The sequence below is a fragment of the Pipistrellus hanaki genome, assembly GCF_964339955.1.
Source record: "Pipistrellus hanaki genome assembly, chromosome: 2".
Classification (NCBI taxonomy): Eukaryota; Metazoa; Chordata; class Mammalia; order Chiroptera; family Vespertilionidae; genus Pipistrellus; species Pipistrellus hanaki.
The window spans coordinates 152080265-152368622 of NC_140504.1; the positions used below are offsets into that span (position 1 = coordinate 152080265).

The window sequence follows — 288358 nt, forward strand, 5'->3', positions numbered from 1 at the left end:
TAACTGCCTTCCCTTGCAGGCCTGATTGCTCACAACTACCCTTGCCTGCTGGCCATCTTGTGGCAGCCATCTTGTTGTTCACATGAGGGTGGCCATCTTTGCTCACATGGGGGTAATCATTTGTGTGTTGGAGTGATGGTCAATTTGTATTTTACTCTTTTATTAGATAGGATGGTGTAGTTATTAATTTATTTGCCTATCTTTCCAGCTATACTCTAAGATCCTGCACAGAGGAAAGGGTGGTAAAATATTTATTCTTTCATCACTGGTCCTTAACATAGTCTCTGGAATATATAATAACATGTGAGATGCTCAATAAATGTTTATTGAGAGAATGAGTGAGTGAACAAATGAGCAAATGAATGAATAAAGAAAACATGGAACTTGAATAGTGCTTGCTATTTATTATTTAAATATTAATTAAATCAAATCCTTCAGGCATACAAAAAGAAAATTCTTAAAAGTATGTGGAACTTTATTCTTTTTTAAATATATTTTTATTGATTTTAGAGAGGAAGGGAAAAAGAGAAACAGAAATATGAATGATGAGAAAGAATCATTGATCAGCTGCCTCCTGCACTCCCCCTACTGAGGATTGAACCTACAACCTAAGCATGTATCATGACTGGGAATCAAACCATGTCCTCCTGGTTCATAGGTTGATGCTGAACCACTGAGTAGGCATAAATTTAAAACATATGACCTCCAAGTATCTTTCCCAACTCCGAAATTCTGGGCTAAAGCTTTTCTCCAGGCATGCAGGATTATAATCTCATATGGGACAGATACATTTGTAGAATAGAATCTAGTGGTTTGTTTACTGTGTATATCCAATTAATTCTATCATATTAACTTTTAAAAATTATATTTTATAAAGTTTATACTTTTCAATTAAGCAAAATTGAATTATGTGCAATAGTTGATCTTTCAAAATGGTAACATGGTGAAGAAAGTGGTGTGGGTTTTTTTTTTTTTTTTTCTAAAACCTTGTCAGCTTGAGTGATATCTGAGTACCCAGCACTTAGCATCTGTTAGGGAAATCTTATTACTCTGTGTCTGTCACTAGAAAATTGGAACAAATGTTTCAAGACCTACACACTTAAAATGTTATGATGTGTTTTTAAAACTGCTTTTCCACAGAGGGCCTTTTATTTTATTAGAAAATTATAAGCAAACAAGTCTTGTTTAATGGCTTTCTAAGTATAAGCACATTGCATGTCAAAATTGTATCACACTCAACTGCCTACTTGTGTGAGAAATCTGTCAAGCCCTGGTGTCCAAGAAAATAGGGCAGCACAGCGGAAGATTTCTTGCTGAGGGGTACAATGTATGCTCAATTAAACCAATACAGCCTGTGTAATGGTCTGAGTCCATCTTAGCAAGAACTGTCAACCTTCTCTTCTGGGATCAAAATTCTCCTAATGCCTGGACATTTTTGGTGACCCCTCTGCAATAAGAGATACAATTTTGAGTTTATTTCAGAGAAGGTTAGGCTCTTATTGTTTCTCCCCTTAACATCCAAAAATTTGTGGAAATTTTACCTTCTCTTATCCTCTCTGACTCTGCCTACTTTTCATACCTCTCCTAACTTGCTAAATATTTTAACTAACAATTAAAGAAAACATGCATGATATGCTAAAATTACAGCCTGTTTTTCAAAGGATTCAAGTCTTGTTTGTAGTGTTATTTTACTTGAGAGTCATACCCAAGTGCGTTATCTCTTCAAATATCAAAAAAGCATCTATAGGTGCTCAAAACGAATCAGTTGTTAACAAAACATGATGGAAAAATCCCCCCCCCCCCAATGTCCCTTTTATAATGTGTGGTATACGACAAATTTATAACAATCCTGTTTCTCTAAAGCTTTAGAGATCACGCACAAAGCCTTTCCCCAAAACAAATGACAATAAGTTTATAATACTTAAGATACATATTTTCCTATATATCCTTTAAAAAAAAAAAAGATGACTTCTAAATACGAGAAAATGATATTGTATGTTACTAAACTGCCATCTACTGTGCTTGTTCACCCAGTACACAATATCATCTCTTACAGGCTTACCTTTTACAATGAATAAGTGAATTTCCCCCACAGCTGTTTCTTGACATTCTTTCTCTCCCTCGTTCTAGCCATGTGTACTCCTAAAGACCAGGGGAAGAAAAAACAAAACACGTTTCAACTAATTATAGTTCTATCAAAGCCTTTCACATCATTTAAGGCTTAGATTGATTATTCACAGTGCCGTGAAGACGTGTCAGTTTGAGACAAGAAGAGGTTTAGAGAGGTTTACACTTTGCAGAGTGCCACCTGTCTCCAAAGGGCACATTCATTAAAAAGCTCCAGGTGCAATTTGTGGGAGCAAAACAGCATAATGAAGTTCTTTGCTTCCTTGTGCACTTTTTGATTAATAACATCCTCCTTCGGTTCTAGCAGATTATGCACCAGTGTTCGCTGTAACAACCTAAAATACCAGCCTACTTTTCTCTCCTTCTCTGAATTGAGTACATTGCCATTTATTTGTGACCTGGATCAAAAGAATATACCAAATAAAAGAGGGATATTTCTGGCGCAATCTACTTTTATAAGAAAAGAGCAGCTAGTACACCAACTGAATGATAGGTATTCAATAACCAACATTTAATGTGTGCCACTGATCAAATTCTACCTAATCCTCTCTGTCCTATATCCACACACATAGAAATCCAATTGATATTTATAGTGATAACCTAAAGGCATTGTAAAATTCCAAGTAGTCTCCTGAATCATAAAAATGGGAAATAAAACTGGCATTTATCAAATACCTACTATTTACTAGACATTTTCACTGGCACTATCACATTTTATCCACAAAACAACCTAGTCCGGTGGATGTTATTATTTTCATTTTCACCGTTGAATGGATTGAGACTCAGAGCTATAATAAGAACTAACATTTAATGATTGTTTATTATTTTCCTGACATGGTTTTTATTACTTAAGAGGGACTGCCTCAATTAATCATCAAAACCACATTATGGGGTAGATATTACCGTTATTCTCATTTTATTAGGAGTGACCAAGATCTGAACCCAGGCAAAATGGTGCCAAAGCCGGTACCATTAATCCCAACATTGTACTACTTAGAAGTGTGTTTGTGCACTTTATTTTTAAATTAGTCACATAACTTTGTTTTTGAAAATTGGGAATACACATTTGGCACATAACTTTCAATTGCTCTAATTCTCCTACTAATAGTTATTAATACTTGCTTTTTATTGGCCATACACTGTCAAGCATTTTACATACTAGTACATTATCTCATTTGAAATTCACACACATATATAATATTATCCTCACTTTACTGTGATAAAACTAAGGTTTGGAGGACAATAATAATAATCACAGTAAATACACGGTATTTTCTATTGCTAGATATTCTTCTTTTTTTTTTTTTTTAAGGAGTGACTTGTTTAAAATATATTTTTATTTATTTCAGAAAGGAAGGGAGAGGAAAAGATAGAAACATTAATGATGAGAGAGAATCATTGACTGGTTTTCCCCTGCATGCCCCCTACTGGAGATCTAGATGGAAACCTGGGCATGTACCCTTGACCAGAATGGAACCTGGGACCCTTCAGTCCACAGGCCAACACTCTATTCACTGAGCCAAACCGGCTAGGGCTAGACACTCTTCTTATAAAGAGTTTTAAGTATAGCACTCATTTCATACTGACAAAAACAATATAATGTATTATCCTATTATACAGCTGAGAAAACTGAGAGGTAGCTCTTCTACCAATATTTCACTGCTAGCAGGCAGCAGAGCAGGAATTCTAGATTCAAAAGCCCATGATTTTTAACCACTACTCTAAATTGTGGAACAATTTAAAGTAGTCATTTCCCTGTCTGTTGCAGCAACTGTTAGCCACAAGCCTAACTCTAATAGCATTCATCACAAACAAATCAAAAAGCTTCATGAAATGAATTGTCTTTGTTTCTCATCTGATTTTTATCTGAGGACTGTTCTAGCAGCCTTGTGTATTCCTGAGCTCCCAGGCCCTCCTTCCAGTCTGGCCCATACCGAATTCCAGCTATATGAGTCAGAATTCCTGATTGCAAGTGACAGAAATCATGCCCAGTAAAGTCTGGGTGAAATAGGGAACATACTTGTTTGTCACTTCTGGGAACAGGTCATTGGACAGAGTAGGTGTGGCCACTGTAAGGGAGAAATCTGAGATACATAAGATCCTAAACAAAAGAGTTTCCCCTCTTGCCACTGGTGCCTAACCCCTGGTTTGTAGGCTCTCACACTCTGCACTCATGGCCCACAGCCATGAGGACACCACACACAATTGACCGATGGACTGGCACTAGCCCGATGCTGTGCCAGACCTAGCTCCACTATGGAACAGAAATTCTGGACACTGGCTTTGCTTTCAGCTCTGCTGACTCCCCAGCTGCTCATTTTCCAGGCATGGTTTAAGGTAAAGGAAATTTTGATACCCAGAGATGTAATTCCATGGAAATAAAGCTTCCTACCACATCTTATCCTCCCATGGGGGCCTCTGCAAATGTTTATTATAGAGGGACCCAAGAACCCCACTAGCACTAGCAAAGGAGAAAGGCAAGCCATGCAACTCTCTCATAACAGGTCTTTGAACAGTTTATCATAATCTCCCTTCTTTGCCTAGAGCAGTGGTAAACTGCTCTAGGTAAACTGCAGCTCGTGAGCCACTTGCGGCTCTTTGGCCCCTTGAGTGTGGCTCTTCCACAAAATACCATGGCCTGGGCAAGTCTATTTTGAAGAAGTGGCGTTAGAAGAAGCTTAAGTTTAAAAAATTGGCTCTCAAAAGAAAGTTCAATCATTGTATTGTTGATATTTGGCTCTGTTGACTAATGAGCTTGCTGACCACTGGCCTAGAGCCTTCCATAGGCCTGCTTCATTTATGCTACTGCCTGGTGGTCCCTGAAAACAATTCAGCTTTTTGTTTTTTTATTTGCTTTTAAGTATATTTTGATTGATTTCAGAGAGGAAGAGAGAGGGAGAGAGATAGAAACATCAATGATGAAAAAATCATTGATCAGCTGCCTCCTGCACAACCCCCACTGGGGATGGAGCCCAAAACCTGGACATGTGCCCTGCCCGGAAATTGAACCGTGACCTTCTGATTCATAGGTTGATACTCAACCAGAGCCATGTCAGCTGGGCACAATTCAGTTTTTGAATCATGGTTTAAGAACTTGATTACTGCTAAACTGAAAATTTTATTTAAAAGAATGTATACTTTAAATTGTTTTTAGCTATTTACATGAGTGTGAATGAGTTTCTCAACTGTTTTTCAATGGGAAAAAAACTAAAACTAAAAGAAAAAAAAACTTAAAGATTTTGACTAAGGGTAGAACTTGTCAACATGAGAAATGTCCAAACCTATAGAAAGTTTTCATAGGAGTTTTTTAAGTCACACTGGCAATGTATGCCAGGGAACAAGATCTCAAAATGATCCAGAGAATAATAGTTTTTCCTTTTATGCATTTGAATTAAGAAGAGAATGTAAGGAAGATTACATGGATGGGGGGGGGGGGCGGGGGCGGGGAGAAAAACAGGGAGGAGATTCGATTAGTTTATAAGATTATGTGTTGTCTTGAGGGTAGTTTATTTCAAACTTGAGATAACCTAGAATTGCAGAAACAATAGACAGGGCTTGCTTAAGGCAAAGATAAACCTTTTACAGCATGATTACCCACCATGACCTGCCCAGTTAGGAATTTATGATCAGATCACCCATTTGAGGTTACCTCCTTTTTTCATCCATGGACTGAAGGAATAAATTGGGTCAGGGCTAGGGTGAGCCAGACATCTAATATACTAATTTAAGGAGACACTCACTCTCAGGTGACACCTTCAGGCTGAGCACCTGAGAGTGCTGTCCTTAAATTTCACACCTCTTGTGACTTGCTTGTCTCACTCTTGTCTCAGTCCTAAAGGATGAAGTTTAACCAGACTTGTTAACCAGTTTTGTTACTGGTGATGAAATAACCCTGGTACATTTCCCTTCCCCACCCATGAGCTGGGAGAGTTGTTCCTCCTGGGAACACCCATAATATCCTCTAGTTATGCCTACACTAACGACACTGCTTTCTAAGCATCTCTTTCACGTCCGCATTCACCAGCACTTTGTGAGCTCCTTAAAGAAAGAAGCTATGACATTGTCTTCACAGATGATATCTAGCTCTGTCCTGTTGAACAAGTGAATGAAGGAATGCTCTGTCAGCATCAAGCATCCATGGAACAAGCATCCTTGTTCCTGTGGCATGGAACATATGTGAAGTCAGGTGTCAGCTAAAATTATAACCTTTGCCATACATTGATGGCAAATTTCAAGAATTTTTTTGAATTCTAATGATTTTTTCCCCAAAGATTTGCATATAATTTCAGTATTGTTTTTTTTCTTTCTTTCTTTTTTTTTTTAACATATGTGCTCAAGAAAAGCACTGCTGACACCTTATATGTACTTTGCCTTTCAGTCTCCAGCAGGGCCAGGCTTCTTGACCTAAATAGATTTCTCCACTCCCTCCTGGCTGCTAAATACTATAATTAATTTATAAAAGACTCTGAAACACCAGGTGGCAAAATCTCCTATTAATGGTTTTCACAGAACAAAAAGAACATTGAAGTTGTAGGAAATTTGTAAAGTGTATATATATATATGTAAATTCACATTTTTTAATCCACTGAATTTCCAAGAATGTCAAATCGTAAAGTGTATTAAGGAAACAATGCTTAATAATATTTTCTCACTTCTTTTAGCACATTTAGTTTGAACTTTAGAAAGAATCTGTGTGATAAATATTCTCAGAGATGATTATTGGGGAGATATGAGACTTGAATGTCTAGAAATATCCACACAAATATCCCAAGCACTATAATAAACTCATTTCGTTCTTAAAAGAACGTCAAAGAGAAAAAGGTGGGCATGGAGGTGGAGAAAAGCAAGGAGGGGATTAGATCAAAAGGTAGTTAATAAGATTAAGGATTTCTCAATGCTTTGAGAGTGTGACCACTATAGTGGCCAACTCTTGAGGTACCCATCTATTCAATAGCCATGGTAGGCAGAATTTTAAGATTTCTTTTAAGATTCCTGCCCCCTATGTTGTACCCTCCCTTTGAGTGTGGGCAGGACTTGTGAACATCCTGGGATGTCACCCCTTTGAGGAGGTTACATTACACAGCAAAGGTGATGGAATCATTTTTTCATGATTTCATTACATTATATAAGATTACTCTCATGGTGGTGGTAGTGGTGGTAGCAGCAATAGTAATGGTAGCAGCGGCAGCAGCAGAAACAAATTGTAGAGAAATTCTGCGGAATTTTTGAGAAGTAAACTTGTTGTGAGAGAGCCATGTGATCAGAACCTGAGGGCAGTCTCTAGGAAATGAGAGAAAGCCCTGGCTGACATCTGGCAGGAAAACAGGGACCTCAGTTCTCCAGCTGCAAGGAATTGAATTCTATCAAAAATCTGAATGAGCTTGAAAGATGACCCTGAGCCTCAGATGGAATTGCAACCCCATCTGATTGCTGTCTGGTGAGACCCTACACAGAAAATAAACCATGCTCAGACTTCTGACCCACAGAAACAGAGATAAAAAAAATAAAATAAAAAAAAGTGTTGCTTTAAGCTGCTAAGCTTGTGGTAATTTGTTACACAGCACTGGAAAACTAATACAGGAATGAACTGTTTTTTCTTTTCTCCGATGCTACCTTTTTCCCACAGGGGTGCCTCCTAGCAGTCAGGGTTGTATATTACACCTGCCATGGCTGATTGAATCTGACCCAAGCTAGCACAACCGGAGCCTTTGTCTGGAAATATAAAGTGGGAGCTACAAGATTTGTTCAGAATCTCTTGAATGGAAGAGAGACAAAACCATGGATGTTTTAGTAACACTATCTTCTGCCCTGAGTTGCCTCTAGGTCCTGGGAGAAATATTTTAGGGTGGGCAGGATAAAAGCTATCTATAGCAACAATTTGATTATAAAAGTAATTAACAAAAAGCATGGGCCCATGTGATGCATTGGTAAGTTTGGGGGCAAGAAAAAGGTAGTAACATAGATGTCTCATCAGTGCACAAGAAACATTTCCTTGGTCTCCAGGATCCATTTCTATGTGTTATTGATGGTTAAAGATACCATTCCCAGCTAATTTCATATATCCCACTGCAAGGGAACAAGGTAGCAACACTGTTATTATTCACAATGCTATGGCTCTTTGGGGAAAAAAAAATTTTTTTGGAACATTTTTAATTGAAACAGTATAGATCTTCTCGCCTCTGCAGTTCCCTAATGCCATTAATTTAATGCTGATTACATTATTACTCATCTCCTGGCAACATCCATAGTGCTGCCCATCAATAGTGGCTACCAACGATTCTCTAATGTTGTTAATGTGCTTTGTTGGTGTGATCACAAATGGAAGTCTTACCCAGAGAATGCAGGAAAATGTAAAAGAACTAGTCTCTTTTGTGGTCATGTTAAATTTATCATTTAGAATTTTATAGCATATACGTACAGCATGCGAAGCATTAACATAAAACAACACATCTTCCAACTATGTCTTCTCTTGAGCTGTGCAAGTTCAAGAGAAGACATGGTGCAATGCCTTCGCTGCATTGGTGCCATGTGACCCTTTTCATGTTGACTGCAGCCCTGTATTTCGTGCACATTGCCGATGGCGATGGTGCAGATAGGCAAGGAGCCCTGGGCGGATGCAACATCACAGCCTCACTGTAAGAAACCTCACTCGCCTTTAGAGTCAGAAGGGACCCAGGTACGAACGATACTCACGTCACAAGAGGGCCGGGGATTACTGCCTTTGCCCTGAAGTTGGTATAATATTTAGCAAGTATTTGTTGAATGAGAAGAGAGGTGTGATATGATGAGATGGGTATATTTAAGTATTTGTTTTTTTAAACTTATTGAAGTTGAAAATAATAGCCAAATCATAAGTGTTGTAAAAAGTATTTTAACGAGTCTGGGCAGCCATTCCAGAGGAACTGCGTTGCACATCTTATTTCTTGAACCTTTGGAAAGTTTGAAGTGGGCAAAATCACCTTTGGACTGAGCCGCTGTCTTCCCAACAACTGTTTGTAAAAGTAATAGGAAAGCAGACTTCCTGATTACAAGAACTCATAATAAAAGACATTCTTTAGAACCAGTAAATAGCTATGTACAGCTAAAGAATAACTTAGCTTTAGCACAAATAGAAATTTCACCCTTTAGTCCATGTAATTTTCCCCTTCCTCTTCTTATAAAACCTCCTTGCCTTCACCCCATAATCAGAACACTATCTGAGTTTCTGCCTGAAATAGTGCTTTCCAATTAGCTATCCTTTGATCTCAAATAAACACTTGTTGCTTCTCACTTTGGCCTTTATTTTTAGGTTAACAGTGTACAGCTCAATGAATTTTTAGAAGGCTAAGAACCAGATTATGACAAAGAATATTATTAGGACCCTCACAGGTCCTAATGACAAAGAATATTATTAGGACCTTCTAGTCACTATGTCCTCCCCACTCCGTAGTAAACATTACCATAGATTAGTTTTAGCTGTTTTGGACTTCACATACGTACATGGAATCATAAAGTATGTACCGTATTTTCCGGTGTATAAGGCGACCCCCTAATTTTACAGTTAAAACATAGGTTTAGGCCTATATTCGCTGTATAAGACTACCCCCCACTTCCGAGGCAAAACCAGTTCTTTTTTTAATAGACCGCCTCTCTGATTCTGGCCAATCTGAGCAGGTTTTTTACTAGAACACAGTGTAGCTTCAGGTACAGAACATGTATAATTTGCATGCATAAAAAGCCTGCTTGGATTGGCTGAGAACTGGTATTGCCTCGGAAGTGGGGGGTAGTCTTATACAGCGAATATAGGCCTAAACCTATGTTTTAACTGTAAAATTAGGGGGTCGTCTTATAATATGGAAAATATGGTACTAGTTTGACTGGCTTTTTCAATTAAATATTGTGTTTATGAGTCACATATAGATGTTCAATGTGGTTACAATTTGTTTATTCTCATTGTTGTATATAGTATTCCACTGTGTGACTGACTATATAACCATTTATTTACCAGGTTTATTTATTCATAAGCGTTTGGAAACTTCTAATTTGTGGCTATTGTGAATAGTGCAGTGATTAACATTATTACACACATTTTTGTTGAACTTATGTGCATTTCTATTAGGAGTGTATTTAGGAGTGGAATTCCAGGTTTGCATATATTCAAATTTAATAAATTCTGGCAAATATTTTCCAAAACATATGTATCAGTTGACACTTCCACTAGCAGTGTGCTAGAATTTTAGTTTCTCCATACTCTCTCCAATACTTGGTATTGTCTGAATTTTCCATTTAATCATGCCGATGGATATGTATTGGTAAGTAACTCCAGCCAAAATGCAGTAAGACTACTGCAGCCTAGCTTTCCTATTGTTACAACTGAAAGCTCAGGACAAAATACACAAAGGAAATACCTGGGACTTTGAAGAGAATACAAAAAACAGACAGGTTGGGAAGAATCAAAACTTGGGAGAAATGCCCCACTTTTTGTTTGTTTGTTTGTTTGTTTGTTTGTTTTTCTTCCTGTTTTCTCTTACAGCTTTGACCTGAGCCCTGGCACCCACTGAAACTGATGGCAGCACAGGCAGAAAATCTGAGAAACAATAAAAACCCCCAACATATTTCTAGCCAGTTGAATGGTGGAAGGGGGCTTCTGTGAGCCAAAGTTTGTGGGAAATTCCTGGCTTTTTCTCCATCTTTGTCCCCTCTGGGCTTTTATCGAGGAGGTAAGGCCTGGGATAGGACAGTTCCAACACCAAAAGAAACCCTATCTTTCTAGACAAGAGAGGTGGGAAAGTGGGCCCCTGTGAACTGAAGCGTATAGAGGTAATATAATTTCCCCTCCCTTTTCCCACCTCTTTGCCAAGTGTGGACCTTAGTCAGCTTCTGTAGCTATGTAGGCAGCTGAAACTCCAAGAGAAACCTCTAATTTTCCTGGCAAAAGGGCCAGGAAAAGGGGACCCATAATTCTCTGTGTGGAACCACATAAGTTCTGTGTTCACCCTAAACTGAACACCTGCAGGACATAAAGATGCATAGCAAAAGATATGTGAACTAAACTACAATTTCAACTACTGCTTACTTTCCAAAATAATGCCTGAGTGTTGTGCTAGTATGTATAGGACAGACTCAAAACAAAGCAAAGCCTCTGAAAACTGACCTGACACTGAACTGGCACTCACAGAAGGTGAGACTGAATTTCTAATCTGAATCAAATTGGATTGATTGCTTCCTAAAATAAAATAAAATAAAATAAAATAAAATAAAATAAACCAGCATTCCCCAAAGGCTTTTAACAGGACTCAGAGCTGATGCAACCTAACATTCAAGTTGTCCAGGATAAAAACCTCAATTACACAATCTACATGGAACTAAAAAATATGATCGATTCTAAAAGAAAAATAAAATTAAAAGCTGTCAACCGCTAGATGACCAAAATGTTACAATGATCAAAAATAGACTTTAAAGTAGTTATAACTATAAAATAGTTGAAAACATTCTCTTTCAGGCATATGCTATGCTCTAAAAACGTTTTTACATTTATGTGTCCTAAACTATGCATAAGAATGTTTACACCAGCATTATTTGTAATAACAAACCTGGGCAAAGAAGAGCTGAACTATCACACAAAGGAATATTACTAGCATACAGCAAAGAAACAACTGCTACAAGCAAGTATATGCAACAATCTAGGATGAATTTAGGATCATATTGTTGAGAGAGAAAAAAAATTAACATGTGATTACCTTATAAAGCTCAATCGTTCATCAAAGTAAATATACATGTGCATAAACTAAACTTTCAAAAGCAAAAGAATAAAGCCAAAATACAGAAGAGTGTTACCTCTGGAGGAAAAAAAGGGGATGGAAAAGAATAAGCCAATCAGAGAAAGACAAATACCATAAGATCTCAAGCAATCTTTTATCTATCTATCTATCTATCTATCTAATCTATCTACCTACCATCTATCTGTCTATCTATACACACACATAGACACAGACACCAGTGTGATGATAGTCAGGGAAAAGTGGGGGGGTCGGGGTTAGGTGGAGGTGGGCAAAGGGGGGAGAATGAGAGGAAAGAGACTGCCTGGGGCTATGGACGCACAATGCAGTGGGCAGATGGCGTTATTGAGTAGTACATGTGAATCCTGAATAGTTTTGCCAACCAAAACAGTAAAAAAATATATATTTTTTTTTAATTTTGGCAATATGCTTGTTTAAAAATTAATGGTCCATTTCCATGTGTACGCTGCTTATCTGTATTTATGTATCAAAAAACAATAATTTTCTAAACGACATGGTATGTGCATAATAGAATAACATTTTCAACCTTTATTAAAATAAGTGTCCCAAAAACTTGGGCAACACACTGTTCCTGACCCTTTAACAGAAGCCTGAGCAACCAGCTATCCCAAGCCCCAGGCTGAATGCCATCACTCTGCCTCGGCCTACGTGGCTCCGCCCACCTGAGCTACATCCTGTGCTGTTGGGTCCTCCCGCCTATAGGGGGCTCTCCAAGGCTTCCAGGGCCTAGAGGTCTCCCGCCTGGGGTGTCCCTGCGGCGCCTGTTAGTTTAGCTCCAGAGACTACATTTGCGTTATAACTCTTTTGGGCCGGGGGGAAAAAATCGCACAGGCATCATACCCTGGACAATAACATTTATATTCAACCCCGGTAGAGCGCCCATATCATCAAACCCTGCCGCGGCGGCGGCGGGGCGGAGTCAGGCGGCGCGCGGGCAGCCCCGGCGCGGCCAAGGCCCCCGGCGCGTTTTCCTCCCGGTGAAGACGTAGCTGCGGGTGGCTGAGCTGGTGGCTGGCGGCGTCCAAGATGTCGACCAAGAATTTCCGAGTCAGTGACGGCGACTGGATCTGCCCTGACAAAAAGTGAGTCCAGCTAGGGGTTCCCGCGTTGGAGCGCGGCTTATCGGTGACGTCTTCCTCAGACCGGCTCGGCGTTTTCCCCTTTTTTTCCACGGTCCCCGCGTTGCCTTCAGCCGGGATGAGGCGGCGAATCGCGGGCTCCTGGGCGGGAAGGAGGCTCCCCGGCTCCTCACGAGGAGGGGCTTTCGGGACCATCTCTCCAGCCTCTCCTCGCCCCGAGGTCTCCACGTCACCTCCCCCCCTGGTTGGAGGGCGAGGCTGGCCGCCCCGTTACCCCGCACCCCCTCCCCCGTCCCGCCGCGGCCAGGTATCCGCGGTCCGGAAGCCGCCGTAGGCGAGGCCCGCTCGGTGCGGGCTCCCCTCACGTGACTTTCCCCGCAGAACTTTGGGTCTTGGAAAGCCTCTCGCTCTTTGGCTTCTCACAGTTCACCTTTTTGGATAAAAAAAAAAAAAAAAAAAAAATTAAACGTTTTTTCGTAGCGCATGTATAACCTCCCCCCCCCCCCAAAAAAAAAAAATACAATAACAACGCTACCCTTCTGTGGTGTGGGGCATTCTGACTTCTTTTCCTTTTATTTCCCCCACACACAAGAATTAAGCCTTTCGAGCCAAAAGGCCTGAGGCCTATGTTTCTGCCCCGGGGAAGGCCTGCCGCAGGGAAGCACGTGTTGCGATGGCTCTGCCTTTGACGTTGTTGCTGAAGTCATTGTGCCCCGTCAGATAGATAGATAGATGGTGGTTTTCACCACAGGGCCCTGGGATAGGGGTATCTATGTGTGTAGATAGATGGAGGATTACTGTGGAAAGTCGTGGTCCAAAGTATGGAACGCACAGCTCATGTCCGAATACAGACCTTTGATTTCTTGTGCCACAGACAAGAGTTCGTGGTGGGAAAGAGGAAACACTTGGTGGAAGCACACGGACCTGGGTTTAATGTCAGCCCTACCGCTCGTTAACCATGTAACTGACCTCAAGTAGGTTATTTAATTTCAGTTAAAAGTAAAAGCTGGAATGGAACGGCTTCCTGAACAATAAATACTACATGAAATAACATAGTGGGTGTAGTAAATAGCAGTGACGTGTAGCAAATACTGATGGTGACAGCTATGGGTGGTAGTTTTAGAAAATTAAGTCACCTGATGTCACTCAAGGAGATTAAGGCCTTATTTCCTCAGCATTTGTTTTCTCTTCATACTTGAAGCAGTTTTAGTGAAACATTATGGTTTTTACATAATAAGTTGATGGTTCTCAATTGCATAATATTCATAGCTATACTATTGATGGTGGCCACAATCTATAAGTAACCCAAAGGTTAATCTATAATTGAAATAAATATTGGTACATTTATTACAGTGGAATGTTATACTTTGTAAATAGAGGATCTAAATTTACATGAAAAATCATCAGTGAGTCTCCAAGCAAGATGTTGAACAAATAGATTACGATGAAAAAGTATTTTTTTAAAAAAGGGCAATTGCATAAAAATTAAGATAACCTGAAGAATTTCAAGTCTGCTTGACGATCTCGAACAAGAACAGGAGTGATGTGCTATGAATAGCATTGCTCCTACAGATAAGACTATTTGAAAACATTCAAAGGGTAATCAACAATGTCTCTCTTGTGGTGTTGGTCACTACGTAGTAGAATAAAGTGCTTTTGGTAGCCTCATTAATGCCACACACCCAGGTATTTAAGGAGGTCTCTCAGTTACAGACATGTGGCTAGAATATTATTTCAATAATCTATATAAATCCAGGGAACACTTCAGAATGTGTTTGGATCAGAACAGATATTCTTGGGCGTTGGGTGGGGAACGAAAAAGTTATTTGGATGCTTTGGTATAGAGATGATGCCATACTTTACATCTTTATTTTATTCCAGTATAATAGCAAAAAAACAAAAAAAAAAAACGGTTTTTAAAATTATTTAAGTTTTACATGCCAGACATTTAACATTCTGTTACTGATATGCACATGCACTATTCAGGCCATGTTAGTGAATCCAATATATTTTTTGTTTTTATTTAAGTTTATAAACTACTAGAGGCCTGATGCATGAAAATCTGTGCAAGATTAGGCCTTCCCCCCCATCTGCTGGCACTGGGGCTAGGGCTGGCTTCCCTAGGGCCCTGGCTTCCTCAGGAAGGACATCCTGTCTAATTAGCATATTACTCTTTTATTATTATAAATAAGTGTAAAGTGATAGTATTAAATCTATGTGTTGAGCCGAAACCGGTTTGGCGCAGTGGATAGAGCTTCGGTCTGTGGACTGAAAGGTTCTGGGTTCGATTCCAGTCAAGGGCATGTACCTTGGTTTCAGGCACATCCCCAGTAGGGGGTGTGCAAGAGGCAGCTGATCGATGATTCTCATTGATGTTTCTAACTCTCTGTCACTCTCTCTCTCTCTTCCTCTCTGTAAAGAATCAATAAAATATATTTTTTAAAAAAATCTATGCGTTGAGGTTATTGGTTGTGATTATAATTTTTTAAAGTTAGCTTTCAGAGGTTTGGTAATAAAAAAAAACCTCACATTTCCTTATAATTATTGAACCTATGTATAGTTTTTAGTCAGAATCCATCTATCTTCCTTTCCTTACTGTCTTACCCTCTACTTGTAAAAAGAGTGTTTTTATCAAGATCCATGAAACCCTCTATGATTTATTTATTTTCTCTCCATTGGCCTACCCTTAGGATTTTGTGTTTCTTATAATACTTAATACATTTGTGTGTGTATATCTTATTTTCTGTATTGAGAATTACTTTTAAGTTTTTTGGAACTCCCAGGTACCTTGTCAGTAATTGTAAGTGGAGCCATATCTTACCTCAGCTTTTGCAAGGGGATTTTATTAAAATTACAGTTATATTGCCTGGCTCAGTGGGTTGGTGCTTCATCCTGTTCACAATTTGCTTCCAGGTCCAAACTCTGCCATACCTGGGTTTTAGGTCTGATCTCCAGGGTTGGGCATGTAGGGGAGGCATCCGGTAGATATATCTCCCTCAAATCAATACTTTTCCCTCTGCCTCCTCCTCTCTTTCCCCCCTTCCCCTCTCATCCTCCCTCTTTAAAAATCAATTTAAAAAAATCCAGTTATATGCAACTTAACCGCAGGACAGTGTTCAGAGAAATGTCATTAGGCCATTTTGTCATTGTGCAAATACAGAGTTCATGTACACAAACCTAGGTGGTATAGCCTACTTACTACACACCGAGGCTATATGATATATAGCCCATTGCTCTTGGGCTACAAGCCTATATAGCATGTTAGAACACAAAACAACACAAGATTAAATCAACCAGTAACAGTCATTTATTGTCATTATTAAGTATTATGTACTATAAATGACTGTATGTGCTGAACTTTTTTATATATATATATTTTATTGATTTTTTACAGAGAGAAAGGAAGATGAATAGAGAGCTAGAAACATCGATGAGAGAGAAACATCGACCAGCTGCCTCCTGCACACCCCCTACCAAGGATGTGCCCGCAACCAATGTACATGTCCTTGACTGGAATCGAACCTGGGACTTTTCAGTCCGCAGACCGACACTCTATCCACTGAGCCAAACCAGTTTCGGCTGTGCTGAACTTTTATACTACTGGCAGTGTAGTAGTTTTGTTAACTCCAGCATCACTACTTGGGTTGCAGTAAGAAGTCACTAGGCAATAGGAATTTTTCAACTCCATCATAATCTTATGGAACCACTGTTGTATGTGCTGTTCATTGCTGACCAAAATGTTATTTGGTGCAAAATTGTAATGACATGCACTAACAGGACACTGAGTCATAGAGATCCTAAGTGACTTACCAGGATTACATAAGTAGAAAGTGAGATACTGAGTTTCTTATCCTGCACTTGTGACTTTAAATCGTACATTTTCCCACTAAATTGAGACTTAAAAGAAAAAATTAATTACATGGCTTTAGAATGGACTTAGATGGCATTAGAATTTCTGGATCCAGGTATATTGTGAGGGAGGACACGTTTGAAAGTTGTGTATATAGAATTTTTAAAAATTATATTGATTTAAAATTATCTAAATATTTTTCATTTTATTTTCAGATGTGGAAATGTAAACTTTGCCAGAAGAACCATCTGTAATAGATGTGGCCGGGGTAAGCATAGGAAGCTTTTATTAGGACAGTATGTACAGATAATTTCATTATTTCCCCAGATTCATATTGCATAATTTTTCTATTTTCAGAGAAAACAACTGAGGCTAAGATGATGAAAGCAGGGGGCACTGAAATAGGAAAGACACTTGCAGAAAAGAGCCGAGGTCTATTTAGTGCTAATGACTGGCAGTGTAAAACGTATGTGTTTATTATCATCCACTCTTCTTCCATAAAAATATATCTCATTACTTGTTAATGTTACCAACTCTTATTAATCACATTAACAAGCCAAGGTCACCTTTAAATCAAAGGTCTATTATTGTTATTCAGTCTATATCTTATATATTATATAAGTGTAAAGAACTATTAAGTTCTATTTTTTAATGGTGATACTAGTTGTTACAAGGATAGAGTATATATACCAATAAACATACTTTAAGGTGAGCTGACATTCCAAAAAAGTCTACTTATATTACTGAAAAATCTCAAAAATTATTATTAATGTGACGCACCACAAAATTTATTTTACCTGTTTTCAAAGTAATTTTAGAATAGCGTGTGCCATAATAATTATTTCTAATTAGATAGATTTTTTAATATATTTAAGTTCTATATTGATTTTTCCAATTTCCATTTTTTTGTGTTGTGCACATGAATCAAATATATAAAAGGATTTCATCAGAAGGGGGTCTTATATAAATTTCTGATCCTATAGATATTAATTTGTGCTGAAGAATTTTCCAGCAACAGATTAAGACTGGGTTTGGAATTCAGTACTTGAACTGGCTCCTCAAAAAGGAAAAAAATTACCCTTCTTTGAGGTGAATTCAGAGGCAGAAATTAGTAGAATCTTTGACTTAAAATGTTTTCCCCCTAAAGTATCAGAATCTCTAAATATAATGTCATTTCTTTTTCATAAATTGAGAAAGGCACCATATTATATTGCTTTTGCTTCTTTGCTTAAATAATTAGAATCCACATTCTCTCAGAAAAAAAGTTCAATGGTACATTTTCCTTGTTTGCAATATTCTTAGTAAATTATGGTAGTTATTTCATCCTAGTTTTTACTTTAAAATTCTAGAATGTTTAAAAATTTACTATTTCTCTTGTAATTATCTACTAACTTGGTATTTTTAACTTCTAAAGTTGCAGTAATGTGAATTGGGCAAGAAGATCAGAGTGTAACATGTGTAATACTCCAAAGTATGCTAAGTTAGAAGAAAGAACAGGTAAGATAAAAGCACATTCTAACAATGATTTCAAAAGAACTAAAAGTTGAATTGACAAGTTATATATCATCTGAAGAGCACAGTGATTGAAAATTCTTTCTGTTCTACTTTTATGGGATTTTTTCCTTAATTCCCCCCCCCCCCCATTCTCATAAAAATCAGTATTTTAATAGAATAGCGTAATTTTTGAATTTTACAATTTACAAAATACAGCATTAGGAAGCTGTAACCTAACATACAGTAATATTACAATATGTTTAGAAATGCTTATTTTATTTTTTTTTTTTAAATATATTTTATTGATTTTGTACAGAGAGGAAGGGAGAGAGATAGAGAGTTAGAAACATCGATGAGAGAGAGTCATCGATCAGCTGCCTCTTGCACACCCCCTACCAGGGATATGCCCGCAACCAAGGTACATGCCCTTGACCGGAATTGAACCCAGGACCCTTCAGTCCCCAAGCCGACGCTCTATCCATTGAGCCAAACCGGTCTCGGCTAGAAATGCTTTATTTACTCCCTTTCCCCCACTGATCTAAATGTTTATTATCCTATACTAGAGGCCCAGTGCACGAAATTGTGCATGAGTGGGGAGTGTGTCCCTCAGCCCGGTTCCGGCAGTCAGATATTCCCTCTTGCAATCCAAGACCACTGGCTCCTAACCACTCCCCTGCCTGATGCCCCCAGCTGCACTCCCCTGCCAGCCTGATTGCCCCTAACTGCCTCTGCCTTGGCTTCCACCACCATGGCTTTGTCTGGAAGGAAGTCGGACAACCAGAAGATGGCCAGTCGATCAGTCTAATTAGCATATTACCCTTTTATTAGTATCCTATATAATAAAGAGCTAATATGCAGATGGTCATCATGCTCTTGCACTGGGGCCAGGGGACCTGAGGCTATGCTCCCTGCCCCGGTGCTGGGGCTTGGGCCCTGAGGTTGTGCCCCCTGCCCAATTGCTGGGCCAGGGGCCTGAGGCTGCACCTCCCTGCCTTGTGGGGCTTAATGGGGGTGGGGCCGGCCAGGTCTGGGTCTTGCTTGATTTCGAGATGTGTACAAGGACTTGACTCTGGGTCCTGCGGCATGCTCCAGACTCTGACAGGAGGGAGATTTTCATATACATTTTACTGATTTTTTTTTCATCTCTGACACATCTATTCTAGAGAAAGGGCACATAGCAACATTAAAATATTTCCTCTAATTAATTCCCTTTTAATGTGCACGAATTTCATGCACCAGTCTACTAGTAGATAATAAAAGACTAATATGCAAATCAACTGAATGGCAGAATAACTGGTCACTATGACGCACACTGACCACCAGGGGCAGATGCTCAATACAGTAGCTTCCCCCTGGAGTCAAGCTGGGCTCACAGCTGGCGATCAAAGCGGCAGTGGTGGGAACCTCTCCCACCTCTGTGACAGCACTAAGGATGTCAGTGGGATATCTCCCTCTCACACCCACCCTCCGCCCCCCGAATGCACAAATTTCATGCACTGGGCCCCTAGTTAAGAATAACTGCAGTTCAAACAATCTTAATACACTGATCTTCATACTTTTGATTTCATTAAAATAAATTCTCAGAAGTTGGATTAATTAAATTGTTCAAAATATAGAATCACAGAATTTTCAAGTTAGTGAATTAGTTCTTCCTTTGAAGTACATGTTATATTCATCCTCTTTTCTATGTTCATTTCCATTGTCACAGCCCTAATTTAGGCTTGATTTAAACGTGTATTCAATATTGTTCACCTCTTTACATTTTATTATGAGACAAATTTGAAAATACTTTTATATTAACACCTATTAATGTTCTTGGTTGCTTCTGTCACCTAACTATTTTAGCCCTGGCCTATGTGGTTGAGTGGATAAGCATTGGAGTGAGAACCAAAGAGTTGAGGGTTTGATTCCCAGTCATGGGTGCATAGCTGGGGGGCAGGGAGGCCACCAGTCAGTGTGTCTCACATCATCATTTCTCTCTTTTTCTCTCCCTCCCTTCCACTCTAAAAATCAGTGGAAAAAATATCCTTGGGTGAGGATTAACAAAAAAACAAAACTATTTTATTTATTTATTTAATATATTGATTTTTTTTAGAGAAAGGAAGAGAGAGGGATAGAGAGTTAGAAACATCGGTGAGAGAATCATCGATCAGCTGCCTCTTGCACATCCCCTATTGAGGATGTGCCCGCAACCAAGGTACATGCCCTTGACCGGAATCGAACCTGGGACCTTTCAGTCCGCAGGTCGACACTCTATCCACTGAGCCAAACTGGTTTCGGCAAAACAAAACTATTTTAAAGCCTTCTTTAAAAAGCTCCAGTTCTTTAAATGGCACTAGAATTATGTTGTTTTATATTCATTCATTGAATAAAAACTTCATTGGCCATTTGTGCATGATGTTGGGGATACTTGGGTAAGCAAAAAAGACATCTAGAGCCAAAGATTAATGAATTATTTTTAAGAAAGCAGTGTGTTTGATAAAGCATTTTTTAAGCTAAGAAGAAAAAGAATTACCTAAGTAACAAGTTAAAGATCATTGCAAGCAACTGTAAACAGCTTGTGGAAAGGTCCTGAGACTTGAAAGAATGTATCATATTGGATGTACTAGTTAGCTCCAGAAAACACTTTGGAAATAGTCAAAAGCCATTTAAATCATGCTGTGAGGAGTTTATTTTATTCTCAATATAATGGGAAATATATAAAAGATTTTTAACAAGCAACACAATTTTTTTTTTAAATATATTTTATTCATTTTGTACAGAGAGGAAGGGAGAGAGATAGAGAGCTAGAAACATCGATGAGAGAGAGTCATCGATCAGTTGCCTCTTGCACACCCCCTACTGGGGATGTGCCCGCAACCAAGGTACATGCCCTTGACCGGAATCGAACCCGGGTCCCTTCAGTCCCCAAGCCGACGCTCTATCCATTGAGCCAAACTGGTTTCGGCACAATTTTTTTTTTAATATTGCTGGTTTGTAGAAAAACAATTTGAGGGAGGGTAGCAAGAATATAAACAAGAAGACCAATTTTTACAATATTACCTGACAAACTTCAGACCAATTGAATGAAGGAAACAAACATAGACCATGCCAAGTCACCTTTTTTTCAGTGGAAATGATGTGTTCAAGTTTTTTCATGGGTGAGCTGTGTGTCATGTATCCATCCTTTCATAGGGTGGATTTGTTGTATTGGTTCATTCAACATTCTTCTATATAATAAAAGCATAGTATGCAAATTGTCTCCTTGACCAGAAGTTCATCCAGGAGTTTGACCAGGGGTGAGGCTGGCTAAGGGAAGGAATGGAGGCCCCGGCTGGTGGCGACTGGCGGGGAGGAGGGAGTACCCAGCTGGTAGCCGCTAGGGGCTCTACCAGTGCACAAATTTCATGCACTGGGCCTCTAGTACCTTAATAATCTCTTTTTTCTATTGCTTGGAGACAATTTTGAGGAGTTTTTTTATTTTCCTATTTTAATGAATTGTCAGGATAACAATTTATGCACTTCTTATTTTAGGATATGGTGGCGGTTTTAATGAAAGAGAAAATGTTGAATATATAGAAAGAGAAGAATCTGATGGCGAATATGATGAGGTAATAAGCTATGCATTAGTGTGCAGTTTGAATACAAATTAGAAAGTATCTTAAGTGCAAAGGAAAAATATAAATGTATCTTATTTTTGTAAGTACATTTTGAGTCTTACAAAAACTTACATTGTAGGAAATCATAATTGACTTTATATAATTGGCATAATGGACCTAAAATACATATTAATTTAAATACGTACAAATTTCTTTTTTAGAAAAAAGCGTTAATACATTTTTAGCTGACAGAAATATTATGAAATTTTTCTCTAGTTCGGGCGTAAAAAGAAAAAATACAGAGGGAAGGCAGTTGGTCCAGCATCTATTTTAAAGGAAGTTGAAGATAAAGAATCTGAGGGAGAAGAAGAGGATGAGGATGAAGATCTTTCTAAATATAAATTGGATGAGGTAAGTGATATCCTTTTTTCTCCTTTGTTATTTCAGCTATGACATAACATGAATGTTTTTTATTACCTTTGGCCTGTGGCGAAGATATGTTCTGGCTGTATACTCAATTTATTCTCACAAAAGTTTTAAGCTTTCACTCTGCCAAGCACTATTCTGGCTCTGGAAGTACAATAATGACTGAGACAGAAACACCCTTCTTTTAGTGGAACTAAAGTAAATAAAGGTTCCCTGAATAGGAAACAAGACACTAACATTTTTTTTAAAATCAACATAGACTAGTGTGACTAGAGCAAAGGGAAGAATGTGGGATGGCAGCGACCATATCAGGTCTGGCGTTTGTTCTGTGGGCCTGAGTGTAAAGTTTTATGGTTGGATTATAGGTCTAGATAAAGATCATAAGAGGCCCTTGAATACAACTAAACAAATGAAAGTTTTTAAGAAACAAAGTATCTGACCTGTATTTCAGAGTGATGAGTGTCAGTATACACAGACTGTTGAACAACACGGCTTTGAATGTGCACATCTACTTAGACACAGATTTTTTTTCTGTGTTGTTTTATACATGTATTATAATGTATTTCTTTTTCTTGTGATGTTCTTATTTTCTCTAGATTTATTTATTGTAAGAATACAGTATGTAATACATATACCGTATAAAATGTGTTAATTAACTGTTTTCTGCAAGGCTGTTGGTCCATAGGGTGTTACTGCTTAGGTTTTAAGGGAGTCAAATATTATGCACGGGTGTCTCTAACCTCTGCATTGTTCAAGGGTCAACTTGAACATTGAGATAATTGGGGAGGCAGAATAGATTGTCTGAATTAGAGAGATCACATAAAAGGTTACTGTATTATCAGTAGAGAAAGAAGAGTAAGGGATATGGATTCAATGACTTTCATGAGTAAAATTGAAAATTCTTGACATTTTATTTGGTACTACTTTATGACAGAAAAAGAGGAAATAAGTACTATGAGGTTTACTTCTTTGAAATATTTGAGATGCCCTGTTTCCCCGAAAATAAGACAGTGTCTTATATTAATTTTTGCTCCCAAAGATGCACTAGGTCTTATTTTCAGGGGATGTCTTATTTTTCCATGAAGAAGAATACGGCACACATTTATTGTTAAATGAAAATAAAGGAAATTTATTACCTGTATATGGTACGGTAGTACAGTAGTTGTCAACACAAACCAGACAAACTGTGAATCCTACAGTATCAAGAATTTACTCATTTATTCGATGACAATCATGTCATCATCTTCTGGAACATCATCATAACAATGCAATTTCTGAATTTCCTGGTGAATTTCTTATGACTCCATTTCTTTCAGAATCAGTGGACCAAATTTCTCATGTTTAGCCTTGGGGGGGGGGGGGGGCAGCTTATTTTTGGGGGATGCCTTATATTTCACTCAGAAGGAAATCTGTAAGTAGGTCTTATTTTCGGAGGATGTCTTATTTTCGGGGAAACACGGTAGTTAAGTCTGCTTAGTTCAAGAGTGAATTTGCTGAGATATTTGTGATGTATGTCCATATGGTGATGTCCAATACATAGAACTGTTCATCATCCCTATTAGATAGCATTAATATCTAAATGTCAAATATAATTGACTCTGAATTTTTGTTAGGATGAGGATGAAGATGATGCTGATCTTTCAAAATATAATCTTGATGCCAGTGAAGAAGAAGATAGTAATAAAAAGAAATCTAATAGACGAAGTCGCTCAAAGTCTCGATCTTCACATTCACGATCTTCATCACGCTCATCCTCCCCCTCAAGTTCAAGGTCTAGGTCCAGGTAAACGGGTACAGGTCAAGGGTAACATCAGTCAAAATGTCAGTATCTAACTTCTTTATTTATAAATTTTGTTTTTATTGACTGAATAAGTTTTCCTTTTATTGCAGAGATTTCGTTCAAGTCACCTTGTAAAAAATATTTTTTAAGTGCCTTGAAGTTACTGTCCAGTATTTTCAGAAATGCAAATTTTAATATGAAACTTCCTCATTCCATTTATCTCCAGACTTTTTATTAAAATGGACTTTAAAGATCTAATTAAATCATTACATAAAGTGTATTATCTACCTATACAGTTTATATTTAGAAATTTTTAAGTAAAGTGGATATTTGTTTTCACTGATAAAGGCTAAAATAGAAATATTCTAGGCCTTAATTAAGTATTTGCTTATTTTACATAGGGCTTAGATAATTTACTTGTTATAGGTATTCTGAATAAAGGAGAAAATTTCAGTCATTTAAGTTCTATTAATTTTGAGATGTTCAGGAATAAGAAAAGGAGTCAATTGGTGGTGTACTTGAATATTGTTTTATTAGTAATGTAAAATTTTAGTAAATATTTCCTGATTGAGTAGTCGATAATAAAAATAAAATTTTATATGAGAAAAATCAGTGCTTTGTATAAACTGTTCCCTTGAAAAATTCTTATTCATAGTTTAAGTTAATCAACACGCAATGAATGTTTAATGTATTTAGGAAAAATTATTAGCTAATTGAATACTTAACAACTAGTTAAAGCTTAAAATTGATTGATTCTAAATAAATTTTAAGATGAAAATGTTACATTCTTTTGCTGCAGACTATTTTAAGGAACAAATTAAAGGTGTAAGATTAGTACTGAATTTTACTTCTGTTGTGACTTCTGAATTTCAAGTGGACCATATTCCCCTGTGTCATTTTTCAATAATATAATTACCCAAAACAATGACAGGGTTGTTAATATATTTAACTTTAATTATCTAACATTTGAGCAGGAAGAAAAATAGGGTTAAACAAACATACGCATGTCAACATTTAAAGCTTCATACTAAATAGTGAACATGGAAATGGAAGGAATTTTTTAAGAAAAATTAATAGATATTCCAGAGAGTTAGTTAAACATAAATTTTAAATTTGAATTTTTGGGTATGTTAAGTCCTGTTAAGTTACTTTTAAATATTGTAAATGTAAAGTATTCAGTATTAATAAAATGCTTTAATTTGTACAATCTTGAGTAATATTTAGAGCACATGTGTCAAACACAAGGCCCGCGGGCCAAATCCAGCCCGCCAGGCCTTGCAATGTGGCCCGCACCGCGCTGTCATCACTGCACTCCGCTGTCAGTTTATGACATTGTCAGTTTATGACTGTTCAGTAAACCATTCGGCCCGCGATTTAGGCTGGATTTTAGATTTTGGCCCCTTCTCTGATTGAGTTCGACACCCCTAATTTAGAGTAATGTTGTACTTGAAAAGTGATAGTTGATTATTTTCAAAAAATTACCTATATCTTTTAAGTTTTTGCATGAATGTCAAAACAAAAAGTTACTTTAAAATAATTGTGTTATGAAAATATATATCAAATAGTTGTCCTTTTACATGAAAATGAATTCTAATGCATATCTTTCTTCCAGTGTTCATATCACAAAGTTCAATTAAGTGGACCTGGAAAAAAAAATTCTTCCATGTTGTTCCAGGTCCCGTTCAGGAAGTTCTTCCAGTTCGCAGTCAAGATCTCGTTCCAGTTCCAGAGAACATTCGAGATCTCGTGGGTCGAAATCAAGGTGAATGAGGTAGCATCTCTCTGTAAAGCAGAGAGAAAAAAGTATTTAAAGGCCGCAGAAGGTGTTGCTGCTTTTTTTCTCTTATTTTGCTTCTACTTGTCAATTTTATTTTAGCTTTAGAAAGCTAATGCACTTGCCTTGGCTTAATTTTCTCACCATGAGATGTTTCCATTGCCTGCAGTGTGCCAAGACATTCCCATGATTGAATTAAGGTTATTTTGCATTATGCAAGGTTTGTTATCTGGGCTAAAATGTGATGAGTAGGAAGATAGAGCCAAGTCTTACTATCAAATATCTCAAAAGTTATGTTTGCAGTAGTAGTTCAAATAAAATGAGATATATGCAAATAAAAAGGAAATGTTTATTCTTTTTGTTTTTTGTTAATCCTCACTGGAGGATATTTTCACCTTTGATTTTTAGAGATTGGAAGGGAGAGACAAGGGGGAAAGAGACACACACACACACAAACACACACCTACACCCCTACACCTTCCCACATTCACCCTGAATGGGGCAGGAACCTGCAGCCCATGTATGTGCCCTTGACCAGACTCAAACCTGTGACCCTTCCAGTATGCAGGAACACTGGCCAGGGCTTTTTTTTTTTTTTTTTTTTTTTTTTCATTTTTAAAAGGAAGAAAAATAAGTTCGTCCCAAAACATATTTTGTTTTACAAGGCAATTGTTTCAATATTTACTGAAATGATTTTGTTATTTATATCAGATAAAGTTTCTGGGGGGAGAGTCTTATACTTACTTTCATTTCTCTGTAATATTACATAGACTATTACAAGCAAGCAGTATGTGAGAGCAGAGACACGCCTCTTAAATTCCACAAACTAAATCAAGAAGTTGGTTGGTTAGTCTAAGTAGTGTGTGGTCTTAAGTAATATTATTGTTAATTCTAAGTTGCATTTAGTTATACAATTAATAAAAAAGCACATGAGACACTAGTTTTTCTAAACATTGTCAAAATATACTGCATCTCATTTTTAAGTTAATTTATTGACCTAGTAATGGCATCTAACATTAATAAGGAATACAAAAAATTCCACTTGTGTGGAACTTTACACTGAAGTTTAGTGGTAGCTCCTTTGGTAAAATAATGGCATAATAGCTTATTAGAGCCAAGTTTATAGCATTAAAGAGCAACAACAGTTTACAACATTAAGAAGAAAAGAATGATATGCGCATTTGTATTACTCCAATACAAAAAGAGAGCAAATGAGTTTATTGTTACTGTGGTGATGATGTATATTTACCATTGTTTTAGTCTTTTGAGTGCTTCATAGGTGAAGATAAGTCCTACTTCCCTTCGGGAAGCACTGTAATAAGGTTTACAGAACAGCCTTTATATTCTTTCCAAACATTTTTTCATTGCTTATAACTTTCCAAAGAATTCTCCTTTTGGGCTTTCTAAGTTTATTTTAAGCCCAAAGGTGAATTTTTTGGGAAGTTTGAGCTAAATTACTTCAACCAAAATATGTAAACGAAGAAAAAATTGCATTTAAACATTTGCATGTTTACCACTACCTAAAACATGTGAATGTCAACACTTCATATTTCATGAATAGTGGACCTTCATAAAAATAAATATTGCTGATATAAAGTTTTAAAGTAATTCATTTTATTTTTCTTTGAATATTTAGCAGTTTAATAGTTGCTGTTTTTCTCGCTTCTGTCCCCTTTCCCTGCTTTTTCTATAGCAACTTAACTAATAAGTTTTATAATTCCTCAAGGAATTGTTATGTTTACTTTTCTCAGAAGGTTGTGTATATCTGATACATACTTTTCTCCAAATGGAAGGATATATTTTCTAGACAAAGTGTGTAAAGGCAGTTTACCTGTTGGTTTTGCTATTTATGTATACTTTAAAATGAAAGCCTTACATTTTAAAAAAATAATACAAAATTCTACTTTAATATATTGGGCTGGTTGTTAATCATAAGTAATAAACACTTATCTTACAATTTTATAAAGAGATGAGATTAAAGTAAATGTATTTAAATAGAATTATTTTTATGGTTGAACCAGAAGTCTTCTGTTGGTTAAGCAGTAAGTATTTATTCTCATAAAATTTTCAGTTATAAATCCTGTTTGTTTTTGGAGCTTTTAACTAAATCATCTGCCTCATTTCTTCTTTTAATGAAATGTTTGATTTGTTTCTCAATCAATGAAGATCCAGCTCGAGATCCCACAGGGGCTCTTCTTCCCCACGAAAAAGATCTTATTCAAGTTCATCGTCTTCTCCTGAGAGGAACAGAAAAAGAAGTCGTTCTAGATCTTCCTCTGGTGATCGCAAAAAAAGACGAACAAGATCACGGTCACCCGAAAGGTTTGGGTTTCTGTAGAAATAAGAATGGGTGTTCTTACGTGTGTTTAATAGATTAACTTCTAGTCAAGGATTAATTTTTATAATCTCCTTTAGTCCAACTTTAAATTATACTTTTCACTTTTCAACTTAAAACTTCAAAAAACATTAGTTACTTTGTTTACCTTTGTGCTTTCATCGGGTTATTTAGAAAAAGTTGTAGATCAAGCCACTCTTCTGTCAGTTCATTTTATTACTTTAATACTTATTTTCATATATAATTATAGCCAACTCTTGGTTATTTCTGTCTTAAAATTTTAATTTAAAAGCTGTGTGTTGAAGTAATTTAGTTGATTTTACATGTATTTAATTGATATTATAAATTTTACATTAAATATTAGAAATTAGTTTTTAAGGCATCTAGAAAAAATAATTATTCTAGATCATTGGGAATCTGTCCTCATTTAAATATGTGTAAATGCATTTTCACAGCAAATTGTTTCATACTCTTTATAAGGAAATTGTTCTTGTAGTTAATACATTTTTCATTTTGCAGTACAAATCCGCAATTCAAATCCATTTCCCCCCCACCTTTTTTATCTATGTGGACATTTTTTAGTTTGGAGAGCATGTCATCTGTCAGCCTTTCCTACAACAGGCTAATTAATTAACTTTCCTCTTGATTCTCAACATCTAATTATACAGTCAATTTAATGGCTTTCTTTGTATCCTTGGCAAAATTTTTCTTATTCTTCTTGTGAAAGTAATGATTAGGTAAAGTCTGATTGCTGGGTTTAGTGGTAGGATGCCTCATGATTTCTACTTGTACAGAATGATTAGTTTTGCTTCTTCACATTTTGAGGTTTAGATATAAGGTTACACACAGCTAGTCTTCTTTCTCTGCATTTGGTGGTTTGATTTTGTTTTGTTTTGTTTTGTTTTGTTTTGTTTTGGGGGGTGGGGGGTTTGTAAGAAAATAACTCCATACTTGAGTGAAATTCATTCTGTTGATTTCTTGATACTTCTGCAAATTTTTATTTTAGCCACATAAAATCCCCCTAGTTTGTTGTCATCTAAACTTAATGAACATGTTCTCTATTCCATAAGCCAGGTGATTGGTGAAAACACTAAACAACCCTGAGTCCAGGGCCAACCCCTCGGAACACCACTACTTTACCCAGGTTGATATATTGACTTATTCATACTAGCTGCATGAATGTAAACATTTAACTAACTAGTTGTATAATCATCTTGTGAGACCTTAATTTCCAAAATGTGGTTATTTATGAATATATATTCTCATACACAGTCAGAAACCTTGCTGTATCTGATTTACATATAGACTTACCACACTATCTACAGTGTTTTTTGTTGTTGTTGTTTTGTTTTTTTTAATATATTTTATTGATTTTTGTACAGAGAGGAAATGAGAGAGATAGAGAGTTAGAAACATCAATGAGAGAGAGTCATTGATCAGCTGCCTCTTGCACACCCCCTACTGAGGATATGCCCGCAACCAAGGTACATGCCCTTGACTGGAATCGAACCTGGGACCCTTCAGTCCCCAAGCCAACGCTCTATCCATTGAGCCAAACTGGTCCCGGCACTATCTACAATGTTATCAGAGATTATTTTAGTTACTCTCTCATCAGCAAGTTTATATGCCTTTGTTGAATATTATCTGTATTTTTACATGTTTTTGCAAGGCTTTTTTTCCTTATCTTAAACAATTGAGAGGTGGCTATATCTTGAAATGAGAGGTTTTTTTTAATTTTAGAGAATTTTAAATTATACTGTTCCTGGGCTCACATCCAAAGTCTAAACACTATGATTTTATGTGTATAAGTTTATGTCTTAGATTTTAATTAATTTTTTCTAGTATAATTAGGTTTTATTTTTGTATGTTCTCAAAGTCTTATGAATGAATGATGATGTCCAACTCAAGCTTATTAAGACTACCTGCTTTCTCTATTATATTTTACAGGCACCACAGGTCATCTTCTGGAACATCCCATTCTGGTTCCCGTTCAAGTTCAAAAAAGAAATAATGTATTAAAATTTACATCTTAAAAAAAAAAAAATCCAGTACAGTGCATGAAGCATATTTTTTAAGAAGTTGGTGTCTTACTTGGTCAAAAGTGCTAAGTCTTCTAGTAGAGGTGCATGCCTTTCATTGCTTTTCAGAACAATACAGCTGTGTTTATTTGTGAAATTAAAAGTAAATAGTATTTTAAGCCATAATGTCCCAAAATAGTTGCTCTATTTATCATTCTTTATTTACAGCTATTTTCTTTAAACCATCTCATCTATAACAAAGTACTTTGTTACTTTTTGTTTTTACTTTGTTTCCTAATTTGAACTCATGTTTTTTTCATTTCCAAATAGGAATTGTTTACTGACTTAAGGTTACCTTAGGCTTGCTTGAACTTTGGGTATAGAGGCAAGACTGTGGTGAAGTAGTTGGAAAAAGTCTGTTTATGTTAATCTGAGAAAAGGAGTCGGCCTCTTTCTGTAACCTATGTCAAAGTGATTCTTCTCAGAAAAAAATTAAACTAATTGTAAACAGCCAACTAGAAACAATCTTAAGTTCCCTATGCTAAGGGTGCCTTAGAATCATTGTCTGTCCTTTATTCAATTTTGTTTTTTGTACCACATTTAATGCAAAAAAATCTTGTGAATTGTAGAAGGAGAAAGATGTTCCATATTTCTCACTCTCTGACATAATTTTGAGCAAGAATATCTAATACGTAGTTCATTTCTAATCTGATATGGTTGTCTGATGAGAAAAACATCTTATTTCAAAATGTTTATCTTAATACTTTAAGAAGCTTGTGTGATGTCTTTTAAAAATCCATTTATCACACATGATAGGTTAGACAAAGCTAAATTATAGTTAATGAAGAAAGCTTCTGAAATATAGTTCTCTTTGGGTGAAAGACCAACAAAGACATTATTAATTTAAGCAAACCTTTGCTGTGAGGTGTTTAACTTTAAACACTTGATAAAATTTTCTTGAGTAATAAATGAATATTTATTTCTGCACGAAACAAGCAGAAATAATTGTTCCTGTTCACTTGAAATTACTTATGGCTTAAAATACTTTGAGTTTGTTTTATTTCTCAAAATTAAAATATGGTCACAAGCTTTATGGTGTCTTTTGGTTTAAAAACAAAAGGTTTCTCTCAACAGTATCTTCAGTGACAATGCAAGGTAAGTATGTTAAGGAAATTCAGCAGTTGTGCTTGAGGACTTTTTGTCATGGGGATCAATACCCATTATTCTTGTTCTGTTTTGGGGGGGTTTTTTTTTTGAACAGTAATGTCTGCTGCAATTAAAAACTAAAATGCTTTAAAGTATTTTATAGACAGACCAAACAAAATTATATTTGTTTCTTTATTTTAAAATAAGTGATTTTTCTCTTCACTTGATCTAAAGATAAAATCAAATCTTATGTAGAAATATTTTGATAATATTTTTACAGTGAACTTGCCCCTTATTTTTTTGTCTTAATTTTGTTTCCTACATTTACTGTAGTTTGCACAAGAACTTTTCTCTCTTGTAATTGTGCCTCAGACTTCTTGAAAGTCCACCTCCTAAAATGCCCAAATGATCTTTTAGATTCTACATGTTACTATTGGTTTATTCTTGTGCTTTCTGTATTTAAACTTTGGCTGTACTAAGTAAATGCAAGATTATAAATTTAGCTAATAGTTGTTTACAGACAATTCAGATGATTATGATTTCATTTGGTTTAACAAAGCTGTAGTAGTCCATAAGGAAATGATGCTGTAGACAAATGTAAATAAAGCTTGTGAGTCAAGCATCAAGTGGTGTTTGTTAGAAATAAATTAGAATTTTTAAATGCTGATTTAATGTTCATTTTTAAAGCTATTTGTAGTCTTGTTTATTACTTCTTAGTGTGCATTTTAAGCACTTATGTTCACTTACCCAGTATGTAACGTCATCTTATTTTCATATAGGAGTGCTTGGTTTAAAACATTACAAAGCATTAACACTAACACTTTGGATACTAGAAAATTTTTGAGACTTTTTAATGTAGATTTTAAATTAGTTTAATACTTTCTGCCAGAACACTACATATCTTATTTCATAGCACACCATAGCATGCTTCCTGAATTACTTTTTTTTTTTTTTTTCAGAGATGGAGAAAGAGAGAAACATCAATGATAAGAGAGAATCACTGATCAGCTGCCTCCTGCATGCCCCACTCTGGTGATCGAGCCCAAAACCTAGGCATATGACCTGACTGGGAACAGAGCCTGAGACCTGGCTCCTAGATCGATGCTCAACAACTGAGCCATGCTGGTCAGGCTCTGAATTACTCTTAAAACTCACTTTATTGCACTCAATAACTGTTCTTTTTAACTGCTAAGTTATTTTAAGTTTCTATTTGCAGTCCTTTCACCAAGTACAGAGTAAGTCCTAATTATAAGGCCATCTCTAGGCACATTTATCAAGATAAAATAAGTCTTGTCTCAAAAAAGTTTCCTGTCTCATCTCCTTTTGCTATGTGGCATTCATAGAATGTCTTATAGATGTTGGTAAGAAGATAGGTAACTAAAAGTCAGTTTAAGGTATGTAATAAGTGGTTTACAGGTATTATTTAATTTTCTCTGTCACCCTGACATATGTCCCATTTAACATAAAGGAGGATTACACAGCTCAAAGAAATTAAAAACTTATGCAGGGGAGCCACAGGTGTGGCTGAATGGGGACTAACCCCCAAATCTGATGGCAAAATTCAGAATTACCTATGGTAACCAAATAACCTTTTTGAGAAAATAATGTTAAGCCAAATGGACAGTTGTTTTTTTAATCTAGTGATTTTATAAGAAGGTGATAATATCAGTCATGCATAGGAAGATACGTAGACATGTTCAGTTTGTGGAATACCTTAAATTTATAGAAAAGTTGTGAAGATTATAGAGTTTCTATAAACTCCCCATCCAGTTTCTATCATCATCAAGACAATACCACATATTTTTGTCAAAACTAAGAAAGCAGCACTGATATATATTATTACTGTCAGATTTTATTTGAATTTTACCATTTTTTCATTATTTTGCTCTTAGATCCAATCCAGGGTGCCACATTTTCCTCTCTGGTCTGACTTTTTTCTTTTGATGACTGACAATTTTGAGGAATAGTGGCCGGATATACTATAAATGTCCTCTCATTTTAAGGTTGTCTATATATTTCCTTGTTATTAGACTGAGGGTATGGTTTTTTAGAATATGAATACCATAGAGGAAAAGTGCTCTTAACACATCATACCAGAGTTATATGGTATCCATATGACATCACTGGAGACATTAACCTTCGTCACTTGGTTAAGGCAGGAATTGCTCTAATACACTATTGTAGTTAGTTTCTTCTTAACCTACTCACACTCCTTTGGTAGCAAATCATTAAGTATAGCCCACCTTCAGCGTATGGATGGGAGTGGCACTATTAAATGCTGTCTGCTATGGGGGAAGGCTGTCTTCATAATTCGGATTCTTCTGTAAGAAAGTTTTGTCTGCTTCTTTATATCAGCATGGACTCATGCATATTTATTTATTTTAGACTTTAGGTCATAGTCCAATGCAGTGTTTAGTTTATGGTTCAAATTGTTCCATCTTGAGCCATTGGGAATTTTTTCAGGTTGGCTCCTGTGTCTTTGACATGCCTCCGTACTCCAATAGAACAGAAAGTAAATGATGGAGAGAAGGAAGAAGCGTAAAAGAGGTTCATCAAATACTTAAGGGAATGGGATCTAGCAATGTGGTGGCAGTGGTGTCAACTTTTAATAGGGGCCTTGACAGTTGGATTAACAGGAGGAATGGATCCATGTAGCATTAGAGCTAAGTTTGTAGTCACAGAGTGACCAGTAAACACATTATGATTTTTTCCCCCAGCCACACTAGCACAATGGTGCTTACCCAGGATATGGGGAGTTGTAGCATTAAACACAGAAACAGAAGATAAATGTGTAATTAGTAATAGTTCCTAAATGTCTATATTTTATCAAAATAAAAGGTACTAGTATAAGAAAAATATAATAACCAGGTAAATTCACAAAAACTTTGATGAGGTATTAAAATACATCTAAGAAGATTATGAAGAAAGCTATTTAACATTACACAAGTAAAACACCTGGATTTAAAGCTAAAAATGTATAAGACAACCCCTTTCCTATTAATTGAATCCAGTGGAAGAACATTCCATAGAATTTTCCGTGGTAGGGGGGGAAAAAAATTAGTAAAATGGGAAGAATCAATTTTGCCTGAATGAAACCTTATAGATTAATAAGGTGAGCTAATTTGTGAGGGTTCAAGATTTGATCACATCTTTAGAGGACTGAAAATAACTGGCTATGGGAAACCTTGGAAAAAGAGGAATTAGTAATACTGTCTGAATTAAACTACCACATTGAACACTGATGGAAATTAATGAGGTAAAGACCTTTACAATATCTCTAAAATGATACATCTGTAGCCTGTTAGTGGAGTCATCTCAAAGGCTTAGTACCTCCAACCTGAATGTGACATGAAGTACTAGTGATGTTTGCTTTAATGGGTGTGATCCAGTTTAGAATTGGCAGTAATTTCTATATTTTCCCCTAGAGTTAAGTACCTGCTTTGAATTTTTCTTGATAGCTCTGACCCCGGTCATGTTCTTTATGTTTGGCACATAAGTATATAACAAATATTGACTGTTATTTTACCCTCTGCTCATGTCTTCAGATGTTGCATATAATACCAACACTCAAATTTTATTTCCTACTTATTCCTTTTTACAGCACCAAATACGTATCTCTACCCACTGTGTATCTGTCTCCCATTAAATAAATGTCAGTTTCACCATATCTAAATTCTCCCAGTGTCCACCAAAAGCAGTATTATATTCATATCAATAAACAGCATTATCAGTAACTTTGGAATTTTAGTTTTATTTTCTTTCCTCTTTGTTTTTCTAATTGGGGTAACAAGTCAATAGGAAGGAATCCTGATTCTCTATTGCTTCCCTACTCTAAACCAGATCTGATTTACTTAGAATTAATAGGTCTACTACCTCAAAGCCTTAAAACCACACTGCTCCATTACTATTGCCACTACTTTGGTTTCTAAGCTATTACACTTGCCTCCTCAATGGTCATCTGGCCTCCAGCTTTTTCTGGCAAATAGGTTTTCCATAGTAATTGCTTAATACTTATTTCACCAAACAGTGATACCAAAATGGTCTTTTTAACTTATCAATTCTGTTTGTCATTTCTTTCAGTGTCTTTCCATGGCTTTCAGGATTAAAGTACAATCTCTTTATATGTCATAAAAAGGTCATGTTTATTTTTTTAAGTACTGACATCTCAACATCTCATCCTCCCAAACTAGTACACCTGGCCACACATGAACTACCTGAGATAGACTTTCATTTTTGTACAAGTTTCCTGTTACTTAAATGCCCAGCACACGCTCTACTGTTGTCCCTTTCATATTAGGTCTAGTAATAATTAATGTCGTTTTCTAATACTTTTTTAAATCAAATTTATTTAAACAATACAACAAAATTTAATCAACAATATAGTTGCCGTTGTTTTCTACTACTTGTGCCCAACGCTCAGGAAGCATTTTAATCCCTCTGTTGTAAAATTCTTGTGATTTTGATGCAAAAAATTCTGTCAATGCATTTTTGAGACATTCTTCATTATTAAATTTTTTTCCAAGAAGAAAGTTTTACAAAGAATGAAACAAATGGTAATCGGAAGGGGCAATATCAGGAGAATATGCAGGTTGAGGGAGAACTTCCCATTGCAACTGGCGCAGTTTTTCAGCAGTGATTCTTGCAGTATGCGGTCGTGCGTTATCGTGGTGAAGAATTACGCCCTTCCGATTAATCAGCGCGGGTTCTTTTTCTCTTAAAGCTTGGGCTAACCTTTCCAATTGGGCACTATACACTGCACTTGTAATGGTTTGGTTAGATGGTAAAAGTTCATAATGAAGAATTCCTTTAAAATTCCACCAAACACACAACATCACTTTTTTCGCATGCAAGTCAGGTTTTGGCGTGGGCTGCGGAGCCTCATTTTTGTCCAACCATTGAGGCCGCCTTTTCAAATTAACATACAGCACCCATTCTTCCTCTCCGGTAACAATTGCTCTAAAAACGGCAAACGGTTTTGACGAGAGAGGAGCGAACTGCAAATTGTGACTCTGATTACGGTTGTTGGTCAACTCATGAGGAAACCATTTTCCAAACTTTTGGACTTTGCCAAGTGCACGCAATTGATTGGAAATTGTTTTTTGTGAACAATTTAAAGTTGTCGCAAGCTCTTGTTGGGTAATTTGAGGATTTTGCACCAAAAGAGCTTGAAGAGCTTCTTGATCAAAATTGGACACATGGCCTCAACCACTCTTGTCATCTAACGGAAAATTTCCCTCGTGAAATTTCTCAAACCAACGCTGGCATTTTCTGGCGCTAACTGCATCTTGACCAAGAGCACTACAGATGTTTTTTGCAGCCTCACTTGCTTTTCTTCCTAATTGGAACTCGTAAAGCATGCAGTGCCGAATATGCTCTTCATCCACCATCTTCTTAGCCCTAGTTTTGCAACAAAAACCAAACCAAACACAAACTTTTTCAAGCAAAACTTGTTAATTGCACTTCACACGTTCTGTAGATACCACGTGTTTGAAGGTTATGTCAATACAAGTCAACGCCAAGCAAGATCTTAAACGAATGTTAAAAACGACATTAATTATTACTAGACCCGATATTTGGCCTTAATAACTCAATTGGGAATACTAAGAATGCCATCCCTGGTATTTCTGAGTTATAGGAATTAGGTGAATTTTTTAAAATATATTTTATTGATATTTTACAGAGAGGAAAGGAGAGAGAGAGCTAGAAACGTCAATGAGAGAAACATCAACCAGCTGCCTCTTTTACACCCCCTAAAGGTGATGTGCCCGCAACCAACATACATGCCATTGACCGGAATCAAACCTGGGACCTTTCAGTCCACAGACCGACGCTCTACCACTGAGCCAAACCGGTTTCGGCTAGGTGAATTTCTTGATAGACCATGTCTTTACCTAGTAGTCCTAGCCCTTCGAACAGTCTGTCAGGTAATCAGTGTTTGACAAGGGAGTCTTAATATATACGTACATATATTTTCATTGATATCAGAGAGGAAGGGGGGAGGAGAGGGATAGAAAACATCAATGATGAGAATCATTGACCTGCTGCCTCCTGCACTCCTACTGGGGATCAAACCCACAACCCCAGCATGTGCCTTTGATTGGAATTGGGTCTGGGACCCTTCAGTCCATAGGCTGATGGTCTATCCACTGAGCCAGACCAGCTAGGGCTATGTTAACATTTCTTAATAGAAATTCAGTAGAAGTAAATAACTCAAGCAATATTAATAGTTATAAATTTTAAAAGGTAAGAGGCAGGAGTAATACAATTTGTGGATTAAAGTCCTTTCTAGAGTAAAAATTTAGTTAAAATATATATCTTCCTATATAATAAAGAGAATATTCAAGTTGACCATTACACCCTCACACAAGATGGCTGCCCCCATGTGGTCACAAGATATCTGCCAGGGGAGTGCAGTTGGCGGTGATCAGGTCATCAGGGGAGCAGTAAGATGTTGATCAGGCTGATGGGAGTGGTTGGGAGTGATCAGGTTGGCAGGGAGGCAGGCAGGCAAGCAGTTGGGAGTCAGCAGTCCCAGACTGTGAGAGGGATGCCTGACTGCCAGTCAGATGTACCCTCCCCCAGGCAGTTCCAGATTGGAGAGAGTGACGGCTGGGGTGAGGGACCTCACCCCTTCCCTCAAGTGTACAAATTTTGTGCACCAGGCCTCTAGTGTGAATATATACTTTAAATCTTTAAAAAATATTTGAACGTGCTATTTAATTATCTGACTATAATTTTAATCCTCCACTGGTTTATCAATTAAGCAGACATGCCAGTTTGTGCACTCAAAGGAAAACAAAAGAACCAGAGTTAAGTCAGTAGATCCCTAGGAAAGCTATCAGGTTTCTTAAGCAAAATGTGTCTTTCAGAAATTGTTATTAGAACTTTTGGTCACTAGAGGGTGCTGGTGACCAAAATTCAGAAATTTATATTTTTTCTGCTCTAACATCAGAAAGTTCCAAACAGGCAACTGGCCTGGTAGCTAGGTTGTGGGTCCAGGCATATATTCAGGTTGCGGGTTCAGTCCCTGGTTGGTTCCCAGTCAAAGTGAGAAGCAGCACCAGCCTATAGATGTTTCTCTTTCACACATGTTTCTGTCTCTTTAAAATCAATTTGTTTTTTAAAAGATGCCAGACATCGCGGGCACATCCCCAGTAGGGAGTGTGCAAGAGGCGACTGATCGATGTTTCTGACTTTCTATCCCTCTCTCTTCCTCTCTGTATAAAACCAATAAAATATATATTTTTAAAAAAAGATGCCAGACAATCCAACTGCCAGTGTCCTATTTATGTGAATCCTCAGATCCCCCAAATCAATTTTGCAATGTGAATAGTTACAAAACAGACAAAAATTGAAAGAAGGAAAGTGTTACACAAGAGATCTAATGGTGCATTAGTGTAGAGGTGAGTAAAGGGGTTAAGAACTTTAAAACTTATTTTTCAATTACAGTTTTTATTCAATATTATTTTGTAATAGTTTCAGGTATATAGCATAGTGGTTAGATAATCATAAACTTTACAAAGTATTCCATCTAAGATTTCTAGTGCCCACCTGGCACCACACATAGTCATTGCAATATTATTGACTTTGTTTCCTATGCTGAACTTTATGTCCCTGCCATTATTTTTTAGCTATCAATTTGTAAAGGGATTGCACTTCTAATCCCTTTATCTCTTTCACCCAGCACCCCAACTTCCGTTCCCTCTGACAACCATAAATCTATTTTCTGTGGCTATGTCTTTTCCAATTTTGTTGAGAAAGTAAAATTTTAAAGTCACATTCATAAATAAAATGATAATTCAGCTTTGCTTTCTAGGCTATATAAATCATGAAAAGATCTTACGTTTTTTAAATATATAATTACACTAGAAATTTATTGCCGAAAAATTTAATGTGTACTTTCTTTGGATAAAGTGTATATCTAAGAATGCCATCAAACATTTTATTTTTCAAATGGCATTCTAGAAAAATAACTTTCCTAATCTGGGGGTTAAAAATAATTCAAAGTAGTAAGACAAAAATTTAGTGAACATTTAAAAAGTAAGCCACTTCGCTATTTCCCCCCCCCCTTACTATTGTTCTAAGAAATGTGACGTTACAAAGAAATAAAATTGGAAATTTTAAGAAATTTTTCATATGATAGCAAATCACAAAATTAGTAATGGGATTAACTCATGTTAAAATGGCGTTTTAAGTTATATTTTAGCTTTTCTCCTTTAAAAAAAATATAGCATCTTATAAAGATATTTTTTCAAACTCCCAGTATGAAAATAGCACAGAAAAAAAAGGCAGGAGAGCCCTAACTGGTTTGCTCAGTGGGTAGAGCTTCAGCCTGCAGACTAAAGGGTCCCAGGTTCATTTCAGGTCAAGGGCATGTACCTTGGTTGCAGGCACATACCCAGTAGGGGGTGTGCAGGAGGCAGCTGATCAGATGTTTCTCATTGACGTTTCTAACCCTCTCTCTAAAAAATTAATAAAATATATTTTTTTAAATGTATCCTTTTAGAATAACATTTAGAAAAAAATAATACATATTCCATTCTCATAATCTACCACTTATCTACGTTTTCCAAGGATACCACCTAGACACGACAAACTGATCAACTCTAAAAGTCGATCTGAAGGGGTGAGGGCATGCGTGGGGAGGGGTTTTGGATAGGAATGGGGGGATGAGGACAAATATGTGATACCTTAATAAGGGAATTTAAACCAAAAAAATAAAAAAGTCGATTTGAAGTCTGAATCATGGTCATAGTTCTATCTGATTAGGTCTAATGTCTTAACTCTGAGGAAAAATTAAGTTTGTACATAATTTTTACAATCTTTTCATGGACGGACAAAGCCCTTTTGAGATTTGGCAACAACTGGTCTTACCATTGATTTCCACCTGAGAGTGTTGATGGTACCCATCTGTGCTATGAGAAGAGACGGGAAATGAATTGCTGAAAAACGTTGGACATATATTTTAACTTTATGGAGCCTTGGTTTCCATAAAAGGGAATAATAATAGCAAGGGGACCTTGGAGATCTCTCATAAAATGAGGAAATACTTGTGAAAACAAAATATTATCTTAATAAAACACATTACTAGGCACTCACTGAAGGCGAAGGCCTTCCAAACTTCCAAATACAGTTTCCAGTCTTAATTTAGAAGAATGGTTGGAGGCTTTGTGAAAGCATGCCTCTCTCCTGCGCCCTCCCCCCCCCCTCCTTCCTGCCACCCCCATTTCCCACAGCTAGCAGCATTTGACTGCAGGATCCCCGGTATGCAAGAGGTGGCCACCTGCCCCTAACCACCTTGGCTGTCTTATCTGGCTTGTTTATAAGGGGAGAGGGATTTTAGGTGGGAGCTGGGACATCTTCATTTTTTAATTCGACCATCAGATTTTATTTTGCTTCCCTGTACCTATCTCCTTGAGTCAGTCCCAAGGCACCGCTCTTTTTAGAAGTTTCAGTGCAACCTCAGGGGTTCAGAGCAGCCGCTCCTGCTCGCGATCATTCCAGAGTCCTGAAGTAGGAAGTGAAAAAAGTTCACAATCAACTTGGCAAAGGAGTGTGGTTTGCCTAGAATACTTTGGGCCAGGTGAGTTGCACTTGCCCGGGATACAAGAGATGTTCAGGGGGAGGACCGGTCCCTGTGGGTGGAGGAGGAGGGCGGGCGCTGTCGGTGCGCCTTGGCAACCAGCCTGGGGCTGGGAAGCCCAGGGAGACATTTCAGCGCCCCCGCCGCCCCTGGACGCTCCTCTGGCAGAGCCAGGAGGGAACGCAGAGCTGGCAAGGCGTCCGGTCCGGCCAGAAGCCGCGCATTTCCACCGGATCCCCCTTGGAGGTTCTGTTTTCCCACCTCCCGCGGCCAGGGTCGCCCTCCCTCCCTCCGCAGCGGAGGAGAGCCGCGCTCAGCGGGCCGTCCCCGCTCCTCCCACCGCTCCCAGCCCACACCCACGGCGCCCCGCCCCCCGTCCTTATAGAAGGGGCGAGGCGCCCGGCGAGCCCGGGAGCTCCCGGCTTCCCGGAGGAGCCGACGGCGCGGCTGCCACCTCGGCCACCAGCAAGCCCAGCGCCGCGGCGGTCCATGCAGCCCAGTGGGTGAGGCGGCGGCTGCGCCCGCACCATGGCAGACAGCCCCGCCCCGGCTCCTGCCCGGGTCGCTCCAGACCTCAGCCGCCTCCCCCAGCGCCCCGCCGCCCAGCAGCCGCTGCTTTTCTCCGGGCGCCGTCGGACCCTCCCCTCGAAGCGAACATGAAGGAAGCCCGGGGCGTCGGGAGCGCCCCTTTCTGCACCCGCCTCAACCACTCCTCCTACACGGGCCTGTGGGCGCCCGGGCGCTCGCCGGAGGCGCGGGGCAACCTCACGCGCGCCCCGGAGCCCGGCGAGGACTGCCGCTCGGTGTCGGTGGTGTACCCCATCACCATGCTCCTCACGGGCTTCGTGGGCAACGCGCTGGCCATGCTGCTGGTGTCGCGGAGCTACCGGCGCCGGGAGAGCAAGCGCAAGAAGTCGTTCCTGCTGTGCATCGGCTGGCTGGCGCTCACCGACCTGGTGGGGCAGCTGCTCACCAGCCCCGTGGTCATCGTGGTGTACCTGTCCGAGCAGCGCTGGGAGCACCTGGACCCGTCGGGGCGGCTGTGCACTTTCTTCGGCCTGACCATGACCGTGTTCGGCCTGTCCTCGCTCTTCGTGGCCAGCGCCATGGCCATCGAGCGGGCGCTGGCCATCCGCGCGCCGCACTGGTACGCGAGCCACATGAAGACGCGCGCCACCCGCGCGGTGCTGCTCGGCGTGTGGCTGGCGGCGCTGGCCTTCGCCCTGCTGCCCGTGCTGGGCGTGGGCCAGTACACCGTGCAGTGGCCCGGGACGTGGTGCTTCATCAGCACCGGGGGAGGGGGCAACAACGGGACGAGCTCCCCGCGAAACTGGGGCAACCTCTTCTTCGCCTCCACCTTTGCCTTCCTGGGGCTCTCGGCGCTCGCCATCACGTTCGCCTGCAACCTGGCCACCATCAAGGCCTTGGTGTCCCGCTGCCGAGCCAAGGCCATGGCCTCGCAGTCCAGCGCCCAGTGGGGGAGGATCACCACCGAGACGGCCATCCAGCTCATGGGGATCATGTGCGTGCTGTCGATCTGCTGGTCACCGTTGCTGGTAGGTAGTGCCGGGGTATGGGGAAGTCTGAGCGGGGCACCTGCAGGCAACAGAGACATCTATCTCCAAGGGACAGCACCTGCAGAGGTGTGTTTGCATCTGTAGAACATCGGGGAGATCTTTCTGCCCGTGCTTTCTGGGTGGCAGCTTCCTAGTGGAGTCCCTCACTTACTTGCTGAGCGCCATCAAAGTACCATAGATTGATTACATTAGGTTCTGGTTATACGCACGTGGAGACCACCAGGACGCTCACATTTTAATCGGAGAGAGTCAGAGGACACCCAGGTCTTGAGTTCAGTGCGCCTGCAGAGATAAAGTTTTCTCTTGGGTGCATTATAAACAGAATGGCGCTGACAGCTGTAGCCTGTGGCTCTGGGTTTTCCCCTTATTTCAAATACCTCTCGCAGGTTGAAGCGCTTTTCAGTCTGCAAAATCCTCTCCCTGCGACCTCGGGCAGGCACAGCTCTTGCAGCTTTGAAGCCTGAGTCTGGGCGCTCTCTCAGCTCAGCCCAGCCCGCCCTCGCCCTCCTAACAGGTTCACTTTACATTAGAGGCGGAGAGTGAAGGGCCCGCGTGGCTGCAGCCAGCCCCAGCTCTTAGGCAGGGTGCTGGACCCTCTGGAAGGGCTTGAACGGTCAGTGAGTCAGTGGACCCGGAGGCCTTGTAACTCCTGCCCACCAGCCTTTGCTTGCCCTGATGGCAGCTATTCAGGACTGGGGGTAAGGCCAACCCTGGGGAAGGAGGTAGAGGTTTCTGGGCTTCCCAGCTCCGCACAGGGGCGCACAGTTTGGGGGGAGCAGATGATGTTGCCACAGGGCTCCTTGTCTTAACAGCCACTCTTACCTCAGACTTTCCTCTATGTTACTTTTAGCTGGAGATTTCTGCAGGTAAGTGCTGTTTACGAGTTCCTGGTGAATGGAGGATTATAGAGGCCTCAAGCAGGCCGGCTTAATAGGAGCTCTGTTGCAGAAAGAGCAACCTGGCAGAGTTTTCACAGATTTTATATTGGACCTGGAAATGTATTAGTGTGAAAAACTTCCGAAACCCATGGATTTGGTTTTCAGAACCCACACACATGTCGTTTTTCCTTTTCAATGGTGGTAAAATATACATTTTAAATTGTAGTAAACTTGACCGTGTTATGTGTCCAGTTCAGTGATATCAAATACATTGGCACTGCCCTGGCCAGTGTGACTTAGTCGGTTGAGTATCATCCCATGCTCCTAGAGTTCACTAATTTGATTCCTGGTCAGAGCACATGCCTGGGTTGCATGCAGAAGGCAGCCAATCAATGTTTCTCTCTCCCTCTCCCTCATATTTCTCTAAAATCAATTTAAAAATTTGTTGAAGAAAATTTCTGTGTACCACTTATTGTTTTAAATCTCTTGTATTGAAAAATAGACCCACTAGTTCCTTTTCCCTCCCAACATGACCTTCACTTGACAAAGCAGATATTCCAGAACACCTGTGTTTGACTGGTGTCTATAGTTAGAGCATAAATCTTGGCCACAAATCAGTGACGACAAGCAGCGACACGGAGAGCTCGTTGGGACCTCACTGCCCTCACGCTGCTGCACGGTCCCAGAATTCCGGCTGATGTCGTCACCGTGGCTTATCAAAACCAACGCCAATTTTAGACATATTTACTTCTGTGGTTGAGGAATGGAGTGCGTAGGTGGCCAAAAGGAGGGGGAAAGGAGTACTAAATAATGGACACTTTACTATGACAATTAACATAACTTTAAAGGCAAACAAGATTCTGAGTTTTTCCCGACTGTCATTTGAGTCCCAGGTTCTTGAGTTTGCTCTATCACACTATTTCCTGGGAAAAAAAATGCATTTAAGGCGTATGAATAAAATGCTTGTTCATACAGTTAACCGAACTTATAGTGTTTTTGTTTTTTGTTTTTTTTAACTAGATGAGATACTTTGTACAGTAGTGTGTTTTTTATCTTAAAACTTTTATCTACCCTGTTTCCCCGAAAATAAGACAGTGTCTTATATTAATTTTTGCTCCCAAAGATGCGCTAGGTCTTATTTTCAGGGGATGTCTTGTTTTTCCATGAAGAAGAATACGGTACACATTTATTGTTAAATGAAAATAAAGGAAATTTATTACCTGTATACGGTATGGTAGTAGGGTAGTTGTCAACACAAACCAGACAAACTGTGAATCCTACAGTATCAAGAATTTACTCATTTATTCAATGACAATCATGTCATCATCTTCTGGAACATCATCATAACAATCCAATTCCTGAATTTCCTGGTGAATTTCTTGTGACTTCATTTCTTTCAGAATCAGTGGACCAAATCTCTCATGTTTAGCCTAGGGGGGGCCTTATTTTTGGGACAATGCCTTATATTTCACTCAGAAGGAAACCTGTAAGTAGGTCTTATTTTCGGAGGATGTCTTATTTTCAAGGAAACACGGTAATACCATGAGCTTGGTGACCTTAGGAAGAATTTAGATCAGTTCTGAGAATCGTAGCCTAGAATGGCCAAACTTACTTTCTTAAGACAGATGGTAGTTGGAAAGTCTTATTTGATTTCAGTTAATATCTGCATTCAAACAATATCTATTGGTTTGCATTACTTTATCAGGTATTTTATTAATTTGGGTCTCATAAAAATATTGAACTTAAAAAAATTTTTTAAAACATAGTTTAATGATTTTTCACAGAGAAGAAGGGAGAGGGATAGAGAGCTAGAAACATCGATGAGAGAGAAACATCGTCCAGCTGCTTCCCACACACCCCCCACCAGGGATGTGCCCACAACCAATATACATGGCCTTGACTGGAATCGAACCTGGGACCCCTCAGTCCGCAGACCGATGCTCTATCCACTGAACCAAACCAGTCTCAGCGAACTTAAAAATTTTTAACGTGATTGATTATATTAAAGAGGAGAAATTCAAGATTTACAAAGTAAGTACTTCTTAAACTAAAGCAAATGGGTCTATCATCTGCTTTATGCCATGTGGAAATTAACCCCCCAAATATCAATAAAAAGGTGGAACTATTTCAAAGGAAATAAACTGGCAAAACTGCTTTCTTAATAAGTGAGGGAATTATAAGAATAAAAACACTAGAACTTAGTGAATTGAATTTTCAGTGTAGTAATGTTCAAGTGAGAGATCATATTCTGCACTTTTTTTTCTTAACTCTGGGTAAAATATGGATGCCCTATTAGCTCAATTAATCTAATGATAAACTCCCTCCTTAAAAGAACCCCAAGCATATCTTCTCTTGGAAGTTTATCATGATTATAATAACATCCCATTGCTACTGCTAGAAAACTTAGGAGAGAAGAGAGTAAGAAAGCATCTAAACTGCTACAAGTTCCCACCACATAAATACTTCAATTTAGGTTATCTGTGGTGCAAATAAGAGCTTTTTTATTTCTTATTTTTCCCAGAAACTTCACAAAAGCAAGATGTGAAATTGAAAATACACTGGGAAACCATGTCATCGTGTCTATGATCCTTCGCCCCATTCATGTTTTATTTGCCATCATTCAGAATTATCCAGTTGACACTCCATGCAATCAGTTTGATGTGTTATTATTATTATTATCTTACTTTTGTATGAACCACAGTCGCCTAATAGTTTCGTTATTTGACATGATAGCCAAGATTCCAGAAGCAGGAATGCCCTTAGGGTGTTGTATGAGTACATTTTGTGCTTTTGTAAACCAAGGCATTCCCCCAGCAGGTAGAGTGTGGCAAATGCTGTAGCTCTCTTAAAAACAGTAAATATAAAGTAACTCTCAACATTGTGAAAGGGGAGGTATGAGGAACAGAATTTCTCATTTGCAACCTTGGAACTGGATAAAAGCAGCCTTAGAAATGTTTGCCTTTCACCCTGAACCAGCACACTCCCTGCTCAGGCTCCACAGACGCAGACAGCAGTGAAGAGAGCTCACAGTGTAGATGTAACTTTATTTTTTAATTAAAGGAATCCCTGATATATTTTGACAAATGAAATTTGCCTGAAATATACTATGTGTGCTAAGTTATTTTACAGAAATAAAATCCTGTGTTATAGTATTAAAATGTTCTGTTCCATCACCAATTTTCAGTTCCTATAAATTTCAGAATATAGTTTCTGGGGAAATGATTAACTGTGTGAATTGGCATAATAGAGAAAATCTTTTATAACTTGTTTTTATAAGAATTGCAATTATTTAACATTCTTTACATTTTTAATTGTACTGAAATACATTTTAGGCACTGTGGAAGGGATGCTAAGACTTTTGAAAACTTGGTCAAAGTTATAATTGTTCACAGAACCAGAGTTGCCCCAATTATGAGTAAAACAATTAGAGAAAAATACAAGATAGAATGCATTTAATGCCTTTGATTCTGAGAAGAAAGCCCTTTTAAATTTGCCAGAGTAGGCTTCTGGGAGGTGGTGGGATGGCATACCTTGAACTTAGAGCTGACAGCGAGTAGCCCACGAAGCCAGTCAGAGAAATAAAGTGTGCACACTGGAAACATGGGAAAAATGGTTTGGAAAGGCTTATGGGGCCAAATTGAGGTAGTTAAGATGAACAGAGGATGAAATTTGTGGTCTTCTGTTAGTGGGCAATACAACCTCTCTCTCTCTCTCTCTCTCTCTCTCTCTCTCTCTCTCTCTCTCTCTTTTAAATAGGGGAGAGGATTTTTATTTTTATTTTCTGTAATTCTTTTTTGTTTAAAGTATTACATTTGTCTCCTTTTCCCCCATTGAGGGGAGAGGACTTTTAAAAGTCTGGCAGTGCAATGGGTTTGGGTTGGAAAAGGGAAAGCAAGATCAGGCATGACTGGTTAGGGCCTTAGGTCAGAGACAGTGGGAAGAGATGAGTCAGAGAAGGAAAGGTAAGAGAGAACTAATGCTATTAGAAATGGTCGATTTCAGGAGTGAGTGATTCAACAAGCATTTCTTACCCATCTACTATGTCCTATTTACCATGGTAAATTACCTCATTTAACTGCGTCCTGTAAAAGAGCCACTGTTTCCAATATCATTTAAATGAATAACTCAAGTATAAAGTACATGAGAATTAGAATGATTTCTGATATCTGGCTCTGAGTTTATTTTCCATTTTTGTTGTTGTTTATGTGCTTGCTTAGCTTAGATGGAGGCGGTGAGTTCTATTGCTAATCATGGCACTGGGTAAGAAACATATCCTTTCGTCTCTAAGTGCAGCAGTAGGGCTAATAAATACCCAAGGTCTTTTCCTATTTATATTCTTCTCAGGTTTTCTTATTTAGGAGGATCATGATTCAATGGACCAGAATGAGAAACTTAGGGTTTTACTTTGTTTTTGTAAGATTGGGGGGTTCTAAGTGACTATGGTTTTTGGGAACAGTTTATAAGATAGTGGATTGTCTGAATGATATAGCCAGGAAGCCAATATAACTTGAAGACTGAGATAAATCAGAGCTTAAAAAAAAAGTACAGATTTTTATTTTGAATTTATCAGAGAACCAAGAATCAAACAGTCCTTAAGCCATTAGATTTGAAGAAGTTCGGATGGTCTAGAGTTGTAGCATAATTATGACACATTGTCCTTTCTCTTTTGAAAAGCTGGGGAGGTCAATGACTCAATTATGAAAGCTTCCACAGGTTCATTTTCCTGGGATCCTCTCTAGTCTGTGTTGGGTACTCCAGCTCTTTGGCCACACAGCACCCACTTGCATTTCCCTGTCATAGACTGAGTGACACCTCATTGACGTATTGTTTAGCTGACCTCCTGAGGTTAGGTAAAGTGCCTGTGCACAGATTGTTCCCCACCCCCTTAGGAACTATAATTGCCTGCCATCCAGGTATGCCCAATACATGCTTATTAACTGAATATCTATGCACCCAAATCAGAAGCCAAGGTCTGGTCCCGGTTACATAAGCAATTAATTGTGTGACCTTAGATAATTCACTTGATATTTTTGTGATCTTTTCTCTTCTGTAATGTTGGGGCTGAACAAAATTGTTACCACTGACTCACAGCTCAGAATTGAGTTTGCAAGAGCCTGAACTCAGACCACAGCATGAGAATCACATAGCTGTAAACTGCTTCACAGATTGGCCAGATCCTGGCGAGGCATTAATATTATTTGCAGCCTACAAATAACACAGCCTATAAATTTACCATCAAATGGCCCACCCAGACATTCTCTTGGGTAACATTCATAAGGAGGAGATTCAAGGGCTGATCTTGGCACTCATTTACAATCTACATATTATTTCACCAGTACTGATTTTTATGATAGGTGGTTAAGGATCATAAATCAAAAAATTAGCCGAAACCGGTTTGGCTCAGTGGATAGAGCGTCAGCCTGCGGACTGAAGGGTCCCAGGTTCGATTCCAGTCAAGGGCATGTACCTTGGTTGCAGGCACATCCCCAGTGGAGGTTGTGCAAGAGGCAGCTGATCGACGTTTCTCTCTCATCAATGTTTCTAACTTTCTATCCCTCACCCTTCCTCTATGTAAAAAATTAATAAAATATATATATTTTTAAAAATCTAAAAATGAAAGATGGTGGCAGAGATGAAAGATGAGGACTTGATTTTTCACACCTTAATTTTGTTAAAAATAAGAAAGTTATTAATTTACATAAGAGTCATATAAGTACAGGACAAATCCTATTACAAACATCATTACTATTTTTACAAAGCTTGGTAATGCAAAAACAGAAGGTCAAGTTGGAGCTGGAGGCCTGTTTTTTTTTTTTTTTTTAAGCAATTATGGATTCCAAACAAATCAAGTATAATTTTAAATATATACTTTTCACTAATCCTTGGCTATCTCCTGAAAGTAGATTTTATCTATCTCTTTGTTCCTCTTTCTGAATACATAATAAGTGTCATTTTCTGTGGTTGTGAATATGCTACTGTTGGTGTTATTCATACAAATTTGGAAAAAGAATCATGTCGTTAAAGTTGAAAAGAATGAAAGTGAAATTGTGAAAAACTAGATGCATTTTGGGCAATTCACCACACAGCAAAGTTTATAGCAGTCTTGTATGAAATTTTCTTTTCTTTTTTAAAAATATATTTTATTGATTTTTTACAGAGAAGAAGAGAGAGGGATAGAGAGTTAGAAACATCGATGAGAGAGAATCATTGATCAGCTGCCTCTTGCACAACCCCTACTGGGGAAGTGCTCGCAACCAAGGTACATGCCCTTGACCAGAATCGAACCTGGGACCTTTCAATCTGCAGGCCAACTCTCTATCCACTGAGCCAAACCGGTTTCGGCTTGTATAAAATTTTCCTGGTAATATCTTGCTAACAACCACCTTATTTGAGTCAGATAGATCATGCATTTCTGATTTTCCCAATTTGATGAGAATTGGGAAAATCAGAAGTCCCAAGGCAGCAGCGGAGGTTAGTGATTAAGTGATCACTGACTAGTGAGCACTCCATGAGAAGAACAAAATCTAATGACTGAAGAAGAAGGTGAGGGCCACAGGGAGATGATGGCACCAGAAGGTAAGAGACCTGGTTTCTGGTCTTGGCTTTTCCACCACATGATAGAAGTTATGTTATCTTTCTGGCTTTTCTTTTCCTTGTCAGTGAGATAAAACAATTATCAACCCTAACCTTCTCTTCAGTTATGACTTCCTGTAGCTCCAAGTAGATAAAATCAACACTGTCAGACATACTATATTGCATGCAAGGGGAAATACCCAAAGACTTCGTAGGAAGAAGCATAGAAATGTGTACAAATAGGCAGAGTCGATCTTGCGTTCTTTTATACAATCATTGTAGAACTATTTATTGAGTATTGCCAAATGCCTGCCACTCTGCTCACTGTAATTATACACTGGTGACCAGGGCTGAATTATATGGTTATATGTATTGAGAATTACGTGATTCTAGGAGGCCCTATTTACGCTGTATCCTATGTGAATGCTGCTCCTCTATGAGCAATATGCAACCTGTGCCCTCCTTGGTAGCCCCAATGGTAAGCCAAGCAAACATGCTATCCTCTTTCAAAAAGCTTTCAATATCCTAGACAGTCAATAAATAATCTTGCCAAGAAACCAATGTAACTAACTTGATGGGTCATTCCTGTGGCTTCTTGTGGCTACATGGTTCTGCTACTTCAGATTGGACTTGTCTGGGCAGAAGGGCAGTGCTATTCCACTGCTGCTGGAGTGTGTCTTTGTCCAGATGGTAGTGGGTCTGTGCTTGGATGCTACCATTAGAGAACCTGAATTCACACCCAGGACTCGCAGCATAAAGCTCAGCAGTCTTTCCCTGGAGGACAGCCATGCCGCTGGAGAGTATGGACCCAGAGGGCAGCTGGCCTCTGGCCACACACTGTCTACAATCAGCCCTCCCTTTGAGGGTCTTAGGGTCTGGGTTGTACTCAGATCACCTTCTGACATGTTTGCCTTTCCTTTCCAATGAATTGTCTTTTAAGACTTTCCATGTCTTCTCACTCTAGAGCACATGTGTCAAACACAAGGCCTGCGGGCCAAATCCAGCCCGCCAGGCCTTGCAATGTGGCCCGCACCGCGCTGTCATCACTGCACTCCGCTGTCAGTTTATGACATTGTCAGTTTATGACTGTTCAGTAAACCATTCGGCCCGCGATTTAGGCTGGATTTTAGATTTTGGCCCCTTCTCTGATTGAGTTCGACACCCCTACAGAGCATAGAGCCAAAGGCACTCTTCTCTAAGTTTCTTGGCTTCAGATTTTGGGGCAAAGGGGTAGGGCCTCTTTTTCCTTCAGAAGACCCTCAGACCCCTAAGCATGATGGACTACATCTTTTAAAGTGACCAGCAATATATACCAGGAATATTATGAAGATTTTCCACATAAGCTTCTGTGAATTGACTCATTCTACATTTACCAAGGTAAATGATTCTTGCTTCTGTAACATCTGCTCCAAGGTGACTTGATCTGACCTCCTGAACAGAGAATGGGAGCAGCTGCTGGCATTCCCTGGCATACATCACCAAAACAGTATGTGAGGAAGGCAAGAAGAAGGTGTTCTGGGAGAGTGTCAAAGAGGTCCCTTTCTTGATGTAGTGGTAAGAAGTGACATGGTTATGGAGGGTCTTGCTGAGAAAATACCATTTATGATGAATCTTTTTTAGAAATTTATTTTAGTTGTTGACTCTATTACAGAAGCCCTCCTTCCAGACATCCCCCCTCCCCTGGCTTTCACACACTGTTGTCTGTGAACATGCATATGTGTTCTTTGACTAATCTCTTCACCTTCTTTTATCTAGTCCCTTCCACCCCTCTCCCTGAATCTTGAAAGGGGCACTTTGAGAAAGAAAGCAGCCTATGAAGTCATCAATGTAGGAAAGATGGAGGAACTGAAGGCAGGCAAGGTGGATGGGTTAGTGTGAGTAAGAGAGAGTGCCTTCAAGGTGAAGCTATGGTGGTAGGCAGGGCCAAACCATGTGGAATCTTGTCATTTTTTGTTTGGAATTTTAGATATTTAGCTTAAGTGTGATGAAAAGCAACTAAAAGCTTCGAATAAAGATATGATTTGACCTGCTTTATGTATTAAAAAGATCACTCAGGTTTTCTTATGAATTAGAAAAGTGGGGGGTTAGAGCCCTGTGTACTGAGGTCAGATGGAGATGTAGAGCCATTAATAACGAAAAACATTTATCCGGTAAGTGTTGCTTTAAAAGAAGGGAGGACATCATTTAGCATAGAATTGGTGGAAGGAGGAAGTCTGGGAAGAAGCGCAGAAGAAAAAATTGAGCCAGGTGTGCTGGGAGTGTTAAGCAAATCTGTTTTTGTGGAAGTATATTTGAGAAGGTCCAGAAATATTATGAGTCAAATGGGGATGGAAGGGGAAGGAGGGAGGAGTGCATTGGTAGTTTGCCTTGAATATTACAAATAAGAATTTTTATTTCATCTCGGACAAGTTGTATTTTTTAAAATATATTTTTATTGATTTTTTTTTTACAGAGAGGAAGAGAGAGGGATAGAGAGTTAGAAACATCGATGAGAGAGAATCATCAATCAGCTGCCTCTTGCACACCCCCTACTGGGGATGTGCCCACAACCAAGGTACATGCCCTTGACCGGAATCGAACCCAGGACCTTTCAGTCTGCAGGCTGACACTCTATCCACTGAGCCAAACCGGTTTCGGCGACAAGTTGTATATTTTTTTTTTTCTAAACTTGTGTTCCATATTCGTGCAATAAGAGGGTTCCCATGATAACATCTCTTAGTAACATAAAAGTCTGTTAATGAAATAACCCCTCTAATGTTTGATCTCTTTCTAGGATATTCTTGGTGAATTTCTAATTCTAATCTAAGCTTTGAACAACTTTACTTATAGAAAATTTGTTACTTTTTTGGGGCACAAAGAATTTTCTAAAGGCCAAGCATTGTGCCAGGCTCCTTCTCACAGATGATTTTCTTTTTCTTGTAATTCTATGAGGCTGGTATTATTAGCTCCAATATGCAGTTAATGAAGAAATTAAAGCTGAAAGAGGTTGAACAATTTGTTCAATGTAGCACAGCTAGTAAATGGTCAGGACAGCATTCCAAGGCCAAGCTCTCTCCTCCAAGCCACGATACTTCAGAGTAGCCCAATTCACCTTAAGTTGTTCTTTCCATTAGACAAGTTTCCTTTTCCTTATATTGATTGAATTGTAATGGTACTAATTCTAGTCCTTTTTTTTTTTTTACACGTTTTATTTATAAAATTACATGATACTGTACTTCTAGATTAACTATTAAAGATTTCCACTAAGTTTTTGAGCAGCAAAATAACATAAAATAATCTTTACAGTATCAGGAGCAGGAGCTATGATGTATTAATTTATTTAACCGACGCTTTCTGTGAATGCCGCTGTGCTACATGGCCCTTGTCCTCAACAAATGTGTTCTCTCCCGAATGATTGCTTGGAGAAACTTGAGGTTGTGAATCAAAAAAAGGCAATGTTACTTTTCATTGTCAATATTGAATTTAAGAACAAAGCTGAGTGCCATTTATAAGTCACATATCCACTCATTCACTCGTTTGCTGAGTACCTACCAAGTGTTGGGCACAGTTCTGGGTGCTAGAAATACAGTGAAATAGACTAGTTTTCTGCTCTCAGGGAACATGAATTCTAATGGAAGGGAAAAAATCAAACAAACAGATGTATAAATTAGAAGTTAGATTGTGATAAAAACTGTTAAGAAAATAAAATAGCATGATGGGATAGAGGGAGCCTGAGACACGTTTGTATATTGGGTTTCAGGGAACAATGCCTCTGGGAGGTAACGTTTAAGCTGAGTCCTGAATGAAGGGGAAGAACCAATGAACAAGGAAGAGTATTCTCTGCAAAGGGAACAGCAAAGGCCCTCACCTGGTGCCTTCAAGGGATAGAAAGAAGGCCAGTAGTTGAGTGAAATGAGAGAGGAGGGAGTGGAGCACTCTACATTAAGGTCAAAGACTGTGTTGAGATATGCAAGTCCATACTAAAGAGTTTCAACATTATTTTAAGAGAGCACTGGAAGGTTTGAAGCAAAGGAATAACATTAATGGATTTATACTTTATGTTTGAATATTTTAAAAATATGTTTTTATTGATTTTAGAAAGAGAGAGAGGGAGATGGATAGAGAGATAGAAACATTGGTCAACTGCCTCCTGCGTGCCCACTTTGGGGATTGAGCCCACCACCAGGGAATGTGCCCTGACAGGGAATCAAACCAGTGACCTCTTGGTTCCTGGATCGACGCTCAAGCACTGAGCCACACTGGCCTGGCTGGGTTCATGTTTTTAGAAAGCTCCTTCTGGAGGCTGTGTGAAGTCTAGATTGCAGAAAGGCAAGAGGGGGAGTGGGGAGAGCAGGTAAAAGGTATACACGTTGTCCCGGTGACAGGATAGCAGCTGGGATAAGGGTGGAGAAGTGTTTGGAGACAGAGTTATAAGGCATTCTGAAATTTCTCAATTTCTTTTTTCTTTCTGAGACATGAATCAGAGCAGTCACACAGAGAAAAAGAAATAAGCTAAGTTTGCTCACAGTATTATAGGATGCCACAAGAATCATGATCCCCCAGAAGAAGATCCAGATCAAGCTAAAGGAAGCTAGCTTCAGGAAAAAGAAGAAAAAGGAACAGAGTCACTGGACTCATCTAAATTGAAAGGATTGCCAGGAGTGGAGGTGGCCCTGTGGGAGGCTGAAGCCAGGACTACCTTTGTTTCTCTTGTCCTGTGTCAGGTCCCCAGTTCAGGTCTGTTTCTAAGGACGTAGCTTTTCAGCTCATTGGCCCAGTACTGTGGTCTTTATTTCAAAGCCTTTGGCTAATAGGTTTATATTTCCAGTCTGAATGTGGAGTTTGAATTTTGCTTTTATGGCAATGCAATATTTCAGTGAATACATCATTTTGAACACTGTTTCAACACAGATCTTTCGTTCTCTCTCTCTCTCTCTCTCTCTCTCTCTCTCTCTCTCTCTCTCTCTCTCTCTCTCTCTCTCTCTCTGTTTCTTGTTTTGTTTATAAATACAAGAAACAGACATGACAAAGTCTCAGGATCCTGCTTCATCTGTAAAGAGTAATGCACATTTTGTTAAGCTACAATGAAAGATTTAGGCTCAGAGAATTGTCCAGAAGTGAGTTGAGGGTGTAATGTTAGTTTTACAATGAAACAGAGGTAGCTGTATAAGGCTCTGTAAGCTCACACTATGTTAGAACCATAGTGAGGAGACCAGAGCAGAAAAAGTTCTTTCTTTCTTTTTCCATAAAGGGTGAGTTATAGTCTGGGTTTGACGTTAATCTGGCAGCTTTCTCAGTAGATGTGGTAACAGCCAACATACTGGGTGGCAGACATTTAAATTTATTTAATGGTAGCAATTTCCTCCAAGAATAGACTAAGGATTTGCCTGGATTCAGAAATAAATTTCTTAATGTTAGCTTTTGTTCTATAAAAGGCATTAGGGAATATTTTGAAATGTGGGTGTTTGTGTGTTTTTTTATCTATTTATTTTTAATTTTTATTTTTCCTAGCATCTATTTCTAATTAAATATTGCTGTAGGTCATTTTTAGGAAGTATGGGAATATCTCCTGACTTCAGAGCTCTAGTCTCCTCCCTAAACCTGGTCCTTGGCCACAAACACCAGAATCCAAGCACAAAGGGCACATGAGGAAAGGATACTGGGGGCTCAGGGGCCGCAGAAAGCTGCCCGGCCAGTTTGGAAGGCAGGTGGGACCCAGGCTCTCCAGACGCTAAGCATCAGTTGCTCATGCTGCTGGGTGAATCTGACATCTAAGAGCTGCCTCTCCTTGGGGTTACTCTCGATCTCTTAACAGTCAAAGTCCTGGGTGCAAACCTGGCTGTTTAGCTCAGGATTTTTTACCCCCGGGCTATGCCAAGGGGTCGCTAGAAGGATCAAGCACCTTCAGCATCTTGTTTTTTAAGAGTCTCATGCTCTACCGACTTAGCTAGCCGGGCACCTGCATCTTGTTTTTTAACTAAGAGGTGATAGTGTGCAGTAAATGCTGGGATTTCTCTCCCACCTAGAATATGTAGAAGCAGTATTTCAAAATTAGGGTATTAATATAACAGGTGGGGGCTCATTATTACAATATAACAAAATTTTTAGAAGCACTGTAACAGTAATATAGTGTGTGTGTGTGTGTGTGTGTGTGTGTGTGTGTGTGTGTTCATGTCACTTACAAAGGAGTTGGAGTAGCAGTGAGACTGAAGGAGAAAAGCTGGAGACTCACAAAACAACAGGATGCCTACCCTGTGCAAGTACTTGAGAATTACCCTAAGTCTTTTACATAGCATCATATAGGATTTTTTTTTTTGAGAGATGTGAGTGTGTGTGTGTGTGTGTGTGTGTGTGTGTGTGTGTGTGAGAGAGAGAGAGAGAGAGAGAGAGAGAGAGAGAGAGAGAGAGAGAGTATCGGGATAATGCTCTAACCAACTGAGCCAAGTCCATTACATATATTATCTTATTTAATCTTCACAATTATTAATCAGTTGGATATTTTTTTTATCTCAATCTTTCAGTTGTACCTACTAAAATTCAAATAATTAGACTGCTTTCCCTAATCATTTAATACTATGCTGCTCTATCTCTTTTTTATTAGTGTATTAAAACAGTTTCAAATTATGTCATTGAAAATGTACAAGAAAAAAAAAATTAAACCCAACAGATTGATTAAGAATAGTCAATAACCACAGAAACTGGCATGGTTAGATGATCAAGGTGATTAAAGATTTCCTGCAGAATCTCTATTGATTCAGGAATTGACTGGCTTTCTTAGGAGCATGGGTTTCTACAGATCATATTATGAATATCTCTATAGAAGGTGATAAGAATTTTTGCTTGTCCTACAAAACTCTGTGATATCATTCACTGTAATAATATAATTTTGTGTTTTCTGTAAAGGTGAGGCATCACTTTCATCCAGTTCTGTCTGTCCAGGCTTAGAATATTTACACACAGTGGTAAAGTTTTACTAGGCAAACATTTTTCAGCTAGAATGATTCACAAATATTATTCTTTTTTACTAAACTATTTATAAAACAAACTAAAGGCCTGGTGCACGAATTTCTGCATGGGTGAGGTCCCTTGGCCTAGATGGCTATCGAGGCTAATTGGGGCCAATAGAGGCCAGCCAGCCAGGGGGAGGCGATGGAAGGTTGGCCAGCCATGGGAGGTTGGCTGTGGGAGTGCACTGACCACCAGGGGACAGCTCCTGCATTGAGTGTCTGCCCCCTGGTCGTCAGTGCACGTCATAGCAACCAGTCGACCTGTCAAGTGGTCAACTGGCCGTAATGGTCACTTCGGCATATATATATATATATATATATATATATATATATATATATATAACTGTTTATTGAGTTCCCTTTGCTTACTGGGGAAGTATTTGACTAGTCAAAATTAGAAAATGTGTTTTGACAATTTAAAAACTTTCAGCATGAGGACAGTGCATCCTTGCAAACCTGCTTCCATCTTTTTTTTCTTAAAATTATAGAGGAGAGAAAGAGCCTCAGCAAATCCCAGTGTGTTCACAGTGCTTCTCTCACATGGAACTCAAGCATGTTACTGTCTAGCACCCTCTCACCTGGATTAAAAGACTTCAGAGTCCTTAATTTAATCCTTAAAATCTTGGATTTGTCCACATTTACCACCCCCAGGATCCTTACCTTCACTCATAAATATCTATTTGCAGTTCTTAGAATGATTCACAGTTTCACACTTAGAAGTATGAACTCTTTGTCTTCAAAACTGTCCAGAAGTATCTTCTTTTTTAGGTGACAGTGTCCCCCCACCCCCTGCATCTGGAGACTAATTCAAATGCCCCCTCCTCTATACTTCATAGTTCCTGTGCATACTTTTTATGCACTTAATTATGCACAATTATATTTACAATTATCATAATATTTATTATGGCAATGAGGATTATTGCCCACAGTGGACAATTGTTTACTTTACTCCAGACATTGAGCTAACCATTTCACAGACATAATCACATTTTTTTCTGTCAACACTTTGAGGGGACATTGTTATCACCTTGTTCCAATGAAGAAGTTGGTTTTGAAATGTTAAGTAGCTTTTCCATGTTAAGAAAGTTAACAAAAAAACAGAGTTGACTTTCAAATATAGATTTGTCTGATTTTATAGCCTACATGATGAACCATTAAAGTAAATGGTATCCCTCTTGGTAATAGCCATTTATTTGTCTAATTGGCCATAAACTGCCATATTTGTCAATAAATCTTCCTGGACCATAGCAACCATTCAATAAATTATTGTGATTGAAGAAAGGAAGTTGTAAAGTTACAATAAAGTGAAAGGGACTAGAATTAGAATCATAATATCGAAGTATAAATCCTGTCCTTAAGAGTTTTACATTCATTTTAACTGGTGTTTAGTCTTGACAAAAATCTTCACGGTACATAGCATTTATCTCTTTTTAAAATTTTTATCTTATTTTTTTTCTGGGTAAGCAACTTGCTTTAAGACTCACAGTTGGTAAATGGTACTGAGGAAAATGAACCCAGGTGGTTTTTTATTCCCAAACCACCCATTCACCTTGTAACTAATGACTAATGTGTACTATTCATACAGTAAAACTTGTGAATGTTTCTAAAAACATTATATATTTTGCTTTATTTGCTACTTTTATTATTGTTGGTAGTAATAAAAATTCTTAGAAAGATTAAAAACTAATTCCCAGATAGACAAGGATGTGAGACATAACGTTGTTTTCGTAATGAAGAGGGAAGCTAAATTAGGAGCAGTGGACAGAAGCACTAGAAATAGCTGCTCTAATGCCTGATGTCCAAAGAAGAAAAACCAACAAGCCTGTTTGGGAAGGTGGCCTGGGAATGATAATCAAATAGTGAGGAATTTTAGTAGCAATAGGAAAACAATAAAAAATAACAAAGAAAAGGAAAAACAGTGCTTCAAAAGATACTCACAGATTTCAATATATTTATGTTGCCTGTAGTCATTGTTAGAGACGGCATAATATAGTGGCTATGGAATAAAAAACATAACTGCAAATCCAGAGTTAGAGCAGCCTTCACTGCTGGCTGATCCAAAAGCACAGCATTGTCATCAAGGGCCAAGGCTGGTTTCATCTTTTGCATTCAATGGCATTGGCCTCATCCCTATTCATGGCTTTTTCCCTTCAGTTGGTGTGATGGTTGTTGGTACAATTCTTAGTTCACCTCTAGCAGGAGAGAGAAGAGGTGTTTTTCTACAGATCTCTACTAAAGATAAAGAAACTTTTCCCTAGATGACTTAGGGAACTTTCTCTGGGATCTCATTGCTAGTGTGGGGTCACTACATCAAATCTGATTGCAGCACATTCCGGTAGCTAGGGATGAGGTCATCCCTGAAGCCCTTAGGTTCCAAGGAAAATAGGTATAATAATGGGAAGGAGAGATGGGAGAATGGGTGCTGGGTAGGCAATGAATAGAGAATACTACAGTGACAATACCTACACAATTTAATCAAGAGAATATAAATGTGGAAGAATCTCAAAAAGTATAAAGCACTAGATCTGCATTGTCCAATGTGGTAGCTGTGGAGAGCAGCTACAGTTTTTGGACAGGTGTAAGCCTCAGACTAGTGAGAGGGCATGATTCTCTAGTGGCAAAACCATGTGCAGGTCCCAGCTTGGAGAGCAAAGCTCTCCCAGCACAATTATAGCCAAAGGTTATGGCTTTAAGCTTGACCTTATGCTCTGAATCTGTAGTCCCAGGTGGCTGAGTGATGTAGGTTGCAGGAGGCATAGCAAGTGTTGCCAAACAAAGCTTGATGGAGTTCTCAGGTGCATGTAATCAAGTAGAATCGAAACTCACGAGAACATTGTGAACATCTTGGCCAAGCCCTTGCTTTGCCTCGTGGAATCTGACTATAAAATAAAGACTCGGCTTATAGGCTGTGGCACTGTCTCTCCATCCGAGGACAGTGTCTCACCTGGCCCCAGCTATATCCTCTTGTCTGTTTTCTTTAAGTCTTCACCCTCCCGCCCCCTGACCGTGCTGGACGCGATTCAGGTAACCACTAGTCACAGGTGGTTATTGAACACTTGAAATATGATTACTCCAAATTGAAATATAGTATAAGTATAAAATACACATCAGATTTTGAAGATTAAGTACACAAATAATGTAAAATAGTTTATGTTGAAATATTAGGTAAACTAAAGTATATTATTAAAATCAATTTGACATGTTTCTTTTTTACTTTTTTTATAATGTGGTTACTATAAAGCTTTAAAGTATATGTGTGCCTCACATTTGTGGTTTGAATTGTTTCTTTTGAATAGAGCTGCATTAGACCAATGATTTTCCAATTGTTTTAGCTGGAGAAACTTTTTCAATAAATCTTTTTAGAGAAACAGATAAAAACAGAGCTGTTCTGATTCAACAGGGTGGGGAATTGGATATTTCCACCCATCCTCATTTAAAGTCTTCTCTAGGAAGCTAAATAGTGAGTAAAACTGCTTTCAGTGGACTCACATGTTAAGAGACTGCTAATGGCCCTGGCCAGTGTGACTTGGTTGAATGTCATCCATGCACCAAAAGGTTGCCAGTTCGATTCCTGGTCAGGGCAGATGCCCATTTGTGAGGCTTGATCCCCAGCAGGGGACATGCAGGAGACACCTGATGGATATTTCTCTCTATATATATATCCCTTCTCTCTCTCTCTCTCTCTCTCTCTCTCTCTCTCTCTCTCTCTCTATATATATATATATATATATATATATATATATATATATATATATATATAAACAACAGTATATATATATATAAACAACAGCATATATATATATATATATATATATATATATATATATATATATACTGTTTTTTTTTTAAAGAGGGTGCTAATGAATTCAAGTGTTGGGATCAGTACATCATCTCATAGGAGCCTATAATCCTCATAGGAGTAAGGCATTGAGACAAGAATAGGTTTCTTCTTTACGTTTGCTTCCTTCAAATTCCTATGAAATACTCTGCAGTTGGATCAAATGGTAAGAATCTAAATAAATCAACAGATGAGACAAAATAACACTAAGAAGGGGGAAACTTAGACGATTAATAGGTTATAAGCTTCCATTTCTCTACATAACATATAATATAATATGAATTTAATCTTCTTCAAACTTTCCTTAAACCTAGTATAAATTGTAAGTGCTAACCATAATTTAAGCGATTTTGTAAAGTCTAATTTCCTGAAAAAGAAAAGCAAGATCTTTTCAGATGAGCATTTTGAAAACACATTTATCATTTGTGATGTAAATATCACAAGGCGCTTGATTTTCACCTGCCCACTATATAGTGCATGAAAGGAAAGCGTGACTGCGCAGATGTAGTATAAAGCTGCTATAAAAGCCTTAATGGATGATGGGGTTAAAGTGCTCCTACTAGACAGCAAGTTACTGTTTTGTGGTATGTCATAGCCAAAGTCTTATTAATTAGAATTTATATACCTATGAGGTGACAGTTCTTCCTTTTACTATACTTAACATCTGGAGAAGGAGGAAGAGGAGGAGGAGAAGGAGGAAGAGGAGTAGAAGGAGGAGGAGGAGGAGGAGGAGGAGGAGGAGGAGGAGGAGGAGGGGGGGGAGGAGGAGGGGGGGGGAGGGGGAGAGGGGGAAGAGGAGGAGGAGGAGGAGGAAGGGAAGAACAATTAATGGTTACATAGTACTTACTGAAAGGTAGGGATTCTTGAGTATTTTACACATTACTATACACCATCATACCTATCAACACAGCAAACCTTTGAGCTGAGTGGGTTGTAGGAATCAGTCTTCAATACTCCTTTTTGGTATGCACGAAAGGAGAGAGAGCCACCAGAAATGTTTGGTTACAGTTTTCTACCTTCACACAAGCCTCCAGCCCCTTTAGAAAGGCTGAGACATAGGAGACTGAACTTTCTATCATGTCCCCGAAGTCACAGAACGTTCTCAATGTCAAAGAAAAACTGATGCCTTTGGGTGACACCCAAGCCTCTCAAGTTATGGATCTGGCAATACACAATTACTTAGCCCCTATTGATAGTCAACAGAGCAAGAGTTAACTATAAATAAAGCTGATGAATTTTATGTGGATATATTTTGTGTTGGGAAAAAGACATTTAATTAATATAATGTTAAGAAGTCCCTCTTAACATTATATTAATTAGGACTTCTTAACATTATATTAATTAGGCAGTACTAGTATAATGCTAGTACTGCCTAAAAACCTAACATTGGCGTGGGATTTTGCAAATAAATTTAATGGTTATTTATTTATTATCTGTTAGACTGGGAGGGTTTTTTTGGTTTTTTTTAAAATATATTTTATTGATTTTACACAGAGAGGAATTGAGAGGGACAGAGAGTTAGAAACGCTGATGAGAGAGAAACACCGACCAGCTGCCTCTTGCACCCCCCCAACTGGGGATGTGCCCGCAACCAAGGTACATGCCCTTGACCGGAATAGAACCAGGGACCTTTCAATCCGCAGGCCAACTCTCTATCCACTGAGCCAAACCAATTCTGGCTAGTCTGGGAGGTTTTAAAAAAATATTTATGGTGCCGAAACCAGTTTGGCTCAGTGGATAGAGAGTCAGCCTGCAGACTGAAAGGTCCTGGGTTCAATTCTGGTCAAGGGCATGTACCTTGGTTGTGGGCACATCCTAGTAGGGGGTGTGCAAGAGGCAGCTGATCAATGATTCTCTCTCGTTTCTAACTCTATTCCTCTCTCTTCCTCTCTGTAAAAAATCAATAAAAATATATTTAAAAAATTAAAAAAATATTTATGGTAATATAGGTAGGAGATATAATCTCATATTTGTGGGTAAGAATTCTATAAGCAAGGAGCTCTCAAATCATATGTAACACAAAGCAATAAAAGGACTTTTGACTTAATATGTATTATAAATCTGATAGTAATATCCTTATTAAAGATTGTTGATATGCACTTTTTCTTTTGTATTTGTCTGGAGCTATATTAGTATTTTTGAAAAATATTAAATTAATATGCAACTGGAATTCTTCCTTTCTTATAGATTAAATATGTTTTTCCAGATTCAGTTTGCTTCTGTTGATTCTGCAGCCTAATTTACCAGCTTCAGGATTACTGCCCTACCTATGGACATTCTTTTTAAAATTATGAGTGAAAGAAGATGTGCAAATACTACCTAAATTAAAACTGTCATTCTGGCTAATTATAATAGAAGAAAATAAAATGGCCAGAGTCTTGACTAGAGATGAATACTAGTAGATTTGTATATTAGGTAATTAGGATCTGTTACCCCTAAATGGGTAAGATGAATATTCTGGTCTAGGGCTTTCCTGTGTTATACCTAAAATGATAGAAATTATCACTATTCATAACAATTTTCATCTGTTGGGAGAGACTGATAATTAAAAATTCTTTATAGCCGAAATCGGTTTGGCTCATTGGGCACATCCCCAGCTGATTGATGATTCTCATTGATGTTTCTAACTCTCTATCCCTCTCTCTTCCTCTCTGTAAAAAATCAATAAAATATATTTTTAATTAAAAAAAATCCTATACAATAAAAGGCTAATATGCAAATTATCCCCTCAAGCAGGAGTTTGACCAGGGGGCGGAGCCAGCTGGCCAACCACCAGCAGCCCCTCCCCCTGGCCAGTGGGCCAGATGGACCCCATCTGTGCACAAATTTGTGCACTGGGCCTGTAGTAGGTAACAATTAAAATATTTAGGGATGATAAAGCCAAGGATTTGGGGAGTTCATACTAATACTTATCTACTAGGCTTTTGGGAAGGGAAATACCAGATAAATTGATGTTTTAGGTCTACACAAAAAAGTAAGTTACATTAGTTAACTAAAGAAGAGGGGAGTGATAATTATAAGACCTAGGGATCCACATTTATAAAAGTCCAGAGGCAAAAAGAACCACCACTTTTAAAGAACTCACAGAAGTTCAAGGTGATATGAAGTGAGACTTAGGAACAGTGAGAACTTAGGCTAGAGAATTCAATGGGGGCCAACTGGTGATGAGTCTTGACTGTCCATTCAAAGCATTTAGACTATACTCGGGGAAATGAGAAGTTATTGAATAATTTTTCAAGTGAAATACAACAAATTTTTATTTCCTTTGTAAACAGCATAGAGGGGCCCAGAGTAGAGGCTAAGAAATCATGTAATAGACAATTGTGGTAGTTCAGACACAGGATGCTGGTGGTCTGGGTTTAGAGACAATAGAAGTGAAAATAAGGGAAGTGACAGATGAATAAAATATTAGGAAGTTGATTGGAAACTTTGTGATTAATTGACTGTGAGGAATATGGCTAATGATGTAAAAAGGGGAGAGAGACAGTGGAAGAGAAACACACAGAGAAAAATGAATCAAGGATAAGTCTTAGATCTCGTTTTAGGGACTTGATGCACAGAGACAGGAAAGATTAGCGAGAAGCATCTTTGAGGAAGGAGATAATGATTTTACTTTTGGATCTGATAATTGTGATGTGAGATATCTAGAAACAGTTGTGCTATAGACAGCTGAATTGATTAGTTTGAGCTCAGAGCAGAGGGATAGCCTATAGCATATAGATAGGTTTTGAAGTCATTGGAGTGGAAGAGGTCACCCAATGAGTTTATGCACAGCAAGAAGAGTTAGCTACCTAAAGTAGGACTCAAAAATACTAACATTTTCACGATGAATAGATACATAGAGAAACAGGAGACCTTAAAAGAGACTGCAGAGGAGTACCCATAGAAGCAGCAGGAAAGTTAGTAATAAAACCAGAACAAATGGCAACCTGAGTATTAGGAAAGAGAACTGAATATTAGGGAAGAGAATATTTCCTGAAAGGGATAGTCAACTAGATCTGATGTTCCAAAAATCAAGATAAGTAGGTGTCCAGTGGGTTTTAAAACCAGTTGGCAGCTTTGGGAGCAGACCATCCTGAGGCTTTGTGGACATAGAGGCCAGGCCATAGGAGGTTTAGAAATAAACTTGAAGGTAAGGAAGGTAGACCACTCTTACAAGAAATCAACAGTAACTTGTGGGGCCGAATATGTAGGGAGCTAAGAAATCTGAAGAACATTTTATTTTCTCAAGATAGGATAAATTTAGATATGCTAAAATGATCGTGTAAAAAAGCAAAAACTTAAAGGTAAAAGGAGATAAATGGTAAAATAATGCCTCTGGATTTCATGCTGGATGGGATCTGGGGCACAGACAGAGAGTTAGTCTGAGATAGGAGCCAGGACACCTCTGTTGTTGAACAAGAGGAAAGGAGAAATGGACAGCTGCAGGTTCTGAACGTGGTGGTAAGCAAGAGGCCATATAAACAAGCTTTTCGGTGAATTAGGATAGTGGAGAATGTGTGAAAACGGGTTTGGCATTTTCACCATAAGAATGTTAGCAGAATACATTTTTGCTACACAACTAATTGGCTATCAGGCAGTTTTGCCATAAATGATTAAGTAACCTGACATTGGGCAGACTTGATATATTTAAGTTTCTCATTAATATGGTTTCATTTCTCCATTGATAAAGTTCTCCAAGTACTCCCATTTTTATATTGTGTAAATCTTAGCTCTCGTAATGATCTACACAGTGACAAGTAAATGTGGTGATCTTAAGATAGTGAATGATAATGACTATATTTAATGTGAGATTGCAAAGCTATGTGTAAAGCCAGATTGCATACAATACTAGAAAATGTTAACATACCAGTTTGCAAATTCTTCAGTGAGCACAGTCATCCCTCCTACCATCGAAACCAAAAGTTTACCAAGCTATGGCAAGTATTCAGCAGGTAGCTATTAATTTACAACAGTCTTGAAAAGCATTAGTGATCAAGTCTTTTGGTGCAAATTTATGCTTTTCTAAAGAAGGAGGAAATTGTAGCAAAAGAGAAAAAAAGTGTGATGCCAAAGAGGAAGAGGAATCAACGAGCAAAAAAAGAATGTGTAATACTCTAAAGGAAAGCCTTTGAAGACAATGTATTTTCATTTTTCTCATTAGCCTTTGGAATTTTGTTAATTTTTCATGTTTCATTATGTCCTTTTTAATAGCCCTTTTTATTTATTTTTATTTTTTTCTGGTGAAATTGTCTTATGGCCAATTAGTTGTGCAGTTCTTGCAGTAAAGATATTTATGATAAAAATGCTTATGGCAAAAATACAACTGTATGAAATAGCTGTTGTGGTAAATGAGAGAGGGATATCATACTAGGGAATGAGACCACTTGGGGACCTTGAATTCAAAGAGACCCCACTGTAGCTGGTTTGGCTCAGTGGATAGAGCATGGGCCTGTGGACTGAAGGGCCAAGAGTTCGATTCCAGTCAAGGGCATGTACCTCATTTCCAGTCGATGTGTTTCTCTCACATCAATATTTAACTCTGTGTGTCTCTCCCCATCCCTTCCACTCTCTCTAAAAATCAATGGAAAAATATCCTCGGGTAAGGATTAATAACAGCAATAAACAAAAAAACAAAAGAGATCCCAATCTGCCACATTCAGCCAGTTCCAAGTACAAGATGTGTCTATTTGTCTCCCCTTATAAGGTGAAGTCCTTCCATGGCATAAATCCAAAAGAGAGAGTCATTTTGACATGAGACCAAGTTAAATGAGAATTATCATATCAGCTAGAGCTAAGTCATTCGCCTGCATTGTATACGGCTGTGGCACAGGATGGAGTTCTTCTGCATGTCATGGCTGTGCTGTCCACGAACCATAGTTTACTGCTAAACATCCAGTCCCTTTAATAAGCCATAACTAATTTCTTAAGTTAAATGTTTTGATCACTTATAGTGTCCGACTATTTACCTCTTAACTGTTAAGTTATGCACACATCAACCTACCTAAGAATTCAAGCTAAAATGACCACATGATGGTTTTTTGAATAAAGTATGAGACTAACATTTTATCAATAAGTTACTTAGTAGGTAATTGTTTATATCGAAGCTTCCAACTTCTCTAAATTTAGTGCATCCTTTCTCAGTGTGAAAACAGCATGTTTATTGTGGAATTTGAAAATAGAGGTCATCCGAATTCCCACCCAGAGATCATTGCTTCTAGTATTTTCCTGTACATACACACAGAGTCGCTCTTTTGTTAATTGGATTATACTATGTCATAAATACTCATTTTAACATCCTACACATTTCTTCATGCTATTAAATTATTCTTCAGAAACATGATTTTAAATAGCATCATTAGAATACATTTAGAGTATGTATATTGCATATACTAATGCGTTATGCAGATCGATGGATATTCCATCATTTAAACAGTTCTCTATTGTTGGCTATTTAAAGTTTTTCTATTTCTCTTTTATATTGAGGTTTATATTCCTGAACACCTTACTTAGTTCACACGTCTGACTACTTCTTTAATCATTTTGCTGTGCTTAATTGTCACAAACACTGTGGCGTTTGGGGCTTAAATGAAACTATATTTTGGCAGAAAAAAAAGCAACCCTTTTTAAACTATAAATGTTTTCAAGGATTAATGTTTGCTGAACCTTGCAAAGACATATTCTTTATACTTTCCCTTGACACCTGCGATATAAAGGTTTGAAATATAGTAGATACCTCTTGTGAAATGTGTATCACAAAGGAATCCTTCATTTATAATCCAAAGAATTAATACTTCTATAGAGTAGATTTCACCTTCTCCCTTTCAGCCAGAATTTGAATACTTATTAGCTACTGACATTTTTTTGACCATTATAATAGAAAGATGAATATTTATCTAAATATAACATTTGTACCGAATCACACAGAATTTACAATTCATACTAATTGAAAGGAGAGAGTAATTCTTCCTTTCTTAAATGCTGTGATAGCAGGGGTTTTTCTCTTGAAGGTCCCTATTAGGTAGAGATTTAAGTAAATCAGACATAGATGAGACATTCATTTATTTCCTTGCACTATTTCCCCAGAGCATCCTATGTTGTCTATGAATGTCACAGCATCGTGTTCTGGAAGCTTATGCAATAGGCCGGTAGCCTGGGGCTTGGGAAGAGGTGTGCTATGTAAATGGAAGGTGTTAATTATTCTTATCTCATTTCACTTCTGCAACTGCGCTACTGGATGGAGGACATATCCGGTAAGCATTATTAATCATGTTTTGGAGAAGGGAGAAATTAAGATTCCAAGTTAAGTAACTGATCCCCAAAGCAGAGCCGTCAGATTTGTGGCAAGTCTTTAACTCTTGGTCAGTGTGTTTGCCTTTTTGTTACTTCTTCTGACTCCAGCATCTTGTCCCTTCCAAGGACCACTTCTTATCTTTGCAATTTTCCCCTCTCCTCTGTTCACCAAAGCACACTCTTGGCGTTTTCCTGAAGAGGAATTTTGTCTTTTGTTCCACACCTTTTACCTTCGGTTTCTTTTCTTTTTCAAATTCAGCCCTTATTCCATTTCCATCTTTGCCCCAGAATTCATCAGACAAAACTTAACCACAGAAGGATATGTAAGAGGCCATCCAGTCCAAGAGCTGTTTGCTAGTGAGCTTATTAAAACAGAACAAATGATCTGCCTAAAGCCGTAAATGGTGGCAGAGCCATTAGTAGGATTTACTTCTTCTAATTTTTAGTTCATTGTTGTTTTGAAAAAATTTTAATCAAATTACATATTAATAAAGATGAGATTACACAACTTCTAGTAATTTTTAAAATGTCTATGGACTCTACATTTGCGAAGTTCTGGGATTAGATAATGCAGGAGCAGCCTCTGAAGCAGTAGTCCTGAAGGCCGAGATAATTCGGCAGCTGGAAAACAGAGCGGTGATCAGACTGGAAAGACAACAACTAATCTTTGACTCTGCAACGAAACTTAGTCCCAGGACAATCCTTCAAATTATGTAATTAAGTACTTTAAAGGGCCCAGACTGGTTCCAGAGCATTATAATATCAAGCACACTTGTCAAACTCGAGAGGGAATTTCCGGTAAAGCAGGTTATTTTCCCAGGCCTAACCACAAAACGGTATGGAAAACAAAACCACATGGATCAAAATTGGCGGTGGAGCAAAGTTCTCTGATACACTTACATTAGATAGAACCTGGGAACGCATAAATGCCACATAATGGAGCCTAAGGGCAAGTGGCCAATTTTATTCTCCTCCCCCACATTCATTTTTCTGGGTTCACTCATTTATCATCTTCAATGGGCATTTATGGCCTAGAAGCCAAGGTACTTTTGAACCAAGTTGTGAAGTACTGAAGATTTTTGAATGTGTAGGTACAGACCCTGCTGCAGGAAATGAAATCCAAATGCAGAATATGGAAAAGTCTCCCTTGGTTTATGCTTTGCACATTTAAAAAGACCCTTATCACTGGCAAAGGGGCAAGTCATTATTTTTCATTGAGGATGGAGCAAGGCAATTACCCTTGACACTAGCCAGCAAGAGAAAATTTAGCAGTCACTGATAGAGTTGTGTTCCTGATTATCACAGGTAAAAAAAAAAAAAGAGCTTTCTCTCTCTCTTCCTGCTGATAACCAGGGGAGAGGCTTGAGGTCTGGGAGAGTCATGTGGGCCCTGGGGAAATGCTGGTGGAAGAGCCGCTCCTCTGATCAGCCAGAATTGGTCCCAAGGCTCCTATGACAGCTAGTTCATCATCTACGGCTGATTGGAAGGAGCAGTCGTACAGCGTATACATGTGTTTGCTAAAATAAAAATTAGCCTCTGTGCTGTCCCAGCGTCCTGGTTTTTGTTTGTCCTCCCTTTAAAAGGAATAAAATTGGACTTAACAGGAATAGTTAATTCTACCAGAACTCTCCATATTCACACCAAAGTTTTTCCTCCCAAAGTCTGACCATCTAAAAGATATTTGTAAAAATCGTAATGACTGTGCTCCTTGAACATAGGAGCACACCAACAGATGGATGCTAACTTGCATTTATGTTCAGAATTAGATGAGGAAATTGGGGTCCTACTTCCATCCTTGCTGCCATTTGGAAATGGCGATATCATACTCACTGCCTCTAATTCAAATTATCTTCCTAGTGCACATCTCATTATTTCTGGGGAAAGCTGGAATGTCTCCCCACGTGCCAGCGCTTGCTTACAGAGCTGGATTTTATAATGCCATAATCACTGCATTGTCAATAGGAAATTACTGGAAATTACAGTCAACTAATCCATGGAAGGCATATGAAACCTATATTAGCCCAATAAAAATTATTTAGTATTATTAGCCTCATAAAATTAATTTTATAATAATCAAGGAGAACTGTATAAAGAGACTTAAATCTCATTTTAATAAGAGACTTTTTGTAAAATTTTCCTGATTATAAAAACTTGGAGAAATTCAATACTTTATTATATAAGGGAAAATGGAAATGTAATTTAAATGAGTTTTTAGATCATTCTAGACCAGGCTCAGAACACTTTCTGGAAGATGGTTAATGGTGAAATGTATTTAATTATTAGACAAGATGAAGGGCTGAAAGAGCTAGATAAAACCTTTCCAATTTCAATTGTTTATAAAAAGAAGAAAAAATACTTGCTAGCTCTCTCCCAAATGATTTGAGAGAGAGCTAGAAAGTATTTTTCAAATCAATATATTATTGATTTGAGAGAGAGAGAGGGGAGGGAAAGGGAGAGGGAGAGAAACATTTATGATTGAGAACCATCCACTGGTTGCCTCCTGCATGCCCCCTGTTGGGGATTGAGCCTGCAACCTTGGGCAAGTGCCCTGACTGGGAATCAATCCGTGACCTCAGTGCATGGGATGATACTCAACCAACTGAGCCACACTGGCAGGGCACCAGCCACATATCTTTTTTATAAAGACAACTGAATTGAAAATACAGTTTTATACCTTTTAGTTGAATACACTGAAATCCAATTGATGTCACTAGAGTAAAAAGAATTCATTTTTACATGTTGCAAATTTAGAAATTGAGATAATTTAGACAGGGGTGAGGATGAAGTTTACTTTTACTTTATTTATGTTAAAGTTTCCTAAGAAAGTGAACAAGCTTGCCAGGATGTGTTATCTATGAGAGGGAATAAATCATTTTCAAGCTCATTCCTCCCCATCCCCTCTCAACAGTTGCTGAGCGCTCACTCTGTGGGTGTATTAGTTTTCCTGTGGTAGCTGTTTAGCAAATTACTATACACTTGGTGGCTTGAAACAACACAACACAAATTTCTCCTCCAGTTTTGTTGGTTAGAAGCCTGACATCGTCTCACTGGGCTAATATCAAAGTGTCCATCGAGCTGCATTTTTTTTTTTTTTTCTGGAAGCTCTGAAAGTGAATCTGAGACTGACTTTTTTGCTTTTTTCCATTCTAGAGGCCATCCATCTATATTCCTTATCTCATGGTTTCTTTCCTTCATCTTCAAAACCAGCAACATTATATTGCTCTGACTATTCTTTTGTAGTCATGTCTTCCTCTGACCACAGCTGAAAAAGGTTCTCAGATATTGGGGACCATGTGATGATACATTGAACGCACCTGGATAATCTAAGACAATCTCCCCACCTCAAGGCCCTTAATGCTAATCACATCTACATCCTTTTTAAATTTTATTTTTACTTTGAGAGAGAGAGGAAGGGAGGGAGAGGGTGAGGAAGTGAAGGAGGAGAGAGAGAGAGAGAGAGAGAGAGAGAGAGAGAGAGAGGGAGAGAGAAACATCAATCAGTTGTTTCCCTTATCTATGCATTCATTGTATGTGTCCTGACCAGAATCAACCCACAACCTTGGCATTTTGGGACAATGCTCCAACCAACTGAGCCTCCCAGCCAGGGCTGCTATGTCCCTTTTTGCCACGTGTGGTAATATATTCACAGGTTCCTGGGACGAGACCTGGATATCTTTGGGTCATTTGCATACCACAGTGGGAGGTAGTGTTCAGTTCACAGGACTATGAACCAGCATTAGAAGATAGCGTGTCGATATATTAATTTTAAACATATTTGGTATATAATAAATGAGTATAATAAATTCATATTTATTAGTGAAGGGAATAATGTTTACATACATAATACTATCTTATAATCTGTTCTTTTCACTTAATTCTTATATACACTATTATGTGAGCTAAACATGCTATTCTACCCCTCACGCAAGGGAGAAGGACAAACAAAAGCCAGAGCTTCCCTTTAGCTGGTGCATGGATACGCTGCACGGTCACGCCTTCTGATCAGCCTCATCACCAACTGGTCAAGGGAGCTTTGAGGCCCACACAGAAGGAAGGGAATATTTGTATTTTATCAAGCTGTACTCCTGATGTTAGAGATTCGTATCTTCACAGCTTTTTACGGTGTAGATAATGCTTCACTGAACATTCAATAATTTGTGCAGCTGTTTTTTGCTTTTATTGAATGAGTCCCTTGGAAAAAATCATTGGAAAGAAATCATGGACTCGGAAGATGTGTTGTCTAATTACTGGTTGCCTACCCATTCCCTTCTTCTTATTTATAGGACCATAATTTTGTTTAGGTATTAGGTGCCAATTTGGTCAAAGGCCCAGGTTAAGCCACAGGTAATAAATGTGTCTGATAAACCAAACCTGGCTTTTTTTTTTTATTTCCTTTGCCAATAATTGATTTAAGAATTATCTCTGTCTCAACTCAGTCCAATAAGACCAAGTTGAAGTTTTTATAGCTGATTGATCAGAGCTGGGATTTAGGTGGCTGCATCTGTGATGTGCTAACCATCTGGGTGTCTGTTATTACTAAATTCACATGCGTGAAGGAGATGAACTAGCATGAGATTAGAATAAAAGCAAAAAAAAGGCAGCACAGAGGATGAAGCAAAGGAGGATTCAAAGATGTCTCTGACTCGTGGGGCCAGGCGACTGTGTAAGAATGAGGGTTTGCGGTTCGGGTGTTTCAGATGCTCAGGGATGTTGACTTCAATTTGGAATGTGCGACCTGAGGACAGACCATCCCAGGAAGTGTGGGCCTCCAGAGGCACAGTGGTTTTAATAGAAATGTGCTGTGAGGAACACATATAGGCTCCGTATATCATTTTAAATTTTCTAGTAGCTATATAATAGAAAAAGTAAAAAAGAAACAAGTGATGTTTCAATACTATATTTTATTGAATACAATATATGAAAATATTATCATTTTGGTATATAGTCATTGCATATTCCAACATCTTGATTTGTGTTGGTCACATTTCAAGCACTTTAAATAGCCAGGCACCTAGAAAGATGAATTTGGAAACCAGTTGTAATGTCAGCTCCTTCCTTTGCTCGTGCACGTGAACCTGTGTTTGGGTATTTCTTGCCCAGCATATTCCCAGGAGCAGGGCAGTTGGGAGGCGGCAGATGAAATAGTGCCCCTTTGTTTTCCAAGGTGGTGGCTCCACCTCACACTCTCTCTAGCAATGTGTAAAAGAGTCCTCGCTGTTCCACATTCTCATTGACATTTGGAAAAGTCACATTTCTTCATTTTTGTGAAACTATTGGGTATAAAAGGGTTTGTTATTTTTTCACAATTTTCATTTTTATGATGATTAATGAGTTTGATTATTTTTTCAAATACATATGAACCTTCAATTTTTCCCTTCTGGGCAAATCACAAATATTTATTCATTCAAATAGAAATATGTGCATTACATTATATATATATATATATCTCACATAACATATTCACACACATGTCCTATAATATTTTCATTCACAAATACTTATTGATCACTACCTGCTAAATATTGGTCTAGGTACTGTAAATATATTTGTAGGGGAAAAACAATCCCAAATCCTGCCTTCATGGAGTCTATGTGTATATGTGGCGAGGAATCAGAGACAAAAAAGTAAAATGCCATGTGCCATATGAAGTCAGTGAACCTGGGTTTAAGTCTAGCTCAGCCATTTTACATCATCAAACCTTGGTTTCTGAAACTGTAAAAAGAAGATGGCAAGAATATCAATCTTACATATTTTTTCTTTTTTATTTAATTTATTGTGGTGACATTGGTTAATACAGTTATATAGATTTATTTCATGTGTATGTATAATTCCAAGATACATCATCTCTATATTGTATTATGTGTTCCTGACACAGTAGTTGGCAAACTGTTAGGTTTCAGAAAATATTATTATTATTATTTTCTTCTTTCTTGCTTCTGTTTTTCTTCAGTAATATTTATTTTTAATTATAACTACTGAAATTTAAGATTAAATATGTTTTGATTATGTAGCATTTTGATTATGTAGCTCTCATTTTGGTATCAGCACGCTGTGTTTTCTGCAACAAGACAAATAACTTGAGCTAATTTTGAAATGTGTTATTTTGAATCTTCTTAAATCCCAAGGATCGAGAGCCTGAGAACATACACTTTTTAAAAAGCTGCATCCTGTCAAATAGCCAAAAATGTGGGAACATCCCTAGGAATGTCTTGTATAATTCAGGGCTGTGTTCTGTGAGCATAAATGTTGCTTGAAATTCATTTCACTGCAACCACCAATGTATTATATATTTTTTTTTTTTTTTTTTTTTTTTATTTTTTAACTTTTTTTATTAAATTATTATCTGTGTACATATTTTAACATTGCCCCCCCTCCCATAAATACCCTCCCTCCCCAGAGTTTTGTGTCCATTGGTTGTACTTATATGCATGTATACAAGTCCTTCGGTTGATCTCTTATCTCCCCCAGATCTCCCTCCCCTCCCCGCTATAATTTGACAGTCTGTTGTTGGTTTATTGTCTTTCTATCTATCTTTTGGTTCATCAGTTTATAATGTTCTTTATTATTCATAAATGAGTGAGGTCATGTGGTATTTCTCTTTCATTGACTGGCTTATTTCACTCAGCATGATGTTCTCCAATTCCATCCAGGTTGCTGCAAATAATGAGAATTCCTTCTTTTTATGGCAGCATAGTATTCCATTGTGTAGATGTACCATAGTTTTTTTTTTTTTTTTTTTTTTTTTTTTTTTTTTTTTTTTATGTTTAAACACCTTTATTATGGGAAGGAGTAGTGACAGTAATAATAGCAGCCATTGCTTGAGCACCTGACTCATGCTAGTTGTGTGCTGGACTTCTGACATGTTAGGACATTTAAACTTGAAGTGACCCTCTACAGTGGATGTTTTTTTTTTTTTTTTTTTTTTTTTTTTTTTTTTTAATTTATTTATTTATTTATTTATTTATTTTTTACATATTTTCTTGATTTTTTTTTTTATTGCCCCCCTCCCTCCCTCCCACACATCCCCTCCCTCCCCATAGTTTTATGTCCATTGGTTGTACTTATATGCATTTATACAAGTCCTTCGGTTGATCTATTATCTCCCCCTGATATCCCTACCCTCCCCACTGTAATTTGACAGTCTGCCTGTTGCTTTACTTTCTCTATATCTGTCTCTTGGTTCATCAGTTTATAAAGATCTTTATCATCCACCGATGTGTGAGGTCATGTGGTGTTTCTCTTTCGTTGATTGGCTTATTTCACTCAGCATGATGCTCTCCAATTCCATCCAGGTTGCTGCAAATGATGAGAATTCCTTCTTCTTTATGGCAGCATAGTATTCCATTGTGTAGATGTACCATAGTTTTTGGATCCAATCATCTGCTGACGGGCACCTAGGCTGTTTCCAAATTCTGGCTATTGTAGATTGTGCTGCTATGAACATAGGGGTGCATATATCCTTTCTGATTGGTGTTTCTAGTTTCTTGGGATATATTCCTAGAAGTGGGATTACTGGGTCAAATGGGAGTTCCATTTTCAGTTTTTTGAGGAAACTCCACACTGTTCTCCACAGTGGTTGCACCAGTCTGCATTCCCACCAGCAGTGCACGAGAGTTCCTTTTTCTCCGCAACCTCGCCAACACTTGTCGTTTGTTGATTTGTTGATGTTGGCCATTCTGACAGGTGTGAGATGGTACCGCATTGTTGTTTTGATTTGCACCTCTCGGATACTTAGTGACTTTGAGCATGTTTTCATGTGCCTTTTGGCCTTCCTTCTGTCTTCTTTTGAAAATATTCTGTTTAGGTCCATTGCCCATTTTTTAATTGGATCATTCATCTTCCTTTTATTTAGTTGTATAAGCTGTCTGTAAATGTTGGAGATTAAACCTTTATCAGTGGTAATATTTGCAAATATGATCTCCCACACCGTGGGCTTTCTTGTTGTTTTATTGATGGTTTCTTTTGCTGTAAAAAAGCTTTTTATTTTGAAGTAGTCCCATTTGTTTATTTTCTCTTTAGCTTCCATTGCCCTAGGGGCCGTATCAGTGAAGAAGTTATTTTGGCATACGTCTGAGATTTTGCTACCTGTGGATGCTTCTAGTATTTTTATGGTTTCCCGTCTGATGTTTAAGTCCTGTATCCATTTTGAGTTTATCCTTGTGAATGGTGTAAGTTGGTGATCTAGTTTCATTCTTTTGCATGTGTCTTTCCAATTTTCCCAACACCATTTATTGAAGAGACTGTCTTGACTCCATTGTATATTCGTGCCTCCTTTGTCAAATATTAATTGAGCATAGTGATTTGGGTTGATATCTGGGTTCTCAATTCTATTCCATTGATCTATTTGTCTGTTCTTGTGCCAGTACCAGGCTGTTTTGAGAACAGTGGCTTTGTAGTATAGTTTGAAGTCTGGTATTGAGATCCCTCCTACTTTACTCTTCTTTCTCAGAATCGCTGTGGCTATTCGGGGTCTTTTATTGTTCCAAATGAACTTTTGGAGAGTTCTTTCTAGGTCAGTGAAATATGTCGTTGGTATTTTAATGGGGAGTGCATTGAACCTATAGATTGCTTTAGGAAGTATGGACATTTTGATGATGTTGATCCTACCAATCCATGAACATGGTATGTTCTTCCATCTCCTTACATCTTCCTCTATCTCTTTTTTCAGTGTCGTGTAGTTTTCCGCAAATAGGTCCTTTATTTCTTTAGTTAAATTTATTCCTAGGTATCTTAATTTTTTTGGTGCGATGGTGAATGGAATTGCTTTTTTAGCCTCTGTTTCTGTAGTTTCACTGTTGGTGTATAGAAATGCCATGGATTTCTTGGCATTAATTTTATATCCTGCTACGTTGCCAAATTCATTTATTAAGTCAATTAGTTTTTTAATGGAGTCTTTTGGGTTTTTTATGTACAATATCATGTCATCTGCAAATAAGGATAACTTTACTTCTTCTTTTCCAATTTGGATGCCTTTTATTTCCTCCTCTTGTCTAATTGCAATGGCTAGTACTTCCAGAACTATGTCAAACAGGAGTGGCGAGAGTGGGCATCCCTGTCTTGTTCCTGTTCTTAGAGGGAATGGTTTTAGTTTTTGCCCATTGAGTATAATGTTGGCTGTGGGTTTATCATATATAGCTTTTATTATGTTGAGGTATGATCCTTGTACTCCCACTTTTTTAAGAGTTTTTAACAGGAAAGGGTGTTGGATTTTGTCAAATGCTTTTTCTGCGTCAATTGATATGACTATATGATTTTTATCTTTCAATTTGTTTATGTGATGTATCACGTTTATTGATTTGCGGATATTGTACCATCCTTGCATTCCTGGAATAAATCCTACTTGGTCATGGTGTATGATCTTTGTGATGTTCTTCTGGAGTCGATTTGCTAGAATTTTGTTGAGGATTTTGGCATCTATGTTCATGAGGGATATTGGCCTGTAATTTTCTTTCATTGAGTTGTCTTTATCTGGTTTTGGTATTAGGGTGATGTTGGCTTCATAGAAGGAGTTCGGAAGTGTTCCTTCCTCTTGGATTTTTTGGAATAGTCTGAGGAGGATAGGTTTTAGTTCTTCCTTGAATGTTTGGTAAAACTCTCCTGTGAAGCCATCTGGCCCTGGGCTTTTGTTTGCTGGAAGCTTTTTGATGACGGTTTCAATTTCTTCCCACGTCACTGGTCTATTGAGATTTTTAGATTCTTCCTGATTGAGTTTTGGCAGTTTGTATTTTTCTAGGAATATGTCCATTTCCTCCAGGTTGTTTAGTTTGTTGGAATAGAGTTGTTCGTAGTATTTTGTAACAATCTGTTGTATTTCGGTGGGGTCTGTTGTTATTTCACCTCTTTCATTTCTGATTTTGTTTATTTGGGTCCTCTCTCTTTGTTTCTTGGTTAGCCTGGCTAGAGGTCCATCAATCTTGTTTATCCTTTCGAAGAACCAGCTCTTGGTTTTGTTGATCTTATGTATTGTTTCTTTGGTCTCTATGTCATTTATCTGTGCTCTGATTTTTGTTATTTCCTTCCTTCTGCTTACACTGGGCTTTTCTTGTTGCTCTTTTTCTAACTCTTTGAGTTGTAGAGTTAGTTCATCTGTTACCATTTTTTCTAGTTTTTTGCAATAGGCTTGTAAGGATATGAACTTCCCTCTCAAAACTGCTTTTGCTGTGTCCCATAGATTTTGGATTGTTGTGTTTTCATTGTCATTTGTTGCCAGGATGTTTTTAATTTCTTCCTTGATTTCTCTGGTAACCCAGTCCTTGTTTAATAGCATGTTGTTTAGTCTCCATGTATTTGATTTCTTTGGATTATTTTTATTGTAATTAATTTCCAGTTTTATGCCACTATGGTCTGAGAAGATGCTTGATATGATTTCTATCTTCTTGAATTTGAATAGACTCTGCCTATGTCCCAAAATGTGGTCTATCTTTGAGAATGTCCCATGTGCACTTGAGAAGAATGTATATTCTGTGGCTTTGGGGTGGAATGTTCTAAAGATGTCAATTAATTCCATCTGGTCTAGTGAGTCGTTTAGGATTGATATTTCTTTGCTGCTTTTTTGTTTAGATGATTTGTCGAAGGGTGACAGTGGGGTATTAAAATCTCCTACTATGATTGTATTGCTATTAATCTCTCCCTTAATGTCCTCCAGCAGTTTTTTTATGTATTTGGGTGCTCCTGTATTGGGTGCATATATATTTACCAGGGTTATTTCTTCTTGTTGGATTGTACCCTTTAGTATTATGAAGTGACCTTCATTATCTCTTGTTATGTCCTTCACTCTGAGATCTAATTTGTCAGATATAAGTATTGCTACCCCAGCTTTTCTTTCCTTTCCATTTGCCTGGAAAACTTTTTTCCATCCCTTCACCCTCAGTCTGTGTGCATCTTTTTTTCTGAGGTGGGTTTCTTGTAGGCAACAGATGTAAGGGTCTTGTTTTCTTATCCAATCTGACACCCTATGTCTTTTGATTGGAGCATTTAATCCATTTACATTTAAGGTTATTATTGATAGGTACTCATTTGATGGCATTTTTATTCTATACCCATGTTCCTTCTTCAATTCCTATTTCTTTATTTTTACAGTAGACCCTTTAGCATTTCTTGCATTGCTGGTTTGGTGGAGATAAATTCCTTCAGTCTTTTTTTGTCTGTGAAGCTCCTGATTTCCCCTTCAATTTTGATTGATAGTCTTGCTGGGTACAGTATTCTTGGATTCAAACCCTTCCTTTGCATGACTTTGTATATTTCATCCCATTCCCTTCTGGCCTGATATGTTTCTGTTGAGAAATCAGTTGCTAGTCTGATGGGGGTTCCTTTGTAAGTAACTTTCTGTCTCTCTCTGGCTGCTTTTAAGATTCTTACTTTGTCGTTGTTGTTTGCCACTTTAATTATAATGTGCCTTGGCGTCTGTCTTCTGGGATTCATTTTGCTTGGGACTCTGCGAGCATCTTGGATTTGTGTGGGTTTTTTCTTCTCTATCTCAGGAAAGTTTTCTGTCATTATTTCTTGAAATACTTTTTCCACGTCTACCTCAGTTTCCTTTCCTTCTGGAACCCCTATTATTCGAATATTATTTTGTTTTGTAATGTCCCAAAGCTCCCGTAGGCTCTCCTCCTGCTTTTTAATCTTTTTTTCTAGAAGCTGCTCTAATTGGGTATTTTTTTCCATCTTGTCTTCTAGCTCACTGATGCGGTCTTCCGCTTCATCTAGTCTACTCTTGATGCTTTCTATTGAGTTCTTCATGGTAGCGATGTCATTTTTCATTTCTTCTTGGTTCTTCCTCAATTCCTGATGGTTCTTCCTCATTTCTTCTTGGTTATTGTCAAATTTCTCTTCCATTCTTTTTAGCCAACCAATAATCATTATTCTGAACTCTTGCTCTGGTAGGCTGCTTGCCTCTGGCTCGTTTACTTCCTTTTCTGGTGATGCCTGCTTTTCTTTCATTTGTGGGGTGTTTCTTTGTCTTCCCATGGTATCTCTTTTCAGGATGTCTGGTTATGTGGTGTTCTTTCTCTTGCGTTAATTTATAGGTGCAAAATACAACACTACCATGTACAACACGAGAGGCACTTAACAGGAATGTATTTACAATATTAATAACCTCTAATAAAGGTAACCCCTAGCGATAGGCAAATTAGGGTATAGGAGAGAAGGAAGGAAGGAAGGTAAAAATAAAATAAAGAAAAATTAAAAAAAAAAAAAGTCAAAGAAGAAATAAAGTAATGACAAAATGAAGTTAGAAAACAGGGAGAAAAAGAAGAGAGAGAGAGAAAGAGAGAGAGAGGGAGAGAGAGAGAGAGAGAGAGAGAGAGAGAGAGAGAGAGAGAAGAAGCAAACTAAAAAAATGGGAAACAAACTATATATATGTGGAGAAAATTGCCATAGATCAACCAGTGAGCCCAGCCAATGCCGGTAACAATACTTGGAGATTAATACAAACTACAATACAATATCCACTATTATTAAGTAAGGTTATGATATACAGAAGTCAAAGAAACAAACAAAAACAGAGGATTTAAAAAAAATTACAAAGCAACAATAACAACACTGGAATAAGCATAACAATTTCACTGAAAAGCACCAATATTCACAATAATCAACCTTCACTCAAACAATGAGAAAAGGATAGAAAGTAGAACCGTTTTTTTTTTTGTGTTTTTTTTTTTTTTTTTTAACTAGTTAATATAGTGCAGAGAGTGATATTTATACACTTGTATCAGGGGTTGGAACTTAGATCTATGAGTATAGTGAGAGCTTTAGCAGGGGGTATACAGAAAGAATAGAGGAAAAACTAAAGCCGGAAAGGGATAGGATAAACTGGAGACTAAAAGGTTAAAGTTTAGTAAGAGAGTGATGGGGTAAAGGTCGAATTGAGATAGGGTTGAATGATGCTATAGTAGAGATTAAAATAGAATGAAGGTTACTCCCAATGTAAAATAAAGACGAAGTAAAATGGTACTGGGGAGGAAAAGAAAAAGAAAAAAAAATTGCAAAATAGCAGTAGTAATAGTGAAGATAGAGATTGAAAAATGTAATAATTGAAAAGGTAAAATCAAGTAAGGAAAAAAGAAAAAAAATCGTTTCTGAAGTAAAAGATGTAAAAAATGAAAATTAAATAAAAAATGTAAAAAATGAAAATAAAATAAAGAATAGTATAATTAGCATAAAATTGTCCAGTAGAGTTCAATCACTTCCTCTGTTATTGTATTTGGTATGCCTGGTTCTTGGATCAGAGAGTCTTGCAGTTCCCAGCTTTCCACTGCACCTCAGTTTTGTAAGGTAGTCCTTAATTTTAGGCAGGCTATATCTTAGTTATTTGTGTCCATTTATTTATTTTTGATTAATTAAAAGAAAAAGAAAAAGAAAAAAGAAAAAAAAAAAGAAAAAAAAAAAAAAAAAGGCAGTTTGTAGTTCAGCCCTTAGGTGTCAGTGTTACTGGTTTGACCTCCCAGACTTTGGTTGCTCTGGCCCTCTTTCTCTCTGGGGGCGGGCCCTCGCAGCTCTCCCGGGCTACAATATAGGCGGGGCCACGGCCGCTCTGGGGGCGGGGCCTCGCGGCGCTCCGGGCCGCGGTGCTCTGGGCCGCTCTGGGGCCGGGGCCTCACAGCGCTCCTGGTGGCGCGCTCAGGGCCGCTCTGGGGGCGGGGCCTCGCGGCGCTCCGGGCCGCGGTGCTCTGGGCTGCACTGGGGCCGGGGGCCTCGTGGCGCTCCGGGGCCGTGGAGCTCAGGGCCGCACTGGGGCCGGGCCTCGCGGCGCTCCTGGTGGCGCGCTCAGGGCCGCTCTGGGGGCGGGGCCTCGCTGGAGCAATGGCGCTATCGCAGCCTGAACTCTCAGCCTAGCCACGCAGACTCTGACCTTTCTGTGGGTGGTTGAAGAGCTTCCTTGAATCCACCCGCTTGCTCCGATCGGGGCGCCACAGGTGCTCGATGGACTCCTCGGCTGTGGGTTTTCCAGGCCTCAGAGAAGCTGCTCCCTTCCTGGTAGGGTGGCGCCGCCTTTGCGCTGAGCCCGGAGCTCCGGGAGAAGTCGGGAGTGCTGGCCGCTTGGTCAGGAAAAATTGTCCAGCGGACACTTCCTTACCTTCCTAGAGTGATCCGCTGCCCCTTAGCTGCTAATCAACATTCCCTGAGCGACTCAGATGTTGCTTCTATCTGTTTTGGGACCGGGGTCAGAACAAGTCCGTCTGTTCGGTCGCCATCTTCCCACCAATGTATTATAAACCGACTGTGTGCAAAGTGCTATTTAGAGGAGATGCATATGACCTTATTAATCTTTGGAACAATTATTTGTCCCTCTTTCTTAGATAATGATGTTGAAAATGATCTTCAATCAGACATCAGTTGAACACTGCAAGACACACTCAGAAAAGCAGAAGGAATGCAACTTCTTCTTGATAGCTGTGCGCCTGGCTTCCCTGAACCAGATCTTGGATCCCTGGGTCTATCTGCTGCTAAGAAAGATCCTCCTTCGGAAGTTTTGCCAGGTAGCCAATGCTGTCTCCAGCTGCTCTAATGATGGACAGAAAGGGGAACCTATCTCATTATCCAATGAAGTAACACAGACAGGAGCATGAATGGGAACACTTAATCAACATGCATGTTCACAGCTTTCGGCAACGAGTAGCCTTAAACCTTACTGTGAATTTAGGCATCTCTGGCATGCCACTGAGTATGCATTGAAGTGAAATTTTTGATATAAGGCTGAATGGTCTCAGCATAGATAATCCCCCGTGTGCCAGAAGCATTGAAACATAAACAAAGGGAAAATATATTAATAACAATCTAGTGTTTTTGAGTCTCTGCCATTTGTAGCTGAATATGTGATTCTTTATAAGTGATCTTAGTCTGTGGTGAGGGTGGGGTGGGGAAAGTTAATATTCCCGTATACTGAGCACACGGGGGATTTAATGCATAGATCATCAAAGACAAGGCAACCATTTGTTTTTGTTCAAAGTCCTTGTTCTTCTGTGTTCTCTTTTACTCTCTTTTTCTCTGCGTCACTCTTTTGCCCCCTCACTTAAAAAAAAAAAAAAAAAGTTGAATTAAGATTTAAAAATGTATCCATAAGCTCTGGCTGATTTTGCTCATCCACCTTTGGACCAAGGGGTTGAGGGTTTGATTCTCCGTCAAGGGTACTACCTGAGTTGCAGGATCCTCACCCCTGGGCAAGAGACAACCCAACCATTTGTCTCTCACACATTGATCTCTCTCTCTCTCTCTCTCTCTCTTTCTCTCTTCCCCTCACTTCTACTCTGTCTAAAAATCAATGGGAAAATATATATATATATCCTTGAGTGAGGATTAACAAAAAATATATATATATCACAATATTCATTGGTACTGGTGTTATTTAAGTACTGTTTAATATGTAAATTAGCTGCTAACATTACAAAGTTTAAGTTTTGGTTGGGTTAGAATTGGGTTTACTTATTATCTGAATAAGCTGATTTCATTTATTTTAAATATGGGAGGACTTGTGACTATTCAAATTGCTAAATGTTCCTTTTTTTGCATACATTGTTAATTCCTACAAGCCTGGAGAAGATTCATGGAACTGAGGGTCAGTGAAGTGACTTTTCAGAATGCTATTTAAGGACTGATTTGAGCGCTAAATATAGGTTCATTATCTTCTCTGGTTATTTTCACTAACAGTATTCTCCAGTCTTTTGGATTTTTAAACACTAACTCAGATTCTAAAACCAATAAAATTTTGTGGGTTCCATAAAGAGTTTCCAAAGTTTGACCTATTTATTGGACAAGAAAACAATAATGTTGACTCCCTCACAGCAATTTCTCTGCCCTCTCCTCAGAGTAGCATATCTAAATATTTATTATGAAATGTTTTTCTTACAGTCTACATCTATACTAACCTTAATAGCTAAGCTTTATATCTTTTCGGCACAAGTAGATTACTACATTAAGTTTTGAGAATTGCACTTAAAAAAAAATTCCCAGCAAACACAACAGTCTTTTAAGTTAGGCCTACGCAAAATGTGCTTTGTATTCTTGGGAGCATTCATTTTGTAAACAAATTAACATTTCCTTGTGAAGATTTTAATTTTCAGATTTCATTATTGCTTTCATGGTTAAAAACAAACAAACACCTTATGATTTATTTATATTTCTTCATGGTAACAACATTTTCCTTTGAGTTTAGTAGGCATTTGTAGAAGAATTAACTTTAACAGGTACTGTGTTTCTATTAGATTACTCTGTACACCAGCCCAGTTCAGTCAGGAATCATCAGTTTAAACGCCCATGCCAAATTGAGTGAAAAGACAAGATCTGCTGTGGGTGCTTATGTTAATTCATGATAGCTCCAAGAGTCCAGGTTTTTAGGAAAATGGTGTTAAGTAATCTATCTTAAAACTCCATGGTGGAATCTCTCTATGCCACCAATCAGATGATCTCACAGGCCACCTCATGGGGGATAAGACAAAACTACCTACGTTAGAAAAAGGAAGTACATTTAGGATGGCCTTGTAATAGAAATGCTTTGACACTTGAGTGGTCCCCTAACCCTAGGTTATAATCAGATAGATACACATGCAGTATGGATTCCAGTGGTGTGAGCACGATTGGGTTACTTTTCCCCAACACCTAGTACAGCACTAAGAATTCAGAAAGTGTTCAATATTTACTCGGTGGATGAATAAAGGCCTGCCAAACCCTGGTGCCATCTGTGAGGCACCGCCATACGGTTGAAGTACTTTATGCCACTACAGTTCATCATGCTGATAAAGTGGATGGTCCCTGCTTATTTAATTACAAAAATATGAATTTATCTTCAATGCATAGTGCCATATTGCTTCCCAGCAGAGTGCTTTATTTGTATTAATAATTTAAGGGACTGATACATCCAAATGGTAATGGAGATTACTGTAAAAAAAAAAATCCCTTCTTACCCAACCATAAAAATACATAAAGATAAATGAGCATGAAAGTTATTCCCCACAAAATAAATTCCTGTCCAGGGAGACCTGGTAGACGTGGACAAATGGCAAATGGACAAGGAAGAAATCATGGCAATGGCATATAAGGTTGTTACCTTGGCAACCATTGGTTAGCCCAGGAAAACCCAACCTAAAAGTCACAAATAATTTTAGCCTTTGGAGGAGAGTTGTGGTTAGGGTTCAGAGAATTTGGGCAGAGGCCTTGGATGTGGTTAGGAGGTGGACATCCGTAGGCACTGCCCAAGAGGAGTCTGTTTCTGCGTTGAAGTTCATTGGCCTTAAAATTTACTCTCATATATGTACTTAGTGTATGCGAATATCTGAGCAGGGGAAAAACACATGCATAAATTATGGCAATTCCTAATTTTCACAGTATTGGTAAAAATAAATACAGAAATAAATAAATATCTAGGAAACCACATGGAAAGAAGCGAGTGAGCAAAATGTGGAAATATAGGTGAAATCAGCCTTCCTAGATTTTAGAGGAGTCCTGATTTTCTAAACCATGAAATTATACAGCTATGCCGAGTCATAGAAGAAAATGATGACATACTATACAATAAGAACAGGTTTTTTTTTTATCAAAGCATTTTAGGTTTAGTGGATTTCTTAAAGATATTTTAAGTTGGAAAAAAAGTGTTACCTCAAAACTTACCAGATTTACCTATTGCTATATTTTAAGTAAACATAAGTGCTTAATCATGCCATATGTAAATAACTATTTAAAAAGTGCACATATATTTCTACTTAACACTTTCTGATTATCCAAAAGATCTAAGGACCATGTTACAGGAAAAAAAAAATTGCAGAAGCTCATGTAAAACTGAACTACAGAAGACCCTGTGACCATGCTGAGTGGGGGGAGGGAAAGAGGGAGGGAGGGAGGAGGGAGGGAGGAAGGGTCCTGGGATCAAACCTGCAACCTGGTATGTGCCCTGACCTTTCTGGTACATGGGATGATGCTCTAACCAACTGAGCCATGAAGCCTGGCAAATTAGGCTTTTTATTTACTTAACACTTTTTATATTTTTGTTAGTTTTGACCCCAAACTAGTGATTGGTTTTAAATATTTTCCACAGTAATTATTTAATAATTGTTTTGTATTGGGAGCAACTCAAGAGACAGAAAATAGGAAAATGTTGTGCTTTGCAATTTTAGGCACACGTACTTACTACTTATTTTCACACTTTAACCCCAAAAGCTGCTCTTGAAATATGCAGAATGCTGGAAGATGAGTGACACAGAGAGACTGCAGAGTATTTATTACTAAAACTATAGGGAATAATTAAAATTTCTATGACAAGTTTAGACCATCAATCATGCCAAATCTTCACAGCGGCTTGTTTATTGCTGGTTTCGTGCTTGTATATGTCTCAAAATTTCTAAAACTGATGTCTGAATAAATGTACAGAACTGTTTCGTGAATGAGATTCCATCGTTTTTAAAATGGAGACTTTAATACTGTGGCTAAGTCCATACGACTGTTTGCTGAGTTGCAATAAAATGCTCATAAAGGTGACATATAACTGTGATGTGTCATCACACAGGTGGTGACAGAACCAATGTACAAAACGTAAAACCAATTTAAAACTCACACGTTTGTTAAGAATCTGAAGCTCAGTATTCTAAGACAACTAGTAAGTGGTGATTACACTGAAACATGAAACAGAGACTTAGGGAACATTTTTTTCACAGAATTCAATTATGTTAATATCATTAATCAGATGTGGGGGGGCTTTTTTTTTTTCTCTAACACCCATTTGGATATTTATAACATCATTTGCTTAATGGAAATTTAAGTTGCTATGAAAAAAGCATCTGCATTTATTGAATTTTGAGTCCTGCCTGCCGTGGCCTTGGTAGGGCCAAACCAAATGATTTCTCGGGCCTATGCAGCCAGGGGGCTGAGCACTCCCCACCCCTGATTTACATAGATGCTGATCTCATGCAAAAATTCACATTCACCTGACTTACTCCAACCAAAAAGGTGTTCATTTTATTATGACTGTGTCTATGGTTATCAAGTACAATCTTGTACTGTATTCCCTGGATGCATTTTTTTTTTTTTATGGAGTCCACCTGGAATAAAAATGCAGAGAGTAAAAAAAGAGTAGTATAGGTGACTGTCCTCAAAGTGACAAAGGGAAAACTGAGACGGTACATATCAATGGAGGCTTTAACAAGTCTAGAATAAAGTCATTTTTTAAAAAACAGAGATCAACAATTAGTTTTTAAGTCAGATGGAAAGATATCTTCAAAACATGCTACTTAACTTTTCCATTCTCGCTCCTGCTCTCTGCTCTTTTAAGGAAAGAAAAAGCAGAAAGTTCTCATTTTATATATTCTCTATTTTATAAATCCTAAAAGGATTGTATTTCAAGGCTTATAGCATATATAAGTTGAGTTGTAAACCATTATATTACTATCACCTGAGTACATTTTGATCCTTGAGAAATACAATTCGATTGGATATATACTATATTGATCTATACATTGCATCTTCTTTTTTGAGAATTAAAATGACTTTATTCTCAGAAATACATCAGTATCATATCATAAGCATCCCAAATATCTCCTGATTTACTTTTTTTTCCATTAGAAACAAGCTTTTTCCCCTTAGGCCCCTTGCTTCCAACACTGCTTATTCATTTTTTTAAATAGAAAGAAACAGAAATATTTGCTATTGGTGAAAGCTGGGATTGGTTTTAAGAGGAAAGAGAATGGCTTCATATTTCTAATATGCTAGTGTTCTAATATATGAGATAGATCTGAGCGTTGTCTTCAATGTCTGCTGGGCTGACACAATTTTATTATTGGAATAAAGATAGGAAGGAAAGAGATCACCATCACCACCGACAACCTTTTCAGGCTTTTCAGCATTTTAGAGATGATTCTATCTCTGAAGTTATTTTCAAAAGTGCAGCTCTTAAGTTCTCTTGTCAATTGTTTTAGAATTATAATAGCGTGGCCTTGTAATGAAAGTGAATCAGGTATCTAGCCAAAAGTTAGCCAATCACCGAACTTTAACCGCTATTTGAAATGAGTTTCTTTTTATGGTTTTCAGTAATGTGAAGCAGAGAAAATGCATATGACTTCCTGATACACTTTACTTCAATGTTATTCCAGCCTTTGAAATGATATTATTTATGTGGAGGAGGCATGGAGGGTGGGGTAGAGGACACAGAAAGATATGGAGGAAAACCTGGATATTCCCGACCCTGTTAGAAATCTTCACCCTTGTAGGCCCATTCTACAGAAGCCCAGAGAGAAAGGGACCACATTTATCTTTCACTGAAACTCAGTCGGACAAAGCAAGGTGTGGCCCGTGGTGTTCTTTTTCATAAAAGCAGGTGTGAAGTTCCCTCAAGTCAATATCACTGACTGCTAAACCCTCTTCTTTCTATACATAAAATTATATGTGTGTATTCAATCCTTTACCTTCTCCCTCTTTATTTAAATGTCCAAATGTGTTTATACAAATAGCAGAAAATCGAACATTTCTTTAAGCGAGCAAACTAAACCCAGGCACTGATTATCTGAATCTGATAACAACAAAGGAAAATGAGTTCTATTAACATAGTGTATCTAAGTTAAAACTGAAACCATTGGCACTTTAATCAATAATTGTAAAGGCTTTTAATCAACTGTAAAGGCTTTTCAGCATTTTGGAGAAGAAAGCCATATGTTTTCCCACCTCTCCTACTCAGTAAACTATCCCTATACACTTTGTTGAGAAAGTATACTTCTATCACCTCTATGTAAAGCTTTTTTTTGGGAGTTATCTTAAGTGCATTGAAATATATCTTCCAGCACATTTTAACGGCTGGTATTCAATATTGTGGAGACAAAGAATAAAAAGAGACTATGAAAAGTACAGTCATAGCTAGTTTGTATATTTAATTAATGTATGTTATTTATGTGGTGTTTGTCAATGGAAAAATAAAGTTGAATGATCTAAAATGTTCCTGTCTTTTTGTCCTGATGTCAAGTCATGTCAGGAATATTATAATTGCATTAACTATTTTGCCAAAATCCTATTTGACATGCTTTGTCAAAATAACAGCCCAAGGTAATGCAACAGTATCCTGCTATCTGGAACAATGAAATAATTTCATTTTATGTTCTATAATAACCAACAATACAAATGATCACTTATGTGCTATTAATCTGACAGGTGCTTTTTTCCCCATTTCAACATGATACTTACTCATGTTATTAATATAATGCCAGAATTTTTGTTGTTCATACAAAAGCACATTTATAAAACATAGTTCTTTCTCTTTCTTACGGATTCTAGTCTAATCTACTGGCAACCAACATCAGATTCATCCTTGGGTCCAGTCAGACCCTTTACCAGTCTGATACCTGGACATTGGTATGAGCTGATTATTAGGGGCGGCAAATGTTGGGCTGCCTCACTACCTAGTTATGTGCTCATTGAGGTCACCCTCCTCTTCCTTCTTCAGTGAAGGAAGTTCTGTATAATGTAGACTACAACGCCAAGCTTGCTAAAAGTAGCATGTTGCGCTTGCTTTCTATCCCCCTAAGAAAAGGAATTTAGGGTGAGCTCTGTCCTAGGTCCGCAAACAGATATTAGAGTCTCTACAGTCTGTGTCCTTCAGCATTTCAGGTCAACGGCATAGGCTATCTGTCAGTAGGCCAAAATGTGCCACCACAATGCTCATGAAAAAACATGCCATGACCTTAGCTGGTCTGACTCAGTGGATAGAGCATCGGCCTGTAGACTGAAGGGTCCTTGATTCGATTCTGGTCAAGGGCACATGCCTGGGTTGTGGGCTTGATCCCCAGTAGGGATCAGCAAATCAATGATTCTCTCTCATCATTGATGTTTTTATCTCTCACTCTCCCTTCTCTGAAATTAATAAAAATACACATATTTTTAAAAAGAAAATGGTACCTTTAAAAAAACACATACCATGAAATGAAACATTGTCCAATTTCATGTCCTTGGAGGACGTGGGACGAGATATCCTGAGGTATTCTTGGCGTCCTCTATGCTCACCTAAAACAGACTCAAGTAAATCCAGTTAGGAGGATGAGTACACAGAATCCAGGCCCATCCTTCAACCCAGGCTTGTTTTTTCCTTCAACATATGTTTGCAGTGTACCTACCTATATGTGCCACACATTCTGGTAGGTGCTAAGACATAAGGATTTTTTTTTAAAAAAAAAATGTTTTCAACAGATACAGAATGTAGTAGGGGAAAAAGAAATACTTTGATCAGAGCTGTGATTAAGCACATGGTACTATGTGAGACGAAACTATGGGGGAGGTGATGCTAAAATAGGAAAAGGTTTCTTGTAGGAAGTGATATTTGATCTGCCTGTTGGGGAAAGGAATGGGTGTTAACCAGGACAGCATTTTAGGGTACTTTTCCATTTTACTCTGCCAAAAGCATTACACTCTCCAAGACATTCCAACGGGCTACCTTCTCATGGCTGTTGTGAAAAGTGTGGGTCTATAACCTCCCAGAGTGGGCAGCAGTGGCAGGCCTCACAGTAGGGTTTCTCACTCTCAGCATTAGTACACATTGGGCCAGACCATTCTTGGTTATGGGGGACAATCCTATGCAATGTAGGCTGTTGAGCAGCATCTCTGGCACCTACCCTCCAGATGCCAGTAACACCTCCCTAGTTACGACAATAAAAAATATTGCCAAACATTGTCCAATGTACCATGGAGGACCTAATTGCTACCAGGGATGAACCTCTGCCTTAGGGCAAGGGCTGTGGCCTCCAAGAGGGTGCCATGCACCAGGACAGGGCCACCAGTGGGTCTGAGTTCTGACAGGCACCGTTCTGGCATCTCCCGAGGCAGCAGGCACTAGAATGCCCGTTTGTGTCTGACTGCACAAAAATGTGGCACTCCCACTGCAACAATGCCTGCGTCACCCCAGGCCCTGATCCACTTCTGTAATCACATAAACACCTATTCACAAATGAAGAGGAACAATTTTTTCAGAAAGGATCACCTTTCTATTGAAGCATCCAATCCCTGTTTTGTTCTTGATAAGAGGCCCTCGGCTTATATGTTAGGCTTTTAGATCTCTCAAAGGGAAAGCTAAAGAGAGCAAGCCAATTTATCTGAGGACCTTTAAAAATCTGTTATAATTCCTCTTAAGTTCACATTTCCAGACAGGTGCCTTAGTAGGTGAGAACTTACCAGACTCTGTCTTTGATGGGAGTTTTGCATATGTCATCTGTGTAACAGCTGTAGCAGCTTTATTTGATTGAAAGGGTTTTTAGCAAAGAGCAAATTTCAGGCAAATGTCTCTATTAGCCTGGGCTCTGGGCCTTTCTCAGTTCTTACCCACCTGTGGTATCTCAAGTATAGGGATATGGATATATATATATATATATATATATATATATATATATATATTTAGAGGAAAAGCAATTCTGTTTTGATGACAGAATTCAAGTCATGATCTCTATAATTATATGGGATGGAAAGTTAAAAGACTTAAACCCCAAATCTAACCAAAAAGTAAAATTAAAATGAGAGTGTTTGTTGGCCTATTTCTGAGGCAAGTAAGAAACATCTGTCTTTATGCCTAATTTCTTACACAATTGTTTTTAAAGAAGACTTTGAATATAATAGACAATGTTCCTTGAATCTGATTTTGAAAACAATATTGAAAGAAAATAATTCTGAAACCATTACCAGCAACTGAGGTCATTTATACCCAGCAGAACACTGGTTCTTAATCACTTTGAAGTCAGAGACCCCTCTAAGAATTTCCATACAGTGTCAGGGGTTGCACAGTCCCCCAGTCAAAGTCTGTCGGAGGAAGTCTTGGAAGTTCATAGACACAGGTTAAGAATTCTCAATGTGAGAGTCATTATGTTTCAGGAACCTCACAAGTTTCCATGTTTGGTTAGAAAGCTAAAATCTAAAACTGGAGCTAAGTCAACATAATTGCCTCCATGTGAATGCCAAAATTCCTTGACATCTCACTATATGCTGCAATAATAAATCAACATAATCAGGGGTGTAATTATTAAAAAAGAGCAACAATCACTTTTTTATATTACCATCCCATGGAAGAAGGAAACAACACAATCTCAACTAGAAGAGGAGCAAAACAGACTACTCACAAAACAGGTCCAAAGTGAAAGGACCATTAAAACATAAAATACAAGTTATCCAATGACGCATTTGCCTTACAACAAAGGAATTGTTTCAGTTTTGCCTTATGCTGACCTAATAAGAGAGATTTAAAATGAAGCTTTTCAAAAGTCAATAAAAAAAAAATCACCCTTCTGAAAAATGCAACGGACTATACACAAACCAGCTACATGGTTAGAATGTAACTGTTATTTCCTATTACATTTTGTTATGTACTTTATGTTGTTATCTATGTCTATGAAGATGCATACATATTTACACTTACGTATGCACTACATCTTTGCATTGCTATTAGGTCAAAAGCAGCAAGGATGACCCTATTGATTGATCCCTTCAGTGAAAATGCAAGGCATACATTTACAGAGCTTACAAATGTAAAATTAATGATGCTCTAAGCCAACACGTATCTGTAGAGAGATGTATTGATGTTTACTGTTTTTATTTTTCTAGAGGGAAAAATGTGGAGCAATTAATGACCTTTGTCTTTGCATTTTTCTTGCCTTATTGTGGAAGATGGAAATGAAGTCTTAGAGTACTGGGATGTTTGTGTACAGGAAACAACTCTTTGATACCACAGCATCCTCCATTCTGAATGAGTGTACATAAATTAGACAGCTGAGCAAATGTGAATGAAATTGTAACTTGATTTTCATGAAGCAGTAGTTTAGAGTCTTCTTAAAAGATCCACAAAAAGACAACATTTTTTTTTTTTAGAGGAAAAGCAATTGCACTTCATTATTTATTTTCAAAATTGTTTGACAATATTTATGTATGTATATGTATTAATTTATTTATTTATTGCCTAGCACGTTTATCTTAAGAATTCCAGTGACACATTTAATTTTTACTTGAAAATATTTGGAGAAATCATATTGATTGATTGCCAAACTCTGCTTTAAATGTTGTGTATCCTTCATTAGACCAGCAGTGCTCCGATCCTAATCCCAGGTTTTCTCCCAGGTTGGTCATCTTGAATATTCCTGCTACTATCCCTTCAGCAGAATGCTCATTGACAGCTGAATTGATTAATCTCAATAATTACTATTTTACCAATACTGAGAGATTATATATGTAATTTTGAATATTTTAAAGTATTTTTTAAAAACAAAGTCATTTCACCAAAATGCTCTCTAAAGTTTTGTGGGTCATAATGGAAGAGAAAAACTTCAACATTGAACAAGGAGTCAGAATACTTATGTCCAATTATCTGACTTTCTATTCACTGGTTATTTGCCCTTGACAATTCAGTAAACCCAGAGAATTTAAATTTTCTCATTAGCACAGGATTGTTGGGGTTACACAATGAAGATAAGAACACTTGAAAGGACTACACAAGTAGCCAATGGTTAACATTATTTTATTTTCCTCATTCCATTAATGGAACAACACTAAAAATTGATTATCATTTTTTTCACCTCAAACAACTATAGGATAGTCTTGCTAACTTAGTACTGGGCTTTCACCAGAACATGGGAGTGATATTAAAAGATTAGTTCTGGTTCCACATAGGGAGAGCTACCCAGCTTCCTTCAGGGCTGGTTGCCTCTTCTGTTCAATCAGGGGTGAGTCTGTCTGAGTTCTTCTAACTGCAAATACACTCTTCTCCCTTCTCTCTGGCCTCTTGTCAGCTAAGCACAGACAAGTTTTTTCTTCAGAATCTTGAAAACTGCTCCAAGGAAACCTCTAGGAGACAGCAAGGCACATAAAAGGTTTCTGTTCTTTTTTAAAAAAAAAAAATAATAAATCTTTATTGTTAAGATTATTACAATTGTTTCTCCTTTTTCCCCCCATAGCTCCCCTCCACCTGGTTCCCACCCCACCCTCTGCCGTTACCTCCTCCCTGCCATTGTCCTCAGCCATAGGTGTACGATTTTAATCCAGTCTCTTCCTATACCCCTGTTAACGAAAAAAACCATTGAAACCTGTAAAGAATTTTTTTAATGAGTTTATTTGAGCCAAAATTGTCGACAATTGCCGGGAAGCAAAACCTCAACGGATTGAGATAATGCTCCGAAGAATGGCGAGTTACATTTCTCTATTTATACACCGAAATCAAAGGAGGGACATAGGTGGGTTACATGAAATTCATTGGTGATGGAGTAAGGAGGCGGGAGAAAGCAAAGTGGTGGGAAACTCCTGGGATTGGATAAAAAGTAAAATGATGGACGTGTACTCAGGTGAGTGCAGGAACAATTAACATGATAAAGAAGGAATTTGAGGCATTTGTCCTGGCACCCACCACATTTGGTTGTTCCCCAGGGGCTCCGGAAAAAGGGAAGTTACAAGTTACCCAGACATCTCACAGATATGTTATCTTAGAGGCAAAAAGGCAAATGGGCTCAGTAAAAAGATCAAAGTTGATCTTTGTCTGGGAAAATATCTGGGACATGACTACCTACTATAACCTGTTAGATATTTTAATTTTCAAACCATCTTTTATGGTTATCTTAGGTCTCTGGGTTTGCAAGACTGCCACGCAGGCCTTCCCTGAGCTTGTCAGGTTAGCATGTGGCTTTTTTCTTTCACACCCCCCACACTTCTTTCCCCCTAATCCACTCCCATTCTTTGCTCCAGATTCTATTATATTCACCAGTTTATTCTGTTCCTTTTTTTCTTTTTTTTAAAATATATATTTTATTGATTTTTCACAGAGAGGAAGAGAGAGGGATAGAGAGTTAGAAACATCAATGAGAGAGAATCATTGATCAGCTGCCTCTTGCACACACCTTACTGGGGATGTGCCTGCAACCAAGGTACATGCCCTTGACCGGAATTGAACCAGGGACCCTTCAGTCCGCAGGCCGATGCTCTATCCACTAAGCCAAACCGATCCCGGCTCTGTTCCTTTTTTTCACTAAAAATAATTTTTAGGTTCCCATTCTCAGTTATGAGATTGTTCTCTTCTTTCAACCAAAATGCAAGACCCTTGAATCCAAAGGCCATGCCTTCCATTTAAGTTTTCCTGCTTTCATTTTCTCATCGAAACTACCAAATCCTATCACTTAAGTTAGATGATGGGTCTTATTTACTTATTTTTTGCTCAAGAAATTACATAAAATAGATTATACTGTAAAGATTTTCATACATGAACTTATCCATTTGTGTGATCTGTTATATCTTTAATGTGCATTTATTTTCTAAAATAAGCTTAATTTTTAATCACAATATTATGTGCTTTTAAAAAGTCCAACAGTGCAAAGGGCTAATCATGAAACCCAGACTCATTCTTAGCCTATACCCACCACTCTGCTCTATAGATTGTATTACTTTCAGCCTTTTCCCCCAAAAAAATTCTTTTAGTAATATGAAATGCCATCCTATCCTATATAATAAAGAGATAATGTACAAATTAACCTTCATGCCTCACAAGATGGCTACCTATGACCAGGGTAGTGAGGGATGACCAAACGACTGAACAGCAGGCTGCATGGGGCAACCAGGCCAGCAGGGGGGACATGAGGGGTGATCAGGCTGGCAGTGGGGGGCAGTTAGAGGCAACCAGGCTGGCAGAGGGTGAAGGGGGCAGCAGTTAGAGGCAACCAGGTCAGCAAGGGGTCCGTCGGGGATGATTAGTGAGGGGCAACAAGGCTGGCAGGGGGGTCAGTTGGAGGCAAACAGGCCAGCAGCGGGGGCAGTTAGGGATGATCAGGCCAGTGGGGTTGGGGTGAGCAGTTAGGGATGATCAGGCCGCACACAGAGGCAGTGTAGGTGTTATTGTGTTATCACATTGGGAAGACAGGTGAGAAGTCAGGCTCATAGAGGGTAAATCACTTGGAGGATAAACCACTAAGTGAGAAGTATAGCTGGGCTTTCGCCCCTGATTCTAGGTTAGATTATAATCATTGTGCAATCTCTGAGCAAAAAATTACTACTGGGATTATTTTCTAAAGCTTCAGATTAGTCTTTGAGGGCTGCTCTACGGCCCCCCTGAGAGAAAGGCTTTGGCTGAATGACATTTCCAAACAGCCAGAAACAAGCTGGAGCAGCTTTGCCAATAGTGCTGATTAGATCTGGCCAGCAAGTTTCTCAGCAAAGATGTGAAAGTTCCTATGTCCAACCTGGGTGTGTCAACTTGGTAGATGCAGGCCCGCTCTGCATTTAGTCACGATTTGGGTGTCTCTCTCTCTCTCTCTCTCTCTCTCTCTCTCTCTCTCTCTCTCTCTCTCTCTCTCTCTCTCTCTCTCTCTCTCTCTCTCTCTCTCTCTCTCTTTCTCTCTCTCTCTCTCTCTCTCTACCTTTTTTGCTCCCCTTCCACACTTCTTTTCCTGCTTGTGACTGGGGAGCAGGTTCACTGAGAAGCTGGAAAGGAAAAAAGTGGCTGCTTGTTTTCTGATGACAGAGAAACCCGTGGGAGAATTTGTAAAATATAGGACAGAAGAAAAGGAGAGAGAGAGAGAGAGAGAGAGAGAGAGAGAGAGAGAGAGAGAGAGAGAGAAGGCACTTTGTCAGCAGTGAAACCATTTTATTCATTGTCTCTTGCTGCTTAATTTTGAAATTTGCTCCAGCGTTTTCATGCAAAATACAAAGCAGTTTCAGAGTGAAGCATATTTGGTGTTTAAGAAAGAGAAAAACTCCTGTGTCCTGTTTTGGAGTTTTTTTCCCCTTGTTGCTAGCATGAAAAATTGATTTGGTGGATCTGATATTTTATTCTTTCACCAGTTTTCTCTTCAGCTGGTTGCTCTGGTTCCCACAGAACAGGTTAGGCTGAGAACATACAACACATTTCACTCAGAGGGATAAAATCTTGGCATCTCCAAAACTCAAATTCTATTCTTAACACTAAATTGAAATAATAACCCACCATATCCATATAACTTTAAAAATTGATGCATCTTGGAGTCTATCTTTAGTCTCATTTTGCACATTATCTTTTGACTATTTCAATAAAGATTTTAATAAAATAAGTCAGACTTAGAAAGGCAAATACTGTATAAATTCACTTTTATGTGGAATCTTTAAAAAGCAAACTCATAAAACAGAAAACAAACTGTTGGTTGTTGGAAGAGTTGTGGGAAGAGGGAAATAGGTGATGAAGGTGGTGAAAAGGTACAGACTTCTAGTTATAAAATAAATGAGTTCTGAGGGGGAGGTAATGTATAGCATGGTGACTATAGTATTTATACAGTCATGTACTGCTTAATGACAGGGATACATTTTGAGAAATGCCTCATTAGGTGCTTTCATCATTGTGAGAACACACACAAAGCTAGATGGTACAGCCTACTCCACACCTAGGCTATATGATATAGAGGTAGTCTACTGTTCCTTTTTTAAAATTAATTAATTAATTTTATTTAATAAATCTTTATTGTTCAGATTATTACAGGCGTTACTTTTTTTTTTTTCTCTTCCCCTAGCTCTCCTCCGGACATGGCCTGGAGCCTTCCAATGGTTCCTCCCTGGCCGGCCCATGTCTCCCAGTGCACCAGGCCTCTAGTATCTCAATAAGATGGGAAAATAAATAAATAAATAAATAAATAAATAAATAATGCCTCCTCTGTACTACTGGAATCATGGAGATATACAAGTCTCCTTCCAACTAAGGATCCTATGATTTTTGCATCAAACTAGTCAGGAAATAGCTACAGTATTTGACATGGGGTGAAAGAAACCAGTGTGTCTGAATTTAGTTGTGAGCTTAGGGCTCTGCAAATTTCTTTACACATGGTTTTGTCTTCCTTCTGTGACACAAACTGAATTGCTGTTGATCTTCATTTCAAGACCAGCCTTTCAAAGTCTCTATGTTCACCCATATCAGTTCACAACATTTTTTGAAAACTCTATTCAGAAAAACAGGGGGGGGGGGAAAGGTCATAACAAAGAGCAATAGCAATTATTTTCCAATACTTTATTTGGTGGCCATTATTACCAATGACTTCATTAGCTGGAGCAGCATATTGTCCTCATTGAATATGAAAAGTTGCCAAGAATATAAGTTTGATCAAACTCAGCTTATGATTATTTTTTACTATGTATAAAGCATATATTTTAGAGGAATAAACTCAGTGTGAATAATATGCATCAATCTTTGGACATTACCAATCCCATCTAGTGTTTTTTAAAGTTTTCTAATCAAGAGAAAAGAGAAATAGCCTTTAAAATATAGAAACAAATGATATGACAGATGTTTAGGGAAGCTTTTAAAATTTTAAATAAGTATAAGGAACCAATACCATTACATAAATAGGAAGCCTGTTTTTGGGGGGCTTTGTTTTTAATCAACAGAAGAATTAATCTTAAAGAAAGACATTATTTCATTTCAGAGACTGGGACAGAATAGGCTGTTTTTGGGTTTAGACAATCAAATCTAAAGGAAGTACACTACTTATTTATTGACCAATGTCCTTAACACGGTTAGAAATAGTCACCTCTTTTGGAACACAGAGTCTGATGCTGACATCTTTGTTGGAAGTGTTGAAATAATTGCTTCCTGAAGGCATTAAATTAGTGTTTCACTGCAACCTGGAAGGTTTATGACATTATCAGTAGGAAGGCAGTGAGTCACCCTATGGAAAATTTGGGGATTTAAAGACAGATTTGAAGCCTGGTTTTTGACGTGCTAGTAGTGTAACTGGGCAGTTTGCTAATCTCTTCCTGCCTCTGTTTACTCACCTATAAATTGGGGATAATGATACCTGTCTCACAGATGGTGAAAGGAAATGATATAGGTACAAGGCTCAGTAGGAAATCAATATTTATGGCCATTATTAATATTGAATAGCACTACTTGCCTTTACAAAATACATTTATGATACCATCAGGTGTAATATTAATTGTAATTGTGATACTATAAAATAATACTAATAATTAACACTTATAGAGTTCTTTTAAGATTTCTAAGGCATTTTAGCATCTATTTCATTTGATCAAACCTTTTAGGTAGGTAAGGAATAGTTATTATTTCCACTTTATAGATAAAAATTTAAGACCAAGAGCAGGTGGGTACAAACCTCCAGTTGTAAAATAAATAAGTCATGGAGATGCAACATACAGCATGGTGATTGTACTTAACAATATTGTAGTGTTTATTTGAAACTTGCTAAGAGAGTAGATCTTAAAAGTTCTTATTACAAGAAAAATTGTAAGTACGTATGTTGATGGATGTGTTAAAAACAAAATCAACTGAGTGAAGTTTAAAGATCTCATTGGCTTTATTTACTTGATAATTCATGAATCAGGCAGCATCCTACCTAGCAGATAGAAATGAGTTCCAAGGGGCTTGCAATGGAAGGATTTTATAAATGGGAAGGGGGCGACATGAGGAAGTTATGACCAAAGAGTGAACGGTTTCAGGCAAGGTCAACTTCCCTTAGGCCGGGAAGGCAAAAGTTCTATCAGGCAGACTGATAACTGCAGATTGACTGGTTAAAGTTACATTTCTGAGAGAAACTGAAACTGAAGTCTTTGCTGAGATGGGGTTTATAGCAAGCGACTCCATTTGGGGTGTGTGTGTGTGTGTGTGTGTGTGTGTATTTAACAGATGGTTACTAGGCTTATTGTGGTGATCACTTCTTGATAAATACAAAAGTTAAATTACTATGTTGAACACCTGAAGCAATATTTTATGTTAATTATATCTCAGAAAAAGAAAGACTAGGTGTGGTATTTGGGCTTCAGAGTAAACTTCAGCTCAGCTATCACATACACACTTGACCCCTTCTGAGCTTCAGTTTTCTCATTTGGAGAAAACCTTTTCTAGCAGTATCATGAAAACCCTCTGCATTTCCCCCGTGCCCACCGTACAAGCCTGCATGCATTCACTTATTCAAAGCTCTCAGTAAGCTGGTTTCGTCACGCCTTTCCAGGGTTATCTGAAAGCTGATGCCAGCCTTTTGGGAGTCCTTTCCCCAAACACATAATGTACTTTGATGATTCTGTTCCCATTGTCTTCTTTGCTTGAATCTTCTTAATTGGGAAAATTCTACGCATTCAACAAGGCCCCACTCAAATGGCACCTGCTTAAGAGTTCTCCCATGATGTCTGATTTGGAATTAACAGCTCTTCTCTAGTGCATCCAAACACCTATTTACACCTCTGGTTGCTTTCTCACTGCTGACTTGTGTTATAATCAGCTGTGCCTGCCTCTAGCTCCTCGGCTATACTGTGAGACCTTGAGCGAGAGACCACATCTTTTTAATCTCAGTGCCACAGACCCTCTCATTTCCTCTCTTCCCCAGACCCTGAGCCTCCAAGCCAGGGCAGTCTCTGAAGTGCAGATGCACAGTTTACATAGGAATAGCTTTGAAATTATTTTAATGGCCACAATATGAATAGTATGAATCACACAAGCAAGGATGTCCAAGAAGAGGTTTAAGTTGAAAATAATTAAGGCTTGAAGAATTTACCACAATGCTAAATATATAGTGCGTGTTTCAGTAGGTAGTGGTTAACTTCAAATAAGACGGAAATTAGAGATGACGATCTCCAAACTTTTGGCATAGGTGTTACTCAGAATACTTCTTATCCTTTCCCAGGTGCCATTTTTGGTAACATCATTAGCGGAATGGGAAATCAGATGGACTATTAGTCACAGTGAATGCAGCACTTCTTAGATATATGTTAAGTTTATCATGCAATATGAAGGGAAAACCTTGTCTGTGCTGATTTCTGTCTGTGGAACGACCTTAGCTAGGGAATGGGCAGGCTGGGAGCTGAGGTCCAGGCTGGCAGAGAGGAGGGCACTGTGGTTAGCAGGATCGTATGAGGAGTGTAGTCTGAGCTCTGATCCCATGGCCTTGCTCCTAGCCCTTTCAGCCACATAGTCAGGGAGTGAGAGGCTGATAAACAGTGAGAAAGACACTTCCTTTCCAAGAACTGAGAGAAAGCCTTTCAAGATAGACAAATTCAGACCACCTCCTTTTGACACGAAGGAAGCTGCACTGAGACATGTCAGCATGGCTCCAAGGCTTTGGTAGGTTAACACTTGGAAACAGTTTTCTGCTTCCTGTCAGGGGCTCATATCACTAGACTGCAGTTTCCCCATCAATTCTAGCTATCGTTTACACAGCTCATTTTCATTCACTTGCTCAGCCAGTTGTGTTCAGCTCCTCCTGTCTGCCTCTTACTGTGCTGGGCCTCAACAGGGGACAAGTTGCCCTTGAGGAGGGTACAACACACCTCAGACTCAAACACCCAAAATCACACCTGAGCGGCCTCCCTCTGTCACTCCTGAAAGACTCCACTGGGCTTTTCAGACAGAGACTTCAGACCTTGCTTTCCCAGATCCTCCTAAACCACACCCCAGGTTTATTAACACGCTGCAGAGGAAAGAAAATCTAAGACATGCTGGGTGTTTTTACCTAACTGCACAAAATGCGGTTTTCTGCCTAAGATCAGCTCACTTTTCAATATGTAGTGAATATCTGAGAAAGGGAGCCTAGCACCTGGAGGCTTCTGCCTCTGTCATAGGTCCCTTCACAGAGGTGAGCTCACCAGGGTCCCATCTGCAGGCAGGCACTTTATATAAAGCAAGCCAATGGCAGAGGGATCTTTCATGGTCTCTCTAGGATCTTGCCCTTTAACAGGGCACAGAATGAATCTCTACACAGTTCCCAAAAAGACTGGTGTCAGGGTCTCCATGTGCTCACTCCTGCATACTTGTCTCTCTTTTTCATCCCTAAATCCCCTACCATCTGGCAGACAACAAAAAATTCTCTGTATCTATGAGTCTGTTTCTGTTCTGATTGTTCATTTTGTTTGTAGATTCAATTATTGATAGATATGTATTTACTAGAGGCCCAGTGTGTGAAAATGCATGCACTGGAGTTGGGGGCAGGAGTCCCTCAGCCTGGCCTGCCCCCTCTCACAGTCCAGGAGCCCTCAGGGGTGGGAAGTGACCCAGATGATCAGGGGAAGGCGATGCCCTCATCACACCTCTACTGCTGCCACTGCCAGTAGCGCAAGTTTTAGCTGGCCCTGGTTACTTGAGCCTTGGGCCTTGGGCCGGTCCTGGGCAGTTGGGAAGCTGCCATCCGAGGCTTGACTGTGCCTTGGCTGGCCCTGCTTGCTGAGCCTCAGTCAGTGGGATATGCAGAAGGACCCAAGGCCTCCAGTGGGGCTAAGGGGACCCTGGCCACAGGCATGTGGATTGGTCAGTCCTGGTTGAGGAATGGAGAATACTCTCAACAACATAAATTATAACTTCCAATTTGTTGGACACCACAGTCAGGCTTCAGCTTCGGGGGGAGGGAGGAAGAGAGGGATAGCAGCTCATTGGAGGAGCCTGGGTGAGCTGTCTTTCAGTGGGGGGTGCAGGAGGACTCGAGGCCCCCTGCAGGGCTGAAGAAACTCTGGCGGCAGGTGTGTGGAGCAGCCGGCCCTGCCCCCCGCCCACACTGCCATCTTGTGATTGTGTGATAGTCAATTTGCATATTACCTTTTTATTATATAGGCTTGCCATTTTATTGTTCATAATTTTTTTATTTTTTTATTTTTTTTTTATTTTTACTGTTTATTCATCTAGTCACAGTGGAATATAAATTTAATGCTATTAATTATTAACCAACTACATACCAAAGCCAATAAAATCACAATGAGCAAAACCAATGAATACTTCAAGTGAGCTCATCTGTATCCCTAAGGTTATGTGAAATGTTTTCTTTTTTTTTTTTTTTTTTTTTTTTTTTAAATATATTTTATTGATATTTTTTGACCCCCTCCCTCCCTCCCACACATCCCCTCCCTCCCCAAAGTTTTGTGTCCATTGGTTGCACTTATATGCATGTATACAAGTCCTTCGTTGATGTATTTTCTCCCCCAGATCATCCTCCCCTCCCCGCTGAAATTTGACAGTCTACTTGTTGATATACTGTCACTATATCTATCTTATGGTTCATCAGTTTATAATGTTCTTTATTATCCACAAATGAGTGAGGTCATGTGGTGTTTCTCTTTCATTGATTGGCTTGTTTCACTCAGCATGATGTTCTCCAATTCCATCCAGTTTGCTGCAAATGATGAGAAATCCTTCTTTTTTATGGCAGCATAGTATTCCATTGTGTAGATGTACCAAAGTTTTTGGATCCAATCATCTGCTGACGGACACTTCGGTTGTTTCCAAATTCTGGCTATTGTAGATTGTGCTGCTATGAACATAGGGGTGCATATATCCTTTCTGATTGGTGTTTCTAGTTTCTTGGGATATATTCCTAGAAGTGGAATTACTGGGTCGAATGGGAGTTCCATTTTCAGTCTTTTGAGGAAACTCCACACTGTTCTCCACAGTGGTTGCACCAGTCTGCACTCCCACCAGCAGTGCACGAGGGTTCCTTTTTCTCCACAACCTCGCCAACACTTGTCGTTTGTTGATTTGTTGATGTTGGCCATTCTGACAGGTGTGAGATGGTACCGCATTGTTGTTTTGATTTGCATCTCTCGAATAATTAGTGACTTTGAGCATGTTTTCATGTGCCTTTTGGCCTTCCTTCTGTCTTCTTTTGAAAATATTCTATTTAGGTCCATTGCCCATTTTTTAATTGGATCATTCATCTTCCTTTTATTTAGTTGTATAAGCTGTTTGTAGATGTTGGAGATTAAACCTTTATCAGTGGTAACATTTGCAAATATGTTCTCCCACACAGTGGGCTTTCTTGTTGTTTTGTTGATGGTATCTTTTGCTGTAAAAAAGCTTTTTATTTTGATGTAGTCCCATTTGTTTATTTTCTCTTTAGCTTCCATTGCGCTAGGGGTAGTATCAGTGAAGAAGTTCTTTTGGCATACGTCTGAGATTTTGTTGCCTGTGGTTGCTTCTAGTATTTTTATGGTTTCCCGTCTGATGTTTAAGTCCTGTATCCATTTTGAGTTTATTTTTGTGTATGGTGTAAGTTGGTGACCTAGTTTCATTCTTTTGCATGTATCTGTCCAATTTTCCCAACACCATTTATTGAAGAGACTGTCTTGACTCCATTGTATATTTGTGCCTCCTTTGTCAAATATTAATTGAGCATAGTGATTTGGGTTGATATCTGGGTTCTCGATTCGATTCCATTGATCTATATGTCTGTTTTTGTGCCAGTACCAGGCTGTTTTGAGAACAGTGGCTTTGTAATACAGTTTGAAGTCTGGTATTGAGATACCTCCTACTTTACTCTTCTTTCTCAGGATTGCTGTGGCTATTCGGGGTCTTTTATTGTTCCAAATGAACTTTTGGAGAGTTCTTTCTAGGTCAGTGAAATATGCCGTTGGTATTTTAATGGGGAGTGCATTGAACCTATAGATTGCTTTAGGAAGTATGGACATTTTGATGATGTTGATTCTACCAATCCATGAACATGGTATGTTCTTCCATCTGTTTACATCTTCCTCTATTTCTTTTTTCAGTGTCGTGTAGTTTTCCGCGTATAGGTCCTTTACTTCCTTAGTTAAGTTTATTCCTAGGTATCTTAATTTTTTTGGTGCGATGGTAAATGGAATTGCTTTTTTAGTCTCTGTTTCTATAAACTCACTGTTGGTGTATAGAAATGCCATAGATTTCTTGGTGTTAATTTTGTATCCTGCTACATTGCCAAATTCATTTATTAAGCCAATTAGTTTTTTAATGGAGTCTTTTGGGTTTTTTATATACAATATCATGTCGTCTGCAAATAAGGATAACTTTACTTCTTCTTTTCCAATTTGGATGCCTTTTATTTCCTCCTCTTGTCTAATTGCAATGGCTAGTACTTCCAGTACTATGTCAAAGAGGAGTGGCGATAGTGGGCATCCCTGTCTTGTTCCTGTTCTTAGAGGGAATGGTTTTAGTTTTTGCCCATTGAGTATGATGTTGGCTGTGGGTTTATCATATATAGCTTTTATTACGTTGAGGTATGATCCTTGTACTCCCACCTTGTTAAGAGTTTTTATCAGGAAAGGGTGTTGGATTTTATCAAATGCTTTTTCTGCATCAATTGATATGACTATATGATTTTTATCTTTCAACTTGTTTATGTGATGTATCACGTTTATTGATTTGCGGATATTGTACCAACCTTGCATTCCTGGAATAAATCCTACTTGGTCATGGTGTATGATCTTTGTGATGCTCTGCTGGAGCCGATTTGCTAGAATTTTGTTGAGGATTTTGGCATCTATGTTCATGAGGGATATTGGTCTGTAATTCTCTTTCATTGAGTTGTCTTTATCAGGTTTTGGTATTAGGGTGATGCTGGCTTCATAGAAGGAGTTTGGAAGTGTTCCTTCCTCTTGAATTTTTTGGAATAGTCTGAGAAGGATAGGTTTTAGTTCTTCCTTGAATGTTTGGTAAAACTCTCCTGTGAAGCCATCTGGCCCTGGGCTTTTGTTTGCTGGAAGCTTTTTGATGACTGTTTCAATTTCTTCCCAAGTCACTGGTCTATTGAGATTTTTAGATTCTTCCTGATTGAGTTTTGGAAGTTTGTATTTTTCTAGGAATATGTCCATTTCCTCCAGGTTGTTCAGTTTGTTGGAATAGAGTTGTTCGTAGTATTTTGTAACAATCCGTTGTATTTCAGTGGGGTCTGTTGTTATTTCACCTCTTTCATTTCTGATTTTGTTTATTTGGGTCCTCTCTCTTTGTTTCTTGGTTAGCCTGGCTAGAGGTCCATCTATCTTGTTTATTCTTTCAAAGAACCAGCTCTTGGTTTTGTTGATCTTATGTATTGTTTTTTTGGTCTCTATGTCGTTTATCTGTGCTCTGATTTTTGTTATTTCCTTCCTTCTGCTTACACTGGGCTTTTCTTGTTGCTCCTTTTCTAACTCTTTGAGTTGTAGAGTTAGATCATCTGTTACTATTTTTTCTAGTTTTTTGCAATAGGCTTGTAAGGATATGAACTTCCCTCTCAAAACTGCTTTTGCTGTGTCCCATAGATTTTGGATTGTTGTGTTTTCATTGTCATTTGTTTCCAGGATGCTTTTAATTTCTTCCTTGATTTCTCTGGTAACCCAGCCCTTGTTTAATAGCAAGCTGTTTAGTCTCCATGTGTTTGATTTCTTTGGATTATTTTTATTGCAGTTAATTTCCAGTTTTATGCCATTGTGGTCTGAGAAGATACTTGATATGATTTCTATCTTCTTGAATTTGAAGAGACTTTGCCTATGTCCCAAAATGTGGTCTATCTTTGAGAATGTCCCATGTGCACTTGAGAAGAATGTATATTCTGTGGCTTTGGGGTGGAGTGTCCTGAAGATGTCAATTAATTCGAACTGGTCTAGTGAGTCATTTAGGATTGATATTTCTTTGCTGATTTTTTGTTTAGATGATTTGTCGAAGGGTGACAGTGGGGTATTAAAATCTCCTACTATGATTGTATTGCTATTAATCTCTCCCTTAATGTCCTCCAGCAGTTTTTTAATGTATTTGGTTGCTCCTGTATTGGGTGCATATATATTTACCAGGGTTATTTCTTCTTGTTGGATTGTTCCCTTTATTATTATGAAGTGGCCATCATTATCTCTTGTTATGTCCTTCACTCTGAGATCTAATTTGTCAGATATAAGTATTGCTACCCCAGCTTTTTTTTCATTTCCATTTGCCTGGAAAACTTTTTTCCATCCCTTCACCCTCAGTCTGTGTGCATCTCTTTTTCTGAGGTGAGTTTCTTGTAGACAACAGATGTATGGGTCTTGTTTTCTTATCCAATCTGTTACCCTATGTCTTTTGATTGGAGCATTTAATCCATTTACATTTAAGGTTATTATTGATAGGTACTCATTTGACGCCATTTTTATTCTATACCCATGTTCCTTCTTCACTTCTTATTTCTTTATTTTTACAGTAGACCCTTTAGCATTTCTTGCATTGCTGGTTTGGTGGAGATAAATTCCTTCAGTCTTTTTTTGTCTGTGAAGCTCCTGATTTCCCCTCCAATTTTGATTGATAGCCTTGCTGGGTACAGTATTCTTGGATTCAGACCCTTCCTTTGCATGACTTTGTATATTTCGTCCCATTCCCTTCTGGCCTGATAAGTTTCTGTTGAGAAATCAGTTGCTAGTCTGATGGGGGTTCCTTTGTATGTAACTTTCTGTCTCTCTCTGGCTGCTTTTAAGATTCTTACTTTGTCATTGTTGTTTGCCAATTTAATTATAATGTGCCTTGGAGTCTGTCTTCTGGGATTCATTTTGCTTGGGACTCTGCGGGCATCTTGGATTTGTGTGGTTTTTTTCTTTTCTATTTCAGGAAAGTTTTCTGTCATTATTTCTTGAAATACTTTTTCCATGTCTACCTCAGTTTCCTTTCCTTCCGGAACCCCTATTATTCGAATATTATTTTGTTTTGTTATGTCCCAAAGCTCCCGTAGGCTCTCCTCCTGCTTTTTAATCTTTTTTTCTAGAAGTTGCTCTACTTGGGTATTTTTTTCCATCTTATCTTCTAGCTCACTGATGCGGTCCTCTGCTTCATCTAGTCTACTCTTGATGCTTTCTATTGAGTTCTTCATGGTAGCGATGTCACTTTTCATTTCTTCTTGGTTCTTCTTCAGTTCCTCATGGCTCTTCTTCATTTCCTCATGGTTCTTCCTCATTTCTTCTTGGCTATTGTCAAATTTCTCTTCCATTCTTTTTAGCCATGCTATGATCATTACTCTGAATTCTTGCTCTGGTAGGCTGCTTACCTCTGACTCGTTTACTTCCTTTTCTGGTGATGCCTGCTTTTCTTTCACGTGCGGACTATGTTTTTGTCTCCCCATCTTTTCAGGAAGTCTGGTTATGCGGTATTCCTTCTCCTGCGTTGATTTTTGAGGTACAAAATACAACACTACCAGGTACAACACAAGAGGCACTTAACAGGAATGTATTTACAATATTAATAACCTCTAATAAAGGTGACTACTAGAGAAAGGCAACTTAGGGGATAGTTGAGAAGGAATAGGGGTAAAAATAAAATAAAGAAAAATTTTTTTAAAAAAAATTAAAATTAAAATTAAAATTAAAAAAAAAAATTAAGTAAATTAAAAAAAAAAGAGGGATAAAGAGATAGAAAAAGAAGAAGAGGAAAAAAAATAATGACAAAATGAAGTTGGAAAACAGGGAGAAAAAAAAAAAGAAGATGGAGAGAGAGAGAGAGAGAGAGAGAGAGAGAGAAAGAGAGAGAAGAAGCAAACTAAAAGAGAAATGTGAAACAAACTATATATATGTGGAGAAAATTGCCAAAGAACAACCTCTGGACCCCGCCAATGCCAGGAACAATATTTGGAGATTAATACAAACTACTATATCCACTATTATTAAGTAAGGCTATGATATACAGAAGTAAAAAAAACAAACAAAAACAGAGGATTTAAAAAAAAATACAAAGCAACAATAACAATACAGGAATAAGCATAACAATTTCACTAAAAAGCATAAAAATTCACAATAATCAACCTTCACACAAACAATGCGACAAGGATAGAGGGGAGAACAGATTTTTTTTTTTTTTTTTTAACTAGTTAATATAGTGCAGAGATTGGTATTTATACACTTGGATCAGGGGTTGGAACTTAGGTCTATAAGTATAGTGAGAGCTTTAGCAGGGGGTATACAGAGAGAATAGAGGAAAAACTAAAGCCAGAATGGGATAGGATAAACTGTAGACTAAAGGGTAAAGTTTAGTAAGAGAGTGATAGTGTAAAGGTTGAGTTGAGATAGGGTTGAATGATGCTATAGTAGAGATTAAAATAGAATGAAGGTTACTCCTAATGTAAAATAAAGAAAAAATAAAATGGTACTAGAGAGAGAGAGAAAAAAAAATAAATAAAATTTTTTAAAAAAAATTGCAAAATAGCAGTAGTAATAGTGATGATAGAGATTGAAAAATGTAATAATTGAAAAGGTAAAATCAAGTAAGGAAAAAAGAAAAAAAATTGTTTCTTAAGTAAAAGATATGAAAAATGAAAATTAAATAAAAGATGTAAAAAATGAAAATAAAATAAAGAATAGCAAAATTAGCATAAAAATGACCAGTAGTAGTCCCTTACTTCCTCAGTTAATGTATTTGGCACTTCTGATTCTCGGACCAGACAGTCTTGCAGTTCCCAGCTTTCCACTGCACCTCAGTTTTGTAAGGTAATCCTTAATTTTAAGTAGGCTATATCTTAGTTATTTGTGTCCATTTATTTTTGATTAATTAAAAGAAAAAAGAAAAGAAAAGAAAAGAAAAAAAAAAAAAAAAAAAAAAAAAAAAAGAAGGGCAGTTTGTAATTCAGCTCTTAGGTGTCAGTGTTTCTGGTTTGACCTCCCAGTCTTTTTGGTTGCTCTGGCCTTCTTTCTCTATGGCTCTAGCTGGCAGGGTGCTAGCTGGCTCCCAGACTATCTCTTCTGGCTCCGATCCCTTGTTTCCCGAAAGGGAATTTCTCCCTGCCAATTCCCCGGATATGCCCAACTAGGCAGGCCTTCCCTAGTATTCCGAAGCTAGGGGTTGAAGGGGATCAGGCGCTGAGGTGTCCAGACGTTCCGCCCTTGGCGGGACAGCCGCGATTCTTAACACTCTGTCCCCTGGCGTTTTTTTTTTTTTTTTTTTTTTTTAAATAAAATCAAAAATTCCCGCTTCTGGGGAAGCTTATGCCAAACCCAGCACTAGATGTCGCTGCAGCCTTCTTAGGGCTCAGCTTTGTGGGCGCTCCATGGAGGCGGGGCCGGAACTCTCCGGCTACCAAAGCTGGCCGTGCCGCAGGATCGCGATCTCTCAGGCTTTCCCCGCAAACTCTGACCTTTCCGTGGGTGACCGAAGAACTCCTTTGAATCCACACGCCTGCGCCAATTCCGGCGTCTCAGCTACTGGATGGACCTCTCCGCTGTGGGCTTTCCCGGCCTCAGAGAAGCCACTCCTTTCTCGCAGCGCCACCGCCGCCGCCGCTGCCGCGGGCCGCCGCCGCCGCCGTGGCCAGGAAATTCTGTCCAGAGGATCGCTCCCTAGCTTGCTAGAGACCTCGGCTGCCCCTCAGCTGCTAATAAACCCTCCCTGAGCGACTCAGATGCCACTTTTATCTGTTCTGGGACCAGAGTCAAAACAGGTCCGACTGTTCGGTCGCCATCTTCCGTGAAATGTTCCATAATTTTTCTTTTCTTCTTCTTAAATAAGACCCTTTAACATTTTGTTATATTATAGCATATAATACTGGTTTGGTGGTGATGAACTCGTTTAGCTTTTTCTTACCTGGGAAGTTCTTTATCTATCCTTCGATTTTTAAATGATAGCTTTTCTGGGTATAGTAATCGTGATTGTAGGTATTTGCTTTTTATCACTTTGAATATTTGTTGCCACTCCCTTCTGGCTTGAGAAGTCAGCTGACAGTCTTATGAAATGTCCCTTGTAGATAATGAATTGCTTTTTTATTTTTGCTTTTAAGATTCTCTGTCTTTAACCTTTAGTATTTTAATATGAGTTTTCAATTTCTTGCTCACTCTTCTCTTTCCAGCACCCCCATGATGTGAATGTTAGTATGTTTGAAGTTGTCCAAAGGCTCCTTTGGATTCTTTTTTCTTTTTGCTCTTCTGATTGGGTTTCTTTTGCTTTCTTTATTCCAAATCACTGATTTGATTTTCAGCTTTATCTATTCTACTGCTGATTCCCTGTAAATTACATTTTAGTTCAGTCAGTGTATCCTTCATTTCCAACTGGTTCTTTTTCATGCTGTTGAGGTCCTCACTACATTCCTTGAGCATCCTTATAACTAGTGTTTTTAACTCTGCAACTAGTAGATTGCTTATCTCCATTTTGTTTAGTTATTTTTATGGAGTTTTGTTCTGTTCTTCCATTTGGGCCATGTTTCTTTGTCTCCTCATTTTGGCTGCCCCCCTATATTAGGTAGAGCTACTACCTCTCCCAAGTTTGGTAGCATGGCCTAATGTAGTAAGTGTCCTATAGGGTCCAGTGGCACAGCTTTCCCAATCACCCCAGCTAGACATTCAAAGTGTGCCCTCTAGGTGGGCTTAACACCCTCCTGGTGTAATTGGGTCTTGGTTTCTGTTGTTATATCCATGGGAGGGGTTTACCCAGGCCAATCAGCAGCAAGGACTGTTGGAGAGGGTTCATCAAAGAAACATTGGCCTCTGCCAGCACTTCTGTCTGGGAGAAGGCTACCCCTCCAGATCTTAACCTGATTCACTTCATCCCTGATGTCTCTGGTGCCTTTTAAGCTGCTGCCCCAGCACTGATCTCAGAGTGAGTTCAAGTAAGTCTATGCTTAGGACTTTTATGAGGAACTGCCTGGGACTCCAGCAGCCTCCATATCATTCAGCCACAATCCCTGCTAATTTTTACAGCCAGAAGTTAAGGGGACTTCCATTCCTGGAGTTAGAACCCCGAGCTAGGGTTTCTGGTGTGGGCCTGAAACACCTTGCTCCTCAGAGGGGACCTCCACAGCCAAGGTATCCCTCCTGATTTTTATCTGTCATTCATGGGTGCGGGACCAGCCAGTTCAGAGACTCTACCTCTCCTACCTGTCTCAATGTAGCTTCTTTAATTTCATAGTTGTAGGACTACATTCAGCTCAATTTCAGGTGGTTCTGAATGATGGTTGTTCTATAATTTAGTTGTAATTTTGATGTGGTTGTGGGAGGAGGCAAGCACTATCTTGGCTGAAAATTCTCAATAATCTAGCGTTTTTATGGCTATTAACATCCCTATTAATAAGATTGTGGCATGGTACACTTTAGTTAATTAAATACTTTATTTTCATTGACTGGTAATCTTTCCTTGATAGTTTAGAATGTACTTCAAATTTTGTAGGTCCAAAGTCTTTTTAAGATCCTTGATAATTGTTCAATAGTGTGAAAATAATTTCTACTATGTGAAATTTCTGAATATTTATCACCCCCCAACCAGGTTAAAGGAAATTTGCTGTAGTTTAGATTTCAATGAATAGTTTAACTGTAAAATATTCTGTAATTACTAAGTTAATAAACTTATTTTTATTTTCAGTGTCTCTCTAAGTGCTTCTTACTTGCTGGTTTCAAAACAAACAGTTGTAAATTAGCCAATACTCATTCCCAATAATATTCTTTAATCTAAATACTTATGTACATGAAGCTCATAAAAACTCAGGCATCATATAAACAAAATTCTTTTCCTGGTCTTTGTGGCTCATTCGGTTGGGTATCATCCCATGCACCAAAAATTGCCAGTTTGATTTCTGATCAGGGTACATGCCTGGGTTGTGGGGTTGTCCTGGTATCATATTGATGTTTCTTTCTCTCTCTCTCTCTCTCTCTCTTTCTCTCTCCCCCCGCCTCCCCCCTGTCTCTCTAAAAACCAATCAAAATTCTTTTAAAAAATTCTTCTACAGAATCATAACAGTGGATTAGAGAAAGGAGGTTAATGTAGATAAAGAGTTGTTGTTTTTTAAGTTAATTGTCCCAGAAAGTTGAAATCAGAGTGCCTCTCCCAGTGAAATCTGAATGAACAACAAAATGATTTTAAGTAGCAATGATCACACTGTGACATACATTTATTTAATTTGATTGTCTCAAATTCCCTATGAGGAAAATGGGGCCAAAGTTATTAATGTCTTTATATCATAGATAGAGAAATGGAGACTTATAAAATTTGAGCAAGCTTGTCCAGGTTTAGAGTGAATTAGGATTTAAGCCCAGCTTTTATGATGTCAATTTCTGAGCTCATTTTAATGCCGCCATCTGGGTTTTAAATCCAGTATGGTGAGGGAGAAGATTTGTATTTCACAGTGGTATAATTATATGCTACTTTTCTTCTTTGAAAATGCAGAAATATTGTACACATATTGTGAAAACAACATGCTTATAATTTGAAGTCATTATTGAACATCTGGGGGCTCACAAAACAGTCTCCTATGTCAACTTCTGAAGTTTTGAGAACTGCACATTTTAGGTAATCAATTCATTTTAAGCAAGATATGATGGAAGCATTGTTATTTTCCTTTTATTTGTATGGCTTCTCTCTGTATTACTTTAGGTTTTCTCTTGACAACTGCCCAGAATTTTCTTTAACTGATGGGATAGTTTTATTAGTGTGTTAGGTTTTAGTTGACTGTAATAGAATCCAAAATAACAACGGCTAAATGAATATGGAAGCATATTTCTGTTCCACTTATATAAATTCTGTAGGTAGGTCATTGTTAGTTCATATAGACCCAGGGAAAAGCCCTAAGACTATAAATATGCCTTTATAAGCAGAGAGCAGGGAATAATAGAAGAAAAAGGCTGGCCACTATGTCTGGTAATTAATAGAATTTATTAAGGAAAGCTTACATAGAAGAATGATTTAGGCAGTTCCAAGACAAAATGGATCCATGCACTACTTGGCAGGCACCAGAGAATTATATTATATAGGGTAACAGGGTGGGAATAGTAGTGGGTACTAGGTACAGGATATTACATGGCTGACCAGATCAGGACAACAACCTATTTCAGACCAGCATCAACAGGAGACAAGGGAGGGGTGCTGATTTATGTCAGAATGAACATCAACTATGGGGAGTCGGCAGAAAGCAACCTCCATTCTGGCCTGGGTCCAACTTGTGGGACAGAGAGTGGTCACATCATGGAATAGTCTATCTTCCATACTCCACCCTTTATGGGCAACTCTTACAATCTAACATGCCCCCCTCTTCTGCGAGGTGTCTTAAATGGTAAGTGAGGGGCTACAGTAGCAAGGCAGAAGCTCACTTAGCTGCCAATTGACCGCATTGGAGACACAGTCTATAGCAATAGTACAACACACACACACATACACACACACACACACACACACACACACACACACACACACACACAGAAACAAATTAAAAGAAGCAGTCTAAATATTAGTGATAACTTTTTTTCATGCTATCCTCCAACCCCAGAATCAACCAGTGAGCTAGAAGGTCACCTAGGCTTGGGGTTGGATTGTTGAAAGCATTTACTTGAGTTCTCATATGTTAACATAAAAGAAATCTTAGCAGATTAATCTGGTATAAAAACACATTTAGTTTGGATAATGGCATAGGTGCCAGCCTATACCCCATTCCCCAGGGTAACTGGATGCCTCAGCAACAGCAGAATAATAAGATTAGAAAGACAAATATTGAGCAGGAACTTGAGTTGAGAGATCTCCGTCTATGAGAATTAAACTTGTAGCCTAATCTTTAGATGATAATGTGGCCACATTAACCTGGACAGACTGTATAAACCTAGTATGTTGGCTGGGAGTAAATGGTGTTTTCTGGTGTAAAGAAGTGAGTAGGATGAGGACTATGTCAGACTAGGATGTCTACCATCTTCCCTCTTTCAATGGTACATGTACAGGTCCACATAAAGCATAGATCCTGATTCCATTTGATGATGGGATCCTGACTGATACTGAGCAGTTCTTCTCCACACAGGGGCATGAGGTAACTGACCCATCCCCAATGCAATGTCCCATTGTACATTTCAGTAAGTTGTCCCTGTTCTAATAAGGCATGGTGCTGTCATCATCATAGTTTGTTGGCCAACATCAGGATTATTATTGTGTAATTTGTTTTCCACACTTTTACCATATGGGATGCCTCAGCCTAAGTTCCCAGCCTGGCATATGGACCAATAGGCCTCATGGGTTGGTCAATAAATGACCAACTTTCTCTGTTAAGGACACCATTTTTTTTTCATTTCACAGACAAGCCTGTGTGTTATATGGGAGATAGAACCTCCCAATAATCACATTGGTCAGTCTGCCTCCTTAGCTATGCACCTCTGTGTGTGTACTTAATCAACAGTGTCTACTGATGAGTCAGTTGCTAAAGTGTGCATTTTTACCAAGGCACTTGCTTCCTGGTTATCTAGAGATGTAGACGCCTTATGGGCAGGGACATGGAAGACAATATGGTCTGCCTCAGGCTCTTGTAAGTGAGCCCAGATATTTTTCCATATCTCTTGTCCCTATAAAGTTTTGCTCATAATCATCCACCCCTCCTTTTCCATTGTCCAAGTCATAATGTCAATTCCTTTAAAAGGGCCCAACTACTAGTATACAAGATCAGTGATCAAGGATTCTGTGTGATTAACAACCAGCCAGCTCTTCGTTCAGCCCTATGACTACTGTGCTTTGTTCTTGTTTCATCCGCATAGTGTCAGTGGATGGATGGATGGCACTGCCATCCAGGTAGATGGATTTCCTGGGCTAGGACTGTTCAGGATACCAAGCTCTAGCCAGAACTGCCACCATTCTGTCTTTTCAACTTAGAGGGGCTGATACAGAGATAGGAGCAGGAGCACTTGGAGGGTTTACATATTCAACAGAGCCCAATAATGATTGCATCTCTAAAAACAAAAGCCCTATTTGACAGTGTGCTCTTCTGCTTAGATAGGCATGCCATTTAGTCCGCGTAGAAGTCTGAGCCTTGGCAGAGGCAGATAGACATGTGGAACATGTGTCTATCCACCCATTGATGTATAGGGAAGTTCTCACTGTGAATGGATGGTCTTTGGTAGGAGGCTCCACCTGCAGGAGCACTGCATACACTGCCAATCATTGCTGTTCTGTTGGGGTGTGTCTGAGCTCTGCCCTTTTCTACAATTGGAACCAAACTCCCAAGGGCACTCTCTCCTTTTTCTGTTTTTCACTATAATGCGCAGTTCAGGAGTTACTGAAACATCTAATTCCAGTGGCAGCCCCACCTTGGAAAGTTCAAGGGCTTTCATCTGTTTGTTCCATAATTTTGCTTTCTCAAAGGCACCCTGTTGTTCAGCTCCCCAGTCCCATAAAATGGCCCTTTTTAACTAGGCATGATAATTTGCTAAATGAGTATAAATGTTCACCTAATTCCCACAAAAGCCTGTACCCTTTTCACGTTTTTTGGTAATGGGGTAGGCTTGTCTTTGTCTTTGTCTTATGCAACCATAACTCCCAATAGCTTTACTGTGGTGCCTGGTCCTTGAATTTTGTGTGGATTCACTGCCCATCTTCTCTGTTGTAGATGGCTCAGCAAGGCCTGCAAGGTTTTCTGCAGTGGAAGCAAATCTTCACATTGTATGTCATCAATACATTGAGTTTCACAGAGGCTGGGAAGAAAAACAGTGACAGGTGCTGTGCCACTGTCCCATGGAGCATGGTGGGGCCATGGAAGTAGCCTTGAGGGAGCACTTAGAAACTATACTCCAAGTAGGAAACATGTTTTCTAACAGTTTCTTTGTCTCTGTGAGAGTGTCAGCCTTGCAGCAGGGGAAGACTTCAACCCACTTAGAAAACATACACACAACAACAGCTCACACTAAGTGGCAGTGCAATGAGGCCCAGCTTTAATGCACTATGATGCGTGAAAGAATGCAAAAACTGAAAATTGGGGTTTGCCTGGGAGTCTGGAACAACCAAACGGCCATCTTGGGCTTCCCATAGCCCTGACTATTTGTTTCATTTAAACCATTGTTTTCCCATCTTAATTTCCCTGATTCAGGAGCAAACTGTTGCCTTGTTATAAGGACATCAGGATGGCAACAGTCTGGCAATGAGGGGCCACTTTTGCAGAAGTAGAATGGGCTTTATTCGTATGTACCACAGTCTATAGATTTTGTTGGTGGTGACTTTTTATGAAAGTCAGTTAAGGCATTTCAAATATGAAACTTTAGCTTTTATTATTGAGAAGATTCATTTTTTTAAGTAATTAAAGACCTGATGGAGACAACTTAACATGCAGAAAATTATTTGATGAAACATAGAATCTTGGCTTTCTAAGAAGAAAACTTATCACAATATTTTATCAGGAAAAGAACTATAGTCCAAGATAACTTTGTCATTTGAACAGAGAAAAAGAGAACCAAACTCTAATTTTACATCAGCTTACTTTTTATATTTAAATCCACTTAATAAATCTATTCTAATTGTACATAGGCAATTCGGCCATACATCAAAAATCCTCTCCCCCCCCCACCTCCAAGATTCCTTTTTCATAAACCTCTACAATTACTGTTAAAGGTTTTATCTAAAACCTCTTATTCTACTTAAATCTATTTAATTTATTAGTTCTTAATTACATTTATATTACCCAAAAAAAATTTATGACATTTTAGACAAAATCAGCCATCATTCTAAGTTATTATTTTTGCTGATAAAATTTTAAGCCTAGGTAAAATGAAGGTATTAGCTCTACTTCTGATAACTCTAAAGACATGTCTATTTTAATTAAGCCAACAAACTTAAACTAACTTTAATATCAAATATTTCCAAGATCACTTGATCCTGAAAAGCATTTGGGTTAGTTTCCATTGGTGTGAGAGTTTTAGAGTACCCCATCTTTAATTTATATAAGCACTCAATTCCTTTAAACATAGCTCATTTACAACTTAACAATACCATTTGATGGTAGAAAATACCGCATAAATACAACACATATATAGAGACACATGTACATACAGATGCAAACAGAGATCTCATGTCATCCATAAAAGCAGTGGGATCTATTCAAAGGACCTTTCTCTCCCCTACCCCTACTCCCCACCAACCTTTATCATCCAGTTTTGATGCTAACAGAGTTGTAGACATTCTAATACAGTTTTTTAATGTCAGTTATTCCTCTAATTTTCTGACCCTGGCTTCTGCTTCTTGCTGGGTGTCAGTGGTCAGCAAAATTTCCCCTATGAGTGGCTAGCCCACAGCTGTGGCCGTAACTTTTCCTTCCTTGCCACAATGTGTAATACATAGTTTCTCAAAAAATACATAAAAAGAAATTGACATATTCAGGAGATTCCCATACTCATGTAATAGTCCACATACATCTGTCATACAGGCCACCCCTTCCCACATGAAGGTTGATGGCCAACCAGGGATTTCCCCCATGGATGTCTTTCTTCAGTATATTGGCTGGTTCACCACATATTAGTGGATAAAGCTCCAAGACAGAAAATCTACCTCTGTAAGTGCAGGGCAGGGCACAACCAAGGAAGAGGCTGATCTCTCAGTCTGGTAATTAAATAGAGCAGTGTTTTTCAACCTTTTTTGGGCAAAGGCACACTTGTTTCATGAAAAAAATCACGAGGCACACCACCATTAGAAAATGTTAAAAAATTTAACTCTGTGCCTATATTGACTATATATAAAGTAATTCTCTTGAATAGGAATCAAATAAACACAAAGAAAGTATTTTATAATTACTTTATTATGAAATATTAAGTAAACAAAATAGTGAAAAATTATAAAATTCTTGTCTTGTCTGCACCTACGGCACACCAGGAAACATCTCGTGGCACACTAGTATGCCGCGGAACAGCGGTTGAAAAACGCTGAAATAGAGTTTATTAAAGGGTACTTAACCTATGAGGCATATCTTGGGCAACTGCAAGACAAAAATCCCCATGCTGGCTGGCAGGTGCCAAGGAATTAAATTGGTTAAAAAGGGGGACAGGAACTAACTAGAACATGAGGCTACCAGGTATGGAAAATTACTTTACAGTTGGACCAGAAAGCAGCACACAATAGAAGCCTAGAGAGGGGTGCTACTTTATGTCAATATGAACAACAATTATGATCATATATTCTCTAAGAGGGTATGGAGGAAAGTTGTAGAAAGCAACCTCCATTCTGGCCCAGGTCCAGCTGGTGGGACAAGCAGTGGTCTCACTATGGAAGTGTCTTCTCCATAGCAGTTCATTGCTGATCTGGCCATAGCATCAGACATTGATGCTATGTCATTCTTAGGAGTATTGCCTCATGGTCCAATACGAGTGCTTGAGCTCCAGCCATTAATCTGCCTCTTGTGAGCAGCAAAGAGAAAGGAATTCTTGTCACGTGGCCATATCTAACTTGGGAATATTGGAAATGTAGGGTTTTAATTGATGCCTCACTGATAATCATGATTCTGTTGTAAGAAAGGGGAGAATAGATACTACCGTGTTTCCCTGAAAATAAGACATCCTCTGAAAATAAGACCTACTTACAGGTTTCCTTCTGAGTGAAATATAAGGCATCGCCCAGAAAATAAGGCCCCCCCTAGGCTAAACATGAGAGATTTGGTCCACTGATTCTGAAAGAAATGGAATCACAAGAAATTCACCAGGAAATTCAGGAACTGGATTGTTATGATGATGTTCCAGAAGATGATGACATGATTGTCATTGAATAAATGAGTAAATTCTTGATACTGTAGGATTCACAGTTTGTCTGGTTTGTGTTGACAACTACCCTACTACCATACCGTATACAGGTAATAAATTTCCTTTATTTTCATTTAACAATAAATGTGTACTGTCTTCTTCTTCATGGAAAAATAAGACACCCCCTGAAAATAAGACCTAGCGCATCTTTGGGAGCAAAAATTAATATAAGACACTGTCTTATTTTCAGGGAAATAGGGTAGGAAGCAACTGGCAATCTCTGCCACAGTTAAAGATGGTTAATTATTTTATGTACCCATATTGCATGGCTTTTAAAATGTTTTTATTGTGGAAAAACTTTTTATGTCCTAGAATTTATTAAGTTTCTGCCTAAAGAACATAGTTGCTATATTACTAAGAATAAGAAAAGCTGAATAATAAATAATTTGCTATACTACTTTGCATTTACATTAAGCAACTGGTTTTTCAACTACTTTTATATGATTTAGATTTCAAATGGCCAAACTGTGACTAATGGAACTTTAGTCATTTTTCTTTGCTCTCATCACTTAGAGAAATGGGAATGCATTCAGGATTTAGAGTTATCATAAGCATTAAATATGTACAATTTATACTACATAATGATTACTATTTAATGATATACAGTTTATAACACTTCATTGGTGATGAATCAAGATTTTCTTTCAATGCCTAAAAGTGTCTTCCACATAATAGATATGTAATTTATAATCTGTTTTTTGAAGTTTTCATTTGTGCTAAATTGAATTGACCTTCACTACTCTGTTGAATTTATTTGCCTTATAGATAAAAAGATAGATTCTGCTAATATTCAATCATGAGTCTCCTGACAGTGTTACACAGACTCTGATTTAATTTGATTATATTGGATAGTTGTGGGTTATTGCAATGCATAGAAGAGACCACAGGGAATCAGGTTACTTCCTGGGTATGTAAATGTTGCCTCTGACAGTGACCACACCTGCAGCCTCTGGGACTAGGAAAGCCTTCAGAATAATGAAGTGCACTGAGGTCAATCAAATCGGTTCTCACCTGGAGAATAAGGACCATCACAAAATTCATTACTGATTGCAATGACCACATTTAAGATAGTCTTTAATCTTACTTAATCCTTCTCAAATATCGGCTTGGTATACTATAAGAGCACACTTGATCGTTTTCTTTGTATCTGAGCTCCAAGTCTTGTAATGACACCATTGTAATGCATAAGACCCTTTAGCGACTGTTTCTGATTACAAGCTAGACAACAGAGCAAACTTTCACCTATCATCAGATTTAATTTATCTTTAGAAATATACTCCTAGCTTTGGCATTAGGATTGTTTTATTAGTCATCCTGGGCACTCTTTCAGTTTTCTTTCTGATCACCTTCATAATGCATTAAACTGAGGGGGAGAAGGGAGCAGTTCATATTCACAGATTTATAAAGGGGAGGGAGGATCACCATATTTATTTAGCACCATTGGCATTTCTTTGGCTCCTAGAGCCTATAATTTTGCTAATGGGTAGGGTGAAAATTGTACAGTAAACACTTTGGAATTTTAAAAATGTCTTTTAAAGTTTTTCTATACAGAACAAAACTCCCTCACAAATCCAAGCTCTCTGCTGACTGGGTCAGGGGCTTGGAGGGGGGACAGTAGAGGATAGGTCTTTAGACTTGAGTTGAAGGTATTTTGTCTTCCTGTTTGTTTTTGCAGTTGCATTAACAATCTTTTTGAGGGAAATATTCTTTCTTTATGGGTTTTCTCAGCTGCACCTTCTCTTAGCCAAGATGATAATGGGGGGAGGTAAGGAGAGGCAGCTGTCCACATACAGACCCTGGTCCTGCCTATTGGGCCCTCTCCTCCCTCCCTTGAGTTCACTTAGGGCTTCCTGTTTGTTGAGCAGCTTCTGGCATCCAACATTGAATAGGGAAACCTGTGAACTATTCTTTTGTAGCACGTTTTGAGCCCTGTGGTTTCCCTTTGCTGACTTGACCCACTGTTTTCTCCCTGGCACAGTACACCTTCAAGGCTCTGCCACTTCCTTCCTTTAGTGCCCCGCCTTTAGCTCACCACTCCATGGGAACCGTTGTCTCCACCAGCGTGTCTCCGGGCCCTAAACACAGAAGCTCTATGTCGGTGTCTCTGGTGTTCAGCTTGTCTCCCTCTTCCATGGACTTCAGGAAGACCCTGGTGTTGGGGAGGGTGCTTCTCCACCTGGGGAGGCTGGCAGGCACTTGGGGGATGATCCTGGCCCTCTCTCTGCCATTCCTCTTTTCCAGAAGTGCCCATGCATGTGTTGCCAGAACCCCCTGTGAGGCTGTCTCCTCAGTGGCTTATAGCCATTCTTTCTATTCAGGGTTAATATTTGTTCTCCACTCTCTCATGTGTGAGGTTTGATGCTGAGGCAGCTGTGGAGAAGTGAGGACATTGTCTCCTGCTTCTCTTCCTAGGCTGCCCCTCCGAGCACCAGAAGAGCTTTGTTTTCAAGGCTCCTCCTTGTTGTTTTCTCCCCCTCTGGTTGGCTTTTGCTCCCCCAGTTCCCAAGGAAAGATTGCCTTGGGAGTGGGGAGAGAACTGGACACACCATTGTTACCAACCCAAGAAAATACTTAAGAGGTATTTAAAGATTTAAAGAATATTATTACTGTGTCGTTAAAATACATTCCCTATTTTTTTTTTTCCTGAAAAACACAATTTCATTCTTTCTCATAAGTAGGATATGAGTTTCCAGGCTACTCTTATTCTTTTTTTAGTAGGGTAATTTTGAACAGTTGAAATGATTTTGTTCTTTTAATCAGTTTAAATAATGTTATTTTAGTTCAATTACCAATACAACAGAAAGCTGCCATCGCTAAGCCATACAGTCCTGTACGTCTCATAACAACAAGCTTTAGGAGCTCAACCTAAAATTTATGGGCATAAATAGGCCCCTTATCAGTTCTAGTTCCACATGACAATAAGTCGGGCAGTCCAGGATCTTTTAGAAACCGGGCCCTGGTTAAAGTTTACATCCAGGGCTAGGGTTTCATCTTCCTGGTTCTCAGAGCCAGGAAACTGCAGATGTGGAATAAGCCAACCAAATTTTAAAAAAATATATTTTATTAATTTTTTACAGAGAGTAAGGGAGAGGGGTCTAGAATTAGAAACATCGATCAGCTGCCTCCTGCACATCCCCTACTAGGGATGTGCCCACAACCGATTCCTTGACTGGAATCGAACCTGAGCCGATGCTCCATCCACTGTGCCAAATGGGTTAGGGCCAAGCCAACAAATTTAATGAGTCGGAGACCTAATGGCAAGGATGGCGCAGGGCAGTGTTAGTCTCTAGTGCACTGTCTTGCTGATACCAATGAATTGTTCTTCCTCTTGCAAGGTTTACCTTGAGGGAGCACATGAAAGATAAGGCAGCATGTGAATTTGACCAGGTGTGAATCGTTATCAGCAAGCCTAAAGAAAGAAAAAAAAATCTCCCTTCCATATATACGGTGGCAACCCAGCCAGCAAATACTGAGTACCACTCTATGCCAGACATGCTGGGCTCTTAGAGGACATTGACAACTGATTTAAAAGAGCTAGTGTCTTGTTGAAAAGATGATTCACTCGTTCATTCATTCATTCATTCAAAAATATTCATTGATTTCATCCATTGTGCCAGACACTGTGACATGTGGGCATAGAACAGAAACAAGACAGATATAAGCTCTGCTTCTGTGGAGCTTATAATCAGGGGGATTGATATTCAGTAAGTGAGTCTGTATCTAAATATTCATTAAAGGTGTCTGCAGGGCCACTGTTTAGTTATTTAGGTTCTTTGGCATGTAACGTATGTAACATCACTGAGGTTAGTGCAAGAGAAGGGAGGTTTACTCTAATGAATTATTATGGCCTGGAGTGTGTTCAGCTGGAGTTAGAATGTAGATCAAGATGCAGAGAATCAACATTTGGAATAAATGGAAAATCATGCTAGTTCTCCACCATCATTGGCCCTAGCTATTTTCCACCTGTTTAATTGTGTTTCTCTTACCAACTGCTAATTCTTTATCTCTACTGTCAATATATGTCTTGTATCATAATGTTTACTTCTTACAGTATCTGCTTCTTCATGACCTGGGCCTGTTTAAGTTCCTCATTTTCTCAATATTTTCAAATTTAGATTTTCAAGAGAGGAAATCTCTGACTTGTCAGTTCATTGTTCCTTTGCAAGACAGGTCATATATCATTGGCTAGCCTATGGCTTAAGTTTACATAACTTGTCCAGTTGGGTATACCTGGGATGTACCGAATCCTGTACAAAATATGGTGGCCTATGGATACCCCTTTAGCAGGGGTTGAGTGTAGGGCAATAAATGAGCCTGGCATAATGAATGACAATGTCCAATGTAGCTGAAATAGTAATAATTTAATACCTCCCAAGAGCCTACTTTGTGTCACTGTGCCAGGCTTTAGTCTAAGAACTTAATATATTTTAATCCTATCAAAAACTCTATTGGATAGTTATTGCCATTGTCCCATTTTCTTCTTTTTTTATTTTAATTTTAATTTTTATTGTTTGAAGCATTACAAATAATAGTACATATGTCTCCTTCCCCCCCCTTGACCTCTCCCCAGCCTCCCTTCCCTCTTCTTCCCCCCCCCCCCCGCATATGTCTTCACCTTCCCCTATCCCCAACCCCACCCCCGTGTCTTGTATCCACTGGTTATGTTTATATGCATGCATACAAGTCCTTTGGTTGATCTCTTATAACCCCCACCCCCCAACCTCCCTTGCCTTCCGTTATAGTTTGACAGTCTGTTCAATGGTTCTTTATCTCTATAACTATTTCCCCCCAATTCTTTTCTTTGAAAAATCTTGCAACTGCAGACTAGAAATAAACATATAATAACAAAAAACATTTGTGTCCCAATTTCAAACCCCATTTTCTTCTTAACTGAGGAGGAAACTGAGACCTAAAAAGTTCAAGTACCATATTTTCCGGCGTATAAGACGACTTTTGAAACGAAAAAAAGTCAACCAAAAATCGGGGGTCGTCTTATACGCCGAGTATATCCCGAAAAAACGTCTCGAATTTTCCAACTTGATCCCGAAAATTGTCTGGATATGCCACTAAACGAATTTTCCAACTTGATCCCGAAAATTGTCTGGATATGCCACTAAACGAATTTTCCAACTCGATCCTGCACCAATCACTGCAAGCCTGCTAGGACCGCCTCTCTAACTCAGCCAATCCAAGCAGGCTTTTTATGCATGCAAATTATACATGTTCTGTACCCGAAGCTACACTGTGTTCTAATAAAAAGCCTGCTCAGATTGGCCAGAGTCAGAGAGGCGGTCTATTATAACCTTTGAACCTTTGCTTGTGATTGGTACATACAGTGGTACATACAATGATTGGTACATACAGTGGTACATACAGTGATTGGTACATACAGTGGTACATACAGTTGCAGCACAGGAACGTTCTGTGTAGCCAAAGCTGCTGTATCAGGACACATACAGTGAGTTAAAATGTACCATAATAGAACATTCTATGTGTAGCTGAAGCTACAGTACTGTATAACCCCAGCCTAAAAGATTAGTGGGTGTACAACAAATGGCTGGTAGAAAAGAACCCATCATGGCTCCAGCAAGAAGAAGAAAATTTGAAGCCAGTTTCAAACTGAAAGTTGTAAACTTTGCCAAGGAACACAATAACTGTGCTGCGGCAAGACAATATGGAGTAACAGAAAAGATGGTCCGAGACTGGAAAGCAAATGAAGATGCATTAAAGAGTATGCCACAGAGTAAGTGTGCATTAAGAAGAGGCACCCCTTATTGGCCAGAACTCGAAAAGCATGTAGCAGACATGGTTCTTGAGCATCGTCAAAATGGTTATGTAGTGACACGAAACAAAATACGTATGTTTGCACTTCAGTGGGCCAAATCTAACCCAGATAACAGCAAAGGATTTAAGGCTACTGTATCTTGGAGTACTAAGTTCTTGGAAAGGCACAATCTGGTACTGAGGCAAAAGACCAAAATTGCACAAAAATTACCTGCAGATCTTGACAGCAAAGTAAGTCTTTTCCATCAATATGTAATACAACAGTGCAAGAAACATGGCTATGCATTAAGTCAGATCGGAAATATGGATGAAACTCCTATGAATTTCGATATGGTTGGAAATAAAACTGTTAATCCAAAAGGTGCAAAAACAGTGTAATTAAAACAACAGGACATGAGAAGTCCAGTTTTACAGTGGTACTAGCATGTATAGCTGATGGTGCCAAACTAAGACCAATGATTATTTTTAAAAGAAAAACAATGCTGAAAATCAAGTTCCCTGTTGGAGTTTTTGTACATGTGAATGAAAAACGATGGATGGATGAAGAAGGGGTAAAGCTATGGCTTGATAATGTATGGAGTAGGCGACCAGGTAGACTTCGTCAAGAACATAACCTACTGGTGTGGAATATGTTCAGGGCTCATTTAACTACCAGCACAAAGAACAGGCTGGCAAGAATAAACACAGATTCGGCAGTTATTCCTGGAGGATTGACATCATTGGTACAGCCACTGGATGTGTGCCTAAACAAGCCATTTAAAGATCGCATTAGAGAACAGTGGAATGAGTGGATGGTTAGTGGCGAAAAGTTATTCACAAAAGGAGGAAACATGCGTGCGCCACAATTGGATGTTTTGTGTAACTTTTTCATAAAAGCCTGGAATGATATTACTGAAGAAACAGTAATCAGGTCTTTCAAGAAGTGTGGCATATCAAATTCTTTGGACAGTATGGAGGATGACTTCTTGTGGCAAGATGAAGGGGAAGCCGAAGCTGAAGCCACACCATCTGATTCAGAATTTGATCCATATGATGACTGTCTTACAAATGTACCACAAGAGGTCATTGATGAACTTATGATGTCAGAAGAAGAACTTGATGAGGATTTTGAAGGATTTTAAGCTCACAATGCTCCTCTGACTAGAAAAACCTCTTATCATCCCAGTCAGTCACAAACAAGCGTTTTCTGCAAGTTCTTCATGCAATTTTCTTTCCAGATGATGCCATCATTGTTAATGTTCTCTTTTGGATTTCTTGTTTCTCGGCCAAGTTCATGGCATTGCCATTTGTGAAGAGACCTTCCATTTATCGTATCAATGTACGGTATATTACGGTATGTTCGGAAAATGTCATTCATTAAAAATTTAATTAAAAAAAGAACTGGTGTTGCCTTGGAAGTGGGGGTAGTCTTATACAGCGAATATAGGCCTAAACCTATGTTTTAACTGTAAAATTAGGGGGTCGTCTTATATGCCAGAAAATACGGTAATTTGCTCTCAAGGCCACAGAGCTAATAACTAGCGGAACCAGGATTCTTCCAGGGGGTATGTTGTAGATCCCACTGTTTACTAAGCCATGTGGCTCAAAGGGGGGTTTTTAACTCTGCAAGTTACCAGTGGATTGCCCTGGGCAAGTTACTTAACCTCTCTGTGCCTCAGTTTTCCCATCTGTTCAGAGGAGATGATCATAGTACCAACTTAAAAGAATAAAAGAAATTACTATTTGTTAAGTGGTTAGAACAGTGCCTGGCAAAAAGGAAGTGCTTTATACTTTGGATTATTATTTAGGAGGGAGTTGAGGGGGTCAGGAAACAGGAAGAGCAGATGCGTCACATATAGAAGCTGGTAGAAAAGGAAGGCGAGGTTTTGAGCTACACTTGCGCAAAGGGGAAGAAGCAAGCAGTCAAGCACAGGTGTTTCTGTGTATTTCATTTCCCAAGATAAGGAGGCGTGTGACCATTTGAAGGTGAATGGAACTGAGCCAGCTAACAGGAAGGCAGGAGAGGGAGGGGATAGCTGTGGGGGTAGGATGATCTGTAATAAGGGCACTGGTAATTCGAGGTGTTAGGAGGTAAGTAATTATTGAATACTAAGCTTTCTCTGTATTCTTCAGGAATCCAGCAAGCCTTTATAATATGTTACAAATTTGGCATTGAAATTCAGACTATACTACTATACCCTCAGCTGTTCAGTAGATGGGGAGAAATTAGTGAGCTGATGTGGGGTGAGCAGAAGGAACTCTGCTAGTGAGTAGCTACAATCTGTGGTGCACCTGGGTCATCCTGGAAGAAACCTCACAGCTAAACCAACAATGATCACCAGACAGGGGTGGAGTGGCTTTGGGAACACAGGCATCAGATGTGCTCAGCCAAACCACAGACAGCCCCGCAGCCACCAAGCAATGGCAGTAGACCAAACAACTGGGCTGTGTTCAGACGCGGCAGTGTGACCGCTCACATTTCAATCCTTTCCCCACAATTGCCACAGGAAAAGAATTCGGTCCAAGAGTCAAATTAAAAAAGACAAAAGCTTCAATTTTCATAGGAACATACGTTTATTTCGATAGAAACATGCTGATTACAAAGGGCTGAAATAAATGAGTCATTAACATAAAATAATAGAACATTTAATAAAAATTAGTATTTTTTCTTGAACATTAACTTACCAGACACTGAATAACTGCACAAATTAATAAGCATAATGCAAATAGACCTAGATTTCTTGTTCTCCACAAGCAAAATATTCCCTGTTGTGCACACCAAACAAGTCAGTCCAAGACTAATGACATGGCAGTCGGTTGCTAAAATATTCGCTGCTGGTATTAGTGGAGAGAAATGGTGCGCCTGGGCATAAGGTGTGTAAGGGAAATGAATGCAACGCGATTATAGTAATCAGTCATTAACGAACATTGTAGTCCATTATTGATAATTATGTATAACAGGATATTGTAAAAATTAAGTTACAACATTTTCTTAAAACGTTTCTTACGTTTCTTACATACCGTTACATTGACCGGCGGCAAAAATATTCGCTGTGGGCTGCATGCGGCCTGAGGGCTGCAAGCTTGACATGCTTGCTCTACAGGAATTGGGTGTTAAAGAGTGTTGGCGGGTCTCTAGGAGAGTGAGTAGGTTAGTGAATCACAGCAGAGTTTACATGAAGAGGAGAAGCAGGAGATCTACCTAGAGGTCTAGGTTAGAGCCACTCAATCGTGGGACTCAAGATACTTTTGAACTTTATTCTCTAGTTAATGGGGAAGCTACAAAGACATTTAGGATTTGTCAAGGTTTGCCTAAGAAGCAGTATGAAGGATGTGTTCGAGAGAAGAGAGACTTAGGTCAGAAACACTAATTAGTTAGAAGGCTGTCATTAGGTTAAATCATATATACTTTCCAATATCCAACCATTTTGATTGAACAAAAATGACAATTTAATGCAGTTCAACTAATACACTAGCCAAGAAGAATGAGGCACAAAGACTGGAGACAAAGGGTAAAATAAAAGAGACACATAGAGCCCTGGCCAGTGTGGCTCAGTTGGTTGAGCATTGTTGCATGCAACAACAGATTGCCAGTTTGATTCTGGGTCAGGACACATGCCTGGGTTTCAGGCTTGATTTCCAGTAGGGGGCGTGCAAGAGACAGCCCATTGATATTTCTCTCCCTTTCCATTCCTCTCTCTCTCTAAAAAAAATTATTTTTTAAAAAGACACATAGGAAATAAAATTGGAATAAAATGAATGGTCCATGGGATTCAGGGGCAGAGTAAGTTGAGGAAATTAGGTGTGACAGTGAAGCAAAGTTTTTTCATGAGAATGTTGTAGTCACTCAAAGAGAGTAGCCAAAAAGAAAACAGGGCTCACCAGAGAAGGAATGGGGAATGAGCCACACTTCAGAACTCCTGGCTCCTCACATATAACCTTGTGGTTCCTCATTTGTTCTTTTTCTGCTACTTGACAATGTACAGACACATGATATTCAAATTCCTGTAGTTGTATCTGCTCCTAAAATTGAGTCAATAATGCAATCCCAAGTGCATTTACTTAGTTAAAGCAGGCCTCTAAATAAGAACCAAGGCAGCATAATATCAGGAAGAGAAGCTACTAGTATAGGAACTGGATCTAGCTAGATCATTTTTTTTTTAACTTGAGAAGTGTCCATCTTCACATATAAGGGCATGCAGGGGATGCTAAGAGTCTCAGAGAATAAATAAGAAAACATCTTTGTTTTTTTTCCACCTGTCCTCAACTCTTCCAGAGCCACATTATTTTTATAAAAGTGCCACTGAAATATTTCTGTTTTCTCTGAAATGGATATTGGCTAAAGTGTAATTTTTGTTGCAAAGAAGAAATATCATTTTATTTTCATTTTTTCATTTAATAATTCTGCCTTTTTAAAACAGAAATTATCTATTTGCTTAACACAGTCAAGAATGGGAGAACTACTGTATATATTTATCTGGATATCTTATGTAATGTCATACCACTTAGGATGGGGCTGCTGTTTAAAATTACGTTAACTCAATTTTTTTGAGGGGGTGGAGTCAGGGGGGAGAGTGACTCTAGAAATCCAATAAAAGAGATTGACAAAGGAAACACTGAATTTTATTTATTTCTGCTTTTTCTTGTAGCATTTTTTTTTTTGGTAAAATTTTAATTTCATTGTAAGAGAATTACTGAGAATTGTATAAAAGGAAATATTTTTCATGTATTTTTCTTAATATTTTATTGCATCTGAATAATTTAAGCCAATATTTGGAGAATACTGTTGAGGGAATGGTTTCAGGGTCATTTATGCCACAAATACATATTGACCATGACCCCTGTGCCAGACACTATGGTAGCCACTGAAGACACAGTGGTAAATAAAACCAGGCATGGTTCCTCCTCTCATGAAACTTGTAGCTTGAAGTTAATGACAAACATGAAAAAAATAATCACAAAAATTACTGTGAATTCCTAACTGCCATGCGTTTCCGAAGAGAAAATAGTGGATATTACATGGTGGGTGATAAATCCTAGTCAACAGGATATTCTCTAAGAAAGTGAATTTTCAAAGTTGAGCTCTGAAGAACGAGCGAAAGTCAGCGATGTGATGAGGGCATAGAGGAGCACTCTAGGCAGAGGAACTTCAAGTGCAAAGCCTGAGGAAGGAAAGAGGATGACACTGATCATGAAGTTTATGAAAGTCTAAACACACAAGAGCAAAGGACAAAAGGTTCAAACAAAGCTGGAGTTGTAGCCAGAGGCCAGATGAAACAGCACCTGTGAGGTCATGTTAAAAATTTGGTCTTGCCGAAACCGGTTTGGCTCAATGGATAGAGCATCGGCTTGGGGACTGAAGGGTCCCGAGTTCGATTCCGGTCAAGGGCATGTACCTTGGTTGTGGGCATATCCCCAGTAGGGGGTGTGCAAGAGGCAGCTGATTGATGACTCTCTCTCATCGATGTTTCTAACTCTCTATCTCTCTCCCTTCCTCTCTGTACAAAATCAATAAAATATATATATATATTTTAAAATTGATCTTTATCCCAGAAGCAACAGGAAGCACTGAAAACTGGAGAGTGGTAGGCTTAGATTTACCTTCACCATCTTCTGAAGTTAGTGAGTTTTTATTCAGCATTTAAAAAGTGCTCTTCTAACTGCTTCAGATAGTTAAAACTCATGGTCTCTGCTCTCAAGTAATATCTGGTGTGGAAGTTTGGTAAGAACTAGAGTGTGGGTTAAAGCATGGAGGGAGAAATGAATAGTCTTGCCCAACCAGTTCTGCTCAGTGGTTGAACATCACCAATGAATCAGGAGGTCACTGTTCGATTCCTGGTCTGGACACATGCCTGGGTTGTGGGCTGGATCCCCAGTAGGGGGTGTGCAGGAGTTAGCCATGTTTCTATCTCTCTCTCTCCTTCTCCCCTCCTCTCTAAAATCAATAAAAAATATTTTTAAAAGCAATTTATATATATATATATATTTTTTTAAATGAAGTAGTATTGGGAAGATAATAGCTAAAGCATCTTTATTTACTGAATCATAACCAATGTGAGCTGATATACAAAGTTTGGTTTTGCTTTCCTATGAAAATGGTCAAGGCAGTGTCATCTGACAAAAGGAGACATACTTAAGAATTCTGGCCAAAGCTGGTTTGGCTCAGTGGATAGAGCATTGGCCTGTGGACTAGAAGGTCCTGGGATCAATTCTGGTCAGAAGCATGTGCATTGGCAGCTGGTCAATGCTTCTCTCTCATTGATGTTTCTAGCTCTCTGTCCCTCTCCCTTCCTCTCTGTAAAAAATCAATAAAATACATATATATTTTTAAAATTAAAATTAAAATAAATTTAAAAAAAAGAATTCTGTCCACTGATGTCTCTGTCTGTTTACAGATCAGGAACCACAAAAACAAGTATGCATCCAGCTCCACCTCCTTACCTCACCAGTGCTCCTCAACATCGATGTGCACTGACCATTTGGAAAGGTGAGATTCAGAAACCGCCTGGATGTACAGCATAGACTTCGCCCATCTCCTTGTTCTGACCCGAGTTTGTGTTACCAAGGCAGACTATCTCTAAGAAAAAAAATGGAAGTTAAGCACACTTATCTGATTAAGGAGGACTAGATTTCTTAGAGTAGCTGTTTTTTTTATATAACTTCACTTAGATTTCCTCCAACTGGGAATTTTCTGAAACTGGGTCCAGTCTGATCATGTGACTGATCAATTTTCATGCCCTGAAAGAGCCTGCATGTCATTGATGTTTCATAGTAAAAATAGTTTTGGAGAGTATTCTAACTTTTAGCTATCCCTGTTTTAATTAGAGGAGGATCAATGTGTTCTCCATGTGGTTAGTACACTCTTGCTTGCCCTTCTGATTAGATCTGTTTTGTATAAAGCATGTAATTCAATAAACCCCCTGGAAAACAGAACATAATGCCTAACATGATACACAGATGTTAATTTTAAATTCTGAGAACTTGACTTTTCTCCCTCAAACACCTCTTTTCAATATCTCTGTTGTTAACTGTAGGGTTAATTGCATGAATAGCCTTCTGGCATTGTGAGGTTGTTTTTATTTTAATGAGATAATGTGAAAAGTTCCATACTTGACTTTTTGCATAAATTGAATTCTTCATTTTAATGAAAAGTTAGCATGTTCATTTTATTAATTTCCTGTCTAAGGCTGGGTACCATAACTCCTCTACTCAGTATAAGTTGTTATGGATGTGGACATTCAAGTAGCTCAGCTTCTTTGGCCATTAGTTCTCCCATAGTTGAGGTAGTTGAAAGACAATCACTTTTGTTCTTCAGGGGGAGATCTAAATGTGTTTTTCAATAGAGATATAGTGTATAACAATGCCTGAAGGATAAGAATAAGATGATTAATCCTGAAACATAGTTTATAAATCACAAGGCCAATAACATTTTTCTCAACTCATCTTTATGGCCCTACATCCTTTCCCTAAATGTGTACATATAATACACATAACGTAGGCACCATTTTGCTCTAAACATAGATTCCCCTGGAAAACAAAAGAAGGGGAAAGAAAGGAGATATCCAGCCTGGCTGGTGTAGCTTAGTGATTGACCATTGACCTATGAGGTCATAGTTTGATTCCCTGTCAGAGCATATGCCTCGATTGAAGCCTCGATTCCCAGCATGGGGCATGCAAGAGGCAATCAACCAATGTTGCCAAATGAATATATATATATATATATATATATATATATATATATATATATATATAATTTTAAAGAATGGAGATATCCAGCTCCCATCTTTTTATTGATAGATGTACTCTAACTTCGTTTTTTTATTTTTTAGCGTAAATCTTAATATACTTTCTCCTCATCATAAAAAATAAACTGGGCTATTCACAGAAACTTTGGAAATTAAAGAACATTAGAAAGAAAAGGCAGGTTATTAAGCTTTACTTCTACTACTCAAGAAAACTCCACCATCATTTTAGTATATCTTTCTCTTACTTTTCCTCTGCCCTTTTCTTGATTTTGTTTTACATACTTATGATAAAATTACATATACATTACTGCATCCTATTGTATTTTGTTTAACATAAAATAAGCACTCCCTAGCTTATTTACAAATTATTTTAAAGTAATTTTAATATTCATGTAATAGTCTATTAAAAGGATACACTATAGCTTACTTACCCATAATCTGTGTTCAAATTAGCACCATATTAAATAGACCATCATAACCCAAAATTTAAATGCAGAGGTTTTTAAAAATATATTTGGTTGTTGTTTATTTTTTTTTTACCATAAGTTTACTTTAAAGAATAAATGATATGCAAAATTGTAATAGTCTTTAAAGATGAATATAGTCTGACTTCTTTCTAATAAAAGAATTTTAGAGATTTAAAATTTCTTCAGCAATGAATGAGAGTTTCTGCTTTGCTTCACTTTCACCAGCTCTGTATATCTTAACACACACACACACACACACACACACACACAAACACACACACACTACTTTGTGGGTTTGACAGGACAAAAATTGCAGATGATGTCTATTTCAATTGGCATTCCTCCTTATGCCTTTTTAGGGTATAGTTATATCTTGGTTAGGATTGTTTGTATGGCAAGATTATTTGACCATTCGATGTGTCTACAATTGATATATTCATGATTTAATTATTCTTCTGGATTACTTGGAAACCAGAAAAATTACTCAGAAAAAGCATATACTGAGCAAAATTAAATGATCCAGAGGCTTAAGTGATTCAAAATCTAGAGTTATTTAAATATCATATTTCAAAAATACACATGTAATTATTTCAAACCAGATTATTTAAAATGTCTTTATTGACCGAAGCCTGTTTGGCTCAGTGGTAGAGCGTCGGTCTGCAGACTGAAAGGTCCCAGGTTTGATTCTGGTCAAGGGCATGTACCTTGGTTGCGAGCACATCCCCAGTGGGGGGTGTGCAAGAGGCAGCTGGTCGATGTTTCTCTCTCATCGACGTTTCTAGCTCTCTATCTCTCTCCCTTTCTCTCTGTTAAAAATCAATAAATATATATATTTTAAAAAAATGTCTTTATTGATTAAGATGTTATATATGTGTCCTCATTACCCCCACTAACTACCTCACCCCCTGTTGTCTGTGTCCTTTACAAACCAGAATGTTTTAATGTCTAAGACATTTATGTTGATTATTCATATCTTACTTCTCCCAGGGGTGGGGAACATCTGGCCTGGGGGCCATATAAGACCTGTGAAGTCACTTGGTCTGGCCCTGCCAAGGCATTAGTGAGTTAATTAAATGTTTGACTAAATAGAGCAGTCTAATTTTTAAGTTGATAATTTTGTATGGCCCATGAATGATGTTATTCATTCATGTAAATATCTAAATGGCCCTCATAGAAAAAGATTCCCCATCCCTGTCTCACACCATAAAAAAAAAATAAAAAAATAAAAAAATAAACTGTTTATGCTTATTATATCTTTCTCTCTCTATTCTAACAGATCATGAAAGAACAAAGATGGACTTTTTCTTACAATACCTGCTTCCTCGAATTTGTGTTTTTCTTCCCACCTGAGAAGGAGAATTTTATATTTTGATTTGAATTATTTCTTAGTTTTCATCTTATTTTACTTTAATTTTTTTTCTTGTCAATAATACCCACTGAGAATAAGTTTATTCCTGCCTCTGAGGGCTAAATTGATTTCTTGAGCTGGATTTTGACTGTGTATTTAGGAAGTTGGGCAGGATTACAGAGATGGTGAATGCTGAAAAAGTGAAAAAAAGAAAAAAACCCATCTTCCAGGAGTTTGACCCTAATTTCAAACCTTTACCTGAATTTTAACCCATGTAAACACCTTTACATTTTGTGGTTGTTTTGATTTTACAATATGAGTTTGAAAAATCAGTGTACACTTTTGACAATGTAAAATCAACATATTGAGGGCAAAATTCAATTAGTAGGTCATAAATTTAATGAGATAGAAAATTATGTTAATTGAAGGCAGGACTATATTATGACCAACATTATTTATACAAAATGTGATTAATGTTTTGGAGTTGTATCAAAGTCTCTATGTCAATATTCTGGTTATCTGCCACTTAGTAACTCTGGAATCAATTTAATTCTCATTTCTCTGACTTTGAAGACTGAAAGGTGTGATGAAGGGCTCTCTTGAAGTGTCATAGAAAATAATAATGAGGTTGGGTGATGAGCCATTGAGTAAAAGCAATAAAGATCCAAGTACAGCCTCTGGTTCACCACTATTAATTCAGGATTTCTTAAAATTTATTCTCAGGTAGTATAAAAAGGCAATATTAATAAGTAACATAGTTATCACATATCAAAGTTTATAAATTTTTTATGAAGGGAAGAAACCCATTTTGTCTTAATTGTAGAATTTTTAAAAATACTTTGTATCAAATATGATTTTACTTTCCTGTAATAGGTTCAACCAGTCTGTTTTTCTCTTATCTTCCCTCCTCTCTCTTTCTCCTTTCCTTTCCTCTTCTCTTTTATTTAACACATATTTATTGTGGCTGTTCTTTAGAAACTGTGCTAAGTAAGGGTCATGCTGTCACATACAAGAACATTTGGGGAAGAGATGATAATATAGTATCAGGAGTCATGGGGGCCTATACTATGACTCCATTGTCATTTCTGCCAGCTAAATTAAGTCAAAATAGTTGAGTCATTTTTTCTTAAATAGTAGAACCAGTTGTGAATTAGTTATAAACTGCAATTATTTTCATTCAAACCTGCATTTGAAATGGCTTTATATAACTATCACAAATCAGATGGTGTACACAATTCCTTGATTCAGATTTTAGCTCAACACATTTTGTTGATCAAGTGGAATTATTCAATAACTAGAAGTCCAGTGCATAAAATTTGTGCATGGGGTAGGGGGTGTCCCTCTCCAATCTGGGGCCCCTTGAGCAATGTCCAACTGCTCATTCAGGCCAGATCTTGTCGGGCCTGAATGGGCAGTTGGACATTCCTCTCACAATCCAGGACTGCTGGCTCCCAACTGCTCACTTGCCTCTGCCTGATTTCCCCTAACTGCTTCTGCCTGCAAGCCTAATCACCCCCTAACTACTCCACTGCCAGTCTGATCGATGCCTAACTGCTCCCCAGCTGGCACAATTGCCCCTAACTGCCCTCCCCTGCTGGCCTGGTCAACCCTAACTGTCACCCCTGCCCTCTTCTTGCAGGCCTGGTCCCCACTAATTGTTCCCCCCAACTGTCCTCTATTGCAAGCCTGGTCCCCCCACAACTGCCCTCCCCTGCTGGCCTGGTCTCCCCTAACTGACCACCCCTGCAGACCTGCTCCCCCCCCACCACCAACTTCCTTCCCCTGCAGACCTGGGTCTCCCTTCCAACTGTCCTCCCCTACAGGCCTGGCCCCCCATAATTGCCCTTCCCTTCAGGCCTGGTCACCCCCAACTGCCCTCCTCTGCTGGTCCTGTCACCCCTAACTGCCCTCCCTGCTGACCTGATCACCCAAAAATGCCATCTCCTGCAGACCTGGTCCCCTTCAACTGCCCTCCCTTGCAGGACTGGTTCCCCCCAACTGCCCTCACTTGCAGGTCTGGTTCCCCCAACTGCACTCCCTTGATGGCCTGATCACCCCCAACTACCCACACCTGCCCTCCCTTGCCAGCCATCTTGTCCACATGGGGACAGCCATCTTTGGCCACATGGGGGTGGCCATCTTGCGTCTTGGAGTGATGGTTAATTTGCATATTACTCTTTTATTAGATAGTATAATGTCTATGCTTCTGTTATATCTATCTGTCCATCACTCATCTTTGTGGCTGTCTAGCTGTCATCTATTTATTATTTTACTTTTACTAAAGAAAGTAAAGTTTACAGAAGTCTTGTCAATGTTTCATGACTATTATAGGAAACCAAATCCAAATTCAAATATTTTGATTCCAGGTTGTCCCAATAGTCCAGCAGGATGTGAAATTTGCTACAATGACATTCCATTTGTAAAACAATGTGATGGAGTAATACGTATAAGCATGGGTTTTTAGAATCAAACTTGGATTTAAATCTAGCTGTTCCACTCACAACTCTGTGACCTTGAGAAAGTAAATTAACCTCATGTAGTCTCAGTGACTTAATCTATAAACCAAAGCTAACACACTTACCTGTGAGGTTACTGTGATAATGTATGTAAAGTGAGTGTAACACAAAAGGTACTCTGTAACTGCTAACTCTGATTAATTCTTTATCTCCAACTATCTGATATGAGTTCTCAGTTTCAACTATAAACTGGCTTCTTTACTGGGTTTAAATGTCATGAACAGAATAAACTTCAGATCTGTGGCTCTTATTCTTATTTATAATACTTCATGATTATTTTTACCCATGCAAAACCTATTCATCTCTCACATGTTTAAATCTCACCTTGTCCTTCAATCTTTAATAATTTGAGTATCTTTTTTCTTCACTTATCTCTATCCACAACTCTGAAGTCATATAGTGCTCATTTTGAAGAGTATTATTTTATTCCCTAAATATTTTCACCATGTATGTCTTTTTCCTATGGCAAAATTGTATTTACTGATGGTCAGGACCCTTTCTCAGATTTTTCTTTATTTTATTATTATTATTTTTTTTTTATATTTTATTGATTTTGTACAGAGAGGAAGGGAGAGAGATAGAAAGCTAGAAACATCGAAGAGAGAGAGTCATTGATCAGCTGCCTCTTGCACACCCCCTACTGGGGATATGCCCGCCACCAAGGTACATGCCCTTGACCGGAATCGAACCCGGGTCCCTTCAGTCCCCAAGCCGACGCTCTATCCATTGAGCCAAACGGGTCTCGGCAGATTTTTCTTTATAGCTTTCTTAGAACTAGTGCAATACTTGACACCAAGAAAGATGCTATTTATTTGGTAAATTCTAAAAAAAAAAAAAAAAAGAACAACATATATAAAAGATCCACTGTTGAAAATTTCATAAAATGTGATATAAAGCCCTTTGTTTCCATGTTTCCAACCTGGGAATTTCCATATGAAACTTTACTACATCCAGGCAGAATAATCACAGGCAGTTTGATATAATAACGTTTATTGAGGCTCTATATGTGAAACTCATAAAAAACAACAACAAAATGATTGGAAAGATTTGAAAAAGAGTGACTCTTTGGTAAAGATATTTCTGAATTAGGAATGATCTTTGTCCAATAAGTTTGAAACCTGATATAGAAACAGCATATGTCTGTATATAATAGTTTCAATACTTCTTAAACCACAGAAAAATATCCATTTTATACTAATCCACCCAAAATAATAAGCTCTATAACATCAAATATTCTGAATCATGATTCAGTAACACACTTACTTTTATTCTTAACAAATGTTTTCATCTTTGTTTTCTTTATTGTCTTCAGTAAACATAGATCCTCATAACTATGTAATGACGTTATAGTGAAGATAGAATTAAACCTCAAAATGAAATACATTTCTTAGGAACTCTTTAAAAATTACATGTGAGAAATGGTGCTTGATCTAAGTTTTATTGTAGTTCTAGTAATTATTGTAAAGCTCTATGGGATCCATAAGTAAAACAAATATGTTGTATTGAGATGCTTTATAAGTGGATTGTACGGACCTGGCTCTTGACTACATATAATATAGAGGTGTAATGTTGACCTATGATTTCTACATCGGGAGAAATGAACTCCTCTCTACTCCCACTCCCACCTTATTGCAGAATCAGTGCTTTTATTTAGCACCACGGCAACCCAGTGTGAAACAAAACAAACCAATCCCAGCTGTGCTGCTCCCAAGAGGGGTTTGGCCAGAGTAATGTGAAGAGGCATGCCAAGCCATGCCGAGATCTTAGAGCCAGAGAGAGATCAAACAAACAAACAAACAAAAACAGGAAAAGTTAGGGTTAAAAGTCTGAGCTTCCATCAGAAGCTATATTCTCTCAAAGATGGAAGAGAAAAATCAGTCATTATCTTTTATATGTAAACGAGAGGCCCAATGCATGAAATTCATGCAATGAGCTCGGCCCTTGCAGCTCCAGGTGCCCCCACCCTCTGTGGGGCAATCAACCCCAGATCCCTCCCACCCTTCCACCCCCACCCCGCATCGATTGCCCTGCAGAGGGTGGTAGCAGCCCCTACTGCCTCAAGGGCCCCATAACCCTGCTCCTCGCCCATTGGTCGTTCTGGAAATTCATTCCAGAAGGTTGTTCCACCATCTGTTCTAATTAGCATGTTAGCTCTTTATTATATAGAATATGTATGTGTGTCTTATAAATGGACTTTGGTCCATGAAATATATAAAAATTTAGACAAAGTTGAATGTATCCATAGTTTTACTGTCTGTAAGAATGACTTTTAAAAATTAAATAAGTGGCCGGGACCAGTTTGGCTCAGTGGATAGAGCATCAGCCTGCGGACTGAAAGGTCCCGGGTTCGATTCCGGTCAAGGGCATGTACCTTGGTTGCGGGCACATCCCTAGTAGGGAGTGTGCAAGAGGCAGCTGATCGATGATTCTCTCTCATCGATGTTTCTAACTCTCTATCCCTCTCTTTTCTTCTCTGTAAAAAATCAATAAAAAATATTTTTTAAAAATTAAACAAGTGATGAAATCCAGGTTATAAACAACATATGTACTACTTAGGGGAACAAAATGTATCAACATCCTCAGTAGTTGAAAGACATTCTAAAGGAATCTATTATTAAGATGATTGTAATTATCGAGGTACCTTAAAGATCTGTAAAAAATATACCGTATTTTCCGGCGTATAAGACGACACTGTGTTCTAGTAAAAAGCCTGCTCAGATTGGCCAGTCAGAGAGGCGGTCTATTAAAAAAAGAACTGGTGTTGCCTCGGAAGTAGGGGGTAGTCTTATACAGCGAATATAGGCCTAAACCTATGTTTTAACTGTAAAATTAGGGGGTTGTCTTATACGCCGGAAAATACGGTACCTTGATTGCTATACTTTCAGGTACTATGATTGCTAAAATGTTTAATTGCTCTGTTTAAAACATTTGTGCTTATATTTTCCATTAATCCAGGCTTATTAATAAATTATTTTGTTAATTCAAAATATCTCTAGGCTCATCCCATGGATAAAACTGTTTTCCATTTCATTTTTGTCCTAAGGCTTTTTTTATTTTATTATTATCTGAAATGCTTTTTTATATAAAAATGATTGTACAATATGTATTTTAAGAGCTTTGTCATTGTTTTTTAAATACTTAACCATATTGTAAGCTCCTTGTGGGCAGGACCCATGCTTTGTATATACCTTGTACCTGTAGAGTCCAGCACAGTGCTAAGCACATAGAACGTGCTCAATAAAAACTTGATAGAAAGTGTAAGTGACCTGTCTACAGTCTCTGTGGGTGATGTGTAAGTTGATTAGGTGGATACACTATGGGTAAGGGTTAAGAGTTGATTTTCTATTTATTTCTCCTCTTTGATGTTGTGCCATTTTGGTTAGCCTTTAAATTTGAGTATATAAGAGAGTCTTCTTAGATTTCATGAAGAAAATAACTGTAAATATTTGTTGATTATGGGATGATTTCTCTTAGAAAAAAATAAAAGAGATAAATATATGCTTGTGTATAAAATAACCTGTCTTTTAGTCAGCAATGTCATTTCTTATCTTGGCATGGGAGCTGAATTTCAACCTTACACCCACAGGTATAGGTAGCAGACAAAACTGAGAAAGAGTGTCACAGGCTACTGAGAGTAACCTTGAAAATTTCTATATTTAATCTCACTTAGCTTCAGGGTCCTTATTTAAAAAAGAGGGTGAAGCCTACTTTGTAGATTTGCTGCAAAGGATAAAGATGATATGTACGATGCTATTATTTTAAAACCACTATAAATTCCCTGAGGTAAAATATGATGCCAAAAAAGTCATTTACAGAAAGCCTCAATTTTGAGTAAGTGGTTGGAATTTGGATCTGAGAGACAGGAATTATGCATATGCCAAAGCAGCACATGGGTATAATAGAGCCCCAAGCAGTTTTACTACAAGTTCTTTGCAAATCTCCAACTATCCTAGAGGGTTAACTTGCATTTCTGTCAGCCAGAGGCTGAACCAATGGGATTTCCTCTGCAGGTGCAGCAAGACCATTTCTGCCAAAATATGAGAAGGTGATTTTGAAATAAAATTTCCTAGAGCATAACCTACATGCAAAAGCTTGCAAAGTTAGAGGGAAAAGCCTGAGGCTGGAGACTCCATTAATATTCAAAGCAGGAAGTGGGCTATGAGATAAGAAAAAGCTGAAAAGAAGAAGGAGAGTTGCCAGTAAAGGCTATGTCAGCTGAGCCTGTTTCAGGATGGTCTCTGGACTGAGTTGGACTACTGGGACCAGTTGGTATTAAGACCATCTCCCAGGAACCTGTTCATGAAATGAAGACTGGGATTTTTTTGTTCGGTATAGAGCCAGTATATTAGAGTTACAGAACCCAGGGTTTGTGCTGCTGTTAACTTATCACACAACTATACCATATTGCAAAATCTACCCATTGGTAGATGGGAAAATAACAGATGCTAAAATGAAACTCATGGAAATTTGATGTATCATTTCCCAAATTTGCCTAATCACATTAATCACACAAAGTTTGTTAAAATAGAAAATCCTGTTCTTTTCCCTGGATGTCACGAGCCAGAAAAAATCTGGCAGGGAACCTGGGATTTTGTATCTCTTAAAAACAGGTTCCTTCCAGGTGATTTGTTTCATCAGGGAGGCTTGACAACATTTATGTAGTCTAGTGGTTCTCAAAGTACCATGCCTGGACTGGCAACATTAGCATCACTTAGGAATAATTTTCTTTTCTTTTTCTTTTTTTTTTTTTTTTAAATATGTTTTATTGATTTTTTACAGAGAGGAAAGGAGAGAGATAGAGAGCTAGAAACGTCGATGAGAGAGAAACATCGACCAGCTGCCTCTTGCACACCCCCTACTGGGGATGTGCCCACAACCAAGGTATAATACATGCCCTTGACCGGAATCGAACCTGGGACCTTTTAGTCCGCAGACCCACGCTCTACCACTGAGCCAAACCGGTTTCGGCAGGAATAATTTTCAATAGGCAGAAATGCAAACTCTTTGGTCCCACTCTGGACCTTACTGGAACTAGAGCCCAGAAATCTGTGTCTTAGATATTCTCCTGATAATTTCACACTAAATCTTGAGAACTACATCTGTTAACTGCAGCCCAGAGAATTGGAAGTTGGGAGTGTAGCTGCAGTTTAGGAAGTTCACCTAGTTCCTATTTTCCTAGGACTAGAAAAGACATCACTCAGTACAGTAGCTAACTGCTGTTCTTCCCCTGACATCACTACCTCCATTTCTATTTTCTAAGGAGTAGCTTGAGTTTGTGGATCCCATTTTGTTTCCCTATTTAGCAGAATCATACCGTAAGAGCATTTTTCCTTCCTAAGAGCAAAGATACTGTTATTAATTTTCCTACTTGAAATCCTCTTGTTCCTTAGATCCCACTCTAAGGATATCAATGGGATGTCCAGCTGGTTCTAGTTAAGATTGAGGCTCACATTTATGTCAAAATATATATTTTTATTTTTTGTTTAATATTTGCATGTATCAATTAAGTTGCTACAATGTACTTTTTAAAGGGAGAGGTAAGCAAATGATAAATGATCTCATTCTTCTTACCAAGTCTCATCTTTTCAAGGTCAGAATCAATGCTTAAAGATATTGTTCTTTTTTTTTTTTTTTTTTTTTTTTTTATGACCATCATGTTGAAGGCTAACTCTTGGGATAGCTGCTAAGATGCAAATATCCTCATTTAATGAAAAAAAAAAAGCAGAGATAAAAAGAGAATCATTAATCAGCTAATGAGACTATTTGCAGGCACAGCAGTAAATAAGTATTAGTGAGCTAGATAAAGTGCCATAATAAAGTACCACAGACAGAGTGGCTTAAACAATGGAAATTTATTTTTTCACAGTTCTGGAGGTTGGAAGTCCAAGGTCAAGATGTTGGCAGTGTGAGGTCCTTCCAGTGGTTCTCCTGGGCTGTGAGGGAGACAGCGACTCTCCTAGTTTCTAGAAGCTCACAATCTTTGGCATTCATTGGCTTGTAGGCAAGTCACATCATCCCATATAGCATTCTCTCCTGTCCAAATGTTCCCTTTTTATAAGAATACCAGTCATGATGGTTTAGGGACCCACTCAACTCTAGTATGACCTCATCTTAATACATTGCATCTGCAAAGACTCTGTTTTCAAATAAAGTTACAATGTGTGGTCCTGGGAGTTAGGAATTCAACATATAAATTTGGTTTGGGCTGAGAAACACAATTCAATTAATTACAGAAAGGTTGGTTGATCTAGGGAGGAAGCCAAATCTAAACTCCTAAATTGTAAGATCTAACATGATATAGTTTCTGGAATTTAATTCAGTTTATGGATGGAATAAAAAATCTCAATGATGCACACAACCCTTGGCTTCAGTTAAGAAAGTGGTTAGCTTTCTAATGCTGAAATAGATGGCAGTTTTTTCCTACAAATAAATAAGCAAAGAGTTCACATTTCATAAAGCAAGTGGTGGAAAGATAATCAAATTTGACTAAAATCAAATTGCTCTATTTATGTTGGACAAGAGGTTTTAGGAATTCTTACACTTCCATTATGAGCACAGGTTGATTTCACTGCTTTGAACACTCAGATTTCTTTTCTGGTAGTTTTTAAATCCCAGCAATAAACTCATCTAATGGTTGAAATTTGAAGGGACCCAGATGCTACTCATTTGACAAAGGATGATTAAGGATTTTTAAAGTTATTTGAACAAGAGGGCATTCACACAGGTATGTGATGGATGTTATTCTGAACACAGATGGTAGTGGTGGTCCAGCTATTGCCTTCTTGAGTCAGACTTGTTTAATTGGGACTTTTAATTACAACTAGAGGCCCTGTGCACGAAATTTGTGCACAGGAGGGAGGTTCCCTCAGCCCAGCCTGCACCCTCTCCAATCTGGGACCCTTCAGACATCCCCTTCACAATCTGGGACTGCTGGCTCCCAACTGCCCCCTCTGCCAACCTGGTCACCCCTAACTGCCTTCCTCTGCTTGCCTGGGTGTCCCTAACTGTCCCCCCTGCCATTCTGGTTGCCCCCACCTGCCCCCTGCCAGACTGGTCACCTCACACAGCCTGCTATTCATTCATCCCTCACTAACCCTTCACTGACCTGGTTGCCACTTGCAGCCTATTGTTCAGTCACTTGGTCATTCCTCACTAAACTCCCTGCCAGCCTCATTGCCACACACAGCGGCCCCTGGATTTTTATATTTTAGGATGCTGTGCCCTTATGAAGACAAATTTACAAAATAGCACAAGAATAAGTTGGGAAACCAAATATACAAAAGGGCATAAGAATCTGCTTTATCTGCTAATAAAAGTATCATCTTGGATTTCAGGTCAACTGCCTTCTATAGTTCCTTTGATGCCCAGTCCAACTCAGTTAACACCAATTCCTATTTGTGCTTTGGTGGCTTCCAAGGGCTCACACAGAACATTGTTCAGTGTTTGTTTCTATTGCATATATTGTTGATCTGATTCTGACTTCTAGCTTGTGCCAGTAAAATTCCATTGACTACTTTTTCATTTCATCACTGTGTTTAAAGACTCCTCCCATACTTTATATAAAAGAAACACACACACAATGGTTGAAAAGCCATGTACTTATGTTTCTAGGAAGTGATGCAATTGTTTTGGGAAAATAATGAATGTTTCAACATATTTCTAAAGTTATTTTTGAATCAACACTCTTGCTGCATTTTCACAGTCACAGTGGGAGATTTTGCCAGCACCCAGTTATTTATTACTCATCTGGTACACAGTTGAACAAATCAATGTCTAGAAATTGTTTCTCAATGAAGCCTAATTGTAAATGCCTATAATTACTTAGGGTATATCTCTATATACTAATAATTGTAGGAATTAGAGGGACTGCATTGATATAATCCACTGAATAACACTATGTACTTAATAATTTTACATTCTAGACTCTGTAACTGTATAACAAAATAAACCTTTCTCATGATAGAGATAGCTGCCCAAACTAGTAGATGTTCTACTAGTCTCAAATGAGGATGAAAATAGCTACTTGACTGTATTACAAAGTCACTGTTCTCAAAACAGCCTAGAACTTGCACAAGAACAGACATATAGATCAATGAAATAGAATAGAGAATCCAGAAATCTACTCAAACCACTATCCTTAATTAATATTTAACAAAGGAGGTATGAACATACAATGGAGTCAAGACAGTCTCTTCAATAAATGGTGTTAGGAAAATTAGACAGATACATGCAAAAAAATGAAACTAGATCACCAACATGCACTATACACAAAAATAAACTCAAAATGGATAAAGGACTTAAATATAAGACAGGAAACCATAAAAATACTAGAGGAATCCACAGACAGCAAAATCTCAGACATATGCCAAAAGAACTTCTTCACTGATACTGCCCCTAGGGCAATGGAAGCTAAAGAGAAAATAAACAAATTGATCTACATCAAAATCAAAAGCTTTTGCACAGCAAAAGAAATCAACAAAACAACAAGAAAGCCCACTGCATAGGAGAACATATTTGCCAATGTTATCACCAATAAGGGTTTAATCTCCAACATTTACAGAGAACTCATATAACTTAACAAAAGGAAGATAAACAACCCAATAAAAAAAAATGGGCAACAGACATAAATAGATACTTTTCGAAAGAAGACAAAAGGAAAGCCAAGAAACACATGAAAACATGCTCAAAGTCACTAATCAACCAAGAGATGCAAATCAAAATGACAATGAGGTACCATCTCACACCTGTCAGAATGGCTATCATCAACAAATCAACAAATGACAAGTGCTGGTGAGGATGCAGAGAAAAAGGAACCTTCGTGCACTGCTTGTGGGAATGCAAACTGGTACAGGCCCTATGGAGAACAGCATAGAGTTTCCTCAAAAAACTAAAAATGGGATTCCCATTTGACCCAGTGATTCCACTTCTAGAAATATATCCCAAGAAACTAGAAGCACCAATCAGAAAGGATATATGCACCCCTATGTTCATAGCAGCAAAATTCACCATAGCTAAGATTTGGAAACAGCCTAAGTGCCCATCAGCAGATGAGTGGATTAAAAAACATCTAAACAATGGAATACTATGCTGCAGTAAAAAAGAAGGAGTTCTTACCATTTGCAACAGCATGGATGGAACTGGAGAGCATTATGCTAAGTGAAATAAGGCAGGTAGTGAAAGAAAAATACCACATGATTTCACTCATTTATGAATAATAAAGAACATTATAACCTGATGAATAAAAATAGATCCAAAAATAGAGAAACATCTATCAAACCATCAAACCTCAGAGGAAGGTAAGGGAGGGTTGGAGTAAGGGGGAGAAATCAACCAAAGGACTTGTATGCATGCATATAAGCCTAACCAATGGACACAGACAACAGGGGGGTGAGGGCATGAGTAGGGGGTTGGCGGGGTAAATGGGGGATAAGAACACATATGTAATACTGTAATCAATAAAGAAATTTAAAAAAAAATAGCTACTTGACATGGCATAAGCAGCAAAAGTTCAGCTAAGTCCAATCCTAGACTGAGTATGAGGAAATTCTTTTGTCCCTTTGGTTTACATTAAATATATAGTTAGTTGTTCAAAGAACAAATGTACAATTCCATTAGTGATGAAATTAGTGGTCCTATAATATGTTTCTGTAATAATTCTACCCATGAATAAATGACAAAATCAAATAGGGCTAAAAGTCTTTTAAACAGGAGGTTCTGCTTTGGGAATAAATTACCAATTTCTAGTGATGCTATAAGAAGTGTTATAAAATTTTTTTTCCATCTCTTCTATACAAGCTGGGCAAAAGTAGATTTGCAGTTGTTCATATGGAAAATCCTACCTAATGAAAGAGTAATATGCAAATTAACCATCACTCTGATACACTCATGAGCCACACCCACCAGCCACACCCACCAACCAATCATAGAGAGTATGCAAATAAACCCAACCAAGATGACTACAGCCACAGAGAGCAGGAGGGAGGCTTGGGTTTCCTAGGCAACAGAAGAAGCCAAGCTTTCCACCTTCCCTTGCTGGCCTAAGCCTCCATTCAAGACTAGAAAGTTTTAATTATAGAAGGTAAACAAATCCAAACAGAAATGGCTGCCACCACGGAGCAAGCAGAAGGCTTGGCTCCACTCCAGGCTACAAAGTTTCAATTGTAGAAGGTAAATAATTTCCATATACCAGGGCCTCCACTTTGGTCACCATAGGGCGTGGCTGGCCTGCAAACCACCACAGATCCCTCGCTCAGGCCGCCACACACCCCAAGGAAACCCCCACCTTGATCTAAGATACCCTTCAGGGCAAAACAGCCAGCCCCCACCCGTGCACCAGACCTCTATCCTATCTAATAAAAGAGTAAAATGCAGATTGACCATCACTCCAACACACAATAGCTGCCCCCATATGGTCAAATATGGCTGCCCTCCTGTGAACAAAAGATGGCCACCACAAGATGGCCAGTAGAGGAGGGCAGTTGAGGGCGATCAAGCCTGCAGGGAGGGCAGTTAGGGGTGACCAGGCCATCAGAGGAGCAAAGTTGGGGGCAAACAGGCTGGCAGGGGAGCAGTTAGACATCAATTAGGCTGGCATGGGAGTGGTTAGGGGGTGATCAAGCTGGTAGGCATAAATGGTTAGGGTAATCAGGAAGGCAGGCAGGCAAGCAGTTGGGAGCCAGCAGTCCTGGATTATGACAGGGATCGGGCCTAAACTGGCAGTCGGACATCCCTCGAGGGGTCCCAGATTCGAGAGGGTGCAGGCTGGGCTGAGGGACACACCCTTGCACAAATTTTGTGCACCAGGCCTCTAATAATAAATAAATAGCAATACAAGAATAAACTCTTGTTCTGTAAATTCACAACTGTAAGCCTACTTTTGCCCCACCTTGTACTTAAGGATAGAATAACTCCAAGTCCTTCCAATCTCTGCTGCTAGAACAGTATCAGGTCATTCAGAGAAGGAAAAGTATCTCTACCTGATTTTAGAATTGTTTTTATTAATAGAAATTTTTCTTTCCCTTCCTTTCTTCCTTCTTTCCCTCCCTGCCTCCCTCTCTCCTTTCTTCTCTATTTCTCTTTCCTCCTATACTTATTCAGTGAATGAAATCTTCTTGATTGTGTGTTACTTGGGTGCAGGAATCAGAGGAAAAAAAAATGTGAATATATATGGTGCAAAGGGGAAAGAGAAGTAACATTCTAGACTTTTAGTATATTTATCATTATCCATCACAAAACCACCTGTTTTCATTGAACATCATCTATCATTTGGCATTCTGCTCAGCAGTTGACATACTACATTGTTATATCAAACTCTGCTATTGTCTCTTTCACAGCTGGACAAAAGCAGGCTGAGAGAGCCAGTAAGGTGTGAAGAATGATTAAAACCAGGCCCACTTGTATCACACCTCCTCCCTCTCTGATGATAGACTGTCATGCTTCTCTAGTTTGGAAATTTGTATTTTCCTTCATATCAAGGCTGGGAAGAAACCTGTCCCAGTTAAGGCCATGTTGTTCAGTAGTTGGGGGAGGGTGTCCAGCAGCTCCTAAATACTTCTAGAACAAGTGGTGTGCCGTGCCAATTGTAGAGCGCAAGGAAGTGCAATCCTGCCATGAGCCGAGAAAAAGGAGAAATGGGAGCCCTGGTGAGCATCACTAGCATACACCCCAGAGTCTCAATAGTAGACAGAATGAAAAGGAAGAAAAGAATTACAGAATTCTGAGTTTGAAAAGGACAGGGTAATTTCCAGCTCAGCTTTTACTCCAACCCTGCTTATTTTGAGCCTTTTCCTTGTTGGTTTACTTGGTGAGGGGCCACTTTAAAGATGGGCAGGTTCAGGTATAATTTTAGCAAAGCTGACAAAGCAGGCTGGTCACTCAAGTAACCCAGTTGAGATTCATGGAAAGAATGGCGTATGGTTCAAAGTTACTACAGATTCCTGCCTTAGCCAATGCAAACTTTTTCATTGCTGGTGATAACACAGCATTTTTCTGGAAGAAATGCTAAAGCAGGTTGACATTTTGGACAGAAGAAATGTATCTGGAGAGCTTTCAGGATTGAGTGTCTCTTTCAGATGGAATAAAGTTAGGAATTTACAAAATGAAAATCGATACGCTGTCCTGGTTAATAAAGCAAATTATAATTCAAAATCATTAGACTGCCAAGGCTTTCACTTTTAGAACTCTATAAAACCAACATTGATTTTGAATTAATATAGCCAGGGAGTGTGATGCAGTGGACAGGGATTGAGGAAGGCAGCATTCAGAACCCATCAGGAAGTTACTTACGGTAATAGTATTGGTTTATTTCCCAACTTTTAGGCTGTTTCTCAACAGTTATGTGGGCGATATTAATAAGTATATGGACAAGTACCACCAGGAAATATATCTCTAACTCCAATGTATATTCAATAATAGTGTTCACTTCTTATCTCTAATACTCCTATTCTCATTCTAGTAAATCTCATCTCTCAGCTACACCAACAGCCCCCTAAAGACCTTTCCACTTTTACTCTAGCCCTTAACCCATTCATCACTCACTAGACATAGTGGCTTTCTCAGCCCAGGGCCTTTGCATGTGCCATTCTGCTCTTTTTCTGTTTCCTACATGGACAGCTCTATTTATTTCTTTGGTTGTCTTCCTTAGGTTACTTTCTCAAACATAGTCTTTCTTGATCTTCCTATAGGAAGTAGTTTCCTCTTATTATTTGCTACCTCAGCTCACTTGTTTCCTCCAGGGTCCCTATCCTAATTTGTAACTTGTTTTTGTTTGTCTATTTACTTGGTTTGTGTGTTGTTTATACTAGAGATGAATTTCACAAGGGTGGAAACTGGCTTGGTCTTGTCCAGCCTTGTCTCTACCAAGCACAGCTCCTAGCACATTGAAGGTGCGTAAGGAATATTTCTGTGATGAGTGAAGGGGCTGCTGTGAGGAATAAGTGAGGCAATTAGGTGCCTCTTTGAGTGTCAGGTGGTGTTCAGTAACCCTTGTATTCTTCGCTGTTCCTTTACCAGTGCTGCCCTCTCTTAACCTATACATCCCCTACTGAAGGTCCACTGGCTTGTCCCCCTGAAACCAAAATATGGGCATTTGAGTCCAAGTTCTGTGTATCTCAAAATCAAAGAATGAATTCACAGACAAAAACGGTTAGCGGAGCCAATGTTTATTGAGACCATCCACGAGAATTAAAGTTTATTAGTCCATGTGTAGAGTCCCACATGGCCATAAGCCACATGGGCGCAGGGATGTGCTGCCCTGAGACAGAAACCTCAGGAACCCATTGCATGCCGGGAGAAGAGAGAGCTGAAGAGGAAGTGTGCACTTTTTAATTTAGGGGGTGGATACAGTAGTGCTAGCTCCTGGTTGGTCTTTTTAAAGAATTCTGCCTTAGCAACATCCTTGGGGTTGGTTTATAAGCCCTTCTGCCTTGTGATTGGTTGTCTGCACGCTGCCTGCCTTAGCAATAGCTATCCATTTTAAAGTTCATGCCCCTCATGTGTACCTTCCTTCCCGCCCAGTTGAGGTGCCTTAGTAACTCCACCTAGATGTGTTCCCCGGTTTTATTTCTTTCCTCTCCCATGGTCCCAATTCCTGAATACTTAGCTGCCCTCTGTCCCTTAATTCCTGCCACATACAAATATCTTAGAAATCTAAACTAAAATATATTGAAGTACAGAGAACAGAAAAGGTTGCTGGTGACTCCGATATATTGTTTTTTAACACCCCTGTGCTTTTGTATACCATGCACTGACACCCTATCACGACCTTTCCTAGACCAAATTTAGAGAGTTGTATTCAACTGCCAAACACTTGTTTCCTACTATCTCTTCTTATAGGTCATGCAGTATTTCTAAATTTATCCTGAGCAGTGGTGTTATAAAATTATTTGAATATTTTTACCACTTTCTCTTATTATTTAAAAATAAGTGAAAAATAAAAATATAAAATACATAAACCAGTGATTAAAAGTCAGTATAAGAAACATTATAATTAGGGCAAAGGTGAAAGTAAGCATGCAATAGATGGTTAACATTTAGTTTGATGGTTATATTTAAAAGAATACATTTAAAAACAGCATGAAATGCTGGAATTTATCATCAGGTGTTATGTCTAAAAGTGATATGATTAAGAAGTTTATATCAGTTTTAGCTCTCTGTGAAACAGAATTCCACTCTAAAATATACCTCTACCAGATTTGACTTTGTAATGTGTTTTTATCTGATTTTGTCTGATAGAGCATGCTCCTTTTTCCTCTTGAAATTTTAGCAAACCCACTTCCATAGTTTGTTTATGAGGAACTTATGACTCAATAAGGAGAAGAAATTGATTCTACAGGCCTGCCTCAATTCTTCCTGATCAGTTGCTTGAAATATTTCTGAGTATAGGTCTACAGGCAAAAACACCAGTATTTATCTAAAAGGAACCCTTCATAGAAATGCAAATTAAAACCACAATTGAAGATATCACCTCACACCCATCAAAATGGCTTTTATCAATAAATCCACAAACAGCTGTTGGCAAGGATATGGAGAAAAAGGAACCCTTTTCTCCATATGCACTATTGGGAATGCAGATTGGTGCAGCCATTATGGAAAACACTATGGAGGATCCTAAAAAAATTAAAAAGGGAACTGCCTTATGACCCAGCAATTACACCTCTGAGTATATAGCTGAAGAAACCCAGAACACTAATTTGAAAGAATATATGCACTCCTATGTTTATTGCAGTGTTATTTACAATAGCCAAGCTATGGAAGCAACCCAAGTGCCCATCAATAGACAAGGTAATTTAAAAAGCCATGGTACATGTACATAATGAAATATTATCAATACTAGGCCTTAAAAAATAAAAATTTTATCACTTGCCACTGCACAGATGGATTTAGAGGGTATCATGTTAAGTGAAATAAGCTACGTAGTCAGAAAAAGATAAATACCATATTATTTCACTTATATGTTGAATATATATATATATATATATATATATATATATATATATATATAACAGAAACTCATAATACAGAAAACAGACTAATGGATGCCAGAGGGCAGGGTAGTTGGGAGACTGGGTGAAAAAGGTGAAGGGGTTGAGAAGTAGTTACAAAATAGTCATAGGGATGTAAAGTGCAGCATTGGAAATATAATCAATAATAGTGTAATACCTATGTAGGTTGTCAGGTGGATATTGGAAATATCAAGGAAACACTTTGTAGAGTACATTGTCTTTTAACTACTATGCTGAAAATAATATTGAATGTAAATTGTAATAATATATATATTTAACCCCCTTATAGTTCTAGACTAATATCTATATGAATAAGAGGATAATATGCTAATTAGACCAGAAGACCTTCCGAATATACTTCCCGACAAAGCCATAGTGGCAAGGCAGAGGCAGAGGTGGTTAAGGGTGATCAGGCCAGGAAGGGAGGTCAGTTGGGGATGATCAGGCCAGCAAGGGGGGGGGGGCAGTTGGGGGCAAGAAGGCCTGTGGGGAGATAGTTGGGGGCAAGCAGGCTGGCAGGCAGAGTGGTTAGGGACAATCAAGCAGGCAGGCAGGTGAGCAGTTAGAAGCAAGTAGTCCCCGATTGCAAGAGAGATGTCCAACTGCCACAGGATGGGGCCTAAACCAGCAGTTGGACATCCCCCGAGGGGTCCCAGATTGGAGAGGGTGCAGGGCTGAGGGACACCCCTCCCCAGTGCACAAATTTTATGCACTGGGCCACTAGTTCATTTATAAATGGTGCTCATTTTGGGGTGGGAAATATTTACCAGTGGACAGCCAGGAGTTCTAAATGCACAAGAAGAAAGACACTCAAGGTATCTTCTAGTTTGTTTTCCTCTTGGTTAGTACATTCCTCTATATGTAAAAGGGTCTTTACTTAAGTCTGTTTCTCCTTTAAGGTAAATAAAGATAAAACTATAAGAGTACAACTTGTGATTCTAAAACAATTCTGCTTTAATGAATCAGTTCCAAAAGAGTTTCTCTGACTCTTCTACAAGCCTGCCCTGCTTCTTAACCCTTGCCAGATTGTGCTGAAATATGCCTCTGAACTTTGACACATTTACTTTGTAGATTTGGTGTGTCCTGTGGCCACTGGACTTCTTAATATTGCTCTGGATTTGCACAATGGATTTGGGAGTTCTGCCATATTTCCTAGCACTTAATCCCCAGCACAGCTATCTCTGTTTTCCTTCACTATCCACTGCTCTTAAGGCAATTACCATTCTTTGCAGGAACCTTATTTCAAGTCCCCAGTAGCCATGTGATGGATGGTTACTGACAGTACAGAAGTGTGCAAACAGCACTGCTGTGGAGTGTCCAGATCTTCATTACCTATGTCACCAGCCTCTCTCTCAACAAATGACCACCTGACCAAAACAGCCCAGATTGGAATGCATCAATGACTACACAACACTTGACATTTTTTTCAGTTAATGATGCATTTCATTGCTTTCCAGACTCTTTTGCAAGGCTTACAGAAATGACCTTTAGTGTACCATTTGTCTAACGTTAGCATTCCTCTTTACCTTAAACTGTACATTTTTTATCTGCTTTACTTTCTTGACTCCATTTTAAAACTTGCTATTCCTTTTGTCTGCAACATTCTTCCCTTCCCAATCAGCATCTTGAGAATGCTCTGCGTTGTGGGGCACTTAGAGAAGGTGCTCAATCCCTTCGGACAATTTAGAGATGTGGGTTAACTGAATGTTGCTTGACTCTTCATATCATTCAATATTGGAAAGCAATGTAGGGCACAGGGAGAATGTGAAACTGTATTTTGTACATAGAAAATGATGAAATACCAAACTTAAGGGAAGAGACATTAACCCGGGGGACTTAAAGTGTCCAAGTGTTTTGTAAGAAACCATTTATATCTTTATCGGTAGGCATGCATCCGTGCGTCCGTGTATGTGTGAATGTGTGTGTGTGTGTCTGTGTGTGTGTGTGTGTGTGTGTGACTTCCTCCCCGTCACTAATAACTTGTCTCGATGGCTTTACCCCAAAGAAGAGACAATGTAAGAGCTCTGTGGACAAGCTACAAACTATATTTGATTGTATTCAAATACTTAATTCTAATAAAGTATTTTAATACTAGCAGAGCCTTTAAGAGACATCCTCTAATTGATTGTTTCTTTTTCTTTATAATCATCTAGAAGAAACAGTAGGAAGGAGAACCACCCACAACAAGATCAGGACTGTCAGAAGCAGCCCAGCTTCCATCCAGGCTCTGGTCCTTCCTTTAATTTACACCTGGCTCCAATTTGCTTAGGAGCCCTTAAAGACAAAGCTGAATTGTAGCAAAGAATGCCAGAGACTTGAGGTACCCTCAAAGAAGATAATTCCTAGTACTAAAATATGTTAGTACTAATATATTTGAATGGATATCACATAATGAGCTTCATTATCTTTCTCTGGTCTTTCTGTCTCCCTGTTTGAGTCCAAAGACTGAAAAAAATCTCTGCAGGAAATGTCTTTATGATAAAAATACAAGGACCCCTTCTGATACTTTTACTCAAGACTTGAAATTGAACCTGATGCACATGTTTCAAATTGGTATGGAAATGGACAGAAAACTTTTTTTAAAAATACATTTTATTGAGTTTTTACAGAGAGGAAGAAAGAGGGATAGAGAGTTAGAAACATCAACATCGATCAGCTGCCTCCTGCACACCCCTTACTGGGGATGTGCCCACAACCAAGGTACATGCCCTTAACTGGAATTGAATCTGGGACCTTTCAGTCCGCAGGCCAATGCTCTATCTACTGAGCCAAACCAGTTTTGGCCAGAAAAAATTTTAATACAATACCTATAGTTGCAATATCACCCTGAAAATGCAGTAACTATAACAAAGATTTCATAAATTCCATTCAATAGATCCTAATGTGACCAAGATCAGACTATTCCCCTCAGTTTTTTGGCACTTGAACCAAGAACTCACAATCTTAGTTATAAAAGAATGTAGACCAACTTGAGGAATTACTGTATTTGCAATTCAGATTAAATGCCACTGATCATTTTTCCTTCTCAGTTCATGCAAGGCCTGCTTCAATAAAGCATGTTTATCTGTTTCTGCATAATTAAGAAATATCTTGTACAAAGAACCAAGTACATAAAGAATAATCAAACACACTCACTAAACCAATTGCACATGGAGTTATGCCAGTCTCCAGTCTCAGTGATTAGATTGTCTCTCCACTTTCTTTAAATATCACCAAAAAATGGCTGTAAATTAGTAAGTAGCTATTTTCAGATTAATGGCAACATGTATAGCTCAGAGGTTCCTGCTCAGTTTTGCAGGGAGTGTTGCTTTTGCATTACCGCAGTTACTGAACGCCCCATCCCCTGCCCCCTGCCAGCAGTGAATTGTGACCCCGGCTCTTTCTCAGGCGTCACAGGAAAACCCTACATTCCATTACTTTCACCATGTTCTCAGCCCTGATGAAACCCATGATTGTGTTCTGTGGCATTTAAGCTACGTTTTGTTTACTTGGACTCCTTTTGAACAACTTGTTTCTTAGAATTCCCAAGCACAGACAACTGGGCATCTTATCAAAACAAAACCAACAATAGCATTGCAAGTATAAACATTGAGAGCACATATACATAGATAAATGAACAAACATATGGAGTATAATGGTTTCTAAACATTATCATGCTGCTTATGTTAGTTGCAAGTACTCAAAAGTGATGTAAACCCTGCAGGATCCCATCAGCTTTGGTGAGTCCCAGCATTGCTCAGCAATCCCATTCCGTAGCAGTATGAGAACCTGAGTGTGTTCTCAGACGCTAAGATTAACTTGAGTTGTTTTTCCAGATTCGAGTTCCTTTTTACTTTTAGAAGGAGAGAGAGAAAAAATTTGTTGATCACAGTGCTAGATATAGCCACCATCCACATACAATATCATGTTTAATTCCTAGTAATTACCCCTGAGAATAGAAATTCTTATTCCTGTTATTACCAATGAGAAAACCAAGTCCCAAAGCAGGTAACTGGCTTTCCTAAGAACAAACACACTGCTGAGGCTGAGACTCAAACCTAGGTCTGGGACTCTTGATTTTATTTCTTTTCTAATTTACAGGGCTACTTCAGGACACCGAAAACCTTCCTATGTAGTTACACCTGGAGTAATATAAACCTGCTCAAGGACATGCAGGGATAAATCAACAAGTGAAAGTGAAGTGTAGCTAAACCTGGAACATCAGACCTGTGACCATGCACACCTGGTTCCAGGGACAAAAACAGTCTGAAGCCCAGCCAAAGGCACTGGAGGTCAGGTCTGGGTCACTGTCCTATTGGAAACAGAAATGTCAAGTGGGAAAACTAAAGCAGAAGTCCACGGCCAGCCGGATGGGCTGTTTGGAAAAGCTCGGCAGCACCAGGCCCTAGCAGACATGTAGCTTTACCTCAACAGACTAATTCCAGACCCCACACACAGACTGTGGCTATGTGCTTATAATTGTAGGATGTTTTGTGCGCATCAGCACAATTAAGCCTCCCGCAGCCATGAAAAATGGCTGTGTGCCACAGTTTCACATGGTGATAAAGGGCTTGGACTCCAGACCAAACTGTCTGGGCCAACTGCAGGCTCCCATTAGCCCTGTTACCCTATATCTCGGGGAATTTACTTTCTCTAAGACCAAGTTGATTTGTAAACTGGGAATGATAACAATTGTTGGGGGCTGTTATAAGAGTATGAAGAGTTTCAAGCAGTGCCCGGGTCAGGGTATTTGCTAGGCAAGTGTTTGGTAAATACAGGAGACTGAGCAACTTGCATGAACTCATTAAAGAGATACACGAAGCTGAGACTGAAGCAACAGATGGCATGAGCCCAGAGGCCACACTCACAGCCCACCTTAGAGGGTGTTTGGATTGGTACCATCAGACAGAGGTGTCTGATTCTGCACCTGACAGACCTCAGAAACTTCATCTGCAGGGGGACCAGAAAAAGCAGCTATCAACATGATCCCAGGATTCGTTTTTATTTTTCTCTCATCCTATCTTGGCTACTATCTTGATAGAAATCATGACATATTTGAAACTCATTTCAGTATCTCCTTTGCCCAAGACCCTTTCCAGTGTCCACTGGGCACTTGTAATCTTTGAATTTATATCCACTTCTGAATTCATCTCCATCAAAGTTCAATAATACTAGTACTTAGCACTCTCTGCTTCTGAGGAATCAATAATGGCAGACTCTAGCCAGAGTTTTTAAGGCATAATATAAAGACTCCTGTTGACTTTGTCTGCACCAGCCAATCCCTTCTCCACGATAAGAAACATGCCTTACTCTCACATCATGAAATGAGATTTTCAAAGAGCCATTACAGGTTTTCTCCTTGCACTTCCAAAAATCAGGTATTTTAAGAGATAAAGATAGCTTTTTCTGTGAAGAAGGAATTGTTGCTTTGTGAGTTTTTTTCTTCTTAACTGGGCATGAAGCAAATAATGGCAATACATAGCTAGATCTGCTCAGTTTCACCAATATATGAGAATGTAAAAAACAAAACATTTTAGCGATGCCAAATCAAATCAAATTAGGCTGTCTAAGATGTGTTGTCCCATGACTTTGAGTCCTTGGAAAGCATCCCAATTCAGTCCATTAGAGTAACCTTCTCTGGATTTCATATGCACAGACACATGCCTGGTGGGCAGAGACATGGTCTGAATTTGAGAGCAGGCATTTTGTGGTAAAGGCCACATCCCAAAGTTTTGAGAACAAACTTCCTCAAGTGTTACTTTTCACAAAACTGCCAACCTGTGAGGAAAACAGCATGTGAAATATCTGCAACAGGGTGTTGGGGCATTTTCTTTAATCAGCTTTTATGACTCACTGTTACCAATTTCTCCAAGTTAAAAGGGTCAGATTTAGTATATTTTACTTTTTAAAGTAAAAGATTAAATTAGATAAAGCACCACGTATAAATTTAGAACTGTTAATATTACTGTGCTATTTTCACAGATGTGGAGATTTTAGTTTTAATCAATTTTTGGGTAACGATCACAACCAGAAACCATGACTAGATAGATGTTGCTTATTACATCGTGTTAAATGGGTTGGAGAAGATTCTGGAGACATGGAGATCCATCAGGAGGCTATTACACTGATTCAGAAGGGGCGTCCTCATTAAGATGGTGCCAGGGAGATGGAGAAAGAAACACTACTTAGGATTTGGCATTTGGAGGACAAATGCTGTAACTGATTGACTATGGCAGTAAGAAATATCAAGAACTTAAATAAAACCCTTTTCATCTAATCCCTCTGACTGAAATCCACTGATGATGGGACACTGACAGGGCAGACTATTCTAATGAAGAGGTGTAAGACTGTAAAAAGACATGTCCAAGAATGACGTGCTGGCCAGTGTTTGTCTTCATTCAGCATCAGCCGATATTCCTTGAGCATCTACTAGATTGCATAGAGTATTGGGCATTTGATGCTATGTATACATAATAAAACGTCACCAATTCAAAGGTAGACAGAGAAATAAAATCCATGCTTATCTGAATATCCTGGTTATTAATAACAAAAAGCTCACTTCAAGATAGCTTTTTAAAAAAGGACTTTTATTGATGAATTAATTAATTGATGAGCTTTAGAAACATGGATCTTGGTGATCAAGTGATGTATGAAGAATGTATGTTTGTTTTTTTCTGCCTTTTGTTCTGCTGTCTGTATTGGTTTAATTCTCGGGAAGGTTTTCTGTTTCTGGTTGCAAGATGACCAGTAGCTGCTCCAGGCTGTTATCCTTACTAGTTAAGCAATCTCAGTGTCTGTGTGTGTGTGTGTGTGTGTGTGTGTGTGTGTGTGTGTGTGTAGCAAGGAGGCGCGGGGGGGGGGGGGAGATGCTTCAACTTCTCACAACCTCTCAATAGTTCTAGCAAATATTGCTGATGGAGTTTGGATCATATTTCCCTTCTTCTCCTAATTACTATGGCTTAGGGTTGGCCCTGATTAACTTTATGGGCTAGGATAAAGGCAAGTGGCTGCAAAAAAAAAAGAAAGAAAGAAAAATGATTGAAGTGGTATTGCTAGAATCATGGGAGAATGAATTGAGTGACCAAAAATTAAAGGTGACAATGATACTATCAAAATGACTCAAGCAAGGCTCCTTTTGTTGCAAATAACAGAAATTCATTTCTATACCAATATGAAATGTATTATAAGAATCTCATACAACCCAAGAGGAGGGAGTGCAGTAGGATCTCATCAGGAATTGAAATGAGGAAATGAAAATGAATGGGCCTTAGGCACTGGAAGCATATGCTTGTGGTGACATTGCTCCACTGTACAGCCTTCCCTGGAGACTCCAGGGACACACTAAGGTCTGTTGGTCTCTGGCTTGCTTCTGGCATCTCCAGCTTTAAGTTCATTCAATCTTCAGAACTTTCTCCATTGATCCCACACCCCAGCCATTTGTACTTTATAAGATTTCAAGGAACTGGGCAGCAAGCAAAGAAACAGACAATTTGAGAACAGGGTCTACGTGATCCCTCCTTATCATCTCAAAGAATCTACTCCTTTTGACATACTTCCAGGAGGCTCTGAGGCCACACACTTTCTTGGTGACTGTATGAAGAACCAGAGGTTGAGCAGAGAGTAGGAATCATGGAGTCCTTCAGCTCAAAGAGTCTGGCACTGCAAGCAGAGAAGCTACCGAGTAAGATAGCAGGTCGGTCTGTGGCTCATCTTTTCATGAAGGAGACAAGCAGTGAGCTGCTAAAGCTCTACCATGTGTCCAAAGAGTGAGCACAAAGCCGGCTTCAGGCCCAGCCGGTCATCAAGGACCTCATCAAGGTGGCTGTCAGGTGCCTGTGCTGCGCTGCAGTGGGTACCTGGGCCCCAGTGAGCTGGCCCTGGCTGCCAAGCCGTGACTGTGCTCAGCTTTGGTGAGGTGGACCTCCCTTTTGAGGATGCGGTGCTGGCTGGCTTGCTCATCGATGCTGGGACATACTGCTGGTGCTGGTCAGCACCACCTCACGCCCAAGTCACACAGTCACAGCTGCTGTGTGTTCTATCACTTCTCTGGCCCAGGCCTCCTCACAGCCTGCTCTGGGCTTGACTTCACTCAGCACTTTTGGAAAGATCTGTGATGGGCTCCAGAAGTTGCTGGATGAGAGAAAGCTCTGAGAGCCCTGAACCCAGCACATCTCACTTTGATCTTGACTAAACGGCCCAGAACACAGCAGACAAGGAGTGAATGGGCTCTCTAACTCTTCTTCCTCTCTCTCTCTCTCTCTCTCTCTCTCTCTCTCTCTCTCTCTCTCTCTCTCTCTCTCTCTCTCTCTCTCTTTCTTTCTCCCTGTCAGTCCTTGTTTTTCTCAGCACATATTCTGTATGTTGGCTATACCTTGCTCTTTAGTCCAATGTCTCTATTTCTCAACACACATGACTCTCCCACAATTCTGGAGTTTATATTTCCTCAGTTTCAACCAATCAAAAGAGACCAAGATTAGTTTCTCTTAATTCAAAATTTATGAAACAGAATCTTATTAGTAAAATTTGGATCTAGTGTCCACCCCAGTCCAACCAAGTGTGACATACATACAGACTGGATTAAACCTGGCTATATAAGAACCTTGGCCCTTCCACCTTTAAAGTAAGCTAGTCTCTGGAAATGGCTCCTGTAGAACAGAGTGGTGGGAGGAGTGTTGAGGTGAATGAAGGGGACAGGGTAGGGGAAAGGCTCAGTTTGAAACAGACCTTCCTGTCATTATATCCACATACCAATTCTGCCTCTTTAATGTCCTTGAATCTAGTTGCCTCTTTCCTCATTGCAACTAAATTAGTCCAAGCTGCTCTATTGAACAGCTTATTCTAATGCTTTCCTGTTGCCCCCAGATTCCCCCACCAGAATCTATTCACTGTGCTGCCAAAGTAACCTCTCCTCCACACCAGTTCTCCACAGTGCAGCCAGAGATATTTCTAAAGCACACACATAATCTCGGCACATTGTTGATTGGAAGTTTTAGGAGTTTCTCATTTGTCCCAGAATAAATTCCAAATTTGTAAGCACCACATATATTTCCCTTAATAATCACAGCCCCTTTATCCCTCTATTTTATTCTTTGTTCAGTTCCGTAAATATACCCTCCATAGCAGCGTCCACAGGCATGAGGTTAGACTTCAGTGAAAAAAGACGCAAGCCTCAATGCATTCGTTTTTATTGCTGTGTAAGAAATTATCGCAACTTCAGGAGCTTCAAGCAACAACCATTTGGTTTCTCACATTTCTGTAGGTTGAAAGTCTAGGATAGCGTGGCTAGAATTTTTGCTCAGGTTCTTACAAGGCAAAAATCAAGAATCGGTTGACAACATTCTCATTTTGTGTTCAAGTTCCTTTCCCATGTTTGTTTCTGTTATTGGCAGAATTCAGTTTCTTGTTATTGTGGGGATGAGGTCCTGCTTCTCAGCCGGGGCCTCTTTCAGCACCTTATGACCACCTGCCTTCCTTCTCACATGACCCCCTCCATCTTCAAACCTATCATAGCATGTTGAATCCTTTTCCTACTTCACATCTCTCTGATTTCTTCTGCCACCAGTTAGAAAAAGTTCTTGCCCTAGCCAGTTTGGCTCAGTGGATGGAACATAGGCCTATGGACTGAAGGATCCCTGGTTTGATTCTGGGCAAAGAAGGCACATGCCTGGATTGTGGGCTCAATCCCCAGTAGGGGGCATGTAGGAGGCAACCAATCAAGAATTCTCTCTCATTGTTGATGCTTCTCTCTCTTCCTCTCTGAGAAATAAAAATATGCCTTTAAGCATTTTTTAAGAAGTTCTTTGCTTTAAATACTGTTATTAGATAAGACCCACCTAGATATGATTTACTATGCCACGGGCCTCCCTGTCTTATGATTTACTGTGCCATATGGCAACATAATCATGGGATCTCTATATTCTCAGGGGATTAAGGCAGAGCATCATTGGAGCAGTAACATTTTAGAAATTTTGCCTCGTATAATCAGTATCTTGGAGTGGGTGGCCTAGAGATGACTTTTGTGAATGAAATTTAACAGGCACATGAAAGAGCATGAGAGATTGTAAATTTCTGGCCATCTACTCTTGGGTAAAGACATGATAGTCTTTAATTAGATTGGGATGCAAGTCATTTTTCTTATGATTATAGCAGAATGTCAATTCCCAACTGACTGGCCTTTAACTGGTTTAATAAATCTCTTCCTAGTTAACATCCTTGAAGGTATACATTTTAGGAAGTGTCTAGAGAGCACACTGTTGATATGACTGTTACTTCTTAATTAGAAAAAAGGATGTGCCATGCTATCTAATAAAGAGGAAATATGCAAATTGACCATCACACCATCACAAAGATGATAGCATCCATAGCCACAAGGTGATGGCTCCCAGTCCTCTCAGCCCTGCCGGAGTCCCCCAGTCCTTTCAGCCCCCCCCCCGAGGGAAGGAGGGGAGCAGGGAGGGGGGGCAGGTTCATGGTGTAGCCCTCAGCCCCCCAGCTAGTCCAGGGACAGCCAAGGCACAGGCAAGCCTCGGATGGTGGCTACCCAGCCACCCAGGGTTATCCAAGGCTCAGGTAACCAGGGCTGGCTGAGACTTAAGCTGCCAGGAGTGGCAGCAGCGGAGGTGTGATGGGGACATCGCCTTCCCCTGATCGCTGAGTCAACTCCTGCCCCTGAGGGCTCATGGACTGTGAGAGGAGGCAGGCTGGGCTGAAGGACCCCCTCCCCCGACAGTGCATGAATTTTCATGCAACAGGACTCTAGTGATGAGTAATAAGCAAAAGAGACACATGAAATATATGCTCTGACTAATAAAATTTCCCAAACTTATTTTTCCTAGACCACATTCCCATGTAAAGCATCTCTTCATCTATCAAGGAGGGATGGCCAAGAAGACTTGCTCATGAACACGAGTTGATCAGTTAAAGATCTTAGTGGTAGCCATGAACCTGTGGGAAAGAGTGTTCTGAAAACTGTTGATAATTTGCAACCCAGTCAAGTGTTTACTAGTGTGAGAGAAAGGGCAAGGATAGAAGGGAAGAGAGGCTAATAAAGTTCTTGAGAGGAGTGTTAACAATGTCCAGGAGGCCTGGGAAATATTCTTCATAGAAGTTAGTGCCAGAAAATTCTTCTGTTCTGAAAAATAGGTTTGCTTTTTATTATCAAATATGGAGAGCTATGTAATTATTCATGTTTTTGTTTTGCCTTGGCTGCCAAAATCTCAGAACTAATAGCTGGGTATCTCCTCCTTGATCCTGGGAGGTTTTCCTCTTTTTTTCTGTACCTGGTTGTTTATATCATTTATTCTTTATTTTGGCTATTTGTATATATGGCATACAATTCTTCATGCACATCATTTAAAAGTTTTGTAGAAGTAAAAAAGTATGTTTTATAAATATAGAAACTATAATATGTTAGGTATGTAGCAAAAATGTGAAAAATGAGGAATTTAATATCTTAACTGCAACTGACAAAGAGGTATATGTAAAAATATATAGCACTAAGAAAAAGATAATGAAAACACCTGGAAAAGCCCATGAGTGGAATAGCACTGGGATAAAAGAAACCTAGTTTAAGAAAAGAAGGAAACACTATTAATATAATAACAAAAATAACACTTTTTAACTTGGAAGGCAATGTTTACCTTTTTACTTAAAAAAAATTACAATATGTCTTTTTTCAATTACACTTTATATTTACTATTTGTATTAGTTTCAAATGTACAACATAGTGATGAGACAATCATATACTTTACAAAGTATTTCCCCCAATATTTCCAGTACCCAAATGACCCATACACATAGTTAGCACAATAGTGTTAACTGCATTTCATGCACTGTATTTTACATCCCATGACTATTTTGTAACCACCAGAGACTATGTTCATGTTAACATTACTGTAAGCTCATAGCCCTTCATTATTTTTTGGTGGGCAGCACAGGTGCTCATTGACCTCTTTGAGAATATTGATGGCAATTATGGGCTCTATTCTTACAAAAATTCTATATAATAAAAGGTTAATATGCAAAGTGACCGAATGGCAGAACTACTGGTCTCTATGATGTGCACTGACCATGAGAGGGCAGCCGCTCAAAGCAGGAGTTTCCCCTGGTGGTCAGTGTGCTTCCTCAGGGGGAGCGCCACTCAGCCAGAAGTTGGCTCATGGCTGGCAAGCACAGTGGCAGTGGTGAAAGCCTCTCCCATCTCTGCAGCAGTACTAAGATGTCCAACTGACAGCTTAGGCAGGGAGTGGGCCAAATCAGTCAGTCAGATAGCTCCCAGATTGCAAAAGGGCAAAGGCCAGGCTGAGGGACCCCTCACACACACACACCTTCAGTGCACAAATTTTGTGTGCTGGGCCTTTAGTTTAAATATAAACATACACACAAAATAACTTATTAAAAGGATTCTCAAATCTCCTACTGTTAATACAACATGGAGCCCTAATTTATATAGAACCAAGCCCCTGTATATTAATGCACTTCAGTTAATAAAAATAAAGTTTAACACCAGTAAAATAAAAATAAACTGTATGTTTGCTTTACAGCATAGTAATTCAGAGAAAAATCTTCTTTGGAAATATCATTTCTATGGCATTTCTATCTTAGTTATCTTAACTGCCATGTTTATACCACAAATATAAATGTAAGGATTGGTAAATATTACCAACTTTCTCAAGCACAAATAGAGTTAATGTGAACTATGGACTTAGAGGATATAGAAGATTAAAACAACTACAGCTTTGCCAAACTAAGTTTTCTTGGTATATGTAGTTGAATTCTTGAAGTGAAGCCAGTCTCTTGAGATATGAGTTTTATTTATGATGCAACATCTTCACAGTGAAGTATATTACTCATGTGTATTCTCAGAGACACATGACTATGAAAGAAAAAAAGGAATAGAACTCAAAAGGCCTATTTTGGCCGAAACCAGTTTGGCTCAGTGGTAGAGCATCGGTCTGCGGACTAAAAGGTCCTGGGTTCAATTCCGGTCAAGGGCATGTACTTTGGTTGCAGGCACATCCCCAGTAGGGGGTGTGCAAGAGGCAGCTGGTCGATATTTCTTTCTCATCGATGTTTCTAGCTCTCCATCTCTCTCCCTTCCTCTCTGAAAAAATCAATAAAATATATATATTTTTAAAAACACACAAAAAAAAGGCCTATTTTGTTGGTTAACTTTGGTAAATGTATTGGGTGAAGTTGTTGGTTGAGATTATTTTGCCTGGTGGATAGTTTAATGTGAGGTCAATGTGTCCCCCTTTCCTGGTAAATAAGAATTACATTTCCTAAGACTTAGAAAGTGAGAGCTTGGAGTAGGAACAAACATGTGAATTATGATTTAGACATTCAGGAGAAGAAGCTAAAACTCAGGAAAGAACAAGATCATAAAAGGTTTTTACTAAACAACAGGAAGTCACTGAAGTGGCTTAAGTTAGCCAAGTAGCTGAGCCTACCATGAGTGAAACTGGGTCATCATAGTGTAGTCTGGTTCATCTATGCCCTGCCTTCAGCTACCCCTCATTCCCACTCCCAGCTAGCTATCGTGCAAATATGTGCCCTCAGTTTCATGAGGCCTATATCTATTGATATTGCTTGAAGTATATTGGTAACATAACCTTTTACTTAGTTTAGAACTATTATATTAGCTTCATCTTTGGATATATTTCAATATATGCTATAATTTAGGTCTGAAAATCAAGAGACATAAAATAAGGCTCTAGATGGTGAAAGTATTTTCTAACCTAGTAAGAGGATTTACATTTTTTGAGTAATAGTTCAGTAATGGTTTCCTCCATCTTGAGTTGTTTAGAATAATTCATTTTCTTTTTTGTCGTTGTTTTGTTTTGTTTGTTTGCTTTTTCATTAGTCCTCAGCCGGCAATATTTTCCCATTGATTTTTAGAAAGAGTGGAAGGGAGAGGGAGAGACAGAGAGAGCAAAGCATCGATGTGAGAGAGACACATTGATTTGGCTGCCTTCACATGCACCCCAACCAGGGCAGGAGATCAAGACTGCAACTATGGTATGTGCCCTTGACAGGAATCGAACCTGAACCCTTCAGTCCAAGGGCCAATGAGTCTAACTGGCTAGCACTAGAATAGTTAATTTTTTTTTGTTCTTAGAATATTAGAATATTTTCCCATATTTTATTTACTTATTTAATTCACTGACATTCTCCAATGGTAGAGAAGTATTATTGCAAATATTTTTTATTCTTCTCTTTCTACCAGATATTTTTGAAATCAAATAAAGCATTGGAGATAAAAGAACAAGTTGAAGGTTATTTCTCCATTGAGTTGCCAGTAATTTAAGGAGTAGCTGAGAAAAGAGCCCTTCCTTGTGAACTTCCGGGAATTTGGGAAAGTACATATTGTTGTTCCACTCATTTCCCAGTCCTCTGATATAAACACTGCTTGGAGAAACCTGGATGAGGGTGAAAGCAATGTCATTTTGAACAGAGTGATGTGTGTCACAAAGTGTTTGATTAACCAGGGTAGCCAAAAACGAAGTTAATTATTTGGTTAATATTTTACTAGGTTTTTCTGTTATTACCCATTTTATTGTTAATTACTTTATTTTCCTAGTCTTTCCATCTACACATTTGATGTTTTACAATAATGTGCTTCAACTGTAAGATCAGTTTGCAAAAGGTAGCCCAAAGATTAAATCATATTTTTTTTTATCAGAAACTTGTACCTAGCCTCATTCAGTTAAGCATGTTGATTACACTTAAAAAACAAACAAACAAACAAACAAAACACACACACACACAACAGGCTTTTAGAACCACTAATTTGACATTAAAAAAAAAAAACTTGCCAAATTTCTTTCCAATTTCTTCTTTTTTTTTTTTTAAATAAACCTATATTGAGATGTAACAGCAGGATGATAGATGAGAACTACACAGCTTTTACAGTTTAAAAGTATATGGGGGAAATGCCCCCTGAGAGTGGATTTCATGTGAAACGTGCAAAATCAAAGCACAGCTGCATCTATTAGTCTTTATAGCTACTTTATTTCATAACTTTGGTTTAGTCATTAAAGATGCCAAAGGGTCATATGTTTTCTACATCTGAACAGAAAAATTATATAAAAGGCCAATTTACAAAGCTCTCCTTGGCAGGACTCCCGGGGAATGAGAGACTGCAAAATTTGTGATCTGGGCTTTCTCAAAGCAACTAGCAGAAATTTTGCTAAAATCTAATTTTAGACATGGGCTCCCTAACTCATTGGTTTTCACTATATGTGTTTAAAAAAAATACTGTATTTGTAAATTCTTGGCATAAAATACCAGGCCAGTGAAACAATCTGAATTTCAAAATTTTTCTACTGAGTAGTGTTTTTAACTTATAACTGATACTAGTGCATTCAGTTGTTGTAAGCCAAATAATCTAGAAGCATGTGAAGAAAAATATTATAGTTTTTCCTAGTTCCAAGTCCTTCCTTTCTAAGAACAGCAAAGTATCCCTCCACATCTTTTAAAATACATATTACTACATTAGTAATCAAAGTTAGATGTTTTTCCAATAGCCAACATGATTTCTAATCTGAAATTTCTATATCATGTAGTAGTTTTTAACCATTTTATAGGAGAATACTTCTTTTATGTTTTTACAATTTAAATTTCTTATGAAAATTATAGCACTTAAAGACTGTTCTCAACTTGAATGTAACTTCCTCTGGAAGTGATTTTTATTTCATAAACTAGACTTAGAATTAATTCCTGAGGGATTTTTTTGGGTTAAATGTTGTAAGTTCCTTATGGCAAAGAGAGTTACTATCATTCTATTATCAATAGTCTCTGGCCCAGTGCTAATCCTATTAATCCATCTACACTAATAAAAGAGAAACATACAAATCGACTATCCTTTCACTATGCCCACCAGCCAATCAGGAGCGAGTATGCAACAGCATAGAAGGAAGCCAAGTGCTGCAGAAGGAAGTGAAGCGGCAGAGAAGGAAAGGAGTGAGGCAGCTTCAATCCCTTCTCTGCTTTGCTCCAGTTGCTGGAAGCACTATTCTTGCAGGAATCTTCCTGAAACAGGCCTCTAGCATATATATAATATATCCATTATATATATATATACATATATATACATATATATATATATATATATATAATGAATTGGTCACTTCATTCACAGATATTTCATAACTAATTTTTGGGACTATAAACTAGTCCATAAGCACTAAAAGAGCATACCCTTAGAATAGTACCTGGCAGCTAAGTTATTTCATATTTGTGGAATGAAGAGTAATATACTTCCAATCATTCCAAGGAGCTCTAGCATTCCTGGTACACAAGTTGAAAACCAGAAGTTTGTGGACAGGGCACCCACAAAGGTGCTAAGCCATCTGACTTACAGGTTTGAGTTTCACAAAGCTCTGTTTCGGTCATAATCCCTATTTCACTTGATTTATCAGGACCATTTGACATCACTTGGCTTTCCCATTCTTTCCTGGTTCTCTTCTATATCCCTAAGAGTTTCTCTTCAGCCTCCTTCATGGGGACTACTTCTGGGAACCCTGAATAGCTTTCTGTTTATTTTATTTTCTTTTAAATGCTCTTTTTTTTTTTATGATCTTATCTGCTTTGTGGTTTTGGTTGCTGGTATGTTGGTGACATCTGCATCCTTATTTCCAGAGTCCACCATGCTCCTGATTCCAGGAAGTATTTCTATCTGTTGCCAGAAAACTTCATTTTTATGTTATTTAAATGCTTCAAACTCTCCGATACAGAACATCCTCTCTTATACTCCCTAATGGTGCTTCTTTTACTGTACTCTCTAACTTGGTTAATGGCATTGGTAGTTGCATCTAAAAACTAATGTTCATTTTAAATATTTGTCTTCTTCTTTACATATCACCGATGCCTGTTAGTTCCACCTCTTAAATAGTTCTCAAACTCACTCCATATAATTTGTTCCCAAAGTCACTGTGTTGGGTCTCTCACATTGATTTTCTATCTTCTGCAATGTTCATTAAAATATATTCTTTTTAAAGCAGGAATATGAGCATTTCATTCCCCTACTGGAGAAATATCAGCCACTCCATTGCCTCATTTAGTAGCACTCAGGGAATACGTTAAGGCAGGAGGAAAATGTTGGCACTTCTAAATATATTTACTCTGGTTTTATTAAGCATATTTGGTATTTACTAAAGAATGTGACATACGTACAACTGATAAAGTATAATAATACAATAAATCCTGTGAACTCACTACTGACGTGCATCCTAGAATATGTCCAGAACTCCCATGTGCCTTGACTTTCACCTCTCTCCTCCCCCTGCTTCCACTAACTCACTCCCACCCAAGTTAAATTTTATTTTTTATAATTCCCTATATGTTCATTACTTTCTGGCATATATGTTTATTTGGAAATAGTTTATTAGCTTGTTTATTCTTGAGCTTTTAAAAGGTGGTATCACACTGTGATTTGTCTTTATAACTTGCTTTTTACTCAGAATTACATTTTAAAGATTCATTTATAGTGCTTCATAAAGCTGTAGCTCATTAATTTTTACTGATGCAAAATATTCCACTGTACAAATACATAAAAAGTTATTTATGCACTCTCTTGTGATAGATATTTGGATTCTTTCCAACTTTAGCTAGTATAGACAATTCACTATAGATAATTCTATATAATTGGAGCCATATTATGAAGGACTTTGGAGTTTGGATTATTTGACTGGGCTAATGGCTACATAGAAACATTTTAACTTGAAAAAACTATGATGTTGACAATAAGAATTATAATAATGATAAATATTTTATAATAATAATAATGAATAATCTATAATAAAAGGGTAATATGCTAATTAGACAGGACATTCTTCCTAATGGCCTTCCTCTGGACAAAGCCACAGTGGGTGGGGGCCATGGCAGAGGTGGCAGAGGCTCCTGGAAATGGTGGTGGCAGCGGGCAGGGACTAGGGCCAAACGCCTTGCATGAATTTCATGCATCAGGCCTCTAGAATTTACATAATACTTAATATGTATTAATAACTACATTTACACATAACTGATCTAGTTAATTTTTGAAGTGACCACATGATATAGACACTGTGTTTTCTCCATACACTATGTTCTTTGCCACAGTCCCACACTGTCAAAACAGTGGTGACTTTAGGATGTCAGTGCAGTAGTAGATTAGGTCAGACAATCCTACTGGTAGGGGTGAGGGGCTAGAAGATTAACTGAATTTTTTTTGGTTTTGTTTCTGAATTTGTATTTACAAAGAAAATATTTTTCTTTTTAGTTTATTTGTGATGGTTTGAGAGGACTCCGGTAAAGGTAGGGAGTTAAAGCCTTCCCTTCAAAAGCCAACTGCCAGGCGATATGGAAGAAGAGGGCAGATTCCCAGGGCACCATCACTAATTGTTGGTACCTGCAGCACTGCAGCGAGCTCATGGAGGACACCGATGGCATTGAGGTGGTAGAGAGATCACAGCAAGCTTTAGAGCCTGGACAAGCTTATTTAGACATGGGCTCATGTGTCTTGAAATCACTGTTTTTGCATGACCACTGACACAAGATGCAACCCATCGTGCATGTCCCACAGACAGGAAGTCAGTAGATAGTTTTCAGCTCCAGTCACTTTACTGCTACCTCAAAGTGAACTAAACCTTATGGGCAAAAGAAGCCCTTGTTCCAAGGAGAAAAATATTTTGCTGCTGAGAACTATTCATTACATATGCACTTCAGGGAAGCTGGTGTGAGCTTGTCATGTGGAAATGTCTAGCCTCACAGCTCCTTTTCTTTCCCCACACTTGGAAATAAGGTGTGCTGGGGCCCATCTGTAAAGAATGTTCTTTTTGGCAGGCATGGAGATATTCATCAGAGACCCAGAAACTACATCCAGGGATATATTTCTCAGTCCATATTTTCATTGCTGGGGGAGAAAATTCAAAAATTTGGACAATAACTTGGACTTAGGCAGTTGATTAAACAAAATATTAAAGTTGATTAAACAACATATGAAGACCTAGAATGCTACCCAACTCATTCTATGAAGCTGATGTTACTGTGATACAGAACTCAGAAAAAGACATAAGAATTTAAATTACAGAGCAGTATCTCTCATTAACATTGATATAAAAATTATTTTAAAAGTGCTAGTCAGTCAACTCCAAAAAGCATAATACATTATACCAAATGGAATTGTCCTAGAAAAACAATGTGGGTAAACATTTTCAAAAATTAATCAGTGTAATTCATCACATTAACAGACTAAGAAGAAAAACCATGTAATTAACACAATACATGCAGAAAAAAAACTGTGACCTAGAAGTTAAAGAGAACTTCCTTAATCTAATAGATGGCATCAATGAAACTTGGTAGTTTAAGATCATACTTAGTGGTTAAAAACTGAAAACTTTTCACCTAAGATCAAGAATGAGTCAAAGATGTCTGTTCGGTATTTCACACTGTACTGAGATCATGGCTGGGGAATTAAGGCAATAAGAAATACAATTTACTTCATTCATAGATAATGAACTATGTATGTATAAAATCTTAAGGCATTTTAAAAGCTATTGAAACTAACTAGTCATTTAAGGAAAGCTGCAAGATACAAGGTTAAATTTTAAAAATTAACTATATATTTGCATTTTAGAAATGAACAAATGAAAATTAAAAAGCAATACCACCTATAATATCAAAAAAAATGTGAAGTAGAAATAAGTTTAATCCAAGTTGCACAAAATGAGTACACTGAAAATTTCAAAAACACTACTGAGAGAAATTAAATAAAAACTAAACAAGTGAAGATATACACTGTTCACAGAATGGAAGATTAAGTAGTATTAAGACGTAATTCCTATCCAAATTTAACTATGAGTTTATGGCGATTGCAATAAAAATTTCAGCAGATATTTTTTTAATAAAATAATAAGCTATTATAATAAAATGTATAAGAAAGTGTCAAGAACCTAGAATTGTCAAAATGGCTTTGAAAATGAGCAAAACTGAAAGATTTATATTATTTTATTTCAAAAGCTAAAGATATCAAGACAGTATATTGAAATGATAAACATTTAGGTCAATAAAACAGAATAGAAATTTAGAAATAGTCCCACAATAGTCAACTAATTTTCAAGAAAGGTGCCAAAGAAATTCAGTGGTGAAAGATTAATTTTCTAACAATGATGTTGAAACAAATAGCCATATGCAAAACTATAAAATAAAATAAAAACTACTCATAGCTCATGCCACATGCAAAAAGTAACTGAAAATGGATCACAGACAAATACATATTTAAGAGTTAAAACTATAAAACTCCAGGGGAAATACAGTATAAGACCTTGGTCACCTTGTGTTTGGCAAAAGTGTCTTTAAAAGGACACAGAGGTACATGCTATTAAAAAATTTAAATTCATTACATTTAATGAATTGGACCTCATCAAAATTAAAATGTGTTTCTTTTCCAAAGACACCGTTAAATGAAAAGGTAGATACAGCATGGGAACAAAGGTGTGTAAACATATACCTGACAAAGGATTCTGTCTAGGACATACAAAATCTCTTATAACTCAATAAAAAAAAAAGAATGACATTCTAATAAACAATGGACAAAAGATTTAATAACCACTAAAAAGTTATATGGATGAGAAGCACCTTAAAAGATACACAACTCCATTAGTCATTGGGGAAATGTAAGTAACTACACACCCCTAGAATGACTAAAAACAAAGACTAGTTGTACCACATGTTGCTGAGGATGTAGAACAGCTGGAACTCTCCATCACTGCTGATGGAAATGTAAAATAGGACCACCACTTTGGAAAACAGCTTGCCAATAAAAGGTAAAAGTAAAATACACTTACCAGATCACCAGCCATTCTAATTCTCGTTATTTACCCAAGAGAAATTAAAACCTGTCTTGACCCAACAACTGGTACACAAATATTCTTAGCAGCTTTGTTTGTAATAGTCAAAGACTGGAAATAACTCTAAAGTCCCTAATAAATAAGCAAATTGTGGCATATTCATACAATGGAATATTACTGAGTAATAAAAAAGAACAAACTATTGATATACACAAAAGTATGGATAAGCCTCAAAATCATTATATATTAAATACCCAGGCAAGAAAAAAAAAAAAAAAAAGTGCATACTCCTTTGTATAAAATTCTATACAATGTCTACAATGACAGAAACAAATCTCTCTGGTTGACTGGGGAAGGTGGTGATCACAAAGGGGCACAAGGAAACTATTGTACGGAAGTATATGTTCTACTTCCTGATCATATGGCTTCATGGATGTGTGTGTGTGTGTGTGTGTGTGTGTGTGTGTCAAAACTTATTAGACTGTATCCATCAATTTGTGCAGTTTATTGTGTGCTGATGATACCTCAATGAAACTATAAATTTTTAAAATAAAAACAGAAAGAAGATAAAATGGAAAGGTTTTTTTCTCACACATTTTAGATTGAATGTAAATATTGTAGGGCTGATATGGTAGGTCTGTGGTGTCCAGGACTCAGACTCTTACTATCATCTTCTTGCTCAGAAATTCTCTACATGCAGCTTTTATCTTGTAATGTGACATAGCTATTCCAGCCACTTCCATTATGTCCATGATAGCTGGTGGGAAAGAGAAGTGAAAGTCAAAGTCTTTCTTTTAAGGCTATAAACTGGACTTTGACCGCGTCACTTGCCTCAGTCTTTGACGGTAAGGGTTCAGGAATCACACTAGACAAGAAATATAAATTTAGAAATTATGGGGGAATCCAGACAGAAACCCTTCTCTAGTGGAAAGGCTTTGCTGAATCTCCAAACCCATGGCTGTTTATTCACTAGAATATACATTTTGCCCTTTAGCAAAGCAAACAGACATCAATGGTAAGGTTTGGTAAATAATAAAGATTATCAGGCTAGGGGAATTGCCTTCAGCCATTCAGCCAGCAGCAGGTAATAATATGCAGATTTTCAGCCTTGCTGAATTTCAAAGTCCATCAGCCTTCTGAGGACTTCTCACATTTATTATGCTAATTACTGTCAGTCTTTGCCTCCAGCATCACTTCTGCTGACATCCTATTGAACTGCGCTACTTGAGCACAATTTACCAAAGGAGGCCAGGAGATCCAGTCTTTGAACTATGCTCTCAGTACCCAGCTAAAACTTAGTGTTCCATCACTAAGGAATGAAGAGTCTAAAGTCTCTACCTCCCAAAATATAAACATATTCTACAAAATTTTATTTAAAGCAACCCAATAAATAAGCTCTTGATTATGTTACAGTTTTTAAGGATCATAGATTAGAGACATTTTCTATTGTGTGTTCTTTCATAAGATGGAAAGAGCTAGGTGTTACACTGAAGAAGGAAGGGTCTCCTGGGTCCTTAATCAGAGTTCAAAGCTGTGTAGATGTTGAGAAAATATGAAATTGGCCCGTGGTTTTATAACATCTGGTAATTATGTTTTCTCAAGATAAATATCCCAAATTACCAAAAACTTTTGAGTTTTTGATCCATGGTTAATATTTCTTTGAGTCTGTACAATGTGTTCAGATCTCAAAGAAACATTAGATCAATTTTTTATGTTACTACAATCTCTCTCTTAAGGGATGCATTCTTCTCTGATAATGATTATGAATATTTAGGATCATGAAAGTATTAATAAATTTTATAGCTCTGCTACAAAGCATAGAGAGTCTAACTCTCTTTCCCCTGAAGGTTCCTTAACAAAAGATGAAGGCAATCTGTTGAAACATGTGCTTTATGGAGAGTGAAATTTCTTGGGTGTATATGACTGGGTATGAGAGAAAAGTCAGAAGATGGGTATTAAAAAATAAGTACAGTGATTTCTAAAGTCTAAAATATTAGATATAGCCCTAGTCAGTTTGGCTAAGTGGATAGAGCATTGGACTGCAGACCAAAGGGTCCCAGGTTTGATTCCAGTCAAGGGCATGCACCTTGGTTCCCAGCTCCTCCCCAGCCCAGGCCCTGGTCAGGCCTCATACAAGAGATGACCAATCGATGTGTTTCTCTCACATTGATGTTTCTCTGTCTTTCCCTCTCTCTTCCACTCTCCCTAAAAATCAAGGAAAAAAATAATAATAATAAATCCTCAGGTGATGATTAACAACAACAAAAAACACAAAAAAAATATTAGGTACAAGTGCCTATAATTTATCTTGTTTTATTTTCTCTCTATAATTCTACCAATCTAAAATTTGTTTAGTTTAAGCACAGTTGGGCTGCAATTTAGAAGCATTAATATTACATTTTTGACATCCTTTTTGGTGGCTTTTATGATAGCCAATTAGTATCCCACCGCCAATATGCTGTTTATGACTTTTTTTTAAAACCAGTGCTTGTTTTATTAGTTTCTTCTGTTTTGTAAATGTCACCTCTTTATGAGCATTCTCAGCAGAAAAGATGGGTGAAATACTCTTTTAAAGACATAATTAAGTCTAATGTATTTTATATCCTTGTATTTCCCTGGACAAATTTATGTTCTGAATCTTTAAGGCCATGGTGGGCAAACTGCGGCTCACGAGCCACATGCAGCTCTTTGGCCCCTTGAGTGTGGCTCTTCCACAAAATAAGAAGGCCTGGGAAAGTCTATTTTGAAGAAGTGGCATTAGAAGAAGTTTAAGTTTAAAAAATTTGTCTCTCAAAAGAAATTTCAATTGTTGTACTGTTGATATTTGATTCTGTTGACTAATAAGTTTGCCAACCACTGCTTTAAGGTATTTATTCAAAACCACAGTTAAACACTTCCAGCCATCAATCAGTATCTTGGAAGCAGCTGGTGGGACATAGCATGTGTTGAAGATGAGCTGATAGATTCCAGTCATACATGTGGCTTAAGGGAGCAGAAAAACAAATGAGAGAAATTTGAGTGGAATATACTTTTGGATTAAAACTGCAGAACTTCATTTCCCTAGAGAAGTGCTTCCATGTTGATGTTTTCAGTTCCTTACAATATCATTAAGATTATGTTCAAGTTGAAATTGTTATTTATTAGCACTTACTGATGATGATAATAGGTAATAATTATTGATGCCTGCTAAAATGCCAGGCAATATACTAATTGTTTTACATGAATTATCTCAAATGATCACCACATTAATTCTATGAAGCTGAACTATTGATATTTTTAATGTGTATACAGATGAAGATATTGAACTCACAGTTGGTAAGTGGTGAAGTGGAGACTTCAATTCAGTCCTCTGAATCATTTTTATTTTTCAATTATAATTTACATTTAATACCATTATGTACAAGTTTCAGATGCCTGGCAAAGTGGTCAGAAAATCACACACTTTATAGAGTGATCCCCTCTCTGGTTCAAGTAACCACCTGGCCCCACACATATTCATCATGACGTTAACCATATCCACATCTCTGTGACTATTCTGTAACTACCAATTTGTACTGTTTAATCCCTCCATGTTTTTCACCCAGTCCTCCAACCCCTCCCCTCTGACAGCTGTCAGTCTGTTCTTTGTACCTAAAGGTCTGTTTCTATTTTGTTTGTTTATTTTGTTCATTAGATCCCACATACAAATGAAATCATGTGGTATCTGTCTTTCTCTGTCTGACTTATTTCATTTAACATAATAACCTCTAGGTCTATTCATGCTGTAAAAAAAGATATAAGATTTCATTATTTTTTATGGCTGAATCCTCTGATTCTTAATGGATCTATTTTCTTGCCAAACCTCTGCATCAAGAGAGAATAAAGAAGATTAATAATCTTTATGGAAGCCTTCCTTAACTTGATATCTTTTTTTTTTCCTTCCTTGTAATAAATTACGTGTCACACAGGACATTAAAAGCTATTTTTAAAAGCCTACAACAAACCATCTTTGTCAAGTGGCTGTTGATGAGCCAGAATATTTTATTTCACATGTGAATTAATGTATTTACAGACCATCAGATATCGACTTTTCCCCAGCTTCATTTCCTGCCAATTATACACATTTAACTGTGTACAGTTCCTGACATCCTGTGAGCTCTCACACCTCTGGACCGTCAAACATGCTCTGTCAGCAGCCTTCTTCCATATCTACTCATGTGTGAGCAACTGTTATGGGGCCTTCTGAGACTCTTTCAGGCAGAATGAATTGCTCTTCCTCTCCTATCCCATGTCAGTTCATATATATTTTGATTCCACAGTATCTTTAGTATTGTGTAATCAATACTGAAGAATTAAAACAGTAAGAAACTGGTTTATAGTGTAAAGTAAACCTCTCATGTTTGATGCACAGGCCTTTCCTAAGTCAATTCCTATTTCCATGATAGCTAACACAGAGAGAAACATATACATGTAGCTGTTCAAGTTTTGCAAGTTTGGAAGCCTAACGTCACAGTATTCTGCATCTTGCTTTTTTTTTTTTTTTAATCTAAAATATTTGGACTTTTTTCTATATTAGTATATAAACCTTATTATTCTTAATAGCTCTAAATATTTTAATATGACATACCATACTTTACTTAACTGTCCTCCTATGATGGACATTTGAATGGTTTCTAGGTGTTCCAGGCAATGTGCAATAAGTATTCTTGTTTGTATGTTTATATAGAGCAGTTAAAAGAATAGTAAAGTCATATTTCCTGGGTTTGAACCCTGGCTCTGTACTATTATACTAGCTCTTAATATTTTTAATCAAGTTACTTAACCTCTGTATGCCCCAGTTTCTCTGTATGCAAAACGGGAATTTGATAATTTCCTAGGGTTTTTCTGAGGATTGAATTACTGCATGGAAAGAGCTTTAATGCCTAGTATATAGTAAGCACTCAATGGTGTTTACTATTATTATTATAAAGACTAGAGGCCTGGTGCACAAAATTCGTGCACTGGGGGAGGGGGTTCCCCTCAGCCCAGCCTCACCCTCTTCAATCTGGGAACACTCGAGGGATGTACCTCTCACAATCCAGGACTGCTGGCTCCCAATGGCTTGCCTGCCTGCCTGCCTGATTGCTCCTAACCTTTTCTGCCTGCCAGCCTGATTACCCCCTAATCACTCCCCTACCAGCCTGATCAATGCCTAACTGCTCCCCTGCTGGTCTGATCACCCCAACTTTCCTACCCTGCTGGCCTGATCACCCACAACTGCCCTCCCTTACTGGCCATCTTGTGGTGGCCATCTTTGACCACATGGGGGAAGCCATCTTGTGCAATGAAGTGAGGGTCAACTTGCATATTACCTCTTTATTATATAAGATCATATATCTCCGGGCACATATTTGAGTAGATCAATTCCTGGGTGTAATTCTTAGGGCAAAGGGTATGTGCATTGACAATTTTTACAGATACCCATGCTAATTGAGTATCTGTAAAAATAGATTCTGAGACAAGGACCCAAATACAAATTGTTTACTTAGGTGGTGAAGGAAAACCAAATAAGGGACTGGGAGTATGAGTCAGGGAAGGAAAGGTAGCCAATAATTGGTGGACTATCAAGTCCATCACCACTTCTGGTGCTTGAAGCTCCATCCTGCAGAACCTCTAGGAAACTCTAGGAGCCAGTATTGACATAATCCCTCCTACTCAGTGGGTGAGGGAGCTGCTATTGGCATATTGACTCTAGCCTTGACAGGTTAATCATAGTCTGAGAGCCACTGTACAATCCTGAGTAGTGGCATCGAAGAGCGGAGCAGTGGGTAGGTGGGAAGAGATCAACCAAAGAACTTGTATGCATATATGCATAACCCATGGACTCAGACAATAGGGTGGGAAGGTCTGGGGTGGGGTTGGGGGTTGGCTAGAGGAGGTCAATGGAAGGGAAAGAAGAGACATATGGAATACTTTCAACAATAAAAATTTTTTAAAATATATTTTATTGATTTTTTACAGAGAGGAAAGGAGAGAGATAGAGAGCTAGAAACGTCGATGAGAGAGAAACATCGACCAGCTGGCTCCTGCACACCCGCCACCGGGGATGTGCCCGCAACCAACGTACATGCCCCTGACCGGAATCGAACCTGGGACCTTTCAGTCCGCAGACCAATGCTCTACCACTGAGCCAAACCGGTTTCGGCTCAACAATAAAATTTTTAAAAATAAATAAATTCCGGGCCAGTTTGGCTCAATGGTTGAGCCCAGGAGGTCATGGTTTGATTCCCAGTCAGGTACATGCCCGGGATGCAGGTTTGATCCCTTTTAGGAGGCAGCTGATCAATGATTCTCTCTCACTGATGTAGCTCGCTCTCTCTCTCTCTCTCTCTCACTCACGCACGTGCTCCCTCTCTCCCCCCACCCCACTTCACCTCTGAAATCAATAAAAACAAATTTTAAAATAATAAACATATAAATAAATAAATAAATAAATAAATAGCAACAAAATTGACTAAAAGCCATTCTGATTTTATCATCATGATGTTTTGGGAATTCTCTATACCCTTGGTTATAAAGAATATAACCAAGGGTATAACCTTCTCTCCTCAGGGTCACTCCTTGATTCCTGGGAAGTATTAATTCCCCAACATTTTTGTCCTAGTCACTGGCAGGCACAGCAGGTTTTATTGGCCAGAGAAGGAAAGAAATGCAGGTTCTTCCAGTCATTGGAAGCCTGGCAAGCAAGTACTAATGGGCAAGGGAGAGAGGATATGGTCAGAGTACCAACAGCATCTGTTACAGGTGAACCTGCTCCATGGAGAGGCAATAGTAGTGAGAATTTCTCCTCACTACTGCCTTTCCTGACCACCCTGGAGTGGAGCTGTGTTTCAAGCAGTCTATTTTCAGCTCACATGATTCATTGAGCCAACCCATCTATAAATCAGACCTTGATTTTATTGTTTTCTGACAACTGGTCAGGGAAACTCTGTGAAGTCATAGGTACAGCCTGAGGAAAATACATTGGCTTAACAAGTTAGGTAATATGGAGGACTGGGTTGTCAGTTCATGTAATTTAGTTCATTTTTCTCTCCAGACATGTTCATGCCTGATCACACGTGTCCCATTCATTGTATTGTGGGTTCATGCTGTGCCCATCCCACCTAAAGTCTTGGAGGACCTGCCAATAACCAGATCATGCTAAGTAGCTCTGGTAACATTGTCACTTGATGTCCCATGATCAGGTTCAGTTTCTAGTAGGTTCAGTAGCAAACCAAGAGCTGTTTTTGAATGACAAACAGTTCTTTGAAACTTGAGCCTGTCATTTTTCTCTCTCAGTATACTTATGACACTAACAGCAGCTAGCCAACTCCACTCTCCTTGTAATTCCCATTATCCCTGTTGTTCCTGCTCAGTCCAGCCCCCTGCACCTGTCGCCTCTCAGTAGGGCTACCACGGAGGCAGGAGAGGCTTGCATCGCCCAGCTGCATTCACCAGCCATGAACCTATGGCACTCCCACTGTGAGAGGCATCTCTTGTTTTGAGTGTCTACTCCCTGGTGGTCAGTGCATGTCATAGCAACCAGTTGACTGGTTGTAACAGTCACTTGGGCATATATATATATATATATATATATATATATATATATATATATATATATATATATTAGACACCTATTGCAGGAATATTCCTGCAAGACTTCCGGTGGGCTTCCCTCCCACCATGTCCACCTCTCCTGCCACCCCACCTTCCCACTGTGAGAGAGGATCTGCCAATAACCAGTTGTTAAAAAACAATAAAACCAAGGTCTGATTCACCCCAACTCTCCCCGACTGTCTCACCTGCCCTGCCACAACCACAGCCACTACCGCCACTGTCTCTGTGGCCGCATGTGCTGCCACCAACACTGTGTGCCCCGCCTTGACCACCTGACCCATCGCTCCTGCTGTCCCCACTGCCCCCCACCCCCTCCCACCCACCACTGCACACATCACCCTGCCCCACCACTGCACACATCACCCTGCCCCGCCCCGCACACGCTACCAGTGCTTTCCCTCCAGCAGCTGCAGCTGCCTTGCTTTCCACTTTCCCTCCCTCTTCCATCTATGCTGTCTCCAGTCTTCACTCCTCCCTCCCTCGGTGTATGCAAATTAATGGCCATTTTTGTTGGGTTAATTTGCATACTTGCTCTGATTGGCTCGTAGGTGTAGTTTGTGTAGCAGAGTGATGATTAATTTGCTTTATTACTCTATTATTTGGTTAGATAGATGTTATTATCTCTCTTTCTAGATGCTAGCATCCTGAAAGCAAATTTCCAGAATATAGAAAACATTAAATTAGTGACAGCTTCCTCCCTTCCTCATCCTCTTCTTTGCTTTCTATCTTATATATCTTTCTAACCACAACACCTACCAAGGTACCTGGTATATATAGTAGGTGCTTAATTCTTGCTTACTGTAAGAATGAACAAATTACATGAACTTATCTATATTATTAAATAAATTTCATTTTAAAGAACATTTTTAGAGTTGCAGAAATATTGTGAATATAGTACAGAGAGTTTTTATACATTGCACCAAGTTTCTCCTGTAACTAATAGCTTTAAATGAGTATGGCACATTTATTACAATTAATAAACCCATATTTATATATTATAATTAACTAAAGTGCATACTTTATTCACATTTGCTTTGTTTTTACCTAATCCCTTGTTTTTATTTGGGAGTCCCATCTAAGATATCACATTATATTTAGCCATCATATCATTGAAAAAACAGTTTTTCAAAATGTTTGTTGCTTCTAACAATGCTGACATTTTTTAGGAGTACTGGTCCTCCATTTTTCAGAATTTTCCTCTGTTAGGAATTATCTGATGTTTTATTCATGATTGAATTGGGACAATGGCTTTCTAGGAGAAAGACCATAGAAATAAAGTGCCATTTTCATAAAATCATGTTGAGAGCACATTCTATCAACATGGTTTATCACTCTTAATCAGTTACTAAGGTAGCATTTATAACTGAAAAGCTACTCTTTGTGATGGTTACTTTAATGATCGACTTGACTGGGCTAATGGACTCCCAGATAGTAGGTAAAACATTGTTTCTGGTTGTGTCTGTGAGGTTGTTTCCAGAAGAGATTAGCATTTCAATCATTAGACTGAGTAAGAAAGATCTGCCCTCACATATGTGGTTGGGCATCATCCAACCCATTGAGAAGAAAAAAGAAAAAATATGGAAAATTCTTTCTCTCTTTTGAACTGGGACATCTGTCTTCTTCTGCACTTGGACATCAGACCTCCTGATTCTTGGACCTTTGGACTCTGAGATTACACCAGCAGGGCTCCAGTTCTCAGGCCTTTGGCCTCAGACTAGGAGTTACATCGTTGGCTCCCCTGGTTCTCATGCATTCAACCTTGGTCTGAATTACACCACTGGCTTTCCTGGTTCTCCAGCTTGCAGATGGCAGATTTCAGTACCTTCTTGCCTCCATAACCATGTGAGCCAATTCCTATAATCAATATCCTCCTATATACAGATATCAATATCTATATATATATATATATATTTTTTTTAATATATTTTATTGATTTTTTACAGAGAGGAAGGGAGAGAGATAGAGAGCTAGAAATGCCAATGAGAGAGAAACATCGACCAGCTGCCTCTTGCACACCCCCTACTGGGGATGTGCCCGCAACCAATGTATCAATACATGCCCTTGACCGGAATCGAACCAGGGACCTTTCAGTCTGCAGACCAACGCTCTACCACTGAGCCAAACCTGCTTCGGCTATCAATATTTATATTTATCTGTCTATTCTACTGGTTCTTTTTCTCTGGATAACTCTAAATACACTCTTTTTTCTCCTTTCCTTATTAGACTGTTTGAGATAAAGTCACTATACACAACCCACACTCAAGGAATGGGACTTATGCTCTATCTCCTTGAGGTTGGTAGGTCTATGTATTTGGAATTCTTCTGCATGCAAGATTTGTCTGTTCTTCTCCACTTATTTATTCAATCATTCATTAAATCAATCTAGACTTATGGATATTTGTCTTATACTTTGGGTTATAATATAATATTACTTTATTTATTTTGTTGCTCAAAATATTCCTTCTTTGGCCGTTGGGAGCTCTTTAAGTTGACTGCTGTGTCCCATAAACATCTCCCATGATTGTGTGCTTTGTATAATTTTTTATTTTTCTGACTTTCAGTCATTCTAAGATATTCTAAACTCATTTTGCATATTTCCTTCCCCAGTCCTAAAATCAGCCTTTTCTCTGAGGACTCCTGGTTCCTTTTTTTTTTTTTTTTTTTTAAGAAGGAATGTCTGGGCTCTAGATATGCCTCTTTCTACCAGGGTTGGACTTATTATTTAAGCAGGTAGCTGAAACCAATACAATATTGTTTACTTAATAAATAAGTTTCCAATGTAATTCAGTGTGATAACTTGTGCTTGGATTATGAGTTTAGTGTGACAGAAATAACCTCTGGCAATCCATTTTTTTTTGAATGGGTTTTTACAGAAACTCAAGCATTCTCTTCTTAGCTACAATTATAAATTAAAAGTATGCATTCCCAAGGATTTTACACTATGTCTAATTATAGTGTAGAGCTTTTTAGAGCATTATTAGCATGTGCTTAGAAACTGACATTTCGAAGAGAAAGGAGCACCTTCTTGAGATTCAGTATCTCTGATTCTTTTAGACTTAGAGAATAAAGATTAAAAATGCTAGCTTAGACTCTGAAATGCCTTGCAATGTAAGGATTTTCTATAACTAAATAAAAATAACCATAAAAGCTTTGACGATCACCTCATCTTGTTACCAATTTTTTTTTTTTTTTTTTAACATTTCCACTATTGGTGAGCAGAGTGGCATTTACTCAGCACAGGTGACTAAACATTCAATGACCATAAATGTCCTTGACAATGAAAATGCTGTCTTGTGACTCTAATCTATTCTGACTTGCTAAGCACAGGAAACATTTGGCACTTTCCTAGGGCATTGATTAATGAGGAAGCACATGGTTTCACAGTTAATGTGAATTATTATAACCTCTGGGAACCTATTAGTTTTATAAGATACTAGTTCTGAATAATGATTGCATTTATTGGTGTCTGCATCTCTATGACTTCAATTTTAGAAGCACGACTTGGAGGTAAGTTTTGAAAATGAACATCATGTACTAAATGCAACTCTCTCCTCCCCTCTGTCCTTTTGGCTTTCCACTAACTTTATTGAAGTAAAAGGGACAGGGGAAGTCAAACTAACATGAATTGACTAACCAATTTGTACATACATTTAATTCAATTCTTATAATAGCTAAGCAATAAGAGCAAAGCATTACTATGCCTATTTTAAAGCTAAGGAAACAGCTTTGAAGACTTGAAGTAACTTGCTCAAGATCACACAAATTATAAAGTAGCAACTATAAAGTTATACAAAATTTATGCCCAGATAATTTGACCCCAGATCTCACCTTTTCTTCCTCAGAGCTGGCAGCATGTATAAGAATAATTTAAGATGACTTTTTATAATATTGATGCCCAAGGCTCACTCTGAGAGATTACGGTTTAATAATTCCAGAGATGAATCCAGGTCTCCGCACACTTTAAAAGTTCCCCAGCTGATACTAATGTGTGATTAGGTCTTCATTTAACCAGTCTGCCTTCACTCTCATAATTATACCTGGCATGTAAGCAGTGTCCTTACAGCTTTCAAAGCTGTTGTGTTTTAAATACATAATTCATCTAATATTTAAACCAGTCCAATTAGGGATTATGATACCCTTTTGATAGAATAGGTTACAGAGACACAAGGAATTTAAAAATTTGAGTTGATATTACAGTCAGTCGCTGAAACCCAAGAAAATGTGAAGAGGGTCACCCTACTGTGTTTTATCATTTAGAATTTCCTAATCTTGGTTCCTTTGGATTCCTTCTTTTCATCCTCCTCCTTTGTCCTTTAGTTACCTACATGCCCTCAAGCTATCAGCTCTGTGTGGATGGACAGGAGTGGTGTCTGTGATTCATTTCTAAAACAACACAGGTTAGCAGTAAAAACAGAGTTGGAATAGAAGTTAACACCTTAAGAGAGTGATTTTGTTTATTTGAATGTCAGGTTCAACATTAAAATGAGGAAAATAATAGTACTATCTTACTGTTTTACCAGGAAAAGAAGATAAGATGATGTGTACAAAAGGGATTTGTAAATTAAAAGACTTCATACTTTATGCCAGTCATTGCTATTTATTTGTAATGATTAATTTTGAAGTGTTGTATTGTTTCCCACAGCTTCTATAACAAATGATCACAGCCTTAGTGATTTCAAGCTACAGAAAATTATTCTCTCCCAGTTCTGATCAACTTGGCTGGGCTAACGGACATCCAGATAGTTGGTAAAACATCTGGAGGTTTGAAGTCTGAAATGAAGGTGCCAGCCCTCCTCTGAAGGTTCTAAGAGAGAATCCTGTTCCAGCTTCTGATAGCTGTTGGCATTCTTTTGGGTTCCTAAGCTTGTAGCCACATCACTGTAATCCCTGTCTGTCCCATCACCTTACCTTCTGTGTCTATCTTAAATATCCCTCTACCTTTCTCTAGGAAGGATATTTTCATTGAATTTAAACCTACCTGGATAATTCAGCATACTTTTCTCATCTCAAAATCCTTAACTTAATGACATCTGAAAGAAAAAACAAACAAACAAAAAAAAACACCTATTCCCAAATAAGGTAATTCATAGGTTTCAGGAATTGGGTCATGGTCATATCTATTGTGGAGGCCACAATTCACCCACTGCAGATATTACAAGTATTTCTCTTTTTTTAAACTCTATGCCACACTATGATTAACTGTCTCTTGCCAAGAAATTTAAGTGCCAAATCCTTTTATATGGTAAATAAGGTCTGCAGTCCACAAGTCAGTTCTGCTCATCCCCCCAAAAAAAACTACACAGAATTTTCTACCATTTCCTGCATAATCCCCACATTTTTCAACCCCTGGTTCTTTATGTATGCCATTATTGTTGTTTTTCTTCCCTCTCTTTCTGGACTCATCATTGGTTTCCATCCTCTTCTGTGAAGTATTTACTGAACATCAAAAAATTAATCTTATACAATAAAAGCCTAATATGCTAAGTGTCTGGTCATCTGGTCATCCATTCAACCAATTAAAACATAATAGGCTAATGATATGCTAAGTCCACTCAACTGCTCACTATGATGTGCACTGACAACCAGGGGGCAATAGGTTAGCTTGCTGCTGGGGTCTGGCCAATTGGAACTGAGCAAGCAGGTTAGACATGCCCTGGAGCCTTCCCACAATCCCTGGCTGGCCAACCTTTGACATCCCTCCCTGACCCCAATCATGCACCAGAATGGCCCCTTGGCCTGGCCTACCCTCTCTCACAATCCAGGATCCCCCAGCAATGTCAGAGAGCTGGTCTTGGCCTGATCCCACTCAATGCAGGAGCTGCCCCCTAGTGGTCAGTGTGCTCCCACAGAGGGGAGCTCCACTCAGCCAGAGGCAGGGCTCATGGCTGGCAAGTGCAGTGGCAGCAGAAACCTCTCCCACCCCCTCATCAGCACTAAGGATGTCTGACTGCAGGTTTAGGCCCACTCCCCCAACCTAAGCTGTCATTGGACATCCCCCGGGGGCTCCTGGACTGTGAGAAGGCACAGGCCGGCTTAGGGCCCTGTACTCTCCCCCTTCTCCCCAGTGCATGAACCAGGACTCTAGTAATAATAATAAGACTGCTTCTTCTTTTCTTTCCAAGTCTTCTAGATTTCTTGGCCCTCTTCCTTTGATTCTAACAATTACCCACAGGCTTAACTTTACCATTATAGCTGTGTACTTATTTGCTTTCCCACTAGACTTAGCTTTGTTTTGGTTATGTCTTCAGGATTCAGATGGTGTCGTTCAGTTTTGTACTGCCCATTGTATGCGGCTCAGCACCAGACACATGGAAGGTTCTCAAAAAAGCTTAGTGAATACAGGGAATGATTGAGCACTGCCCTCAGTATACTGCTGTATTGGGCAGCTAAGTAAGGGCCCTGGAAGCTTATTCTTCTTTCAGTGATGCAAATTCTGCTGAGCTGATTCGTTTGTCTTGTTCTCTTTATTTGGGCATGTTGTTGTTATATTATTATTATTATTATTTAAAAAGTTTGATTTATGGGCCTCTTTTTTTCCTTTTCTCACTTGGTCTTTTTTGTGGTGTTTCACTTATGTATGTTATAGAATTTTATTCTATGAAAGTACTTTTTCTTAGATGGAGAGCATTTTACTTGATGAGTCTTTAGATTTACTATTGATGATAGCTGATATTTCTTACATCATCTTACTTTACTTAACATTTCATGTAAGGGAAGTGAAGGCATAGAGAGTCTGTGTGGGTCTCCGTTCTCTCCTCAGATCTCAGCTCTGTGCCTTGATTTAGGTTTCACCTTTTCAAAGTTACATATATTTGTTTTTCTCTTTACTCCCCCATCTCCTTTGTGGCTAAATCCCTTTCAGTCCAGTCTTAGATTCAAAATTAGCTTTGGAAAGAGTCAACAGTAGATTGAATAGTGTCCCATTTCCTAAATGTTACATTCTGTATATGGTAGATATACATTGTCTTCACAATTTTTAAAAAAAGATTTTCCTTTTGAAGTGAACACTTTCTTAGGTTCTCCTAGATTGAATAGATATACACACATACTTCCTACATAATAAGTTATTTTATGGTAAAAACTGCCTGTTGCCCATCTCTGTGATAACAGTGCCAGGCACATAATAGGAGTCGGAAAAGTTGATAAATGAATGTAAATATCCAATTTAAGAGCTGGCAAAACATGAATACACAATTTACTGACTCAATTTCACAATGACATTTGAAATAATTTGTCTCCCCCCCGCCCCCAACAAAATACCTAGACATGCTCAAAGAAACTCTTGGTTGAAACCAACACATTTCACAGTTCCTGCTCTCAATGAGATAACTTCATCTGATAGCAATACTGAAAGGGACTATTACCCTAAGACTTTAGGGATTTAAAATCCATTCAGATCTATGGGTATTTGAATAACATGACAAAGGGCCACCACACTCCAAACGCAGTCTTCTCCAGAAAGCAGCATCTGCCAGAGTCCTGAGTTTCAGCTGTAGCACTTAAGCCTCTAAGCTCAGGGTAAGATCATTGAGGATATACCAGAAAAGATGTATAAAACTCTTCCCAGGGGTTTGGGTACTATTGTTATCCCATAAGTCACTCTTTTCTCCCAAGAAGAATCCATTCAAGATTCACAAAATTATAATTCCTGGTGTACAACTTTACAGTGTGTCTACATATTCCTGTTTCCTCCCACTGGCCCAACATGTATACTTGAGATAAATAGTCAAATGTCAAAACAATCAAGTCCAAATCACCACACTTTGTCACTTGAGATTGGGGAAGTTTATCCAAGATAAATTTGGTTATGTAATTATTATTACTTCCTAGAACAAGCCTGACATTCTTCATGGAGTGCATAGAGTTCCACATGGCAATGGTCTTCTGAAGGATTTGCTTGCATTTCTCACTCCTCAGTTGCCTTAAAATAGAAACACAGAGCTGAAAGGTAGTTCCCATATTAATGTATGCACTGAGCCACTTACATTTCATGTCTCGCCTTGGACAGAAAGAAACAGGATTTTAAAAGAAATGGTTAACACATTGTATTCAGTCTCTTTCCTCCTTCAATTCATCTCTTACACACAATTGCAATATAAAATTGTCCATAAAAAGGATATGAAAGCACTTTTAAGTAGCCTCTGGTGGTTCAATTTACATTTTCCGTCACTCAGTTAAAGCTGTGAACACTCAGTCATTGGCTCCTGCACAATAAAAGAGGCTGACAGTTAGGATAATACAAAGAAGCCATCCTTCAAGGTCCAGCCATGTTGTACATATAGTAGGGACATCCTTTCCCCCACTCAGTGCCAGCAGCCTGCCCACCCACAAATAAGGAAATACTTATTAGCCATGATAGGAGTTTGAGTTTTGGCAGTGACCCAGCAGAGAAATAGAGCTAGAGGTCTGTAAGATAAGAAATAAAATTAAAGGTAATCTGAAATGGGTTTTGTATCTAAAGAAACATGCTAAAGAAAATTAGGGAGAAAATTGGTAGCTTTAGGTTATTTTTGCAACCCAAGGCTACAGCTCCATGCGAGATGTGGTTGCCACAAAGTCCTTACTAATCAAAGACCACTTCAGATGTGCTCAAAATTCTACCATTAGTCACTGCATCTAGAAAGTTTGTTGAAATGTTAAAAAAAAAATATCACAGAACAGTGTAATAAAATTACACCCCCAAAACAATTGGTATGAACTGTATATATTTTCTTTTAGGTTATTTTTTCAACTTTGCTTTTTCTCTACAGTCTTTCATCTGTATCCCTTAGTTGAGACCCTTAGAAATTTTTCACGGGGGCTTACAGCAATAACCTTATAAACTGATTTTTGTTCCTATCATAGTCCTCTGCAACGTATCCTTTATAGTACCACTTTGGCCCTGTTAATTTCCTGCCTAAAACTCTTACACTCCTCATTGTCTATAGGGTAACATCCAAGTAGAATCATAAAGTTCTTTATAATCTGGCCTGATTATATTATATTATATATTTATTTCCTTCTACTCCTCCACCCCTCAGAACTTCTTGCACTGGCTCAAAAGCACAGCAGTGCTTCGGGCTTCTGCCTTCTCTCATGTGATTATCTTTCAGCCTGGGAGACTCTTCTCTTTCAAGGCTGATCATTTTCCATTCAACCTTTGAGACTCAGCATGGGTGCCATTTTCTTCAGGAGACCTTCTCCTACTTTAACTATTTACATGCACGGTGGGTTACCATAGCATCTACTTGCCTCCCTTTATCACAATGAATCACATCGCATCCCAATTGTGGGTATAATTGTCTGTGTCATCCACTAACCAGTAAACAATGTGAAGGCAAAGACTGTATTCCCGGTATTCACTGCCACATGCTAGGTACAGAGCAGGTGTACAGTAAATATGTTTTAATTGAATCCACATGCCCTTACTGGACCATATTCTTCCTTGAGCATTTTCACATGTATTACAATTTTAATATTTTTAGCAACAAATCCAACCACGTCTTTTTATTCAGTTTATGGTCCAATTCTTGGAGCAGTCTTCAAGTATCTGATAATTACATCTGATAATTCAAGGAAAGAGAGAATGATGAGATGGAGAGATAATTAAGAAACAGAAAGAAAGGAAGACTTTAAGACATTTATAGCAATGTTATAATAAAATAGTTCTCTACTTATTTGAAATTCTATATGGGAAATGGAACTATATTACTCTATAGTGTTAATTATATAGTATGTTCACTATTCTATGAGTTTTCACTCACTAACTCACATAATCCTCAAACACACTCAAGGAATAAGAACTATTGTTATCCTCATTTGACAGATGAGAAAACTAAGGCATAGAGAAGTAATTGTCCAAGGCACATAGCTAGTAAGTGACCAAGTCAAAACCAAGACACTAGGTTCAAAACCACACCACTGTACTCTTTCTTTGAGCATGATGCTGTAGAGGGCAAGTGTTTGAACAAGTCACAGCCATTTCACAGACTCTGTTGGCCATGAAAGGCTTCCCTTGGGATATGAGGAAAGAACAAGTGCTAGAGGAGTAGGAATTGACCAAGGAAGACTTTAAGACATTTATAGCAATGTTATAATAAAATTGGGCAGGAAGTGTGAAAGCATTTTAGAAAGAAGGAATGGTGTCTATAAAGATGAGACGATGTGGAGAAAACTCTACCATCTTGCTCTGGAATTGTACTTATAGCTGTTTGTCAGTAAAAAGGAAAAAGAGAGAAATAGGAGGACCAAGATGGGTGGCAGTGTGGGTTGTCTGAGTCTATTCTCAGCAGTGTTGGCCTAGGCTGCCCAGCAGGGATGTGGGTGGAGATGGGGGAGAGTTTGCTTTGATAAAACCAGAATATTCCTCACCTGAGTTAGCCTGACCACAGACCTCTACTGGGCACTTCCAAGAGCCCAGGACTGGAGGCTTGGGAGACACTAAGTATAAGCATCAGGGTAAGAAATGTCTGTGGACAGCATCTTACTACCACCCTCTTTTCAGATCAATGAGGACATGGAGGTTCAAGCAGAGTCTAGTTACTAGACTAAGTGATAGAATCAAGATTATACCGCTCCTTAGCAGCAGGGTAGCACTAGGCTAGGAGAGGCAGTATTTTCCTTTGAGGAGCTGATGATCTTTCAGGAAGGTAACAACCAAATACAGAAACACACTGCTATCAAAAACAGGAATCAAAAAAGAAATTAAAAAAAAAACAACAGGACAGTATTTCAATAAATGCAAAACAAGTCAACAGAAGCTGCATAATTTAAAACCCAAGTGCTAAAGGGTTGGCTGAGTAAAGATGGAAACCAGGAAGTCTGAAAGTCTTCCTGGAGCAAGTTAGTTTTTAACCAGGTTTTTGTGAAGTGAGGGACTTCAGCTGGAGGCCAGGAGGGGCTGGGAGAAAAGCGCTCCTGAATGAGGGGCATGTCTTATGATACCTACTGTGGTTTGTACCAGTTAGGTGGGTTTTATGGGCAGTTGATATAGTGAAGGGAGCAGAGTATAGAAGTTATTGAGGACTGAGGTCAAGCTGCTGGATTCATCAGCTATTGGGACTATGGAGAAGTTCAATTATTTGTGTCCAAATGTTCTCATCTATAAAATAATTAAGTGTTTCTTGTTATTATAATTATAGTTAATTTGTGAAAACCTAATACAAAGCAGGGACTGATATCCCTGGGTCTCCTCTTTCTTTACTATTTATTGAGTAAATGTATAAATGAACAAATGAGTGGGTGAATGCCCAGTTATATTTCTTTCAAACCCATCTCAGCAAGGGATATGTGGCACTTACCAGTGGATCCAAGTACAATCTGATAAAGCATCCCTTACTGTCCTTAATCTCCTCTTGTGTAACTTGCTAAAGAGGAAAAGGAAAAGAAGGAAGAGTTCCCAGGACCAACAAGGGTGAGGGTTGTTTGATGAGCCAATTTAAAAAAAGGAAGAGATGTTCCACAAACTTTAGGCCCCTATTTCTAACCTTCTGAGAAACACGCACCCTCCTTAGGTCCATGGGCAGAGAAGTGTTTGATCCTGATATTCTATATCAAGAATGCCTGGAGTTTTACTTCTATTCAACCGCAGGGGAGGAAATTCAACATCAATGTTTAGGGTTTCCAGCCATGCAGGGAGCTAGATGGATTCTCATGTTTGGCTCTAAAACACCTAACTGTTACTCCTGTTTATATTCTGTCAACTTAAAGAGAATTGGGAAGCCTCTAACCTGCAGGCACCCTGATGACTGATCAGAAAACTTGAGAAGGAGGTTCCACAGTGTAAAATAAAATTTCAGGGTTGGATGGAATCTTAAAATAGTTCAGTTTAATGGTTCCTAGGCTTTGGATTTTAAGAACCTGTAAAATTTCAGAAAGCAAAACAAAATTAAAAAAATTAAAAAAAAAAAAAACAACAACGGATTGACTTAGGTTGGCCCTGTTAGTTTCCTAGGGATGACATTACAAATAACTACAAACTAGAAGGCTTAACCAACAGAGATTTATTGTCTCACAATTCTGGAGGCTAGAAGTCTGATGTAAAGGTGTAGGCACTTTATTTTTTCTCAGGCCCATGGGAGAGAATGTCTCATACTTCTCTCCTAGCTTCTGGTGGTTTGCTCTCATTCTTTGGCATCCTTCATTTGTAGATGGCATTTTCCCGATGTCTACCCCATACTCCCTTTGTTCAAATTTCCCTCTGTCCAAATTTTCTCCTTTATAAAGAAACAGTCATGTTGGACCAGGACCCACCCAAATGCACTTACCTTAACTAGATCCCCTGAAAAAACATTATTTCCAAATAGTCACATTCACAGAAATTGGGATTAGGACTTCAACATTTTTTGGCAAGTTAAATTCAACCCCTAACAATGGCCAACTCATAATATAGTTAAGAAAGAACATTAAAAAAAAAAAACAAAAAACCCAGCAGCCTACTATCTTCATCATTTCAAAGAGAAGGTATTTTAGCATAAAGAATGTTAGGGATGTTATAGGTTATCATCTCACTGCAAAGGGCAGCCTTTCCCAAAAAGAGCAGTTGCAGCCTTGAACTGAACCACATAAGAACAGGCCCTCCGTGTTTTCACGTCTTAATCTTATTTGGGTGAAGCAGGATTTTGTCACAGACCAGTGGGAATCTATGGAAAATGTTTCCTTTGGTGCATTTGATCTAGTACAACTGTTTGACCACTGCTGAAACCCTCTCTATATGCAACAAAACAAAACAAAACAAAACAAAACAAACAAACAAACAAAAAAACCCCACCAGACTATCAAGAGATTACACTGTTCACTTAACAGCATACTTCTGTATCCGAAACTATGTGCGACCTGGTTACTTTCTTATCCTCTGTATTTTCTTGCTTGAGTGTGCTAAGAGGGCTATTTCTATAAAACTTGTTTTTGTGAAATCTCATTCCAGGGATTGAGCAGAGCAGAGCATTCTAAAACATGTTTGTAGCCTCTGAAATCTATATTTCGGAGCTTTGTGTCTCCCAACCTGGTTATTAAAACAATGCTGATTTAATTGGCCTTACATTGGATTTTGTGCACATGATTTTGAGGAATAGAATGAGGAGCAGCCACTTTTCAAAGGCAATGATTATCAGCAACCAGTTGAATTCAAGGGCCACTTTCTTTTATTTGGAGACAGAGATAAGTTTGCTTGAACCTTCAGAATGCGAACTGCTTTGACCTTGGATTCTTAGAGTTGCTATTCATGTCCAGCAATGGACTTGCCCAGAAAGCCTTATACACACAGAGGGTGGATTATCAACTGTAAAGTAATTTTGGGAAAATAAAAGGAGGGTGGGTAAAGATTGTGGCGTACATGTTATTGGGTCTCCCTACTCCCCCTCCCCCCCCCCCAAAAAAAATAAAAAATTCTATCCTCTCACTACTGGTGCTGTGAAAGTAGTCAGAATTGAAATATCAAGAGAAAACCTTTAAGGGGACAAAAATAAGGGACTATACTGTAGGTGAAAAGATTGGTGAGGTGCTTTGACCCCTGCCTCTGCCACGTAATAGTTGCATGATTTAGGGCATAATATTTACACTTCTTGAGTTTTGGTTTCATCATTTATAAAATGGAATGAATAACATCTACTCCATAGACAGTCTCAAAGATTAGCACATCTCTGTTGGGGAGAGGGGTTGTGTTCAGGGAAGACTTTCAAAAAGCAAAGAGTAAACTTAATGTGTTTTTGCCTAAAGGTGAGACTTAGTCCAAATGCCACTGGAAATGCGGTTCACACTAGCTCCTAATTTTTAAAAAATTGAATTTTCTTCCCTGAGTTGAGCAATTATAAAGTACATTATTTGAAAGAAATGATGAGTTCGCCTTCAACAAGAGTAGACTATAATGCTTCACTATCAGACAACCAGAAGGATATTGAATGAGTCAAGCTGTTCAAGGTCTCCTAAGAAACTGGTAATTGAATGTACTTTTCTGGCAGACTTTCAGACTTAAATTGCCATTTGGTATTGAACAGAGTTAAACTGATGATAATCACAAATGTACATAAGAAATCAAATTTACCACGCCCTTCAAAAAGTTACTTTCCATTCTGACTAGAAGCAAAATGTTCTCCTTGGCACCAGTAATTTTATTTTGAATAAGGCAAGAGATGTGCATCTATTATTCTGTTAGATGTGGCTTAAAAAATTGTATTTGAAGAATGAAATTGCTGGATTAAAAAAATGATTAACAGAATTTGGTGAGTAGTGAGGATATAAATTTTAGAGAAGCTATGAACAAATGAATTTTCTCTGTTGCTTTTAATTCTAACAGCAAATGTTTCTTCCTTTAATGCTTTTATTGATTTTTATAGAGAGAGAAACATCGATGTAAGAACAGAGAAACATTGACCAGTTGCCTTCTGCACACGTCCCAACTACGCATCTAAACTGCAACCTAAGCATATGCCCTGACCAGGAATATAAACCAAAACCTTTTGGTGTACAGGACAACACACCAATCAACTAAGTCACACCAGCCAGGGTACAAATGTGCTTATAAAATAAGTATTTATTTAACTGTTTTTCATATTTAATTTATAGGGATGACATTGGTTAATAAACTTATATATGTTTCATGTGTACAATTCTATGATATATCATACTGTATATTCACCACGTCAAGTCTCCTTCTATCACCATTTTCCCCCCCTTTACCCTCTCCAACCTCCTCCAAAACCCCTCTTCCCTCTAGTAATCACCATCCCATTGTCTGTGTTTATGAGTTTTGGTTTTTGTTTTTCTTTGCTTAATCCCTTCACCTTTTTCACCCAGAGCAAATGTGTTTTTGACTGAGACATTTGGAGAATTTCATTCTGGAAGCAGTTATCTAAAAAAAAATTTTTTTTCATGACTTATTTGAATATCTTATCTAATAAAATTATATCCATTCACTGAAAAGTCCTGGCTACAGAGTTTTAGTCATGTAGAAGGCATTTCACATTCCTGCATGAGCACTGACATATGAACTCAGGGAGCAGGATTCTAATTAAAATAATGGTTGCTGCCTATGATCTTGTCCTCTAACAGGATAAGGCAGATGTTGGAAAGAGTTGTGGTGAGATAGATAGCCTCATCAGGAAATGACAATGTCACAAGGAAAGATGCGTGCTTAAGAGAGGAACCAAGAGCCTCTGCTCTCTACACTCCCAGCAGGTTGGCCTTTTGCCCACATCTTTCTTCACGCTTCTGACCCACAGCTGGAACAAGGGACTCCATGCTGTGGGAGAAGGCATCAGGCTGTTCCAGATCTAAATCTCAATGCTGCCACTTACTTAGCTGCATAATTAGACAAGAGTCTTAGTTTCTCTGAGCCTCAACTCCCTCTGTACCCAGAGACAACCAGTATCTATCAGATGTGGATTTTTGTGGAAGTCAAGTTTGGTAATACAAGGTGTCTTGTACATAATGAGTACCTACCCTCACACTATAATACATGAAGAGGATAATGATCTGGGAAACTTTGAATTTGGAACTAATAAACTAGATCCAAGTTGAGCTGTTTTGTTTTTCTTAGTTTAGCTCTAGTTTGTACTCAGGAGTAACTGAGCATAAATAAAACAGTGAACCTCCTGTCTGCTGGCCAAAAGCCAATCACCTAACCAGAGAAAGAACATAGATAAAATATTATTTAATATATATTTCAAGATTGTCAGTGGGTATGGTATTATGTTATTTGCTAGATAAGTCAGGGATGACTTGCAAAAAGCAAAGAATGATGCAAAGGAAAATTTTTAAAAATGTTCCTACACTATGGAGGTTACCATTAGCAGGGGTAGAAAGGCTGAGAGTAGGACTATGTCTATCCTTAGAGGGCCTGATATAACTTATGCAAATGCATGAACACTGCAGACACACTTTCACTCCTAACAGTTTTTTCTCTATGCACTTCTCCTCAGAGGTTGATTGCACTTGGGGTCAGCCCTATTAAATTAGTGGCAGCAGGTGGCAGCAGGTGGCAGGCCCTGTGCTGAGCACTTTGAATGCACGATCTTGCTTACACCCCAGAACAAACCTATGAGGTGTATTATCAGCGTTTTACAGATGAAGAAACAGACTTAGAGTAGTTCAGGAATATGCATGAAAGTGACATTGGTACTGAAAGGCCGATCTGTCTGCCTCCCATCATTTCTCCCCTGTGATTCCATGCTTTACTCCCCTCACCTCCGTGATTTCATGCTGAAGGTCATACAGTAGGTGCTCCAAAATCCTATTGATAGAATAAATTGCCTATGTAGAGGAAACCCTTTTAAAATGTACTCAGATCTATTTTGAATTTGCCCATCCTAGGTGAGTGATATTTTATAGCAAAAGCTAGAGGCCCAGTGCACAAAATTTGTGCACTGGGGAGCAGGGTGTCCCTCAGCCCAACCTGCACTCTCTCCAATCTGGGACCTCTTGGGGGATGTCTGACTGCTATTTTGGGGCTCGGCAATTGGACATCCCTCTCACAATTAGGGATTACTGGCTTCTAACCACTCACCTGCCTGCCTGCCTAATTGCCTCTAACCCACTTCTGCCTGCCAGCCTGATCACCCCCTAACTGCTCCCCTGCCAGCCCATTTGCCCCAACTGCCCTCCCCTCCAGGCCTGGTTGCCCCCAACTGCCCTCTTCTGCAGGCCTGATCCCCCCCAACTGCTTTCACCTGCCGGCCATCTTGTGATGATGTGGAGGCAGCCATCTTGTGGCAGCCATCTTGTGATGATGTGGGGGTGGCCATCTTGTAAGGGTGTAAGGGCTAATTTGCATATTATTTCTTTATTACATAAGATTGTGTTAATATTTTTGCATTCCCACTTTTCAGTGCAATCTCAAATGTCTTTTACTAAGACTCATAGCACACATCTCTCTTTTACTTGGTTCTTCACACTTGCTAAGCATTGTTAGGACCTTGTGGGGTCTCAGTTGATTATCTCCCATTGGCATCATTTTGTAATCTTCCTTTCCTTAGGCTATGAATAAGGTCAGAAAAAATACCATGCTATTTTTATGATTGTTGTTTTTAGAGAAAAAGAATGCTCTACAAGTCTACAAGTTCTAAAATAAGCAGAATGGACCAAGAACACAGTTCTAGCCCTGAGGGGCATCTTATCTAAAATCACATGGAATATGTGGGTGAATGTATTTTGGCACTGATGTTGTTTCCATACCCTCAAGCAATTGCAGACATCATTAGATGTATTCATATTTTAAAACTGGAGGAGCTTTTGCTTGTTTGTTTTTTTCTTAAGATCCACTGTTTAGCCCTATCTGGTTTGGCTCAGTGGATAGAGCATCAACCTGCAGACTGAAGAGTCCCAGGTTCAATTCCGGTCAAGGGCATGTACCTTGATTGCGGGCACATCCTCAATAGGGGGTGTGCAGGAGGCAGTTGATTGATGTTTCCCTCTCATTGATGTTTCTAACTCTCTATCCCTCTACCTTCCTCTCTCTAAAAAATAATAAAAAATATATTTTTAAAAAATCCACTTTCTATCAGTTAGAGTAGGGGTGTCGAACTCAATCAGAGAAGGGACCAAAATCTAAAATCCAGCCTAAATCGCGGGCCGAATGGTTTACTGAACAGTCATAAACTGACAATGTCATAAACTGACAGCGGAGTGCAGTGATGACAGCGCGGTGCAGGGCACATTGCAAGGCCTGGCGGGCTGGATTTGGCCCGCGGGCCTTGTGTTTGACACATGTGAGTTAGAGAGACAGAGAGAACCTCTACAAAGGGCAGCAAGGAATGGGGGAGTGAGAAGTGTTAGAAGTGTTAAAGCCTTTAAAAGTCATTGACGTGTTTCTGACTGCTTTATCAATATCTAACGGTAAGTCTGAGGATGATGTCTCCGGTTATGGATGAGTATGTTTATATCAAGTGAGAATTACAGGAAATGCATTCCAAAATCAGATATAAATAAATCCTGGATTATAGTTTCTTCATTCTTTCAGTAAGCAATCATTAATTGAGTGCCCATGTGATGAATAATAGTCGTGCCGGCAAGAAGCTCAATGTCTAGGGTCATAAGCAGACAAAGATGGAGGGGGGTTAGTTTTATGGCAGTGGGTTGCTGGTTGTATGTTAAATCCAAAGGAGTGCCACTTAGTCCGACCAGGTAGAGACTGTGTCAGGAAAGCCCAGCCTGGAGAAGGTAGAGATGAGTAGAAGTCACTGTGGCAAAGAAGTAGGTTCCAGAGGGAGTAGCATGCAAGTAGGTATGAAGAAAGTAAGAGGGCTTGTAATTAGGTAATGGAGAATCAGAGCAAGACAAAAACTCCTTTGGATGAATAATTGGGTGCCCCTGCAAAGCTGCAGAAGTAAAACTAGAGAGAAAAACATGAGGCAGATTTTGAAGGGCTCTTTAGGCCAGACTAAGGAATTTGGGTTTTGTCCTAAGAAGAGTGACTGAAAGATTATTAACAGGAACATGATAAAAATCAATATTCTCTCACAGCTACAAGAGAAGAACAGGCTGTTACATCAAGAAAACATAGTGTCTGTGCAGATAAGTATTTAAGTGCTGTCACTGGTAAGATAGAAAAATTGACTAGGAAAAGACATGTGGATGCTGGCTGCTAGATAGATCATAGTACCATTTACCAGGATAATATATGCAAGAGGGAAGTGGAAGGAGTGGCACTCAAAATGGATGGTAGCATTGATTAATGGGGCAATATTTTGTGTTCCAGTTGTTTTCATGTTTAAGTCTCTTATTCTCCACTCTTTGTAGAGGTTAGAATAATGATTTGTGGGGTCATTTTAAATATCAAATTTACTACCTATTGTCTTTCTGACCTTAAAAAGACCACTTACTCTCTATAAGCCTCAGTGTTCTCATTGGTAACATGATGATAAGAATACTTATGTCACAGGGTTGTCAAAAGTGAAGGTTAAAAGGGAAAATTCACAGAATGCCTGACACAAGGTGAACGTTGAGTAAATGCCACTTACTGTTACTGTTGTAGTTGTTGTCTATAGAATATTCACTAAGTACAAGGTCTACATTTCATTCACCTTTGTGTCCCCCATGCACAGTGGCTGGTGGTCTGTGCATAGTCTGTCAAGAGATAGTTGTTGCATTGAGCTGAATTGAAATGGTAGAACAAATCAAATGAAGTTTCTGAAAAAGATTCATACATGTGTAATGTATAATTTCAGGTAAGTCACACAGTAAAAGTCAGGAGTCATATATGACAATGAAGGACAAGGAAAGAGCAATGGTATTAAGTAAAATGGATATAACTCTTAACGGTGAAGAAAGCAAACTGATGCAAGCAAAGGAACCTAAATAGTGTTGCTCACAGACTCATGGGACTTTCAAGTTAGTGGTATTTTTATATAATAAAAAATACTGATATTTTTCCTTTTTAGCTCAAGATTTTACCAAGACATCACCATAGAAACCATGGAACAGATGATCACTCCAAGAAGAAAACTGTTATGTGGTAGCCTAGAATAGGAACCTACTCTGAACACTGATAGATTGTTCTGCTGGCATCATGATTCTTGTTTTATTTTTCTTAGTCATTTAATTTGTTTGAATGTGAGCCATGTTAATCTTTATATATAAATACAAAATTAAAATAATTGCTTTCGCATATTCAACCTAAACTTTTCCAACAGAGAAATACAATAATTATATTTATTATTAACAAAACATAAAGTATAAACCAACAAGATGGAGCACAGTCTCAAGTGGAAATTATTTTGTTGTATTGGTGTTAAATGTTAGAAATTAATCTGTGCATTCCCTAAGGAGCAATTTAGCATATATCTGGCTTTAGTAGGTCAACGGCATCTAAATCTAAGCCAAGGTGGCACGAAAAGGGGAGAAAACACTTCCTTAACACCAGATCCACTCAGTGGCTCGCAAGCATTTTTATTTTCTAGCAAACCTGCCAAACCTGCAATGCACTGTGGCCCACTCCATCCCAGGGTGGCAGCAGGTCCAAAGCACTCTGCCCAGAGCAGCGCCAGGATGCCAGGCAGAGGAGAGGGCAGGGGTCCCTAAGGAAGAAGGATCTTTGTCCATTTGCACGAATGTATGGGTAAGCAACAGCACTGCTATATTCTAGGCCCCACAATTGTCTTACTACCAGGGGAAAAAAATCCCCCAATACACAAATCAAGCCCTCGTTTCTTCAAGTAGAATAGCATACGTCGCTTTCCCAGGATGTCCGATAAATTTCAAAGTCTGGGTGGTTTTGACTGGAACATGAGAATCAACATAGATACATGTTGATGTTTCTGAACTTCCTGACCCCTCTCTGTGGTTCTTCTCTAGGCGTCTGTTGGATGTCCTTTAAATGATATTTTTTTCAGAGGCTTTGGATGTGCCTGAGAGCCTAAGAGCCTATCTCCTTGGTGCCCTTCTTGCCTGAAAGACGACTTCTGAAACACAAGCAGGCCTGCTTCTGTTTTCTGCTCAGTCAGGGGCTTGCTGGGGCTGTTCTCCGCCTTCCAGAAACGCAGCTTGGAGAAAAGCCAGGGCACTGCTTGCCGGCATACACGGTACAGTTCTCCTGATTTTAGAAGAGTCAACACCCACAGCTTTGCATGCTTTGATTACTGCCCAAACGAAGGCGAGATAGGAACAATGTTGTTTCTTCATTGCTTTCCAGGCGGATTAAGCCAATTTGAAGCTGCCCTTTTCCACCCTGATTTTGCATTACTCAGAGAGTTCTGAGTCCAATCTTATATCCAAATATAATGGAAGAAAATATTTATTTGTTCTTGTTTATGTACTGGTCGATAGTTTGTGTTTAAATATGAGTTTTAGCATATTATGAAACCTACCATAACCACCCAGCTAGAAAATGATTGCTAATATAAATCAGGCAGCTCATATGTAAAACAGATTTTTTTTAAAGTTGATTTATACTCTTTAATGTATCACAGAGAAAATATTAAGAATTTGGAAATGTAAAAACAGAGAAAAATCAATTAGGGACTTTATTGTAAAATAAGTATCAAGAATGATGAACAAAATCTATCATATAGAGAACCTAGAATTAAACTGCAAGGAACCCAACTTCAGTTATATTCCTGGCTATAAGAAATATCAGGAAGTATGGATTTAGAAACCTGAGACCCCACCATCAAACAGGGATAACATTATATATATATATATATATATATATATATATATATATATATATATATATATATTCAGGCAAAAAACTAGTTATAATTATTATGACCAACTACATGCAGAATGATCAACAAAAGATCTTGGAAAACAAAACCAACCATAACCTGAAGCTTTAGCATCTAAAAGTCTACCAAGTCCTATGTGAAATGTGCCAGGTGCCAGGAGGGAATATATTTACTGAGTTCTACGCTTGGTCCCTTATAGGTTGCAGGGTCCTGCAGAACTCTAATGGAAATGAGAAGGGATTTGAAGTGTCATTAGAGTCTACATAAATGCCCTTTCTCCATTTCTCAAGCACTCCTTCACCATTAACATTGAGAGAGGCTCTTAACACCATGCTGCAAGCCTTCTGTTCATGCTCACAATGAAAATTGTAAACTACTTTTCCAAGACTTCCGAAGTCTTTATTATCTGTCCCACTGTCTTCCTAGTTTCATCTTCAGCACCTTCATTCTCACATACCCTAAGCTCCAACTTTCCACATTGTTATCTTCTTCCTCCTCCCCCTCAATACTAAAGTATTTAAAACCTTGGACTCCGGAGTTAGACAAATTTGGTCCCAAGGACCAGCTCTGGGTATGATCATTGGCAAGTCATTTCATTCATAATGAGTTCATGGATTCAACATCATGTATTGAGACTCTAGCAGGTGCCAGGCTTTGTGCAGTGCATTGGGCTTAGACTAAAAAGCACTACAAAGTTCCTGTCCTCATGAGACCTTTATTTTAGTTTGAGGAGACAGAAAATACCTGACAAACAGGGTAGGGTTGCAGAAGAGGGATGTGGGAGTAGGGAGGAGAGAGGGCTGTGCTTGCCACAGGCTGACCCAAGACAGCTTTTCTGATAAGATGCATTTTTTTTTTTTTGGTTGGTTTTCTGTTTTTGTTTTTTTTGCTATTTTTTGTTTGTTTGTTTGAAGCATTACAAATAGTAGTACGTATGTCTCCTTTTCCACCCCTTGACCTCCCCCCAGCCTTCCTTACCCGCCCCCCCCCCCCCCCCCCGCATATGCCTTCACCTGCTACCCTCCCCTTCCACAGTCTTGTATCCTTGTATCTATTGGTTATGTTTATATGCATCTGATAAGATGCATTTGATCAGAGACCTAAAGGAATGAGGAAGTGAAGCTGTCAATATCTGGGAAACCCAGTTCCTGGCAGGGGGGCAGGGGATGGGTTCAGGAGAGAGTGGTAAGGAATGCTGTCACCGAGAAGTTAACAGCAAAATCGTGTAGGATCTTAAAAGCCATGCTAAGAGCCTTGGGCTAGCCTGTAAGTGAAATGGGAAGTTGTTGGAAAATTTGCTCAGAGCCCTGACATTATCTGATTTGTGTTTTTAAAAGATTGCAAAGAAACCTGCTGTGAGGCAATGGCAGAAACAGAGATGAGTTCAAGATCTTCTGCAAAAGTCTAAGAGAGAGATGAGAATGACTTGATTGGAGTAGTGGGGAAGGGGGTGATGAGATGTGGTAAAATGACCTCAGTGTCCTCTTGGGTGGTGGGGAGATTACTTCCCACTGTGAGGATTATATGGGGTTCCTTAGTGTAAAGTGCTTAGGGCAATTCTCAGGACATAGGAAATGGTTAACAAAAACCAGTGTTATTTTCACTCTCAAGCTCAGCAAACATCTGTGAACTTCCATTTATGTCTACCCATCCTCCTCGCCAGCATACTTCCTCTCTCCACGCGGTTTGCACTGCATGTTGTACATACCATTATAGCAGCATTTATTTGAGTGTTCCTCATACTTTTCTTATGGTTTTGTTTTCTCAGCTAGAATGTGAGCTTAGTGAGCTCACTATGACTTATTCTTTGGCTCTCAGAGCTAAACACAGAGCCTGATACATCAAAGTTTCTAAATACATATTTGTTGAATGAATAAATGAATGAATAAGTTTAAATCCTACTTGCTTTGTGAAATTTTTTAAAATTTAACCCTCATCTGTACCAGTCATATCACTTAAAATGTATCTCTTAACTTCTATTATTTTCTATACAAATTATTAAATTTTTTTCATTTATAGCTTATTTCAACTAGGTCATAAAGTCTTACAGAAAGGGAATTGTATCTTTCATTTTTTGTATGTCTCATAGTATATATACTGTACCTCTAGTGTGTGTGTATATATATATATATATATATATATATATATATATATACACACACACTAGAGGTACAGTGCATGAAATTTGTACAAGGGGTGGGTGGGTGGGTGGTGAGGAGTGTTCCCTCAGCCCAACCTGCATCCTCTCACAATCTGGGACCCTCAGGGGATGTTGGGCCTAAACAGGCAATAGGACATCCCTCTCAAAATCTGGGACGCTGCATGCACCAGTGACTATACTTTTCATACAGATGAAAAGCATCTTGATGTTGAATGGGCAGCTACATTTTTTCCCCCTGATTATAAAAAATAGTACATAATAGGATCCTTCTGAGGCAATAGTACCATTTCCCCATCTTGTGGGTGGAAAACTGAACCAGAAAGAAGTTAATTGGCTTTGTCACACAGTTATAGTGTCAGGATCAGGGCTGACCACAAAATGTGCAAGCCAGAGTCCATGTATGTCATCACTGCATCATCCTGTGTGTGTGTGTGTGTGTTTTTTTTTTTTTTTTCAGTGATAAAGTAGCCTTGCCAGGCTTTAGTTTTTAAATCTAAGAAACTGTTCCCAATATATAGGGTAGGGTCCCTAGGCCTGGCCAGTGATCTGTGGAGTGACTGGTGGGTGGGGTGATTGAGGGGTCCTGCCTGGCACAACCTGCTGGCCAGCCCCACTTCTGCCTGCACCAGTGCCTCCCTCCACCAGGGGGTAGTGCGTGTCATAGCGACTGGACGTTCCATCAGTCATTCCACTGTTTGGTCGATTTGCATATTAGGGTTTTATTATATAGGATATACATGAATCAATCATCAGTATACTATTAAAAACAGCTTAATAAATAAATGTATAAGCATACTTAAAATCATTTGATAGGAAGTATATTACACATTTTTGAAGGACTGAGTGATGATGTTAGAATAAAATTATTATTGCTTTAGAAAAGTCAGAAAGTACCTCAAAAGCATAAGTCAGCGAAATTTTAGAATGTTCAGAATAACATGGGAAATTGAATTCCAACATCATTCTGCACTCAAGACTTTTCATAAAAACATAGCTTATCCCTGGTTACTAAAAGGAGGAATAGAAAGTCTGACTATAGAATCAGACAGATTTGGACTCTAGTGTTTTCAGAAAAATGTCATTGGAATCATTAGACAAAATAATGAAAGACATACAGAATTCAAGGGGATGTCTTTCTAATATCTAGGAGAGTTGTTGCCCAAATATAGGAAGAATATAACAGGAAGGAGCTCCTTCAAGTTCCTATTTATAAGAACTTGAAAACCTGCAGAATTCCTCTATTTGGGAAGACATTTAAATATCTCAACCAGCAAATGATGCAAAACTTTATTGAGGAATGTAGTACCTTGAGGGATTTCAGGTCTCCTGTGAGGGACAGAAGAATTAGGAATGTATAAATTGAATTTGAATGACACAGGTGACAAAACTATTGGAGAGGCTTATTAGTGTTTTATTGCTTTCTCCCAAATCACCAGAAACTTTGCCACTTAAAGCAATACAAATTTATTACCGCATAGTTCCTGTGGGGAAGTCTGGATTAGTTGGATCCTCTGCTCAAGGTCTCATCAGACTGAAAACAAAGTGTCATCCAGAACTGTGATCTCATTTGAAGCTTGAAGGTCCTCTTTCAACACCAGCAGAAGGATGCTGAAACTGATTCTTATCTCTCTCTCTTTTTTTAATCCTCACTTGAGGATATTTTTCATTTATTTTTAGAGAGAATGTGAGAGTCAAAGACAGAGAGAAATATAGATGTGAGAGAAACATATTGATTGCTTGCCTCCTGCATGAGCCTCAACCAGGGCCTGGGCCATGGAAGAGCCTGCAACCAAGATACATACTCTTGAATGAAATCAAACTGGGGACCTTTTGGTTCTCAGGCCAACACTCTATCCACTGAGCCAACCAGGTAGGGCTATTTCTTGTCAATTTGAAGGCTCACCTGAGTAGGCCAAGCCTAACCAAGATATTGTTACCCATTTGATTAACTCAAATTCATTATAACCTGATAGCTATTACATTTGGAAAATCCTTTTTTGCTATATCTTAATAATCACAGGAGGAATAACCCATTATGTTCACAACTTTTATCCACACTCAAGGAGCGATGATTATACAGGTTGTGTATACCAGGTAACAGAAATCTTGGAAGTCACCTTAGATCTACCACAGCCCTAGAAGGTTTTGTTCAGTGGATAGAGCATCAGCCCACAGACTTAAGGGTCTCAGTTTGCAGGCTCGATCTGGTTGAGGCATGTGCAGAAGACAACCAATCACTGTGTCTCTCTCACATCAATGTTTCTCTCTCTCTCTCTCTCTCTCTCTCTCTCTCTCTCTCTCTCTCTCTCTCTCTCTCTCTCTCCATCCCTTCCACTCTCTATAAATCAATGGAAAAATATCCTTGGATTAGGATTAACACCACCACAAAAAAAAAAATAAAAAAAAAAAATGCTGTCTTCAACAGAGAACAATGACTTAGGAAAAAAGGGCTCAGTGTGTCCTAATAGCACTGTAGATAGGGTGCAGTCATGTCTGGTTGGTAATTTTGTTTGTTGTTTGTTTGTTTTTATTTTGCAAGAGAAAATAACCAAATTTAATACATACATATATATGGAAACCTCACATACATGAGAGTAGTTCTAGTTGTCAAAAAACTTCAGCAAACTGAGAAGGCAACCCTCAAAATTACTTAGAAAGTAACAAAATTTGGGGAGATGAACTTCCTTTTGCCCCAGTGATCTCACCTCCAGGAATATATACTAAGAAACCTGAACATCAGAGAGGATAAATGCATCCCTTTGTTCATAGCAGCACTATTTACAATAGCTAAGATTTGGAAACAGCCTAATTGCCCGTGAGCAGATGAGTAGATAAAAAAAAATTATGGTACATCTACACAATGAATACTAAGCAGCAACAAAAAAGAAAGAACTCTTACCATTTGCAACAACATGGATGGAACCAGAGAATATTATGCTAAGTGAAATAAGCCAGTCATAGAAATATAAGTATCACATGATCTCACTCATTTGTGGAATCTAATGAACAAAATAAACTGATGATCAAAAATAGACTCAGAGACATAGAAGCATGAACAGACTGTTGAAACTCAGAGGGAACGCTGGGGAAGGTGAGTGGGAAGAGATTAACCAATGAACTTATATGCATATATGCATAACCTGTGGACATAGACAATGGGGTGATGAGGGCCTGTGGAGGACTGGGGGTAAGAGGGACAGAAGCCAGCTAGAAGAGGTTAATGGGAGGACCTATGTAATACTTTCAACAACAAAGATTTTAAAAAAATTATTGGTGATGAAATATTATATCCTTATCTTTTAAAGATGGGAAAATTTAGTATTATATAAGAAAATTCAAAATAGAAAGGTCACAGTGCTAAAATATTTGTATTCAGAAATATGAGCTTATTATTTAATGTTTAAAAAATTAGGCCTATTAAAACAACATGTAATTCCAAGTTAAAATGAATAAATAATTGAGTCATTACTTTAGACTTGTAATTTCATGTTGAAAACTTACTTGGAACACTTCAAAGAATCTAAAGTTCACCATATTTATAAATTTAATTTATTAAATTGAAAACTGCTTAAGTTCTCAGGAACTTTAAATCACTTGATTGGTGTACTTTAAAAGAAAATAAAAATATATTATATTAATAAATGTGGCTAAATATTCATGGAATTTAAGTTGTAAAATTTTTCTTAAAAGTAATGATAAGATTTGCAAGATTAATTGATAAAAGTTATAAACTAATGTGCAAGCTTAAGAAAAACAAGGATTTCAAATGAATTGAACACAAATTTTCCAGCCAAATAACCTTTTTTAGGTATTAAAATTGCCCTCAAGAACATAAAAGCATTGATAAATAACAAGTTTCCACTCTGCTATTTTGTATGACCTTTGTCAAGTCATTTAACTTCTCTTAGTCTTAGTTCATCATCTGCAATATGGAGGTCATCATATTAAGTTGCAGGATTGCTCTAAGGAGTAAACGAGATGTTTTGCATAAAGTGTTCATTACGTTTGTCTGTCAATACTGAGAACCTAAATAGAAAAAAAATCTCTTTCTTCTCCTAAACAAAAGAGCAGAGGCTTTGCATGCAGTCCATCCATGCCAGAGACACTTTAAATTTCTTCCTCCATATACCCTCTTATATGACAACTAGAGGCCTGGTGCATGAAAATTCATGCACTGGAAGGGGTGAGTCCCTCGGCCTGGCCTTCCCTCTCACACAGTCCAGGAGCCCACACAGTCCAGGCGATGCCCCCATCATACCTCTGCTGCTGCCACTGCCTTGACTGGCCCTAGTTACCTGAGCCTCAGGTGGCCCTGGGAGGCTAGGCAGACACCATCCGAGGCTTGCCTGTGCCTCAGGCCAGCCCTGAGAAGCTGGGGGGCTTAGAGAACTGGGAGACTCTGAAGGCAGGCATGTGACAAGGCCGGGACCAGGTGGGACCGGCCTTGCCATGCACCTGCTGTCCCAGAGGGGCTGAGGGGACTGGTTGCCACCATCTTGTGGCTGTGGGCACTGCCATCTTTAAGGGTGTGGCATCAATTATCATATTGCCCCCTTATTGGCTATGGGTGCCACCATCTTTGCAACTGCATGAGGGTCAATTAGCATATTCCCTCTATATTAAATAGGACTGGTTCACTACCTTTCCAGGTACAAATGCTATTTAGAGGATTAATATTAATGTTCAAAGCAGTATGATGACCAGTTCAAACCCAAGAAGCAGCTGACCACACCCTTTAGATCTCACCAGAAAGTGAAGCAAGGGAAAGCAGTAGTAAACCAATGTCTTATTTCAGTCCTTAAAATTTGGGACACAGAAGATAAGAAATGTCAGGCTCCAAGGACTTTGTGCAACCAAACCAGTGTTTCTGTGCCAATATCTGGGGCCAAATGACTGTAATGGGATTCAAAATACTAGGGGAAGGGACAGTTTGGTATTCCCTCCAGGCTAATAGTCTCCTGGTGAAATGTCAGATTGGTGTCAGAGGAATGCAACCCTGTCTGGACAGAGTGCAAGCAGAGAACCCAGAAGAGGGTTCACTCTATATGACTTGCAGCGGTTTGTGGTTAATATAGACAAACCTACTTGATCCTCAAGTTCCTTTATTGGGGGACTAAAAGTGCTGTGTATTCTGAGCAATTATAAAAATCTTCAAATGTGTTTAATTTCTTTAAAAACTACATTGATTTCTTTAAAAACTACATCGATTTTATTCATGGAGGGAAACAAACACAAATATAGAAAAGTGTGTGTGTGTGAGAGAGAGAGAGAGAGAGAGAGAGAGAGAGAGAGAGAGAGAAGAAGATAACACAGAGCAACATTCAATTTAGTAAATATGTATTGAGTGCCCTGGGGAACATAGCAAGCTACTAGAGCTTAAGTAGAAAGAAATTCAATTCTCCCCAGTTCGGAAGGGTGGAGAAGTTCAAGACTGTGGAGCTGCCTCAGGGCTCAGGAGGTGGAGTACATGCAGATCCACACTGTGCTCCGCTGCCAGCACGTGGCTGTAATTCCCTGCCTCCTTGGGCTGACCTGCAACTCTCTTCCCCCAGCCCCACGGTGGAAAAATAAATGTTTAAGGAGAAACAAAGTTATATCACTACATCTTTATATCTATATCTTACAAGTGTTACTTAATAGTTACACCACCTTTCTTAATTGAATGTAAAAATCTATAATCTAGATAGTTAAAAAAAGAGAGAAATGTTTAAAGAGGCATAAAAGACTGAATCAGAGCTCACTTTCATTAGGTTTTTTTCCCCTCCCCCATGCCCTGACTCATTTGATAATGTGCAGTGTTTTTTAAACAAATCTTATTATTTAAAAATCTCAGCATAGAAAACATTTCTTTGGAATATCAGAGTACACAGACATGAATCTAACCAAAATGTGCCCAAAAAACCTGCAGAAAGAGAAATGTAGTTTGTTCTATGACTCACGGTGTCCGTAAGTTAAAAATAAACCAGAGATTTAGAAGCACAACTCTTCCTGGTACTCGGTTCTATAAAATAGATTTGCAAGGAAAGGACATAATCATTAAAACTCATCACATCCCATCAGTGAACTTACACCCATTCAGACCAACCAATCTGATGAAACTAAAAAGAGACACAAGGCAGAATAAGTTCTGAGAACACTAGTTTACCTTCATTCTTCTTATATTTCTTCACCGCGGAGCCGGAACTTAAGTACGGGCTGGTCTCGGGGACTTTGATAGGGTGGGAAACTGAAGATGCTTAAAGCAAAGGGTTTTTGTGTCTAGTAAAGTGAGAAGTTCTTGAAGAAACTATGCCACTATTTTCATGAAGATGGGGGTAGAAAAAGCAACTTTGAGAAACCTGGAAATAGGAGCTGTTTCCCAGAGCCCCCAGAAATAGTCAAAGACAGCGTCCATGCATCACTCAGTAATAAAAATAACACTTCGGAGAGATTGTGCAGGACAGTGAGAATGTCTCTATGATGTGCTAGGACAGTGGCACCCTAGCTACTAGAGTTCCTATCTTTACCAGAGGTCCAATGCCTCCAATGTAAGATGGAGCAGGAGAGCAGCCAGGTCAGAGGATTGGATCACGTGCTCTGGAACAGTGAGACTCTCCACTGGACCAATGACCACGGCTCTGATGATGTGGCACTACTGGCAACTAACCGGGGACCTCAGCACAACTCCATGGTGTGGTACCAAGGTTGACCGTGATTGACTTTTCTGCCACCCCAGCAAAAAGGCCTAGAGAATAATTTTATAACATAAATAAAGATTTTAATATGTACCTAGGTTTGTGGTCTGGATGTCATATCCACCACACAAACTTGGACAGCACATAAAATTAGGGCCGAGTAACACTTGGGTGCCTTTCTTAATGTCTCTCAGTCTCAGTTATTTCAACTCTAAAAATGAGATAAAAATAGAACTTAATTCATGAGTTGCTCTAAGTGGTGATGATTATGGGGATGCTATGATTCCATGCCCAGAACATAACAAATGTTCATTAATGGTAGCTACTTTTCTTTAGTTGGAAAAATGAATCTACTACAAGTAGGACAAAGTTTTGACAGAAAGCTTTCAGCCATTGCACAAACACAACCACTGCAAAGAGGGAAACACCATCAGTTCTGGACACTGTTTACAAGATAAAAATGAATCATTAGCCATTTTCCAAGAGAAATATCACTATCCCATGCAGGAAGAACAATACGAGAATGTGGCCAAGAAAAACAGCAACTGTCTCCCACAACTTTACCAACATGCCGCCATCCCCATTCAGATCAGCAGCAAATCTAACAAACCTCAAACTTATGGGAAGAACAACAGAAGCAACTCAAGTACTTAATATGGCCAATGGCTTTGAAAGTCAACTGCCAGCCTGCCACCCTTCTCCTCCCTTCCTCCAACATGACTACATCTGAGGGTAAAGATATTTATAATTCTCTGGGTGACTAACTATAACAAACTTGACAAGCAGGCTGATAAACTTGATAAAAGTATCTTAATATGACAGATATACTTCTCAAATGGAATGTGGGAGGGGAGAACATACTTTAATTTTTGATAAGCTAAACTAGCATCTTTAAAATGAAATGTCCACCACATAAGGGTTTACCATTAGAGTCAACTTCAGGCCGGATAAGCCTCCAGTGATTAGGTAGGAAATCAGGTTTGCATTCAGGTTAGAAATCTTAGTGTGACCCCAGGGTCTCCTCATTTTCGCCTTCCTCTAACCTGCCCAGTTCATTTGGAACCAATCACTGGTCTCAGGTCTATTTCCCAATGTTAGAAAAATCATGATTTAGCAATTCAACAAACGTTCCTTGAGCCTTTGCTATGAACCCAGTACAAAGAACACATAGACGGACATAATCCCTGTAGTCAACCTCATCTCAAAACCCTGGCTCAGCCTTCCCCAGCTTCTAACAGCTACACCCATTCAGTTCTGACTATCATCTGAGCTGCTTCCTGTGTTTGCAAACACCCCAAGTAAGGCTTAATAATTTTGCCCTTCTGTGAAGCTATAGCACAGCTATGACTCAAGATTTCTGAGTTCTTGAGGTTTAGCCTCTTTCTGGGAACTCAAGCACAAATTTCCTCCAAAGATTCTATTTTGTAAGTTAAGGCTTCCACTTTGGCTTCCATTTGAGTTCTTGTCCTAGAGTCTTTACAGTTCTCCAGACCTATCCTAGGAGGGATTTGGACAGCCCTGCCTCACTGGAGATGAAAGTTATCATTCAGAGCATAGCCTTGGTAGCTGTGATCCTGTCCCCTGCAGACTGGCTTCCTAATTGACAACCTCTGGGACTTCTACATTTCGGTTCTTTATTACCTTGGGCCTACCTCCAGGAAACTCAGCTACGAAAAAAAGTTAAGCCACCCAAACTCCAAGGATGGAGACTTTAGCAATTAATATTTGCTGAAGGAGGGAATAAAACATGCAGTCATGCCCTAACCAGTTTGGCTCAGTGGATAGAGCGTCGGCCTGTGGACTAAGGGTCCCGGGTTCGATTCTGGTCAAGGGCATGTACCTTGGTTGCCCAGTAGGGGGGTGTGCAGGAGGCAGCTGACCAATGTTTCTCTCTCATCCATGTTTCTAACTCTATCCCTCTCCCTTCCTCTCTGTAAAAAAAAAATCAATAAAATAAATAAAAATATGCATTCATTCATATTTTTAAAAGTGCTTGCTGTGTCAGACACTGGATGAAATGCTGGAGTTGTGGAGATAGGAAAATATAGACTCTATCATCAAGGAGTTCATAGTCTCAAGGGGAAAACACAGAGGAATCAAACAATTATAAGTGATATAATGAAAACATTCAAAAACACAATGGAAACAAGGAGAGGGAGAGCCAAATTTTTATTATGAAAGTTAGGGTGGGTGTCCTAGAGGAGGTAAGGTTGGAGTGGAGTTGTAAAGGGGAAATAGGAGTATATTGGAGAGACAAAATGGCCAATAGATGAAGTGCAGGTGAGTGAAGGACATAGATTTCAGGCAGAAGGAACACCATACACAAAGGCCTCGCATATACACCATAGTACATCTAAGGTATGATTTGTGCTTTGCTTGGGTGTTTGACTTTTCTCTTCTAGGCCCCAAATGGCAAATGCAATTAATCTAAAGGGCCTACTGGATCCTGCTTGTCATGATATTTAGTAAAGTCTATTACAGACAAGAAATAGAGGACTGTGATACAAATTCTGTCTATTTGCAGCCTAAACATTGACGATCTTAAACCACTCAGCATTTTGTTAATGTGCAGGAAAATGTACCTAGAAGTTTCTATCTTGCCACCCAAGTTGGGAGAGCTTCTTCCAGGGTTAGCCTGGCTTTGTGGGAATATCTATAACAATGAAATGTCCTCTATCTTCCCAGCTATGTTTAATTACAAGTAAACAGCCCATATCCCTTGCCAGTATGGCTCACTGGATAGAGCACCGGCCTGCAGACTGAAGGGTCCTAGATTCTATTCTGATCAAGGGCACATGCCCAGGTTGCAGGCTCAGTCCCCAGTAGGGGATGTGCAGGAGGTAGCTGATGAATGATTCTCTCTCATCATTGATGTTTCTATCTCTCCCTCTTCCTTACTCTCTGAAATCAATAAAAATATATTTTTCAAAATAAACAGCCTATAGATTCTGAAATGTGATTCCTGCCCTTGAGAAGAAAATATAAAACTGGAGGAGAGGAATAAGCAAACAGGCAAATATAATGTACTAAATTAAAGGTACATTCTTAAAATGTACAGAAGACAAAACAGCAAAATCTGCCTGGATGACTGGAAAATTCTTTATCAAGTATAGCTTAAAAGACTATTGTATGACAAGCGGGAGTCTGAGAGGGACAGAGGGTATTCTTGGATGAGGAAACAGCATGAGCTAAAAGCATGTGCTGTGTGAGAGTAAGCAGTCTATTCAGCAAACAGCAGAAGTGATTGGTACTGCCAGGGTGTTGGAGGACCAGGACCAGTGGCAGACCTACAATTTCAGAGTCAGGTTGGGATTTGCACAGGGCCTTGTACAGCAGGCTAAGAAGAGGCGACTTGAGTAGAGCTGCTTCTTAGACACACCTGATGAAGTAAGAAGAATATGTTGTAAGTTAGAGACCACGGAGGCAGAGAAAGTAGTTACAAATCTGCAAAGGCATTCAGCGCAGAGAAACTGAGCCAGAAATAAGAGCATCCACCCTCTGTCCTGCTGTCTGGGTGAAATACAGAAGCCCAGGTTTCAGTTCTGGTGCCTTTACCAACAGCCCTGATTCTGTTAGGCTGAGGGAACACCTCAAGTCTAACAGAGCTGCTAGTGCCCTCTAGTGGTGGCCTGCTTGATGGCTAGAAGACAGGAACCATCCAATCCCTCATGTGCTGGCTCCTGTGATAGCTGCTGGGCCCTCCCCTCACCCCTAACACACACACACACACACACACACACACACACACACACACACACGAGCACACATGCGCGCGCGCGCACACACACACACACACACACACACACACACACAGATGTTCAAGACATTAATTTTTCAATCAAGAAGCTCACAGTTTAGGGTGTGAGGCACAGATATGAAAACATCAGATAATAGTATGTGGTCAGTGCACCTCCCCCACAAAGTGTGCATAAGATAGAGTTCATATAGAAGAGGAATGATGAACTTTGATAGTGGTTTGATGTCTGGGTTCGCAATATAAAACACTTTTTAGATTATTAGATTGGGCTCTGAAAGAAGAATAAGGCAAAGCAATTAGCAGATGATGAGCTTTCCAGGAACAGAGATCCAAAGGGGTTATTTGGAGAACTGCATGTAACTGTGCATTCTAGGAGCATCCGAGAGGAACCGAATAAAGTAGATTTTGTGGTGGCCCTTTCTGGGGAAGTCTAAATGATACCCTGTGCTTCCCAAAGTGTTCCATTCAGTAAACATTTACTAACATCTTCTAGAGGCAATGTGATATGAGATTAAATATTGTTCTACCCCTCAAAGTGCTTACAAGTGAATGGCGTTAAGACAGATGTTCAGACAGATGCTTATGAAGGGATACCTTCTATAAATTGCAAGTTACACACAAGTAGCAGTTGGCAGCAAAGGAAAAGAGGCATTTACATGGAAAGGAGCAGTTAGGGAAGCTTTTGCAAATTAGGAAGCACTGGGCTTGAACACTGAAAAGCAAATGAGTAGGATATGCCTGAGGCACCACCCGTGCAGGTGGAGGGTGGGGAGGAAGGATCTGCAGCCACTGTTTCTGTGATGTTGGTGCTCTGGCCAATGTCTTCCTGCGACTCTGTTCATGCTTTTACTTTCTCCTCTGACTCTTCTTATCACTGCTGCTGTGACCAATCCTCCCTAGGGACTATACTTAGCCCTCTGTTTTTGCTTTGTTCCTTCTCAGGGACTTCATTCACACCCATGGACTTGGAAGCTTCAAATGTTTTACTTAGTGGAGACTCCACATTATCAAGTACATCACTCTTTACCCAGAAAGTCAGACTATCCCTAGTGAATCATGGAACCCACCACCTTGGTCCTCTCCTCCCTTGGTTGGTTGTCCCACCCACCCATTAGTGACCTGATTTTATGACAAGAGCCTTAAAAGGACCCTAGCTTACTCCTTTTCTTTCCCCAACATCCAGTGCCTCTCCACATTCTGTAGCATCCATAAATCCTTTTCTTTCTGTGTTTACTGCTTTAATTTGGTCCTTCATAATCTCTTACCTGGCTGATTGCAGTGGCCTCCTAATCTGTCTCTCAGCTTCTAGCTCACCTCCTCAGTCTGATTTGTTTCCTGACTGTTAGTAAGGTGCTATTTCTAATAAGCAAGTTTGATCATATGCCACCCATCCCACCCCTCCTTAAAATGCTTCCATGTACCCTACAACCTTCAGAATCAGGACTCAGCTTTTTATAGATGGTAGACAAACCTCTCCTGGTAATCTCTTTAGCCTTATTTGTTTTCCACTGCTTCCAGAATTCTCCAGAAATTCTAAACTGATTATAGATCTCCCTAAACATCTTGCTGTTTCATATTTTCTTGTCTTGAAATGATGTCACCTAGAATACTCTCCCTATGTGGAAACTTCCAACTTATTCCTCAAAACTCAGTTTCAACTCACTTCCTCCCAGGGAGCCTTTCTTGACCCTCCTTCTTGGATAGAGAACCACTTTCTTCTGGGCCACAGATGTGTATTTATTGTTAGGTCATTTTGTGATGATCTACTTATCTGCCAGTGTCCCTTGCTCCAGGTTGGAGTAGCCATTTTGCAGAATAATTGAGAAAGTGGAACCAAATCCCATCTCTGCCAATTACCAGAGTGAACTTGGGAAGTTATTTATCTCTCTAGTCTTAGTTTTCTCATCTATAAAATGGGGAAGTCATTGCCAGGTTAATGTATACCTACTGGAAGCCAGTTCCAGGATGTCATAATTGCAAGAGTTTCATCAAAAGGTTGATGGAACTTGGGGATTCAACAAGGGCTGAGTCACATGTGTTATCACCTGTTGGAGTGGCTAAAGGCATTTCCCCAAACCTGAAAAAGATTTGAATAGATGATTGTTTTGCTGCCAGACGTCTCAGGACATTTTAATCTACATGTTATTGCCTTTTACTGGCCAAACACCTGAATAGCTGTAGGCTATTCCCCAATCTGGCAATGCTTCTGTACAAAACTCTACCCTTTGAATTTTATATCTCCACCTTGCCTTAGGACAATTTGTATTAATAAAAAGCAAAGGGTCCCAAGACAAGGAGAATTTAGCTCCCAATGCCTTTCAAAATTATCTTTTGTCACTGACTCCTATTTTAATCTATGCACAGACCCTTCTCCAAATTGCTGAACCCTTCTAGATGCCTGATTAAGACTCACCAGAGTTAAATCACTTCCAATGTCTGGTATATACCAAGTGCTTTGAAGAGTACCTGGCATATAGTAAGTATTCCATAAGAATTTGCTCTAATTTTCAACTATGGGCATCTTGATGTTAATAAATTATGTCTCATTCATTTCCTTTTTGCCAGGGTCCAATGCTTGACACAAAGAGTATGAAGAACAAATGTTTATTGAAAGGAGGAAAAACTGAGCATTTGGCTCCTCTTCCCCCCCCCCCCTAATATCTAATAAATCCCTAAGTCCTGCCAGATTTCCCTTTTCAATGTCCCCCGAATTTAGTTTTCTTTCTGTCATCACTCCTTCATTTATTCAACACAAATGTATTCATGATCAACAGTGTACAAGGCACCATTCTGCTGAGAGTTCTACTTTGAACAAGACAAATTTCATCTTCTATGGACCCTATATTCTAGCAGATGACACAGACACTAAATAATAGCACATTAGTTATTTAATTATTAGTGTGGTATACAGTATATAAGATGATAAATTTAAACTAGTCCTTTTTTATTTTAAAGAAATTTTTATTGTTCAGATTATTATAGGTGTTTCTCTTTTATCCCCCCCATTAGCTCCCCTCCCTCCCCTTACCTCCCGCCACTGTCTTCATCCATAGGTGTAAGATTTTTGTCCAATCTCTTCCTGCACTCCTCACACAACCTTCCCCCCTGAGAATTGTCAGTCCACTCCCTTTTTATGTCCCTGATTCTATTATATTCATCAGTCCATTCTATTCATCAGATTTTTTTATTCACTTGATTTTTAGATTCACTTGTTGGTAGGTATATATTTTTTGTCATTTTGTTGTTCATAATTTTTTATCTTTACCTTTTTCTTCTTCTTACTCTTCTTAAAGAATACCTTTCAGCATTTCATATAATCCTGGTTTGGTGGTGATGAACTCCTTTAGCTTTTTCTTCTCTGTGAAGCTCTTTATCTGACCTTCAATTCTAAATGATAGCTTTGCTGGGTAGAGTAATCTTGGTTGTAGTGTAGGTTCTTGCTGTTCATCACTTTGAATATTTCTTGTCACTCCCTTCTGGCCTGCATAGTTTCTGTTGAGAAATCAGCTGACAATTGTATGGGCACTCCCTTATAGGTAAGGAACTGTTTTTCTCTTGCCTCTTTTAAGATTCTCTCTTTGTCTTTTGCCCTTGGCATTTTAATTATGATGTATCTTGGTCTGGTCCTCTTTCGATTCCTCTTGTTTGGGGTTCTCTGCACTTCCTGGACTTGTAAGTCTATTTCTTTCACCAAGTAGGGAAAGTTTTCTGTCATTATTTCTTCTAATAGGTTTTCAATATTTTGCTCTCTCTCTTCTTCTGGCACCCCAAAAATTTGAATGTTGGTACACTTCAAGCCGTCCCAGAGGCTCCTTACACTATCTTCATATTTTTGGATTCTTTTTTCTTTTTGTTTTTCTGGTTGGGTGTTTTTTGTTTCCTCGTATTTCAGATCTTTGGTTTGATTCTTGGGGTCCTTTGATCTACAGTTGAATTTCTGTATATTCTTTATTTCAGACAGTGTATGCTTAATTTCTGGCTGGTCCTTTTCCATTTTTTTGGCATTCTCAGTAAGGTCCTTGAAGGTTTCACTAAGCTCCTCGGAGGTCTCATCAAGTTTCTCGGTGGTTTTTAGAAGATTCTTGAGTAACCTTATAAATGTGGTTTTGAACTCTAGGTCCAGTAGTTTGATTTCCCCCATTTCTTTCATTCATGACATGTTTCTTTGTCTCTACATTTTGCTGCTTCCCTGTGTTGATGGAGTAGTCTTCTGTGGTAGGCGACCTATAGGGCCCAGTGGTTCAGCCTCCTCTATCATCTGAGTTGGACACTCTCGGCATATCCCTTTGTGGGCTGAGTGCAAAGTCTTGGTGTAGTTAAGCCTTGATTGCCGTTGGTACACTGGGAAGAATTGATCTCTAGGCCAATTGGATGTGAGGACCCACTGTGTCTATAATGGAAGAATTGCTGTGCTGGAGACACACTTATGGTGCAGGACTTGTTTCAGTGGGGCTTTGTTTCTCACTGAGTCTGCCTCTTGAATGTGTCACTTATGGATGTGAGGAGCTGAAATCAGGTGTCATCTTACACTGACCACTAGGTACACTGGCTTCTGGATATCCAATGGGGTACAGGTCAGCTACTGTCTAAGGCCACCCAGCAGGAACTACAGTGATAACTACAGTTTTTTCCTATTTGCTTGGGGTTTGGAGGTTTTGGAGCTGTCTGACCAGAGCTGCAGTTTGTTAGGTTAAGCTGTGATAGGGCAGGCCATTTATATGCAAAAGCCGCTGCGTGGAGCTTGGGTGAGTTTGTAGATTGTGCAGGGCAGGGTCTCAGGGAGTCACTAGGCTAGGGAGTGGCAAACAGCCATGGCTGCCAGTCAGTCATCTCTGTGTCCTCACATTTCCCCATCCCTGTGTCTCATGCCCCAGTGCAATAAACAATGATTGTTGCATGCACCTCCTCAAGAAAGCCACCTTCACTTTCCAACCCAATGGCAGAAATTCCAGCTTCTCCCTGTAGGAGTTTGGGTCCCCAGCATCTTCCCAGAAACTGGAGTTCAGAGTAATCGGGAGCTTGTCTCAATTTGGGTTGAAAAAAGCAGGGCATCCAATCACCCACTGCCAGCCCAATTCGCATGCCTCCGTACCTCAGCTTTTCAGCGGTTGTGCATGTCTCAATGCTCTTTTCTCTTTCCTTCTAGTTGTAAAACTTCCACTCAGCCAGCTTTTCCATGGTTCTGGGTGATAGACCTTTTTTCTTTTAGTTGTAGTTTTGAAATTGTTGTGCGAGGCAGCAGTTTAGGTGTTTACCTATGCTGCCCTCTTGGTTTGTCTAAACTAGTCTTGAAGGTTGGGAAATTTTCTTCAGAAAGAAAAGACTTGAAACAAATAATTAAAATAAGATGGTAGAAGTTGTGATAGACAGCACTCAGGCATAGGAAACAACATATGCAAAGCCCAGAGTCAGGAAGATATTTGGCACACTCAGATTTTGAGTTCCTTGTGTTTGAAGTATTGCTACCTATACTACCTAATCTCTGTACAGAATGACCCTTATTAGACCTCTATAATCTCAGTACAGAATTACCCTTCTTAGACCTCTAGGATTAAACTTCCCTTCTCAGAAACTTTTCATGGTTCTCTAGAGCAGCGTTTTTCAACCGCTGTTCCGCAGCACACTAGTGTGCCGCGAGATGTTGCCTGGTGTGCCGTAGGTGCAGACAAGACAAGAATTTTATAATTTTTCACTATTTTGTTTACTTAATATTTCATAATAAAGTAATTATAAAATACTTTCTTTGTGTTTATTTGATTCCTATTCAAGAGAATTACTTTATATATAGTCAATATAGGCACAGAGTTAAATTTTTTAACATTTTCTAATGGTGGTGTGCCTCGTGATTTTTTTCATGAAACAAGTGTGCCTTTGCCCAAAAAAGGTTGAAAAACACTGCTCTAGAGCCTCCTCAATAACATACTAATGCCTTAGTTGTTTTTCATAACCCAATATAATTTGGGCTTCTATAGTGTCCAGTTTTATCTCCTATAAATCACCTTCTTCTAGACTCATCAATAACTATTACAAACTACTTATCTCTTATTTTTTCTTACTTTCCCACATTCACTCAGATAGTTACTGTCACCAAATGCCTTTCTTCTCTACTCCCATCCATATTGTTGTTCCTCAAAATAACTTTTACTTATTCTTTGTACGATGTTCTTTGATATTTTATTTTTAGTCTATTCTACTTTATTTTCATCTATTTCCATTTTTAAAACAAGCAAGTTGTAGCATCAAAGTGGTTTCACAACCCACAGTGAATCTTGACCCGTAGTTGAAGATATTGCCCCAAATGGCCTTAGTGATTTTTTCTAGGTTATATGATTCTTGAACAAGGTTGAATGTGGTAGACTCTAAGTTTTCTTCCATCAGTAGAATCCTCTAACTCAGTTACATCTTGATTACTGGGCATCTGTATTCTCTGAAGACATGATCAGTGATGGAGCTAATCATACAGAGCCAAGGCATCCTGAGGATACTTGGCAATGCATCTTCATTTGTAGATGTCATACTTTGCTATTTCAATCCCATCAATGTTCTGAACTAAAGTCCCTAATTGTATTGAGCTGTTGCAGATCACATATTGGACAGATGAACATAGGAGACTATTCATTTCAGCTATAACTGAGAAAACTAAAACAACAAGAACTTTTATTAGCAAATAAATCCATGATAATTAGATGTATCTGTAACTCACATTATGTAATAAGTGTACCTTTGCAGAAAGATTTGCTTTATAATTTCTGAGAGATACACTTGAGTCTTTTATATTAACCACTCCTCATAAGATCTATTTTTCAAAATTATTTTTATATCTTGGGTTAACTTTCAGTGAAGAATTTTAGTATTTCACTATTTCTTCCATTTTAGATTTTGCAGGGCACCGTCTTGTTTATGTTCTTCAAATCTTTATCTCCATCCAGATTGCATTCCTGTTTCATTTTCTGTATTTCCTACTGCCAGTTGGACATGGTTAAAACAATGACTTCAGGTATCCTAAACTTGTCAATCTAAATGTGAATTCATTATCATCACCCTAAGTCAGCTCCCTGTCCTCTCTTAGTGCCATGTAGCTCATCATTATGTTATAATGAAATCAACTATTGATTTCAGTCTGGTAATGTGAGCACAGGAATTATTCAACACTATTGCTTTGCACATAATAGGTATATAATTAATATTTCTAGAATGAATAAATAATATTTGATTTACTTTCTGCAACATGGTAAGGGGACTCTCCTATGAAAGTGCCCTGTAGGACGCAGAGATAAGTCTATCCAACAGTGAAGTACTGGAAAATGGTTTTGACTGTAGATTTAAGTCTTGGTCACCAAATAGTTTATCAATAATGAAACTTACTTTAAAAAAAAATCTCCATGTGTTTTAATTGTCTTACTTCCCAAACTCAGGAGGTGGAAAAAAAGAGGGGGTTATTTTTGGATCCTTAAAATCCTAACATTTAAAGTCATCTCTTTTCTTACACAAGTACATTTTACTTCTTACCAGACTTCCCCTGGCCAATATCAAGATGCTCAGAGCAGTGGAGCTTACTCTCATTCATCTATTTCTCACTTATTACACATCTATCAAGTGTCAGATACTAGTTCACATTGAGTCAGTACTATTTGAGTTAGTTATCCTTTTACTGAATTCTACTCATAACTGAAAAACGAATAGTCTTGCAAAATCTAAAAATTTCTTTGAAGACATGTAGGCAAAATATAACCAAAGTGATGAAAGTCTGTGATTAGTCACAGGCAGTCAACACTTTTAGCTTGTGACAATGACAAAAATGTGAATATCAATGGTCAGCCTGCTAATGCTAATACCAGGAAAGTAGAAATGTTTTCTTATGAATTTTTTACTTGGGCAAAATTTGAAATAAGCAAAACTTTTCTGAACAGAATAATTCTGCAATTTTCATAAGCCAAGAACTCTTTAAAATATATTTCTGGGGCTCTTGCATAAATAATTAGAGACTCGTTTAATATTATCTTGATGTTCCCTTAACACATTTGCTGTATGATACCTTATACCTTTCCTGTTCCTTTTGATTGAAATAGCCTCCAGCTTCTCAGGCACCTGTTAAGCTCAAATATCATCTCTTCTATGAAGCACCACAACAGGATCAACTGAATTCTCTGAGGCAGAATGAACTCCTCAGCACTCTGAGTGCCCGCAGCATTTTGTGATTTGCCTTTCTAATTGCACATATTACGTGTTGGTGGAGGTATCTCTGTTCCCTACTGGAGTGTGAGCTATTCATTAACTTTGCATCTGTAGGACCTATCAGTGCCTGCTTCACAGTAAATCTTCCATATAAACAGGTTTAATGGTTGAATCATTCTTTTTTTTCCCCCCTCCATCTTTCTGTGTCACTGTCGTGCTGAATTCATGTTTTCCAGTTTTGGCTGACTTCATGGATAACATTATTATTATTGGTGTTGTTTTTTTTAAATATATTTTATTGATTTTCCACGGAGAGGAAGAGAGAGGGACAGAGAGTCAGAAACATCGATGAGAGAGAATCATCGATCAGCTGCCTCTTGCACACCCCCCCACTGGGGATGTGCCCACAACCAAGGTACATGCCCTTGACTGGAATTGAACATGGGACCTTTCAGTCTGCAGGCCGACGCTCTATCCACTGAGCCAAACCGGTTTCGGCATGGATAACATTATTAAAAAGTTCTAGTCTCACAATGCTATATAATAAAAGGGTAATATGCAAATCGACCGAGCAGTGGAATGACTGATCACTATAACAGGCACTGACCACCAGAGGACAGACACTCAATGCTGAAGCTGCCACCTGGTGGTCAATGCACTCCCACAGGGGAGGTGCTGCTCAGCCACAAACCAAGCTGATGGCTGGCAAGCTCAGCAGTGGTGACAGGAGCCTCAACTGCCTCCATGGCAGTGCTAAGGATGTCCATCAGTTGGACATCCCCTTGGGACTCTCAGACTGCTAAAGGGCACAGGTGGGGCTGAGGAGCACCCCCACCCCTACCCCCTTCACGCCACCCCCAAGTGCACAATGTCATGCACCACACCTCTAGTTAGAATATAAAATGTCTTTAATTAGTCACAAATTCATCTTGGAAAAAGCAAGGGGTTGTAGTTTTAAGACCCATCTTTACCACTAAGAGATTATGCGGTTTGGGGCACTCTATTTACCTGCCTTAGCTCCAGGTTTTTTCATCTATAAAAATGATGACAATTAGTAAATTATTTCACATCCCACATCCTCTCTAATTCTAGGAACCAGTATTCTTTCCTGGATTTATTCAAAATTCATGGTCCACATCATATCATTGTGTTTAATTAACACTTTTCATCAGTCTTGACTTGGGTCCTATTCCTTTGCTTTGCCTTTTCTTAAAAGCGCAATTGAAGTTTTTTTGTTTTGTTTTATAGTTTTCTGTGTCTTTAGAGCTCTGAAAGTTACAGATAAAAGTTCAATCCTCGCTCCTGCTTAGAAAACTAAACTTATAATATTGGCAACTTCAATATGGCTAAGCTCCAGTTTCCTTTTGCATGAAATGAAATGAATAATAATAGTGCTTGTTTCATAGGGTTATAGGTATTCTTCTTCAGTATTTCTTGTAACTCCCTGCAGTTGCAGGCTATAGGTAGTAACGCAAACCTACTAATTTCAAAATTTTAGTAGAACTGTAATTAACATTAATTTTATTTATTTCTACAGCATTTTGCAATAATTAAAGGTAATTTCATTATTGTTTTGTTCTAATACTAACTCTGTGATGTAGCTAAAGCAGGCGTTTCTCTTTTACTGTTAAAAAAGCAAAAGTTGGCCAAGTCTATTTAGGTCTATTCAGGCAGAAATAGGACACAGGCTCCCTGAGACCAGATCATCATGATAAGGATGTTTCGTGTCTCTTCTCTATCACCAATAATACTTTACATTTTAATTCTAATTCTCATTACATTCTCTTTAGGAGAGATTTTGTTGCCTTCAATTTACAGATGTGAAATCTAAGGTTTGAAGAGATTAAGTAAACTCCTCACCCCTTTCACTATGTCCCCTCCCCCCTTTCTCTATTGAACTTTAGTGTATAATGTATTTATTAATAATTGAAGAACTACACCTACAGAGAAGAAGCTTTAGAGTAGAATAGAATTTTATAAATTTAGTCTTAGTAAAAAGTGGTTATTTTCAACATTTTAAGTTTACATATATTTTAATTATAATTACCGATAAATATAAGAAATGTTTAAAAACAATGCATTTGTTTTATCCTTATTCCCTTTTTCTATATGCTTTCTGGAGGTGATACAAAAGAGCAATGAAATGAGTGAAATCCATGTTGCACACTAAAAAAAAAAAAAAAAAAAAATGGAAGATAGAGAAGCTGTAATTTGTACAAATCCTTAAACTCCATAAGTCACTGCCTCTGTCACCCTATTTTAATTATTGAGATGAAACTATGAAGGGATCCAGGGAACTTCTAGAGTCACAGTGTTCAAAGTCTGCTGAGAAAACATACCAACTATTCTTGTGCTATTCGTTGTTTTTGAGGTCAATCTTTAACCCAAGCATATTGCAGTAAAATATATATATATGGGAATAAAGAGAATACAACAGCTGGAGTTATCACCAATAAACTCTGGATTGAATTTACGTGTTGCAAGTGACCATTTACTTCTAATACTTATAACGGCTCCAGTAATGGATTATTTGTGAAGAATTTTTATATGGTGTTATAAGCTACATAAATAAAACAAAAACCATGAATACAGATGTATTAATACATATATTATATTAAAATTGCAGCAAAATTACTATGTTTCAGGACCAAAAGTCTCCAATTAGAAGATGAAGCACTTGTTCATTTAAATTGTAAAGCTATGGGTATCTTTCTATTGTAGAATTGCCGAATTGCCATCTAAACTAAAAATAGCAGCAATGAAACAAGTTTTGTGTTCTCCCTTTATTTCACACATTCCTATTAATGTTAGCAAATGTAAGAAGCAATTTAAAAATGCATAAACCTTTCTATAAGTGGCCTCAAGAAAGAAAGCTGTTCCCAGAAAAGAAGAAGCCTTTAGGATTATTCCAAATCAAATAAACTCTCAATATATTTTCATATTTTGACTATAAACACCTACTTTGTCAGTCCATATGCTGTCACAGCAATATCACAGTACATTATTAAATGTCCTATAATATCTCTCAACCCTATCTGGATCTCAGATTCACTGATTCTGTCTTTTCACTATGCCTCCTTCCATCACCCCCACAGGTCCTTACTCCCCTCCTTTCCTCACTGAAATTCTCTGGGCAACCATTCTACCCACCTCATGAACCTACCTTTGACTTTTTTTCCTGATTGTTCTTTTCTTTTCCTCATGCCTAGCATAACTAGAGGAGTTGCAGGTTACACAGGTGTATGCACTTGTCAAAACATCACATTGTACACTCAAGAGTTATGCATTGCATTGCATGCCTAAAACAGTATTTTATAAAAAACTTTTTAATAACATATTTAACTCCAGGTAATAGGTTTGTGTTTCACAATGACATTGGTTAGCAATTTTAAAACTTGCTTAAACAAATGAATAAATATATTGAAGGTAATGGGAGTAGAGAGAGAGACAGACGTTGATGTGAGAGGGACACTTAGACTGCATGCATCCTGACTCAAATGGAGCCAGGACCGAACCTGCAACCCAAGTACATAGCCTTACTCAGGAATCAAACTTGAGACCTTTTGGTGCATGGGACAATGCTCTAAACACTGAGAAACACCAGCCAGGGTGAGAATACCCTTGTTTTTAGAAAATATTCACTGGACCATTTAATGGTACAGATCACAAATGTCTTCAATTTATTGTCAAATAGTCCAAAAAAAAATCATGAGAATACACTAATCAAAACTCATAAGACACCAGTGAGAAAGACAACTCAAAGAGTTATAGCCTGGCTGGTATGGCTCAGTGGTTAAGTGTCACCTATGAACCAGGAGGTCAGGCTTTGATTCCTGGTCAGGCACAAGCCAGGGTTGCAGGCTCAATCCCTAGTGTGAGGCATGCAAGAAGCAGCCAATCAATGTGTCTCTTTCATTATTAACATTTCTATTTCTCTCTCCCTCTCCCTTCCTCTCTGAAATCAATCCTATATAATAGAAGGCAAATATGCAAATCTACTGAGTGGTGGAACAACCAGTCACTATGCACACTGACCATCGGGGGCAGATGCTAAACACAGGAGCTGCCCCCTGGTGGTCAGTGCCCTCCCTCAAGGAGAGGGCCACACAGCCAGAAGTCAGACTCATGCTGGTGAGTGCTAAGGACCCCGAGGGGGGTGTCCAACTGGAAGAGGGCACAGCCAAGCTGAGGGAAACCCCCTCCTCCACACACACACACACACACACACATAATGCATGAATGTTGTGCACTGGGACTCTAGTCAATATATAAAAAATTATAGTGAAAATAGAAATGTATGCCAATACACATTAAAGTAAAACTTTAGAAAAATATAAACATTTCATGTTACAAACTGCATGAGGGATTAAAGTACAATGTTATTGTAGGAAGATCTCAACCTTTGGAACCAGAGGAGACTGCTGGCAGGGGTTTTGTTATTGGGTGTCCCAGCTGACTGCTCCCAGAATACTCCAGCAGTTACATGCTGGAAAGAGGAAGCAGGTGTTATCAGGTGACTGCTCAGAAATGTGACCTAAAGGGGACACATTCAAAGAAAAAATCTTGAAAGCAGTACAACTTTAATGAAAATGGAGTTCTCATTAGAAATCATGGAAGTCAGAAAGAAATGGTGCATAATTCAAGTACTGAAAGAAAAACTATCAACCACAAAATTCTCCAACTTGCCTCCAGAAATAAATTCTCCAGAAATGTAGAAGGAAAAGAAATTTTCAGATGAATTAAAACAGATTTTATCAACCATAGAACCTAAACTAAAATAATAGCTAAGGTAAATCCTTGAATTAAAGAAAGGAAATGATTAAAGAAAGAATTGTAGCAAATTAAGAATGAAGAAAGAGAATGAAGAAAGAAAAACTATGAGTAAATGCAAAATACTTTTCTTCTTCTCTTGATTGTTCTAAATTTTAATAGTTGAAACAAAAGTATGGTATTCTCTGATGTGGATGAGGAAATGTATGTAGAAGAAATATTTAAGGTAATTATAGATGAAGGGAAGTAAAAGGGTTTAAAGAGAGGCAAGTTTTTTACATTTGATTTTGACACCTGACTGGGAATCGAACTGTGATCTTCTGATTCATAGGTCAACACTCAACCATGGGCCATACTAACTGGGCTGTAATTTTTTGGAAGGCCTAATTAGAGTTGGATTCATATTTCCTTTGTTTGTAATACTGTGCTAAAACTGACCAGAAGGTGGCCTAATTTTTTCCAGATTATACAGGCTTTTTCACCCCCTTTCCATAGCAGCATAAATTTAAGGTAAGAAGTTAACTGTGTTGGCTCAAGGATATGCTTACCACTGCTTTCCTCAATACTCATCCAGTGGGTTCAACTTTAGTCTTGTTGCATTACATTTTACACAGACATTTTACACATCCTATGTGAACCAAGATAGAGCATGACTGAGTAAGTGTATTGTATATGCAGCCAACTGTAATCTCAAATTTTCTATTACTATTCCATATAAGAGAGTCAAGTACAGTAATAAAAAAAAACTTATCGGAAAGCAGATGTCTTCTTCAGGGAAGGAAGGATTACAAATCTTAGACTGGTCAGAAATAAATATTTATAGCATAAATATCCACATTTCATGTTACTAACTGCATGAGGGATTAAAGTACAGTGTTATTGTAGGAAGATCTCAACCTTTCGAATCAGAGGAGACTGCTGGCAGGGGTTTTGTTATTGGGTGTCCCAGCTGACTGCTTCCAGAATACTCCAGCAGGCAGGTGTTATCAGGTGACTGCTCAGGAATGTGACCTAAAGGCGACACTAACACATACACAGAGACTGGTCATAGGTTCTCTTTGGTGGGTTGTTTTAAATAGTTGTCTGCAACTCTTAATGTCTATGATCCATACCTAGGTCACCTTCAACAATTTCTCTTCCTGTATACAGGGAAAGCAGTGCTGGGAAACAGGCAAGGGAGAGTAAACAAGTCTGAGGCATAATCACTTCTGGTCCTGTTAGCCAGTATGACACTACAAGCTAGTCCCAGAGTCAAGTTTAGTAATCCTTAGATATTCCTGGCTGCTTTGTTTACAAATTGAACCTTGAAGTAATGAATACTAGCAAGGTCTGAATGGTATTAGCTGAAAGAGTTCAGGATTTGAAGGGATCAAGTTTTAGTCCCATTACTTAATAGCTTTGTAGCCTTGGTCTTATAACCTATCTAGATGTTATTACTTCAATTTGTAAAATGGTGATTATAATAGTGACCCCTACAGATTAATGTAAAGAAATAAAAAATATAAGGTGTGGGAAAATGCTAGAGGATGAATATTTATTGGTTCCTTTTTCATCAACCATCCAAAGTTTTGGTTGGGTGTTAGAAGACATTCATATTCAAATTGGAAATTCACCTTATTCATGCTAACCACCCTTGTTATTGCTCAAACGTAGCAGACATTTTTCTGCCTTAACACAATGAATCTGGCTATTCCCTTTGCCTGAATGTTCTCTCAATTATGCACAAGGGCTGACTTTTTTACCTTCTTTAACACTTTGCTCAAATATATCCTCATTCTGACTTATACCAACCACCTCACTTAAAATTGCAATCTACATGTCTTTCTCTCATTACTGTACTACTGATTCTTATCACCATACTCCTTTTCTTCTTAAATACAATTTCACCTTCTGAACTCTATAAGATTTATTTGTTTATTCTCTGCCTTTCTTCACTAGAATGTATAATCCATACAGCTAAACTCTTTATTTAATTCACAACTATTTCCTGGTATGTCATTGGGGCACAATAAATACAGGGTGGGACAAAAGTAGATTCACAGTTCTTTGTATGGAAATAATACAATAATTTTCCCACCCTGTATTTTTTTTAATGAATGCACACAGGCATTTCAGACTAAATCAGACTATAGAACTTACTCAGGAATGGACTGTGTCCTGAATAAACTACTATACTTTTTTCCTTGTTGTTGTTTTTTTTTTTTTTTACCTTCATATCCACAAAACCTGGAGGGTAGGAAGTATAACACGTATAATGGAATGGATGGGGAGAAAAAGGTTCATGTACAATGCTGAGGATTACCCAGGTTCAGGCAAAGAGCCATATCATTATTCTCTTCTTTCTGAATTTAACAACCAAATATGGTTTAGGAATTTTTCCATTTTTAACTAATGTTATGCATCTAAAAGGTCAAGAAAATGTGAAAATGTTAATTATGGCCTAAGAACTTTGATGTAATCATGGTGAATATTTATGCTCACTGAGTCATTTAAAGTTTGAATGTTGATATTTAAATTGACAATAAAATTGTGTTCATCATTTTTGTTATAAAAGAGCAATAAAATGAAATTGCACCTCATTGCTAGATAATCCCACCTTGCTACCGCATGTCATTTTGAGTTTGGCTGAGTAGGATGTTGGTTGTCATATGCTCCCATGGAGTGACCCTATGTACCCCCACCCAAGTGAAGAGACACAACTAATTAAGCCCCTTCTGAGAAGCTAATTTTTTGTTCTTAGAATATTCTGCTCTATATAATACTCTATATAATAAAGGGCTAATATGCAAATCGATCAAATGACAGAACGACTGGTCGCTATAATGTGCACTGACCACCAGGGGTCTGATGCTCAATGTAGGAGCTGCCCCCTGGTAGTTAATGTGCTCCCATAGGGGTAGCACCGATCAGCCAGAAGACGGGCTCACAGATGATAAGTGCAGTGGCCGTGGTTGGAGCCTCTCCCATCTCCACAGCAGTTGGATATCCCCTGAGGGCTCCTGAATTGCAAGAGGGTGCAGGCCAGGCTAAGAGACCTCCCCAAGTGCACAAATTTTGTGCACTTGGCCTCTAGTAAAGAAATAATCTTAATAGAATACAAAAACCCTATTAATACTAAGAGATGATACCATGGTCAGAGAATTTTTAGAGTTAAATACAAAATAAAGAATAACTTCATGGTTGCGTTATTTGGAGGAATGCATACTGTGAGACATGGGACAAAGAGAAATGAATGCATGTTATACATATAGGAAAGAAAGTTTACCGAAATAATGGTAAGTTTTTGTCAAGACTGCTAGAATTCAGTTATGCTTTATTATCACCTGACCACTCTCCCTCGACTTCTAGCAGTTAAAATGATGGCCTTCCCCATGAGATCTATCTATAATGAAAACTTTAGGACAAGTTAACCTGATTTCACACAACTGCTGTGCTCAGTCATCTATACTCAATCTCATCAAACAACCAGGCATCATGCAAAGGCTTTATATGATGCTAGCATCTGATCTTGTATTATAACAATGCATTTATCAACTAAGTGGCCTTTGTCTTGTCTTCAGGTATCAACACAATTCGGGATTTCACAGGTTTCACTGAATAAATATGATCTAGAAAAGCACTGAAATTGTCTATATTCTACCTCATCACTAACACATTCACTTACTGAACATACAGGGTAAAGGAAACATGCAATAATTTTCTGAAACAACGTGAGGACAGACAATTATGTTCATCATTGAAGTAAATAATTTATTCCCTCAAAAATATGTTCTAATGTGTGCAACAGTCTTAATGTGCTTCACTATAAAGACAGAGCTCCCAGGTGGCAGACAAAACCACCAGCTTGTTCATGATTCATTCTAACTTCTTTACATCAAACTGCAATGGGAGACACAGAGAAGGAACAAGCAAGTTGATCCAGACTCTACTATTAGAGATGACTGAGCTGAAATTATGACATCTGGAGGTCTGGAAGGAGAAATCAGAATATAAGACCATAACCCAGCAGTATACTATTAAAGTATAAATGAGCAAAGATGGGCGCCCCTACATAGAAATTCTATATCAAGTGGAAAAAATGAAAATACACTTGCTCCCAATACTCTGACCACAAGTATCAGTCATGTCCCTGTGGTTAATTGTAAGATAGCAATAATGGTAGAATTAGAAACATATCAAATGGTTAGTGATAAAAGTAAATTTGAGAACAACTAACCCAACCCCCCATAATTTTATAAAGGATGTAAATTGGTTTTTAATTGAAGTCAGATAACGTGTTCTTAATTCACAGTTGGTTGATACCAGAGAATATACCAAATAATAATAATAATAATAATAATAATAATAATATACCATCTTTGCCATTAAGTTGTATTTGTCTTATTAGGTTCATCTAACATATAAGAGCATCAAGTTATATGATACCAAATAATTGAACTGGCCATGTGGTTCACTTAGTATTCAAATTTATGGATGAATTTTTATTTTATTTTGTCTTTGCCTTTGGTATTAGTTATAATGTTCTTTTTTATTTCAATGAAAATATTATTTTCAGGTATCTTTTTTTTCATCTAGACACAGGTCGTTTGTATAAACAGGAGTACCTAGGGTCTGTTCCTGGTCAGCCACCCTAATTTTTACCCGCAATTAACCACAAGGACGTGAATGCACAGCACTGAGAAGAGAGTCAACCAGAGGGCCTGCCATCGGGTGATTTTTAGACATTGAACATTGGCACAGCAATTAAATTCAACCAGTTGGGGAAGCAATAAAATATAAAATGCAGATTACTATTTCAGATGCATGTCTCTGGTTACACAATGAAAATCCAGAAGCCACGGATCACAGCAGAGGTTGCTATAGTCAATTTAGTTACCAACTCACAGACTCATAGCTGAGAGTCATTTAGTAGTCAGCTCTTGCCCAAGGTTACAGAAGTCATTAATGTCTGACTCAGAACAAACACCAAGGATTCCTCACATGAGTCCAGGATTCTCTCCCACTAATTTTTTCCCCATCACCATTTATCCACCTTTACTCTCTTTCACCTCCACCCCTGACCCCAAAATCACCACAATGGTGTCTGTGTCCTTGAGCTCTTGCTCTCTCTTCTTCCTAACTAATTTTTAACAGTGAGAATAATGTAGCTCTGCAAGAGATTTGTGCATATTTCTCTGAATTCTATGGCATATTTAATTTCAAATGAATCCTACTTGAAGTTTGAAGGCTCTTTGGTTCATTTTGAAACTGCAAGTTATTTACAAATCTTAAAAGTACTAAGGTAGACTAACTTTAGTTTGTATATTTAAAAAAAGGAAGGACAGATTGCCCCAAACCCCAAGCTGTTGATGCCGATGAATTAGATATGAGAAACATATCAGATGCCCACAAATGCAGTCAGTCACGAATTGTATGTGCTGGTGTGTTGGAAAGGTTTAAATCTAAGTGTAAGATGAGAAAGAAGATAAGGAAGAAGGAAAAGTAAAAAGGTACATTTTTCTCATAAAACTGTAAATTACCCTATTTAATGACTGGTTTCACCCAATTCAGTAAGCCAGGTTGACTAAATTATTTTCTCAAAAAGTTGTGAATGTACCCATATGCTGTTTTCTGCCTCCAAAAGGGGAATCTATAGCACTTCAGAGCACTAGAGAATTAATGGCTGAGCAATCCCCTTCAGAGTGCTGCTCACTTCACTTGTTAAGGGATCCAACCTTGGGATACAAAGAAATTGAATTTATCATGAATATAGAAGTAAAATAAAACTTCTGGTTTGCTGTTACCATTTTTCAGTATTAATTTTATGTCACAAAATGTTTCACCTTAAAGTCTTCATCTGAATTCCTGGAGGAAATTGACAGGATCCACCTGTCAATTACATTATGCTGTAAAATGAGTGGATTGTAAGCATTCATAATGTGAAGTTACTGGAATTTGGAGCTGTTTGTTACAGCCCCTAATGTTACTAACCCTGACTTATGCACAAAAGAACACATCTTTTTTTTCAAACAGGTTGTTTTGTTGTTGTTTTTCTATGAGGTAGACAGTATATATAATTTTTCACCAATAATTCTTCTTCCTCACTTCTGTATACCCAAAGAATGTGATTATTAGCTTACTCAAAGTTGAGTAAAACATTTGTGACTAGTTCTGGCCCATAAATTGCAAGTGAAAGTTATGTGTGGCCGAGGCTGTGGAAATGTGTTTAATTACCCATGCTCTCTTTTCCCATGCTGAGTGACTGAGAGAACATGTGTTCTAGATGGTGCAGCCACAACACAGTGCAGCACCCACTGGCCTGGTTCCTGAGTGACTGTGGAGTTGCGCTCCATGTCACCCAGAAAAACATATATAAATTTAGCAGGAAATATATTTTTATTAGATTAAGACAGATTTTGAGGTTATTTGTTATTGCAGTGCAACCTGCCCTATTCTAATATATGACAGACAGGCTAGAATATGTGTTTGTGTGTATATATATGTGTATGTATGTATATATGTATATATATACACACACTGAGTAGCCAGATTATTATGATCTCTGAATGCATAATAATCTGGCCACTCAGTGTATATCCTATTTAATAAAAGGCTAATATACAAATTGTCCCCTCAACCAGGAGTTCAACCAGCAGGCAGGCCGGCCAAATGCCCATGTCCCCTCCCCCTGGACCCCCATCCATGTACAAATTCATGCACTGGGCTAGATCATAATAATCTGGCCACTCAGTGTATATCATCATGTATATATACACATGTATGTGTAGACTTTATGTACCTATATAGATATATACACAGATAAACTCATATGCATGTATTAGTCAAAATATGTATATATGTACACATATACCAGTATACCCATATGATTACTAACTTGTTGCATGAGGAATTTTGATGATATAAGAATGCTTTATTTAATGTCTTCAAAATAAAATAATTTTTAGCAATTTAGTCATTTTTATAACTCCATACCAATTACAAACCATACACTATATGACTTCTGTTGGAGGTTCTGCAAAGTGATAATTACACCCCTTGTCCTCTCTGCATTCTAAACAATATAAAAAATAACTTCAGGAAGTAAGTGAACTTGTAGATATCAACATAATATCTTTTTACGCTAATACATGGTCAAAATGGATTTTTCTACTCTCTACCACCTAATGTGAACTAACTCATCCATCTTCTTGCAGGCAGAGCAACTGGAGGGCCTGGGCTTTCCCCTAGATATGAGAAGCCCTGCTCCAAAGAGCTTAGTTAGTGTATGAGGCAGTTAGCAAAGAGGAGAGCATTTATCCTTCCTATACCTTCTTGAAGACATGCTGCAGAGGGAACAAGACACTATTGTCTTGCACAACAATGACATTCACCTCAATCTTACCCTCAGAGAAGTCAATAATGAGGCAGTTGGGAAGAGAGACTCATGATGGTCTTGTAATATTGTTTCCTCAGAGAGAGGCACAAAGGTTCCTTTTGTCAATGGAATTTTGAGAAGTTGATTAGTAACCTTTCCCTTCCCCTTACATAACCTTTTCTGACACTTCTGCAGCTTTGCAGTTATCACTAGTAACTGTCTCCCCATATTAAGGAGACATGATGACTGAGTACAATGTGATATGCTGGCTTGGATCCTGGAAGAGAAAAAAAAGGTTCTGAGTTAGAAAAAATGGTGAAATCCGAACAAAGTCTGGAATTTAGTTGATAGTGATGTACCAATGGTCATTCCTTTGTTATAATAAATTTACCATAGTTGTATAAAATGTTAATGTTAAGGATGCTGGAATACAGGGTCTGTGAGAACACTCTATGCTAACCTTGCAACTCTTCTGCAAATGTAAACTTATTTTAAAATAAAAAGATATAAAGAGAAATATCTATCTTCTATAAGTTATGGAGCACAATCATTAGAAATCTAATTATATGAATAAGTTTATAGCAAAGCCTGCTTAAAGGATTAATGAATTAGGCAAAGAGAGGTTGAGGAGATATTTTAGTGTTCCCCTTAATATCCCTTTTTATTGAATTTATTGGAGTGATATTGGTTAATGAAATTATATCAATTTCAGGTATACAATTCTATAATATATCTGCATATTGTATTGTGTACTCCAAGTCAAGTCTCCTTCCATCACCATTTATCCCTCCTATACCCTCTTCTAGCTTCCTCCACCACCTTTCCCTTTTGTAATCACCATACTATTCCAATGTAAGCTTAATAGTAGTACTCTTCTGCCAAAACCGGTTTGGCTCAGTGGTAGAGCGTCGGTCTGCGGACTGAAAGGTCCCAGGTTCGATTCCAGTCAAGGGCATGTACATTGGTTGCGGGCACATCCCCGGTAGGGGGTGTGCAAGAGGCAGCTGGTCGATGTTTCTCTCTCATCGACGTTTCTAACTCTCAATCTCCCTTCCTCTCTGTAAAAAATCAATAAAATATTTTTTTTAAAAAAATAGTAGTACTCTTCTTATACTACCCTGGAACAAAGCTTTGAAAAGATGGGCATATATAAGTAAATCTGCACTGAAGGCAAGTAAATTAAAAAGAAAAAAAACATTTCAGAAAGCTGATCTATGATATGTATAGCCGAATTATCATAATTTTGTGAATCCTAAAAGGCATTCTCCATTACATTGCTCTCAGCTTCCTTTCACCTGGGGAATTTCTTTTTAAATATCCACTGTTCAAGAATGATACCTATCCTTCTCAACTTCTAAAGCAAAAAATACAGTGTTAAAATTTTATCCTCACAGCTCTTTGAGGGGTCCTACAGAAATCCTTGCTGGACGCAACATGCACATCTCTACATTACAAATAAGCTCCATGACAAAAAGGAGGATCATTTTATGTAAACAACCTCTGAGAGTCAGCACAGTAGAAAAGAAATGGGTAATAGCTTTGGAACCAGAAAGAACCGGTTTAAACACCAGACATGCCACTCTCTGTCCAGCTTCACTTAAGCAAAATTTCTATTTAAGTCCCAGTTTGCTTAATCTGTAAAACTGTGATGATAGAGCCTACTTACAAGGTTGTTGTGAGATTTAAATGACACATCATACTCAGAATAGTTCCTGTGATGCCCTGGGGGAATTTCTACATATAGATCCTACACTCTCTCAAAAAGAAAAAGCAGGATTAATTTTTTTTTTTTTTTTTTTTTAAATAGGATAGCTTTAAACTATGACCTCCAAGATGGAGGTAGAACAGAGTTTCAGTGTGAGAAGTAAAGGTGTGCGGCTGCCAGGTGGCTTTGCTGAGAGATGCATACTTTCTTCACAGTTGTACCCATGCCAGATGGCGGCAACAAGTACAGTTTCAGAAGGCCTTTCAATCAGCATATGTCCACTTTTATGTCTCTGCTCATGACTCCATAAAAGAGTCACAAGACACACTCCCTGCCAATGTCAAGACTCATTGGAAAGCATAGCTCAACAGACTGTAAATGACAACTTATTTTTCTGTTAATTGAATAATCACAGAAAACGCAGTCAAAATGAGTTTGCTGGTTGTTGCTCTCACTGAAAACAGAACAAATGTAAGACTAGAACTGTTACAAATGGTGGTCATCTAACTTGGTTGAAGAGGAGGCAGCCTTCATCCACCCAAATCAATCCACATTTATGTATTTTGAGTTTAAATTCCAGGTAATTGGTGAAAATATACATAACCTGAAAACTCAGTCACCAGAAACAATTCTAGGAGCACTGATCATTGTGGTGATAAATACAAGGGCTCTTAGAAAGAGGTTCCAGACCCTTACAAAACCAACTAATGGTGTAATGATATTTTGTTCTGTTTAATTACCAGTCATAATGCAATGTAATTAAACCCAGTGGCAGAAGGATAACAGTACCAAGATACAGACCTATTAAGTTAACCACAACACATGTAAGATATATTTATGCACCGCGTAAATCTTCTCTCAGGAAGAATCTAAATCTACCTTAATTTAAATAGGCATTTTTTCTGGCATTTGCACATAATAAAAAATACTCATTTTTCATATTCAAGCAGCAGGATAAATTGTCAATAATAGTGTTTCTAAGAATTGGATACTAAAATTAGCTGACTTTTAAAGAATTGGATTTCAGAGTCTAAGGATTATTTCTTCTAGTTCAAATACTTAGAGAAGCTCTGGGTAACAAAAAATAATATTAAAGAGTAAACATAACCATTTCTTTCATAAACTTATTTGCAATTCATCATATATTCTGGGAAATAATCATATGTTGTGTATATAGTGTAACTGTCTACTCTCATATCTGCAGCTTTTCTTTTACCTTTTTTAATACTATTTGACATATGAATTTTTAAATTTTTATTTTAACACATTTATCAATTTTCTCATATGGCTTATGTTTTTGTATAATACCTAAGAAAAATGATTTTTCATGTAGAATCTAAGAATAATTTCACTACCATTTGGCAATGTATATTTTTCCTTTTTTTTTTTCTTCTAATAAAGATTTTCTTTTTCATATTTAAGGTTTTAATTTCTCTGAAATTTATTTTTGGGTAAAGTTAAAACCTCATTTCACTTTTTCTAAGGAAATCCACTAACCAAGACCATATTTTTAATAAACTACCCTTTTCTTACTGTTTTATAACACAGTATCTATAATTTATAAATCTATATATGTATACAGCATTTATATTTAAATTATATAGATTAAATATTATATTATACTAGAGGCCTGGTGCACAACATTCATGCATTGAGGGAGGAGAATCCCCTCAGCTCAGCCTGTGTCCTTTCACAGTCTTGATCGCTCAGGTGACGGGAGGGGGCCTAAGCTGGCAGGCATACATCCCCCAAGGAGGCATTAGCACTGCTCTGGAGGCAGGAATGACTTCCGCCACCGCTGTTGCACTTGCCAGCCTTGAGCCCAGCTTCTGTTTGAGCGGCAGTCCCCTTTGGGAGCGAACTGACCACTAGGGGAACTGCCCTCTGGTGGTCAGTGCACATCATAGCGTCCAGTCCTTCTGCCATTTGGTCAATTTGCATATTAGGATTTCATTATATAGGGTTACGTATACTAGAGGCCTGGTGCATGAAATTCGTGCATGGGGGGAGGAAGGAAGCCTCAGTTCAAACTGCACTCTCTCCAATCTGGGATCCCTCTCACAATTCTGGACCACTGGCTCCTAATCACTTACCTGTCTGCCTGCCTGGTAGCCCCTAACTGCTACTCATGCTTGATTGCCCCTAACTTACCCCTCTGCTGGCCTGGTCTTCCTCAACTGCCCTTTCCCTGCCAGCCTGGTCACTCCCAACTGCCCCTTCAGTCAGCCTACTCACCCCTCACTGACCCCCCTGCCAGCCTAATGGCCCCCAACTGCCCTGCAGCTGGCCTGGTTATCCCTAACAGCCCCCCTGTCAGCCTGGTCACCCAATGCAGCCTGCTGTTCGGTCATTTGCTTGTCCCTCACTAACCCCCCTGCCAGCCTGGTCGCCTCATGCAACCTACTTGTTCAGTCATTTGGCCAACCCTCAGGCTGCTGCCATTTGAGGCTTGCCTGTGCCTCAGACCAACCCTGGGCGGCTGGGGGCTTAGGGCACTTGGCACTGCCATCTTGTGGTTGTGGATGCTGCCATCTTTGAGGGCATGGCAGTCAATTAGCCAATTCCCTTCTTATTGGTTGTGGGCACCACCATCTTTGCTATGGCATGAGGATCAATTAGAATATTTCCTCTTTACTAGATAGGATTATTATATTAATTATATTATATTATATTATATTATATTATATTATATTATATTATATTATACTAGAGGCCAGGTGCATGAAATTTGTACATGGGTGGGGGTCCCTCGCCCTAACCAGCAATGGGGGCCAATTGGGGCTGGCCAGCCAGGGGGGGAAGAGGGGGAACCATGGGAGGTTGGTGGTGGAGCACACTGAACACTAGGGGGCAGCTCCTGTGTTGAGCATCTGCCCCCTGGTGGTCAGTGTGTGGCCAGTCATCCAGTCCTAATGGTTGCTTAGGCTTTTTATGAAAGTTTCTAGGCTCTCTCTTCTGAATGTTGGTCAAATTCCTACTCTTAATCAACCACTGCATTATCTTGATATATTTCTGCTCTATTGGTATAGTCTATTTTAGTATTTGGTTATTAACTGAATTAATATGCAATGTTTAGATGAAAAGTATTCTTTGGAGTATGGCCTTTCTGTCTTTGCTCCTGTAGTTCTTAGATTCGTCATTGCCTCCTCTACGTAGACTTCTTTAAGTCCCTCTTTTCCTCCTCCTGAGTTTAGTTAGGTGCCTTTCTTCTTTGGTGCTTCTTTATGTTTTTATAATGTCCCATTCATTATCTTTGTTATGGTATATATCTCATTGCATTTGGAGGGTTGAAATTTTGACTATTTATACCACTGGACTATGGTAAAGTCTTTGAGGACAGAGACCATGTTCTGTATCCATGATGCCTCAAATTATTTCTAGCCAGATTAGTAGCTCAATAAATTTTCCTTGAACAAATGAATAGATGGTATCAATTGAACTTTTCTCTTATGTGGATAATGAGGAGAATATCTAGTTTACAATTCAAGCATTGTTGCCCTAACTGTTTGGCTCAGTGGATAGAGTGTTGACCTGCACAATGAAGGGTCCCAGGCTTGATTCTGGTCAAGGTCACATGCCCAGGTTGAGGGCTTGATCCCCAGTTAGGGGCATGCAGGAGGGAGCCAAACAATGATTCTCTCACATTATTGATGTTTCTATCTCTCTCTCTCTTTACCTTCTTCTCTGAAATCAATTTTTTTAAAAATCAGGAATTGTTTTCATTAGTCTAGGACTCACTACAAATAGATGCACTCTAGTAATTTTAAATTCAAACATTTAAGTATGGTTCAGTAATGTCTTGATTTACAATTTCCTCATTTGATTTAACAGAAAGTTTGACTCTCATCACTGGATATTTAAAAACTGTGGTTTGTATGCAGTCCCCAGGCACTTGCTGTTAAAATGCCCCTTGCAGTTAATCTCTTTTGCCACTATTTGCTTTTTAAATCAAACCAATTTAAATCAAGTGTCTACAGAATATCTGCTAATCCCAGCAGGAATTAAAAGTCTCAATACTCATTACGAACTTGGAGAAATGGCTTTCTGTTGCACGCATCTGGCCTCAGCTGCCACAAAAGAAGCTATGCTCATTGGATGCACATTCACATCCCTGACAGACCTTATAGGGCTATGAGTTTCTAATCAGAGACTCCTTAAGATTGTAACTTATATTCCAACATTTAGCTAACAAAAGAGACAGTCAGTTCCCTTGATAATAGTTGTAGATTTTTGCATTTCGAATCAGACTTGCATCTCATCACATGTAACCAGCTTATTTAATAAGCCATACCTTTTACAAGAATTAAACATGTTTTAAAAACATCAGAAGGAAATATTTACATTCTTCAAGTGAAAATATTGACAATTTTTAAATAGTCTTTAATCATCCAAAAGTGATTATAAAATCTAGCATTTAATCTAATCCACTTATTAAACAGTGTCAAAATCATTTTTTGAATAAGCCAAGGTATAAATAAACATATAAATACATACACTATAAAAAGACAGATAATTGTGGTAAAGCGGAAACAATTGGCTAAACTGCCATGAATAAGAAATGCAAGCTGATAGCCTAGAGTGGCGCTAAAATAACTATTGATATAAGAGCTTAGCTGCAAACTACACAAACACAAAGATAATCATTTAAAAGAGACTCAGATTTGCTAAGCCAATTGAAGTGGAACACTTATGAATCTTTTATTAATCCAGTCTAAGACAACATGCATAATATTGACAAATGCTTCTGCATTCCACGTTAATTTAATGAGCTCAGTAATTTTGAAGATTCAACATTGACTACTTAGAGTCCTTGAGGCTTTCTTTAAACTTTTGATCCTCAGAAATGTGGCTTTTGCATCATCTACTTATGGTTAGATGTGATATTACAAGATTTGAAACTTGTCTTTCTCCTTAAGGAGCAAATGGAAGTCACAATGAGCATAAGCTCTCCCCTCACTCACCAGCTACATGAGAGCTCTGGAGCAAAGGAAAAAGAATATTGAAGTGGAGAAAGCAATTGCTTTGTCCAGAGGATCTGACTGCAAGTTAAAGCATAGCTCAGAAATAAAAATAAAAAGATATTCTGCTTTTATATATAACTAGAGGCCCAGAGCATGGATTTATGCACCGGTGGGGTCCCTCAGCCTGACCTGAGCCCTCTCACAATCCGAGACCCTCAGGGGATGTCAGATGGCCAAAGCCAGCAGTCTGACATCCCCTGAGGGATGTAGTAGTGCTCGAAGTGGCCAGCAGCCAGGGAGGAGCCTGAATTCAGGGCTGGATGCTGCCCCGCTGTGCCTGCCACTACCACCACACAGTAGCACACTGCCATGGATGTGGGAGAGGCTCACGCCACTGCAACTGCACTCGTCAGCTGTGAGCCCAGCATCTGGCATCCACTTGAGTTGTGCTCCCCCTATGGGAGTGCACTGACCACCAGGGGACAGCTCCTGCATTGAGTGTCTTCCCCCTGGTGGTCAGTTGTGTGTCATAGCAACCGGTCAACAGTTATTTAGTAGCTTAGGCTTTTACATATGTAGATGTAGTCAAGTCCTGAGGATTAAAATTCATATTTATTCTCACTTTCCTAGCAGGATTTCAAATTTTGATCCCAATTAAAGAGAAATATTATAAATGTTTATTCTGTTGATGAATAAAGAATGATTATGTTCCATCTAATATTAAATCATAAAGTTTTAACATGTCAATATTGGCACCAAAATGCATGACAGAATCAGCACTTTACCTTCAACTGATCTGATTTTTATTGGGCATAAATAATCTTGCCCCATCCCTACATTTCCCTACAGCAAAAGAAATTCCCCTTAAAGGGACTGAAATCCTCACCTATAGAGAAGTCACTCTTTATGAAGTAACTATTGATATACCCCATTAACACTTCAGTGTAGATGAGTTTATTGGTGTCTTTTTGCTTCAGGGAAACTGGAAAAGAATAATTGTGAGGTTGTGGACAGCCTGGGCAGTTAGGGTTTCACCAAATAACTAATGTCAACTTAGAATGCTGGGAGCATTGCAAAGGAAGTGGGAATCACTGGAGATATATTTTGATTGGATTAAAAAGAGAGATTTTATTTTTGCATATATGAAATAAAATTAATTCTTTATCTTTTTAATATCAATTTCCCAACTGGACTATAAGCATCATCACAGCAGGGCCATGACTTACCATTTTTTCCCAGCCCTTACCACACTATAAACACTCAAACAAAATCTGTGGGCTGATTGACTGTTTGGTGCAGTGTGCATATATGCAGCAAATGATTTTTGAAGGAGAGTGTTATAGCAGCAGGTTCTCCAGGGCAAGAGGGTGGTGACAGTATAGGCCTGAGAAGTTCATGGACAGGGATGAATGAAAAAATGGAGGAAGAAGTCGATCTTTTCAATTTCACAATCTGGCCAACCTTCAGACTTGATGCTTCTATTGGCACTTACTTTTCCTGTTTTCTGCAGCCTTCTCTTTGAGGATTTTGGTAGGAACAACCATAAAACAGTAGTGTTGGTCATGTGCAAGGCACTGTTCTAAACACAAAGTCACTGGTTTGATCATCACATAACCCTATGAGAGAAATACTTTTATTATTTATTGTAGGTTAGGAAACTAAAGCATTGAGAGATCGATTAAGTAATTTCCTCTATTCTCACAGATAGGATGCTCACTTCAGAATGCCTGCTCTTAATTGTGAGTCCAGAAGACATCCTTTCTTAATTAGCATTTATTGCTAATTTCCTCTTTTCTTGCCCCACCTCCTTTTTAGGACAGTTTAAATTTTCTTGCTTTTCCTATCTACTTTGCAGCTTGGGGTGACTCTACAAGCCAATTCTGATAAATGAGGCATAAGTAGGTATCTTCTGGAAAGAGAAGGCTTCTGGGAAAGCAATTATTTTTCTGAAAACACAAGGAGATAACTGTACCCATGAGGAAAAAGTCAAAGGACCATAGAGGAGACCACCAAGGTCTTTACACTATTGAGGCAATGAACCAACGTCAGCATCTGACCATATCCATTCTCCTTGTTATGTGGTAAAAACACACCACAATTTGTTTGCCCACTGTTGGTAATGTTTTCTGTTACTCACAGCTAAAAACAAGCCTAAATGATACAAGTAAGCAAAAACATTACAAAAAATGGGCAAACAAATTAACAATTAATTTATGTTATTTTACCACATAAGAAAAAAAGGGTCAGTTAGGGCCGTGGAAAAGAACATCCAGTGTCATGAAGATTAGTGTTTAGATCTCTTCCATGGAGGAATGTGATGGTGACTGCACTTGCCATATCATTATTTTTATTATTACTACTATTATTATTATTTTAAAAAATATATATTTTATTGATATTTTACAGATAGGAAGGGAGAGAGATAGAGAGCTAAAAATGTCGATGAGAGAGAAACATCAAGCAGCTGCCTCCTGCAAACCCCCTACCAGGGATGTACCCGCAACCAATGTACATGCCCTTGACCTGCATCGAACCTGGGACCTTTCAGTCCGCAGACCGACGCTCTACCACTGAGCCAAACCGGTTTTGGCTACTATTATTATTATTATATTTATTGGGATGACATTGGTTAATAATATTGTGTAGTTTTCAAGTGTACATTTCTATTACACATGGCCTGTATAGTGCACTATGTGCCCACTACCCAAAGTCAAATCATTTTCCATCACAATATATTTGGTTCCCTTGACTCTTTACTACTCCCCACCCTCCATTCCCTCTGGTAGCCACCATTCTGTTGTATAAGTCTATGAGTTTCAGTTTTACATCCTATTCATGAGTGAAATCATATGGTTCTTAGATTTTTCTGACTGACATACTTCACTTAGCATAATATTCTCAAAGTCCATCCATGTTGTCACAAATGGCATTATTTTGTCTTTTCTTATGACTTAATAGTATTCCATAGTATATATGTATCACATCTTTATCCAATTCTCTATACACTTTGGTTGTCTCTATGTGTATATAAAGAAGATAATAGATCAACAGAAGGACTTGTATACATGCATATAAGTACAACCAATGGACATAAAACTCTGGGGAGGGAGGGTATGTTTGGGAGGGAGGGGGACAAAAAAATCAATAAAATATATTTTTTAAAAAGAATAAATGAGAAAACACATGTAAAAAAAAAAAAGAAGAAGAAGAAGTCACACAACCCACCAAACAAACAAACAAGTTTAATTAAAAAATAGGCAGAGCCCTAACCGTTTTTTTAGGACACTTTGGTTGTCTCCATGTCTTAGCCAGTAGGAATAATGCTGCAATGAACATAATGGTGCATATAACTTTGCAAATAAATGTTTTCAAGTGTTTTGGGTATATAACCAGGAGAGGGATTGCTGGGGCCTATGGTAGTTCTCTTCTTAATTTTTTGAGGATTCTCCATGCTGTTTTCCATAGTGTACAAGTTTACATTCCCACCAGCAGTGAGGATTCCTTTTTCTTCACAACCTCTCCAACACTTGTTTTTACAGGTCTTGTTGATAATAGCCATTCTAGCAGGTGTGATGTGGAATCTCATTGTAGTTTTGATTTACATTCCCCTAATAGCTAGTAAAGTTGAGCCTCTTTTCATGTATCTATTGGTCATTTGTCTATCTTCTTGGGAGAAGTGTCTGTTCATGTTCTGTGCCTGTTTTTGTTGGTTTTTTAAAATATATTTCATTAATTTTTTTTTACAGAGAGGAGGGGAGAAGGATAGAGAGTTAGGAACATCAATGTGAGAGAAACATTGGTCACTCCTACTGGTGATGTACCCGCAACCAAGGTACATGCCTTTGACCAGAATTGAACCTGGGACCCTTCAGTCCATAGGCCGATGATCTATTCACTGAGCCAAACCAGTTAGGGCTCTGCCTGTTTTTTAATTCAATTGTTTGTTTGTTTGATGTTGGGCTGTGTGACTTCTTTATATATTTTTATATTAACCCTTTGTCAGAGCTATTGTTTGCAAATATGTTCTTTCATTTGGTTGGTTGCCTTTTTGTTTTTTGTTGTTTTTTTTGTTTTGTTTTGTTTTGGTAGTTTTTTTTGCTGTGCAGAAGCTTTTTTGTTTGATTTAGTTCAATTCATTTATTTTTGCCATTACTTCCCTTGCCCTTGTGGTCAAATTCATAGAATGTTCTCTAAGATCAAGGTTCATAAGTTTAGTTTAATGCCTATGTTTTCTCTGAAATAATTTATTGTTTTGATCTTATATTTAGGTCTTTGATCCATTTTTAATTAATGGGGATAAACTGTACATGGGGATAAACTGTAGTCTGGGATCATCCTTTTGTGGGTGGCTTTCCAATATTCCCAGCATCATTTATTGAGGAGGTTTTCTTTTCTCCATTGTATGTTTTGGCTTTTATGTCAAAAATTATTTGCCCACATACATGTGATTTTATATCTTGGATCTCAATTTTGTTCCACTGGTCTGTTTTTCTCTCAATAAATGCTATTTCAATCATCGTTGCTCTGCATTATAATTTGAAGTCATGTAGGGTGATACTTCCAGATTTGTTCTTTTTTCTCAGAATTACTTTGTTATTTGCAGTCTTTTGTGGTTCCATATAAAACTGATTATTTTTGTTCCATTTCTTTAAAAAATGTCATTGGGATTTTGATGAGGATTGCAGTAATTCTGTATATTGCTTTGGGTAATAAGGACATTTTAACTATATTGATTTTTTCAATTTATTAGCATGAAATATATTTCCATCTCATTGTGTCTTTTTAAGTATCTTTTAATATGCTTTGTAGTTTTCAGTGTATAGATCCTTCACATTTTTTTTTAAGTTTTTACTTTCTGTTGCAGTTGCAAAAGAAATTGTGTGTGTTTTTTATATTTTTCTGAAATTTTATTGTTAGTATATAGAAATGCAGTGGATTTTTGTACATGGATTTTGTATTCTGCAACTTCATTGTATTTATTAATTGCTTCTAATAGTGAAGTCTTTAGGATTGTCTATAAAAAGACTCATTATCTGCAAAATAACTTTTACTATTGTTCTCAAACTTTTCCAAAAAATTGAAAAGGAGGAAATACTTCCTAACACATTTTATGGGGTCAACATAACCCTGACGTCAAAACCTGGCAATGATAACACAAAAACAAAAAATATAGAACAATATCTCTGATGAGTAAATATGCAAAAATCATAAACAAAATACTAGGAAATTGAATACAACAATACATTATAAATAATATACCATGATCAAATGGGGTTCATTCAAGAGGCACAAGAAGGATTTAACATGCACAAATTGATCAATGTAATATACCACATTAACAAAATAAAGGATAAAAATCAGATAATTTTATCAATAGATGCAGAAAAAACATTTGGTAAGATACAACATCTATTTATGATTACCAGACCATTCTTGTGTCATTAACCTTTGTGGACTCCCTTAATTCTTAGTAATCCTAGTTCTTCAGGCTTTTTATGTTTCTGTGAGCTATGAATTCTTTTAGCCTAAATTACCCAGATCTAGTTATAGATTTTAGCAACCAAGAACCCAGACTAATACAACAGTGCTATGCTTTTATTTCCCCCGACCTTTACCCTCTAGGAGCTAAGTTCCACAATGCTTTAAGATAAAATATGAGATTCAAATGAGACTATGCATGGGGAGCTCAGTAAACATTCATGGGATCTGTCTTCCCAGTATTCCTTTTCCTCTGAGAGAACTTATGTATACTCTCGTTCTGTCAGGGAGACAGACATATCTCCTAAACTGGGCCAAGCATAATAATTCACCATCACCTCATGTTCAGTGATGGAAAGAAAGGATGGACATGTGACCCCAGTCTTGTCAATCAGACTTGAGTCTGAGACTTTTAGAAAAATGTTGAGAGAGTTGTGGGGGGAAGAGCCTGGGAATTTACATTTCCCTGGGAACAGGCCTTAACTAATGACTAGTAGGTCCCTGATTACTGGAACAATGCTGAGGAGAAATCTACTCTCTCCAGAGTACCCCTGAAATGGGGACCCTGCTTAGTTTCCTTCCCTCTCCTGGCTTCAGTCTCTATTCCCTTGTCAGATTTTCCCAGGAATACTTTCTATTAAATCACTGTCAGGGTCTGCTTTTGGAGAATCTAATCTAAGACACCAGAGAAGTCAGCAGTTCTCTCTCATTCCTTGTGGATCACAGTGCTTGAGAGATAAAGTTAACAAGCAGGAAGGTAAATCAAATATATTGCCTGTCATTCTAATTTATCCACCAGAAGAACTGATAAATTCCCATTCCTGCCTAAGCTAGGCTGAGTTTGATTTCTATCACTACAGCTAAGAAACACAATTCAACAGGGTGAGAGAGACTGACTTCGTTCCTTGCTTCATTTACCAAGAGATCTTGTAGACAAGTGAGGGATGTCCATGATATCACATCTTTTCTATAAGATCTGTGCTTTGAGTGCCAAGTACCAGATTTATGATTTATATATCTTAGTGATTTATATAACCTTAGTGGTTTCCAGACTTTTCCAAAATATAAACACCTGAAAAAGTTCAATCTATCTTAATGCATTGCATAATACAAATATACATGTTAAAAAAAGAAAAAGAACACAGCTGGTGTGGCTCAGTGGTTGAGCATCAACCTATGAACCAGGAGGTCTCAGTTCAAATCCCATTAAGGGCACATGCCTGAGTTGCCAGTATGATCCCCAGTTGGGGGCAATGCAGAAGGGGCAGCCACGCAATGATTCTCTCTCATCATTGATGTTTATATTTTTCTCCATCTACCTTCGTCTCTGGAGTCAATAAAAATATATGTTTTTAAAAAGAAATAAGAAGAAAAGAGAGCAAAATCTTTCTAAAATATAAGTCTGTCCTCGCTGTTTTGGTTCAATGGATAGAGTATCAACCTGCGGACTAAAGAGTCCCAGATTCAATTTCAGTCAAGGGCACATGCCCGGGTTGCAGACTCAATTCCCAGCAAGGGGGGGGGGGGAGTGCAGGAGGCAGCCGATCAATGATTCTCTCTCATCATTGATGTTTTATCTCTCTTCCCCACTCCTTTCCTCTGTAAAATAAATAAAAATATAGTATTTTTAATATAATGTACATTTGAGGATATCAGAGCATGTTTAAAGCTCTTCTAATCTAATCTCCTTCTTCTCAAGATTCTTTAAAATGCTCTCAAACTGCTTTATTATGTAATGTCAAGTGCAATCTCCAATCACATTCTTCCCACTCCACTTCCATATTCAGCTCTTTGAGACATGTTCTTTCTTAGCCTTGGACTTTTGTCCCTTCTCGTTCTCCACTGTTCATATGTCAGTTTCTCTCTTCACCTGGATTATTCCTTTTTAGGTTTTATGACTCATCTAAGATGTCACTTCTTCCAGAAAGTCATTTTTGATGTCCACCTTCTACCTCTCCTAGGTATTCCCATTGTTCCCTTTACTTCCCTATAATTTCACATCTCTAGTGTGATTAAATGTGTTGGTTTGAAATCAGAATATAATACCCTTGTGGTAAAATTATGTCTGTTTGCTCAATGTTATATTTCTGGAGTCTTACAAATTGGCTGGCTCATAATAGGTTCATACTCTCTTTGAACAAATAAATGAATAAAAGGAAAAGAGAGATTCAGACAGAGAGGACAAATAATGTCTTTTTGAACACTAGTATATATGATACACTAAGTTCCAGTCTGGAACTATCTCCTTAGGAGATATGTCTTAATGCAAAAGAAGATGTACATATATATTCACATCAGCATGTCTCCCTGAGCATCAGCACTTTATGATGGCTAAGGTTAATACCCACAAAATGCATAGTCAGCACCAAGGTAACTCATGTAATTTAACAACAGGATCAAGAGTCATTTGGCTGTGGTACCTGGCTTCCCTCCCAGAACAAGATACCCAAGTTCTCTTGGAGAAAAAGACAGCTGAGATGAGTATACTACTAGTGAGAGATTTGGGTCAATCACTTAACCTCTTTATTGTTATACTCAGTCGTGGATTAATGTTTATGAGCAACAAGCTGTTGAGACTCCTCGTTAAAACAATTTAATTTCCAAACTTGGATCATTTAGTAGCCAGATAGATTAAGTAATAAGGAGACACTGACTTCAAGGACAAAGTGCAAGACTGAAAGTTCACACACTATAAAAGCAGAAATAGAAAGCACTAATCTACGTACGTCTTCTCTTATACAGTGCAGTGACAAAATTACCCTTCTCTCAGCATAGTTTATTAGTTTTAAATTGCCAAGTTTTACTCTGCTCAGTATCATTATGCTGGGGGTTATGCCCTTGAAAATAGACTAACCATTTTCCAAAATGGAAGCTATGATCATGATATGCCCCTCCTCCATGCAGCCTCCTTGACTGGCCTCGCTAAGTCATTAAGACGTTCTCTTCCAGGAGACAGACTCATCCTCACATGCATTCCTCCAGCAGTCACTACTGTCCACTTAAACTTGCCATGGAAGGTGAAACTATTGTGTCACTCTGATTTTTCTGCTCAATCAGAGATTTCAAACAATAATTTCTCTCCCATTACTGACCTCACTATGTCAATATTTACAGAACTACTTACAATATGCCAAGCCACTGCTCTTAGAGCAGACAGGGTGACATTTATGGACCTAATGAAAATAGCTGCTCACCCACATTGATTTTAAGCAGCATTTACTTCTTGGGAATTACTTTTGTCACCTTTGCTATAACATTATAGACAGTTCTCCATGCTCACAGGTAGCAATGGTGCCTGAAAGTGTGTCTGTCTCATGGCCAACCGGATCCAGTCCATTTCTATAGAAAAGGGGGTTGGCCATCTACCCAGGCAAGAGTATCTCAATCCTACCACACGTTTCTTTCATTTTTAGATATCTTGATCAAAGCACAATTGACAAAGAATGCTTAAAAATATGACTTTTGTCCTTAAACTATTTGTTTTCCATCTCAGCATCAATCTTATCAGGACAGAAAAAAATCCCTTTTGTCTTCCATATTTCCTATCTTATGTTATAATTCATCCTAGAGTTTTCTAAAAGTTAATCATTTATATCCTACCTTCACAACCTTTGCCAACTATACACTAATGGATGACAGATAGATGATAAATGATAGGTAGATAAAAAGATAGATACATAAGTAGATAATCTGTGTTGAACTAACCCACTTTTTATAATCTTTCACTTATACTAAACAATAATAGCTATGAGCTACTTATATATTTTTCTGATAAACATTTAAAAACCATATCATTAAAATTTAAGGTGCTCCATCACAGTCTAACTTGATCTGAATTATAACTCTTTGAGAAACAATGGTTTATGCCAGTGGTTCTTAATATTGGCACATCAGAATCACCTGGGAAGGCTTTTTTCTTTAATATATTTTATTGATTTTTTTACAGAGAGGAAGGGAAAGGGATAGAGAGTTAGAAACATCGATGAGAGAGAAACATCAATCAGCTGTCTCCTGCACACCTCCTGCTGGGGATGTGCCTACAACCAAGATACATGCCCTCGACAGGAATAGAGCCTAGGACCCTTCAGTCTGCAGTCCGACGCTCTATCCACTGAGCCAAACTGTTTAGGGCAAGGCTTTTTTTTTTTTTTTTTTTTTTAATTCCAATGTGTAGATCTCATCCAAAACCAATAAAATCATAATAAAAATATATGAGAACAATGATATATCTAAAATACAAAAAATAAATGTGCAGAAGTTCTTTACTCTAACCTGTGAACTATGAGAAAACCTCAAAAGAGACACTTCCAATAAAAAAGAAGTTGAGAACTGCTTTATTACCTAAATTTGGGCTTCTTTGCCATCATAAGGAATGAATAAATTAGCATTCAAATTCTACTCTAATCAATGGTTCTCACAGAACTTTTAATTTTAAAAAGGTCAGTTATTTTGACTACAAGATTTAATTTTCCAAGGTTTATTTTAAATTGAATAAAACAAAATCTGTATAGAGAAATATACACTTCGCGTTCCTCCACCTGTATACATTGGGACTCAACAATAATTTCTTTAAATACAGGAACTTTATCTTTCTCACATCTATGGAACTATGTATCTAAAATCGCAAGAAGTGTCTGGTACCTCAATAAATGATCCATAAATAAATAAGTTCTAATAATTATAAGGAATCAAATTATGTCAAAAATAGTTTTTAATTACTTTCTCACTTGAGCCTCATCTCTACTGTGTGTATGGTGAGGCTTTCTTAATAGGAAAGCCTCCAGAGAAGTCAGCAGTTCTCTCTCATTCCTTGTGGATCACCATTCCTAATGGTACCTCTTACAGAACTGATGGATGGATATAGATTGAAACCTTCCCCCACCACCATCATTAATTTCTCACATAAAGAGCTAGCACTCACGCTTTCTGAGCTCCACCCATGAGCAAGATTTGAAAGATGAAGACTCTTAATAAAAAGTAAATAGTAAAAGATTAAATGCTATTTTAATAATGTTATAACTGTGTATGGTTTTGGTGTTTGCAATCTAAGGAGCTGCCATTAATTTCAAAAGAGGAATTGTGTCTAACAATTATAGCCGAATTGGCATCATTTCACTCATTTCCAAGCCATTGCCCAGTGCCCAGCGTGTAGTAAATGCTCAACAAATTTGTCACAGGTATTTTAACTAACATGATTTGTGGGATATAATCAAAACATTCTCAGTAGGGAAGTTTTTCCCCTAAAGCTAGATGGAAGCTTTGGCAGGCCCACAACTTCTCCAGCCTCTCAGTCCCATAGGTTACATTTAACCTCCAAAGGACTCGTTTTCTTCATCTGTACAATAAGAGCTGATACTATATAGTAAGGTCTCCATTCCATTTCTAAGGTTCTCTCTCTCTCTTTTTTAAGTATACAGTTCAGTGGCACTAAGTACATTCATTTTGTTGTTCTATTTCTAACATTTTAATAGCATGATTTTATATTTTTATATATTTTTATTGATTTCAGAGAGGAAGGGAAAGAGGGAGAGAGAGAGAGAGAGAGAGAGAGAGAGAGAGAGAGAGAGAGAGAGAGAGAGAGAGAGAAAGAGAGAGAGAGAGAGAGAGAAACATCAATGATGAGAGAGAATCATTGACTGGCTGCTGCCTGCATGCCCCACACTAGAGATCAAGCCCGCAACCCAGGCATTTGCCCTGAACAGGAATTGAACCGTGATCTCCAGGTCTATAGGTCATTGCTCAACCATTGAGTACGCCAGCTGGGCTTAATAGCATGATTTTAAATTTTCTGTGTAGAGCTGAAAATTTCTTAACTTTGTTTTCTCATTCATCATTTTAAGAAATGAGATGATATTTCCAGAGACCCCCTATGGTTATAGACACATTTATCACCTACTTTTTTCTTTTTTTTTCAGAAAGAACAGGGTTTGCGGAGCTTGAGAGAGTTGAAATCATTGACTTACAGAGAATGAGATACAATCTGCCTGATGATTTTAACATTCACTTGTCAGACACTTGCCTCTTTGAGTTGAGAGGGTTTTCTTTTTCATTTTATTGGCACATGTATCCAACATGGTTTTTTCTTCTCTGTCAAGCTTTTGTCTAGTTGCTACTAAATCTGCAAATATGGTACCTCTTATAGAACTGATGGATGGATATAGATTGAAACCTTCCCCCACCACCATCATTAATTTCTCATATAAAGAGCTAGCACTCAGGCTTTCTGAGCTCCACCCATGAGCAAGTGACTGCACACTACTGGCAACTCACATTATGGTAATGTCTCTAACTGAGCCATAACATTCTGCTGCAATTGCATTGTCCCTGATGGATGTTCTTAATTTCTCCTGAATTAAACCAGAGTCAATTCCTGCCATATGTTGCAGACTAAGGGCAAAACAATGTTAGAGTCTTCTCCTTTCCATTTCCTAGCTGCAGCCCAAGCTTTGAGTTTTCTAATCTTAAAAAGAGATGTCAGAGAGAAGCGTTTTTTGTTCCATATTGCTGAGCTCGTAATGAAAAATGCAAACTAAAAATTCCATTCTACTTTCTAGTACCAAGTGAAAGGAAAACACAACTTTGGTGAATAATAGCCAAGCAGTTAAACTGTTTCTGAGAGGACATAAAGGATAAACATGGTGCTATATTATTCTAAGCACCACTATTATGAGATGCAGAGGTCAATAGCTCCATTCCCCTCAGAGAGTACATATTAGCCTACAAATAGGAAAGTGTGGGTGGTAAAACATCCTCCTTATGTGAAATCAGGACAAAACCCATTGCCCTCTGTTTCTATTTTGGAGAAAATAGCCAAGAGGTTGATGAGGAACTAAGAGGAAGTTGGATCACATTCTTCTTTTTATCCATATTTATGTATTCTTTTTTTTTTTTTGGTTTTGTTTTTGGTTATTAGGCAGAAGTCTATCAACACTTGGGAACACAAATTTAATTGATGTAAGATACAGGCATCAATAAACTGAAATCAAGTTGGAATATAGTCACCTATACAAATTATTGTAATAAAAAGCTTTCTGGAGATCATAACCCCTGAATTAAATTTGCTTTAGTTGAATACTAAATGAATGTAATTGACTAGATAATAGTACTTTACTCTTTGGTAAAGTTATTTGCCACATGAGCAAATACACACTCATCCACACTAATTATGAAATGATGAGTGTAAATTAAACTTTGAGAGAAGGTAAAGATGGCCTGGGAGTGGATTGGTGCCATGCCATACGTGAGAACTTACATGAGTAAAGACAGAGAAACAGTTTGGTGTACTGTGCCAATCACCAGCTGTTTGAATGGCTAGAATGCAAGAGAAATTAAGAAAGGTAACCATATTGAAGCATCCATCTTATATAAAAACTGCTGTTTGAAATTTTAACCCTGCTATTTTGGCTTCTGTAAATGCTTGCTTTGCTTATATAATAAGGAAAATAAGACTACTCTCGCTTAAGAGAGGCCATTAAACCTTCCCCAGACGAAGTTATCAGTGCTGACACCAGGCCAAGCCTTTGATTGAGGTTACAAAGTCCCAGCACATAGGGATTCTTTAAAAACTTGCAAAGGGGACCGGAAACACCCCCTATTTGGGAGACAAAGAAGGTTAAAACATATAAACAGGGAAAGTTCCTCCATGTTGGAGCAGGAATTTGAAATAGAGTTTCTCTCGGCTCCTGAATAATAATAAACTGTAACTCCATCTCTGTAAGTGTTGCTTGGTTCTCCTCTGTTTTCTGTAACAATATAATTTATTGCCCAAAGTTGGACACTTTTGAAAGTGAAAAAGAATGCAAAAATAATTAAAATTGTATAATTTAAAAACATTTCTATATTAACATAAATTGTTGTTGTTATTGGTATTATATTGGTGGACTTACAACACAGATCTATTCAATAACTACTGTATTTTAAAAACAAAAGTATTTTTAAATTTAAGATAAGATATATCTGTGTATATTAAAGAACAAAACACTTGTCATTGCTTATCTAAATGTTACAAACTATACGAGAATAATTATTCTTATAATGTTTATGTCAACATTATAAATGTTTGAATTTAACCAGTTTCTAAGACAGAACAAGTGGTTGGCAATATTAAATATGTCTCTCTTTCCCCTCTGATACACAAAAGTGTGAACTATCTTTGCCATCATTTTTTTTTTGTTTATTAACAAATATTCTGCCTTGTATCTTTAGAAGAAGACCATAGTTCTATTATGCTTGGGAAGGCTGGGCAAAGAAAGAAGTTTATCATTGATCATCTCTCAGATTAAGTCACATATTATAATAAGAACTCTGTTTAATGTACAAGCAGCTCATTACTAGATAAGACAGGACAAAAGCTGCAAGTACAAAGTTGAGTAAACCCACCCCAGCTTATTTGGAATGTCTGAGATTTTTTTAAAAAATATATTTTATTGATTTTTTACAGAAAGGAAGGTAGAGGGATAGTTAGAAACATCGATGAGAGAGAGACATCGATCAGCCGCCTCCTGCATACCCCCCACCGGGGATGTGCCCACAAGCAAGGTACATTCCCTTGACCAGAATCAAACCCAGGACCTTTCAGTCTGCAGGCCAACGCTCTATCCACTGAGCCAAACCGGTTTCGGCCACCCCAGCTTATTTGAATGCATGAAAAATCCTGGGCAAATACTACACCGTCCGACAACGACATTAATAAATGTGAGGTTTTCTGAGTGGTAAGAGAGAACGCTAGAGGAAGAAGCTGAGGCCAGATCCTATGAGCTGCTCATACCCTGCGGAAAGGAAGGGGAAGCCAAGGAGAACTACAGGCAACATTGTTTTAGTTAGAACACGCTGGCCGCTTTTGGAAGATGAATTTTGAGGAGGCAGAGCTATGATATTGTTTATTCAGAGAGAGCAAACCAGAAGCCTTTGAGCTGCATCCACCCCACACCCCTTGATTATTTTTTTATTTTGATTTGTTCTTTGCTGGCTCAGTGCTAACAGGTACAGTATTTAACAAGCTCAATTTGCAGGTTAAGCGATTAAAAGGAGGAAAATTTCACATAAATATTTGAATTGTTGGCTTCTATTGAAACACTGGGAGCTCTGGATCATAAGCCCTGCTTTTCAGGATTACAGTTGGCAGAAATTGACTAGCAGGTACCCTTGACCTAACTGCTGGACCTGCTCTCACTAACACACACTAAATGCTGGGGGCTGTGCCACTTCAACTGGGAACTTCTAATGTACACTACCTTTTAAATGAGCAACACGTATTTAAACTAACAACCAAATTCCCATCAGATGTCCCAACTTAATGGCACAAAAGTGAGGACCAGACAAATGCAAAGACAAGCTTTAGATGTGGGCAGGGGTAATGCCCATTCATAGGACCACTTCAAACATTATTTTGATCTTGTGACAAGCACACCACACGATAGCTATCATGGTACAATGACTCAAATGTAGAGCAATCTAATGACCGCTCCCTCCCTGGAACTGCAAGCAGTAACTTACCAGAAGGAACTATCATTTAAACTGTAGTTCATGGGCAACTCCAAGGTAATTAGAGCAGAGTAAGCCCACACTCGCCTCCTCTTTCCTCTGGCCCAGTGTTTCCGTGAGATATGGAACATGCAGCATTACGAAGGAGGTCCCCAAAGGAAGCCACTGGTCACTCCCTTCCTAACCCTGACAGAAGAGCAATGTACCCTGCCAATCATTAACTCCTCTTTTCCAGAACCCATGTCATTTGTGACTTCGACTTTTCTGAGTACTTATACAGTGACTAGGTATTTTATTAAGAATGTTAGCCAAAAAGAAATGTTGTTATAGCAGTGGAAGAGTAAATTAAAAAAGGGTGTTTACCCCAATTATACCATAACATTGAGGGTTTCCTCTTTAGTAAATGTTACAGGCCACAGGAAGAATTCTTAACTCCTTTTTATCCTATATAATAAAAGCCTAATATGCAAATTATTTGACTGCTAGCTATGATGTGTGCTGACCACCAGGGGGTGGTGCAGAACGTGGCAGGTGTCCATGACACAGCACTGGCAGTGGGTGGCAGTGGAGGCCCTGCCAGCCCTGATGGGTCCCAATGAGAGCAGGACCATGGTGGGATTGTGGAGCAGGTGATCGGGCAGCACCAAGTCAAGGCAGGAGCAAGTGGGGCCTGATCACACCACAGACATTGATTAGCAGCAGCAGCAGAGGTGGGGCTGCTGCCCAGCTCCCAGACACTGAGGGAGCTGGGCAGGGGGGAGGGGGGGGGGGCTTGAAAGAGGGGTGGTAGGGGCGGCCCCGATCAATCGCCCTGCAGATGGGATGGTGGAGCAGGTGAGGGGGCCATTTCAGGCCACAGTGGGGTGTCAGGAAAGGCTGTGGTGCTGCAAGCTTGGGGGCATGAGCTGGGACCCAAATCTCCACAGGGATCCCACCTGTGCACAAATTCATGCACTGGGCCTGTAGTTTTTTATAAAAATTTTCATGATCTGCTGACCTCACTGCCCCCTCTATAGTCCCTTCTGCCCCAAAGTCAGTCTCCATTTGTACTTACCTGTTGTCATGTCCTCAAACACATCATGTTTTCTCTTCCTGACCTTTTCACATGCTCATACCTCAAGTTAGAACTCTTCCACAAACACCTCTCCTGTTTGCTGCATATTGCTATTTATTGCTGTACAAAAAATTAACCAAATTTAGCAAATTAAATCAACAAATATTTATCTCACAGTTTCTGTGGGGCAGAAACTGTGAGGTTCTGGCTTGGGGTTCTCGTGAGGTCACAGTAAAGCTGCTGGCCATGGCTGCTGTCCTCTGACGACTTGCCTTGGAATGGAGAAGCCGCTTCCACGATGGCTCTCAGATGGCAGCAGGTCTCTGCTCCTCGCTACCAACTGGCCATGTGGGCCCAGCAACATACCAACTGACTTCTGGAAAACAAGTGACTTAAGAGAGAGCAAGGCAGAAGCCATGTGTCTTTTATGACCTAGTCCTAGAGTGAAACACCATCACTTTGGCCATATTCTTTCATTTAAAATGAGTCACTAACTCCAGTCTAGGAAGGCAAAATAAGCTTCATCTCTTAAAGAGAATGTCGAAGAGTTTGTGGACACATTTTAAACCACCACAGCCCTGCTAACGCCAAATTTCAACCTGGTTAGTTATTTTCTTGGTTAGTTCGTGACTGTCTCAAGATGGGATTGGTATCTCTCTTTAACTTTCAAGAGGCATCTCTCCTAATAGCTACTGCATTGCTGAAAGTATTTCCGGTTTGCTAGTCTATCCTTCGTAGTAGAAAGTAAACAGGTTAAAGTCAAGGACTGTCCTGTTCATGTTTTTTTCCTCCAAGCCTGATACAGTGTGTGGACTTCAGTAAGCCATTCAATGTTTTATTGAAAAATAAATTACCCCACTCAAAGAGGTGTTTTCCCTGCCTACCCACATAATGAGCACAGAAAAAAGATGGAGAAATAAATTTTATGGCACATCCTCTGCTGTGCCATGAACTTTCATACATTATCTCAGTAACAGATGGGCATGCTTCAAAAGAAGTATAATTGTGTGGTAGGAAAGAATGAAGAATTATACTTTTATACGCTCCTGCCACCTATTACTGAAGCAACGTGGGCAGGTAATTAGACTCTTAGAACTTCAGTTTTCTCCTGAAAAGATTAAATGATATAATAATAATAATTGCCTTGCCAACTTACCCAGTTTAAGTGAAGTTCAAATAAAACAGTGTAAATAAAAGGGAGATACAAACTACAAAATATCGTAGAACTGTAATATACAAATATTATTATATCTCAAATTCCTATGGATAATATTGTCAAACATTAAGAAGATGCTTTCATCACTGAAAACTTAATCAAAGGTAAAACTCTTAACCCAGTGGTAACCAATATTTTAATTCAGTCATTCAATATTAATTAACTTCTTACCATGTGCATGTTCAAGGTACAGGCCAAGTGTTCAGATATGTTAATGTTTTCCATTAAGTGCAAAGACTAATCCAAAGTTTTCAAAATCTTTTTATACAGAGCTATTATAAATTCACTTGTGCCCTGACGATGTGGCTCAGTAGTTGAGCATCTCCCTATGAACCAGGAGGTCATAGCTCAATTACCGGTCAGGGCACATGCCCTGGTTTTGAGCTCCATTGCCAGTAAGGGGCATGCAGGAGACAGCCGATCAATGATTCTCTCTCATCGTTGATGTTTCTATCTCTCTCCCCCTCTCCCTTCCTCTCTGAAATCAATAGAAATATTTTTAACAATTCACTTATAAAAATTTGCGCTTTTAAAATGACAGAGGAAGATGTCAAAACAACAGTGCAAACAGCAGACTAGAGGCTCAGTCATTTCCTGAGTCAGAAGTCTGGTAGCACCTGCTGCTGCTGCCACGAAGCACTGGTGCCTGGCATTCAGCAAGCACTCAGCGTGGGTTGAACAGAACTAACTAAGTGGCTATCCCTTGCACAAGCATCATTAAATGCTATGACTAGATGGAACAGCTTAGGTTTACAACCCAGTGCCTCTGTTTGCAGATGATGAAATAGAAACTCAATAAGGGTAAGTCCCAAGATCATGCAGACAGGTAATAATAGAGTTTAGACTCCAAATAAATCTCCTGACTCTCAATTCTGCATTGTTTCAACATAGAGCTCATTATCTTTAGCAAATACAGGACTCTATTTCGAGAGCTTGTTAATAGAAATAACCTTGCCTCTGTCTCTGCATTTATAAAATGAGAAAAATAACTACACTGGCTTACTTAATAGGCTTCCTCGAAGGACTATAAAGTAATGGCTTCAATAAACTACTTCACATATTTCACAAAGTAGTCCAATTACAAGGACTGTGGCTGAAGTTCATAGACAAGCAGCAGAAGTACAAATCTTTCAGCCTCTGGGGTCACTCTTAACACAACAATAAAAATTGTGCATGAAAGGTCCCCTGCCAAAGGTTAATATCACAGCCTTCTTCTTGGTGTAACAATACCCACGTGAGCAAAGTGTCAATGGCAACACAGGAGTGAACTAGCACCAACTTTACTTTCATTTTGTGTCTTCCCTCAATTTTACTGTCCTGATTATTAAAAAACAATAGTATTCTCTTACCCTCCAAAACAAAAATTAAAAAAGAGTACTTTATACCAGACAATCATTATGCTATCCAACACATGAATTCCCTTGTGTGTTACTTTTCCAACATGAACTATTCTGATGACACTGAAGGAAGATTATTTATAGTCTGCCTCAGTTTACTTGAGAAAAAGAAACAATTCCACTAGGCTAATCTCAGTCATGGTTGAAACCTGGAAATATTCCAGACACTTCCCAATATCCACCAGCTATACTCTCATTACTCCCCCCTCTCACACAACTTCTGATCTCGGACTTGTGGTTTTTACATGTTATGATAATATTCCTCATGGAGTGAGATTCAGATCAAATCATCTATGGCAAGGTGTGAGTCGAGCTGAGCCTACATCAGCTCTTGCTAAGGAATATGGAGGCCTTAAGGTGGAAAATGTCGAATTACAGAAACTAGAAGAGTTACACCTCTGGACCCATCCATCAACATGAAATGTGATTCATTTCACGCAGAAGAAATATTCACTCAGTTTCATTTTCCCAGAGAATTGTGTCTGGTCTGCTTGTCTGAGTTCCAAGGGAGAAAACCTTCAATATGCCTGGCATTTGGGGGAAGGAACTGTAAATTGGAGTGAAGGTAAGAGGATTTATTGTGAGGGTTTTAAAGCAAAATCAGCACACAAAGTTGTGAAAAATACAGTGTGGTGGTTAAAATGTAAGCTTTAACATTAGACCTTGGTTTAAAATTAAGCTTTGCGTTTGACAGTTTCATGAGCCAGAAGGGATGAAAGATGAAAACTTATTTATAAAATGGAGCTAACATTGCCTATCTGATGGCAAAGTTGTGAGGATAAGGGAAATAATGACTCTAGATCATTTATCCTGTGCCCACATCATATTAAGTGCTGAGCACATTGTGGCTTTTATTATTACAAATAATAAAACCTAACAAAGGCAACTCACTCTCTAAGTAGTTCTCCCTACTCTTTAAGAATTCAAGAGTCTTTGCAATTTATACTTACTTCCACCACAAATATGTGAAGGAACTCTAAATTGATCTAAACTCTCTGAGCCTCATTGTTTTAATAAAAGAGAGCTGTGGACAGGGAATTCAGAGGGCTGGTCAACCTTAATTGCTCTAACGCAGTGTTTCCCAACCTTCTCTCATGATGAGAATCACCTGGTGGAGTTATTAAAACACAGATTCCTGAATCCCAACTAAGAAGTGCTAAACTAGAATTTTTGAGAACATATAGGTAAAATTGCATACCTAACTTAGTGCTCTGTATATAAAATCTGTCTTAGAGCACTAGTTAAGTATACAATTTTACCTATATGTTCCCAAAAATTCTAGTTTAGCACTTCTTAGTTGGGATTCAGGAATCTGTGTTTTAACAACTCCACCAGGTGATTCTCATCATGAGAGAAGGTTGGGAAACACTGCAAGGGTCAGAGATAATTACTAGATATTGGTAGTTGAAGCAGCCCCTACCTGTTAATCCTAAATTCACTGATTGGCTTTTATTGGAGTTTCCTGCCTAGGGAACATGGGTGTATCCTATAATTTTAATCTTAATGAAAGGGATGGAAAAGCCAGAGCGAGGAGTCCTCCCATTAGAGTTGGACTACCACCTGGCCCCCATTTCTCAAATTAAATCTTTTCTAAGGTCTCTTTTCATTTGTGTGCCGCCTTCTCCAGAACCCAAACCCTGAACTGGAACCCTGAATCACGCTGGATAAGAAGTGGGTTTCCACACTTATTGATGAAATGAGACAACTTATTCCTGTCCCCAAGCATAGGCCTGGGTGCCGTAAAGATGCAAAGCTCTGAACTCCAGGACATAAGTGGAAGTAAACCTAAGACATCTCTTTCACTGGGCACATTCAAACACTAGAGTAAAACCCTGTGTGCTGGTAAGAGTGGAGCTTTGCAAGGTGCTGGGTATGTCTTCCAAAACAGTTCCATTAACAAAATCTGGAGCTACACCACCCCAAAATGCTTCACAGCAAATTTTCTTCTTCAACCAATACAGATTTCAGCACTATGCAAGGGAAATGCAAACAGAGCAAAAAATCCAGAGTAATAGCATTCAGTGCTATTTTGCTGTCCAATTTAATTTGCTTTTCTCTTGTGAGTAAGCCTAATGACATAAGTATAATGCAGAATGAAAAATCACAATAGTACTTTTAGTGTCATGGCAAGCAGCCAGTTCCGCCAAAGTAATGTTGACAGATGAAGTACAGGATGCCCAGTTAAATTTGAATTTGTGATAAATAATGAATATGTATATGTATTTAGTATAAGTGTGCTCCAGGCTGATTCTGGCCTCTGAAGATGGTTTTAGAAAAATCATCAGGGTCGCCCCCAAGGACCAGGCTTCAAGTCAGATATACATTTGCTAAAACTGGAAACCCTACTGACCTCAACAATTATTTGTCGTACAATTATTTGATCACCCTTCAAAAAATCATATTCTGATACCCTTCAGACATTTATCAGCATTTGTTTCTTTTAAAGGAATAACAAAAATTATTGATTAGAAATTTATTTAATGCAATCACTTTTTATCATTTTATTTTATGTAATTGCTCTTTATATTTATGATAATTTCTTGAAGAGGACCTTAACATGACTAAAAATAGGACTTAACTCTCTATAAACAATTGTGAAATAAATAGGCCACTGTAGGCTTCTGGGAAGTTTTACTCTTATGATTGGCCCCAGCTGGAAGACTTTGTACATTAAAGCCTGTGACCCGTTAGACACAAAGAAACTTCCAACTTAAAAATTTGAACAGTTTATGCCAATGATGTTACAACATAAAAATATATATTTTGGACTTGAAATTAGATCAATATCATATAATCATAGATTGAAAATTCAAATTTCACCTATGCCAATTTGGGGCATTTCCAAATTCATGCCATCAAGATTTTAATGCTTGCGCAGCTAGTTTGGATTAGTGGTTGAGTGTTGACCTATGAACCAGTAGGTGTCTGGTTCAATTCCGGGTCAGGGTACATGCCTGAGTTTCAGGCTAGATCCCCAGTGAGGGGCATTCAGGGGCAGTCGATCAATGATTCTCATCATGGATGTTTCTATCTTTCCCTCATCCTTTGTCTCTGAAATCAATTTTTAAAAAATGTTTTTAATTACTTCAAAGCTTTTGGATTGCCTCTGGTGGCTGATAACAGTAGAATTCCAGGAAATGAATTCTTTCCAAATCCCAATGAACAGTTAGAGTGAGGTTTCATGCCTGCAGAGTTTTATGGAATCTCCTTCTCACAAAGAGACTGCCTTATTCATCTGAATTGTTCGGTGTGTGAGAGAAGACTTGCCAGGATGTAGCAATGAACTTCAATGTGTGAAGTTGGTTTCTGAGGTTCCTCAGGCTTCAGTGTGGGTAGTAATCTTAATGATCTCTGGCCCCTGCACTTGTCACAGGAGGAATCCAAATCCTTATGCATTTCCTGTACAGTCACTGGTGGATTTTGATCCAAAATGACCAAGACCCAATTCTTGACCTCAGAAGTACTATGGGATAAACAGAGCTGCTGTCTGAGTCCTTACTACTTCCCCTTCCTTTTCTATTGTTCTCTTCGTCCACTGTCTTGTGGCTGGGACCCCATCGCCACCTCTACCCACTCATGGTTTATGGTACAGAGAGTCCATCTCCTTATGTGGATCCCTCTAGGCAAGCTGCTCTGTTGTTTTGTTTTGTTTTGTTTTGTTTTGTTTTGTTTTGTTTTGTTTTGTTTTCACAATCTTCCTCCTCAAGGAACCAAGGAGAAAGTCCTCGTGCTGGGTCAGAAGACATATCAATAGTTGTGTCTCACTCAAAAGATTCTCTCTCCTCTGAGCTTGCCTCCAGTATCTCAACCAGTCTTCTGAGCATCCCAATTATTTTCTTTAACAGAGTGAGCTTCCTGCTCACTCAGGATGCTTTGCCAATCTTTCTCCCCCACCCCATCATCAATAATATGACCATTTACAGTGTACTAGGCACAATAGAACATGTAGGAAAACATTGTCCCTGCTCTTGAGAAGCTTACATTCTAAAAGAAAAAAATACGCCTCTTTTTAAATGGTATTTTTATTTGGTGTTTTTGTAAGGTGTTTAGGAAATATTTCTCTCATCCTATTTATTGCAGCAAATGTCTCCTTGTTTTATCTCCCTGTGAAACTCTACCTACCTGGCATGGTCTGTCATTGGCTGCCTTTCAAATCTTTCTTCCTCTCTTCTTTAAATAATGGGGCTACGTTATACCCAAAGCTTGCCCTACAGACTATTTCCTAAGTACCTTGCAATCTTTCATTTTTTAAGACTAACATTAGATTCTAAGTTTAGAACATTAGGTCATATTGTAAATGTAAATGTGTTCCCTGTTTCATCCAAAATACTAACATACTGTCTTAGTGATCTGATTCTTTTATTCATTCCTCCATTTATTCAAGTAATATTTTGGCACAACAACATCCAACCAAACAGTTTGGTTCCTGCCTTCATAAATCTTGTAGCTCAGTAAGGAAGATAGGTGCAGTAAAAATAACATTTTAAGAAACATATTATCTTATGTCTTCTCAATTCCCTCTAAATATTGTTGTCCTATAACTTCTCAAACATCAAAAGAATAACATTTCTTTTCTTTACAGAGAATTCATTTCTTGCCTAGCTCAAAGGGATCATTCATTACTCAAGTTTGGTTTTTAAATTGGACTACTGTCTAAGTACATTTAAAACAGCTATGTTTTATTGAAAAAGATGTTTTCTGAATCCTAAAAATTTTCCATTAAGTATCATAGAAAAACTTGGAGGACTGACTAGGACATAAATCATAGAATAGAGAGGACTGTATTCAGGCAATAGTATAATCTATGGCATCGGGAAAGTCTCAGGGCTTCCCAGGGCTGAAGGAGGAAAAATAGGGAGATTGAGAGAAGGTGAATCCAGGTTTAGATGCTGCCTGGACCCCCTCTAGACCCAGCCCCCATTATCTCCTAGTCCTCAGCCCAGAGTGGGACTGGGGTGTGTGTGTGTGGTGGGGGGACAGGATACAAAAGCCCATTGGATCAAACCGAGTAAAAGAATAAGATTGTTTAAGTTCCTGCTTGTTGAAGACATTCTAAGCAATCACCAAGATTTCCCATTTATTTGTCCTTCTGATCATATGACTTCTTAGAATTAGGCATGGCCATTGGACTTACTTTGAACAATAAAATACAAGCAGATGTGATCTTTTTCACTTCTAGGTGGAAGCATTAAACACACGTGACTGTCCATGCTCTCCTCTACTGCACAACTGAGAAGGATCCAACAGCCCAGTTACATGATACCGCTTCAATTCCTGAGTATGAAGAGCAGTGATATTTGGCTTCTACCTGTCATTTCCTTGCTTTATTTCTTAATTTGTCTTGAACTCAAGGGGAGAAAACAAGTGGTTTGGGATGAAAATAATGAATTTGGTATTAGCCTAAAAGCAACTTCTGAAACTTGAATATCTAAATTTTTATAATGCTTCAGACAAAGTGACTTCATCAGAATAAGGGTATATTTTCTTAAGCTAACCATTAATTTGCACATTTTTTAATGTTTTAAAATAAGTGGTACCTCTTACAAACAGGGAGGATTAGCTATGAAATTTAGGGAGTGAAATGAAAGTCATTTCTAATTAAAATAACGCTGAAAATTATCTCTAAAGTATTATGAACAAGCTGGACCTGGTTGGGTGTAATAATAAAAATATTTTTATTCTTTCTCAGCATGCTCTGACAAACTTGCTTTGTAGTCCTCTTCTTCCTTACTCCTATATAAAATATCAGGTCTCATCATTTTGGGGTCACTTTAAACTAATAAAATTTCTCTCTTTTAACTTTCAAGCATTGATGACTGCAGGTCGGCCTATATTAGAGTAGATAATTCTAAAAATTGTTTTCATCATCATTTAAAGGAAGAATCTGTAGAATAAGGAAGAATCTGAAGGAAGGATCTTCATTTAAAGGAAGAATCTGTAGAATAAGAAGATAATTCTACTCTAATCTACTCATTGATGACTGCAGGTTGGCCAAATATTAGAGTAGATAATTCTACTCTAATATTGTGTAAAAATTGTTTTCATCATCATTTAAAGGAAGAATCTGTACCTAAACAGATGGGGCCTGTATGTAACTGAGAGAGCCTGCAGTATTTTCTCCCTCTCCCTTTTGCATCTCTTCCCATTTGCTGGGAGCTGTTTCTCACCCCTTCCAGAAATTTTCCAAAAGAAAGAGGCAATGAGAAGAAAAAGCATAGTCAAAAGTGCCCAAACAATTGTAGTCCAGCATTAAAGACCCTAGATGTAGCTGATGCCTAGGTCTACATTTGCATTGGTTTCCTGGAGATCGGTCCCTGGAGGTTTTCCCTCTGCCCTCTAGTACAAGCTCTTGATGGACATTCATTAGCAAGCCCTTTGCAACCTCTTGGGATTTCAGTGGTCAACTAAGTTAACTTCCTTGACCCTCCAGCTAGTCTTCTCAAAAAAAATTTTTTTCCTGGAGTCCTCCTTTGGTTTCCAAGAAACACACAGTTTTATTGCCTGGGGAAAAGGTCTCGGTCTCTCTCTCTCTCCCTTTTTATCCTGCTGTCAGCAGGTGCAGCTGCAGCCACAGCTTCTCCTCTCTGAACTGAAATTATTTTGTGACTTTTTCCTTTGATTGATTGCTAAGTACATTATATAAGTAAAATTTATAATACTAATTTTTTGTCTATGAAAAGTAAGTTCTATTTGCTCTTCATGTAATTATTCTTTTATGTCAAGAATCTATTTGCTAGCCTTTTATTTTGTAGTTTTGTATCTCTACTCATAAGTAATGTTGGTCATGTGTCTTTTTGTTGTTGTTATTGTTTTTGTTTGTTTGTTTTTATTAAGTTTAAATATCACAGTTTTGAATTTTTTAAGATTGAGTCAGTCCCATTGTTGTATGCTCTGGAGAAGTTGCTGTGGAATTGAAGTCAGGTTCTTCTTGACATTTTTTTTTCATTTTTTAAAATCTTTCTTGTTGAGATTATTAGAGATGTCCCACACTCCCCCCCCCGCATAGTTCCCCTCTACCTCCACCCAGTTATCACCCCACCCCAGGCCCTCGCCACCCCATTGTCTGTGACCATAGGTACTGCATACATGCATATAAGATCTTTGTCTAATCTCTTCCCATACCATTCCCACATCACCTTCCCTCTGAGAATCGTCAGTCTGTCCCATTTCCATGCCCCTGATTCTATTACACTCACCAGTTTATTCTGTTCATCAGATTTTTTATTCATTTGATTTTTAGATTCACTTGTTGATAGATATGTATTTGTTGTTACTTTGTTGTTCATAATTTTTATCTTTACCTTTTTCTTCTTCCTCCTCTTCTCAAAGAATACTCTTCAACATTTCATATAATACTGGTTTGGTGGTGATGAATTCCTTTAGCTTTTTCTTGTCTATGAAGCTCTTTATCTGACCTTCAATTCTAAATGGTAGCTTTGCTGAGTAGAGTAGTCTTGGCTGTAGGTTCTTGCTATTCATCACCTTGACTATTTCTTGCCACTCCCTTCTAGCCTGCATAGTTTCTGTTGAGAGGAAATCAGCTGACAGTTGTATGGACACTCACTTGTAGCTAACTTTTTCTCTTGCTACTTTAAGATGCTCTGTCTTTTGCCCTTGGCATTTTAATTATGATGTATCTTGGTGTGGTTCTCTTTAGATTCCTATAGTTTGGCATTCTCTGTGCTTCCTGGACTTGTAAGTCTATTTCTTTCACCAGGTAAGGAAGTTTTCTGTCATTATTTCTTCAAATAGATTTTCAGTATCTTGCTCTCTCTCTTCTTCTGGCACCCCCACAATTCAGATGTTGGTTCATTTGAAGTTTACCCAGAGACTCCTTACATTATCTTCATATTTTTGGATTCTTTTTTCTTTTTTCTCTTCTGGGTGAGTGTTTATTGCTTCCTTGTATTTCAAATCATTGACTTGGTTCTCAGGATCCTCTATTATATTATGATCCTCTAATATGTTGAATCCCTATAAATTATTCTTCTTTTTATAATATATTTTATTGACTTTTTACAGAGAGGAAGAGAGAGGGATAGAGAGTTAGAAACATTGATGAAAGAGAATCATCGATCAGCTGCCTCTTGCACAGCCCCCACTGGGGATGTGCCCGCAACCAAGGTATATGCCCTTGACCAGAATCGAACCCGGGAGCTTTCAGTCCCCAAGCTGATGCTCTATCCACTGATCCAAACCGGTTTCAGCCCTATATATTATTCTTTATTTCAGTCAGTGTATGCTTATTTTCTGACTGGTCTTTTTCCACTTTTTTGGCATTCTTACTAAGAACCTTGAAGGTCTCACTAATTTTCTCAGAGGTTTCTAGAAGATTCTTGAGTAACCTTATAACTATGGCATTGAACTCTGTGCCCAATAGTTTGTTTTCTTCCATTTCTTTCATTTTGACATGTTTCTTTATCTTCAAATTTTGGCTGCTTCCCTGTGTTTGTTTCTATGTGTTGGCTAGCTGCTAAATCTCCTTGAGTTGATAGAGTGGCCTTGTGTAGTAGGTGTCCTATGAGACCCAGTGGCTCAGCCTCCCCAATCACTGAGGTAGACACTCTTGGTGCACCTCTTTGTGGGCTGTGAGCACAGTCCTGAGTTGAGCCTTGATTGCACTTGGTGTCACTGGGAGGAATTAACCTCAAGGCCAATTGGCTATGGGGACCAGCTGCAACTACAATGGGAGAGCTGCTGTGCAGGAGACACCTTTATGGGCAGGACTTGCTTCATAGGGCTTTGGTGCTCACTAAGCCTGCCCCTTGAGGATGTGAAGAGTTGTAATCTGGTATGGTCTCACACTGACAAATGGGTACCCTGGTTCTTGGGTCTTCAGGGGCCACCCAGCAGGAACTACAGAGAGGTCTGCAGATTCCTCCTTTTTGTATCTGGTTTGGAACTACCCAGATGAGGCCCAGTTATGAAGCAAGGCAGGCTGGTGCCTGCTTTGGGCCTTTTATTGATAGCTTTGGGGCTCACTGGTCCAGCTGCAGCTTGTTTGACAGGTTTTAGGCTGAGAAAGCTCCTTGCCTGGCACTGGAGCTCAGACGAAGCAGGAGCTTGTAAATTCAGTTTGTGGGGCTGGCATTTTAAGAGGAGCAGCTGTGTTTCCAGCAGCCTGTGTGTCACTCAGCCCCAATCCACACTGGTTTTTATAGTCTGTAGTTCTTACGACACATAGGGACTTCTTTCTCCAGCTCTGGGACCCTGGGCTGGGGAGTCTGGTGTAGGGCTGGGACTCCTTGCTCCTCCAGGTGGCCTCCACAGAGGCAATCTCACTCCTGACTAAAAAAGTGGCACATCCGTGTGCCAGGCCAGTCTGTTCCACACCTCCTCCAGTCTAAATGTGCTTTCTTCTTTACCTCTCTAGCTGTAGTACTTCCACTCAGAAGGCTTTCCTGCAGTTCTGGAGATAGTTGTTTTGTATTTTTGTTGTAATTTTGATGTGGTTGTGAGAGGCAGCAGATACAGGCATTTACCTATGTTCCATCTTGGTTCCTTTTTCCCTCTCCCTGACATTTTAAACACTTCCTCATACAACCTGCTATGTTAAGCATGAAGAAGGCTTTGCCAAAGCTTGGCCTGACCCTGGAGAGGACAAGCCAGCGGTGGTGTCGGGACATGCTCTGGGTCTCCAACGTGGCAGCCACCAAGACTAGGTAGGGAGAAGAGATAGGTCCAAATGAAGCTGTCAGGTATGTCAAATAGGTCTAGTTTCTCTGGCACTTGTTTCTCTGACAGGCAAAGTTATTTTTCACCTTGTGGATTTGCATACATTTGCCTGCCTACAATATTTTCTATCTTCTCTTGCCTACTTCCTGGTCATCTTTCAGGTCCTAGGTTAAGTGTTACTTACTAAAAAAATATATATTTTTCACATCCATATTACTTGCAATTAGATCATGGATTATGGTTTTCAGAGTATCCTGAACTTTTACTTTGTTGTTGTTGTTAATCATCACCTGAGAATATTTTTCCACTGAATTTTAGAGAGAGCAGAAGAGAGGGAGAGAGAGAGAGAGAGAGAGAGAGAGAGAGAGAGAGAGAGAGAGAGAGAGAGAAACATCGATGTGAGAGAGATTCATCAATTTGTTGCCTCCAGCATGTGCTGACAAGGGCTGGGGATCAAGCCTGCAACCAAGCTACATGTCCTCAAGATCCTTAAATCCATAAGCATCCTAAACTTTTAATGCTAGTACTTATCGCAGTTTGTAGTTATGTGTTTTAATGTGATCATTGTTTTACAGTCTGTTTCTGCCTTGAAAGAGCGATCACTTTGAGGGATGTAGATTGTGTTTTCCCCTCACAGCTGTGTACCCAATTTACTGTGTACCTAGTAAATTCATGGCACATAGCAAGTGCCCAGTAAAAATTTGTTCAACTAGCACAAAAATATATTTTGTAGAGTAATGTATTCTTTTGTAATGTAAAGGTGACTCAGTTTTTTGTTGTGGTGGTGGTGATGGTGGTGCCTCCATAGAAACCACATCTCTCTGAACCTCTGGAACTCATGGAACCTGTGCAGAAAACTATTCATCAAATCCAACTCCCACATTTTACAGACAAAAAAATAACAATAGCATAGTTATGTGACATCACCAAAGTCCTACTCATTTATGCCAGAACCTGGACCAGAAGCCACATCCTCTTGATTTTTGTTCTCATCTAACTCCCATGGACCATAGCCTCTCTCCTTTCCTACCAAATTCTATTCTTTCCACTCATTTACCAACCCTCCAATCAGGAGTCCCCCATCTGTTCCTCCCTATTTCTGGGGCTCCAAGAGAAAAGTAGTGCCTTGGAGTACAAGGAGATTTAAAATCAGAAAGGCCTCAGCTCAAATCCTAACTCACTCACCTAAAACTTGTATGAATTAGGACAAATTTCGTGACTCCACCAAGACTGTTTCCACACCCATAGTATAGATGTAGGGTTGTTATAAACATTCATTGAAACAGTTTACATCAACTAAGCATTCATCATAAGGCCTAGAACAGCTGGGACTGGTTTGGCTCAATGGATAGAGAGTCGGCTTGGGGACTGAAAGGTCCCAGGTTCGATTCTGGTCAAGAGCATGTACCTTGGTTGCGGGCACATCTCCAGTAGGGGTGTGCAAGAGGCAGCTGATCGATGACTCTCTCTCATAGATGTTTCTAACTCTCTCTCTCTCCCTTCCTCTCTGTACAAAATCAATAAAATATATATTTTTTTAAATAAGGCCTAGAAAATATTAGTGCTTAGAAACTATCAATCTCTGTCATCAATAATTTGTGTTATGCCACATGTGAGCATTGATTATTTGCCCTGTCACTCTGTTTATACTGTGTAGGAACACCCAAAGAGAAAGGGCTGAGTTCAATAGGATTAATATTGTACTGAGTGAGGAAATTGTCTTTGATGCTCCAGCATGGGGGGATCGAGACAATCTCTGATAAAAAGCCTTCCCGTAGGCTCCTTGAAGCTGCAGTGGTTGTTACGAAGACAAGAAAATCAATCTGAACTCAATCTTTTAATTTCTTTTCATGATTACAGTCCTCAAATGGAGAATGCAATTAAAACTAATGCTATATTAGTTCACTTTCCTCGAAATGAACATTGACCAGGTTCTATGTGAAGGGTCTGTAACATCTCTTCAGTAATTATTTTAAAATATATTAACTGGTATCTGTGTATTGCAGAACAAAAGGGACTGTTTCTGCAGGAAAAGAGTCCTGAGTTCTGGCACTAGCTCCTTCGTTCACCAAATATGCTGACCTCAAAAAGTCACTTCTCCTTGTTAATCCTCTATCTCCTCTATAAAATGGGTACATTACTACCTCAGAGTATTGTTTAAGGATCAGACAGGTCATTCATGTGAAAGGCAAACATTGTATCACACTTATAATAAACTATTATAATATATACCCACATTCCTGAAAAATATGACCAATAGAAGACACACAAAAATCAGAATGATTAGGTTTGACACAAATATGTTACAATGCTTAGTGTCATTATGATACGAAACAAGTGTTACATAAAGTACTCAGGCCAACCAGTTTATAAGAAATTTCTTTTATTTTTATATGGCAGCCAAAGGCAGGTATGAAAACAGCTGAGATTTACTAGGAACAGGACTTTTCGGGCAGGGCCTGGCACTGCCCGCCCTGCCTCCCCGGGCCCACGATGGATTTAGACACCCTGGTTTGGGCTTGGCACCTCCCGCCCCACCTCTCCAGGCCCCCGATGGAACTGGACCCCATGGTTGGAACCTGATGCTATCCGCCCCAACTCTCCAGGCCCCCTATGGAACAGGACTTTGGGGGTGGGGCCTGGGGCTGCTTGCTCCACCTCTCAGGGCTTCCCAATGGACCTGAACCCCCACAATTGGGGCCTGGCACTGCCCACCCCAAATTCCCCAGCCCCCCCCCCCCCCCCAGTGAAACAGAACTTTGTGGGCAGGGCCTGGAGCTGTCCATCCCACCTCCCCAGGCCCTCAATGGACCTGACCTCACAGTTGGGGCCCCTGATGGACCTGCTCGCCTGGGTATGCAAATTTACCCACCATCTTGGTTGGATTAATTTGCATATCACTCATGATTGACTGGTGGCATAGCAGAGGTATGGTCAATTTACATATTATTAGGTAAGATTTATACCTCTGAATGATTCAAAACAATTAGAACCTGAGATATGATACATATATGTACATTTGCACTCTTTTCAAAAAGTTGACTTTGCTAATGTAGAATGTCAATCAGACTTACTGTTTGTCATAAGTATTATCATGATTTTACTTTATTTTTCTTCTCAATAACTTCTCTGATTCTCAACATATTGTTCTCTGTGAAATGCTTCACTGAGTGAATATTAATTTAGCCTTTGTCAAAACCTGTTAGCCATGAACTCTGACAGTGTTTTGGAACTTCAAGAATTCAGTTTAGAGGAAATTTTAAAAAATTATATTACTATATATAAATCTTCCTTTAATAGCCCAGTTTTGGATTGATGAGATCTATCCATAAAGCATATGTTGTGCATAAGGGGTATATAATATTGAAACACACATAACTATGTCAGTCTTCATTTATATTATCCATCACTGTGTCATGAATTTCATAACACTATAAAATTTGGTCCTTCTACCAGCTCTGATTCTGCTAAACAAAATGCTCATTCTTTATTTCAGATCATGAAACTGACAAGATTTATATCTGGACTGATGCCAAAGGAGATAAAAGTTTCCTGAAGGAAAAAAGAAAGTCATCTGTTATCTCAGTGGAAGGCTGGGCCAGCTGCAAGCTCATAACTGTCATCAGTAATTACTAGATAGATGGGAAATGAGAAATTGCTTTTTTGACAGAGGCAAGAAACATCAGCAGGATCCTGTTCTGTTGGCTACTACTTCAGAAGTTAACATTTCTTAGGGTTACCTAGGACAAAAAGAAAAATACAATTGAGGATGCAAAGGATATCCTTATGGAAAAAAGCCTGTTTCTTTTGACAAATATGTCATTATCCCTCTTCATTCTCTAAATGGCTAAGCTAAATTTTCATTCAACACTCAACAAGTGTTTGCTGGTTGATTAATAATCTTCTTTCATTCTTCAAGGCATGATTTCTAGCCAGATGAGGCACAGTCCTACATTCAAGGAGTACATTGTCTATGGGAAAGTAAAACATGTAACCAAGCAAACAGAAAACAATAAGATATCTAGAAAAAAAATCTTCTAGATGTCAACTGTGCACAGAATCATGAGTGATCTGTGTTGCCAACTGAAGTGTTTCAATAAAAATTTCATGGAGAAGGCAAGATTTAGCTTTTCTTAAATGTTATGCTAAGCAAAACAGGTCAGTTGGAGAAAGATAAGTATCACATGATCTCACTCATTTGTGGCATATAATCCTATCTAATAAAAGAGTAATATGCAAATTAACCATCACTCTGCTATGCCCACTAACCACGCCCACCAGCCATCAGGAACGAGTATGAAATTAACCCAACCAAGATGGCTGCGGCCACAGAGAGAGCAGGAGGCTTGGGTTTCTCTGGCAATGGAGGAAGCTAAGCTTTCCGCACACCCTGACAGGACCAAGCCTCCATTCAAGGCTACAAAGTTGTTATAGAAGGTAAATAAATTCCAACAAAAATGGCTGCAGCCAAGGAGCTGCAGAGAGCAGGAGGCTTGAGTTGCCCCCTGGTAATGGAGGAAGCAAAGCTTCCCCAGCCCTGGACTGCCTTGGCCTCAACTTAAGGCTACAAAGTTTCAGTTACAGAAGATAAATAAATCCCAACAAAAATGGCTGCAGCCACAGAGCAAGCAGGAAGCCTGGCTCTGCTCCAGGCTACAAAGTTTCAATTATAGAAGATAAATAAATTCCAGATACCAGGGCCTTCGCTTAGGTCACTGGAGAGTGTGGCTATCCTGCAAACCACCACAGGCCCCTCGCCCAGGCTACCTCATACCCCAAGGAAATCCCCACCCTGATCTGGGACACCCTTCAGGGCAAACCAGCTGGACCCCACCCATGCACCAGGCCTCTATCCTATCTAATAAAAGAGTAATATGCAAATTGACTATCACTCCAACACACAAGATGGATGCCCCTATGTGGTCAAAGATGGCTGCCCACATGTGGATACAAGATGGCCACCAGAAGATGGCTAGCAGGTGAGGGCAGTTGGGAGAGACAAGGCCTACAAATGAAGGGCAGTTGTGGGCAATCAGGCTATCAGGGGAGGGCAGTGGGAAGGACTGCAAGGGAGGCCATTCGGGAGTGATGAATCCTGCAGGGGAGAGCAGTTAGGGGTGACCAGGCCTGCAGAGGAGGGTAGTTAGCATTAACAGTCCTGCAGGGGAGGGTAGTTAGGGATAAATGGGCTGGCAGGGGAGAAGTTAGGCATCAATCAGGCTGGCAGGGGAGTGGTTAGGGGCGATCAGGCTGGCAGGCAGAAGCAGTTAGGGTCAATCAGGAAGGCAGGCAGGTGAGCAGTTGGAAGCCAGCAGTCTTGGATTGTGAGTGGGATGCCAGACTTCCCATTTAGTCCTGATCCTACTGGGATTGGGCCTAAACAGGTAGTTGGACATTCTTTTGAGGGTTCCAATATTGGAGAGGGTGCAGGCTGGGCTAAGGGACACACACACATACACACACACACACACACACACACACACACCCTGTGCACAAATTTTGTGCACCGGGCCTCTAGTGAACAATATAAACTGATGAACAAAAACAGAGCCAGAGACAGAGAAGCATGGATCAGACCATCAAACCTCAGAGGGAAGGCAGGGACAGGTGGAGGTAAGAGGAAGAGATCAACCGAAGGACTTGTGTGCATGCATATAAGCATAACTAATGGACAGAGACACTAGGAGCATGAGGGCATGAATGTGGGGAGGGAGTGGGGGGCTAAGGATACCCATACAATACCTTAATCAATAAGGTAGAAATTTATTACCAACAACAACAGCAAAGGCATTCAAGAATAAAAAATATTTTCCTCTGTAGTAACCCTTTCTTTGATATATAAGGTATTGATTCGTCAATTACTGGTACTTGAGGCAAACTTCCCACTGAAATAGATATAATAAAATCCTACATAATAAAATCCTAAAATGCAAATTGTCCCTTCGGGTGTTTGTTCAACCAGGAGACTGGGAGTTCAACCGCTCGCTATGATGTACGCTGACCACCAGGGGGAGCCACGCAGGTGTTGGTAATGCACTGGAACCTCTCACCAGCTACCTGGGGGCAGGGGTAATGGGGACGGAAGAGGTGCAATAAAAATGCAGGGTGTCTGCCTAGCTCACTCTCACTCCCCCTGCTACTCTCCCCTGGGACACCAGAGCCCGTGCACCGGGGAAGCCCCACTCTCAGGTGCCACACATTCATGAGGAGCCCACTCCGCACCCACATGGCCTCTTCTGGGTGAGCTCAGCCGCAGCCGCTGGCACGGCAGGAGCTGGTCCGTGAGGCCAGCTGGGAGAGAACAAGCTGCCTGCCCGGCTTCTGTGCAGCGCCCCTGGGCGGTCCAGAGGCCCACACTGCACCCAACCCATGGCATCCAGCCACACTCATCTCATCTCCGCATGGGGACTCAGAGGGCACTGAGGAGCCCAGGGGCCCAGGTGCTTCCCAGGGCCCAGAGGGCAGCTGGGACCTGCCCTTCCATGCCAGATGCTCACGCTTCAATTGCCAGCCAGGCCTATGGACCGTACCCATACATGAATTTTGTGCACTGGGCCTCTAGTAATGCATAAAAACAAATTATAGCAAGGAAAAGTGTGAGCAGGGATCTATGTAGATATTTTAAATAAAATCTTTATGAGATTATCATCATCACTTCTCTTTTTAGTACAATGTATTATTGAAGAGGACAAACATTTGACTTCCTCTAGAGTGGCTTTAACTTAATTTGGCATCACATGGTTTGTACACAAAGTAAACTCAGCAATGCCTCAATATTTAACTTTTACGTGAAATTCGAGCATATTCAGTTTATAGATCATACTTTATCTGCCTCCTTAGAGTATTACAAAAAATTTACAGCAATAATATTGATATATAAATAAGAATCATGTGGATTCACTTTATGTCCTTTTTTAAACCAACTAACTTATTAATATGGAGTAAAGACATTTAGCAAAGTTCCAGAATAAATGTCTACATTCAAGAAATGTTTCAACAGATATCATTAAATCCTAGAAATGCATGAATAGGGAACTTAACCTAAAGAGATTGCCTGCAAAAATTGTATTTTGTTTATACAATTACAATAAATAGCATGACAGAGTGAAAATTATCCGTAAATGGTGGAAGAAAAGATGTCTTATTTAGCTTTGCATTTAGGGATGTACAATAGTGACAGACTTATATAAGCTATTCATTATAGATTAGACTGAATTGAATATATACCGAGCTCTATTCTTTCCCGGGAGAGCAGAAACAAATAAGAAAAGGAGAAGAGTTTCCTTACACACACACACACACACTCCTGCACTTGGTTTATATGACCAGACAAGAGTTTCCCCTGTCACCGCATTGCCTGACTCTCACCAGAGTGAAGAGAAGATGGAGGCATTGCCCACATTCTGAAAGTAGACAATTTCTATTGTCTCTGCTATTTTCTCAGGCCCTAGAGAATCACCCCAGGATTAAACTCACAAGCTCTCTTGTTTTATTTTTATTTTTTTGTGATTATTTCAACAATCTTTCTCATAATCTTTAATGTCCTACCATTTTACTATGACATTCCTGGGTGAATTTTTTTTAATTCACACCCAGTGAAATATTACATTTTGATGGCTCAAATATTTCTTCTAGAAAACATTAGCAACATTTGGTTAAACAACAGATATTTATTGTCTTTCAGGTCTGGGGATTGGAAATGTGAGATTAAGCTGTCATTAGGGTCAGTGAAGAAGGGAAAATCTGTCCCAAGCCTCTTTTCTAGCTTCTGGTGGTTTGTTATCCTTGGCGTTCCTTGGCTTGAGCTGCATACCTTGATCTTTGCCTTCATTTTCCCAGGGCATTCTCCTTGTGTATGTGTCCATGTCAAAATTTCTCCTTCTTATAAGGACCTCGGTCATGTTGCTTTAGTGGCCCACACTAATCCAGTATGACCTCAAATTAATTACATTTGCAATGGCCTTGTTTCCATCTTCAGAATATCCAAAGATATTCTGAGATGCTGTAGGTTAGAATTTAAACATATGAATTTCAAGAAGGTGAGTAGAACATAATTCAAGACAAATTCAACCTCAAATAGAAACCAACAGTGTCTTGTGTCCATGTCCTCTCCCATCTTCATAATAGAAAACCTAAGTCACATGCCTGCACACTCACAGTAATGAAGGCTGGAAATGAAGTGTCTGGGTTTTACATTGAGAAGGTGAGGTTCATGGTGTGGGAATCACAGCAGAACGTAGGAAGGTGTTAAAAAATGTGAGAATCCAGAATTCACAGGTATATGTTAAAACTATACATATACTAGGTTTTAATCTTCCCCCTCTTGATCTTGAGTTAGCTATTTAATCTCCTCAATCTTCTATTTCTTCATTTTAAAGATGGAATTTTTGCGGACTACACATTAAGTACTTAGCACTGTATGTAACATATAATTGGGTGTCGCATAAATACTCCTATTTCCTTTCACTTCTCTGAACCCTCAAGACTGTTCACTTCTTGTATGGTCTCGGTAAGATTCTCTCTGGTGTTTCTGGTTGTTGTCATATTTCTGCAATTTTATTATCAGTTTCAAGAGCCAGGGACATATTTCTAGACCACTGCTTCTCAAGACATTTGTGATAAAAGACCATTTATATATATCTACTCTTTCAAAGACCAATATTTTTGGTAAGATATAATAAAAATAAGTTATTAGAAAAAATAAATAAAAAACAAAGACATACAAAATGCAAGCCCCATTTTGTTATCATATTCAAACAATATAAAATTACTCTGTCAAATTGCTATAAAAGACTCTAAATGCTTACTTTCAATTTCTGTACTTAACCCATTGTAGACCAGTAACCAATAGCTCAGTGCCTATGCCTGATCTATGAACCATACTTTGATTGGCATGTTCTCTAGACCCTTGTTCCTTGATCCTCAATCAACGCATACCTATAAGCTTGGTAGATATGAGAATCTCAGATCTTCTCTCAGATCTATTGAATCAGACTTGCACATTAAGGTTTGAGAAACACTGTCTTGGATCATTTTTAACCCCTGGCACTTACTGAGGTCCAAGTCTTCCACAAAACAAATGTTCAATCAAAATTCATAAAAATTGTTGAGAGTGCAGATCCCCAGAAGAGACCCAATGTGTGACTTAGTGCATCTGGCAAGAGATTTTCACTTTATGGTGATCTTAAAATATCTGTTGATAAATAACTGAGATGAATAGGTAGTTTTATATGTTTAAAGCACAATATTATTACATTTATACCCTTAATATATGTGTATCTATGTGTGTGTGTGTGTGTGTGTGTGTGTGTGTGTGTGTATCAGTCAGTGAAGTATGTAAAGAACAAACATGAGCTAAAGAGTAAATAATCTAGCAGAAACTAGTTTGGCTCAGTGGATAGAGTGTCGGCCTGCAGACTGAAAGGTCCCAGGTTCGATTCCAGTCAAGGGCATGTACCTTGGTGGTAGGCACATCCCCAGTAGGGGGTGTGCAAGAGGCAGCTGATCAATGATTCTCTCTCATCGATGTTTCTAACTCTCTATCCCTCTCCTTTCCTCTCTATAAAAAAAATCAATAAAATATATATATTTTAAAAAGAAGACATTATTTAAAAAAGAGAGTAAATAATTTGCTTTTCGTGTTTCATTAAGTCAAGATAAAGATTAATAGAGATTTATTTCAAAACCTCCATCTACTATAGTTAAAGGGGATCAGCTTTGAAGTCTGAAAGGCCTCCATTTGAATGCTTTGTATTTTACATTATTACTACTTTTCTATAATCAAAATTATGCTTTTAAAATACTGTTAGTGTTCTAATTCTGTGGCATTGGTGCAAGGTAAAAATAATATATTTTAGGCACCAGTGTGATGCCTCTTATAGTGTGAGTACCCACTAAACTGTTTTTCTGACAACAGAGGAATTAGTTTACATTAAATTTTTATTTTTTTAAAATGGGGCTATTGATAGAACTAAATGTAGGCAGTAAAATTAATGATGAAAAATATATAATAACAACTTAAGTGTGGAAAATTAATTTAATTTGGCATTAAAATATATATAAGACTTATAAGTTTAAATTGTCTATTGCCATGTGTTACAATGCCATTGATATTCATAATCTTTTTCTCCTTGGTAAAACTGAATAGTCTGCCTAATATAAATAAGTCATGTGCCCACAGTACCTGCTACATTGCCTTGTTCATAGAAGATGCTCCATAAATGTTTCTGGGAGAAATTGTGAGTTCTTTGCTGTCAGAGACCATATTTCATTCTCCTCATTCTGTGATCCTCTCATCAGTTTTATATAGCACAGCTTCTCACCAGTGTGCTTTGTGCCCTGCTGAGTTGCACAAGGTTTAAAGAATCCACCAATCTTGACCCCCTAATCCTGCTGGGCAACCACCTGGGGTTTGGGAAATTGCACCAGCCTCTTTTTATTTTTTTAATATATTTTTATTGATTTCAGAGAGGAAGAGAGAGGGAGAAAGAGATGTAAACATCAATGATGAGATAAAATCATTGTTCGGCTGCCACATTGGGGATCTAGCCCACAACCCAGGCATGTGTCCTGACCAGAAATTGAACTGTGACCTCCTGGTTCATAGGTTGAAGTTCAACCACTAAGCCACACTGTCTGGGTGCAACAGTCTCATGTGTTTATCTCAGTCTTACAGTGTTCTCACATGAAAAACGTTGGGTGTCAGGGGTGCATCCTACCTTCTTTCCTAACTATCAATAGAATCATTGATATACATTTACTCTAGGAAAAAATCCTTTGAATGAGGCCTGAATTTCATTTTCCATAATGTTATCTCCTCTTCCTTCCTCCTAGACAAGGACAATGCATCTTGCTGTGAGTTTGAGTAACATTCTCACTGATTACTTTCATTACAAACTTGACTCTTGTCTCTAACTGAATGTGTTCTATTGTATTTTATTACTTTTTAAGATTATACTGCAACTTGGTGCTTCCTAGCTTGGGTACTAACGTCGTTTTGCATTAGTCTCATGTTAATTTTTTTCTTATTCAATTTGCTTTCCATCCTCAAATTCCAAGTCCCTGTTTGATATTCGTGTGACTTTAATCTTCTCAACCTCTTGCTATTTTCCTTTCTTAACAACAATGATATGCACCTCAATATTTGAGTAGGCAATTAGGCTCCAACTCAAATTTAATAACGTTATCTTTATTATATTTATTTTATGGTTTCTTTTATTGAAAAGCAAATGATAATGTTTCTTATTTAAAATATAGTAATATAAACCTTTTCAATATATGCTTATTTAAGGAGCAAAATTAGTTAAAAATTTCAAGCAATCTCAGGTTTAAGGCTATGGTAGATACAGGAAAATAACTAAAATTTACAGAACACAATATGATAGAAAAGGCTCTATGTTTTTAATCTGAAAACCTATAATGGGGCAACAACTTTGCTAATTACTTGAGCAAAGTGCATAACCTTGCTCAACTACAATTTTTCTCCCTTATCAGTAAAATAGGCATTATAGCAACTACCTGAAAAAGCATTTCTTAGAGATTAAATGTCTGCGAGAGCACTTTGTAAACTAAAAATAATTATACATGTTATTTTATTATTTTTATGAAGACATCATAACTGACATCTCAAATTATAATTTATATCATGATGTTCTAAGAGAACCAAACAATTTGCAAGACATATGGGATGAGCATATTAAAATTTAAGAATGTGGGCATAACATCAAAAATGATTTTTAAAGATAGCATTGGTATCAGGTTTGTTTCCTCACACGTTTTATTATATGCCAAAGTATTCAGAGCCAGCCGAATACTACTAACAGAGACTGGAATGAACCACACAAAATAGCGGGGCCACGAGAAATGACAGGCAATTAAGGTACCCCTTGGGCAGAGGATGAGTGCAAGAAAGCAGGTGGCCCTCCAAGGGGAGGTGAATGGGAAGCTGTTCAGGGCCAGTCTGACCTCCTTTGAGCTCCAACAACGTAGCCATGGGAACCTTAAGGAACCTGATGGGAAGCAGGAAAGAACGAACTACAGAATCTGTGGGACTTTCACACTGGTGCAAAGCCAGGCTACGCGCTTTCAAGCAGCCTGCCAAAGCACACAGCCTGCAGCAGACTGAGGTCTGAGGAACTTAGAGTACACTAGTCTCCGAATCGTCACAGCCCACATACTTCAAATAGTGAGAAGGAAAACAGGGGGAGATTTGGACTTTCTGGGAGCTTCCAGAAGAGAAAACCAGCTGGGCTCCCACAGGCTTGTTTACACACTGGATGCCTGATGGATTTGTTGAGGCTGGATGCTCGAAAGGGGTATGTATTTGAATCCCATAATCACTCTCTGTTCAGTGGCTTATGGAACCAATCAGATGAGGCTCTAAAATCAGTAGTGACAAAGGTCTTGACCTTCATTTAGCTTACAAACCTAACTCATTATTTATGTATGCTAATGCCTTATGCTACTAATGAGCCTTCAATACTTTTTGAAGATCATAAAGGGGTCCTGAGGCCAAAACGGTTAAAAGCCACTGGACTAAGCTACCCAGCTGCCAGTTCCTGTAGGACTAATTTTATTTTTGGTTTGGATTTTCTGGTGTTAGCGTGAGGAAAGGTTGTAACTCCATTAGCAAATTCAGTTTGGTAGCAGCTAGATTACTATTTGTGAATGTGGGTGTCACTAGAGCACACTCCAAGAGAAACCCATTTTCTGATCGGCTCTGCCTATCCTGAGCTCCAGGACCTTCACTGCCACTGTCTTTTGGGATATAGCTGTTAGCTATCTATGGAACTGTAGCAACATGTGTGAAGATTTTTGGTCTGATTTTAAAATAACTAAAGTTTTCTTTAGAAATGGCTGAACCTGTAATGTAAACACTGGAATCAGGCTGCTATACAATTATGTTAGGCCAAATTATATATATATTGCAAATACAAAGATTATGCAACAGAATTCTGACAGGGACTTAAATCCTTTCTCACACTAAAAACACTTAAAAAGGGGTATCATGCAGTGATGAAGAGTTCAGACCTTGAATTCAGGCAGAATAGGTCTGTAACAACATGAGAATTTTAATTAATTTTAAGTTTAATTATTTCTCTGTGACTCAGTTTCCTCATGTATAGAATAATAAGTTATAGGAATAGTTTCAGATAGCATAGTAATATTAAAATTAAATGAAACAATACGCAATGTGTTTGGTGTACGTTATTTCATTTAACCTTCACAGCAACTTTAAGGTCTATATGCTGTTATTTTTATACTAAGGGCCCAGTACATGAATTCGTGCACCAGGGGGGTCCCTCAGCCTGGCAGCCTTGGCCTGCAGGATTGGGCTGAAACCAGCTCTTCAACATCCCCCAAGGGGTCCAAGATTGCAAGAGAGGCCAGGGAGGGATGCAGGAGGTTGGCCAGCTAAGAAGGGACCTGCAGGAGGGCTCAAAGGCATGTCTGGTCCATCTTGCTCAGTCCCAATTGGCCAGACCCCAGCAGCAATCTAACCTACTGGTTGGAGGATCTGTTCCCTGGTGGTCAGTGCACTTCATAGCAAGCAGTTGAATGGCCTTAGCATATCATTAGGATATTATGCTTTGATTGGTTGAACAAATGACCGGACAGTGGCACTTAGCATATTAGGCTTTTATTATATGGGATTTTACAGACAGGAAAACTGGCATTTAGAAAAGTCAAATAGTTTTCCAAAGGCCATGCAAAGTGGGAATTGCCTTTGACTGTGATTCTATGAACAGCCATATTATTGTGTTTTCTTAGCAACAACGACTAGAAAACTGCCAACATCTCTTGTGTCCAGTCTTTAGGTCAATACTCAGTTTTGTGAAATACACACAATCTGGAGATTCTTGGAAAGCAAGGCAAGAAAACAGCAGTGAGCTCAGATAGGGGAGGAGGGGGAGAGTTATTTGACAATTCCACAAGATACAGAAACTGACAACTCCTCTTTTAGAGATGTTTTATAGTCACACAGCATACACATATGCCACAAGTTTCCTTTAATATCTTCTGGAATAGAGTTGAGCATTTGTGACAGATACACAGGAATATTTGTTTATACACTAAGTGATAATTGCTAAGTGACCTTAAGAAAGAAAAAAATTTATTTCCTCATAAAAGGCCCTCAATGGAGCATTCTAGATGAACGGGCTTGAAATAATGCAAGCTCCTCATGCTGTAACATCAGATGGACAAGCTGAGGATAAGATGCCCTAGAGTTGGAATAATCTGGGCCTCGATATTGTAATGGAGACACAAAGTAATTGTGACTATTTCCCATATCTTGTTATTTAAGAAGCAATTCTATTCGGAGAAACATTTCATATGCATATATACACCAGATGAGTAGGTGGGGTGGGGGAATACCTTGATGCTTCTTTATTCAGAATCAAACATGGAACCGTTTGGTCTGCAGGTTGACACTCTATCCAATGAGCCAAACCAGCTAGGGCTTGATGCTTTTTAAAAAGACATTTATTGTAAATTCAGAGTAATAGACTAGGTATTACATAATTAGTAATCTATATATCTCCCGATATTATGCAGATGTGGTTAGCCAGGAACATTCTCCATTTCCTGACTAACAATCTGAAATTGTAAATAAATTTTTATATTTAATGTTTGTGGTTACCGCTTTTCTCTGAAATATATGACAGGAATTGCTTGCAATTCAAATCATCTGATATTTCCTGGAGACACCATGCCCTTTCCCCTCCTTCTATACTACAGTTACAAATGTGACTGCTACAGGAATTAGCGGTGAACTGGAATGAGTCATGCTTGAAGGAAGAGCTGCAGCTCCGCAATGAATCATGGCCATGACCCGTGAGTCAAGCTCTTCTTTAGCTCAGTAAACCATCATTTTGACCTTATTTTTCCACAGGAAAGGAGATGAGAAATTGCATCTGTCCATGCAAAAGTTGGTAGTTTTCTGTTCCCCTTGTTATTATTGCACTAGAGGCCCGGTACTCGAAATCGTGCACAGGTGGAATCCCTAGACCTGGTCCGTGATCAGGGCCCATCAAGGCCAGCCCAATCAGTGCTGGGCTGGAGAGGAGGCAACGGTCACCGGGCCAGGCATTGAAGGAATGGACACTGGATGCTGCTTCTGCCATCGTTGATCCCCAGCCACCGCACAGTTCCCCACCTCCCCGCCTCCACCTTCCACGGTGGCAGGTGTGTGGTGGGCTGATCAGGGCCTGCTTTTGGGGGTTGAGGGGGGGAGGCAGGGGGAGCGAGGGACAAGCCATGTGAGGTTAACCACCAGCCCCAATGAGGGAGCCATCACCCTCACCTCCCCTGGGAAAGGGGCCACATCCACCACCACCCACGCCTGGTTCTCCATCCTAGCCCAGGGCTCAGCCCTGATTGGGCAATTGGGCACTGCTGGCTGGGGGGAGGGACCACAGGAGGTTGGCTGTGGGAGTGCACTGACCACCAGGGGGCAGCTCCTTCATTGAGCATCTGCCCACCTGGTGGTCAGTGCGCATGATAGCGACCAGTCATTCCGGTTGTCCAGTCACTTAGGCTTTTACATAGATAGATAGGTTGATATTTGGAGCTTTCACATGTCTCTTTCTTACTCAGGTTATTGATGCTATTTAAATTGCTCTGGAGTTGTTTCTGGATTAGAGAAGGCCAGCTGCAATAAGCTCCAACTTCAGTTTTCCCTCCTGCATCCTGAGGGCAGCACAGTTTGGGCTGTGGAACAAATAGGCTGATGCTCTGCATTTCTATAGCATCTTCCACCCCAGAGGAGAAAATTGCTTGTATCTCCCTTTGACTTCATTTTTAGAAGTAAGAGAAATAAGATGTTATGGTTTTTCTAAGATTATATATCAAATTATGACTGTACACCTTTTTAGTCCATTCACACGTATTTCCTCCAGAGGAAAAAAAAATAGTTATCAATAAATTTTATTTATGCTCAGGTCAAATATTCTTCAAGGTTAAAACAACAATAAAAGGTCCAAGAAGTTATAGGTAGAATTCACCCATGAGAAGACTATACTCAGTCTATTTGACACAACAAAAAAGTAAATGCTTCATCTTGTAGGATTCCTTTTTTTTAATTGATTTTTTTATTGATTAAAGTATTACATATGTGTCCATTGTAGAATTCCTTTGAATAATCACCTCGATAGCAAACCAAATGTTATATAAAAAGTAAAACTCAGCACTCTCAATCCCAAAACTTCAATTTATCCTGATTCATTCCTCTATCACTGTCCTACTCTTGATTCTCCATAGCTATTTGAAGATTCTGCATTCTAATCCTCCTTTTTTCACTCATACCTAACTTTTAAAAATTGACCATCAACACCATTTTCTTGGGTTTAAGCTTGTTGCCTCCTTGAACATAATTTAAATTTTTACTCTTCCTCTGACAATGTTCTTCCTGCATCTTGAATAAATCTTAGCATATACATTTTTTACTTTCAATATTTCATGTACTTCAAAATTATGTTTATTGCGGACAAAGCAATGGAATTTAATTGTATATAATAAATATACATATGTATTTGCATATATGTATATATATATGTATGTATGTATGTATGTATATATATGTGTGTGTGTGTGTTTTTTAAGTTATAAGAAATAAAGTTTTTTTGGCACATAGTGCTAAACAAAACTAAAGCAGCATACATTAGTAGCATAACTCAACATCCTTAATTGGGTATAAGTATGACACATTTTCTTGATTTCCTGTGTTCTGCTAAATCTAATGTAAACTGCTCTACAAAACTGATACACTAAAATTTAGCTTTATTGTTTTTGCTTACATGCTGATTACAAACAAATCTTTTCATAACCTTCTTCTATCTCAAGATCCATCTTAACATCCATATCATTCAAGTATGGATCACCAGCCCCCTATAAATCTGTTCCATTTTCTTCATAATCTGTGGGAAAGTCTTCTCTTTCAAGTAACTTGATATTACTTTAAGGAAACTACTATAACTAATTTAAATAAATTCCTAATTGCTTTAAATAGATCTCTCCCTTCAGCAAAGCCCCAGGAGTATCTCTTTTAAGACCATCCCTGTGGGTGGTAGTCTTATCTAATTGGTTCTGGCTTTGAATCTGGCTGAACTTCTTATGAGAAGGAAATGAGAAAAGAATGAAAGGAGGGGAAATGAAGATCAAACATAACTTATAAATAAGTATCTTCTGAGCTAAAATTTCTTTGGCATTCCAAGGCATCCAAAAAAAACAAAAATTCTGGGGCCTAGTTTACAAATTTTTAAATGTCAGGGTAGCCTCCAACTGCTTTTGTTAATGAAACTCTATCTATCACTAGTATGTATTTTTAACCCACATTTTGTCAGGTACTGACTGTTTCCTGACATGTATGGAAAGATAGAGTCAGCTGAGAAAATTTCCTAAGTCCTCTTACTCCAATTTCCCGTGGGATCTAGGAAGCTCACAGGAGTAATCTTGATCTTTACACTGAGCCTGAATATTCTGTTAAGTGCCACAGCTCTTTTTACCTCAAGCAAAGGGAATTCTTCCTCGGGACCCACAGCTAGCAGTTGGTAGAGACCATGCTCTCACACATCATGCTCTATCATTTCTTGTTAATAAAGAATATTTTTAAATACATTTTTATGGATTTCAGAGAGAAGGGAAAGTGAGAGAGAGATAGAACCATCAGTGATGAGAAAGAATCAATGATTGGCTGCCTCCTGCATGCCCCACACTGGGGGTCAAGCCCGAAACCGGGAATCAAACCATGACCTCTTGATTCATAGGTCAATGCTCAACCACTGAGCCATGCCGGCCAAGCATTAGAAAAATATAGACATGGATTTAGAGTTCTAACCTGATACTTATTATGTGATATGGAGAACATTTCTTCCTGTGTAAAATTAGTAATGATAATACTTGCAGATATATTATGAGATTAAATAAGAAAAGTATGCCGAAACCGGTTTGACTCAGTGGATAGAGCGTCGGTCTGCGGACTGAAAGGTCCCAGGTTCGATTCCGGTCAAGGGCACGTACCTTGGTTGCAGGCACATCCCCGGTCGGGGGTGTTTAGGAGGCAGCTGGTCGATGTTTCTCTCTCATCGACATTCCTAGCTCTCTATCCCTCTCCCTTCCACTCTGTGGAAAATCAATAAATTTAAAATAAATAAATAAGAAAAGTATGTCGTATGCACCTATCAAAATGCCTGGCATGGAGCATGTTCCAAATATATGTACCATCTCTAAGTAACTGAAGGAAGTACCAAGTTTCCTGTCATTGTATTATTGATGTCTTCTGCATCCATCTAATTAAACCAGTACATCCTCCTCCTATAGAAACAGAATAATCACTCTATTTAAGGGACAACTGAGAAGTTTCAACCATGGCAGAGTCCACAACTGAAGTGTGTTAATTTCCATCTGAACATTCTAAAGTGGCCAACATAGATGGAAATGCTTGTGTCTTTCTCCAACAGATATGTCAGTTCCCTTACATATTTATTAAATTTGAAATGCATCATTTTTATCTTCTCAAGAGCAAAGATGGAAAGTTTAGTAATCCCATCAAAATGACTTCTGGACATGTTTCCATGTGTTGCAGTTCCAACACATCCTTCCTGGGTTTAACTGATCTGAGATCAAAAGCTCAATACAAAATATAATTTTTTCAATGCGACGTAATCCAAAGAAGGCCTTTTTTTTTTCTAAACACATGATAAATCTGACCGTAAGCTGCCTCTCTGGAATCAATCCGACATTAACCAAAAACAGACAGAGAGAATTAGATTGCACAAGCAAAAGAAACATACTTCATACTTCTATTTCTAGCTTCCCTTTTGGAAAGCTATTAATAAATGAGATGGAGGAGTCCATCTTAACAATACAGCTCACATTTCCATTTATAATGACTTGACTATAT

General features: G+C 38.6%; 2 protein-coding genes and 1 pseudogene across 7 annotated transcripts; all 3 read left to right on the plus strand.

Annotated features, from left to right (window-relative positions):
* The first annotated feature begins 12846 nt into the window (after positions 1-12846).
* ZRANB2 (zinc finger RANBP2-type containing 2) lies at positions 12847-30266 on the plus strand. 3 transcript variants are annotated; one of them, XR_014794081.1, is made up of 11 exons: positions 12847-12988; positions 17051-17103; positions 17193-17301; positions 18250-18332; positions 21843-21919; positions 22184-22318; positions 23947-24116; positions 25789-25875; positions 28054-28209; positions 29297-29366; positions 30170-30266. XR_014794081.1 is itself a non-coding variant. In XM_084873484.1 (11 exons), exons 1-10 carry the CDS (start codon positions 12933-12935, stop codon positions 29324-29326), a joined length of 960 nt encoding a protein of 319 aa, XP_084729610.1. In that variant the 5' UTR covers positions 12847-12932; the 3' UTR covers positions 29327-29366; positions 30170-30266. The 3 variants fall into 3 exon arrangements, 2 of the variants coding, with proteins under 2 accessions (XP_084729610.1, XP_084729611.1); XM_084873484.1 differs by having other exon boundaries at positions 29293-29366; XM_084873485.1 differs by lacking the exon at positions 29297-29366.
* A 10926-nt stretch (positions 30267-41192) lies between these two features.
* PTGER3 (prostaglandin E receptor 3) lies at positions 41193-200044 on the plus strand. 3 transcript variants are annotated; one of them, XM_084871893.1, is made up of 4 exons: positions 41193-42525; positions 82394-82573; positions 131360-131451; positions 199813-200044. In XM_084871893.1, the coding sequence occupies exons 1-4, from the start codon at positions 41626-41628 to the stop codon at positions 199898-199900; spliced, it is 1260 nt and encodes a 419-aa protein (XP_084728019.1). In that variant the 5' UTR covers positions 41193-41625; the 3' UTR covers positions 199901-200044. The 3 variants fall into 3 exon arrangements, with proteins under 3 accessions (XP_084728019.1, XP_084728021.1, XP_084728020.1); XM_084871895.1 differs by lacking the exon at positions 199813-200044 and adding an exon at positions 134453-140508 and having other exon boundaries at positions 41195-42525; XM_084871894.1 differs by lacking the exon at positions 199813-200044 and adding an exon at positions 162857-163557 and having other exon boundaries at positions 41527-42525.
* Positions 159651-160172, plus strand: LOC311616250 (tumor necrosis factor alpha-induced protein 8-like protein 2; annotated as a pseudogene). Its single transcript has one exon. The product of its transcript is annotated as a tumor necrosis factor alpha-induced protein 8-like protein 2 (transcript).
* Positions 200045-288358: the final 88314 nt, after the last annotated feature.

Coding starts and splice junctions, on each gene's coding strand:
- PTGER3 (XM_084871893.1), top strand. CDS start 41,626: ATGAAGGAAGCCCGGGGCGTCGGGAGCGCCCCTTTCTGCACCCGCCTC. Junction 42,526..82,393: donor TCTGCTGGTCACCGTTGCTG/GTAGGTAGTGCC, acceptor CCTCTTTCTTAG/ATAATGATGTTGAAAATGAT. Junction 131,452..199,812: donor TGCACTGACCATTTGGAAAG/GTGAGATTCAGA, acceptor TTTCCTTTTTAG/CTCAAGATTTTACCAAGACA.
- ZRANB2 (XM_084873485.1), top strand. CDS start 12,933: ATGTCGACCAAGAATTTCCGAGTCAGTGACGGCGACTGGATCTGCCCT. Junction 22,319..23,946: donor CTAAATATAAATTGGATGAG/GTAAGTGATATC, acceptor AATTTTTGTTAG/GATGAGGATGAAGATGATGC. Junction 25,876..28,053: donor TCTCGTGGGTCGAAATCAAG/GTGAATGAGGTA, acceptor CAATCAATGAAG/ATCCAGCTCGAGATCCCACA.